This window comes from Opisthocomus hoazin, chromosome 6, assembly GCF_030867145.1.
Source record: "Opisthocomus hoazin isolate bOpiHoa1 chromosome 6, bOpiHoa1.hap1, whole genome shotgun sequence".
Lineage (NCBI taxonomy): Eukaryota > Metazoa > Chordata > Aves > Opisthocomiformes > Opisthocomidae > Opisthocomus > Opisthocomus hoazin.
Window position 1 is genome coordinate 66,484,565 of NC_134419.1, and position 247,972 is coordinate 66,732,536.

General features: G+C 41.4%; 6 protein-coding genes across 17 annotated transcripts; 3 read left to right on the top strand and 3 right to left on the bottom strand.

Annotated features, from left to right (window-relative positions):
* Positions 1–2,004: 2,004 nt before the first annotated feature.
* Positions 2,005–49,129, bottom strand: STN1 (STN1 subunit of CST complex). 5 transcript variants are annotated; one of them, XM_075423682.1, is made up of 10 exons: positions 49,007–49,129; positions 32,579–32,718; positions 27,827–27,922; positions 23,271–23,342; positions 21,321–21,482; positions 19,929–20,040; positions 19,000–19,162; positions 11,080–11,202; positions 10,421–10,493; positions 2,005–6,375 (listed from the first exon to the last, which is right to left on the bottom strand). In XM_075423682.1, exons 2-10 carry the CDS (start codon positions 32,709–32,711, stop codon positions 6,218–6,220), a joined length of 1,092 nt encoding a protein of 363 aa, XP_075279797.1. In that variant the 5' UTR covers positions 32,712–32,718; positions 49,007–49,129; the 3' UTR covers positions 2,005–6,217. The 5 variants fall into 5 exon arrangements, with proteins under 5 accessions (XP_075279797.1, XP_075279800.1, XP_075279798.1 ...); XM_075423685.1 differs by lacking the exon at positions 49,007–49,129 and adding an exon at positions 48,877–48,938; XM_075423683.1 differs by lacking the exon at positions 49,007–49,129 and adding an exon at positions 48,604–48,673.
* Positions 49,130–49,295: 166 nt separating this feature from the next.
* Positions 49,296–99,930, top strand: SLK (STE20 like kinase). Of its 3 annotated transcripts, XM_075423681.1 has the most exons (19): positions 49,296–50,059; positions 70,460–70,624; positions 72,796–72,844; positions 73,612–73,761; positions 76,318–76,390; positions 76,607–76,801; positions 77,475–77,556; positions 78,558–78,686; positions 80,437–81,858; positions 83,191–83,321; positions 83,596–83,719; positions 83,994–84,173; positions 86,210–86,302; positions 89,557–89,686; positions 89,932–90,056; positions 91,037–91,225; positions 92,389–92,514; positions 94,092–94,205; positions 94,790–99,930. In XM_075423681.1, exons 1-19 carry the CDS (start codon positions 49,910–49,912, stop codon positions 94,934–94,936), a joined length of 3,774 nt encoding a protein of 1,257 aa, XP_075279796.1. In that variant the 5' UTR covers positions 49,296–49,909; the 3' UTR covers positions 94,937–99,930. The 3 variants fall into 3 exon arrangements, with proteins under 3 accessions (XP_075279796.1, XP_075279793.1, XP_075279795.1); XM_075423678.1 differs by lacking the exon at positions 86,210–86,302; XM_075423680.1 differs by lacking the exon at positions 86,210–86,302 and having other exon boundaries at positions 80,440–81,858.
* Positions 99,931–100,964: 1,034 nt separating this feature from the next.
* On the bottom strand, positions 100,965–158,243 carry COL17A1 (collagen type XVII alpha 1 chain). The gene is made up of 57 exons (XM_075424239.1): positions 158,167–158,243; positions 138,796–138,861; positions 136,985–137,029; positions 136,094–136,192; positions 134,002–134,139; positions 133,597–133,644; positions 132,658–132,693; positions 131,021–131,068; positions 130,447–130,590; positions 129,319–129,462; positions 128,494–128,565; positions 127,393–127,464; positions 126,970–127,035; positions 125,493–125,657; positions 125,032–125,121; positions 124,848–124,892; positions 124,086–124,235; positions 123,423–123,638; positions 122,755–122,793; positions 122,304–122,330; positions 121,807–121,833; positions 121,264–121,326; positions 121,001–121,105; positions 120,438–120,500; positions 119,775–119,810; positions 119,574–119,627; positions 119,147–119,182; positions 118,912–118,947; positions 118,089–118,151; positions 117,699–117,734; positions 117,253–117,324; positions 116,862–116,888; positions 116,130–116,165; positions 115,555–115,590; positions 115,243–115,323; positions 114,201–114,236; positions 113,428–113,508; positions 112,145–112,198; positions 111,985–112,026; positions 111,124–111,180; positions 110,906–110,965; positions 110,362–110,388; positions 110,233–110,274; positions 110,002–110,067; positions 109,579–109,626; positions 108,415–108,528; positions 108,002–108,139; positions 107,320–107,403; positions 106,197–106,325; positions 104,949–105,038; positions 104,285–104,398; positions 103,881–104,033; positions 102,661–103,074; positions 102,339–102,479; positions 101,672–101,734; positions 101,373–101,444; positions 100,965–101,166 (listed from the first exon to the last, which is right to left on the bottom strand). Exons 2-57 carry the CDS (start codon positions 138,848–138,850, stop codon positions 101,117–101,119), a joined length of 4,545 nt encoding a protein of 1,514 aa, XP_075280354.1. The 5' UTR covers positions 138,851–138,861; positions 158,167–158,243; the 3' UTR covers positions 100,965–101,116.
* Positions 158,244–169,485: 11,242 nt separating this feature from the next.
* Positions 169,486–172,054, top strand: SFR1 (SWI5 dependent homologous recombination repair protein 1). 2 transcript variants are annotated; one of them, XM_075423693.1, is made up of 4 exons: positions 169,486–169,581; positions 170,640–171,026; positions 171,246–171,347; positions 171,992–172,054. In XM_075423693.1, the coding sequence occupies exons 1-4, from the start codon at positions 169,486–169,488 to the stop codon at positions 172,031–172,033; spliced, it is 627 nt and encodes a 208-aa protein (XP_075279808.1). In that variant the 3' UTR covers positions 172,034–172,054. The 2 variants fall into 2 exon arrangements, with proteins under 2 accessions (XP_075279808.1, XP_009940406.1); XM_009942104.1 differs by lacking the exon at positions 171,992–172,054 and having other exon boundaries at positions 171,246–171,437.
* CFAP43 (cilia and flagella associated protein 43) lies at positions 169,567–221,922 on the bottom strand. 5 transcript variants are annotated; one of them, XM_075423690.1, is made up of 40 exons: positions 221,759–221,922; positions 218,386–218,639; positions 217,485–217,581; positions 214,529–214,696; positions 212,970–213,120; positions 207,454–207,604; positions 205,397–205,459; positions 204,184–204,263; positions 203,332–203,463; positions 202,102–202,218; positions 200,892–200,972; positions 199,949–200,097; positions 198,858–198,961; positions 197,653–197,793; positions 195,411–195,580; positions 194,482–194,634; positions 193,915–194,045; positions 193,026–193,191; positions 192,311–192,424; positions 190,695–190,772; positions 189,223–189,348; positions 188,673–188,777; positions 187,778–187,894; positions 186,769–186,978; positions 184,847–185,053; positions 183,981–184,070; positions 183,158–183,235; positions 182,907–183,032; positions 182,261–182,380; positions 182,072–182,179; positions 181,673–181,759; positions 181,291–181,379; positions 180,700–180,907; positions 179,810–179,922; positions 178,829–178,985; positions 177,834–177,998; positions 176,009–176,089; positions 174,790–174,943; positions 173,972–174,140; positions 169,567–170,419 (listed from the first exon to the last, which is right to left on the bottom strand). In XM_075423690.1, exons 1-39 carry the CDS (start codon positions 221,839–221,841, stop codon positions 173,986–173,988), a joined length of 5,079 nt encoding a protein of 1,692 aa, XP_075279805.1. In that variant the 5' UTR covers positions 221,842–221,922; the 3' UTR covers positions 169,567–170,419; positions 173,972–173,985. The 5 variants fall into 5 exon arrangements, with proteins under 5 accessions (XP_075279805.1, XP_075279803.1, XP_075279802.1 ...); XM_075423688.1 differs by lacking the exon at positions 169,567–170,419 and adding an exon at positions 171,993–172,048; XM_075423687.1 differs by lacking the exon at positions 169,567–170,419 and having other exon boundaries at positions 172,426–174,140.
* Positions 221,923–224,460: 2,538 nt separating this feature from the next.
* On the top strand, positions 224,461–232,591 carry LOC104336494 (glutathione S-transferase omega-1). Its single transcript, XM_075423694.1, has 6 exons — positions 224,461–224,570; positions 224,696–224,804; positions 226,518–226,740; positions 228,031–228,132; positions 230,282–230,388; positions 232,055–232,591. Exons 1-6 carry the CDS (start codon positions 224,537–224,539, stop codon positions 232,206–232,208), a joined length of 729 nt encoding a protein of 242 aa, XP_075279809.1. The 5' UTR covers positions 224,461–224,536; the 3' UTR covers positions 232,209–232,591.
* Positions 232,592–247,972: the final 15,381 nt, after the last annotated feature.

Here is a 247,972-nt window from a genome sequence, read left to right on the forward strand (position 1 = left end):
TGAGGTCTCCACTCCTGCAAGGATCCAGGAACTTCTCAGACCAGTAACAGACTTGTCACGTGCTTCGTTTAATCACATTGGCTGTTGGGCAGTGACATACACTTGCAATTTATCTTACCTTGTTCACAGCAGATGGGATGACTTTCCTCTCTGCTTTGCTTTTAACTTAGGAAAATTTAAAAAGAAAAACAATGCACCAGATGTCTCGGCCTAAATCGCCTATGAAAGCAGTGGCTTAGCTGTAACCACTCGTTCAGTTTTCAAGAACGTTTACAGATGTTTTGGCCTTTACATACCTGGAGATTCATAGCTTGTTCATCCCCGGCTAAGGTGGCAGAGAGCTCCAGTTCTAGCTGGTAGGGAAGGAGCATTCATCCTTCCAGTCAATAACAAAAAGCAAGCTAAAACAAGAGCTGTAGGACATGTTGCGCCAGGTTAACTGGCACCGCGCTGTTCACTGGTTCAGCACTTGCTGAAAATTGTTCCTCTAGGTTATTTCTTTCGCTAGGAAATTCCTGGTTATATTATGTTCAGGCAATCTTGTTAATCTGGGCTGGTTTCAACTTGTAAATTACTGTGACTAGATTAATATAGCCTCCATTGCACATTTAAAAGATATTAGTGGGAATGGGCTAGTGGCATCCCTAACAGTCAGTTACTCAGCTTTGTACCCTGATGTAGATGCTATAACTTCACCAGATTTTAACAGTTTGATTTGCAGTTTCCTCTCACGAATGTCTGCCCTGGGGTGATCTCTACGAGCAAACTTCAGGAAAAACAGTCCAGTCAATTCTTAAAAGAGCACTGCAGAACGAGTAGCAGCTGAAGTTACAAAAATGGGTTCCTTGGACTGTCTCACATGTGGTTTCCCTAGTATTGTATGATGGGGTTTCTTCCTTCCCCTTAATGGAGGCACTGATTTGGGCTTCCCTCATCTATCAGTGCATCCATTTTCTAAAAATGTGCAAGTCCATAACAGCCCATGGTCCTTCACCCATGTTAACTAGCCAACAAGTTAGGGAGGGTAGGCTGGAAAAATTGTTGCTTCTTCTGAAATTGCAGCTCTTTCCTGCTGCAAACTACATAGCAAAGAAAGCTCAAGACTGAAGCGGATGACAGCTGCCTCTTCTGGTGCCTAGAGGAGCGAAGCACAGCCTGCCGGAGTCGGAACGGGCTGTGAACAGTGCCAGGTCAGTTAGGCAAGGGGATTACACTGAAGCTTTCAATAGCCAGATGCTGACAAGGATGTTTGAATTAGGAAAGAAAAAGGGAACAAAGTAAAGAGGAAAGAGGTTTGACCAGGATCTGTGGTGCAGAGATGAACCATGAAACTGTGAATGAAATGAAGGGCCTGAGAAATGACAGTTAGAGGAGAGACTGGAGAGCAGAAATAGATGAAAGACGTTAGGGGGGAAGCCTCTGTGCCTGACATGGCATATTGCTGGGAATGAAGCCCAAGATGCCTGACTCAGCGTTTCCCTGCTGCCAACAAACATCCACAAAAATGTTTCTGTAACTCTGGAGCTCCTGGAGGACGGTAACCAATTATTATACTATTCTTTTATCTCTGCGGCTGAACTTTTGTTTGCTCGCTGGCCTGGAGGGTTGGGGCAGGAGGGCTGGAGACCGTGCTGAAAGATGGCAATCAAGGACATAGCACCACGCTGACAGGAAGTTTCAAAATTCAGGTTCCCCATGGGACCTGAACTTGCTCCTTTCCGCTTTAGAGCTAAGTATAAAGATACAAATCTTTGCTAGGCACATCTTTTCCCCACAGGATCGGCTTACTCCCAAAGCAAACTGAACTGCATTTCTTCGACAAGCAGATTTTCAGTACTTTGTCTCATAAATCTCCATGTGGCTCCATGCCTCACTGGCTGCTCATTGATGAATTCTCATTCTGAATAATGAATTAGCAACTCCTTCTACTTATGATGTTCATCACTGGAATACGCAAGTATGGACAGATCCACAAACATAACAGCTTTCAGTCATGTCGCCAATCTTTAAATTTTTCATTTATTACTTTGAAAGAAAAAGCTTCATTTCCCAGGTAGGTTGTGTAAAATACATACCCGCACGGGCAAAATTTTACAATCCAAAGATCTGAGAAGATGAACACTCAGAGCTCATTTATCTGGATTTTTATTTTTAAAAAGTCATAACAGGAAACAGGATTCCAGGAAAAATATTTGGTACAAACGAAAACAGGGAGACCAGCATTGCCTCATAGGACCTGGAGAGCAAAAAGACAGGACAGGCAAAGCAACATGCATGGAAAGAGAGGCAGAAAAATATAAAGCTATTAGCAGAAGTGGGGCTTGGACTAGAACTACGTCCCACTCCAGCATCTATCCATTCATCCACTTCTACAGAGTTCTTGTCTCCCACCAATGATCTCAAGAGCTTTTAATCACTAACATTAAGAAAAATTGAGGCTTATGCCCTAGTCAGGGAGCTATATTATCCCCAGTTTACAAAAGAGGGAAACTGAGGCATGAAGCAACCTCATCTCTTCTCTCACCTAAGCAGATGGCGGGGACTGAAGGTAGGGTTGTTCTTTCATTTCCTTACCAGAAAAGCAATCACCTTACATTTCGCTAGAACAGAAGATTAAGATTCTTTGGTAACTGTTGTTCTCAGGCGCTGCATTTCTATGGAAACATACCTTTTTAAGGTAACGTAAAAATGCTGACTGCTTTTAAAAACTCCATTTTCTTACCTGCCTTTTACTGCCATAACTGTTTCTATGGAAACTGGAACTGGCCATGAAGCAGTCCTACAACATGAATTCTCACTTGTCAGTTTTACATTAAAGTGCCACCTTCAAAGTCCTTTAATAAACCAGTAATGATTGTGTTGCCTAATGAGTTTTCAAATTAAACAAGAAAGCATGCTTTCACTGAATGTTCCGCACAATATTTTGTAGGTGTGGTCCAAGTCTAAGAATTTTAACAGTGTGCATGATATGACTCTCTTGGTTAAGGATATGATCTTTAAACAGAGAGACAGTTTATTAGCAGTAAAAGCCCCAGTGTGTGTAGTTAGACTTACATAAAGGTGACTTATACCAGTACGGGTATGTCTAGACTGCTGTCACAGAAGCATACTGTAGAGATACTGAGTCAAGGGGTAAATCGACCTACAGTGAGCTCTGTGCTCCCACAGCTAGCTGGAGTACTTCTGTGCAAGCATATGCACACGGTATTCCCTGTAGGTAGAAGAGAGGGAATGCACTCAACCAGAGTAAGCATTAGTCTGTCCTGAGTGGCGACAGTGGAAAAAATTAAGCATGCAAGCTTAAGGCACAATTATTCTATATGATTACTCAGAATTAGAATCTGTGTAACACAAATCTAGGCTCCTCCACTAATTTTACTTTAACCTTTCACTCTTGTAGAAACTGTAGGGTCCCTTATATTCATTCATATTTCCCTGAGTTAACTCAAGTGACAAAAATCCCTTTTTCCCGTTCTTGGGAAGCAATCTCCAACAGAATGCACCCTCAATCACAAGCGTCCAGCATCGCCAGCAAGGACCAACTTAAAAACTTCTAAGGACAGGTTCTTTCCAGAATCACTTATCTGTCTTTCCCCAGATGAATTCTTCTCAAGTCATCTCTGACGCTTCACAGTTGATCAGTGCTTTTAAATTGCAACAGGTCAGAACAGACAGGAAAGACACTTTGTGTCTGCATCAACCTCCAATGCATAGAAAACAGGGGGCCAGGGGTTTTAGACAGACTTTACACACAGAAACGCATCTAAAACACAGGAACTGCAGCATCAAAGTTGGAGACAACGGAACACATTAGATGCTGCGTGTATGACTATCCAAGCTGCAAAGGATAAAGATGTAATCCTATTTTGGTATTAATTTATTTTTTAAAGAGACCCTAAAGAGCAATACGATCTCCAGACTATGTTTTCCTCCAAGATTCAGCTGCACAGAGCTCCTCCCAAAACTTGTCCAGCCCACACACTTGGCTGACACCCTCAGGAGAACCAGAGTCTTTCTCTCTTCTAACCTGAGAGGAGATCACCTTTCCCACTGAGCTAGCAGTGTTCTTGTAACTCTTTCCCAGCAAAATCAGACTCTGCTAATATAGGACTTCTGAAGAAAATGGCCAAGTCAGCCTCTTAAATTAGATGCCATGCTCTTCCATATGGTCCAAGACACCACATACTTTCCTTTAAAATATCCTCAAATTCATGCCAAGTAGGCAACTTGTCCATAATCAAGCAGTAACATACGGTTAACTCCTGAATTGAGTGTGAATTTAGGAATCGATACTCCAAACCACTTCTCCCGTAAACAGGGAAGCCATAGACTTCAAACTTAGCAGTAATCAGAGCAGGAATCTGAGAAGCAAATCTCCTCTGTGGCCAACCAGATCTTTTTGTAGGTATAAATTAAAGTTGCAGTTCCCCTCAGTACCACTCCACTCAGAATCTGGACTTCTTTCCTTGCTTTCCAGAGACGTTCATGAGGAGGGAGGGGAAGGCAAGGGAAGACTTCTACAATTATTTCTTAACCCTCTTCTATTTCCTTCTGCACAGGTACATCCTTTCAGCGCATGTTCAGGCCCGTATTAAGATCTGACTAGAAGGTACCCAATTCAAAACAGACCAAGAACGCTAGGAGTAGGGCAGCCTGCAGGGAGACCAACTAGTGAGCCCTGCAGCAAGGAGAGAATTTACAGCAAAAGAATGACTCATATGCAGTTTTCCACTATGGACAAACGCACCATCTCTTTAAGGCCAGAGTTTTCCACAGGCCTCTGAATGCAAATGCCAAATATTTTATCATGTTTTTCTCTTAGCCTATATCTCACTCCAGCCAGTGTTTGGAATGAGGCATGTAATATAACAACAAACCAGAGACCTGGCACACATGGGGCTACTCACTGGCTTTCCTCATGCATATGGTTTATTTTTCCCTGCTATGTCAATCCTTATAGGGCTTTACTGCTACATCTGCCTCCTAGGAGTCTGCTATTTCAGCTGTTACAGAGAAGGTGCAGAGGAAAGAGGAAGGATACATTCAATTCTTTCTACTCTTTTCAAGTTAGAGGTCTCATCTCCACACCATTAATTAAACAGATTAATTAAACAGATAAGCTGTCTCTAAGGATAAATACTGAACAGCTCCAGGCTTTGAACTGTGGCACATAACAGTTATGATTATTCCAGATCAAACGTCTTGCGCAGTAACCTTTAGGCCAATGCTGTTTCGTCAATGTCTTGTGTTCCTCTGCAAGCACAGATATGGATAGTATTTTTCCCCAAACGTGACAAGGAATAGAAGACACAAAAGGCAACAGGGAGCATGGAGATTACAGTGGGTCTTGCTGGCTTTCGTATTTTCTTTTCCAAAGCATCTAATTTATGGTTTACCATTTGTGATGTAGGAAGCAATCTAAAAATAAACAGCAAAATGGTGACTGATTTTGAAAATTCTGGTCTGAACAGAATCGACAGCAACACACATCAGTAGTGCACACGGTAGCCAGGGCAATCCAGACACGCTTGACAAGCAGTGGGCAAGCCTGCAGGATGGGGAAGGGATGCAGGATCCCATTCCTGAATATTACTTTTCAGAGAAAGGTGAGGACCGCTTTAGTAGTGGGAAAGCTGTGCACATTCAGGAATACATATTTACAGACATGGGTACACCAACACTGCCAGGAAGGACAGACAAATCTTTTGATTGTTTGCTTGCATGTACTTTCTCTGGCTATTACAAAGTATATACATAAAAAGAAAGATCTACAGCCATTACTATATGGAAAGATCACAGGCTCAGTCTTTAAGCCAGAAAAACGAGTCCTGACATGACCACTGCTGTAAACAGCACTTTTCAGCAGTGACTTTTCTTTAGGGCTCACTGGATGTAAATGTGAGGATGGCCATGTCACATCTTACTGCAGGGAAAGAGCTCAGCTTCTTTAACAGCTCCCCTGCCGTATTGGGATGTTCCGAATCAGTATGGTAAAACTTTCACTAGGAATAGCAAGCAAGTCAGCAAGAATATTAAAAGAAGTATTTAGACAACTTCTCCAGAGTTGGACAAAAACAGCATTTGGAGAATCAGAATGGTCTTTTATTCCCCATCTAGATCATACCAGGTAATAGCAGCTTTTCAGGATCACTCAATCTCTGCTTCTTCCCTCCTTTATCCTGAATGGACCAGAACAAATGCATCTTATCTTCTCTCTTTAGAATGCCATATAATATCCTTCCATAGTGCTGACAACGTCACTGTTAATCTCCAGCAGTTCCAAGACACGGTGCATCACCACTTCAGCCAGAGAGGGGTTGTAGCTCTGCCGAACACAGCTCAGGACATGAAGAAAATGGCAGCCTTTTTCAGCATCTGCAGATAAAGAGGAGAATGCAGCCAGGCATGGAGGAAAGACTGTAGTCTAACTGACTCTTTTTAACTACTATAATCCAGATTAGTCACAAAAAACCCCACAGCTGTCAGAGAAGAATGCCCTAGGTACTAAAGCAGAGACGCATGTATTCAGAGGGAAGAGATCCACTCCGTCTACAGTTCTCCAGTTATCAGCTGCTCCCACTAATTTTTCTGGGAAGTGTCAGGGCTGTAACACTAGTAATAAAGGTGAAAGATAATCAGTCTTACAAACTCTAATACAAAGGGCTCATTCAGTACAACCTGATGATGAGGTTAATAACTTCAGGATACCTCCACTGTCCACCTATGCAAGCCATCCAGTTTCTGCAAGTGCAGAAGCAGCGAAATGAAAATCCTTTTGCTCATAGTCAACTTCAAAAACGTCTGGAACAGAAGGTCGGTCCACGGCCATGACCTGTAACTGCTTGCCCAATGCTGGCATCTTGTGGAAAAACTGCTACAGTGCAATTTTCATTCGCCTAGCAATGCAATCCCAATTCTGCACTTCAGACTCCTCAGGCAATTATGGGAATAGAAAGTCACAGAACTTCAGTATCAAATTTTATCTCCTTTTAAGAGAAATGAATCCTGAAAATGTACAAGAGAAATGTAAAAAGTCCCCTTTCCCAGAGGGCAAGCCAGAGACAAAGGTCCTTAAGGACTGCAGTATTGCATGCAGCTACTGTGTGCCTGGTGGAGCCATCAACTGAAGCTCAGCTATGCCACTCAACATTTCCCCCAACAGACCCTGCAAACCTACTGATCATCAGTGCTGCAGGCTCCCTGTCTCCGAGTTCTGAGGGCCACAACAGATTTCTTTCTCCTCCATGGCTACCAATGGCAAACTAGCACAAATGAGACACATCAGCACAAACGACTTTCCTCCTCCTCTTCAGCCCTCAGCTCACATAATGTAAGGTAAGTTTGATAAGGGTACTGAGAAATTTCCATGGGCCAGGAAGATCCATGTATTTTGTTGCTGCTGCCTTTGGTTTTATTTTTTGCCAATCTACTCTAGAATCAGCTGAGAGCCAGAACTGCCTTAGAAGCTGCTGGGAAAAGTCACTGGTAAATAGGAGGCATTGGTGAGTACTGGTAAATAAACAGTTCAGCCTATTAGGCTGTGTGTGATTCAGGCAAAGGTATTTCTTTAGAAGTCAGTGATCCAGTGTGATGAAAGACCTTTGTGGCTGGTAGCCAAAAATGTGTCCACCACCCTAGGACGGATAACTGCAGAGAGCAGAACAATGCCTCTACCTGGTCATAGTGACTGTTGTTGCAAACAAAGTGGGTAGCTGCATTTTGCATTAGTCATAGGTTTGTCATAAGACGGTCAAAGTGCCCATCCCTGATCTACAGTAACCTAGCTTAAGTCTCGATGAATTAGATTAGTGACTCAAGTGTTACCCAACAGTACAACACATACTTTCCTCCTAGATGCTGGTAGAAAATGGCATTTTGGGGTAGCTGCAGGTCTGTACAACCATTAAGTAACCCAGAAACACTCCTAGTCTATGACCCAACTCTGAGGGAATACACTCCTTCCAGTGGAGTGACGCTGTCCCTCTTTCACTGACATACCGGTGACAGTTATAGAACAACTACCATTTGTCCACTAGACATCTCACACAGGGTCCATTTTGACATACTAACTTTAACTTCAAGAGGATCTGTTTTTTTCCTCTCTGCTATTAGTCTCATCTAAGCCTAAAACGAGAGCAAATGTGTCCGAAAAAAAGAAGAAACAAATCTGGACTAAGTCTACCATCATGCAGTTCAGTCAGGAGTGAAAACGTACTGTCATCCTTTTCTGGCTGTCTTAAGCCTCTAGATAGACGCACAGCAGCCTCACATGAGGGCATTTAAGATCAGGCTGTTTCGAATTACAGTTGGAGCCAAGGACTAGGATTGTCATGTAGGCATATTACAGATCAGAGTTTGTGGGGCTCTGACTAGGCACGCTGAGGATTTTTTTATTTGTACAACAGTTCCAGGCAGCTGGGTTGGGTCTGAGAATGTTTCACAACTAAAGCAGTGGGGTGAGGCATTGCCTTGAAACCTGGCAGAGAAGTAACTCATTGGAGAGAATAGCTTGGTTTATCATAAATCAGTCTTTGAAAGATTAATACTACTCTTGAAGGAAGATGGGTAGGAATTTCTTGCAACCAACAAGCAAAAGCCCTCGAGGTACTACCACGTTCTTACTTTTCCCCTACCAGCCTGCTCCCCATCCCAGGCCAAGCGGGCGTCCCACAGTGCCATCCACCAGCAGAGGGGGGCCGACAGGCACACTGCGCACTGCGCTCCTGCCTCATGCAGGGACAACACCGCATCCGCACCACCCTCGTGGTTTCGACTGAAGCTGCTTGGCTTCACTTCTCAAAATCTATTAGCAGTGACCAGGACATTGAAACGGTCCTTCTGAAAACTGACAGAAGAAGAGATACTGAGCTGGAAATTGTCCTCTTTACAACAGGCAACTAGGTGGAAAGCTTGAAGGAGAACAAGAGGGTCTGTAAAGAAGTTGCTATTTTTAACCTGCTCAGTATGGAAACTGAGGACTCGGGACTCTTCAAAGTCTTTTCTGTGAGCGATCTACAAGTTTCTCTCTGCTGTTGACCCCTCCTGACTGGGACAAAGAACCTCCCAACCTCTCATGGAGCACAGAGAGTATTTCACTGGTGTGACAGCACACAAGAGGGGAGTTAAACGCTAGCAGTCACTCAGTGCCCTGTGTCAACTGTATACAGGTTCTGGCCTTTATAGTGGCACAATTCTTAAAAAATAATAATTTTTTCCACCACCACCACCAACAACTAAAAAAACCCAAAATGTACATGGGTTCCAAAAAGAACAAGCTGATGTATAAAATAGGCAGAGGAATTATTTGTCTTTTACATGGAAGATGTTTGTATTTGTTAATTGGATAAAAGACAATAAAACAATGTGATATGGTAACTTGCCGCAGTGAAACAACCTCAAGCAAATGATCCCATCTTCACCTGCATGCCCAGTAACATCTACTCTCTCCATCCCCCAAAGATGCAGAACTTTTACCTCCACCTATAAACCTGGTCTGTAATTGTACCACTGCTTAAGACAGCCAGTTGAAAACTCAAACTTCATTTTTCACTGCAGGATAACCATCACATACCAGGCCCTACAAGCACTATTGTAATTATGATAGTACAAAGATATGAGCAGTTTAAGATTGCCTTATGTCCTAGTCAGTCATTTATTCTATACTACAGTGCATTCTACCCGCAAACAGCTGCACTCCAGCAGCAAGTGATCCCTGCTGACACATTCTGCCCAATGAATTGAAAGAAATTCAATGTACCTGTGTAATCAGCAGACATTCAAGTCAAGCACAAGCTATCGCTATGGCAATAAGACACAATAGGCTTGAGAGACAGGGATAACTCAGAAGTCACACGAGGTACATTATCTGAAAAGTGGATTTTGTTAAACTGAAATCCCCACCTGCAAAGAACAACCACCTGAGCTCTACCTGAGCTTAAAATCTACAGAGAATATCTTATTGACTTAAGTAAGTTTTAATGTTGACTTAACGTAGGCAGGGATTTCACCTTTCTGTACAGTCACTTTTGTGTCAACTCCCCTGTAAAAACTGAACCAGCAAGATTTGCTACTTTATCCAGAGTGCAAAGCAACAGCTGCTAGGTGCTGACCTAACTTCATTACATTTGGTTCCTCCCAAAATGTAAGTACTTTCAAAAGACACAGATCTAAGATAATGGCTCCTTGTTTCAGATCTCAGAGGTTTGCTTCCTGCTGGGCACACCTGCTCTTTCTCTCTCCATGCTCACAGGAAGGCGCTCTTGCACTCCCACTTTTAGCTATACTGATTAGCAACACCAGAAACTTAACTCCAGGTTCAAGGGTAAGGACAAGAAGCGTATCTAATCCAGCAGCAGGAGGAGATACTGTCACAAATATATCAGCACCTGCTCATCAGAGCCCTGATCACACCGCTACTTACGCCTGGGTTTTCGACAGTCTTCTTTAATCACATCGAGGGTCACTTTAAGCAGCTCCTTATCATGGTCAGTCACCTGGAGATAACAGAAGAAACTGGCAATTTATAGCAGTCTATTTCACAGGAGATGGCATGACTGTTGAAAAGCAATCCAAGGCCATGATGCTTCTAAACTAACACTGTCGTAACTACAGTCTGCATTATATACTGCCTCCGAGATTAATAACGAACGTTAAACCTTCAGTTATTTTTAGTACCATTAGCAGCATCCATGAGTTAGGTGAAGAACATGATATAACAGCATTCAACCCAAAGGAGGGTGACCAGCTCAGCAGAACATCAAGTTTCAACCCACTTCGATAAAGAGAACTGTCCCAGCCTGCAGCATGCTCAGCTGTGTCAGCGCGCAGTTTGGCAACCCAGGGAACACAGACTGCACTTGGAACCACAGCAGTGCTTAAGTCTGGTGCTGAGTTACAAAAAGAACTGCTCAGTGCGTGATACAGAGGTAAAAGCAACAGTCAAGTAAGCTGCAGATAAGACTCGAGTAAACAGACAGCACTTGGATGTGCAGATTCTCTTTTTGAAACATTTCTACTGTTTCTACTGACTATGAAAGTCACACCCCTGAACTTGTTTGCAACCCCAGCTCAGTTCCTTACATGGTATAAGTCCTTGGAGCTACTAGGTTTCTGGAAAACCACCCCTTTTTCTTGTAGCATTCTTATTGCTTCCTTAAAAACACTGTGAATCCTTTTGGAACTGGAGTCACTTTTTGCCTTCACCTGGATGAGAAGAAAGGACAGAAGCAGATGGTGAGAAATCTCAGCTCAACTAAAGTTACCAGCAAAAGCTCCAGATGCTTTCAAGAGCACGGAGACTTTAAGTGATTTTGTTACATATTTTTCTTCATTTAGTAATTCACAAATCATACCCATTGTGTATGAACTAACCAACATCTCTAAGCTTTAAAAAAAATCCAAACACCACAAACACCAGAAGCTTGTGCTGTGCCTAACGAACCACAATCTCCTAACTGCCGCCTTTGTATTTAGCAGCTATTGATTACATACTGAGAACTCTCTTTTGGACTAGGCTTGTGATGCTCACAGAGCATTTGACTGTTTAGCTAATCAAACTTTGCTCATATTCAGAGTTTTCCTGGTAATAAGGGTAGAAAGAGAGAGAGATCAATGCTTTGTAAGGTCATATTCAGGAAGAATCCAAGTGCTGGGGATTGGATTCCCATCTCCCGATTTGAAACTGAGGCAGCGTCCAAGGAAAAGGGAGAAACTGGCAACAACAGTATTTGTTTCTTGTCCCCTTAGTTTCCAAATTTTACACACATTCTGGTCATGCTCTCAAGAGTTTCTCCACAGCTTGATGAAATGAAAGGATAAAGAGCATGCAAGAAATTAAGACAGATACGAGATAAAGGAACAAAGGAGATACAGGAACAAAGGAACAGTTTTGAGGGCACGTGGGAAACAAGGCTCTTGTGAAAGGAGAACAACATACCTGGAAGTCCATAACTGAGGAGGTTATTTAGAACAAAGGGTTCTGTATTTGGGACACATCTAACACAGCAGGAAAGAAGGTGAGGAAAAAAAAAATCGTGGAAAAGCAGGGTTTGTTTGCAAGTAGAGCAGAGCTAAGACAGTGGAATGACAGTTAGGGAAGTGTACAGAAATAAAGAGTCAGATGTGGAGAGGAGAAAGTATGCGTAGATAAGAGCCAGACCATGACTTACTCTTCTCCATCTCTATCTGTCCTACTATGGCCTTCAACCTCCCATTTATCTACACAGACTGTTGTTGTTTCCTCATCTGTTGGAAGCACACTGTTCTCCCTGTGGTTTTCTCTGAGAATAGAGCTAAACTGTTTCCCACAAACCAACATGTGATAATTAGAACCACACCAGAGCAACCAAAGCAAGATTTGCCAAGCCATTTCTTCAACTATCACTGTAAATGCTCCCATCCTGCCCTGAATAAAAGTATCAGACTTCACATATCCTGCTTCACTCACCAGAAGCCTTGGGAGTGACCGGTGAGGCCGCACCTCGAATACTGTGTTCGGTTTTGGGCCCCTCACTACAAGGACGTTGAGGTGCTGGAGCATGTCCAAAGAAGAGCAACGAGGCTGGTGAAGGGTCTAGAGAACAAGTCTTACGAGGAATGGCTGAGGGAACTGGGGTTGTTTAATCTGGAGAAGAGAAGGCTGAGGGGGGAGACCATATCACTTTCTACAACTACCTGAAAGGAGGTTGCAGTGAAATGGGTGTTGGTTTCTTCTCCCAGGTAACTAGCGATAAGACGAGAGGAAATGGCCTCAAGTTGCGTCAGAGGAGGTTTAGATTAGATATTAGGAAAAACTTCTTCACTGAAAGAGTGGTCAAACATTGGAACAGGCTGCCCAGGGAAGTAGTGGAGTCACCATCCCTGGAGATGTTCAAAAAACATGTAGATAGAATCATAGAATCATAGTAAGGGTTGGAAGGGACCTTAAAGATCATCTGGTTCCAACCCCCCTGCCATGAGCAGGGACATCCTCCACTAGACCAGGTTGCTCAGAGCTCCATCCAATCTGGCCTTGAACACTTGCAGGAAGGGGGCATCCGCAGCTTCTCTGGGCATCTTGTTCCAGCGTTTCACCACCCTCATGGTGAAGAATTTCTTCCTAATATCTAGTCTAAATCTGCCCTTTTTTAGTTTAGAGCCATTCCCCCTTGTCCTATCACTACACACCCTTGTGAAAAGTCCCTCTCCATCCTTCCTGTAGGCCCCCTTCAGGTACTGGAAGGCTGCTATAAGGTCACCCTGGAGCCTTAGATGTGTCACTTCAGGACATGGTTTAGCAGGCATGGTGGGGATGGCTGACGGTTGGACTAGCTGATCTTAGAGTCTTTTCCAACCTCAGTGATTCTGTGATTCAGTGAAACAGGCAACCACCACATACCAGAATGAATTCACACAGATATGTGAAACAGACACCACATCAGCAATGGAAGAACGTCTTTTCACAAAACATTCATTCAACCCATTTGCAAGTCTCAAGTGAAACTCCAACTGCTTCTAAGTCTGGAAGCTGATGTGTCTAACTGGGAATAGTTCAGAGATCCAATAAGGATATTAGTGTTAGCATGCCTTAGAAGTTTCTCCATCCCCTTCTTCTAGCTAATCCTCAATATTCCAACAGGCCACAATCACATCTTTCTCTCTCTCTGTCCCACAACAGTTAACTATCCTTTTCCTCTCAAATTGACAGTCAAAAATAACTGCCTAATAGTTCAAGATAATTAACATGGAACAACGGCTATTATTCTCAGTTAAGTTTTCTCCTTCTGTTCCAGACTGAAGGACTTCAGTGCCTGAATATTTGTCTGTCCCCCTGTCCACCACAGCTGTATCAGTTTGGATACTACTATCAGTTTGGATACAGTTTGAATTACAAACTTGACCATACATCTGGACACCATTCCAGTCACAGTGTTAATACCACTATCATATTTCTCTTCATGGTGCCTTTTCTGACAAACTGAAGAAACAAACATAAAATGCAGCCGGAAGGGTTAAGTGAAGAGTGAATATTTTCTCATGGAAAAGCACATTCTCATAGCCATATGTAAAATGAAGATCCTTTGACTCTCACTCATAGTAATAAATCCTCAAGAATCTAAGAAACTGCTAGCAAAGCAACCACCTCAAGACTCTGATCAATTTTTAATATGAAAGCAAACATTTGGGGAGGAAAAAAGATAAAAATATCTCCAAAGAAGCATGGTAATTATTCTGTTTGGCTTAACACTGAGATCCCGTCAGAAAAGGGAGATAATTAAAAACAGACTCTGTGTGAACTGACACACAGCTCAGCCTGGATGGATACTGAAACAGAATCACTAAGAACGCAAGTCAAGGGACTGACAGAGGGAAGGCAGAGAGGCAGGCTTGGGAGTGAGAAAACAAGTAAGCAGCTGCTACTTATCAGCACCCTCTCATACATGCTGCAGAGTCCAAGGGAAAGGGCTCCATGGCAGAAGGACTGTTCCCAAATAACAAGTGAGGGCTCCTGCCCTCTTCAGGGGCTGTAATATTACCCTGAAATTACAGGGAAATGTGGGGTTTTTTTCCTAGTGCGCTCTAGCACCTGCTTCCTCCTCTCCATCCCTCCAAGTAAAGCAACAATTGAGGGGTTTATTTGTGAACACAATCTAAAATTACTTAATCTGCTCTTTTGGTCCACTCCAAATATCTCCAGCATCGTATCCTGCAAATTCATAAGTCAAAAGTACTTCTTCCTAATATCTTATCACTTTCTTTTATGCCATACCAGGCCCTCATTTCCTCTGGACTTGGATCCCCCCTCAAAGCCAATGCACACTTAAGGTTGTTGATTTAGTCTACTCAGCAGAAATCTACAGGAGACTGAACACAGGGCTATATACAGAGAAAAGAAATCTAGGACTATGAAATCCTATGTGATTTCAGATCCCTGCTTTTATTTCAGGAGAAAATTGAAAAATGCTTGCATTTAAACAGTTATAAAGATGTACTATAGTTATTAACGTAGCTCTTTCTGAGTCACAGTTTATTAGCCATCACTTTACTTGTACAAAGTTTTTCATCTAAGAAATGCAGATATTAAGTAGTCTAACTGCTCATCCAAAGTACCAGCAAGATCTGAATCTGGATTTTTAATTTACCTCTCACAATGTTCACACCTCATTTTCCAAAGTGTCCTCCTTAGCTTCAGGGTGCACAATTTCAGGTTCCCTGAAGTGCTGACACGAGGGGTTCCCCCCTCTCCCAGATCAGGTCCTTTTCAAATAAATGAAGCTGTGTATCCAAACACAGAAGCACACAAAAATCATTCACTACTTATGCAAAAGACATTTCTCTCCCTCACAGAGAGAGAAGCAGCTATGAAATAACAATTTTACCATCACCACCATCCCTCCCTAGGCCAGCCAAGGACTTCATAGAAAAGCCAACAGAAGAATCCACGTCTCCAGAATTAAGTTGGTATTTTAGTCAATATATTCCATCTGATGGGTCTCACACAGCTTACTGGGCTGGTGCTGTGCAACCAGTTGCTCTCAGATCTTTAAAACAAGACAAACTCTCTGTACAATCAATAACAGGTCAAAGAATGAAGTAGTACAGGAATTAGTCTGTCTGTTCAAAACACTGAAAGTATGTAACCCTTGGCTCATTATGAATCACAACGCACCCTGATGGCGTTAAAGTTTCCTGGTATAACCACACGTGTGATTCTACTCACGGAATTGCCCTTTGCAATTTCTCATGCCATGTTTAATCCTTGGCTTAGACAGGTGACAATTTTAGTAATAGTGATTCTGGACATGTCAGTCCTCAAGTCCTGTAATAAGCTTTGCAATATACATATTTAAAGTAGCAGTGAAGCTTCCTCAAGAGGCAGGAAGACAAGCATATAGCATCAAGAATTTATAATACACTACATTATACCTACAGTACAATGTACAGGGTATATACAGTAAGTACGAACAACACTGTAAAACTCCCTGCCTTAACTACTTGTCATTGCTGACCTTGAGATAATATTCAAATCAAGAGAAGTTCAAACAGCAGAGTCTGGAAAGCACAACCCAAGTTATGTGTCCAAGCTAGTGACATACACAAACTGGAATAAAAAACTGCTAAAATAGCACACACTAGAGCTTATGCATGGAAGAAGTGCATAAAAATGGTTAATCCTGACTGGCTGGTTGCAAGTTGTATTTACTCCAGTTGAGAAACTGGGCGGATCAAGTTCACATGTAGTTTTCTTCAAAAAAAGGAACCAAAGGCTTGTCCATATGCCAAACATAATTATCTAAGCCCAGCAAATACACTCTTAAAGTTCTCTAAGCACAAGAATACTTTTCTGTTTTTTAATTGTACTTTTCCTTGTGGTACCCACCCCTCCAGTCTCAAAAGTAATTTCTTTTATAGGATAAGAGAAAGACTACAGCGTGGGGATAGAGAGGGCATAGGTTATGTGAAATAAAGCTCCACTCGTTTTAAAAATCATAACAGATTTGTTAATTTTTAACTATTTTTAAAAACATCAAGCCTTCCAATTCTCTCTACCTCTGTAGACTACAAAAATAAAGTTCCCTACTATGTCTCTGAGCAGAGGACATGATTTGAGTTCTGCCATGTGTATCTGCTGGAGAGAAATTTATTCTGGAGGGCCAAAACACTGCACTGCTAGGGAGCCATTAAGACTGGAACTAGGCATTGCAGGACATGTATGGGATGTGGACAGGGCTCAGGTACAGTAATGCCGAAAAGCAACAGAGATGCTGCCTGCGTCCAGCTATTCCAGCTACCTCCTTCCATCTTCACATCCTGCTCTGCTCCACTGCCAGTGTCTCCACAGCAGCTCACCACCTCCCTGGAGGAAATATTCCATGGGCAGATACCCTCCTACTGTGATGAACATAGTACTTTAAAAGTTGGGAAAGGGATAAAGGGGGTGCACCACATCTCTTCAGATCACAGGGAAAGGAAGAGGGGGGCAAGAAGAGAGTTGAACAGCAACTGCGCTCCAGAACAATGAACTCAGTAGAAGAACAACCAAATACTCATCGTTTCACATCCAGGAAAAGTGCAAGAAGTGAACAAGTGTGCACATTGTGATGTGGCCTAATTAGTTTGGTCCACTCATCTATCTCCTTCCTTGCCAAATAGGCATGAAATACCATTCCACACTAGCAGTACTCCTTGTCCATTTGGTTTGAGGGAGATGCAAAACAGAAGACTGCAGAGAGGAAAAAAAAGGAAGATGGACAGATATCAGATCAATCACACTTATTTTTGTGGGTCAAACTGAGTACTTGACTCTTTGCCAATTATGAGAAGCGACACTTTCAAGAGACAGAGCAGAGGAACAACAAAATGCATTTCCAGAGCATTACTAGGCACTCCTCTAAAAGCATTCAGGTCACTTGACAAATGCAGGTTCTTTCTTATGCAAAGAGATATAAGCCTCTTTACAAGGAATTAATACCAAAGGGCAATAGGGAGAATTGCAATTTCTAAATAAGCATCTGTGTGCCCAGATTCCTGGGACACACACTCACAGCGTTCCATCATGGTCAGAAGCAACTACTAATTTTTATGATAGCTTCTCATGACTGCTAACAATGCTGATGCCACACTGTTTTTGCTGGTTTGTTTTTTGTTTTGTGCCTTTCTATGTTTGTTCTGCACTAGATCCTGCTTTAAATGGCTTCGAAAGTTATTAATCTTGATCCTTCTATAAATGCTGAAATTTCAGATACAGAAGTTTCCAGTATTAGTCACAATGACCACTATTTCCTTTAATGTAAAGTGTTTGGGAACTTTTAATACTGTTCCAGCTAGTTTAGAAAAATATCCTGTCCCATGTTGGATATTCTAGTATCAAACATTTCTGTCAAAAATGAGAGTAGCTCCTGTTACTGTTTCTATCCATGCTTGCTTTAAAGCAAACAACAAAAATGCCTTTAATAAAAATAAAAGAAACAGCTATCATGAAACAGCTATCAGAAGCAGTTCAACAAGGCCATCAAGAATAGAGCTTTTCATTATTATTTGACCTCATCTAAAACGGACTGGGTTTTGTTGGGTTTTTTTAAGAATTCAACAAACATCACACGTTAATATAACATAGCATTTAACTTTACAGTGCATATTGGAATCAGGAAGTAAAAATGACTGCCATGGATTTATTTCTCTACAGAAAACCAAAAAGTAAACAAGTGAGTCACAAAGCTCTAGTTTAATAGTTTCAGTTGCCATTGGCAACATAGTAAAAAACATAACTCTTAATTCTGTAGAAATTTACCACTTCACATCAGTTGAGAATCTGGTTTGTAATTTATCCAAATAACACAGAGTAATATAAAGCCATTTTACACAATGTTTTTTGTTCCATTTCCCATTTTGTAGTTGTCAAGAGCATACTATCTCACTGGAAAGTTTTAACAATTTGGTTACACGCAACTGCATGTAAACTGCTTTCAATTAAATCCCACCTTCTGATCCTTTCAATCACAGCTAGGGATTTCCAACACAAGAAACATGTAACAGGAAGCCCTGTTCATCCACTCATAACCTCCTTTTGAAAGCCACATCTATATTAATATATTGAGCATCTATATTAATATATTGAGCTTCAAATGATAAACAAGACAAAGACTTTGTGCTCCCTTCTCCTGACCAAATTCAGCATCTCAAACATCTGTCCCAAACAACTCAAGCACCTTAAGGGGATCTCTTTTTCCAATACTGCCACTATTTACAGAGCTAGGTAAGTTAGTGCCTGTTGTAGGCAGCCCTTATACAAGATTACCCTCAACAGCAGAATTTTCTCATAGGGCTTTCTTCAGTCTACTTTTACATGTCTCAGTGACAAGGTTTCCTCAAGCCCTGTAAATAATTCATGCATAAAGCTAAAACACTTGTGGTTTTTGAATCCTCTGAAGGCACCAGACTGTTATCTGGTTGTTTATGGTTAAAAAAAGTACATGGTATTATTTCTCCCACTAAAAACTTGAAACTGTTAAATTCACTCACCTCCTGACAGCTGGGACTGGGTAGATGCCCACCAGCCAGGGACACTAGAGTATCAATTGTTTCCAGCTCCTGCTGGTAAAAGGTCTGAATTTTGTTTTCTAATAGAAATCCTTTCACTTTCTCCTGTAGTATATCGACTGAGAAATTCTGACCTTCCAGGCCACTACAAGGATACAGAGAACATGTCAAAAGGCAAGAAATATACTACTAACATTTTTTTACTACAATTACCTAAAGTTAGCCTGCTAGACTGGTTTTCAAAGGTCAAAAGGCATTTTGCTGTCCTTTAAAAATCTGAATTTAAACCCTTAATTAAAACAGACCATTTTTATATGCAATAAACATTCAACTGTTCTCTTCAATCATTTGCTGTAACAGTGTTGTGATATTAAGATCTGCAATCTCTGAAACCACACTATGTGCATCAGACCTGCTAATAAGCATCCAGCTACCCTCAAACTGAATACAGGAATGGGCGTTTGACTCATTTTATTGAGGTTACGTATTTATAATTTGATGATGACAAGGGCAGCAGAAGTTGAGGGCGTTTCAATGGAGTAGCTCCTTATCCTTACACATAAAACAAAATCAGGCAAGAACACTGCTCCATCTAATCCATTGACCTCATCCCCAAATCTTGCTCAAAACCCAGCTTTTTTTACTAGATGCAAGATGTCTGTACACAGTGTTTTACTACTTTCCAAATATTCACTTTGGTTCAGCATTGTATTTCTTTTCTCAGATTATGGACAGGTATCTCAGCTGTATGGACTGTCAATTATTTGTGAGAAAAGCAGACTGCTACTGTACACATGTGCAGTCTAAATCACAGCCGGGCCTTGTGCTACCTTTCTCCACAGTTATTACAATAACAAACAGAAATAAAATCCCCCACTTTGCCTCAAGACCAGTCTGGCTACTGCATTTACCTCTGCCCCTCCTTGAAGCCTTGGAAAGGTTTATCGTAAACTTCTCTATAGAGACAGGGGAGCTCCAGCATTCTTGAAATCTGAACATCACACACAGGATCATCCACTTTATCTAGAGTGGCAAAAAGAACATGCATATTTGGTCAGGACTGCCATACCAATCTTTTAAGCAAGTATACCTGAGGCAGCACAACAGAGCTGCCAGTATTAAATTGGCAAATTTTGTTCACAGTTGTTTTTATAAAAACAAAACCACAAAGGCTACTCCTGCTTTTACAGTTCACAAGGAGGTAAATGACCTGTTGTGGCACACTGAAATTATGCTTTTGTCTGACACCTTACTTAAACAGAATTTACGATGTCTATTTCACCTTTCAGCAGTCTTTATCCATTAGATGAATTTAACACATAGTAAGGAGCTTTATTTGGGCCAAAATGAAAGCAATTTAGAGGCTATTAGAATTGCATGGCTCTCCTTTAATGAAACAATGGTATTACCAGCCCTTGAACAGGTTATATATTCATAAATCTTCTGTCTGGAAAGGAAGGTTGGATTCCCTCCCGGATTATAGGTAGAGCTGAAAAAAAACTAGACTTTTTATGTGAGCTACACAAGGTTCTCGTAAGACGGGCTTTCTCCCACCAAACGAGTCACTTCAGAATTGTCTCTCAAAGATTTCACTGGGGAAAACCAACTCTTACCCAACAACACAGATGCGGAGGAGAGAAGAAGATACGTAACTGGAAGCTCCTACGGCATAAACAGTGGACTGCAGAAGCCTGCTGCCCAAAGAGCTGTCAGACACAGGGGCAGCACCTGCACGCAGATCTGTGCCCGAGTGACTGAAGAGGAGGAACACTCCTCAGTCATTCTGCAGAGCCAGAGAGTTTAGGAGAACCTGGGCTTCAGTGGGACAGTGTGCCCATATGCTGATGTCTGCCCACGGAATGGATTATACAGGCTGCGACAAAGAGCAACCATTCCTCCAAAGCAGCTAACACTTTTGGTGAAGTGTGACACAAAAGGTCACCAAGACCCTTCCCATGGGCTTTGGATGTTCTACGTCAACATAAAGACACTGAAGAGCAAGTCACTCTCACAGACACCCAACCACAGCACCTGCATCGCATTCTTGTATGCATGCTAGTAATCTTTTATAGATTTTTCCAGGAATACCTCATTTACAGGCAATCTAATCCCACACATTAAGTAGTGTGTTTTCTAACCTTACACAGTTAAAACTGAAATAAAGACACACAGATTAAAACCTCTTTAGAAAAATGAGATGCCAGAAAATAAAGTGGAAATGATTCAATGAATTACATGCAGCTTAGGTCTTCTCACGAATTCAGACAACTAAGTTACAGAAGTCACAGATCCACAACACTCACAGAAACATGAAGCCTGAATCTCTCTCTGTTGCCTGTAGGTTCGGATGTGACCTCTGACCCTGACAACATCCCCGATCTCCAGCTTGGTTTTCTGGCCCACCATTTCTTGGAGTTTCTTCATCTGTTTAAGCACAGTGAGACTGCTGGGTGTGCTTAGATGACCTGTAAGAAGTGGGGGAAAGGAGGTCAAGTGTCAAGGCCAAGAGTACTGTCCTTTTGTGTTCATCCAAACACCTAAGCATCACAGGAGTCTTTTTTAGTAATAAGGGGTAAGGTCCCAGGTGTCCTGGGTAGCAAAACTTTTGGGTGACAAAGTTAGTTTACAGCATTATATTTATTTAAATAGTTCACCTGGGGAACGTGTAAAAGGGAGGAGATACTGATTTACCACTGAAAATGTCATAGATGGGCTGCAAAATTGAAATCTTATTTTGAAATGGGTTTTGTAAGTTTTTGATTTTGTCATGCTCAGACGGATGAGAGGGGGAAAGAAAGGTCAGCTAGACTTTTTACATAAAAGAAGAACGAGTCATCTGAGGTGGGGCCAAAGTATTCATGTGATGTAATTTGGTGTCTACACTGAAGTGAATACAACTTGACAGAACTTCACGTTTACGTAACACATTTTTGCAAGAGAGTAAATTCTTCATAACTTAAAAACTGATTAATGAACCAAGTATCCCTGATCACAATTACAAAAGGCTGGCAGAAAGCTTCCTGTGCCCCCTAGCAGCTGTTTTCTTTAACAGGTACAAATGAATTGATTTCTGTTAATAATACAGTGCCCATTCAAGCACTACTGATGTACATCAAAAATAAGAACAGAAGGCTGAAACGAGTATTCTGGGACCTCATTCTATTTCAAGCAGTATTTCATGCAATTCCTTTAACGAATTTAAGTTTCTCATAAAAAACTGCTTTGATTGTGGGTGCCCATTATTTTTTTGGAAAGCTGTGCCACAATATCACCTCTCGAAAAGTAAGAGCTGTCTTCTAGACTCCAGTTCCAGTTGTGATTGTTTATACCACTTGTCTTATGATTGTTAAATAAAAGTAAGTACAAATTGTCTGTCTGTATAAATGGGCTTGTTCCACGGACAACAGAGTTTTTAGCTTTTACTCCAAGCTTCCTTTCCCCATTCTGTGTGTGTGTAACCCCAACACTGGCAGATGGCACTAGTAACATTTATGTCAGTAGTATTTGATCAGTTCCATATCAGGGCTGTCAATCTACTACATGAGCTGTCAAGAAGGTCCGAAGTAGAAAGTACTCCATACTTTGATCTATGAGACAGTGGGAGAAAAAGCAAAGAGAAAGCCAGACACTGGCTGAGTTCTTCTGTTATCGAGTGCAATAATAGATTAATTTCAAATGCACAATTTCTGCACATTTAGAACTTTCCCAAATCGTAAAAGACTGCTGGCATCATCCCACTGTGTGTTCAGCTACTTTTGAGTTCATCACTGACAGCATAAGCATGAGCAGGAGAATACGAATGGAAACAAAGAAGAGAAGACGAGTCCTGAAACCATTGTATCACAAGGGTGGGGAACACAGACCAGGCTGCTGGGTCAATGGATTGACTTTGGAAACAGAAGCTGTGGTATGTGGCAGTTTTCCAGCCTAGTTCCTCACTAGATGAAGTCACAAAAAGAACCATGAGCAGTGGATTCTCTGAACAATGTCACAGCATAGAAGTGAAATACTATATTACTCAGATAAGGAAAAGGCAAGACAGGTCATAATGCAGTGGTTTTCTTTGCATGACCATTGGACACAAGACCAAGTAATATGAAACTCTGAAAATGGCCCAGGCTGTAGGATGTCATGGTTTAAAATTAAATAGCTGAATTGGCTCTTCTGTAAGTTTGATCATTTACCAAATTACATAAGACAGACACAAGCAAAAATGTACACTTAAAAGAAGAATTATTTATTTGATAAATTACCTGATAAAGATGTCTCTGCTACCATGGGATTTTTCCAGCAGACACAATTTATAACTCCTGTACTATCATCCACTGTAAAAAAATTTGCAAGAATTAGAGAGTAAGAAAGCAGGTAGTGATGTTGCAAGAAGTGAAGATACACAGATATATAGGATGCGACTGCCAAAGGTATCTTGCTCCAACCAGTCTGAAAGGGAAAGCAGGTGCTCAGTCCCTACTTACACCTCTGAAATAATCTCCACAGTCGTTTCAGTCATGAGAAGTAGCTCAGCATCAGATACCATGCTTATGTGCGTAGCGAGCAAAGTAACATGTATATTCTCAAAAAAAGATCAACCACTAATTTAGATTATGAGGCTTCAGTATTGGCTACTAGTCTCAGAAAAAACATCAGTGTTGAAAGCTAAAGCCAGAAAAATTAAAATACGAAACCAGGCACAAAACACAGAAGCATTACTGTAACAGTAGGAAAACAACACTTCAACATTGGAGGAGTAGAGTCATGTGAATAAATTAGGAGTGCTGCCACCTCCAGCTGCATCGATTTCCATGCTAATATTGTGCACAAAGTCTGCTGGTCTCTCCTGTACAAGAGGATGTTCCATTAGAGCAGAAAGGCAGCTGCTCTAGCCAGGAAGGACAGAGGACAGCAAGTGCTTGTGGTTATGCTCTAGGCCAGGAATTCCCAACTTAAAGCATACGTACTGGTGACATGCAAGCCACTTCCGTTGCTAAAAAAGCTTAACACCTTCTCCTGAGCAAGGGAGTTGTCTAGCTTTTCCTGTTTTGCTAGTATCTAATCAAAAAAAGTTTTGTGATTTCTGCCCCAGGCACTGCGTTGTCAAGAACAGCAGAAAAAGACAAAATCCAAAAAACCCTAAAAAACTATCAGAAGAATCAATTGTTCTGCATATCAAGAGACTGTATAAGGATGGCATGTCCAACAAACTCTCTCTAAATAAAAAGGCACTAAATGTCTGTCAAACCACAGCAAGGATCACACTTCCAGTCCAGCTAACGCTCCAAGCACCTTGCTCCTTGAATGTAGCCATCTCCAAGACCGAGCCTCCATTCTTCACAAATTGGAATCTCCAGTTTTCTTCTGCTCCTTAAACCACATCCATGACTACAAAAGTAACAGCAATGTTTACCAGGAAGGTACAGATTGGTACCTGCAGTTGTTTCCTCTGGGAATCACAGCATCAAAGTAACATGCCTTTGCATTGTCTCACATGTTTTAAAACAGTCTCCCTATTTGGGGGGTCCAATTTCAAATCATTGTCTTGCCTTCCTGTTTCCCAGTGGCTTAGCTGTACATTCATAATAACAATACAGCATTTATAAGATGCAGGCAATTCCAAATTCCATCACAGAAGTGTGATCACCTCATTGCTATCCTCCTTTTGAGCTGCTGTCTCTGCAGCTATTTCAGCAGTTTTAATTTTGTAGCAGAGCACAGACAATGATCCAGTTGGTCAGATTTCCTCTCATTAGTATAGACAAAAAGTAACTATTTTATTAGGAGTCAGAGTCCTCCCATACCATGCAAAGGCATTCATACAAGACAGCAATGGCAATAAGAAACAAGGCAGATGACACTTTACTATTACATTACTGCAGCTTCTAGATGTTCCAGCTTGCGACTGGCTCTGTTGCACCAACTGCAACAGATACACTTCCTAAATAGGGCTTAGAAACAAAACAAACAAGACTTAAGGATCAGGAAGCCAGACAAACCCTCACTAATGTAACAGCTGCAAATGGAGTCCTGGAGAGATTGAACTGTTCTTGACCACACAGGGAATCTGGTAGCAGAGCAAGACTCCAGAACAAAGCTTTCCCAGTTCACAAACAAAAGCTTTGAGCAAGAAGACAAATACCTCCTGAACCACTGATGAATGAGAAGTCTTGCAATTGTACTCTAATTAGACAGGAGAATGTTAATCTATTTTAAATGCACTTAAGGGGTCTACAAGCTTTTGAAAACTTTCTGTGCTCCCTGTGCCACCCTTCCTCAACTCCTTGTGTTTAAACTTCTGTTTGTTTGGGTTTTGTGGGTTTGTTTTGGGGGTTTTTCTGTTTTGGTTTGGGTTTTTTTTTCTTGACTCTTACATTAACTTTTTGAGGGGTAGCACTCTCAAAGCTACCTGGTAAGTGAGATAATTGTGTTCATTTTTATTTCTTTGTAACAAAAAGGATATGGTTCTTACAGGGCCTGCATGAGCCTACTGAGATTTTGTTTGTTTGTTTTTAAGGCAAGTGCCTTTCAGCCTTTCAAAACAGTTCTGGAGTATAAGGAAAAGCACACATGATGTTTGGTTTTGTTAAGAAGGAAAGGAAGAAAAAAAAAAAAGAGGTCAGGAAGGTGCATTAGCTAAAATATGAGCTTGTTCAAAGCTACACTTATATTAGATATCCTTCTCCTAATTGCTCCTAATAATAGCAAAAAACAGTCAAATCAAAATGTCATAATCAGGTTTTACAAAACATGTAATTTTAATTTTTTTTTTTTAGTTAGGAAAGAGTCAATTCATTCTCTTTTACAAATACTATTTTATCACCAGTTCAGGCTGTATGGTTTTCAGCAGAGAGAGGACCTAAGATTCTCTTCAAAAAAGCGGTGTGTGTTCTGAAGTAGACAGATAGAAAATGAGGGGGAGAGAGAGTGGCAGTGACACAAAGACATTTCAGTCCTCTATCAGAGAAAAAGTAAAAAGGGGGAATTGCTTTGTAAGTCACTTTTAAGTAGAAGGAAAGCGAGCAAGTACTGAGCAGCGTGCAGCGCTCCAACTGACGCAACGCCTGCCCTGTGACTCACCAACCCGAGTCTGTCGAACTGAGAGATGCAAGCAGTTACAAGCAGGAAACTGTCTAAGAAGTTACAATTTTAGGCTGGCAGAGTCAGCCTGCCTGAAGGGGAGGGCAGGCTGGGGAGGGGCACCCTGGCAGGTGGCCTGAAAGCTCAAACCAGGAACTGCTGGAACAAAGCGTGGAGCTGGATTGGAAAGGACAGCAGGAAGCCAGGCTCACTGAGAGCTGTACTTAAAGGTCGGCTGATCTAAAACGAAGGCCTTAATTCCACTACTCTGCAGCTTCTTTTTATTTCTATTGCTCCATTTTCTGCCCCAGCCAAACATTTCCAACAACTTTACACCCGAACTAATACTGAGAGCAGCATGGGAAACCCTGGCCCGTAGAATTGTTTTTGCCTTGGTTATTTTGATTCTGTCTTCCTCTCTTCTCATGAAATAACTGCATTTACATACCAATGCAATAAAAGAGTAAGAGCTGACCTTCAATTTATGTTTCAACACTTCATTACATCATCAATTACATCTCCGCCTCTAAACTTAGGTGCTTGTTTAGCCTGTGCTACTTCAAGTGCCAGAGAAACTTGTGCTTCAAAATATTTACTGCCAATTCGTTATACAGCGTAATGGCAGGGCCATAACAAACATCCAGAAACTAGACTTAAAAAAATCTAGAAAACACCCACTCCAAGAAACTTGCGTGGACGTTTCTGCAAAGCAGAGTCAACTCTGAGCAGCCGCACCCAGTGCAGGGTATGCTATACCCACAGCAGTTAATGCTACTCTGTAGCAGCATGATGCAACTGCAGGTGTGGAAGCTGGGACCTGGTTAAGTTGTGAACTGTATCTTCACAACACTCCCGTGAGTCAGGGAATTGCTGCTGACTCCATTTCATAAGCAAGGGAATTGGGTAAGAAGGGGCGGTGCATGACTTACCTCCATCAGGTGGAAACCCATGGCAGAGGAAGACACTGGACATGAGTCCTTCAAGTGCTTCAAAAGGATCTATGCACTTGGCTCCCCCTTCCTACTGTGAGATGACCTCCCCCACCTTTTGAAACTTGCCACATCACCACTACTCCACTTTGCTTTTTCTCCAGATGAAAAAGACAGCTGAACAAAATGACAATCAGATGTTTTCATGTTAATAAAATAGTCTCAGTATTGGCAAAAGCAATAGCGAGGAGACAACTCCCAGCTGGTGTTGGCAAGGACTGGTACTATGATGCTTGAGTTAGATTTGCTAAGACTCTTACACATCTAAATATAAACAAACTCCTGACTGCTATTAAAAGCTGGCACCACATTACGACAAAACATACAAAAAGTCAGCAGGGATTTCTAAGGTCCAGGAAAGGAAGAAGAGACTTCCCATTTGCAGGACTCTTAAATCCGTTTATAACTGACCAAAAGAACTGTGCATATATATATATATACACACACATATATGAGAGGAAGATGGCAGAGTCCAGCGGCAAAGCAACAACCAAAACGAAGATTTGCTAGTTGACCCCAAATGAATCAGTTATTCTGTTTTAACTACTTGTTTCTCTGCTTTTGAAGTGGAGGTAAACAGTAGCATCCCTAAATTTGCTAAGTAATCTGAGCTGCATATATACGCTGTATTAGGATAACAGAACAGTTATATCAAGAAAAGACAATGATCAAGTAAGGCAACCTTTAAGTTCTAAAAGTAACTAAGATTAGAAGGCTGCTAAATGAAAGAAGAAAGAAAATTTTCTTACCTCCATAATTATAAAAGGCTTCTCGCTCCTTCGTTTGAACCACCATCCCGACAACATCCACCTGTCTTACTGGATGTCCATTATAAAAGAATATACCTAGAACACAGAACTTTCTTGGTAAGTGTAACTATTTCTTTCAACACCTCATCCTACATAGTCACATTTGTCAGTAAAAAACATACCTTTTTACATATTTAATATATCTTAAGTCATACAAGGTCTAGTCACGTGAAAAAAAATCCCCTGGATCAGAGAGGACTGGGAACACTAGCAGGAAGAACTATCAGCTCTACCTAGGATACCAAAAGCGTGTTTTTGTAGGGTGTCAGAACTTTATTAACCTCTTGTTTTCTTGCACATTTGGATCTGAAGAACAGTTTGTTCGCTGCAGGCATTAGGAGCTTTTTCAGGTTTTTTTTGTTTGTTTGTTGCTGTTTTGTTGGGTTTTTTTGTTTTTTGGTGGGTTTTTTTTTTTAACATCTTCATCAGGCTTCAGAATAAATAACAGAACACAATGGAAGCAGTTTGAGCTGCTCACAACGCAGCTGTTCCCGATTAAGGCAGAGTCTCCAAAAGGAAAACTAACATAATTCTGTCTTTCATTTCTAAAAGAACAGGAGCCATGGGGGTTGGTGGGAGAGAAAGAACCCTCTCAGATTGCGGAGTACACTGTGCAGTCATCGTGGACAGCATCCTGAACTTCAGTTTCTGAAATAACACTTTCTAAAAACATCACTTCAAAGCTATTTTTGTGCTTCTATAAAGATGACTTGAATAATGCGTAAAAACACGTCCAGGAAACAGTGAGGAATCAGAGCCCAGTGGGCTTTGACGGTACTGAGGTTGCCACATGCTGTAATCCCTTTCAAGAGTGACAGATGTTGTTAACAAACACCGATGTAAATGTTATATGCTGAAGCTTCACAGTCCACTAGCAGGAGGATAACAGGGCAATAAGCTCCAGATATATCCTGGGCTGGCTAATTTTCAGTCCATACATTTTCTTCAGTTTTTGAATACTGCTGCTTTACTGAAATATGCTATCTGCGATGTTCAAAAACTGTCTTTTAAAAACTAGATAACTCAAGGGACTCAGAAGGGAAGAGTTGGCTCCAGATACTGTGGCAATTCTTATTCTTACAAAGGGAAAAAGAAACGTTGCAGCAAAGGAGTCAGAAAAATTTTCCATATTAAAAAAAAAAATCAAAACCAAAATCCAAAAATAATTGTCCTGCATAGCTGGCAGCCTTAAACGCGCCTGGAATTAACTTTTTTCACATAAGACAGACAAAAACCCCAAACTTTCAGAAGAAATCACAGGTGATCAGCCAAGCAGCTCATAAACAGAGGTTTTGCTCATAAAAATCCACTGCAATGTTCTGAGAACGCATCTGTCACTGTCATCTTAGAGCTGGCTATACTAATCATGTAGTCACTGGTCAGGTCTCATGTAGGGAATGTTTAGCAGGTCTGTCCACTTTTCTCTCATTCCATTTACCAGGACACCAACAAACACAGCTATAGAAACTCTCAATGGAGATGGTCTCAGTGTATATAATTATTCATGAAACCTTACAAAATCTCTAAAAAACAAGGTCTGAGTGAGTTTCAGGTTAAGTCTGTGGAGCAGAGACTCCAAGCTCTTGCCTGTGCAAACAAAGAACATGTTACCATGTTTATTTCCCAGTTAGTAAGCTCAGTTTTGGCAAATGACAGAGACCAGATAGAACAGGTTCTCCCCATAAACTCACATAGAACTCCACCCTTACTGTCCGAGAAATTAACTGAATTAATTTGAAAGATGAAGTTATATTTACTTTATTAAAAGTTGTTGAACTTGACGACTTCAAGGTGTAAATTGTTTCTCCTGACAGCTTATTTGTTCAAATTATGTTCCTATTGGTAGCAATAAAAATATACTAAACATTTGAAGCTATGCTCAGGCACATTCAGTCAAGCTCCCAGTAACCCAGTAAATAACACATACATTAATCGGCTGTTACCACAACAGGAAGCCACAGCAGCGGTGTAGGGAGCTATAGACACAGAGCTCTCTAGGGCAAGTTCTGGTCATGTCTTTACCAGCACTACTGAACACTAAGCTGTTTGCCATTGCTTTAATTATTATTACCTCCTTTTACGCTATTTGTAGCTTCCCTTGCTTGTTGATAAGCTGTCACAATGCAGTGGGGCATGATAACTCTGCGAAAAGCTCATTTCCATGATGTGATTATGTGTTACAACAGAGTTTGACACCCACTCTCATTTCAAGGCCTCTAAGACAACACAATTGCTGTTTTTATCTGGGAGGTTTTCCAGCCTGCTTGTCACCATTTATAGCAGCAGAGTAATTGGCCAGGTTTACCGCTTTCCTCTGTGTTGTTTTAATGGATTAGTCATTGTGGCATCAAATCTTAATACTTAAAAATGGAAAGAAAAAACTTATTAGGTCATTCAGTCCATTTCCTCAGGGCCAATGCAACACCATTCCGTACAGTAAATTCCTGGCAATCTGTACAGTCAGGATATAAACAATCCCAGTGAAGGGCATCCCACCTTTTTCCTGTGAAGGCTGCTCTACGGTTTAGCGGATGTCATTCTAAGGATGTTTTTCCTGACATTCAGTCTGTGTTTCTTTCCATTCCTCCTAGTTACCACTCTTTGTTTTGCACTCATTCATTCTTAATTACCATTACTTAATGACTGATTTATAGCCAATCCTATGCTTAGATTCAACTGGTCTTTAACAAACCCATTAAAGGCAGGAAACATTGACAGCGAACACCTAACTTCTTCCTTCCCTGAAAGACATTTATTTAGTGTTTCTGTTGTGCTATCATTTGTTGCCAATAAATAAGATACACTGAAAGATGTCTGGTTTGGTATATACGTAAGACCAGGAGAATGAAGAAAATAAAATCTAGGATGTTGTTCTATGACATTTCATTTTATTCTTTAAAGTTTTATTTAGAACATTATACAGGATTGCAAGCAAGCTCAGTTGTGCAAAACACCAGATGCACAGGAAGCAGCGAAAGCTCACATGCACCAGTTTTAAAGGCTGATATCTTGACATGACATATACCACTTCCTTAGGATCATCTTAAGAAAAAAAAAAAGTAATAAAATACCTGAACGAGTTCCTGAAGCAGAAGACAATGCACTTCAGTAAAAGAACAGGAAGGGAAGTGAGAAGGGAAATTCAGGTAATTTAGAGGTGAAAAGAGAACAGGATTGTACTTTCTAGGACTGTTCCTGCTCTTGTGAAATGTTTGTTGATATTAACAAGTTTAATTCTTCTGAATATATTTTTGCATGTGTATGTACTAACGTCCAACTCCAAACTCCAATCCTATTCTGCTGACATTGAATTGTTCCTGTATTTTTTTTGCAATTGAAGTGTCTCTAATTGAAGTAGGAACAGTTTTTACCAGATGCATTAGCTACACCAGTACTACTATAAGACTGCGCACTTTAAAAAGGCCTCTAAATACTACTGACTCTAGTACAAACATCAACAGCAGACTACAGCCTAATTCTTGCAATGGATTTAAGACAAAAATCTCGCATCATGTTAAATAACAAAGAGGTATATACACTGGGCTTTGCAGTTCATGAAGTCCCCACATACATAAAAATGGTTGTGAGAAGAGCAAAAAAAGGTCAGTCCTTCATTTCTGCAATAGCACTGCTGTTATCCTTGCTGTTAAAAGAAAAATAAACAATAACAACAAAACCTACAAGGCAGAGCATATTCCAAGAGCCAAACAGATGTACCTTGTCTCTGTGGAGCAAAAAAAAAAAAAGAAAAACAAAAACAAACAAAGCAAAAAAAGCACCAAAAGCAAACCTAAAACACACACTCTGCTTAGGGTTTACTGCTTTTCCTCATTAATTCGAAGTTCCTTCGGTTCCTCCCTGATAATCTTGCATCTTGTCAAGCTTCAGTGTGGTGTAATGAACACTTCTACAGTAGAAAACATACTGCAGTCTATTTGAAGTCTTTGTAGTGAAAACAGAAATTCAAGGTCAGACCCGTGTTGCTTTAGACAATGTACACATGTGGGTGATATTGGCTGAAGACCAGCAGGAAACAGACTGCAAAGCATACAATTTTCAACAATTGTTAGGAAATTAAAGGTGCGGTATAAGACTCAGCACAGATTCCAGAATTTACAGTAAAGTTGTTCAAATGTATGAAGAATGTCATATATCTATCATATCTAGAAATTAAGGAGACAAAACCGCAGAACCTGTATCTGGTTTATAATATATTAATATCCAGAGGAAAAAGCAAAACACATACAATGCATTTGTGACACACAGCAATGTCATCAACTGTCAAAATTTTGCAACAATGAGGTAACACATAAAATCCTTCTCAAATGTCGAAAGATATAACACATATGGCCAGAAAAGACTGCATTTTTAGAATTAATTTTATCAGATTATAACAAGCACCACCACACAGAAGAAACACGTTACCTTAACGTAAAAGGTAGCTCCCTCTCTCTCTCTCTATATATATATGTATGTGAGAGGAAGAAAAGCCATTAGAACAAACACATTTTTCACACATATTTCACTACAACCTGTTGTTCTTAGAACTGTTAAATATACTAATGTCATTTATCTTAGAGGCATGGAAAATTACTGGTGTTCGTGAAGCTCTCTGCAACCCCTTGATAGAGAGCACAACATAAATCAGTTATAATTCTGTGTGCATCATAATCAGCACACATAAGTACATACCTGGCACTTGTTTAGATTCTCTCATTTCTTTTATATCTTTAATATAGAGTCTTGCAAATGCAGAAAATACAGGATCCATCCCCCAATGCAGAGAAGGTGTCTCTTCTTCATACTTCTTGGACTCAGACTGCATTCAAAACCTGTGAACGCAGGAGAATTTATAATTATTTTGTACACAAGTAAAGGCCTGTTCACATAGGTTTCAGCTGAATGAAAAAATAGCTTGTGATTTTACAACAATAACACAGCAGACCTGATGAAGTGACACAGGAACCTATCTAACACAATGTTCTCTTTGTGTAACCACATGAAATATTCAAAGTATCAATAATGATGATTTACTTGAAGTACTCAAACTCCACAGCAACAGCATTTTGCCCAGCTCCTTCAAATGGAACAGAATTTCAGGGATTTCTCCTCTATGGAGCCATAAACAGAGAACCAAATACAACACTTCTCTAAACAAGCTAGATTGTGGGATACTAATTGTTCCTTTCTGTGTACTTGATTATTTTTTCCCTCTGTCATTCTCTTCCCCTTCCATAAGATATTCTCCTCATTGTTCACCCTGTGCTTCATTATGGTGGTGGGCGAGGCTTCTTTTATATAAAACAAAAGCAGCCAGCCCTTCTTTATTTTGGGCATACAGGCTCCAATAACTTCGTAATTGTTACTTTCCCCTTTTACCTCTTCAGATTTCCCTGTTTAATGCCTGCTATCTTCTGCCATTACCAAAGCCAATTCTTTGCTTATCACTGAGTTGATGTCAAAAAAACCCAGCACTCAATTCAGGAAGGATCCTTGTAGAGATTTGGAAGCTGAATATACTCTTTATTAGCTTCTCCTGTATGGACAGCTAAATTGTTCCCATAAAGCTGACCAGGTCACCCTCAAATGGGTGTCAGCCACTTACAGCTGTAGGACAAAGGTGGTAACTGGGCTGATTTTGAATAGTGTGTAATAAGGCTGAGATTTGGCAGCTCCGGTCTCCTGAGAGGGAGCAGCTCCCTGCTAAGGTTTGCCAGTGACCTCTGTAGTCTGAGGAGATACTTCTAGCTACTGATGTAGCGGCAACATGCCATGAATATCATGGTAGCATCTCGCTTCTTTGAGAAACAGCTGAGCTTGGATTATGCATGATGTCTTTTTTCACACTTAAACTCTAATTTGGGACAGAAAAAATGGTGTGTAACAATGTACTCGAGCATTGCTGACATCTGCTCTACGCAGTGAAAAGAACTGCAGATAACAGTTGTATTCATTTTCAATTTTTTTTAATTTTTTTTTTTTAAACAACAAAAGGTTAGTGACACTTTGACCTTCCTTTGGTCATTTGTTCTGTGAGATGTTGAGAGTATCTGGTGTAGTCAGTTCCACCAGTTACTTCATCTTCGAGTAACAAACTAGTTTTGTTTACACCTGGATTTATGCCTCCCTTCCCACTCCAGGCAGTTTTTCCCCAACCTATCCCTTTTGCACATGCAATGTCTATTCAAAACTGTCTCACCATCCTCTTCTCACTCAAGCCTCCCGATGAAGGACACTTTTTCTGCTGCTGAATTGCAGACACTGCTCAGTAGAAATTTATAAACTGTTAACTGTATGATCTTAATAATGCACAGCTGCTATTCCTCCATATGGCAGTTCTCTGGTTGCTCGCTACAGTTTATGTCAAGTTTAGATCATAATCTTTCCCAAGCAAACACACAGTTTGAACCTGTATTTTACTCGCATGCTCATTTTCATAACAAAATTTGTGTCCCCCATCCCTCTCTTTTTGTGCTGGCAGTCTCTAGTACAAAGTTGCCTGCATTGTCCCTATGCTACTGTGCTTTTATAGCTTCTATTAAAAAAAGTGGGGAGAGGGGGAAAAAAAGGGAAAAAAATTTAGCCCAACAAAAAAGGATAGTGAATGAGAAGAGTTCACACATCAATCAGCAAACATACACGCTATAGTTAATCAAAGCTAACCCATAACAAGTTGGAATAAAGAGAAGCACTACTGGTCAGCATCATCCGCATCCTCCCATCCACAAACACGAACTTCTAAGACATGATTTTGCGCTCAGTGGTGCTACAGTCCCCCACCCATTTCACTTTTAGTGGCACTTCTCCCCTGACAAGAAACATGGATACCATGACAGTCTTGTTTTCCACCATCATCTTTTATACAAAGCAATATTCCTTTGGGCACCAGGGCCTCCAACTTACTCTGTGTGGTTACAAAGTCTCTCATAGCTCAGCACCCATTTTTGCTCCTAGACAGACGGCAGACTGAGCTAACCAGCCAAAACGAGAAAGCCTGTCTAACTTACCGTATTTTGCGTGAACCGCCACTCACTGGAGTAAAATGCAGAAGCCACCCCTGCACATGTGTACAGCTGATGGGAAACCCATGAAGACACACCGCTGGAGACTAATATCTGCATTTTGGTATATTAGTAAACCGTTGTCAAGCTTGAAATGTCCAAATGTTAACAGATCACTAGTCAAAAGTCCAAACACTTCTAGCTTAAAGGAAGCATCTCCCGAAACCTGCTACTGCTTCCCTGTCCTGAAGGGAGAAGAATTTCTGCAGCAAAAGCTTTTTATCTCAGAAACTACTGGGAGTTAAATCTCAAATTCTCGAGCTTCCTTCCAGCTCCCAGGCCTTGTTACTGCTCTTCACCGAAGAAATCTACACCCATCACATCTATCTTCACGTACTCTGCTTGGTGCAAGTCTGCTACAGACACACCAAGTTTAATCTTACAGACCTGGAAAAAATTCCTTGATAAAAAGTAAATCACACCTCCAGCACTATGAAGATATCACAAGATTTCTTGAAGTTGACAGGACAAATCTGCTGAAGCCATGCATTACAGACACCCCATCCACACCAGCCTGGGACAGTGAAACCGTACTCCAGCCACTCGCTCGCTTTCAGCAATGTCTGACAGGCACATTGCAGAGCACTCTGCACGGCAGTCTCCCCCTTGCCTCTTCATGGCCTTTCCAACCCCTTCCACCAGCCAAAACCAAGCCTATTTTCTTTCTTCCCTCCCATGTAACTACTTGGCAGCTACATTTGAACAGTGACCTATTTAAAGCCAAAAGCTTGTGGCCTACTGGAAAGAAAAGATATTTACTGCCTCCTGCACACCTTGCCTCCACGCACTCCTACTACAGGTCCATTCTTCTTGTGATGGTAACAGCAGTTGTCTTACAGCTCGTATACCAAAGGAAGATGTTAAGTCAAAGAAGCAACCCTTTCCAAAGTATCTATTTTTCAGTTAGTTTCCAAGCTTGTTTCAGGCAGACTAATAGTATTAGAAAACATAATTCTTATAAGGCAGATAAAATACTTCCAATCAATTTCCCTTCCACTAGATAACCGTATCTTTCTGTCACTTTTTCTTAAGTTGGCACAGGAAGCCTCTCCATCCCAGGGGTTAATTAATTAGTAAGCCATCCTGGCGAAAGTAGAACTTGCCATTATGCTGGAAGAGTTTTCAGCTCTTAACTGGTTAGTGATATGCAATCAGCAAGGAAGATAACAGTTACCCTGCACAGTGAAGATCCAAGGGGCAAATAGCAGGCATTGTGGAGACACAACATTACAATCAATGAGCACACAGACAGCTAACAATGGACAATTCTGAACAGACATTATATGTACAAATGTTTAAGGATTAAACTGGCTTTTGCTGAAAGACACAGATAAGGCTTAGCAATACAAACAACACAGAGTCCTAGCAAAGGGTCATCCCTTTCTGCAATTTGTATTAAATGCAGTGTAATGAGTCTACAGTTGCTGTAGTGCAAGGAATTCAATCCTGCTACTGGAGAAAAAAGGCAAGAACAGCATCTGGCCCACAAGTTTATTAGATATAAGATATCTGTATTGCATTTTTACCTCTCTATAAAATAACTCCAAAGAAAAGCTATAAAGGCATAATCAACAGCAAAAAAAGCATTAAGTTCTGCTATTTAGACTGCTTCTTGGGAAAACAATTCTGTTTCAAAGGCAAAAATCTAAAGTTTACATAGTACTTATCTAAATACAAATAAACAAAAAGACCTCAATTTGAGATAATTCTAGGCACTAGCTTATTAAAACAAGGCTGTCTCTTTCACCTACTGCTATCAATGTTAGCTTTCCTGACTGTAGTGAGAATTACGCTAAATCCACAATCCTCAGAGTTGTCTTGTGAGCTCAGCAAAGTATTATCCTAAAAGGGAAAGAAGGGAAACCAAGGAAAATTGGCAGCCTTTATGACACCACCACCACTCAAAACCAAGCCCATTTTCTCTCTTCCCTCTCAAGCAGCCTATCTGGTAGCCTTGTTAGAACGGCTCCCCCTTTAACACTTCAGTAATTTGTTCAACAAAATCAGCCCTGGCCAATAAATTTCTTGGCTCCTGTTCCTGTGTTCACCATGTACCTTTTCAAAAGTGGTAAATGATTAAAAATTGGTCTTCTTCCAACCCCAGTGAAATGGACACCCCAAAGAAGAGTGAGTATCTGTTCTAACGTTTCTTGTTGTCTTTTCTGCAGATGTGATTAACAACCAAAGCTCTTGGAGAAAATTTCCTTTAGTTTGAAATTAATCGCTTGGAGCCATAGAATATGCTGGCAGACCACTGCAAAGATTCTTTCTCAAGTTAGCTGTGAATCAGAAGCAGAGAATATTTACCCACCAACACAGCTTAAACATCCTACCAGGCATTCACTCCTCTCCAGAGACTGCCACTACTCTACTAGCACTGATGATTTACACGGGAAGCAGCTCCTAAGCTGTTAGAGTTGCCAGTCCAGTGCATTAAAACAACTTAAAGTCACCATTGGTTTACCTGAATAAATCAAGCTACAAACTGTGGCTGTTAAAGAACTGCTTCATGGGTCAGCCATCCCTGCCACAGAGAAAGCAACCTAAGGAAAGAGGAGCAGAGTCAACAGCTGGGTTTTGTGACAGCCTGTGTCATCTGAATTGATCTCATCCGTGTTTGAGTCAACACTCTACATGACAAATGAGTATTATTCAATTCTTCATGATCAGTGGAGTCAATTCCAGCATAACACAGTTAAAACCACCATATTTCAATAAAAGTTTTCAATTACCCAAGGCCACATACAACATTTTAAATTAAAACCAAACCAACCTCACATCTTATTATACAAGCAGATCTCAGTGAGCTGGAAACTAAAGCTTTTGGTTACAGATAACATGGAGTAAAGATTCTAAAAACAAACTTCTAAAAGACTTTTTAAAACACTGCAACAAATGTCAGTAAGGCCGCCACATGTCCTGTAGGCCTTCTATACCAGGCAAGTGAAATTCCAATTTAAAAAAATGTTTTTGAAACATAATTAAGAGAACTAGAACTTCTCTGAACTTCCAGAAGTTTAGCAGTTCCTGAAATGTTACTTGTACAAGTGTTAACATCTGCCTAACCTCCTGAGATAACACGTTTACAAAAAAGAATTACAGAAATTTTCTTAAAGACACTGTTTGAAATTTTAAACATCATATGTCTTCTAATTACATTAGATTATATTACAATACACTTCCCCGGCAAGGGAAGATGGTGCAAGACGAAAGACCCATCACCACAAACTCTCGCCAGTAAGGGGTCTAACAACAACATAGAAAGGTATTGCCCATAATGCCTATAGTAATCAGGATACAGAGGGGGCAAAAAAGGCTTGTTTTATCAATAACCTGACATCACTACTGTGTAATAGTCTTCTACTGGAGTTAATGTCTCTTTATCGTAACCTGTAACGTATTTCCCTCTCTCTGTTTTTTCCTTTCCACAGCACTATCTAGAAATCCTTCTGGACAGGCGCGTGTGGCTGCAGAAGACCAGACAGACTGGCTCCTCCAACATCCACAGTCTTGGAAGGAAGGGGGACAAGGCCTGCAGTTCTAGATTGCCACCTTTGGCACTGCAACTTGTTTAATACGCAAGTTAAACCTTATAACGAGATTTTGGCACCCAATTTTCCAAAACCATCATTCTGGAAAACTAACAAGGAAGTGTGCAATAAAATAAACAGTAGGAGTAGCTCCTTCTGATCTTTGGCCCATGGCGTTAGTCACAAGATACTTTCCTACATATCAAGAAATCAGCAAACCACTCAACAGACCAGCAAACTAGCTGTGTACGTTTGTTTATCATGGACAGCTGTAAGCTTACCATAAATAAGGTAGTAGTAGTCACTACTGATAGTCAGAAAGTTTCACTTGCTATTTGTATTTTAAAGCTATTAGATAATCACTTTGAAGCACCTTCTTCAACTAATTCTCTAACCTGTCTCAAGTGAGGGCAGGATGAAGTCTATGAAGATGATTAATTCTCTCTGAAAGCTCTTAATCACCCACAGTGCTGCCAGAATGAGCTGAGCTGCTAAAAAGACATTTTTTCACTGGGAGAAAAGGTTCTAAGTATGAAAAAAACCCAAATGAAACTAAAAATAAATTACTTCTTATAAATAATAAGTTTGCTGCTTGGAAAAACAGCAGTATGGAAGCTTTGATAGGAAGAGAATTCCAAAAAGGCTCTTGGCAAAGGAAATTTTTTTGACAGATACGTGTGATTTACTGATCCAACGTAAAGGAATATTAACTCATTCAACTTAACTAACAGAGCATAAAGAATAAAACCTAATTCCCCTTGGCTTAGGGCAACACATTTGCTTTCCTACTTTGGTATAGCCGTGTAAAACAGATTTAGAGTCATTTCTCATATGAACATCTTCAAATTTCAGAAAATTGGGTAGAAGTGGAAAGCATGGGTTAATTGATTTCCGAAGCTATTGGACCTGTGAACTCCATAACAAGGTTGACTCAATTTCTAGAGGCAAGTTTTCCTGTCCATTTCCCTCCGTTCCTCCCCTTTAAATTAGTTTATGCATCTGGTATAAATTAAAACAGCCTCTGGAGTAGGATCAGAATGGATATGAACATTCACAGCACAACAGAGCACTCCATTACAACCAGAGACTCCAAAATAATTAATCCTACCATTTGGTCTAGGTGCACAGCTGTGATAAAGTTTTCAAAATACCCCCAGCACACACCAAAGTACTACATTATGACAGACCTGCTTAATGTTCTGAAATCAATTTAAGTTTTTCTTTGCTATACAGGTGAACCTTTCAACTATATAAGAACACTGCGAGGCTGTGCGTGAAACATGGTGTCCAAATAGCACTGTTGTTGGTATATACAAAATAATTCAAATAAGAATAATTTTCAAGTCTCGGATGCAACTAGGACCATCATGTATATTGTGAGTGTAACTAGAGACTGATATCACTCATTTGGAGCTCTTTTGGAAGATTGAGACTTAACTGTCATCTTCTTAGAAAGATTAATGCAGCTAGCTTGACACTGATCTCTGTTTCTAGACCGGCTGCATTTGTTCTTTGTTTGGTTATTTTTTTATACTATTCCACAAAATTATTCTTTTTCTTCCCCAAATAAAGCCTTGTAATGGTTCTTGTCTGAAGGCGTTAGTAGAAAAATGTTTAGACATTCCAAAAGACAAACCCGTGCAAAATGAAAGGCAGCAGGGAAAAAAAAAACCAACATTGAGACTACATATATTATTACAGTGTTCTCTTGCTTATCGGGGTAAGTTTGAACTATTATCCCATGTAAGAACAAAGCTTTTTTTATGTTTTTCTAATGCTCCTCACACAGGTCCTCTCAGCCAACACCTAGGAAAAGTATCAAAAGGGTGGGGTTTTGTATCAAAAATGGAACAATTCCCAGCCTGCTGCTCTCTGAATTTCTTTTGAATCATAGAATCATAGGCTGGAAAAGACCTCAAAGATCATCAAGTCCAACCATCCACCCAACACCACCATGCCTGCTAAACCATGACCTGAAGTGCCACATCTACACTTTTTTGAACACCTCCAGGGATGGGGACTGAACAGCCTCCCTGGGCAGCCTGTTCCAATGTCTGACCACTCTTTCAGTAAAGAAATCCTAGTATCTAATCTAAACCTCCCCTGATGCAACTTCAGGCCATTGCCTCTCATTCTATCACTAGTCACCTGGGAGAAGAGACCAACACAGGATACATTGGTTGGTTACATTTTGTAACCATGTCTCCTTTCTGAGGACTAGAACTTTTATACCCCCATCAAGCACAGTATTTCTTAGTCACACCCAGGCTGCTCTGACCTACAAAACCAAAAAGTTTCTGAAATGCCAAAGATGTGTAGATATTTCTTGATTTCTTATGACAAGTTGTTCTGCACAAGCTCTTCTACTGTATTCTATGAACTTTGAATGATCTAAAGAGTAGTTTCTTCTCAGCTAAGGAAAGCTGGCTCATCATCCCTTATCTTCAGCTGCTAAACTCTATTAGGACCTATCAAAAAAACAGAGACTTAATCCTCAGTAAAATTTTGGGTTAGCAATTTTTATAATTCTCTGGGGATGTTCTAAAATAATTAATATCTTACAGATGCTCCCTCTGAGGTCTGTCCAAATCTCACCACTGAGAGTGGATATAGGACTGATACAGAACAAATCAAAACTGTTCAGGAATACCTGTCCTGCAACCCGAGCATCTTCTTAATAGCCTTCCTCCTTACAGAGCAAAGCTGGCTAGACTTCTTTGATAGTTATGATTTTTGCTCACCTTTAAAAACTTTTTCCGAATACAATAGGAAGGCACCCAATGGACATAACACTATTAAGATTCTTGAAAGAAAACACCTCACCAATGACTGTGGCTGCAACTTCTTACATTCCCTACATGAATTACAGTCACACCTAACATCATCAAATCACTACTATTTCCAGCTTCTTGGTATGTAAAAAAACCAGCCTTTTATAAACAGATTTAAATGTCTCCCTTAATCGCATTTGAATTTGAATAGATGCCACTACCTCCCTCATGCTTCTGAAAGTGACTCCTGTGTACTGCATCCAGAACAATATCTTATAACTCAGCCAGAAGCCACAGGAATTATTTTTCCCATAGGTAATTTTATTTTCTACTACAGAAAACTCAGTCCAGTTAATGTAATGGGCACTTTCGGCCTAATCTGTAAATATCGTGTGATGTACTATAAAACAGAATTTTGCGGATTAGATATTAAAGGTCCCTTCTGTCAGAAAAATAAAGATTCCAGGGCTCTCAAGACAAAAAGTGCATCACATCACAATACTCTGTTTTCTTATAAGCAGGTCCTAGTGCCCAAAGTTTGCATATACTATTGTCGAACACACAACAGCTGTTGTTTGCCTTAACAATTGACAGATTATTACAGCTCCACACATTGCTGCTGTGCCAAGAGACCCTAAATAAACCAAATTCTGCTTTACAACACATAGTAAACTATTTTTTTGCCTCAAAAGTGAGAATTATAGAATAGCTTATAAAAATCTTAGTAAAAAGAGAAGAACATTACACATACATAAACTATTTTAAATATGGCTATAATAACTTTTTTCAATTAAAAACTATGCTTCTTTTCTCTGTAAAATCAATTTACATTTTAAAGTCCAACTTTAGACGAATAAAAAGTTGGTATCTCTCATTCTAAATGTTATTTCCCCTTTTTGCTAGAGAGAGAGAGGGAGAGAGAGAGAGGGAGAGAGAGAGAGAGACAGTGTGTGTGTTTGTTTTCCCTACTTTTCAGTATGGTATATTTTTAATAATAGTTGTAGAAGGCATAATAAACTTCCTGCTTACGGTTACCACATAACCAGGATTGGTTTACTGGCTGGCTAGCCATAATAGAAAACAGATTTAAGAACAACTTATTTTCATATTACAGAACAAGTTATTCAGTCCCAAGATTCCAGAGCTGATCAGGATCACAAGAGAACACAATGTCCATTCTGCTAAAAAAGATTCCTGGGAAACAGAGGAAGAAATTCAGGATTTGCAGAAAGAAAAGCAGCAATACGTGTGGGTTTTTTTGTTCAGACATTTTTTGTGCCCGTATTGACTGAAAGCAATACTGAGATGCAAAGCTATGTTTATCCCTTAATAAATTTCTAATCCTAGCTGCTATGAGAACTAATGCAAATTTGAAAGCCACAAACAAAAAGAGCAAATCAGCTTGTGACTCCTATGCAAGAGGAAAGGTCTAATTACCATCTGGAGGAAAGACAAACATGGCGAAGCATTTGTAATACATGCTTTCATGTGACTTCACTAAAGCTTCTAACATCCATCAGATGGGGGGGGGGGCTCTGCAAGTTTTAAATACTTTCTTTGCCTTGTGTTCATGTACAGTTTTGACCAAATAGATTTTGCTTTAAAAGAAATATAATCTCAAATGATTAAAATGGTTAGAAAGTACACAGCATTATAGCTACAGTAGCAGTATTTTAATTTTATATTATTTTAAAAGAAATCAATACTCTAGATAGACTTCTTCATGTGCAGTTCTGTGAAAGATTGCTATAGTCATCAAGACATAGAGGGAAAGAAATTTTATCATACTATCTACTGTATTAAAAATGCAGCTATCCACCAATGCAGCTCAGTATTTTAATATTACCTGAACATTCCTATAAAAGGAGTTTTTTGGTTAAATACAAACCCAAAAGCGTCCAGCCTTCTTGAAAAATTTTATCATGAAAAAGGACCTGAAGTTTTTAACTGCATTAGTCAGTTAATCAATAAAGAGAATCAGCTATGTAAGTTTCAAGTTGTGGACAGTTTCCATTAAGTGAGGTTTGCCTCTCACCCAAATGAGTATAGAAGCACAACTAACCCCTCCAATTATATATAACTATGTTTCCAAATATCAGTCTTGAACGTGTTCTTCTGGCAGACCAACTAGAAGCAACATGAAAAACATATTTCTTTTTTACAACAACTTCAATGGAGATAACATGTTAAAGCTTGAATGCCTTTGACCAGATAAGTTTCCAATAAATATTCTTGTATTATTTGTTGAAATATCTGATCCTTATTCAAGATTTCTATGTTTATATTATTGCTTTTTGTTCTGACATTTGATTTCGGATAGAGCCCGTTCAACAAAACATCATCGGTTTACTTAGAAACATTCAGGAAATTTGGCAACGTTTCTATTTGTTCTGTCATCATTCCCAAAGGTGTTGCCTGATACCAAAAGAACCGCAGTCCAAGAGTTCTGCTGGCAGCGGTATCTCCGTAGGTAGGAAGCCCCATCACACACTTCCAGGACAATTCACCTCACACAGTCAAACACCTTGTAACAAAGATAAGTATCTAAAATGGGAAATAGTGAACTGACCTCTGAAGATACCTTTCCCCACTGACTACTGAAAAAGCTATGCCAATTTAGACTAAACACACAGATTTTTCTGAAGCCAAAATTAGATCAATCCTATTCCTAAACATTTTAACACTCTTTTTTTACTGCAAACATGAAGTAATACCCTTATGTGTTGAAGCTTCCAAGTACCACATGTTTCTATGGCAATTCTTAGATTAACTGGTCCTACAGTAATGCATAAAAAAAATTAAAAAAAAAGTCATCATGCAGTGTATAGTCTCCAGGTTATTGATAGGAGCCTGAGCATTGATTCTGGCTAATGAGATATGGGCAAGCTCTTGAGTGTCTACCCTCCGGTATTATAATCTTTTCCTGTTTGTATTATATGGGACTGAACTATTCCTGTTACTCATATCAGAAAGACTCATAAAATACTGAGTACAAAACTGAGTCTCTTTTTTGTCCTTTATGAATACAGCTTTAAATTTCAAATGCAGAACAGAAACACAAGTCTCTAAGCTACAGATCTATCAACGACACATTAGAATGGCTTTTAGGGTGCTATGTAGAATAGGGTCTTCCTTCTCCAGGCTTCCAACAAAAGGGTAACATGACTTGATGCTCCTTGGAGGAAAATGTACAGCATTTTAGGTCATCCTTTTATATCACAAAGAAATAAAAAGATTTTTTTAGCCCTCTTTTGTATTTCCTTCTTCACCTTGCCATAAACATGGGTTATTAACTAATGATACTACTAGCTCCTCTGTACCTACCACCGCTAATCAGAGCATTAGGGCACAGGAGTCAGGTACAGCATAGCAGGCATAGAGTGGTCATGGAAAAAGGCCAAAAGGTAAAAACTTGATCTTTAAGGCCAATATACAAGAAGGAAAAAGACCGAAAACCACCATGGTATTTAAAATACACTGAACTCCTATGAGAAGACGCTCCAATAACAAGGCAACACATTTAGAACAGTAGGAAAGGAAAAATTACTGATGATTAACAGGAGAAGGGAGAAGACCACCAGGTACGGGAGAGTCACCAAAAATTTCTCATAAAGCCTAAAGGACTGAGGAAAGTTAGTAAAGCTATGGTGGTACAAGGTGATGTATCAGAACTTAATTCCATAAAATCCTAAACTCCAAGGAAAAACAGGTCAGATTCAGAGGGAAGCAAGGCAGCTTTTGGAAATAACTTCAGATACAGAGGCTGGACATACAAGGTCTTGGCAAAAACCAAGAATGCAAAAAGGAGGAGGTTAAAAAGGAAGGTAGTGGGTTAACTAGAAGAATCTAGAAGTTACAGTGGGTTAACTAGAAGGATCTAGAAGTTACAGTGGCACTTAGAAATTAAATTTGTCCAATGCAGCAGAAAACATTAACTTCGGGAACAGAACAGAATAGAAATTATAGGGTCTATAGAAAAACACTGCCATATAATTGGAAAACATCCATGAAAACACCACATACATCAAGTAAAGAAAACAGAAGGGACAGTGTTGAGCGCCAAAGGTGACAGACAGATTAAGACGGATGAAACAAGAATTATGCCTCAGATTTAACCACCAACGAGCCACCTGTGACCTTAAAGCAGTTCAATGAACTCAAACATCAGAAAGAAGATTGGAGGAGATCAGTGAAAGTGTGGGTGGACAGAAAGTCAAGACAATACAAAAATATACCATTAAATATTTTGAAATAACTGAAGACAGGATGTAGGACTGCAGTGAAAGGGCAATATATGCTGTGAAGAACACATTTCAAATTCAATTTCTGAAGCAAGCGTTTATTTTCAGTGAAGAGAAGCTGAAGCAGAGCAGTTTAAATGAAACAGAACTCAAAGAGGGAGTTAGGAACAGTAGCAAGTGTAAGCATTGAAGTCAATGGGAAAGGATGATGAAATCAAGCAGCAGAAAGTATTAAGGAGACTTCTAAACCTCAAAGAGACGAAAAAGATTGCAGTAAAGAGTTACAGCTATTTTTAAGCCAGTATATTTGATGCACACCCAAGACAGTTCTTTAATATCTTTACTCTGACATTTTCAGAAAGCACTGAATTTTCAAAATGCATTGCATTCAGTTCCTGAAGGAGAAATTTTTATATACTTATAACTCACTTTTACCTTTTTATCCTTACCATCTTGAAACATTTACAGTTGCTAAAAACTCCTGCTACCAGGAAAAAAAAAAAAAAAAAAAAAAGAACACACGAAAAAACAGGCTTCATACAGCCTCCTCCATACCAGGAAGTCAATGCAAATTGGGAAGGATTTGCTACTAGCACTTAACCTTCACCTTATAGAGTTTATTTTTAAGATTGAGTGGCAAGTTGAAACTCTAGAGTGAAAGAATAAAGGAAAAACTGAGACTGAGCCACAGTTTTCCTTCTCAGATATAATGATTTTATCTTGAATTATGTATTACAGAGCAAGCAAAACAAAAAGAGAAGTTAAAAGCAAAACTTTATTACTAAATTAATTTCTCCTTTCTTGTGCCAGCCTTTCATCTTATACTCAATGTTATATGAATTAAAAGCTCTCTGGAACAGGGAGACAAACCTTATGAAGTCTAATGTTAGTAGTACCTAACACACTATTGATGACACTACTGTCCCGGTTCTGCTCTGAGTGAATCTGTTTTATCACACATGTTCAAAGCAAACTGACACATTATATGAATGCTGTATGTGAAGAACTTACAGCCAAAAGTTCATTTATCAATAGAGCTGAGAAAGAACAGGGACCTGATATCCCAGTCCCATAACAACTGACCTTAAGGCAAGCTCATCTACATTTGTTCACACACAGCTCAAGAAATTTTCTTCTAGTTCTGCATTTATTTCCAGTTATTACTACAGACTCTGACATCACACACACACCCCACTGCCCTATGGCATTAACCCTGAGGCTAAAGAAAAGCTAATCCTGCCTAGATACAAGGATTTCATGCTATAGCTTTGGATTCTTTTTTTTCCCCATCCTCTACCAACTGGTCCATTCAAATAAACAAATGGAAATTAGTCCCAAAGCACATTTTATCCAAGAGAAACCAAGTTAAAATTAGAAGATTCAACTTAAAAAATAAATGAAAATTATTATTAAAGTCATCATTGTATTATAACAACCAAATCAAAGCTACCATCTCACCTGAAGGGGCACCAAAAAAAAGTTATTATAGAGAGGAAAAAGAAATTGAGTTTTAAAAATTGAGATTCCCGAAGCTAAATTGCTGCTGGTAACACTGGAAAAACCTTATCAATCACTTTCTTTGTTACTGTATTTAATCCAAGCTATCTGTATGAAACTTGCAAATTAAGTTAATAGGTGCAGCCAGCCAGCCAGATCACAGACAAGAAAGGAAAACTGCTCATCTGGATTGCAGTTGTTTCTTGGTATTACCCTTGCACACATAAACAGTCTCAGCTTTAACACTCTCCTCAACAGTTTTACATTTTGTGGCCAAGCTGTCGCTGCAAAGGAACCACAAAGCCCAAGAGCATTTTTGAACAAATACTGATTATTAAAACAAATCAGGACTGCTATCAGGTTAGCATGAGTACTTGAAAGGCTCTCTATTCATAGAGTAGTACTACCCTTGAAACTGATTTTATACAGATTAAAGAAATTAACTCGTGACACAACACTGCCATTTGATTCATAAACTCTTTGTGGCAAGAGCCATCTTGTTCTATGGCAGGACAGTGCCTAGCACAGTGTGTTCTTGTACACTATGAATACTACTAGCACCACTAATTACTCAACATGCAATGCACACGTACTCTTAAAGGGCTGCTACCCCAGCAAGCTTTAGCTAAAAAAAACATCATTAACCCATGATGCAAAGTTGAGTTCCAGGCTACTTCTATGCCCTTACTTCCTTCTGAACCAACTCTCTGACCTTCATTACTGCAAACACCTGTACTGTTAGACAACTCCTTTGCTGAAATCCCTTTCTTGACTCAGCCCAGCACTTTCTATTCCTTAAAGTCATGATTCCTTCAAGGAGATGTCGAGGTTGCCATATGATCCCCATAACAGGTGCACCTCAACGCCTCATTATTATTACTACCCTCCTTGGATAGCAAACTACTGTCACGCTTATATAATGGTCTGAGGAATGATACACACCGGAGGCTTGATCTTTAGAAGCTTATAATGCAGTTTAAATTAATGGTGACTGCAGGCACTCAGGTTCATACGAGGTTAAGGTGTTACATGATTTTCACTGGGTGTTTGTCTCATCATCAGATCTCTCTTAGGTCCCACATCATTACCTAACTGCAAAATCGACTTCCTGCCTGCTGTCACAGCCTACACTTTGCCTCCAAGATGTCTGCTAATTGCCCCTTATCCAAGCAGTCGGAACGCCTCTTGCTTTCACGTGAAGAAATACCGCACATTTGGTGGCATATAAACAACACAACTATTAAAATACAATCATACTTCAGGCTGATGAAGCAACCACTTGTGGGAAGAGGAGGATGTGAGATAAGGAAATTCAAGTCTGTCCCACTGATTAAATCTCACTAGATACCAAACGTGTGCAGCGCATTAACATCACACCCTGCTACGACAAACCAGTAGCAGGTCTAGGAACAGCACTGGCCCACAAACGAAAGAAAGCCTTCCAACGTTGCCTTTTTCCACCAACACCTTCCTCAAACAACCACTTCCAAGCTCAGATCTTCCAGGAGGCACCACGTGCCACCACAACACTCATGGCAGACGAAGGCAGCCTCATACCCCCCCTCCAGCTCCCACCATCAGACCTGGGAGCCATGTGGGGGGCAGGAGGGAGCCTACCTGTGATGGAAGCTCGGGGTACCCGGCCAGCCCTGAAAGGAAGGTGCCCCCCTGCCCAGGGAACACCACTCTCTGCCGCGGGGCAGGGGAGGCCTTCCTTGCGGGGGACAGCTGAGAAGAAATGAGGAGAGCAGCACGGCGTCCTTCAGGACAAGCAGCTCAGCAGAGGGTAAAGGATCCCCTTCCCACACAGCCACCCCCCCCGAACGGCTACCAGAGGACGAAGGGGAAAAGCCACTTCCCTCTCCCCCCAACTGCGCGTACGCAGCCTACCCCCAGGGAAGGGCGGGAGGGAAGGACGAGCACTCGCCCGCCCCAGACGCTGCCTCCCAGACCCCAAGGAGAGGCAGAGCGGCGGGGAAGGGGGTGTCCCCCTCCATCTTGGGGCCAGACAACAACTTACCCGCCGGAGGCCTCGGCGCGCTCCTATTGGCTCGCGGCGCCGCCGCTGCGTCACGTGGGGAGGCGAAAGCCCCGCCTCTTCCCCCCACCTCTGCCGGAGACGAACCGATGCGGGGGGGGGGGGGAAGCTGCCGGTACGGCTCGTGCACATGCGCCGGAGGAGGCAGCGGCGCGCGTGCGCTGGCATGGTGGCGGCGGCCGGCGCGCGAGGCGGTTCCGGGAGCGCGGGAAGAGAGGCGGGGGCACGGGGCGAGCGCGCGCACGCGCCGGGTGGAGGAGGAGGAGGGGGAGGAGGCGCCGCCGCCGCCCCGCCCCGCAGGAAACGGTGCCGCCCGGGCCCCGCTCTGCGCCAGGGCGGGGGAGCGAGCGGCAGGGAGACCGGGAGCGAAGCGTCGTCTTCGTCCTCGCTGCCGCTCCGGGACTCCGCGGGGCCGGCCGGGAGCGAGGAACGGGGCAGCCCCCTCCCCTCCGTACATCCGCTCCGTCCCGCCGGGCGGGGTGACCGCTCCCCCGTCCGCGCGGGAGCCGGGATCCCTTCGCCGCCCCCCTGCTCCTCAGGCTCTGTCCTCCGCCCCGCCCGCCGCCGCCCGTCCCGAGGAGGGAGCCTGGCACTTGTTGCTGACGCGATGGTCGCCGGCCCGGCCGAGTAGGCAGGGACCGCCGCGCCCGTCGCGGGAGAGGACCGCTGCGGCGGGGCGTCGAGGGCCCGGCCCCTCCGGGGAAACCTCGGGCTGTCGTTTCCCCTCAGCAGCGCCCGGCGGTGACGGCTTCGCGGGCAGCGTGAGGACTTTCCTCGGCCCTCGTGGGGATCCCGCCCGCCCCGGATGGCCAGGGCGGGCTGAGGGGCCACCGCCAGACGCCCGCCCGGTCGCCTGGAGCCCGGCCTCCCTCGGCGGGAGGAAAAATGTCCTTCTTCAACTTTCGCAAGATCTTCAAGCTGGGCGGTGAGAAGAAGAAGAAGCAATACGAGCACGTCAAGAGGGATTTGAACCCGGAGGAGTTCTGGGAGATCATAGGAGAGCTGGGCGACGGCGCTTTCGGCAAAGTGTTCAAGGTAAGGGCGAGCGGGCGGCGCCGCCCGTAGCTGGCAAGGGGCTGGCAGCGCTGCTCCCGCCTTCGGCGCCGGCGCCGCGGGGTGCCCTGCCCTGAGCACCGGGCTCCCGCCGAAGGCCGTGCCCGCCTGCTGCCCGGCCGGGGGCGTCCCGGGCTCGGCGGGGCGCCGGCCGGGGCTCGGAGCCTGCCAGCCGGCCGCCGCTTCCCCACGCGGGCCGGTGGAACTAAAGATAGAAGAGACCTCTGAGGTCATTGTCCCGCCTGCTGCTCCACCCTGGCCGCTGCTGGGTCGCTCGCCGCTCCTGCGCTTTGGGCTTGTGGGGCTTGGGTACAGTGTGGCTCCTGGTCTTACAAAACCTGCGTTTTATTAGGTGTGAAGTTCATAACTTTTTTTTTTTAATTTTGTTTTTTAAAGTTTCTGTACGGAAGGAAGCCCATGAACAGTAAAACTGACTCGTGTGCCTCGCGCAGTTTATAGGGCCAAGCTCCCATTGCTTTTAATGGGCATTTTCCTATCTTGTTCCATGTGGAACTGAATTTAATAGTTGTGTTTATCTTCGCTTTCTTTAGGTTTCTGAATAGCTGTGCTGGATCTCCTAACTTCTCTCGATTGTTCGGTCTTTAAATCATTAAGTATACTGGTACAAGTAGTGTTTTGAAGGATGCTTATCTAGAATTTATTAAGAAGAGTACAATGACGTAGATATAACGCTGCTAGTGTTTGACAAGACTAGCTTTCAGGCAACTCTGTAGCTGCTTTTCCCCTTTCTGAGTGGGCATTAATGCTCCACTTTTGGCTTAGGGATAGTGTGGAAGAAACATCATGGAGGATAAGCATGAGAGAGTTGGGGAACTGACATGAGTTGAGGCTCTGGAGCGGGTTCATGAGACTAGAAAAAATAGTATGAGAATAGCACTTACAGTGTTTCTGAGAGCTAATTCAGGTCAAGAAACATTTATATTTAGAGCACTGCGTTTGACTTTATGAAGTCTGGGTACTCATGAAACCTGTACTATTTTTGGTAGAAACTATTTTAGATTTTACTGTGCTGTGATGTTACCTGTTTGTAAATTTGAGCAAAAGTGCCACAGTTAGTTCAGAAAGCTAGGTGTTCCCCCCCGGAATTTGTCAATGTTTTATTTTAAGAGCATCTAGTTTATTTTAATGTTGATGTAATATGTAGTCTAGATAGTGGTTCTCAGGTATGTCAGTGTGGAAGATGAGAGGGTTTTTTGACTAAAATGACTGGGAAATATGTCTGCAGTTGCTATATCATAAAGCCTGGTGACTATAAAAACATAATGTCTCTAACAGCATTTGCAATTTAAGTTCTTCTTTAAACTTGATAATGGAGTTTTGATTCCCTTTTCATGACTATGATGCTCTGTCCCGTAGAGATTACTAGGAAGCCTCAAAGGTACAATACTAAATGTGTTTTCCTCCTCCCCCACGTGCATTTCCCCTCTTGTTCTCAAATCTCTAATCGCTTCTTATTTATCTGTAGGCGTGTCTGTATTGGCAGTAGTCTATAGGAAGGGGTCTGAGAACTGCCAAATTCTGCATTTCAGTGTACTTTGTGTAGAAGAGAGTTTTTTCCAGTTGGATACGATTTTTCACTTTTTTATTTCTGATTGTGAAATGACAGTATTAACTGTTGAAATTGATTTTTTCAAAGTTAAATCCTATTTTAAAGATTGTAGTAGTCAGAATTACACATGCAGTTACACTGGTAAACTTGTTGAATGTAGCATATGTGAAAATTAACAGGTACCAGTATTCTTGGAAAAAAATTCCTGTTTTAAAAAACAAAAAGTCTCCTAGTGCATGTGTTCAGCAACATTCATTTTGTTTCCATCTCGTTTGACAACAGGGATTGCACACAGATACTAACTATGCTTGTGTTCCTGTGTCTGAGCATGCTTGGCAAGAAACTGTTTCAAAAGCAAGGGTGTGTTAGGTTGTTCTTTCTTGGATACACACCTCTAATAAGAAACTGCAAGAGTAGCCATAGCCATTCAATACCTTCTCAAATTTTGGAATCAAAGCTATGAACTAGAACAGAACTGTCAACGTTGGAAGACTTAGTCTTTAAGTCATGTAAGTGTGGGGGGTTTTCGAGTTTTAATTTTTTGTGTGGTGGGTTCTTTTGTTTTGTTATTCACAAAAAAATACCCAACACCCTAGTGTCAGTTACATTTGCCTTTGTTTAAGATCCTAGGAGTCAGTGTGCGACAGGGTTTTGGCAGATATATGATAAAATGGAATTGTCACTTAAATAAGGCTTTATGTACTTTGGACTTCTAATAAAACATAGGTTATATTGGTTACATGCTATGATTACCCACAGAGAAGTATTTGGTTCAGTTGTGTAACTCATCTTCTGGATAAAGTATCAAATATTTAAATAACAGCCAAAAGCAACTCTTAAATGATTCTGACAGTATTATGAAGTCTAGCTGATTAAATTATTTACATAAAAAATGCTATGTCTAGTGATAACTAGACATGTATGTGATTCAAACTTGTGATTCATTCACCTTCTTCCCAATCAAGTACAAGGGTCTTGCTTATTTTTTTAATGACTTAGCCAAATTACTAGAAGAGCTTATTTCCTTTGAAGCTGTTTGTTCTAGTTTTCTAAAGCTTTCTTAGCTCTGACAATTCATACATTTGTATTCACTAACTTCTAAGTAATGTTTAGAAATACTCTTAAGCACTTCGGCTGCTGTTGCAAGTCTCTGGTGTGCTCAGAGGAGCTATGTAACTGCAGACAGCTGATGGCAAAGGTTTGTGGTTGTGTAGGACTTTTCATTCTAGCCCTTTTCAGTCTCTTCAAAGAGACCACTTTTAGGCTGTTTTCTTTTCTTTTTGTTCTTAGCTAATGAATAATGGTGTCGTTTTCCATCCTTTTTCAACTTACAGACCCTTACAGTACTTCAGTATCAGGTGATGGGGTGATGGCCCTTATAAAGAGAACTTTGAGCGTGCTGATGATAGACTTTTTTCCAGCCTTTGTAAATTGCCTTTCATGGATTATTTAGAATTACTGAATGGGCTGCTAGGGTTCTGAAAGCCACTGAAGAAGCATAATATAAGCACTGGGGGCTGATTTCAACTTAGAAATTTGGCGGTTAGATCTCAAACTACTCTTTTTTAAAATTTTTTTCTTTTTTTTTTAATTAATTTTAAAGAGAAAGAGATTGAGAGATTGAAACTGCTGGCTTTGAGAAGGTGAAAAGAGATTGAGAGATTGAAACTGCTGGCTTTGAGAAGGTGAAGTCCCCTGAAAAAATTGTAGGATTGTAGTGTTAATTGTAATCAGTTTGCTTTAGAAATGAGTTACTATTATATCATGTTACTCTATTGTGTGTTACATTGCCCGATTGTATCAAATGTCAGTTCAGTGAAGGTAGTAAACATTGCTTTAAGGTAAATCAGTATAAGTAAGTGTTATGCTGCAATTGTTTAAGTGACAGTGTGAAGACTTTCATCAGCTTTAAGCTGCTTTCTGAATTCCCAGAAGTTAAAGTTCAGGTGGTGTGAAAACAGACCTTTAAAATTCCTAATGTGTTCTGTGGCTCTTTCTTGCTGAAGTCTCTGTCTGAGAATCTTTATCATACAGATGCACACAACTAATTAAAATGCAGATATCTTACTAAGTTAACTTTTTGAATGAAATAAAATGCTGAGACTATATTTCAGTAAAATTTGCCAGCCTTTTCTGGTAGTAAGAACATTGTGCGCTAATATAAGAACACTTATATAGCAGAAGGGCATTTTCTTAGTGTTTAGTTTGTGTCATCTCTGAGCCCTTCACTAGAGGATGCTTCTCCAAGAAATTTGTAATCTTTTGGCCGTCATTATCGTAATTATGGGTACAAATACACAAATTTTAAGTCTTCTGTAGAAATAGATTCTGTAGTGGTAGAATATATGTGGCAGCATACTATGTAAGATATAGGGTATCTATATATGGTACATTTACATAAAGAGAATATATAGTGCATATATATTTTAATAAAAATTGACAAATTATTATTAGAGAATCCTTTGCATTTGTCTGGTTTTGAATTGCATTCATGCTTCTTAGTTTGAATTGGAATATTCTGCCCATTTATGGTATCTCATTTATTACCATGAATCTAAGATGTTGGAAGCATTGTGTATACAAGATTCTCGTAGGAATCTGGAAGATTAAATATTTGTTTTCCAACTCTCGGCAATTAACTAGTGCTTGGTTAAAAGCCTATTCTGCTTTCTCTTTAGGTTCAAAGAAGAAATGTTGTGGAAGCTGATAGCCATAATCATGGTGAACAGCATTACCCAAATGCATTATCTTCTGAAAACTACAACTACATTAAGGATTCATATATACTTATATTTGCAAGAGTGGCTGATACGAAGTCATCTCTGGCTAACGATAGCAGACTTTTGATAATAGTGTTTACTGAAGTCCAATAAACTAATGATGTTGCTTCATTTAAGTTAAGCTTTTGTTTCTGTATTTAAAGACTCTTACCTGTACCTGTATGACTTACAGGAGAGCTTGGTTTTGCTTTAGTGTCTTCCACAGCAGGTAGAAACAAATAGAATTTTAAAACAGTGATTTAATAAGACTGTACCAATTATATAATTTAATGATAGTGCGGCCTTAAGTCCTTTTAATGCTAAAATATGAACTGACAATTGGTGGCTGCTTAGAAGTACTTTTTGCGTACCACTAACATCATAACTTATCTTCTAATCCTAGAAAATACTTTAATTAGTCTGACCTGAAAACAAAATCAGGGCAGAGCAAGGAGAATTTGTATTTCCCAGTGTCTGTGGCCTTACAGCATGTTGTTCTGAATAATTCCTACAGTTGGATATTGCAACTTGAAGTTATCTTAGTGATACAAATGTATCATGCTGCTTGCTAGGTCGGGTATCTTTTACATCTGTAACTTAACACTCATAGGAATAGATTTTCACCACTCAATATCTAACCTAAAGCATGGATATGCTGTTGTTTTGACTGCTCTTTATCTTTTGACTTACCTTGTGTCATTAGCTCCCTGAATTTTTCAGAAAAATGTTAGAGCTGTTGAAACTCACAGACCTTCCTATATAAGAGAGAGAGTTCCATGTGGAAGGATATTGCTTGAGATTGTATGAAATCCTGTATGTTTAGTACTAGTTGGAAGATAAATTAACTTTTGAAAATTTCCAGTCAAATACTGTGTTTCATGAACCTGAAGTTCAATGTGTGACTCCGCCATAAGCTTAGACCTGGAACGAAAAAGCAGGTGAAAATGTCCTAAATTGAATTTTAATAAGTAAGAATGAATCAATGCAGAATTCTTGGCAATTTTTATTAGAATTGTTTGCTATGCTTGATACATTGTGTTCTAATCTATTTTCATTCATAATTGACTATAAATTGACCTCTGATTAAACTGGAGCAGTAAAATAGTACAGTTGTCCTCAGGAGATCTGAATTAATAACATTCACTTAAATGCCATGTTGCTTTGTTTAGCTATAGAGGCATTAGTACATAGAGGGGAGAGTTGATTTACTCTCAGGAGACGAATGTATAAGATGGCAATGTTAAATTTTAAATATTTAGTCTAAGTAAAATAGAACTAAAACTTTACCTAAAGCTTGCTAAGAAGAGTCATCTCTGTAAGAGTAGCCTGAGCTGCTATATATGGTCTAGATGAAAAATGATGCGTGACCATTCATAGCAGGCAAACAATTTTAGTCTTGCTGATCAGCTTAGTGAATTGCTCTATAATGTTATCTTTATTTTCACACTATTGCAGTTTTAGCATGTTGAAGATAACAGATAAGGAAAAGGCGCTATCACTGTTTTAAACCCTGGGAAATATGTCAAGGGGAAAGGTTTACAGAGCTCTTTACACCTATTGTCACTCTATGGGTAGTGCAAGAAAGTCATCTGTAGATTGTAAACTAAGATAATTTTCTTGTTTTAAATGGCTCTTTGCAGGAGGTAATATCTCCTTTCTACTTCATCTCTAGCAAAGAAATATTCTAAAGAAGTAAGAAGTATAGCACGTGTTTCGTGTCTCACTTTTTGGATGTCTTTAAGTCACTTGGCTTAAAATCAGCATCACAATACTTATGAGTAATGTATTGTCTGTGTTGCATTCAGAATTAAAACTGCAGACAAGTTGGTGGAGGATAAATATAGAATGTTCATAATCACTCCTTGGTATGGCAATGATCTCCAAGGTGCGAGCACATTTATATAAACTGTTTAAAACTTTAAATAGGAAATCGTTATTTGATTTTATCTAAGTTTATATAAATTCCTATTTTTCGTGTCATCTGATATTTCATGTTTCTTAGCTATTTATGTAAGTTCTTGGACTGTGGGTTTCTTGTCTGGAGAGTGCAGCTTTGGATTTCAGGCATAAGCTAAGTGTAACTGCTTAATGTTGTCAAATAGACTGCAGAATGAAGCTTCTTTAAGCTGTTCTAACTTGGTGAAATAATTCTTCATATCTAAGTCAGATGCAGTCTATTTAATTAAATAATTCTGATATAGGAGCTAAAAAAAATGTTGCAGTACTGGTTTGTTTTCAACAGGTTTTGTAGACAAATTGGTTACACCTTTTGAGCTTAATCTTTGGCAGGGAAATAGTTCTCCAGTAATACAATCCTCCAAGCAGTAATAGATGCTGTTGTTGCAGAACAGTAGTACCCAAGTTTCTTTTGGTGGTGACCCAAATTCTAGTTTTGACCACCCCATAACCAATATTGAAGAAATAATATACATTGATTTCATATTTGCAAATTACACAATCTCCAGTCTGGGTTTGTGTTTTTTTTCGTTTTTTTTTTTTTTTTTTAAATGAATACAGTTATGAATGGGCCTTGCATATTTCATGGGCCATCACCCACACTTTCAGAATCTTGTAACATTATAAACATTATTCTCCTTCAATGACAGTTGTGTCTGTGTAAAGGAGGCAGCATGTAATTAAACTCTCTGGTTTGAGATCTTAAACGCATTCCTTGAGACCCTGGTGCCTGAAGTGTCATTTATGAATACTTTTTTGGTATTTGCTTCTTTGTAGCTCCCCCAATAAGCTTTAATTATATTCCAATTATACACGGAATTGATGGATTCATATTGTCTCACGTCCTTTGCCTATTGTCTTACTTTACAGTAGCTGCTAAATTACTCAAATACAATGCTTCTGCTCTCTTTTCATTTGATACTGTTTGGATTGTTCCAGTTTTCAAAGTTTGGTGATGAAGAGCCATGAAATTTGCAGTTAGAAAACAAAGCAGACTCAATTAATAGCACAGAGTAAAAAAATGAATTATGTCTTATAATTTTTCTCCAAACCCATGTAAAATACCTATTGTAACTCCCGCTATCTAATTAATTATTAATGGCTTTATGATACGGTTACAGTATGGAATGCTTGAAAGAAATTTTAACTGTCAAATATGCTTCAAATATGTCATGTGGAGGCACTTTTTTTCCACTCAGAAATGGGAAAGAATCTTTTTAGAGAGAAAGGAGATGTAGTACTTGCAGAATATGTTTGAAGGATGTCAGGTAATAAAAATTGTCTAAGTAATATTCAATAAAAGCTGGTAGGCTACCTCAAACCACTCTGCAATGGCATTTATACTTCAACAAAAAATTTAAGGCTTTACTGTAAATGTTAATTTTCCATTGGCATTTCAAATTTTCTGTTGAATATGCTCTACATTCATAATAGAAACCAACTAAAGCACATGCAGCAGAAGATTTACCTAAAGCAAAAAATTCACAGTAAAATAGTAATTTAAGATTATTTGTATATTCAATGCACTTACTTTAAACTATCATATTTGGTTTTGGGAGGGCAATGTTTCTTAAAGCAGTTCTAAATGTATGTAAAAGCAAGTTACAATATTAAAATTACAGATTTTTCTTTTTTATTTTTACCCTTCAGGATTAAGACCAGTTTGCAGTATTCTGCGGGATTGCATGAGTTGATATAGAGAGGTTAACGTAAAACAGCTAAGCATGTAAGATGATTTGGAAGCTAAGCAAATGACAAACTTTTTCCCCTTTACATAGCCATGTTAGTATTTTTGAGCCATTTTCTATTTATTTAATTACCTATAGTCTAGAGCAAGTAATGGCTGAAGCATAGATCCATGCTTGAATCAAGTTCCACCCAAAATCTGACTTTAAGAAGGTTCTGATTACCTGAAGCATGTTATTCTATGATATGATTTTTAATATTTACTGGTTTTTCTATGGATAAGAACATGAAGAAATGAAAAAGTACGATCATACCACAATAACCAAATCAATTTATTGACTAGCATTTACAATTTGTTAAATGTCTCCTTACTACAGAGGATTAAGTGACCGTTACCTTAAAGTATCAGTCTTAAAAATTAATCTGTTGGTTGTAGTTTCAGAAAATCTGAAACTGAAGGAGACCATTACAAATAGAGGGACTTTATTACTTTCAGAAAGAATTTTTCTAAAGTTGCATTAGTACAGTTATTCAAAATCAGTGGATGAGAAGAGAGTGGAAGGGCAACTGTACAGTCTGTTGGGAACCATTACCCTAGAACTAAAGTTGTGCCTACATCAAAATTGTTTTACTTAGTATGAAAGCAATGGTGAATCCCCATGCTAAGGCAGAGCAGTTTTTTAATCCATCTAGCTTGATAATGAATTGGAGAAGACTGTGCCTTTACTTTCTTCATATTTCATTGAACAGCATTTTAGAGCTGCCTGAAATTTTCTTGTTTAAGGAGGACTTTAAGGAACTGGGTTTTGTCTCTAGAAATGTTTAGTCATAACCATGATTCAGAAAACAGTGTTCTGAGGGAAGTTATCGTAACTTTGTTAATGATACAGTAATCACTTGGCAAGACTTTTGCACTGAAATTTATTCTTTCTTTATCTTGTAGATAATGGTTCCTCTGACACTTTCTGCTGTAAAACCACAGCTTTTCTCTAGCACTTGTCTACATTTCACATTATAGAAGATGACTTTTCACTTTTATTTTTAAGCAGTAGTTTACCAGGAAAAGAGTTAATACTTTGTAGTCAGGAGGCAGTAAAACCTTAATGGAGATATGTCAGTTGAGTGCTTCAGCAAGAATTGGTGTTGCAGTAAACCCTCATCTCCTTCACAGCCTTTGTCTCAATCAGGCTTTACTCAATTCATATGCTGCCTTTTTTTAATTTTTAATCTCAGTCATGCTCCTGCCCCACCTTCAGCTTTTCCTGTTTGAAGAGGCCCAACCTTTTTAGTCTTTTTTTTTTTTTTTATAAGACAACTGCTTGACCCTTTAATGATTTTAATTGTCTTTCACTCATTCTCTTACTTGCTCAACTTCTGCAGATGCCACAAGTCTTTCACTTCACCACTCGGGCAAACTGTTCTGTTTTTCAGTGCTGGATAGTCATAGGTCAGAACCATAGGTCTGTGCACCTGCATTACACTGAAAACTGTGAGCTGTGATCATTGCTGGGAAGTACGGTCAGAAGAGTTTGAACAGGAATTATCCCCCAAATGAACTCGAATCATTCCAGTAATGCAGAGAAACAGGTGCTATTAGAGTTAAGCCAAGCTTGTTTTTGCTCTTTCACCCTTTCTGACTAGTTTTTACTACTAGTGAAGATGCACTAACCAAGTTTATAAGTAACATGAAAGAAAGAAGCACTGTCTGCTTTTTCATCTCTCTGGGGTGGGAAATCTGAAAGCTTAAGGATCACCATATAAACAAGAATACTGTCAAGTGTTTCCTATTGATTGACAGGGATAGCTGGGGTACCTGAAAATGACTCCGGCTGTAGCAAGAACTTTAAGCTGTCTCTTAGCAGCAAACTTAGATGTTCTCATCAGCTTAATAACCCTAGAAGTTTTTTGTTAATTAGTGTTACACTTAAATAAAAATGAACAAACAAACCACACACCTCCCCTAGCATTTAAAAGTGAAATATAGAAATGACCTAATGTACAGACTTGTTAACTCTCCTATTTGTGATGTCTATTTCAATGTTTATTGATGCTGCTGTAATTTCTTAGTCTTTAGTGGCCCATTGTGGGACCTCACCTTTGAGCCAGTGCAATATGAAGCAGATTCTTTTGAAGCTCTGAAAAGCACTAGAACAGTATGGAACTGTGGTACTGAGTGGAACAGTCAATAACACATCTTCTCAAAGTGGTGCATTTCAGTAGCTTTAGTAAGTACAGGAGCGACTTTTGAATAATGAATGGCTGGGTCTTTACCCTAACTTTTCCACAACAGTTGCCAACGATGCATGTCAACGCAGCCAGAGTTCTGGCAGTGTATTCCCATTCCCACCTCCTTCATTGTGACAGGTCTGGTGCTTGCCAGCCCTGTGATGATCAATTCAAGAAACTAAACCACCCAAAAGCTGATTGTACATGTAATCTTCTTGGCTCCCCAGACCAGCTCACGGGAGGGCCAGACAAGTGACAGTGTTGATGTAAGGGAAAAATGACAGGACAGTGTCAGTTGGCTTAAATAGCTATAAAAGGGAAGCATGAAGGTGGCGTATCAATACTCTGAAGTTAAGATGTGTCAGTTGAATGCTTTTTGTCAGGACAAAAGAAAAAAATAGGTGTACTTCTGTTATATGAATCATCTGCTCTTAGCAATGGTACTGATAAAATGGCAGTTTTGCTAAACGCTGCTGTTGGTACTGTTATCAGCTGGTAGTTCTGCCCCTTTGCATTACTGACATCCAAGCTAGGATAATTTTGTTGTGTAGACATATCTTTAACTGGAAATTTACTAAAAGCCTGTGTTCCCAGTTTTGTTTCAGGCGGTGATTATTTTCTCTACATTAGGTATGCTACATAACTGCTAGGAAAGAATGAAAATCTTGTAAGACTTCTTATTTGGCATTAAATTTACCTGTATGAGGAAAGTACAGGAAATGAATTGAATTTCAGAGTAAACAGAGTGTTTTGAAGCAAGAAATGGTTTAAATAATTTTCCAAAAGGAATAAAATCTGCATTCCCTGTCACTGTACAAATACACAAGAAAAGATAGCCCTCTGCTTCAAAAAGCTTTCAGCCTAATAAAAGAATAAAAAAATAAACATGAAAGAAAAGGAGGAGTAGGAGAAAGGGGGAAGTTTGGCAAAGAGAAAACTACTTAATCTCTAACAACTATGCTGATGCATCCTCATTGCTGTCAGTTTTTGGGGACGTGGGCAAAATAAAGCTTTCATAATTCCATTAAAAGTAACATTGCCACAGTATTAAGAGGCAAGAACAGTACTTCCTCTTGAACATCTTGTGTGTTTAACTGTTTGTGGTGTTTAATTTTATGATGCTACTCAGCAGTTCTGTTGGAGGAAGAACATTGTTCTTACATTGCATGAAAATCTTTCATGATAGAAGTTCGTAAGTTCATTATCTGCAAAAGTCTGAGTAAAGCAGTTGTTTTCCCGCTGCATATTTTGTGCATCAAGCTCTGTAAACAGAGTTGTAGTATTTTATCTTGATTTGTTTATACGTACTTGTTTGTAATAATTTTATTAAGTAACGCAATTATTGTTATGGCCATTTTTACTTACCACTAGCATATTGGGTAAATCCTGAATGAATTACACTAATTAGTAAAATGGCAAGCAGCAAGTGCAAAAATCATCAGAATTTGAAAAATATTATCAGCATGCTTCTAAATTAAAATTTCTTTTGAAATCAGCTGATAAATAATAGGATTAGCATTCATGTAGTTTCTCAGAGTAGTTAGTTTTCTTAATTTAGTTGTTTAAATCCACCAATTATTAAAAAAACCAACAAACCAAACAGTTAATCTGAAACGCAACATCAGAAGCAACATGTTCCACTGCCGTGCTGGATATGAAGTTTACTTACAGAACCCAAGACACTATTTTTGTGGCACTTGAATAGCCAATTTTCAAGGAATACCAAATGTTTATTCAGATGACACTTTCTCATGTCTTGAGATTTCATACCTGAAGCACAAAGATAGCTAGGTCATTATAAACTGTCTGTGAAGCAACCTTTCCAGCTTGTATGTCAGAAGAATTCACATTGTTTTTGTGAGATGGCATGTAGCTTTAGGATCATTACTTAAGACTCAGAAGAAAACTACTGGAAAGTCACAGACTGTATAACCATTAAATAGCATGCATCATCATAGTGAATTTTGTAATTAATAAAGTTCATTGTAGAATTGACTTGAAAATAACTTATTTACATTAAAGAGAGCCAAAAGACACTGGCTTAACTTACTGATTTCTTTTTTTGTTGTTGCTGTCTTTGCAGTTGGTTTCTGTTAAATTGTTTTAAAGGTATGTACATAAGGAAGCAATAACTTCCCTCTAGGATTCTAAATTTCCCATTCTTTTTAAAATGCATTGATATCATAAAGAGAATATGAATTTGCTTCTGTAACAATTTTGCTTAAAAAAACAGGTGATGATGTACAGCTTTTTATGAAAGCTGTCAAAAGCTACTCTACTTCCTCTTTTCTTACTTCAGAAATAGGGGAAGTTTCATCTCAACAGAATATATGCTTTGATAGTTTTGCAAGAGCTGTTGCCAGTTTTAATGTGGTATTGATGTAGTCACGTTTCATTTCCCGCTGTTACAACTGTGTCTTTTTGTAAAATACTGAATCTTAAACTGCCTATGTAGTTTATATTTTTCCCTTAAAATATATGAAGTATACTTTATTTATTGTTCATTTTAACAAGACAAAGAATAAAATGGGGTGACAATGCTTCATCTTGTTTTATTTAATCTTTCCTCTCTGTCTATTTAGCTGTGCTCATTGCAAGTCTTCGATATGGTTCACATTGCAGTATCAAACTATACAGAACCTTTTCCCAAACTGCCCATATTTTTGAGCTAGTAAGATGTATACACCTTAAATGACAGTTAAGTTACATCTGTTATGTCCCATCATCTGCAATAAATATATAAAATAAATTGTCTTACCTACAGGTCCTCATATGCCTTCCTTCTGCTATATGAAATGTAGAGCTTTTAATATTTTTTACTTTTTTGACAGCAAGTTTTTTTTAACTTAATGACTGTGCCACATTTCATTTCTATGACTATATGGTTTCCCTAGTAACATGTCAGAAAGCCTTTGTTGAAGGGTTCTTAAAGTCTAAAGAAATTGTGATTTTTCTTTTTTTATTTTGTTGAGTTATTCATTTCCAGTTTGGAAAGACAGAATTTTCTACACTCAGGTCAGATACACTTTTTTTTGTTGTTTTGTTACACATGCATAGCTGTGCTGGGTCAGTAAACAGCTGTAGCCATCTTACATCTGATCTAGCTGAAGGCTCTGGACAGAGGAGATCCCAATTTTGTTTTGTAACCTAACTCCAAGAAACAGAGTAGAAGGGAACTGTGCTTTGGCCTAGCCACTTTATTTAAAAAATAAAAAAGTATTCTAGGTTGATATGTGTACATCTGTGAATGTACACTATGTAGTCTGTAAAGTGTTAGTAAATAAAATGACTTAGTGCTACATGAAGCCAAAACACTCTGTGGTACATCTGTTTGCAGAAAGCTACAGTTAGCTTTTACAACTCTGAATGTCTCCCTGGGTGGGAAAAGATGTTAGCAGGAGTAACACTGGCTCTCTGAGCTCCAGTGTTATTGAGAGAAATCTCAAGTGAACTAAAGCATTTTTACAGATGTTAAATGACCAGAAGCAAGATTATAACATAGCATCCTCCCAGGTAAAGGAACTGGAGGTTTCTTAAGTCCTGTGTTCAAACAAATCATAAAATTATCAAGAGCAAATAATGAAATTCTCAGCTGTCAACCTGGCAGCGTGATACTTATCTGAAAAAACAATGGTCTGGAGAGAGCTTCAACCCTGGCTTGTTGGTTGTCTTAAAAGTAATTCTAGTGAACAGCTAGAATTAGCAGTTGTTGTTTGATTAAAAATTATTTCTTGATATAATTGTTTCTTGGAAGCATTATTAATTTCTGTCATCTGGAATAAAGGTGTGGAATTTCTGGAATAAAGACTTAATTTTAAGATGTAGGGACTAAAATAAACTTGTAAATTAATAAGTAGTAAACATCATGGGGTTTTTTTCTGATGATGCAAGACTGAATAAGTAACTTTAGGATATCTGTAATCCAAGATGAACATACACTGGGCTACGATCTTTCCTGGGAAGTTGTCAGTCAGTTTGGGGCTGACATTGTCTGCTGCTGGACAGAGTGGAGAAAACCTCTGCTGGCAACTGTTATGTCCTCTGCAGATGAAAGATACTGGCAAAGCAGCTTAGCACTGCAGGGATAAATCTTAATTTGTCACACCTCCGCCTTCGCAAGTATACGCGTTTATTGTAATGCAGAATTGTGTCTTTTAATGCTGCTTTTGCAAGTAGTATGTACACTTATTATAACTGAATTTAGGAAAAATATAGTCCTGTGCACTTATACCTCTGACAGCACTTAATGCTTTATTTACGAATGTTTTCCCAGTGTTGTCAGCTGGTTTTCCCTGTTGCTTTTATGTGAGCTATCATGCAGCAAGACAAGGGAAAATAATAATGTGCTGTTATAAAACAGCATAGCGTATTTTGGAGATTTTCTTGCCAATGTTTAGCAATTTTAATTTTGTTCTTATTCTGATTTTTAAACGGATTTGCTTAAATAAGAAGAATGATGTTAAAATCCAATATAATCTCCTCTGTTTCCATTATTTTGCACATTATTAGCCAGTTCAGCCCTGGTACTTTTCAAATACGCGTATAAACATTCCTTCTGATTTCAGTGACACAATGAATGAATCAGGATGGTAACTCTGCTTAGCTAGTGTGCAAGAGACCACAGAATTAATGAAAATGCCTAAAGTTAAACATAAAAATTATATTCCATACCACTGCCCAAAATAACTTGTGGAATCCTCAGAAACCAACTATGGAGGAAACAGAAGAACCACAATAAGTACGAAGTACAAGGATAATGTTAAAAGAGTGAAGTTGTCATGGAAACCGCTCCAAAACTAGTACAGCCACAAAGGCAGCACCAGACCACAGTATCATAAAGATGGGCTTCAGTAGTCTGGGTTGAGCCCTGGGCTCTACTTTGTTAGTAATACTATTTGCTTGTAGGAAATAGAGGCACCGTTATCTACACTTCGATTTCAGTATTTTTTCCCTGGCATCAAGCACTTCTTAAGTAGAAGCAGCTGTATAGGTAGTTATGATACATTGTGCAGGCCGGGAAGAGTTTTGGCTGATCAGCTGTAGTTTAAGGGTGTATCATCTTGTTTGGTAGATACTATCTTTTCATTATCTGCTGCATAGTTGTTTTGTAACAGCCATTTCAACGAGTTTTAGCAGGTATAACTGAAGTTAGCTGGTTTTTAATTACTTGAACTAACAATATGTATAATTAAAGAAAAAAAAATTTCTCTTTTTTTTTTTTTACTAACACTACATTTTCAAATATTGTGCAGTGAAGACTGGTACAAAATAACATAGCTTCTTTGAAATGACTGGCTTATCGTAATTTCCAGAAATATATGGAGGTTATTATCTCCTTCATTGGCCTAACTCATGATTTATTGTAAAAACTGTGGTTTAATATTGCAGAGGTAGCTATTTGCTCCTGAATTCGAACAGGTACTTTTAGTTACTTTCTCAACATTCGGTGTTAGAGTTAATGTTTCCTTTTATCTGATTAAAGTAGATTTTTTTTTTTCCTTCTAAAATTCTCTATTAAAGAACACCTTTCCATATTTTGCAAAGAAGTTTGAACACTTGATGATACTGGTCAATCATGCAGGGGTTTTTTTAGTTTCCAAATGCTACTTAAGAATATTAAATATGGTATAGTAACTTTATACAAAACAAAGTCCAGTGTGGTTTTTTTCAGTAGGCCATACTACTGCTAACAGATTTATTTCATCAGGCTGTTAAAATCTGTAATTGTATGAATTTTTGAGTCTTGGTTCATATGTTTAAGAAAGCCTGAGATCATCTGCTTTCTAAGTAGCTCTGAGAGACACCTCTTGCCTTTGTGTTGTACAAGGACAGTTTTTCAATACTGATTACTCAGGCATCATCACCAAGCATATATGAAGCTAGATCTGACAATCCCAAGTTTACATGAAAGTGTAGCTTTTTATGTGCAAAAACATCTTTTGCTGATAGGGGTGTGTGTATTTTTCACTTTTTGGCGACCTTCATGATCTATGATTGTGGCTAAAGTTTTGCTGAGTAGAATGAGTCAGAAAGGAAAAGCTTCTTCATAGATTTGTTTTGCTGCCTGCAAAACATGCCACGTGGTTATACAACATCTCAAAAGAGATCAGGCGTCAGGAAGAAAGGTGATGAACAATTTTCTGCCTCGTATATCAGCTTTATTTCTGGTTGGCTGAACAACAGATGAAGGACGTACTTTTTTCAGTTGTAAATAGTGTTTAATCTTTAGGTGTCTACATGCTACATCACAGGAGGGGAGCTGCACAGTTGGGAAGGCAATGTTTGCTGGTGATAGGAAACTGAAACAGCTCCCCACAACCGAGCCTGAAACTTCATATTGGCCATCTGAAGATGAAAGGCTAGGAGTTATCTCTGAGCTGTAATCCTATTACGCTGGAACGGTGGCTCTGCTCTCCCTGCTGTCCATGGCTGGGAATATGCAACTTCTTGGCTGAGTGCCCGGACAGTAAACCTGCTTTTTAATATTCTGCTATCAGTCTCCTCACAAAGCTTTGGGCTCTGGAACTTATATTTGGATGCATGATACTGTATAAAAGTCCAGGATTGATAGGGAGGAGTCACTGATTTCACATACTGGCAGATCCTAGTTTTGTGTAGAATGCTTGTTCTTCTTTCTTGTACTTTCAGATGTGTACAGCATTTTTGTGCATTAGATGTCTTTGCCATTTGCAAGGGCTTTAGGTTCAGAAAATAATTTGCAAGTTCTAATTTACAGGATCATATTTATTCTATGAAAACCTGCAATCTGTATTTCTAAAAGTACTTCACCTTAGAATTAGGAGAATAAGTGCATTTTTCTCTGTGTTTTCTGGATGAGACAGTGCCATCCAAATCTCCCCCCTCCCCTCCCTTCCTCCTTGTCTCAAAAGGCAAGATTGAACCGTAACCACTGAAGATGCCAGTTTGGATTTCTTAGTGTAGAACTGAAGCTTAAATCATCTGTCACGGAAGCAGAATCGAATGTGTTTAGGCAGAGCGTTTGGAATAATTTGACTTGGTAGTTGAGAGCTAAAATGTAGGAAGAAACTGCTGGGCTACTAATACAGGACATATTTTGAAAGGGCAGAACCTCTGAGTAACGTGAATGGTTATTTAACTTCAAATGTTCATGTAGCCAAATGCAAAATGAGCGTATGCAAATTAAGACTGCATCTACGCAAACATTTTTACTCCTGCTCTGACCTTTGGAGAATGTTATATGGCAGAAGAAAGACTTCAGCCAAAGTCTGGAAAAAATAAACATGCCCACACAAAGCTGTAAATGCTTTTTATTCTTCTTAATCCAGAAGGCGGGGCGGGGTCCCCATACAATACAGTGGTACATAAATCTTATGCATGAACAGTAAAATCCTTTCCTACACAGTTCAAAAGAGCATATTTCTTACGTGCTTCTTACAGCAAGTCACATAGATGGGTATTTATTGTAGAGCGCATTGTGGGGTGGAGGCGAATAATGCCTTATTCAAAAAGAATTTGTAAAATAGTGTTTAAAATATATAAAGATTTTTTTTATTTTCAAGTGTAACTTGATGTATACTTAAAATGTTTTATCAGTCCTTAGAAATACCCAGTGGAAATACACTAATTCTAAAGTTTTTTTCTTTTGAGAACTAGAAAAAAGGTCTGGATCTAGACCTACAAAGTTTCAATATCTCAAGTCAGAACAAAGGCAAACATTTGTTTTGTTTGTAATTGTTAAGATCCTCGTAAAGGTAATCATACTGTCTCTATGATCACTTCTGGGTTTTAGTGAGGTGTTTTAATAGAGCTACCACAAGGCAGAAATAAAAGAAACTTACTCGAAGCAGATTTCTAGTTACTTCAAGGAAAAGGATCTGGGAAAAATCAAAATACGAAGTACTCTGTCAATAGGAAGAAAGCAATATATGCTATAAATGCAGTAAACTCCCTAGCATTATTTTTTTAAGTGTGCTTGTAAGGTACAGTGGAGAGTGTGTGGCCATGCATGTTTCAAAAAAGTAAACTTACAGTTAATATTTGAATTCTTTAGAAAGGGGGGTTTACAACCTCTTTTTTTTTTTTTTTGCACATATAAAGCTACCAAGTCTAATTCTGTGTTGAGTCAGACATCTGTTTCATCTTTCGTATTTAATTTACAGTGTAGCTCTAGAATAGGAAGATTGGTCTTTCATTCTTGCTATAAAACGTGAAACCAAAACAAATGATGCTTTTGTTAGGCAGACCTTTTTCTTATTAGAATGTGTGTTGGAAAACTTCTCAGTGCTTTGTTTTCAAATGATGTTACACAGAACCCTTATCTTTGTTGTTAAAAATGGGAGGGCAAATATTGAGGTTGGGAAGATTGGTTGTCTTTGTTTTGGAAAGAATATTGAGATAAAAATAAATGCTACAGAAAACCTTTACCCTCAACATAAGATGGATCAGCTAGGACTATGCTTCTAAGTGTGTTTTGCTGTTACTGCTGTTTTACTGAATGTTATCATAAATGTTTATTTCTGAATCTTTTATTCTCTTTTGCCACACTGAGAAAATTATTTATAGCTGTGAAAGTAATAATGTTTAGACCTTGGAAATAGTTCTTAAGAGTTCTTTCCTGCTGTCTCATATCAGTTTTTGTCTGATATTAGTATAATGAGATTAGGTGGCAGAAGTCATGTTTTGGGATTCTTGCTGTGCCCAGTCCTGGGTCCATCTCTGCTTAGGCTTGGGGCCAAGATGCCCCATGCAGCAGCCGCACCAGCAGAGAGAAAGGACCAACCACCTTGTGATGCTCCATCTCAGGAGTCAGAATTGCCCCTGTGGGTTCTTGTCTTTGGCTGCTTTGGAGAGAGCGTATGTCCCTGCTCATTTAATGTAATTTGAATGACAAAAGTTAGGTGGAGTAAATCTGGGCCTTTTCTTCATAGTCTTTACATATAATTGGTGAAGAATTGGTGAGCTTCATTTATTCAGAGGAAAAAAGTGATAACTGCTGGAAATGCCTTGACAAACTAGTGCTTCTGTGATGGCTTGAGAAAAAAATTACCTTCTTGTTGAAAGTTTACTAAATTCCAATTTACAGTATTCCTTCAAACATAAGTTGCAAGAGAATAATTAGAAAGTGTGTATAATTTTATGTGTGTATATATGTACACACACATATATAGGCTGTGTGTTCAATATTTGCTTTATGCCCCACATATAAAAAAAAAAAATCTCGCCTTGCCTAGTTTTGCTGGATTAGTTTCTCACCAATATTCTGTGAATAAGTATTTACGACAACTGGTTTCTGAAATTTTTTGCTATTTAAATAAATCACTGTAATTGTTTGTAATTCTTATGTTTAAAAAAAGGTCAAAGAATATGCACAGGAGAAATGCCTCCCCTCCGCCCTTTTTTTCCCCCTGGGTACCTAAGGTCATATTTTGCTTTTGCTTTTCAACTCAAAATCTTACTTGCTCTTCAGCTGACTGTATCACTACAGCAGTTCTAGCTCCCTGGTCTTAAGATGTGGAGCAATAAAGTGGAGGCTGGCAGCATTTTCAGCGTGGCCAACTTCAGCGAGTAGCCATGTGTGGAATTGCTCCTAGACTTCTGAAGCAAAGAGAGTAAAATGCTCAGACAAATTGATGATGGATTGGCAGCTGTTTAACATTGCAGCTCGAATACAGCCCCTGGCTGAAGAAGAGTGTAACCTACTGGTTACTGGTAGAGGACCTGGTTTTCTGCGTGGCTTTGCTTCGAACAGCTGTGCTGCCACAACGTGGGGAGTGTCAGAAGGGCAAGAAATGTGCAGTCAGGAATGAGAAGGTGGAAGCTACTTAGTACTCCTTGGCAAGTGTTAATAGATATGTTTCTGAGGAGCAGCACGGAGTACAAAATCTCAGGAGTACAAAACAATAAAGACCCTAAGCTATTGACTACGTGATGGTGTAAAGAATGTGACAAGAATCAAGTATTTTTATATTCCTGTCTTTCATTGTTTCCTGACCTTGAGATAAGTTGGTAAACCCTTTTTATGCTAGAATTTATCTAGTCTTTACTATGCAAGTATTCCGTTTTTGTAGAGAAGCAAACTAAAGGCAGGAAAGTAGTACAGAAATGTGAAGAGAGGGGTTTTTGTTTCCTCCTTTTTTTTTTTGCTGGTGACAGTTGCCTGGTGAAATTCACATGTATATGTTTGCTGTGACTTTTCTTTTATAGGCTCAGAACAAAGAAACAAAAGTACTGGCTGCTGCAAAGGTGATTGATACTAAATCAGAGGAAGAACTTGAAGATTACATGGTTGAGATCGATATTTTAGCATCCTGTGATCATCCTAATATTGTTAAGCTCCTAGATGCTTTCTACTATGAAAACAATCTGTGGGTAGGTATTTTATCTTCTCGAAATGCTTTTACTTATTTCAAAAGGTTATTGAAATCACATTTCTTTTCTTGGCTTTATTAAAAGATCATTTGTCAATCATATTTCTTCTGGGTTGTCACTATTGTGATAACTATTCAGTTTCAAAAAATTTATAAATTATGAATATGACTTGGGAAATTATCACTGTAAAATTGAGCTACACTAAGTCTTTTGGTCAGGAGTTTGAATCTAAAATTTGGAAATTAGTTCATTTTGGTATATGGAGAGAGTTCTTGGTGCTTATTTGTAACAGCAGGACTCAGATTTTAATTGCATTAGCACAATTTAGAGTGAGATTCAGAATCTGCAGCTGAAAAATAAATAATGTGCTGAAAAGGTCAGCCTGCAAAGTACGTATTTTAGGTATAAGTGAATTCATTGGTACATCCAGGAAGGATGGTTTACCAGGACTTGAACCATCGTTAATTTACTTAAAATCTAGATATTTGTACATAGAAATGTAGTGGGCATATGTAAGACTGTACGTCACTCTTCTGCTGTATCCTGTGCACTGAATAGCTTTAGCTATGAAAATACAATTTTTCCTTTTAGATGATCCAATGCAATACTTATAAGTGCTTGTGGAATTGTACAAAGAATATGTATGAAAAATTTGTGTGATCTGAATGCAGAGTAAAATGTTATTGTATAAAACAGCAGAATAGTGAAAAAATTTCCACGCGTAAAGGTCAACATAAAGGCAGAATATGAAACTGAGTGGATAGGCTTCACTGGCAGAATAAAGATAGGAGTGAGTAGTTTAAAAATGAAATTGTGGATATATAATTACAGTGAAATACAGAGGCCTGAAAATGGCAGCGGGAAGGCTATAATGATGTAGTAGGTAAACAGAATTTAGTGGAGAAAAAAAAGAAAAGAATGATAGTTGGACATAAAATATGTTTTTGCTTTCCAGTTTTAGAAACACAGTTTCTCTACCAAAGAGGCCATTGTCAGATCAAACAGCAAATTTTAAAGAAAGAAATGTTTTATTAACAATTTCCCACACATAACTTGCTTGGCAGTAGGTATGCAGAAGCATGTAAATGGAATAATGGTTTAAAGGATTTACAAGGAGTTGCCTTATATAATACATTTGTTAGTACCATTGTTGTGAGGATTAATTATAATGGTAATTTGAAGTAATATGTAACATAAGTGGTGTATGTATAAGTGTTATGGTATAAGGTATAATTTGAGCTTTCCTCTTTGGTAAGCAATTATACCCTGATTTTAATGGTACTGTAAAGGAAAAAAATTAAGATATTATTTCCCAGAATATTGACTGTTAGGATTCTGACAGGAAATACCTGTTAGCTGTCAGACTGAAAATTATAATTTAATGCTTAAAGCAAAGAAGAAAAACACATAAGGAGTGATGGGGTATCAGTCTTGGATGACCTTTCCTCTTTCTTGCCCTTCTCATTCCCATCGTCTAACTTTTCTCCTTTGTGTATGTTCTTTCTGTCCTACATGTCAGCATAGTTTGTGCCTGAAAATAGTTGCAGTTTATTTTTGTTTCACATGGAAACTGAGAACTGGAGATGGAGTTCTTTGAGTATTATTAGATTCTGGGATAAAAGCCTTGATGTATTGTAGGCATCAATGAAAATGGAGGAAAAGGAATGTAAACATCTGAATTTACTAATTTTCTGTAACTTTTAAGAGTGTTTATCCATATTTTCATCTCATCTGAAACAATAGAGGAGATAACATTTGCTACTGGAAAACCATCTGGCTCTTACACTTGGGCTTTTCAGAGAGATTATACTGTAGAATTACATTGTAATAATTGAGAAATGAGTTTTCAAAGATTATGTACATCACATTACAATGAGTCAGATTCAAGCTGACTTTTATTATGTTTTATAAGTTTTATTATGCAATTTTATCTTTGGGTTAAAATTTTTGTCTGAGGATCTCCAAATTTTTTAATTTTTCAAATAACTTGCTTGAGCAGCACAGCCCTACTTTTAGCTGGGTAACAGTACCAATATTTTGCAGAGGTTAGTGAAATGATTTGTCAAGGCCAAATAGTCTGAAACTCAGATTTCCCAATAATACTTAATCAATAGTTCAGTTCAGCAGAACTATTTAATTAGTAATTTGTGTATTCTTTTTTTTATATGCAGATCCTGATCGAATTTTGTGCAGGTGGAGCAGTAGATGCAGTAATGTTGGGTAAATGAGTTGCTTCAAATAATAAACTTAATAACATCTTAAAATTATAATATATATTTTAAGACTTGTTTCACATGTATATTGTTTTGAAATACAAATATTTATGTAATCAGTGTGCTATATGTGTTGAACATTGGGGTTTTAAAATTAGCATTTACACCTGTGTCTATGGACATTATAACTTCTTAGGTTAATTTTTTCTTATTTTTAAAATGTTTTTTTACTTTTCAAAACACATTTTTTGTCTTGATCCTTCAAGTGGATGTGGTGAGTTGTTCTCATATGCTTACAGAGCGCTCTGTTGTTATAACGTAATCTGTATGAGTCCTTTTCAGGATCTCATTCTTCCCCTTCCCCTGCCATCTTCCACATTATGTTATGATAATTTTCTATATTGCATTAGCCTGAAAGTTAGATTTTTCTGTGCTTATTCCACGAATATGGTGAATGCTAATACCAGTAATAAAGGATCTAGTCATTAACATCTCAGTGTACCATGCAAAAGAACCAATCTCTAAACTGTATAGCTTTTTCACGGTTCAGAGAGGTAGGTGTGCGTGTGCATGATGAGGAGGGGTCTGGGTACAGGGGATGAAATTTTGACTGAAAGGAGCAAATATTTTAAGATGGAAGTTCTTCTGACATACGATGTTCAGAATCTGTCAGATTAATTAATTTTCACATATACCTCTATACTGATTGCTATGAACACATAACAACATAAAATGCAAAAATGTTGGGTTTATTTATGTCTTTCTCTCTTGTAGAGCTTGAAAGGCCATTAACAGAGCCGCAGATCAAAGTGGTGTGCAGGCAGACACTGGAAGCATTGAACTACTTGCATGAAAATAAGATCATCCACAGAGATCTAAAAGCTGGCAATATTCTTTTCACGTTAGATGGAGACATTAAACTAGGTAAGCACATTGCATGTAAGTCTTTGCCACAACTTTGCATGGTCTTATGATTGTGTTTTCCTTAGGCTGTATTTTGGCAGAGTTCAGTATTTATTCAAATATCAGTCTAACAATGAGAGCTTTTTCAGATGCAAGTGGTTTGCTACTATGAAGAAAGAAAAGAAAAAAAAAAACCACCCACCAAACTGCTGAATAAATGTCCTAACCGTACTTGGCACATCTTTCAGACTTCAAAATCAGCAGGGGTAGGAGTTGCATCAGTATCTGTACCAAGCTGCCTGAAGTCAGACACAGGTCCTACTGTTTCTTAGTATAATGTTCTTTATACTGAACTTTACTATGGTAACATCAGAACTTCCTTTGAAGTTGTTAGTTCAGGAAATGAACATCCTTCACTATCACCAAAAACCAGTACCTAGTACTGTCATCTCTTCCGTTATTGAGGGAGAAGTAATAATCTTAATTACTCAACTTGGGTTTTCCATGCCTTTTTTAATTGTTCGTTGCACTGAAATTAAGATCAAACAGCCTGGAAGAAAATTAATACACGCTTTCTATTGTTGATTCCTATTATTTTATTTGAGTTTAAACAGCCACCCATATTTTCCCTCTGTGGTAGGGAATCCATGAGGATTCCTCCATGAATAACTGACAAAGGACTACTGGTGGTGAATAGCATCCCTTCATTCAGCCAGGAAAAGATAGAAATTGTCTGGATCCACTTTGTTCAGGGCAGATGTGTATAAGCTGTCAACCTTTACACTGGCTCTACTGATGTCGTAGTTCCATGACATAGCATCTTGCATTCAGGTTTCAAAAGTTTCTCTCTGCATGATGTGTGTGATTAGTTGTACTTCCTCAGATGCAAGGTACACATAGGGTAAAGGTAAGGAGAAACAGAACACCATCACAGTGAAACAGAGCTCTAAATTCCCAGCCTTGCTACAGATGTTCCTTTTAAACGTAAGCAAGAGTGTCCAAATTCACAAATGTATCTACTACGTAACTCGTATACCTCTGCAAGGTATAGTGCATCATCTCTGTCAAGAAGTTGAGAATATTTAAGAACCTGTTTTGCTGGATTGATCGGTTAAGTGTATCTGTGCTTTTTGCATGAGTTTCCTTGCACAAGATTATTACTTGTACATATATGTGCATGTGCCTTTTTCTTCATCCGCAAAGTACAGATGACTTTATTTTGGAAGATTTAGTGATGGACTCAGTTTCATAGGCCTTCTTTATAAATGTAATAGCACCACTACCTTAGTTGCTTAGTACTACTGGAAAAGAATTCACAGATCATAGCGAGATTCTCATGGTCAGAGAGAGAATCATTTGTTTCTGTTCATTTTATTTGCCTCACATGACCTTTCTCCTCATACAGCCTGAAACTATTTTAAGCTTTTGTCAAGCTTAGCTGACATACAGGACTGTGCAGGCTGTCAAGATGCTAATATACCATTCAGACCACAGGGAGATTTCTTCCATGCGTACGTTTAGTGATGTATTCAGGTTTGCTAATTAAGATTTCTAAAAAAAGATTTACTTTAGTTTTGAAAAGTGTACAGTATCCTTTGAAAGATCATTTTGCTCCTTTTAAACTATTTGCATTTTGCTTCTGGTACACAAAGAAATGGGTAATTCGTTGTCTTACAAATATGTGAACGGCAAATAAATGTCCTTCATTGCATGTTATTTTTATAGGAATTTGAGTCTTATTATTTCAGTATCCGTAGTCCCTCAAGATTTCAGATTTTGCGTTTGAACAAATAGCTGTCTTAATCCTTACAGATTTTTTTTTTCCACAGAGCAAAATTAGTCTTCTCAAGTGTTGAGCCCATCAAGTAATTTTGTACAGATTAAAGACGGCAACATATGTCTATTTTGTTCCTTTGCTTTAGATCTTTAGATCTAGATCTTTATTAAACAAGTTACATCTATAATAAGCATAGAACACATATTTAAATGTGGTCTTTTTTTCCTGAGAAATGTAGTGCTTTATAGACAAGCAACATTAATTGCAAAGATAAAGTTGATTTTTGGATGGACATTACATCAAAGATACATATGTGAGCTTTCAGATATTTAATATAAAGTGGAAAGTCATGTGGAAAGAAACCTGTAAGATAAAGGGAAAATCTAGCTTTATGATAATTTGAATCCTGAAATTAAAAATTGAATGAGTTGTTGAATTAATGAGCGCGCAAATATGCCATGTCTGAGGAATACAGCCTTTATAGAAGTTATTTTGTAATGAACGTAATTTAAACCAGTTATTTCTATAGTAAATATATGCATTGGATTTGTCCCACACAACAATAGCATTACTTTTTTTAGCAATGGAGAATAACGTTTATTCAATATCCCTCATTAGAAATGCTACAGAACCTTGGCACTCAGTTATCAAAATGCAAATATTTTTATCTCACTTTGAAGTTTTAATACTGCAGCATGTTTGTTCTGGAACATACAACATTTTAAAAGAGAGTTGTAAAATATAAAAATGCAATGTATTTTCCACCACCCATTTAATAGCCTTTTACTGTTTGCTTTAAGCGGATTTTGGAGTATCAGCTAAAAATACAAGAACAATACAAAGAAGAGATTCTTTTATTGGTACACCATATTGGTAAGTGCACTGTTTTGCTGACTTTTAGCATGAGTGAATATCTTAATATTACCTTTGTTGTTAATATTACAAGCTTGATACAATACCGTGTAAATATATTAAGTAAGGGTACAATGTGCTTCTTAAAATGCTTCAGTGAATTTAGCTATTTAGAACCTTTTTCAGAACAGGTAGGAGTGCATTTTCTAATCTGGTACTCCATTATTCTCTTTGCAGGATGGCTCCAGAAGTAGTGATGTGTGAGACCTCTAAAGACAGGCCTTATGATTACAAGGCTGATATTTGGTCTCTTGGCATTACTTTAATAGAAATGGCTCAAATAGAGCCACCTCATCATGAATTAAATCCAATGCGAGTGCTTCTGAAAATAGCAAAATCTGATCCGCCTACATTAGCACAGCCTTCAAAATGGTTAGTATTTCATTTGGAACTTTCTCAACCCCATTTTTAGATTTTGTGTGAGGCATGCCAAGTCATATATGTACTAAACTTACATTCATGTTGAGCTTTATGGGACTAGCTTTATGTGTAAAGTCAGGTACATATTCTATGTATGTTCTACATGTATACATGGGTGCATACATCTCTCACTGTACAACTGGGACTAGGGCTTTTTTGTCATACTTCTGTATAGAAGCTTTTATACTGAAATATTTTGCAGATTTTGCATTAAAATGTATGCAAAATAGCTTTTTACAAGTGCAGTAAAAGATCTGAAGACCATCTGAAAAACAAAATCGGATGAAAGGAGACTAATGTATTTTTATACTAAGAAAACATTTTCAAAGGCCATGATCTATTTGGTCATTTTAATATCTTTATGTGTTTCAGTTAGTGATATCGCAGATGTGGTGTATTATACATCCAGAGCCAAAAGTAAACTCTTCTATAAATGGAAGAACGTTTTAAAGATTGTATTGGTGCCACAATGGCCTTTGCATTCCCATACTATCTTTGTGGTTTTCTAAATCAATAGCAGGGCCTGGAGTTGCAGTGTAGATGCATGTGAAAGCAAAAGAATATTTCACTGTGCGCTAGTCTGATGTCAAGACAAAAACCACTACTTGTTTGCTTTTTTGTGTAGGTCATCAGATTTTAAAGATTTTCTGAAGAAATGTTTGGAAAAGAATGTAGATGCAAGGTGGAGTGCGACTCAACTTCTACAGGTAGGAAGAGTTAATTATTCAGAACTATTGTTTAAAGGCAGGCGTATTTTGTATTTTTTAAAAGCAGATCAGCATCATAGTAACTACTTAAATAATTTCAAAATAAGTGTTCATACACAATCTGTTTTTAACATTCTTGCGTTAATGTCTCTGGTAAAATCTGATTAAATGATATCAAGTGCAGATCAAATTCTTTATTTACATATTTTGATGTAATATAACTAATTACTTTGCATAAGTATTTAAATTACACTTTGATATTTATAATGGATGAAGGAGATATTTACATAAGCAGTCAGTTGGTGACAGGTGGTTTAAAAGCTTTAGTGCTCAGCCTTCCTCTATAATGCTGTCACTGCAGAACAGCTAAACAAGAGTGGATGTGACTAGGTACATTTGACTCTGTTTAACGTCAGCACGCATTTACTTTATCCAGAATACATCCGGTGTATGTTGACTAGATTTAAGCAGCAGGGCCAAGCAGAGAAAGAAGATTCAGACAGTAGGAGAAGAAACAGGTAGCGGTTTCTCCTTGAAGAAAAATGTAGAATTCTACGCTTTTGTTAGGAAAAATTGTTCTAAAAACAAAGCAGCCTTTTTCTAGAAAGACTATTTCTAGATAATGCTTATCAGAAAATAATTTAACTGTGGAGCTGAAAAGAAATGAAATTCTTGAATGAGGTTTCCAGGACAAATAACCTTTTAAAAAATCTTTCTACTTTTATTCTTTGGACTGTGAAACAGGTCAGTATAAATGAATTATTTGTATTTTTAGCAAGTTTGTTAGACTACTTAGTATATTTGAATACAAATGTTTGATTTTAAATCTACTGCAGAAAAAAATACATTAAGACAGTTACAATTCATGCTAACTGAATTTTCAAGTTTGAGATAACTTTAGAGAACTGTTACTTCGGTTATATTTCTTTCAAGTTATGATTTTCCCACTGTGTACAATGAAGTCAGCACTTAATACTGTGCATATTTTTTATTTTCACAAGCATCCATTTGTTACTGTTACTTCCAATAAACCAATAAGAGAATTGATTGCAGAAGCTAAGGCTGAAGTTACAGAAGAAGTTGAAGATGGTAAAGATGAGGATGAAGAAGAAGAAACAGAAAATTCTCTGGTCAGTTTAAAACTCACTTTTTCAAATATGCAGCTACTTTCAATCACCAGTTTACTATGGAGAACTCAGTTTCTGATGTACTACTCAACTTTGGCATCAAGTCTTCTAAGAATAACAACATAAACTTACTGTAACTTTATTGCAAAATAAGTTGTCAACATTTTCAAAATTATCATGTTCTTAAACTCCTTAAGAACTTACAGTGAAGACTGTTATCTAATAAAGAATATTATCTTCATTTATTGTTACATGTATACGTAGTGTAGAATTTTAAAAATCAGACATCGATTTTTATATATATGGTTTTAAGTCAAAATGACTAGATGAATGAGTAAATGCATATTTGTATTCCATAAGATACTTAAAACATTAAGGAAGGTATGTGACCATTATACTATAAACTAAGTTTGTGATTTTACAGTGTGGCTGTCAAAGAAAAAAACAAAAGCAAAAAAACCAAGAAGCACACCTCCATTCCCTCCACTCCCCTCACCAAGCTAGTCACATCCCCTGCCGTTCGTACCACTTTCCCTGTCCACCCCAGCAGGTTTCCAAACATGTATTCCCACCAACTTCCTCCAGGACTTAATGTCTACCTCCTAAGGCATCACCCACCACCTCCCTCTGCTGATTAGCTGCTAAGCCATCAATCCGCAGGAGTCCACCCTGTCACTCAATTAAGTGTCTGGACACAAGCAGCAGGTTAGGAAACTGTGAGGTAGATGCATTGACATTATTTACTTGTGGTAGTTTTAAAAACTCCTTGGAGATCCACACTAAGCTTCTAGAGCAGTCACATGAAGAAATCTTTTAAATGCACTTTTGACTTAAAAGGAATTGTTTTCTGAATGCTTAGGAAAACCTTAAGGAAGGGCACGTGTGATCAAACCCATGCTTGTTACAATAGCTAGTATGTTCCCAATGGCCAATCAGAAGCCTGATCTGCAGATTACAGGGTTCTAACAGTAAGCGTAGACAGATATCGCAGTCACTTTGAAGAATGAAAGGGCAATTATGGTTGAAATGATACTTTATTAGTACATTCTTTTGTATGTCTGTATGTAATCCTATAATATTCATTCATATTCTGCCAGCAGCTATTTCTACAGTTATGTGACTGTTAATATTCTAGTTCCATATTGCTGCTTATTCAGATCTGCTGGAGGTTTTCACCATTTCAATGGAGTTTCACAGTGATTAAAAAACAGAAACAGAAAAATTTTTTTCAGGCATTTTTAACAAAGAACACAAGGAAAGATATTCTTTTTGATGAAGCAGAAGGTCTTAATATTGCATTTTTATCAGTGCTGCACCAATTAAAGATACACAGCTTCTTCCTAGCCAAACTGTCAAAAAGACGTGTCTTTCAAATCCAGCTGTAGATGGGACTACTGGGGAACTGAACTAATGAAAAAAAAAGAACAGGCAATGTGATTGGAAAAAGGCTCTTGAAGATTCTGTTAAGCGTGAGGCAGAGGGCTGATCTTGATCCCTTTCCTTCAATCACAGTGTAGTTTATTAAATTATGAGAAATGGAAGAGGGTTCTTGTGAAACTGCTCAGTTCAGAGCTTGTCTGCAGGTCGTGCAGTTGTTCTGGGGTAATACCTAATGAACTACTCTGAGATCATAAACTTCATATAACTCTGCCTGTAAATACAATATTCAACTCTATTCAGATATTCTTCAGTAGAACTGTGCTTTAATTAAGCTAGAAAATGATTAAATGTTTTTCCTCCTTTAATTTTTTAGCAGTTACCTGCAGACAAGCGTGCATCCTCCGACCTTAGTATTGCCAGCTCTGAAGAGGATAAACTTTCACAGAATGCCTCTGTTCTGGAATCTCTTTCTGAGAAAACAGAAAGTAACGCAGTGGAAGACAAAGCCAGCGCTATATTTCCGGATGAAAAAACAACTGGAGATGAATCTGAGGACATTCAATTTAGGAAAACAGCTGATAACATATGCGATACTACTGTTGGTGATATGAAAGTGCAGAATGGTTCTGTGCCAACCGGTGAAAATGAGCAAGGCCAAGTATTGTCAGCTGAAAAGACTGGAGAAAGCCTGGAAGAAGCACGTGAAGATATGGAGCCCCAGAAAGGAGAGAAAGAACTTGATGCTGTAACAAAATCAGAAATAAAGGATGAACCCAGCCTAAAAATAGAGAAAGAAAATGATATAGGAAATGAACAGACAGAATATAATAAACTGAAAATAATACCTACAGCTGAAAATAGTGTAGAAACTGAAGAAGCCATTTCTAAGGAAACTGGTGAAAAAGAGGAGAAGGAAAAGAGAACAGATGTCTCAGAAAGTAAGGAGGAAAAGATCCCTGCAGAAAATACTACAGAGGAAAAGGAAGGTGAAGAAGGTCAGAAAGAGTCTGTAACAGACAGCACCACAGAAACTCTACCTGATGCTGCAGTTAAAGTGGCTGATGAAGAAAAGGAACTAGCAAAGCATGGAATTGACAACATTAAGGAGATAGGTGGTATTGATGAAAAACAGATCAGCGATGGGGATAAGATACCTGAGAAGGAGGATAAGCCAGTGGAAAGTAAGGATAAGCAAGTCCATGAGACAACCAGCTCTGAAGAAACTCTGTTGGAAAGCCAAGATAAAGTGATCAAAGTAGACAAGAAACTGGCAGAAAGTGAAATTAAGGATATTTGTGATATAAGCAGCATGGAGGAAACGGAGATCAAAGACTCTGGAAAAGATGACGTAGACCAGAAGGCAATACAGAGCAAGCCTGAGGATATTTCTAATAAAGTGGTGGATAAACTGACTGATATGGACCAAAATGCAGAAGAGCACAGACCTGAGAATATCCAGGAAAACAATATTCAGATAGACAAAGAACATTCGGAAGTTACTTCTGATGGAATAATGAAGAATAAGCTTCACGATAGTGCCGATGAACAAGCCAATGACTCTGAAGTCACTCCAGTCCCCAGTATTAATGTTAGTGCTGAAGAAAATGAGGAGAAAGTTAAAACAGAGAGTCAAGACAGTACTGAAACTCTACAGCAGCTAGAATCGGAGAATTTGAAAGAAAATGATGCGGACTCAGGCACTGGTTCTACGGCTGATAGCAGCAGCATTGATTTGAACTTGTCAATTTCTAGTTTCCTTAGTAAAAACAAAGAGACAGGATCAATATCTTTACAGGTAAGTATAAGCAATCATATATTTTTATCTAAAATCCTATGTGAGTGTGACCCTAAAATTATTTCCAAGTTTGACGTTTGTAACAATGAAAATTGAGTGAGAAACTAGTATGAAACTGTGGAATATAAAGCTTTGTAGAAACAGAAGTATTCTAAATTGCATGCTCTAACAGTGTCTGGATTTTGTGCAGTTATGCAGCAAAGCTAGAATCCACAGAGCTGCTAATTATTTTCTTATTTTGTTGCATAATGGTATTTTAAAAATGTAGACTAGCATATGGCAGGAAGTCTAACAATATTAAAGGTGAAGATTTGTGAGTGTTTCAGTAGTTCAGAGCTGATATTCACAAAGACTAGTTCAATGCAATAGTATGCACAGAATCCCTGTCTTAACAGGACATATCTCTTCTGACACTTAATCTTACATTGAATTACTGTCACTTCCATCTTCTGTGTCCCTGTTTAGATTTAGGAGATCTAAGGCAGACAGTCTCTCAGGTTTGTTTATTTTCAACGCTGTGCTCCTGTGGTTGTACTGTATCGATGCAGTTACGTCAGAATGAATGAGTTTTTTCAGAGGAAGCATATTCCAAATTATGAACTTTGTCTGTATCTTTATACTAATGTGGTTATAGCCATACTAGGATAGTCACTGTGTAACCATGGGTCTGAAGAAAAAACACTCCACCCCCCCAAAAAATCACAATTGTGCAAAGCGTGTTTGCAGTAGCCCTAACACAATGGAGGTGCAGTTTCAGCTGGGGTCCCGATTCTCTTGTAATCAAACAACAGCAGCTCTGAGAAGTGAGATTTCTCCAATTCTGTAGGCAAAATCATCATGTGATTTTTCACTAATATATATGAATAAAAAAAATAAACTTGCTAGTTTAATTTATTTCGAAAGTAGAAGTAAATAGGTGAGTAAACTGCTGTTTTGTTTCAGTACTTTTTTTCAGAATTAAATATCTTTTTTTAGTGGCTGGAAAACTATGGTCAAAAGCAAACAGTAATTGCAGCCATCTTCAGCTCTTGAAAATAAAACTACATCAGTGCTGTTCAGGGCTTATCTAGATTTTTTAAATTTTTTTTTCTTCAGGCAATTTAGATGATCGATAATTACAGTTTTCCTTTGCTGACTAGAGAAGGTTTCAGTACATTAGAATTTTTCAAGTTCTCACTTGATTAGCGAGGTACCTGATATGCGAGAACAACTCCTGATTACTATACAGTAGGCCTTCACAGAAATACTTGAAGAAATTTAATATTAAGAAAAAAAGAGAAAAAAGGATATAGCTTGTATAAGTACAGAATAACTTAGCAATGCTTTATTCAGGAAACGAGAAGACAAAAGAAAACTTTAAAGAAAACTCGGAAGTTTGTTGTGGATGGAGTAGAAGTGAGTGTAACCACATCAAAAATAGTTACTGAAAATGACTCGAAAAGTGAAGAAATGCGATTTCTACGGTAAGTGGTTTTAAAAGTAAAATTAACAAGAGGTTAGCAGCTATTTTTTTTCTCTTTGAATAAAAGAAGGGGGCTAATGATCTTATTTCTGTAATATTTGAGGATTAGTTTCAATTATTTTGTTAGTAGAAAGAAATGCAAACTGTTTCTTAGTAAGCCAATCAGTTCAAAACTAGTTTTACTGGACCTAAGTTGTAGATGCTTTTTTCATCTTTTGTAACTGTCCCCTTCTTTTGTTTTCCCATCAATATTAAGTGTTCTTTTACGTTACTAGGCGTCAAGAGCTCAGAGAGCTAAGGCTTCTTCAGAAAGAGGAACAGAGAGCCCAACAGCAACTCAGCAATAAGCTTTTGCAACAGCGAGAACAGATGTACAGACGTTTTGAGCAGGAAATGACAGTGAGTTTCTGGATTTTGGTGCTCTTAAAATATGACAACTTGATGGAGTAGGCAGAACACTACTAGCAACAATCGGATGTTTCCTTTTATGGTGGCTATAGCTTAGTTTTAGTTCTTATTAACAAAAGGCAATATTTTGCATTGTGGAGTGCCCAGCTTGTACGCTAGAACTCGCCTGCCAGAACAGTTCATCTTGCCATCCACTGCTGTGGTACAGCACTTCACTGAACAGAACTTCGTTTTCTAAAAAAAAGATGTGAAATTATTTTTACAGAGCAAAAAGCGACAGTATGATCAAGAAATAGAAAATCTAGAAAAGCAGCAGAAACAGACAATAGAGCGCTTGGAACAGGAACACACAAATCGTTTACGAGATGAAGCAAAACGCATCAAAGCAGAACAGGAGAAGGAATTGTCCAAATTCCAGAACATGCTGAAGAACAAAAAAAAGGAGGTAAGAGGCAATGATAATAATATAGAAAATAAGCAGTATGGGCATAGCAAACGGTCAAGATTAGGTCTCCCAGAAGCCTTGTCAACCTCGTGTGCTATACTGAGTTACTGAAGAGTTAGTAGCAGTCGGTGTTATTTGTTTTACTGCCTAAAGCGAAATACAAACAGCTGAGAGGAAGATTTAGGTGTTGACTTAATCTAGAAAACATCACCAAATCAGAAGACTTTATTTTTCACAGAACCTTTAATAAAATACTTTTTCTCAAATATTAAATCAATAAAAAGGATTTTCTTAAAGGTTGTGAAAAATATTTGAGTTTTCTTTAAACAAATCCAGCTATGGCTACTTAGTAAATACTTATCAAATTAGAATTTCAAAGAAAGGAATATGGTCTTGGTTACTACTGAGAACCACTTAAATTCCAGAGATGGGGTTTATTTTTCGTTAATTTGTTAGATTTTTATTGACTGTGTGCTGCTGTTGTTTAGAATTCCTGTATATAAAGTGACAGCAATTACATGGATTTAGTTTTTTAGCTCGAAAAGCCAGAAGACAAAAGTCTTGATAACCTAAAATCTTTTACAGCTAATATCATGTGTCATACAGTTAAGGCAAAATGAATGATGTTTGATACTGACACCTTACGCTATTAATTTGTTTGCATTGAAGTAAGAGCAGGTGCTGTGTTTCCATATGGATTTTGCATCTTAAAAGCTGTTTTATTTCATTTTCAGATCAGTTGTGTAGTACTCATTTCTATATAAATTGCTGTAGTGTTTGCTCTAATAGTTACTAGACTCACAGAAATGTCTTTAGAAATCTGTACAGCCCATGCTTTTGCATAGTATGATCCTGTAGTACAAAAGTGCATAAAAAATATAAGTTGTATTTGGTTTGAACCATATGCTCATATGTTAATAACACTTCTTCTTCTTTTGCGGTACCTCTTGCATTTTTGAGTCTCTCTCTTATTTACTGGTGATTGGGTCCTACATGGGAAATCGGGAAGAATTTTACATATTGCTCTGAGCTAGAAGCAGTTCTTTCACGGAAAGAGGAATAGCATGTGGTGATTTGGATTCTGTTCTTTGGTGATGCTTCCACTATTAAACAAACAGGCATTTGTTTCCGGGTGTGTAGTTTTGTATTTAGAGCTTAAGAAGACGATTTAGAGTTTGAGGGAAAATGCAGCTGGTGCTCTAAAACTACCCATGCTATATTGGAGTGTGCAATGTTACTTTTTTATAATTCTTAGAAATAAATAAAACACATCAGCAAATTAACAGAATAATAGTCAGTTCATTTAGCCTGGTTATATTTAGAGTCTTTCTACTAATCTAGTCTAATTCATCGTGGACTGAAACACGTTCCATTCCAGCGTACGTGTCATGAAAAGTTTCTTGAAAATGTACTTAGTTATTGGTGGTTTTTGCTTTTAAATTCTTCAGAACCAAACACTTACAAACAATTAATATTTTGTTTGCTTGTATGATTATTTTCAAGGTACATCCTGTGTAGATGTCATTTACGGTTGGAGACACTAATAATGGCATCTTATAAATTCATGTTTGAGACAGTGTCAGAATAGCTGGTTTTCAGTGGAGGTTGCTTTAAACTTCCAGCTATTTTTCACAGCTTTACCACGAAGTAAACACGCTCTGCAGTCCTTTTGCCATAGCGCTTCAGGAAAATGCCACTTTTGCAGGTGGTGGTTTTCTCAACTGTTGTCTATTCTAGCTGCTGCATGAAAATGCAAGCCAGAGACTGCCATTTCTGAGAGCCCCGGGCAGCATCTGCATGCAAAAAGAGGCTGGCATATACCTCCCTTCTGCGCTGTGCTGGCGTACATAAAGCACCTATTGTTCCTTCTCTTTTCATTAAGCTCTTTTCACTAAACTAACATCCCTGCCACTGCAGTAATGCACGCTTCCCAGTACCTCTAGTGCTTGACCTGCATGTCCTATGTTCACAGTAATGCTTGCTGTGGAGAAAAAGTGTTCTTTTCGCCACCTTCTGCATGCTTATATACACTGTAGGTTTTATGTGAAGTGGAGAAAGCACCAAAAGAGCTGAGAAAAGAGCTCATGAAACGCAAGAAAGAGGAGCTTGCACAAAGCCAGCATGCTCAGGTAACAACGGCAGCTTCAAGCTACTAAAATACAAAAGGCGGCAGTATTCACACAGCTTAATGATTTCACTTCTTGTTGTTGATGAGTGAATATGGAACTTAACTCAGACTAACCCTACGTACTGCTTTCTTTCTTCGACTACTCCCGTTATCACATCCCATAGAGTATACTGTGCAGAAATGTAGGAGCAGCAATTTCCAGGTTTGAGTGTGATATTTTATATGCAGTACCAAAACCGCTATTTTTCTATGGGAAGTTTATCTGAAGTGCTTTTATGAGTGGTAAGTACCCCATAGATCCATCAAGTTATAAAGGTTATAGTCAGTCATTTCGAGCTATATAAGCGCAGTGGAAGAAAATCAATTTAATGAGTAAGCATGAGGCGTCTTGCTCGTAGAAGCAGGTAAAATGAAGTCACTTAAATGTCGAAGTGTAGGTGTATGGAAACTTTACAAGACATCATGTGTAATTTCACGCCTTCAGATGTGCTGCTTTTATATGACCCAACTAGAAAGGGAGGGGGCTAGTATTTCAGAAAAATACTGACTTTGTGATGGCCACAGAGTGAGTCTGCAACACAATAGAGTGGGTTTGGATTGAGTAACTTAAAGAGTAAAAGTTTGTGAGTGACGTAGCCGAAAATAATAGCAACTTTATGCGTTTATGTGTTTCATTCAAGAGGGGATTTCCCAGGACAGAATGGGATTGAGTATCCCCCTAACAAGGATATGTGTCCTTGAACATTTTAAGGAAACAATTAGAAACCTAAATTTTCATAGTGTTTGTAGTGACTTAGTTTGTTTCCTTTGCTGGTTTCAATTTGCTGAAGTGAGAGGTGAAAGAGACAATTTTAAAGGTGAAATATCCTTACTTGGAATGATAAAGAAGTACTAGACAAGGTGCAGATGTTTAGTTTTAGAATATCTAGAACTTTCATCAGTGACTACTTCTGTGTGATTAGCCTTGACATTTTAAAAGTATATTACTAACATACAGCAGATATTATTTCTTCTTTTTTTGAGAACAGAAATATATTTCATTATATTCTGACATAGGAAGTACATTGTGTCCCACAGGGCGTTGCTCAGGTTATGATTCAGTCTTTTCAGTTGTCTTCATGCACACTTTTCAACGCACAAATGCAGGATGTAAGTCTTAAAAAGCTGAATGAAAAAAGTTTTATTTCCCTAAGCTTTCAGATGTGTGTTTTCTCTTCTCCTGCTCATATGTGCTGATCAATGTCACTGCTGTCTCCAAACTAGTTAGCACAAATTTATGTAATTATGCACTATTCATAGTCAAAAGATCAAAATTGCAGTAGTTATTAACTCTGGGCAAGACACTGAAGTTTCACACAAACGCAATATAATAGTGTTCTCTGGGGTGTCTTGTTTGTTCAGCACATGTGAGAAACAACGTGTGACTTCTGTGTGTGCAGTGAAACAATGTATGATAAAGATATCTGAGTTTATTTTAAGATACTTATGGGACAAAACCAAGTGGTAATTTTAAAAAGGTGGGCTGCCTTGCACTGTCCACCTTTTTCAACATCCAACATGTTCTATAGTAAAGTCTGTGATATTTATTATGTGTGATACTTCAGTAGATGTGGGAAATGGAAAAGCCAGAATGTTTTCTGAGATTGCCTGGTTTATCTCACAGTGCTAGCAATTACAAAACTTCTTAAGATCTACCATGTAGAGAGAGCAGCATTGGTATTTAAATCACTGAGTAAAGCTCAAGCATAATTACTTTTTGACCATGACTACACTAGGACAGCCTTCCCCCCCACTCCCTCCAAATCAAAAAATCCCTGACAAATTAAACACAGTGTTAATTATGTGCCTGCACCCTCAGAATAATAAACTTCTTGTTTATTCTTTTCATCTGGAAAGGGAAAAGGAACAGTATTTTTCACCAGTCCATATATTTGATTAGGCATATCTGATTTAATTTACAGATGTGGCCTTCCAGTTCTTTTTGTACCCTCAGGTCTGCCACTGTCAGAACTTTTCACCAACTGATTCCATCTCTGGGTTTCTGTTGCCTAAGCATAACTCTGCTGTCCATGGGAAGAGATGAAAGCCTCATCTATTAATAACTATCTGTGAAGAGGAAAACCAAGATTCTCCTGGTCATAATAAAAAGTGCTTCTCATGAACATTTAATTCCTTATGTTGCTGACAACTCTTAGCAAGTAGCATAGGTTCAATAAAGAAAAACAAAAATACATAGCTCAGGAGACCCTTCCACTGATTGTCTGTAGCCCAGTATGGTTCTCCTGCCTGATCCCATCTCCCTTCCAACAGGCCATCTTTTAACGTTGCTTTCTTAGATATGATTGCAAATGCTTCAGCTGCCCACCTTGGCTCTGATAGGACACTGCCATCATCCTTTCTTTTGACCTTTATATCACAGTAGAAACATCTCCATTGATTTCTTGTACTTAAAGTGTATGTGTGCATGCTTGCATGCTTGTAGATGCTTTTTTTTTGATAGTTGCAAAGAAGAAAGGCAACATGCTCTTGGGCATGAGGGGGGATCCTTAATACTGACCGCTTTTCATGATGTGGTGCAACAGACAGGTACACCTTGGAGAAGGGGCAGACGCAAGTGATATGGAGATTGCATCTGGCAAGTGGCAAATCGCTTTGTGAGGAGCCAGCTCAGCTCTGGTGCGACAAGCTTACGAGTCCTGCAGAATGCAGCTCCTGCAAAAGCCACTGGGTGTCTTTGTAGCGGTCTTGCAGAACTCCCAACCTCAGTATCTTTGCGTTCATGACAGGATGAACCACTCAGGACTGAGACACAAATCTGAAACCCAGCTGTGTAGATAAACAGGCTTTAACTAATCATCCAAAGCAGAATAATCATACTTTTATTTTCTTACATCCATGAACAAAAAAAAGATGTAATGAGATCAACTTTATATTGAGCACGCTTGTCTGCTAGCTTTGAACCTGCAGCTTGTTTTGAGGAGAGAGAAGAGATGGAATTAATTGCGGATTGTTCACTAGTTTGTTACCTTTAGTCTTATTTCTGAAGGTATTATTTAAATATTACATATACTCTTAATTACTCTCTATGTAGAAAATACAAGAGATGCATAATTTTATAGCCAAGGCATATTAGCTCAAATTTTCGTAGATGGATTTGTTTCATATATAGCTAATACTGAGAGAACTGGGAGTTTCATTAAAATGTAATGTGGTTAGAAGAACACAATTTGATTTACTCCTATTGGTTTTTACCAGGAGCAGGAATTTGTGCAGAAGCAGCAACAAGAACTGGATGCATCTCTGAAGAAAATTATTCAGCAGCAGAAGACAGAACTAGCTACTATTGAACGGGATTGCCTCAACAACAAACAGCAGCTCATGAGAGGTATCCAGCGTCAGACTCTCTTTTTAAAAACAGAGATTTGTGTTGTACTTTAACAAAACAATAGTCTGCCTTAAATTTATGAAATCAAGACCTTCATGACTATTCTAGCACTGTAATAAAAATATTTGCTACGGAATAGCATTGTTCTTAAAGTGCACTTGTAGGCCACTTCTAAACACACCCTAGCAGGCAGATTCGAGAGTACTGTACTGCACTTTCTGAACCAACCTTCCTCTGTTTTCCAGCTCGCGAAGCTGCAATCTGGGAGCTGGAAGAGCGACATCTACAAGAGAAGCACCAGCTCCTCAAACAGCAGCTCAAAGATCAGTACTTCATGCAGAGACACCAGCTGCTGAAGAGGCATGAAAAAGTTAGTGTTGACTTTGACGGTTTCTTTCGTGTATTGTAATATCCGTTTTTTAATCACATAGTCTTATGATCTCTACTGGTAGCTGTTTGCTTGCACAGGCAAGACCCACACAGGTATTTTGAAGCTGTATACGGTCTGTTGAAATAAAAAAAGCTTAATCGTTGTACTTTAATAACTCAGTAGCATGTTGAGGTATAAGCAGTCATATTTTTACCTTTTGATTCTTAAAAAAAACTCCACAACATCAACCGTTTTCTATTAAAAATACCTAATTCTGCTTATACACCAAAACTGGTTTTGGCTTGTGCTTAAATAAAACTAATTGGTAGGAAATCATCCTGGAATTAAATGAACATAATAAACTGGATTAGCTTTTGGGCAAGTAGCTGACAACTGTCTCTTTATAGATAAATCCTGTCAAAGCCCAGAAGACAACACGTACTTTCCCCAAGGCATTTTGTTTTTATAGAAAACGCTAAACAGAATAGTTCAATATTTGAAAATGTAAGCCAAATAGAGAGATATTATAGTCCAGTCCTTTGTGACTGGATCAGGAGCAGCCTCCACTGAAGGCTCGTTTCTGCCTGGGCTGGCTATCGCCATAATGGCTGTTGCTTCCACCAGCTTGTGCGGCAGACTGACCCTTCACAACTGCAGTAGTGGAAGTTCAGTTCCACAAAAGTTCCTGCCTTTGAATAACATAGACTTCTTAACATGCAGTTCAGGAGCTGAACAACCACTGGTAAATATATGCATATTTGTGTTCATTAGAGCATTAGAGAATTTCACCTGGGTTGGGCATGATCCAGAGCGCTCTGGGGTAGGTGGAAGGTGCCCTCTCCCCATTGATGTCACTAGGGTTGGGTCTGTCTTTCTGCTGGAAGAAGCTGACTCAAACAGCATGCTTATGGATCAAATGAGATGCAAATATTCTAACTTAATACTTACACTGTAACGTTTCCATATGGTTAAAATTTTAGGAAACAGAACAAATGCAGAGATACAATCAACGCCTTATCGAGGAGCTAAAGAACAAGCAAACTCAGGAAAGAGCAAGACTGCCTAAAATTCAGCGAAGTGAAGCAAAGACTCGAATGGCTATGTTTAAGAAAAGTTTAAGGATCAATTCATTAGCCTCTCCAGACCAAGATCGTGAAAAAATTAAGCAGGTAATTAATAAAAGCCATTTTAATAGTGTAAGTGCTTAATGTGAGGGTGGGATAGAGCGCACTCTCAGCAAGTTCATGGATGGTACAAAACTGGGTTGATGTACTGGGTGAGGTTGGAGGAAGTCACCCTTGCCCTCTGCACTGGTGAGACACAATCTGGAGTGCTGGGTCCAGTCCTGGGCTCCCCAGTACAAGACAGACATGGATTTACTGGAGCAAGTCCTGCAAAGGGCCTTGAAGATGACTGAGGGACTGGTGGGTCCTGTTATAGGATGAGAGGCTGAATACCCGGGACACCTCAGCCTGGAGAAGAGAAGGCTTGGGATGATCTAATCCGTGTGTGAGTTCCCGACGGGAGGGATCAAAGAAGGTGGAGCCAGACTCTTCTCAGTGGTGCACAGCGACAGGATGAGAGGTGGCGGGCACAATTCAAACACAGAAAATCCAACATGCACATAAGAAGATACTTTTGTAGTGTGAGGACGGTCAGACGCTGGAACAGGTTACCCAGAGAGGTTGTGGGGATAGAACCCAACTGGATGCAGTCCTGCGCAGCCTGCTCTAGTTGACCCTGCTTTGAGTAAGGGGGGTGATCTTCACAGGTCCCTTCCAACCTCAATCGTTCTGTGGATCTGTGAAATATTATTAAGAATACTTGATTTTTGTGAGTTTTTGAACTAAAACTGTAGGTATCCACTCATTCTTCAAAAGGGAATGTCGTGAAGAGGTTTAGAGATCTCCTTTGTACTGATGCACAAAAGTCCCAAAGCATGATTTCATACCGTGAGCACTGCAAGGCTGAAAACTCTGGAAAATTCAATCTCCTGTAGCTGTGTAACACCAACCTTAACCGACACGCGTGGCAACACTGCGGTGTCACTTGGCTTCAGAGGCAGACAGTTTCAGGGGTCTGGAAGTGAAATGTGTTGTGTTTTAAGGAAAAATTGGAGTGCAGACAGAGAAATGGAATGACAGACAAAACTGAGGGCACTCCCTTTGTAAGCATTTTAAAAAAGAACAAAGAAAATGCAGTTATTGTTTAAACCTTTTAAAACAATTCTTTTCAGCTATTCTGTATGTATGCATTTTGTTATGCTTTTGACTCATGTAAATCATTGTATCTGGAGGCACAATATAAACTATCTCTTTATTGTTAATTTTAGTTTGCTATTCAAGAAGAAAAGAGACAGAAGAATGAGAGACTGGCTCAGCATCAGAAACATGAAAACCAAATGCGGGACCTTCAGTTGCAGTGTGAAGCAAACATCAGAGAACTGCATCAGTTACAGGTTAAAAATAGATCGTATTAAATGAACATTCAGTGGGAAGACCCGGGTTAATAACAGCCACAGGCGAAGCAGAAACATCTTTTCCTTAATTTTTAGTGATTGGTCTAGATTTTTTTTCAACTTTGCTTTCAAAGGCCAGCATCATACTGCTTAACCAGACTCATGTGCTTATGTCTATAAATGAGAACTCATTTTACACACAAGAAGAGCATGAACCAGAAGCAGATGATCACTTCTAGAATAACTGTCGAGTTCCCAGTGCTATTTTCTGTAGGCAGCATTTCCTTTTAACCTGATTTTGCTGAAATACCATTAATCAGAACAGACGTAGGCAGCGCCAGGCACTACCCACAAGTCGTTTGTGGCAGCACATGGAATGAGGTGGCTTGTACAAAGCGCAGGCTGCCGTGCGTACGTGAGCCTCTGGAAGGCATTTGGAAGGAATTCTCTTTTTGCGATAAGGAACTGTAAGTTGTCCCTTTTGGGATGCACTTTGTGCAAGTTGCTGCTGTATGCCAGAGGCCTTTCCCACTAAATGTGCTTCTCCCTGTTTCAGGGGCACAAGGGAGTTTTAAAGCATTAATGCTCAACTGCTGATAACCTTTGCGTAGAGAAGTCTTGCAGTGACCGGTGAAGCTAGTTCTGCTCTGCTCGCTTTCTTACGTCCTGTGAAAACCGTCCCTGAGTGTGCCACTCAAATGCCTCAGTAAATCCCCAAGTACCGTGGGAGGGAGTCTTGTGAGAGTTTCAGCTTAAGTAAAATTGAGCAGATTAGGGCTGCTCTGAGCTTCACCAAGAAAAATTGGCCCCTCGCTGCCCTCAGCTCCAGCCAAGTGCTTGGCATTTTTGTGCCTGTGGTTTTGTACTCTGCGTCACACCCAGCTGGGACTGGAACCCTGGAAACAAGAACATGGGGGTTTAGAGACCGCCATTGCCAACTGCTCTGAACAATCAAAGATCTGATGTAGCCAAATGCTTTATTTTTTTTTTCTTACCATGCTTCAGAAGTCCTCTGAAGGTTAGGCAGATGCACCTACAGCTTACGGAGCGGAATGTGAAGCTGGTGTGTGGTTTGATTATCCTTATCCATTTCACAGGGCGATTCTGAGGCTGCTTCTGCAAGCACGTTTCTCTCCTCTCTAAGCCCCGTGTGTTAGTCTCAGCTCCTTGGCAGCAAGAGTTGAAATATTTCCAAAAAGTGACCTCCTTTTTAATGTAATTGATTTTAAGAAGTTACACAAACTGTCTGCAGAAAGCAGAGCAGAAGCGCTGTATGACCTTGAAAAGCAGTATTACGCAGTGAGACACAGTTTTGAGTAACGCTGTCAGCTGCTGCCGTGATTCCCAACACTGTGTTTGGATTTACAAGCATTTCTTATCTCAGTTGGTTCTGGTGGAAAGGTCAGCTTTTGATAATGCAGCCTCGTAACATACTTTTGTCTTCTAATTGGCCACATCACTATTTACATGGAATAAGCTAATTAAAAAGAATTAGGACAACATATGTCACTGTACAAATGTGGAGTTGCCTAATCTGAATTAGTTTTACATAAGGATTATCTTTATCTTGTTTTAAGAATGAAAAATGCCATCTACTGGTTGAGCATGAGACTCAGAAGCTAAAAGAGCTCGATGAAGAGCACAGCCAAGAACTGAAGGAGTGGAGAGAGAAGTTGAGACCGAGAAAAAAGGTAAATCAGAGCAGTTTGTGAATCGGAAGAGTTGGATCTAGAAAATAGAGTACAAAAAGTACCGCAGAGGAGGAGAATCAAGCTGCTGTGCAAAACTGCTGTAGTTCACTGAGTAATGAAAGATGTTAAAACAAAGTGCAAGAGCTGAGCAAAGGGCAGGTGCAAGAAAAAAGGGCTTGCATGTTGTCAGCCTCTTGCAGCGCATGTGTGCAAATCTGCACATAAAACTTCTTAGCTGGAGGTAAGTCTGGCTTTAGGAATATACTTCAGAAGCCAGTAGGTTACTGCAAAAATGGAGTGCTACGTAACGGAGAGAGGGTGCTGCAGGTTGGTTTGGGGTTTTATATTTTATTTGAAAATGGGCAGTACTAGATTTTCACACAGTTCAGAGAGCTTCCTGTGGGCAGATGGTGCCCTTAGCTGCTCTCTCTTGGTCGTCTGCAGTTTCATAATTGCTAGGTGATTTTTTTTTTTTTTGTAATGGCGCGGGGAGTCACCATGTTACATCAGTCGATGTGTCAGCAGAGTAATAGGTTTCTTGTTCTTTGCCTTGTAATCCTATGGCAATCTGATTTCGGTTTTAGACGCTGGAAGAAGAATTTGCCAGGAAACTGCAGGAACAGGAAGTTTTCTTTAAAATGACTGGAGAATCCGAATGCCTTAACCCTTCAACACAAAGCCGGATTTCAAAATTCTATCCAATCCCCAGCCTTCACTCCACTGGGTCGTAACTCTGGGAACTGCTGTAGGGTTTTCATATCTGGAATTCTCCATCCTCCTCGTCTAACCTGACTTCATCTGCAGCGTACAGCAAAGGACGGAGCGCTTTCGTTTTTGGTGGAGACAATCGGTGTCGCGATCGGTTTCGTTACTTCTCGGAATGGAAGAAAAGAAAAAAGGTGTCTAATGGTAACGTTACGTCCTTCAGATGTTTCAAGAATAAGTGGGGTTTTTATCTCCGTCTCAAAAAGTATGCTATCTGTGCGTTTGACTTTAAGCCTAAAATATTAATTATGCTCTTTCTGATCACAAAAAAATAGTTTCTCATGTGAACATTTAAATGGTGTAATATTAGTTCTGCTATTGTGTTTTTAAGCGTCTGATTTCTCCATGAGAGAATTCCACAACTGAAACTGTCGTGAGAGGTTTAAAACTTCAGAATGTTGAGCAGTGTCTGCACAGCAAGGACTGAGACCAATTACTCGGAGCACGCCAGTAATCAGAGAAAGAAACCCTTATGTTTAAACAGGATGGGTAAAAGCAAAAGCCTTCGCAGCTTCTTTAAAAATAAACCTCTGGCATAAATTAAACTGAGCTGATCTCCATGACATATTTTGTCCATTAGTTCCAGAATGAAATGGGGTGCTAGTTTAATTACTGCAGTGCCTGAAATGCATAGATATGCTAATCCTGGCAACAGGAGAGTGTTTTGTCATTTAAAAATACAAAACTCCTTAGCATTGTTGTTGTAACTGTACAAACCGGAAGATTTCTTGCTGCTACTGCCATTTTTGTTGTAAATCCTCACCCTAAAATATTTTGCACTAAAATATGTAAAGGTGAAAGAAATGCTAACTTTAAAATGCACAGTTTATTATTTTCCTTAGCTATTATAGGTAGTTAGTTCTACAAATCGAAAAATCTGTAGAATGTGTTTTTCAGAAAGCGGTGTGCAAACGCGCGCGGTTCCTCTGACCCTCCCGGGAACGGGTGTAGCCATCGTTCTCTTCTTACCAAAGCCTGCTCCTTCAGCCTCCATCCCCAGCGCGGAGATGGATGCTCCTATTTATAAATAACCATGGCTGAAGTCTGATTTGATTAGAAGTGTTAGATGTGATTTTTTTTTTTATTTTAGTCATTTTATTTTATAGAAAGATTTTAAGTTAAATATATAGGCAAACTGCTTTATGACGCTGGGTTTTTTGCATTTGTGTTGCCACGTACTAACACAGGCAGGTTTTCTTTTTCAAGTTGGTAGATGTACAATAAGTTATTTTACCTCACTGATGTGCAGTGGAAAAAATCTGAACTGTTTCTGGTAGAGCTGGTAGGGCAATCCGGCGCTGTTAGGTCACTTCTGCTGCACTCTTTGTGGTGGTCAGAGCTGGGGTCCTGCCAAGACCAGTATTACAAGCTGTGCTTTGCTACGCTGGAGTTCCGTTTGTAAAATAGTGTTTGCTTTCCGTCATTTGAGGCCTGGCTTGCTGGTCTCCTCTGGCCTCAGCGGTAAGCGGTTTGTTCTGCTCGCTTGCGTCAAATGTGCGACTGGTGGCCGTTACGTGACGCTCAGTTCGTGGGGACAGGATTCACGCATGTGAGTGAACTCCAGAAGTATCACAGGACGTCAGTCGGACATGTCGAAATCTGGGATGCTGAAATTCTCGGACGTTGAACCGATACCTTCTCAATGAAGACACTTCATTTCCAGCACAAGTAAAAAAAAATTGGAAAATGCATGTTTTAATTTCAATTTTGTAACTTTTTGATAGCATAATTACTTTAATAGCTAGCCTTCATTTCTGGCATTTTATTATGTAAATGTCTATTGTGTACTGTTGTAAATTCACGTACCATATCTCTAGAGTGTTATCTGTTACTAAATGCAAAGTTCTTTAAATGTTTTTTTTTTCAGTAGGGTGAAAAATGTCTTTGAAGGCCTTTTACTTTTAAAGCTCCACCATCATAAATTGACTGTTACTAACAGAACATTAAATAATCTTCATCTCTGTCTTGAACAGAATTTATTTGCAGTGCCGTATGAAGTAGGCTCAGTGCGTTACTCGGGGAGCAGGCAGGGCAGGCAGACTTCCCCTCCCGGATCGTCTCTGCCTTCGTCCACGTTAAATCCTCAGAGGGAAACGTCAGTCTTCTCCTGACATTTTTGGCAGTGTCGGTGATAACTTGCCAGTAGATCTCGGCATAGTGTTTACCTCTGTCTAAATCTTCTAAATCTTTTACTTGACGCTCCTGCTCACAGAAGCCCCTGCACATGGGGTCTCGCTGCACATGGCACAAGTAACCCAGCCCTGCAGCGGAGGAGGGATCGGGCGCGGCGGTGGGGGCTGCAGCCGGGTGCATGCTCAGGCCTCCCGGGGTGCAGTGCTGTTCAGCAGCTGCAGCCTTGTGAACTGTGCTGAGAATTGGTAACAGGTGTGAAAATAGGTTTTTCTGGGGGCAGCAGGAACTAGCGTGAGTACTTACACGGTGTTAAGTACTGCAGAAGCTGAAAGAGGCGTGCAATGTTCTGTCAACGTCAGAGAACTCCATTCAAATGAATTTGGTCTCGCATAGGCCTGGAAGAGATCTCCTGAGATGCCAAATCCCATCTCTCTACTGGCACGTGTCACTTCCCTTTAGTAGAGGTCAGAAGCTCCCTCTCCAAGGGAGCTGGGCGCATTTTCCTTACCCTAAACAACGTGCTTTCTCACTGAGTGTGTGGCAGATCTCATTTTCCCCACGTGCCCTTCAAAAGATGACTGCAAATCAGTATTTTGGCACCTTTGTGTTTTACTACATCATAAATACTGTCCACAGGGAAACGAGCAAAGGTGCTGAAGTGTGTGAACTGCAGTGCAAGCTGTCGGTTGTCCACTGGTATTTACAGCGGATTCTCACAAAACCCTGCCTGCAGGCCCGCGGCCTCCGACGGCTTCAGTCGCGGCAGCTCTGCGCCCGTCCCGGTGGTTACTGGGTCTGAGCTGTCTGCGGGATCCCGCCGGCCCCTGCTTGTGCAGCGCTGCCGGGGAGACCTTCGGCTCTCCCAGCCGCGGGAGTCTCGCTGCCCCTGTTCCTGCGGTGAGGAGCTGCACCGGCGACAAACGCGGCCTCTCACCGGAGCAGGGCTGTCTGAGAGGGTCTGCCAGCCGCGGAGAGCGGGGCCCCGCCGCAGCCCTCGGCCTCCCCCCCGGCCCAGGGGAGCTTGGCTGTTGGCCTGGCTCTAGTGGGTCTTTTCCTCTCTGATTCCCATAAACCAGATTTGTTTCTTTTTCCAAGCACTCTGCTGAACACAAGAAGCACGTAGGTATGACAAGATGCGATACTGAGGTGTGGTTACGATGGGTTAGATAGAGCCTGATTTATTACAAATTTTTCTTTAGAAGCTGTTAACTGAGCTGAGATGGAGAGGAGGCAGTGCCGTGCTGTCCTGGCCGGTGGCGCTCGCTCAGACTGATTTTTCACATCACTTTTAAGATGCTGATCTTCATTCCGAGCCGCATCCTTTTTTTCAGACAGTGCTGTAAGCTAATACCCTTTTAAAATTCCATTCACAGGTATTCAATATCTAATCAACCACATGGTTTAAAAAATATTCTTGCGTCCCGGAGGACTTTCTCTGTTACAACTCCATGCTACTGATCTTTTTTCTTAACAAATAGGAAACTTAGCAGCTTAACTAAGACAGAGCCAAGCAAAGCAGTAATGTAATGCAATTACTTTCGTCACACCACATCTTTTACGATGGCAACAGCACGCAGCTTAAGCTGATTCTCCACCTGAAACAGAGTCTGCCTTGCAAGTGTTTCAAGGACGCTTTGGTACATGGAAGATTTAAAGAAGGTTTTTTAACTTCAGGCACTTACATCTACTTTTAGGCAGCCTGATTTTCAGAGCAGCTGTGCAGCTGCAGCTCCTCGGACCTCAGAAATGCCCATCTTTGCTGAAAACCAGGGATGAGGCTGCACTGTGCAGGTCAGCTCCGTGCGGGCCACCTCGGCTGAACTGCTGCCTCGGTTCATCGGCGGCGGGGCGGGTTCAGAGGCCAGTGACTGTGCGGTCGCTGGAGGAAGGGGCGCGGAGGACCACTGGGGGTGGTCGCTGCGGAGGTAACTTTCTGCTATGTTAGTGTTTACAGCCCTGTCATTCTCCTTCAAAACCTGCTTCTGGATCCCAGAAACTTCCTTGCATTGGTGGGTCCACGCACGTTTCCTGTCCCCTGACTCGCACTGTCAGCTTCGCGTCAGCTGCGAGACGAGGTTGGGGAGAATTAACCCTCCTCGCCCACAGGCAAGCCGAGGCCAGGATGCCCTGGCGTGTTCCTCACTCTTACACAAGGTGAGAACAGATAAAGAGAAGGCCAAAGAAACTTCACAGCTTTTCTCTGTATTGCTTGCGGAGCTCTCAGTTGTTCCCCACCCTCTTTCTCTCGCCTCAGTCCTCACTCTTCATCTCTGAGGCTGCTTCTGGCCTTGAGGGCATTCAGTGGGGCCAGAGGACAAAGGAGGAACGCGTCCCAAACCGGCTCCTGAGTAAGGAGGGGCTCGTGGGCTTCCACTGCACAGAAAGCAGCAGGGAGGCGCTGGGCCCAAAGATGCTCTTGTTTTCTAAAATTACCGAGCCAGGCGTGCCGAGCTTTCTCTGTCTCCTGATTATCAGTCCTAGAATGGTGGGAAGGACAGAAACGAGAAGGACCCTGAGCACAATCTGTAACGCTGAACACAAGCCTGAGGCATCTCCAGCCTCGTGCTGTCCCAGCACCTTGTGGAATGTTTTGTGTTAGCTGCAAACCGAGGCATTTTTGCCTTACAGAGAGCAACCAAAAATCGTGAGGTGGACGAATAATTGGCCAAGGGTCTGTGTGTACAGCTCGTGGAAGTGAACTCGCAGTAGCAGCCATACAAATGGCACGTTTTTTTGTCTTTGTTTCTAAAAGTAATTTGATTTCATGGCTTTCTGTAGAATATTGTAATAATTCTGCTGTAAATACAATAAAACCACAGTTTGCTGAGATGGCCTCCGTGTTGTTGATGGAAAACAGATGAAATACAAGTGACACTGTCAGCCACCGGAACCACCGGGCGCGTCTGCCCATGGCCGTGGTGCAACTGGTGCTCGCTGCCCCATGTAACACCGACCAGGGAAGCTCGGGGTGACAAACACACTTTAATTGGGCTGTTTACATTAAAAATTTATTTTTCCGCAATGTTTAAAAAAACAGAAAGACATATAAAAATATTTTTAAAAAGATCGACAAATTCTGTTTAAAAGTGCTTCAGTTCGGCCGCTGGACGCGTCATGTCCCTCTATGCTGCCATAAGCAGGCATCGCAATGCGCGTGCCGACCAGGCTCCCCGCACAGCGCCTGCGTGTGCCGCTCCCCAGCGCCAGTACCGGTTTGTCCGAGGAGCTGGGCGCAGGAAGGGGTTATGGGCACTGAGCGCTTCAGCATGGCCAAACTGCTGTGCGGGGCGGGCAGCGCTTTCCAAAGCCGTGAGCAGGTGCTGCGGGCTCTGCGTGGGGGCTGTGGGGCAGACACCCGCACCACCGCGCAGCCAGGGGGGAAGGCAGAGCCCGGCCACCCCTCCCCGTGCCCCGCTATGCTGCAGCAGCCGGCCCTTGGCAGGGCTCCACGCGGTGTGTGGGTCGCTGCTTGGGTCACCTCAGTGCTGCGGGCCCCTTCCCAGCGCCCCAGAGCCACAGCCCCACTGGCGGCTGCCAGCACCTGCCCCAGCGCGTCCTCCCGCTCCCGGTCAGCACAGCAGAGCCTGCGGAGGGGAAATCCCAGCGCGGCAAGCAAGCTCAGTCCTAGGGTTTCTTCCAGAGCCTTTTGTCCTGTGGGCTGAAGCTGAGCTCTGAAAAAAGGAGGAGGAGGGATGGGTTTCTTTCTCTTTTTGCTGACTAGTTGTTAAAAAAACAGGTGGTTACACAGCTGGGAGTAACAGAAGCAGCTTGGACTGGCTGAGACGGGGAGCCCTGGGAACTTTGGGGAGCAAAGCCAAACATCAGCAACAGGAGCAAATACCCACGTTGGGCAGTAAAAGCCGTTCGACTCTCGGCAGCAGCACTGAACTAGGCAGGCTAAGTGGTTAGCTGAGCAGCAAGGACGTTTCAGCACTAAGGCAGTGAAGATTCAGGCTAATTCTCTACAGGCTGCTGGGAACGCTGCCCAGTGCAGAGCTGAGCTGGCTCTTTCCTTAAACCCCAACACTCCGTCTTTTTCTTCTGCCAACATACACTTGTTCACCTGGGGACAAGAAAGTCAAAAGGAGGGTTATTTGCAAAGTTCACGTAGAGGAAAAAAAAGACAAAAGAACCAAAACAAACAAAAACAAAGCGGGGGGGGCCACGTGGGTTTTCCAGTGGTGACCACAGATGGGCTGGTGCCTGGGGAATCCTCCACTCCCTGACCGGCAAACCCCACTCTCCTGGCGACGGCAGACACCGTCATACCTTTCTCTCCTTTCTCTCCTTTTGGTCCCCTCTGCCCGTGGCGTCCTGGTGGGCCCATCGGTCCGGGGTCACCTGCAGGAACGAGAAGACCAAGTTTGTCCTTGAGTCTGACTGGCCCACAAACAGGGACAGTCCAGCAAGGAAGACCAAGCTAGGACAATGCTTGGGCTGAGATTCTGAAGGTGCCACCTCCGCTGTGGGGAGGCTGTGACCTGGAGCAGCCCCGTGCCGACACTCTGTGGACGCAGTGCTGCTTCCTGCGCTACAGGGATTGCGAGGGAAGGGCCGGCAAGGCTTACCTTTGGGTCCAGGATAACCCCTCTCCCCCTTTTCACCGGGCGGCCCCTGGATGGTTCCATGTGCTGGGGAGGGAAGCGAAGGAGAGGATGAATGAGCGGGACAAACCACTCGCAAAGGGCTCAGTCCTGACGCAGAGAAGCAGCGAGTCGCACCGCAGGACATTTCTCTAGGTTAGATGGGATCACACTGACTGAGAGCAGGATTTTAAAACACACTTTCAGTCCAGGCGGAGTCCCAGGGGCGGGCTGTGAGCTCATTTCACCAGCACTGCTCCGCCACCCTTGCTGGGCGTCCTGGCTGCCACCAGGGCTGGAGCTGGCCCACGCTCAGCGAGGGGACCTGAGAGCAGAGCGAGCAGCTGGCTCACGTCGCCCTACGCGTGCCAGCCCAGCCATGTTAAAATCGGCCACAGGGGCTGAAAGCACAGTGAGCTTCGTGGTTTGGGGTGAGTTTCCTACAAGTAGTGGGAAAACCTGATGTCCTTCCTAATGATGAGACTGCACCTCTCAGCAAGGGAGGAAGGAGATGGAAAGACAATCAGCCCCCAGCTTTGTATCTTGACTGTATTTTTGCAGCATGCAAAGGTGAAAAGCTCACTAGATCTACAAGCAGTTGGAGAGGTCTCATATGTATGAGCCAGAAACACCAAAGTAATACATCACTTACTTCTAAAGAAGTCCATGAGGTCCTCAGTGACATTCCCATAGGCTGCAAAGACCCTGCTGATGCCAGGAGGACCGGGAGGGCCTGGGGGACCTGCAGGTCCCTGTGCAGTGTAAGACATCAGGTCCTGGAGAATACCTCGGCCTGAGGAATTAAAGATGTCATTTGAAAGGCGCTCTGGGAAAACTGCGGCTGGATGCTGAGGCAGGAGGGTGTAAGGGAGAGCTGTAGGCAGCCGGAGCGGAGAGGAAGCGGACAGCGTGACACCAGGCACAGGGGGTTAGGAGTTGTGGGCTGGGACAGGACAGTCAGGACAAGCACTCACTCTGTAGGCTCTCTGACACGCGGAGTGCCAGCTCGTTGTAATCCAGGGGACCAGTGAAGGAGCTGCTGTAGGATCTGCCTGAACCTGCTGATCTCCTGTGTGATTCCTCCTCTGTCAGCAGCCCGTCGAAAGCCCCATCACTGCCCATGGCGGCACCATAAGAGCCATCGCTGCCCACAGAGGCACTGTAAGACGACACGCTGCTCATGGCGCTGCCATAGGAGCTGCCTGTGCCCAGTGACCCCCCGTGGGCTCCCTCAGCACCAAGGGATCCTCCATGCTCAGAAGCCCGTAACCCTTGGTATGATGAAGACATAGACCCAGCCACCAAGCCACTATCTCCTTTGGGTCCTGGTGGTCCCCGTGGCCCAGGGGGCCCAGGCGGCCCTGAGATGTAGCTTCGAACTTCATCACCTGCAAAACACAAGAGAGGGGATCTCAGGGACACTGGGGTACCTGGGACCCCCAAGCTTAGGAAGAAGTCCTGTGCTACTACCTGAATGAAGACTGGAGTGTGAAATTCTGTCCCACCAATCATCGCAGTAACCCTCATCCAGTGCCATTTCTCAGGCAGCAGACACATATGTTGACCTTGATCTCTAGAGATGGCACAACACCCTCCTCCTTCTCATCTCTCCCACAATTTTGAGTGCCAAATCTTGGAACCATGCCCAATGATTTTGCAGAAGGGTGCACTCCTCTCAGGCCAACAGCACCTCTGCCAAAGTGGCTGTTCTGAGAGCAGTCTCCCACAAGCGAGGGCATCCCCATGTTTTTGAAAGGCTGCCCTGGATGACTCCCCAGCAGGAGAGCCCAGCCAACGCTGCTTCACAGCTGGCTCAGTGCTGCCCTCCAACCTCTCCATCATCCATTACTCTGTAGGCAGGTGTTTGACAAAGAAAAAGCTTTTCCCACTGCAAAACCCTGCAGGTGACCTTACTAGGGACCTGCTGTGCAGTACAGGCCAGCTGTAACTGCCCAGCACCTGCCCCTTTTAGCTCACAGCATGGACTTTTGCCTTGCTGTCAGACTGAGAGGGGACAAGCCTATGGGGCGCAGTGCAGTCCTGCGTAGGGCTGGTGCAGAGAGAAGGTGTTGCTGCAGCCCCCGTTCAGGGAAGGCTCCTACAGGGCTGCCTCAGCTGTGGCAGGGCCAGCAGCCCACAGAAGGCAAAGCACGGCTTGCGGCGTGTGCAGGGAGGAGGGATGGTGTCCCCTTACTTTTCAGGTACTGGATCAGCTCGCTCCTGAACTCGTCACTGTGGGTGATGTCAGCATAGGACAGGAGGCCGGTTCCTGAGAAGCCAGGTGGTCCTGGAGGGCCAGGAGGGCCAGGTGGGCCCTGGATTCCGGAGAGGGAGGAGTATCCCACACCTTGAGAGAGAGGAGGAATTATTTTCTGACAGTGAGAGGGCAAGGAAATCACACATGTCTGGGGAACTTGAAAGTTTAAAGGCTCCAAACCCAACTTCCATCGCTTTCCAGTTGATCAGATTTTTTTTTTTTACAGTGACCTTGTTCTCAATGGGAAGTCACAGCCCTGGTAAGCTAAATCTCAGTCTCAGTCCCCCCAGCACCTACAAACAGCATCTCCCTACCAGCTGTGAGAAACAGAAGTGCTTTACTTTGTAGATAAGCAGAGACGTCCTCCAGAGAGGTGCCAGATGATCCAGGGATCCCTGGAGGTCCTGGGGGCCCTGCAGGACCAGGGGGCCCGACAAGACCACTGAATTCAGAGTCTGTAAGACACAAGGGAAGAAAAGCAGTCACCTACACCACCATCACCCTGATGAACCTTCCCTGACAATACAGGTAATGCCTGCTACAGCCAAATATAAGGCACTTTGTTTTTTCTCTCCCCAGCACCTTCTGGTTCAGCCTTCCTGGTGCACCTCGCTTCCCTGTGCGTAGATGTCAAACTGGGAAGTCAGGAGATTGCAAAGAGGGTAGACTGCCCTATTTTTTAAAAATACTTTTAAAAAGTTGCATAAGAAATTCCTTTATGCTGCAGAGTTCGGAGAAGACAAAGGGCTTCTCCATCCCCAAGACAGCACCTCGCTGCTGCTGCTCCCCATAGGAGCACGGTGACCTGTCCGCAGCCCCTCGCGGTCTGTGCAGATCCTGGCAGAGCCCAGCAGGCCTGCAGTGCTGCTAACTACAGCAGAAGGACCATCAGAGTCTCACAGAGAGTTACTTGTCGTGATGGGCAAAAGGGCAAATTCTGTGAGCCTGTGAAAAAAGATCCTGGGGTGTGCAGGGACCTATGGCAGGGGAGTAAAGACGACTTACTTCGCAGGTATGCTGTCAGGTCACTGTAAGATATACCAGGTGTCCCTGGAGGCCCAGGTGGTCCAGGGAGGCCAATGCTCATCCCAGAATCTGCAAAAACAAAGAGATCCAAGAGCAGCACATTATTAAAACAGGCTGTTAAGGTGTTCGCAGACAGGCTGCAGGGCTTATTCACAAGCAGTGCAGGAGGGACTGCTGCCGGGTGGAGTGTTCCCATCAGCAGATCATGCTGGGAAGCAGGGCTCAACTCTTCTTCAGGACTGGAGTTAAAACGTGCCCCATTAAGCCCAACACAAGGGCACCTGCAGACAGGCAGGCATCAGGCCTCTATTCTTGGCAAAAGCTCTGCACATGTCACGAACCCCTGACATGGGGGCAAGGGGGCACCCCCGGACGTGTTGCTTAGCTGTGCCCCACCGGCTGATGCATGTGCTGCTCTCCCTGTGTCTGCCTGTCTGTTAGCAGCTCTGGCGCAGAACTTTGCACGTTTGTGATTTGCTTTAATGAAATGTCCTTGCTGATAAAACGCAGCTGTACGGCTTGAGCTGCTGGGGTGCTGCTGTCAAATAGCAGTTTCCTGCTTCCAGAGTCAAAGAGGAAATTCCTGCCATCTTTGGAGCAACCCATTAGTGAGATCTGGTCTCCAAGGGCAGCTCAGAGAGCGCAGGCACAGACCAGGCCTCGCTTTTGAGCAGATAGTTGCAGCTGCCAGGCTTAGGCATTTCAGAACTGCTGTTGGAGATGCTCCAGAGTCCTTTCTGTCCAGCAGTTCTTACATGCCATATCACCCCTTTACAGATGGGAAAATGAAGCAGAGAGGTTGTCTCTGCTGTCTCAAAACCAGGACAGAGGTGGAACTCATTTCAGCTAACTCTAAACTTCTAAGAGATGGGCTGCCTTGACAGAACATGGGCATAGACCATCTCCTCCACAGAGAGATATATCCTGGCCCCAGAGCCAGTAAGAAAAGGGTTATAAAGACACTTCAAGGTGTTGATGGGAATTCTAAGATGGGTAAGGTGAAATGATGTTCCTAAGCTAGTTTTTAGCAAAGCAAGAATTAATTACTAGAGTCTGTGGATAGTATCTTAGCTACAGGGTATCTTTGTTGTCTTCTAATCCTGTGAGGTGGTCTCTGTATATAGAGATTCACACAGTGGACACTGGAAGAGTTTTCACTGACAGCATGAGCTTTCTGCTCAGCTCCCAAAGAAACAGAGGGAAACGCACACTAATAAAGACCATTACTTGTCAAGTAGCTGATAAACCGTCTGGTCAGATCATCATAATCCAGCGACAGAGACATGCCATCTCCCCCTGGTCCAGGAGGTCCTGGTGGGCCCTGAGGTCCAATCAGATACTGACGAATTTCTTCTCCTGGAAATGAAAAATGCATCTATTAAGACTGTCCAGCTGCTGCAAAGATGCCAGGTGCGAGGGGTTCCCAGCCTGCGAGCTGAGCCCCCACCACTACAGAGACCATCAAAACCTATGGCTGCAAGGCTACTTTCCTCCCTCGGCTCCTTTTCTGAGTGTATGGTGTCACAAATATTTGTGACAGGGCTGGGAACCTCTATGACCCAGCGTTTGAGGAGGATCAGAATGAAATGCCAAAGGGATGTCCTTGTGGTCTGTTTCTTCAGGACACCCTGGACAGCATCTTGAATAAAGGGAAAAGGCCATGCTGAGCTCTGTGGCATTTCAGCAGCCATTTGTCTGTTAGGAACGTGGAATCTGATGGACTCCCCACTGCATCACATAGGAGGAGCTCAGTGTTGGCCAGCATCATCAATACCTTCAGGCACAGCAAAATGACATCCTAGTGATTCATCTGCCAGCCCACAACAACAGTGTGTGTCAAAAAGAATACAGAGCTGGGTATCCTCCTCATCTCAAGAACAAACACATAGCAAGGCTCTGGAGGGACCAAGCAGGAATGAAGAATCCTAAGAGAGTGGAGGAGCTGGAAAGTAGAAGCCCAAGGTTTAGTGGGAGACTGGGGGCAATTGTTGGAAATTCCTGAAAAGGAGGGACATAGGCAGATGCCACCTAGAGAGCCAAGGAGGGGAAGGGAGGCAAGAGAGTGGGAAACTGCGGAGTTCCAACAGTGGGTATGAAAAGCAAACAGGTAAGAAAGTATAGCTCTTGGAACGCATGCAAACTCTCCAGTACAAGACACATAAATATGTCTCCAAAGGACTTGGAAGGAGACATTGCAGGTCACTCAGCAGCACCTACAGCAGGCCTTCGCCCTCCGAAGCAGCTGCTGGTAACTTCTGTTGGAGGCAGGAGACCAGAAGGGAAGGGCAGATCACCAGCCTGCTGTGATGCTTTCCCCCTGTCCCCCATGTTTCCCTTCAGGGTCACTTACTCTGCAGCATGTCCAGAAGTTCTTGGTACAAAACAGATGTAGTTGATACCGAACTGGCAAATGACTGATAGCGATCTGAAGAGCCTGTGAAAATAAAAAGGTTTTACCTCAGGCAGGGTTAACAGGAGACAGAAGGTGAAGAGGGGCCAGGCAGGGACAAAGCAAAGCTGCGTTAATCTGGTTTAACTGGTGGAACGGGCTTCCCACGCCCCCAGCCATGAACCAGTTGCTGTCTCACACAGACTGGCTGTCTCCACAGCAGTGTGGTCTGTGCTCCTCTTACTGAGCTTCCAGGCTGCTTCCAAAAGCTCTCGGAATTTCATCTACTTCCGGAGGGCCCCAGGCATTCAAGACAGACCCAGAATACCCGAGACCACATATACCAAATACAGCCACCTCTGTCTGGGTCTCGGGGACATTACAGGGTCTAACAGCTATGCTTAATGTGAGACTTTTTAAACAGCACCAACTGTTAGTTAACCCAACCATCAAAATGGGACAAAGCTCAGAGGCCACCTCAGCTGTGTGGAGTCCTGGGCCAAGACTGCAGAAGATGAATAACTGGGTTGGGGTGCTGCTATTTAAAGACTGTTGTTTCTCCTCCAGTTCTCACCTCCTAGGTGCTGCACAAGCTCAGCTGAGAGCATGATTCAGTACAGAGCTTACCAAACATGGTGCTTACTTGTCATATAGCTCATAACACGGGTAGCCAGCTCCGCATAATCCAAGTTTGACCCATCTGCAGTGGTGATGACTCCAGGTGGGCCTGGAGGGCCTGGTGGGCCTTGGGCACCCATCAAATAATGCCTTACGTTGTCACCTAGGTAGGAAGTTCAAGATATGCCCACATTACTAGAGGGAAGACAATGGCCATATGCACAGTTTCTGGACCCTCTTCCCCTGGCAAAAAGCAAGCTGACAGAAGGACAGTTCTGCAGAGGCCACAGTGGGCAACAGCACTTCATAGTATTCAACAAAAACAAGGCCAGAGCAGTAGGGCTGCTGCTTCTAAAGGGAGAGTGACAAGGGGCTCAGGGAGCAAAAGAGACATAGGCATGCATCTGCTGACCCACGGCAAAATCGCATTATACTCACTTTTCAGGTAGTCAGCGACATACTGCTGAATCTCTTGAGATGAACTTCCACCTGGGCCAGGAGGACCAGGCGGCCCAGGAGGTCCCGGGGGTCCCTGAATTTGTCTGGATCCACCTACGGAAAGCATTGTAAGGAGAAGGAATGTTTTGGGCCTGGTTGCATTAGATGAAGTGATGCTGAAGCGTGCTTGCATTGAGCTCTTCCCACAGATCTGGAAGGAGCTTTGGGAATGGACTATGGAGGGTGTCCCACTTCTTCTCTAAACACAGTCTGAGCATCAGCAATTAGGTAGTATAACATCTTCAATTAATTCAGCATCTTGTAATTCAGCCTACGCAGCTCTGCAGGGCTGAGTCCAGAGACCTCCCTGGCTTCGTACTGACAGATGCGGTCAGTTTGTGCACCAGAGTGCAATGCTGTGCAGAAATACAGATAGAGATCCATAAAGCACTCAAGCTCATTAGGCGAACCTCAATGCCCTGCTGCACCAAATCCCAACCAGCCTGGGCAGCACCAGCTCAAGAACCTTCTCACTGATCTCCGTTGCAAGATATGGGTGGCCCTTGTGTGACTCCTGTCACCATGGCATTGAGCAACACCTCATGCTCTTTAAGGTGTCTGTCTTCCCAACACCCTGCGGTAGTATTCCTAGGACACGATGTGGAGAAGCAGAGGGCTTGTTCACGTGGAGGGATATTTACGTTAATCCATATGTACTTTTTGTGAAACTGCATTAATATCCTGCATACAGAGATGCTCTTATTTACCATGAAAGCAGCTTAATTCACATGAATCCACCTGAGGGTAAGTAAAACTGAACAAAGGGCACTTCTGTTCTGATCAGAAGTGTTTCCACAGGAGAGCTGAAGGCAGCTTCCCTAATCCCTTGTGGAACATTGTTAGCCAACCTGGAATCCCTTTCTTTCATGTCCCGTGAGGACAAACTCTGGCTCAAAGGATTCCCAGTAAGTTGGAAATAGCAAATTGCAATTCTTATATTGTCTGATTTAAGGCAGGCTGTGAAAAAAGAAGTTTTGAACACAAATCCCATCAGCATTATGTTGGCACCCACGCTTGTAAAACTCAAAGGAGCTTTTTCAAAGTCTCCACCTGGATGTCAGCATTTCTTGATAATAACAGAGCAATGATGGTGTGGTCTCTTACCTCGAGATGCTCCTGGGATGCCAGGAGCGCCTGGGACACCTGCATCACCTGGAAACCAGAGTGAGGGAGACAGACAATTGTAGTGGGTGTCACTGCATGTTGCATACTTGGTTGTGTAAAACAGTTGAGCTACATGTCATCAGAGGAGCAACTACCCAGCCCTAGTAATGAATATCTTGAATTAGCAGCTTCTTGGGGAAGAGCTGAAGGAAGAGGCCACAGCAGCTTTCCTGAGCCTTCTCTGATCTGCCCAGGTGCTCCGTGCTCAGAGCAGTTCTATTGCCATGGTCCTGCTCTGCCTGAAAAGCCAGGGGTGGCACAGCTGTTGTTCTCAAAGGACCAAGTTGCTCCACCCTTTACCGTCAACCACTCTTGGCTGTGTGAGGCCACCAGCAAATAAAGAAAGAAGATTCTTAACTTCACCTTTGGGTCCAGGTGGGCCTGGCGGGCCTGGAACTCCTGGAGGTCCCTGTATGGTGACTCTTTCACCTGCCAATTGCAGAAGGAGAGTCAGAGATTCACAGGAATAAAGTATGCGGACAAAATCCTGGCTCCACTAAAAAAACTAAGCTAGAACCAATAGAGCAGGATTTTGCCCCCTGGTTTCAGCCTAGGGACAACAAATTCAAAGGAGGAAAGGGGGCACAGACTGACCATGGGAGGAGAATGCTGAAAGGCCAGGTTCACCCGGTTCTCCTGCATGGGACACAGAAATGGAGGAGCAGTCATATACACAGGCAAGCTACGTTGCACCCCACGGATATCTCCTGGAAGCCTCCTTACCTGTGAATCCTCGTGGACCTCGTTCGCCTGTGAACAGGGAGCAGAGGAACAGTGTTAGCATTTGCTTTGGTCTGATCTGCAACATCCCAGCCCACACTGCAGAATATTATCACAGCCTTCAATTTGCACGGCAGAAATGGGTAAAGGGAGTAGGTCCCATGTTTTCCAGCCAGCTGAGAGCTGAGCTACGCTTCACAGGATGACCCCCTTGCACTGACTTCACCAAGTCCACACTGCGTTTTGCAAAAAGATTGTTACCCTTTATTGGCAACTCTGAAGCTTTGAACACTCCTGAATCTAATGGGCTTGCAAAGCTGGGATCTGCTTTGCAAGATAGCCTTGACACCAGTACTGGAGGCTAATAAATTTCTCTGACAAAGACTGACTTGTTTTATGGCAGTAGACATGAGTGACCACTGCGCTAGCTTTCTTATAGCCACAGAAAAGCAGGACACTTTCTGCTTCTAAGCCCTTCCTTCCTTCTTTACAGTCTGAGGTGCTGAGATCCATCTAGTACCTTGGTAAGACAGCAGGTTATACCCACCTTGGTCTCCCTTTGGGCCTGGTGGGCCTGGTGGACCTGGTGGGCCTGTGAAGAACGATTCTGTAATTAAAACAAAAAGGTTTCTTCATGACATCCAATACAATATGACACAAGTTTTCTGTGGTCCACCTGGTCCTAGCCAAGGATGTGCTCTCTGGAACCCCAACAGTCAGGACATTCCCAGGGCACAGGTGAGGGAATGAGTGGGAAGAACCTACCTGAGGTGGACATGGAAGATCCTGGTCTCCCTGGTGGGCCTGGAGGTCCTGGCAATCCTTCTCCTAGGCAAAAGGGACACAAACAGGTTTCAGGAATGATAAGCCTCAGCAGTGTAAATAAATGCGTGTCAGAGCTGCTACATCTCCAGCCATGGGCACACCTAAATGTTTCCAAATGTAGGCTAGTATCATTGTTTTCTCCACACACATCTACCCCTGTTAGTATTTTTCATTATCATTTGCCACCACAGCAGACGCAGGACAGAGAAACTCCCTTCTTTGTGGCACAGAGTGCCTCTCCCAGCTGGCCTTTACTACATTGAGAAGGTAGATTTCATCACACACCTGACCTGCTCGCCTTTGCTACGAAGCAGAGAGCAAGGAATGGGGTTATGCTCCTGTCTCGTGTCCTCCTGCACCTCCCCTCTCCTGGCTGCGAAAGGGAAATCTGTGCTACGGGAAGTGGAGTGGGGATATGTTCCTCATGATAAGAACCGCTCCATCTGCCCCACCTGGAAGTTAAGTAAGAAGTAAAGGCAGAATTGATTGCAGTTACTTCCTCTGGGGACTTGAGAACGGTGTCTTCCCAAAACGTATGGCTGTGATGAGTTACTGTTCTGGCTAGCAAACCTCTGCCAAAGCAAGCCTCCTCTCTTGGGCAGCGTCTTGCTGCTGTGAAATTATATTGCAGTGAAACTGTGTTAATAGGAACCTACTATGTGAAATTCTGCTTCCAATAAAGTCATGCCTACTAACTTCCACCAGGTCGAAGATTGCATCTGGGATATCACAAGGCACAGGACAGAGGCACTGGAAAAACCTCCCACTTTCCAGGTTTGTTTCAGAGAAACAGGCTCTTACCTGGGGGGCCACGAGGTCCAGGGGGTCCCTGTATAGATTCACCTGATGAAGACAGAAACAGGGGTATGACAGATTACTTATTCAGCAAACTGCACAGCCCAGAAACGTGTCATGTGTGTTAGCATTCCACTGCTTATGCACTGAACTCTGCTAGACGTACCTGGTGGTCCAGGGGGACCTGGTGGTCCTGCTCGCCCTTGTAAATCTGCCAGCACTGCGCAAATGAAATACACACACAAAAAAGGAAAATTGTTGCTATGGAGCTACTGGTGCTACAGAAACACTGTCATTACGTTGCTGTTAAAAGCTCTTACAGTCAAAGGTGGACTAAGGCAGGACCTGGGTGACCTCAGCCAAAGTTGACACAGAGAGGGGAGAAAAGGGATGTGTTTGGCTGCCAGCACACAGGTTAGGACACGCAGCAAAATAACAGTGCTGAGCAGGCTGGCAGCATATAGGAAACAGGGAAGAGATCTCTGTGGAGAGTAATGGTTGCTGAGGAAAAGACCAAAGGACTCAAAGGCTACAGCAGGAGGGAAAGAACTTTCAAGAGGAAAAATTCTTTCAACAAGGGGCAGTTTTTGGGAGGACAACATTACACAGCCATTATTTGAAAAGGAGCTGCACTGTGTTATCTTGATTGGAGATGTATCCTCACCTCCAAGCTGAGGTAGAAACTCAAAGTTCAGGGATGCTGAGATCCAAGACTCCTGAATGAGGGATGGGACAGTACTGAAGCATGGTCTGGATCTAAATGACCGCATTCAAAGGGTGATCATGCAAGGACTAGTTATGATTTTATGCCCTTCTCTGCCTTGCCTCTTCTGCACACCCCAGATCCTAGCAATACTGACTGTAACTGCACCACACATCTTGTATCACACAGAGTAAGCTGACACTTTTCTCGGGATACTGCTAAACCATTCTGTTCTGCTCCACTTATTTTCATTTTAAAATAGCATTTGCTCCCCTGTGAATTTATCCTCTAATTCACAGAGAGATTTTGATTTCTGTTGCTTAGATTAATGTGCCTTTTCAGACTGGTTCTCCTCTTATGGATGGCTCTGTGTTTGTACTACATAGGGAACTGCCCTGTGTAAACACAGTGGCTAAAAGGCCAGGCTGAAACCTCACAGCTCTGTCACCACTTCTGCTGTTGAGGGCTGTTCACTAGTCACCGTTCCTTAGGTTTCCTCTCTGTGACATGGGCCTGGTGCCACCTATCTCCTACCTTTTGAAAGCACTTTGGGATGCACAGATGAGAAGGAGGGCAGAAGAAACAGCTGGTATTGCTGTCCCACCACCAAACATACACACACACACACATTTGCCCTATGTCACGTTGAGGGGAAAGAGGCAGAGGCATCTTCTGTCAGCTATGAGCTGGCCGTGAGGCCTCTGGCACCTCTCCAGGCAATGGAGTGGAAAGGCAGGCCCACTTACTTTGAGATGTTAATGATGAGACTTCTGTTTTGATAGTTTCTATCACAGCTTCTCCTGGGGATCCCTTCTCACCCCGTGGACCTTTGTCAGGAAAAAAAAGAGAAAGTAAATTATTTAACTGAGAGAGGGTGACATTTTGTACCCAGTCTTCACCTTCCTGACAACAGGTTCAGACTTTGCTTATGTGAACTGGGAGCATGAACCCAGTTCCTGGCTCTGAGGGACGCTGTATTCAGATGTGGAAACCACTGCACAATTTGCCCCAACAGGATCACAGAAAACTGGCTAAGAAAGGTTCTTAGGAGTCAGCTCTGTTTAGGCACTTCTAGACAGATGTCTGTCCAATTAGCAGTGGTTTCACAGTGACATTATTCCCAGCTTGGCTCTAGTGTGTTCTCCCACCTCTCAAAATGGCAGGAGGTATCCTGCTGAGCTATATCCTATCCCCTACCACAGAAAGACAACTGCACTTGAGAAGTGCCTTAGAAATACCAGCCTCTGGAAAAAATAACATAAGAAATAAAGACATTTGCAGCATCCACATCACACTGGCTCTTGCCACCCCCGCTTCTTGCCCTGGGAAAGAAAAAAAGAATAGAAACTCTTTACAAGATTAATTAAGCCAAATAATGCAGCAAAATGAACTACAAGGAAGAAATCTGCCAACAAAAGGGTGAGAGATTGTGCCAAGGGTGGAGAGAATTAGAAACAAAGGAAAACTAATGAATTCAGTTCTCTTAAGAAGCAGAATCAAAGCTGATGGAGAATGGTACCTTGCTGTCCAGGGAGACCAGCTGGTCCAACAGGACCTGGTTTCAAAGGAAAAAAACCCAAATTGCATTAGATTTTCCTGATTGTATTTTACAGTAGCAGGAAAGAATCAATAGGTTTTTTATAAGAACTGAGACTATCAAATAATGTGTTTGTCTGCACAAGGAAATGGAATTGCTATGGGGTATGAATCCATCAATGTCATCAATGTCCTGTGTATTACTTGAGGCTCCAGAGAAGAGGCTTATTTTCCATCATGTGGCAATTAAAGTGCTTGGTGCCTCTTAGACTGTGGAAACAGCCAGAATGTCACTGGTCACAATAGAAATGCAATAGGCCTAACCCTCCTCTTGCATTCCCTGCTGCAATTTGAGGTTAGCTCTACCAAACCAGCTCCAGGATTAGCTCCAGCTATACAGCTGGGAGAGGCACAGAAGTGCCCGGAGAACCAGGGCTCAGGAACTCTGCTGCCTGACACCAGTGTGCTGGAGGGCGGTGTCTGACCTGGGACAGAGGAGTCTGAGGACCAAGCTCATGCATAGCTAGAGTCTGTGTGTGTTTGTGTGAGAAATTTGTAGATGGTCATGTGGGATTTCTGCTGCCTTGAGTTCAAAGCTAAGACTGGAAAACGAGCACTTCGTAATTTCAGTAACAGTGCCAGGAAGGGCTTAGAAAAAAGTCTGCTTCCCTGAGAGGCAGAAGAGCTTGATTCTGCTCCCTGGATTTGACCTATCAGTACTTCATACTCATCACAACAACAGTGTTGCCAGTTTCTTCATCTTCTCAGCCCTCCCTTCTGTCCTGCCCCTCTGTGATCATATCCCATTTCTCCCTTGAGGCTGCTGCCTCCATAAGCCAGCCTGAAATCTTGGCCTTTCTGCAGGGAAGGGTGAGGACCATGAGTATCTAGACTGCCTGAGCAGTCTTGCCTCCCAGACAGAGCAGCCTGGCAGAGACAATAAACATCACACATTAAATTAAGAATTGGATGCACAGCAATGCAAGCTGCCTGCACAAACCACAGCAGAGAAGCAGGTTCCTCACCTGGAACACCTGGGGGTCCAGTGGGGCCAGCTGGGCCTGGGGGACCTGGTGGGCCTGGCAGAGCAATTGTTGACGAACCCTCTGAAACACAAACGCACACACTTGCACACATACACATATATGCACACATTCAGTGAACATGTAACAAATCTATCCTTAAGGAATCACACTTCTATAGCATATATATTCTTCCAACACAGGGAGTCCCAGTACAGGTTTGACACACAGTCTAGATGAATTTAGGAGGCATAACAAAAAACAGAGACAATTCTCCAAAAGCACAAGTGTTTGAACTCTCAAAGCACTACCTACCAGCACTTATAACTTTTCCTGGAGCTCCAGGTTCTCCTATGAAAAGAAAGAGAAAAAAGATTAATTTCTCTTTTGGGCAAGATTTGTCACTAGCTCATGACATTGTCTTTTTTAAACATGTGATGTCTGTTCTCTTTGTCATTGATCTTTTGTCTGATAAGTCACAGCACTAGAAGGTCATGGGGAAACCAGCAGAGCTTAGCTAATCCAGAGATATCCTCTGATCAGCTTTCCAAGCACTACAGCCACCAGAATAGGCAATAGGCCTTGATTTATCCGAGGCAGGCACGCAGCTTCCATTGCAGTCACCAAGCATCATACTCATACACCCAGGGCAGAACGCGGTTTGCTAAGGTTTTCTCAGTGGAGAACTGTCACACTGAGTGCCTCGGCAGATGCCCTGCCTTTTGTGTACGGTCAAGGAGGCTCTGGCTACGGTCTGTTTCTCAGACTTTCCCTTCCTAAAGCCACTAGATGCCACTGTTGATTCAGGGACCGGTCAGCAGAGCAGATAATCCTCCCTAAAATGAAGTGCTTAGAGAGAAAGTGAGTATTAGGGAAGAAACAAAACTCACCTTTAGCCCCTGGTCGGCCTGGGTTGCCTGGAAGTCCTGATATGAGGTAGATGAACAATTTAAAATGGTTAGTGCAAATATTGTTTGTTCTATTTTTTCCAGGAACCCCTCTGACTTTTACTTGTGGGTTAATAGAAGGAACTCCCTACTCAAGACCATGGCTTTCAGCATTTATAAGTAGTATATAAGCCGGTCCCTGATAGCAAGTGAAGGAATTCACAGTGGACTGTAGACTGAGCTGGTAGTGTCCCTGGGCATAGTTAAGGGCTTCCCTTCTCCCACCACTCCTTTGATGATGGCACTGCTCCCTAGATTTACCTGTAGCTTCTTCCAGGTACTGCTCCCTGTCCTGAGGCTCCTGGATAAATTCACTGGTGACCTGCCCCCCCAAACCACCTATGCTTGGAGACGACACATCCTCTGCTCCCACCTCTATTGCTACATCCTCTCCTCTCTGTTTCTGCTGCTGACTAGGTGTTCTCAGTGATGCACAGAGAACTGAAACATGTTCTTTGTTGCAAACTATGTTCAGGCGAGAGGCAAATTTTCAAACACTCCAAGGCCCTGCATTCCTCAGAAATCACACACCAACCACAAAAGCCCAGGGAGATGCAGAAACCTTGGGATATCACTTTGGAAGCCACGAGCAGCACAGAGGTAAAATTACGAGGTGTTTTTGAGCCCATATCAAAGTGTGTCATTGACAAATTGGAATGCGGTGCAAAAACCTACCTGGTGGTCCTTGGGGTCCTGTGAGACCTGGAAGAAAAAGGTAAAAATTCTAAGATGTCTAAACAAATTTCAGGTGGGGAAAGGATAGACAGGGAGAAAAAGATTACATTTACTGAAAATTACAGCCCACAGCCCACAGGTGGTGTAAATTAGCCTAGCACCTGGTATGTAAACTGAATGTTGGCTCATAGCAGCTGATATTCTTGTTTGCAGTGTGTCTAATCCTGAGATCACAAAGGCTCTAGATTCCCTCTGTTTTCCTTTCATCACCACCTTACAGTACAGAGATCCTCTGCCAGCCTTAACTGCAAATTAAGACTGGGAATTGTTGACGAAGACATCTGTGTTCCTGACTAAGCAAGAAGTGTTTTTGGTGTCTGTACACTTTTACCTGGCTGTCCTGCATCTCCAGAGGGTCCTGGAGGGCCTCGGGCCCCTGGCATTCCCATAAGACCTGGTTCACCTAGGGATATAATCACCATTAACAAGCCAGAAGTCACTGACTTACAATCTACCAATCCATTCAAGCTTGGCCACCAGCTGTCCTGCAGCACTTTCTACCTGTTGTATCCTCACAGCCAACTGGCTATTTCCAGCATCAGTGCCTGGTAGGTGAACATCAATGACAGAAGAGTTCCGTAGTGAGAACTCTGTCACGAGTTTACAGCCAGCTCTGTTATACATCTCAGTTCCATGCTTACATGGTTGACTCTACAGTTCTGAGACAGCAAGATCCCAGAATATGAATCTGCTGCCATCTTCTCCCACCCCTTTTACATATTAACCTCCTTTCAAATCAGAAAGTACCTCCACTTTTAACTCAAAGGAATCCCTTACCTTTTTCACCCGGCTGTCCATCACGGCCAGCTTGTCCTGTCCAAAACAAAAAAGAGATTGTTAGGGACCGCTGAAATAGTACCACAGTTGCCCTGTCGTACTAAGCAGAGCACAGCCCTAAACACAAGAGAATGGCTTTTCATCATATCGCATCTGAAAGAAACCTTGGCTGCAGTTACTGAAGATCCACAAAAAGTTCACTTGAAACTTAGCTGTAAGACATCTTTTCTGAGTATACAGACTAATCTTAGCTATCTAGAGAAAATACCTAGGATCACAAGCAGTACAATTCCACTCCCATGTTGTTTCCTTCTCTGTGCTCATAGAAACACACTCTGGGTGGAAATGACATTGCCCCACATATAGACACAGCTGCTTTCTGTTACCCACCTACAGGTCCTTTAGCCCCTGGCTCTCCTGGAGGACCAGGCATTCCTCTTGAGCCTTGTTCACCTGTAGCGAAATGGTATGAAAATGAATCAAACAAATCTTTGTGAAGATACAATTTCTGTCTGTCAGCAATATTTGGTGCTTTGCAATTGAAAAACAGCATTGACAGGATGTTCAAGCCTCATGATTTGTGACCTTCTCTGGGCATTAGAAAAGCTCAAGTGACATGAATACAGGGCACATGAGGGAGAATTTCCTTAAAGCTAAACACAAAGATTGCTACCAAGATCATAGAATCACAGAATCACAGAATGCTTTGGGTTGGAAGGGACCTTTAGAGGTCATCTAGCCCAACCCCCCTGCAGTGAGCAGGGACATCTTCAACTAGACCAGGTTGCTCAGAGAGCCGTCCAACCTGGCCTTGAACGTTTCCAGGGATGGGGCCTCCACTACGTCTCTGGGCAATCTGTTCCAGTGTTTCACCACCCTTATTGTAAAAAATTTCTTCCTTATATCTAGTCTAAATCTACCCTCGCTTAGTTTAAAGCCATTGCTCCTTGTCCTATCGCAACAAGCCCTGCTGAAAATATTTTCCCCATCTTTCCTACAGGCCCCGTTCAGGTACTGAAAGATTACTGCACTCAAGAATGGGATCTATTTGTTTAAAACTTGGGTGTGGAAATAAAACTCCTACAACAAATAACATTACTACACTTTTTCAGAAAGCTAACTAGGATTGGCTGGGCTATACTGTTATTCGAAAACTCAGATAATACACATGTATATTAGATAGGCTGTAACTCCAGGAAAACAATCCACTGACCTGTCATTCCACGAGAACCCTTCTCACCCTGATCACCTGCGGCAGAAAAAAGGGAAGGATTCCGTGAGATTGTTTCATTGCAAAATGTTTCCATCAGAGAAAATAAAGTTTGCTTACTGACAAAAGCTCAAAAGAAAAAGCCAAAGAAGGATAGGGTTAATACCCATGGACAGGATACACATCTAAAGGAATCCAAAGAAAATATCCACAAAAGATATCTAATTGATCAACATACCTTTGGGTCCAGGGGCTCCAGCAGCTCCTTTCTCACCTGAAAGATATATAAATGATTAAAGAATAGTAATAACAAGTCCGAAGGCAAAGGAATTACACGCATCAAGAAAAATCACAGGGGAACTACAGATACTCTGATATCACAAAATCTCCAACTGGAAATTCCTTTCCTTCAATATAGCTCCATCCATCCAACCATGTTTCCTCATCTAGACTGCTCTATTACCTCTGTGTCTCTTGTATTTCTCAATATTTGCTTGCAATCACTGATTAAGTTTAGTTCCTCCTCCCCTTTCCTCAGTGTTATGCTTTTCTTCGCCCCTAGCATCAAAATGCTACAAGCTCAGACCAAGTCTACTACTCAGAGCAGTGCTAGAAAAACACATCAGCTAGTGCTGCTGTAATTGCCAAGGGGAAGAGACGCTTACCTTTAGCACCTGGGAGACCTGCTTCTCCTCTAAATCCTTGTAGGCCAGGAGGACCTGCAGAAAAATGAGATGGAGGGTTTAATTCATCCCACTCGCCATTATGCATCAATGAAGAAGAAAAACTATGAGCAGCTGTCACTGCGCTTTTGTTTTCTCTGGTCTTCTAGATGCCATAGCAAAGGAACGCAACGCAGCACTCACCTGGAGGACCTTGTGGGCCTGGAGAACCCATCAGACCTGTGAATAAGGAACATGGATTTTATTTCAGTAACACCACAGTTAGAAAATGAACTAACCTCTTTTGGTTTGCCCACCAGCATCCACAACCCAACAGGTGTTTAGCAGATTGGAATTGCCCCAGCCACTGGAAGACTTTGCATCACTGATATCCTCAAAACCAGAATAACAAATCTGCACAACTTATTTCTTGCAAAATAGAGGAAGTGGTTTTCCCTAAAGTAAGGTAGAGATGCTGGGACCTGTGCTTCAGGTGGGACCCATTTTTTTATACTGCAATTTTTATCACAGTTAAATGGATTGCAGAGCTGTAACTCTGTTAGAAGCCTGTTAGGTATATGCAATTTACCTTATTATTTCTGAAAGCAGAGAAAAAACAGCTGGAAACATCACACATCTCAAAGATTGGTGTTTTGAGAAACCTCCCTGCCAATCCCCATTCTCACTAAAATTCTCCAAGAATTTATTGCTCTAGGTGTCCCTACCAAAGTAAATTTTATCTAAAATGAGGACCATTAGTTTGCTTTTCTGATTACTGCAGTGCAACACAAGTCAAACAGGAAGGCTGGAGTGCTCATTTACTCCTAACTAGTCTGCTAGGCTCTCTGTGTCCATCTTCATATCTACCTTTCAGGCCAGCAGAACCTGGGGGACCAGGTGGCCCTGGAGGACCTGGCTCACCAACAGCACCTGCAAAATAAGAGCATGAATAGATACTGTAGAATACAATTGTGATCCAATTTTTCCATTATCCCATCTCCTATTACTCTTTCTTTGGCACATGTCATGAATAATCTGCTGGTCAGTTCAAAACACACAAATAAGCATGCACTGTCCTAGAAAAAAATCCCATCTCACTGGGCTTTAGGATGAACAAGACAAGTCCCCCAGCTTTGGTGACTTGGATAACAGGGAAGAAGATGACCTTGATACTAAATGCTTTTGGTTCTGCCAAACTCAAATCTGACTGTGAGACCTGGCAAATCAAAACAACCCTTGTTTACCCATTGTAAGTTTGGCAAAAAAAATCCCTTAGGCCAGATTTGTCTGTGCTGGGAAATACCTGAAACTAAATCTGGATTTGAATAATCAAACCAAATTCCATCACTGAGCTGTTTTATAAATCAGGATCAAACTCTAGCTTTTTGTCCACCTCTGCTTTATCCAAGAATGGGACATCTGGTTCCTACCTCTATCTCCTTTTTCTCCAAATCCAGGTGGTCCAGGCTCCCCTCGAAGCCCTGGTAGCCCTTCTCGACCTCTTTGTCCCATGGGACCTTCCGTGCCAGGATCACCTAAAGGAAACAAATCCATTGTAAAAAAATGTGTCTTTGTGGGAGGCCTTGGGCCCCTCGATGGGGTAAGGCAATGATCACACCAATCTGGCATCTGTATTCCCACACCATGCGTCAATCAGTTGTGAGAGACTCACAGCACTGACAGAGATGCTTACCCATGCTGCCTTTCTGTCCTTTGGGTCCTTCTGGTCCTTGGTGCCCAATTGGACCAGGAATGCCTGGAAAGAAAAAGACAACCGAAGTTCAGAGTCCTTGTCTGTGTACCATGAAGGAATAACATACAAATCAGGGGAACCTGAAGCCCGGAGGGATTCATCAGCTGGGGCAAAGAATGAGTTACTTGGAAGGTGCACACAGGGATTTCTTTAGAAGAACATAATACATATAAGGGCACAGGGGAAACTGGGCCAAGTTCTCATGCAGCTGTGGGACTCTTTCAAAACTAGGCTAAGATCTTCACAACCCCAAATTAGGCATGTTCAACTAACTGGAAGCCAGGCTGAGGCCTTGCTTGTAACCAAGTCTCCGAGCTGTGTCTGTAGCTCAGCACCAAGGTATTACTGAAGTGACTTAGTCTATGCTAAATATCAGCTCTTTAGAAAACAACCTTGAGCTAGCTTTGCAGTGCAAAATTTGTTCTTGTCTACAGCAATGTCACTAAATGTCCTCCCTCAAAGGGGAACTGTACTACTGCCCACCTGGGATACCAGGAAGTCCTCGCTCTCCTGTAGGGAGAAAGAAATAGACAGTCAGTGGTGAACAGGTCTCCCCTTTTGTCACTTTGGCTGACCTCACTCCCCCCTGTAAAAAGGAGTTTATGTTCCTGGCATGTTTAGAAGTTCTACCATCAGCAATGCCACATTGAGCCCTTGTATTTATGCAATGGATTGAATCATTCACACCGTACAAAATCCTCTGAAGCACTCTGAGTAAACCAGGTAGAGCTTGGCTTCAGGAATGACTTTCATCCAGGTGAAAGAAGTTTCTAGATTCAAAGTGAGATCTCTCTTCTACTGTGAACTTTAAAATTGTCTTTGCCCAGAAGAAGAGCAAAAAAACCCTATCATCACAACAATATCTGACCTACAGAATGCATCAGCTTCCCTAAGTCCTGGAGTAACAAAAATCCATTCGCTACCCAGGCCCTATGGCAGGCTGCCAATCTACATGAGAAAGCAGGTAACTCCAGACTCACCTCTGGGACCTTGCATTCCCATGTCACCTGAGAAAAGAGGGAGGAAAAAAGTAAAATCAGAAGAGATCCTAGAGATATTTCCAATGATTACTCATTCACTTTGTTTTTCTAGTTGTGCTCCCACCTTCAGTGAAACATGAAAGAGTTTTGGGTGCATAGGGACACTTCACACTGGAATAGCACAGGATCAGACTCATCCCACTAGTGGTAAACAGGATCTGGCCTTTCACGCTGGCATAGTGCAACACTGGGCCTCCTGTATTAGTTCTGCATGGGATCAGACCCTCTACAATATACGTGTCAAACTAGCTTTGCACTCTTTTTCCTCAAGTATAAACCAGCTTCATCTTTCTCACTGCCAGTTGCCCCTTGTGGTAATATCCACCCCAAACTTGTGCATTCTCAGAGCCAAGGAATAGGACGGGCGAAGAGAAGGACTATATGGCTGTACCTTTCTCACCAGGTTCTCCTCTCTCCCCTCGGAAGTAGCCTGTAATGGGAAGTGAAGGGGTTGTTAGAGTGTATTACACAACAGAATAGCTACTTGCTTCACACACAAGGATCCTTCTATTTGGATTTTGAGGCTGCAGGCAGCACAGGCTATCAAGCACAGCATGGCTTTGTAAGTAGAGTTTCCTCAGAAAATTTGCTTTTGCAAATCCACAAAACTTCTGAAGCTGGGAGAATGTAGGCTTCTCTGTTCTTAACCTTTTTCCATCATCTGCTAAACAGAAGTAAACCACCTTTCTCCTGCTAACAAAAGTAGCATGAGAAATGAGGTGTGGGTTCATCTTCCTGTGTAGTTCTTTCAAAATGGAAAACTCACTTGCCACAGCAAACATGACACATCCTGGCACAGGACGGCATGTCCATAACCTCCTTTCTTCTCCCTTTTTTGCTAGCTTTAAGGGATGCACCACCAGCACAGAGGTGCAGCAAAGTGGGAGCACTTTGAGCTCCAACACAGACTGTCTGTAAGCACAGATGAGGGCAAGATTTTTGACAGACTTCACTGCACTCTAAAAGTCCTGGTCTTTATGTCTTTGGGCAATCAAATCCTCCCACTCTCCTTTAAATAATCTGGTCTCATGCAGCATCACAGACACTGACGCTACTCACCTCGTTCTATTTCCTTGTTCAGTCTGTTCTTCACCATCAACCAAACTGACTCTTCATTTTCGTAAGCGAAGGTTGAGGAAGGTGAAATACCATGAAGAAAGTCTACTCTTGAAACATCTTTTTCTATTTTTGAATTCCCTTGGTTAATTGTCAGGAGGCCACCATTGATTTTTTCCAGGTTTTCCACACGAGATTTCAGCTTTCTCACTTCGTCCGCTGGAAGGTTAAAGTAAAATGCTAGGGAACATTCTATCACAGAGGCATGCCTGAAATACCTATTTCTCATAGCGGGGACAAGGCAACACTGCGTCAGGTAGCTATGGCTACTGAATTTTGTAGGATTATTTTGTATCTTTTTTTCTAGCAGGGATATCTGGAGCTTAAATGACAATTTTGGAATCTGTTAGTCTCTGAGAAGACCTCAGATCTTAAGAGTTTTTCTATCCTACTAACCCCAAGACTACATAACCCCTCATGACAGGTTTATATTCCTTATCCATTCTCTATGTCCTTTTGTAATACCTTAGTGGCAGTCACCAACAAGCTGAATGTGCTCCTCAGTTCTCTAGCTTGACATCTCTGGTACTTGGCCTCTTTGCCAGCTTACACCCTCTGTTTGTCCTCCTATCCCATTCAACATTTTGTGCTTCAGTTATTTCTTACCCAGAGCAATGAGTCCAAAAAGCAATCCAAGCAGAAGCAACCAGGCCAGAAGCAAACCCAGGAGCCATTTCCACCAGCTACAGCAGGACCCACAGGGACACCAGGATGGTGCTGATCCGATTGCACCCCCCACATCTCCATTTCGTATTTCTGGAAGAGGGAAGGGGCAGTCTCCTGGTTAATGAAGAGTTCCTTGACTTCAGAGTCAAGAAGCTCTTGAGAATAAGGACACCAAGGTCTAACTCATTACACAAAGGGCTATGAACAAAAATCTTTACACCACACTGCACACGTTGGGTATAATTCTACTCCCTGTGAAAGCTGGGAACAGCATTCCCAATGGGAATTCCAACAGGGGACAACACTCTGTGCTTTATAAAATAACAGCTGAAAAATGTGATCTCCTTGGGGTCAATTTTTTGTACAATTTTGAGCCACAAATGACAGTAATAGCCAGCATAGTCTGTCTGAGCCTTCTCCTCCCCATAAACCTGTCTGGGTAGCAGGATGCAGCTGTATTGTAAGCTATCCAATTTCCTACAGCAATAAAAAATACCCCAACTGTCCACTCATCCATAATCAAATCATTGGTACCAATTTTGCTGGTGTGTGCTCTGCTCATGACAGACAGAGCAGACTCCTGAACATGCCTTCCCTTGATGTCATTGCACAGAGCTCACCCATGTCACTCAAGAATGATTGTTTTTTTGTATGTTGTGCTTTGGTGCTCCCTCCAATGAAAGTCGGAATCCCACCACTCACCTGCGTAAGTTGCTTTGTCCCTTGTTGGCACGGATTTCAGTCCTCCTGTTTTAACAGCAGTAAAACAGATGTTAACAGGCTTTCTATGAATGATCAAACTTAGAGCACAGGCCTGCAATGGGGAGGTTGTAATGGAGGCAGATGGAGAAAGTTCTATTGCATTGCCACAGGGACAAACTCTTACCATTTGCATCTGATTTTAGGCCAGTATCTGCAGCGTAAGAGGAGGAAAATCCCTGCTTCTCTTTCTTCAAGGTGTCTTCTACAAAGGATCCTCAACAGGAATCAAATATAATGAAAAAGATTACACCAGAAGTTCAACCAGGCCTATCTCCTTTCATTGGCAAAAGGTATGTCTTCTACTGGGAAGCCACAATAGCTCTGCTGTTTAAACTAGATCTAGTTCTTGCTTTCAAAGCTCCTGAACTTTGTGAAATGTTCCAAGGCACACTCTGGACCTTCAAATGCAAAAGCTAGACCTAGACTGCAGCTGGCATGGTTAAAGGCTAACTGCTTGCCACAGCTTCTTTTTTGCCTTGCAGGGTTTGAGTCAGGTGCAGTGTCCTGAACTCTGAGCTCCCCCTGTGATCAGTCTCCATTTCTTGGCCATCAGCATATCCACATGTCTTGAAGAAGAGAAGTTACCTCCATTTAGCCCAGTGGTAGAAGCACTAAAGACTTTGCCACTGTCCTTTGTCATGATCAAGAGCTCCATCTCCTTCTTTGCTGGGGCATTCTCCTTCTCCAGCAGCAGGAATTTGCAGTCTTTGTGCAGAATGTCATCTCCCTGGGAGCTCAAAATGGTTCCCCCTGGTATATTGGCAAAGGATGGGAAAGGGGAGGAGATGAGCGTGGGCCACTGTGTATTAACTACAAGCCACAACACTTTTGTTCATTAAAATAGGTAGTCCCATTGTGTTTAGCATTGCCACTACTATAAACACTCAGTAAGAGACCCACTGGTCACTGAAGCTAAGATGAGACCTGGAAGTGTCATTAGGTTTCTTTAGAGATGTATTTCACTAGCAGGGGAGGGACTGCTACCAGAAATGCAAAGCATCTGGAATTCAATCACATATAGAAATGTTTTGCTCAATAACCTCTTCACTTCTCAAACACACTTACTACAGAATCATAGAAACTCAGTCTGAGAGAGATGTTCAAGGGTCATCAGACCCAGTACAGTTCAAGCTGAGGAGCACCTTTAGCAGACCTACTCTGTTAAGCATAAAACACTCCATATCTTTCTGAGCCAGGCATGGTTATGGGGCACTGAACTGTAGCTTACTGAGGTTTGGTACAGGCCAAATCAGGCTCAAAAACATTTAGTATGGTCACCCTTCTGCCATTAGACAATATCAAGTATGCCTGGAATGGTGTACAAACCTGAATTTGCACACAAATTGATAGAATATTGAAAATCAAGATAACCAGAATGGTATTATTCCATTAATCTAGCACAAACCTGGAGTAAACCTGTATCAGAAATGTTATCATAACTTCTGTGGTATTTACATCTATTTTTAAGGCTCATTTTTGGGAGTCCTTGGATTATAAAAGAAACTTGGCTTCTCTTATAGAAAAAATAAAAGACTAATTTCTAGCTCTCAGAGTTGCAGAAAAAAGACTGGAAAGACGAATCCCAACCATTCAAGGACAAAAGGCCAGTAGAAAGACCTCAACTTCTCTCATTAAAAAAAAAAAAATTTGATCATGTATAAGTCAAATCCTTGACTTTTGAGTGGCTGAAGCTGGTACTACTGCAAAAAGATTTTTAAGAGTAACCTTGCAAATGTTACTGCTTCAAATGAAGCATAATTTCACACGTGTGATCTTCTATCCAGTTACCTGCCTGTTAAGCAGAAATAGTTGTAATTAAATCATCCAAGTGACCGCAGAGTGGGGGAGATCTGAATTAGACCAGCTCATTTACTCATTCTTCGCTTCTGGCTTATTTGCTTTCTTTCCAGAAAGGTACTGGTAGGAGACTTGGCTAGTGACAAGTCATGCTCCTGAGGAGCCTGGTGTTAGTGTCAGTCAGCTGGCTGAAATCTCTAACTCGTTTTTATCATGACATGCTTGTACAAGGTCTTGCTTAAACAACTGTGAATGACACACTCACCCGCTGAGGCAGACACACCAGTACTTGCCATGGTGTTGCTCTGAGAAGTGTTCTTCATCCCATATGCTGCAATGAAGAAATTTGAGAATGAAAGAGATGAAGGATAACAAGGTATACATACACACCACAACCTTGGGCTGCACACCATTTAAAAAGTCTTTTCTCATTCAGGGTACCTAGGACAACTCAAGCAAGGGCTTCCCCAGCAAGCAAATCTCTAGTGCTTACATAGGCACTGAGAGCTGTTCCGGCACATGCAAAGCAGAGGGCATGTTCCTCAGTACCCCCTCATACCACACTGCTCCACACAAGAAAATGGTAATGAAGGAGCCTCTGAACTTTCCAGTCACTACAGAAAAGGTGAGAGAAGGTAGCACACATTGGTGACTCTCACACTTTTTCTAAGCTTAAATTGTTGCTGACCTGCGGAGGCTGCAGTAGCATTCTGGGTCAGGGTTGGAGAGCTTGGAGACAGGTTGTTTTGAACTCCAAATACTGCAAAGAAAAACATTGCAATGGGTTTTATAGGCGTCCTGCAGTGCAGGTGGTATTCTGGCTAAAACCAAAATGAAACCAATGATAATAACAACAACCTCTCTGAAGAAATTTCACCAGCTAGCTGGAGGCATCATAGGCCTAAGCATTTCTGTTCAAAGATCTTCCTTTCAAAATGTTTTTTTTCCTTAGGTCATTTTGCTGTATAAGTTATTCTTGGTCCGGGACAATAATGGTGACCATTTTAAAACATCTCAAGTTAGACTGCAAGGCCATTCTCATGGCTGTGTGGACATTTCTGCAGGTGGGTTACCTGGGAAAAAGGTAAATTCAGAAAACTGGGTTGGTATGACTAAGGGAAATTTAAGGAGATAACTGCACATAGTATGTGTCAAAGTACTGGCCAGAGAGAAGCAAACGGCTTGGAAAGTGGCACCTTTGGTGCCAGAATCAGCGTGGCAATATCGGTGCAGTATACAGACTGCTCTCATCCACCTTGCTCTCTCTGCAGGACCAGTCAGAGACCCTGCATGATGGCACTGTGCTGTGTAGACACAGTGTGTGTGACTGTGAAAGGAAGAGAAGTGGTTTAGTGACACTGAAGAGAGTCTACCAAAAGCCATGAGCCAGGTGAAGCAAAGGGAAATTACAGGGAAAACTGACAAAGGAGCAGTGGGCCTTTATGCATTAGGACACGAGTTTATTTTTTAAGGTGCTACCCTGAGTTGTTCTAGGGAAGAAACAGGCTGGCCTAACAAGAGTCTTTCAACAGACAAATTATTCTCCTCAGAAAATCTCTAGTTTTCCCTGCCTCCCAGGCAAAAATAGTCAGGAGCTAACATCAGCTATACAGGGCCAGCTCAGAATAAATCCACTGTAACCAAAGAATAACTGGGTGTGCAGACAAGCTCCTGACACTGAGATGAGTAACAAAAGAGAAACAAAGTGATGTAGCTATTCTTTCATTGTACATGTCTTCCAGGACTGTGGTGTTGTGAAAGCATGAAGGGAAGAAGAGAAAAATCTGACCTGTAGAGGAAGTACTCAGTCCTGCATTCAGAGTATGATTGCTGGGAGCCAGGTTATTTGGAACACCAAAAACTGCAAAAACAGGAAGTGAAATGTTATTACTTCTCTGGAATTAGAAATCCAGCACCTGAAGGTCAGTGGCACAGTCACAGAAATTAAGTCAGAGTTACTTGGAAATGCAGTTAGTGAAAATGCACAATAATTGCACAGAGGAAGAATCTTGAAAACTGTGACACTAAACTACCCTTTTACTGAATTGACAAAGGGAAGAAAATCCTACATCAGTCAAGGTGCACTCATAAGACACTGTGAGAAAGCAAAGCTTTTAATAGTATGCTATTATAAAGCTTCCTGTGTTTTTTGCCTGCAGCTGAGAACTGCAGCATCCCTGGCATTTAGCAGTGAGTCTTACAAGGTATAAACACACTCAACACTTACTGATCATATCTTTAGTGTACAAGGACTGAAGGGTTAGGCTCAGTAGTTCTTACAATGGGCCAGGATAATCCAATGTTCACTAGAGTCTGAAACTAGTTTTGATAGGGAATGTGAGCCTGACCTCATTGATAAAGCTATCATCAAAGTTTAGCAACAGATGAGGCAGTCAGGACAATAGATCCTCATGAAGAAGGATTTTCAAATATAGCCAGTGTAGAAGCAGAGAGCACCAAGCTACAGAAAACCAGAGAAAATTCAAGCATATCCCCTGCATCTCAATTCTTCCGTCATTTTAGCTCTTCTTGCTGTGCAAGAAAAAGTACTGCTGTTGATTCACTTTCAGTATGGACTTACATCCTTCAAGCCTGGGTGGTCCAGGGAGCATACCTGATCCTGTAGAGTGAGACATAGCATTGATCAAGGAAGAGCTGTTATGGTATCCACCAAGGGAAGACCCAGCAGGCAGAGTGGAGGACCACATGTATGAAGGGAGGGCGGTATTCAGTATGGTTGTATCATATGTACCTGACACTGTGAAAAAAACCCAAACAAGTGGTTTTCAATGAGACTAGGCTTGTGGCTTAGTATGCATTGCAGGTTTACATGGCAAAGAACTTCATCTGCCTTAAATTTCAATTACCCTTGTGGAGTCAACACAATGACTCCAGGTTAACATGGTATAACTAATCTCAAATGCCAGCTGATTAAAGCCCACCTGAATGTTAACCATTAGAATAACAATTGACCTGATAGCATGATCAGTCACAAAACACCTTGAAGAGATTTCATTGCTTATAGATGCTATGATATCAGAATCAAACACTCCAGTCTGCCATTCTGTTAATAAATCACCCCAGGCCATGGGATGTCTGACTTCTGCTTCCCACGTGTGGGTCTCATTGGTTCACTAGTGTATTGGACTAAAATTCCCAGTTTTAGACAGGATTTGAGCCATGCACAAGAAAAAAGGTATTGCTTGTTCCTAGATCCTGATGGAGGGCAGTGGATTAAATGTGAGTATCACTGCCTCAAGCACTGTGGTGAAGCTTATAAATAATAAATTCTGGTTATAGTATTTTAAGTACCACTTCTATTATTATCATGCTCTAGTGATCTCTGAACCATATGGTGTGGCCAATAAATCAAACACTGACCCAAACATTCTCTTCAGTGCTATCTCCATCGTGCTTGGAGATAAGAGATCAAGTCACTCTAAGACGTGTTTGCTTAGAGCTCTTGTCTCTGCCAGAAGCACCTCGGAATTAAAGCTGGTGGCAGCAGGAACTGGCTTATTTTTATGGAAATTAGACAAGTCACTAGAAAGCTACCCAAGATAGCTCTTGTTAGGGCAACATCTGGATAGCCCTCCAGCACTCTGTCCTTTTTCTGTATTGCCACCACTGTCTGGGACAGAGACTATGTCTTCTTACTCGGATGTTCTTAGCAACAGGGTAATTTTACGGCAAAAAATGTTTGGAATGGCTCCAGAGTTGCTAACCGTCCTCTGCCAAATACCTGACTGAGAGCTTTCAGTAACCATCTTTGTCTCCACCACAGCCTTTTTCGGTATCGGGAGCGTACTTGACGGTGATCGAGTAGGGCTGCAGCTGGCTGATCGACTTCCTTTCAGCAAACGTTTCACCTCGTCCAACTCTGTCCCTGGCAGGAAAAGCAAGTGTCCAGACTCACCCAAAAGCCATTGTTTCATTGATCTGTAATCATGCCCTGGCTAAACCATTCAGTGGAATTTACCTGTGTCTGTGCAGTTGTACTTTCTGGGGGTGTAATTTACTTAATGACAAAGCTTCAGGGCCTCATTTCTGGGACTACGTACAACTACATCCTCGCAAGACCACCATCTAACCTACAGCATGCTTCCTTGTTCAGAAAGGGGAGACAGATGAATGTTCCTAACAAGAAAAAAAGAATGACGTGCTGCTATCTGTCATCCTGAAGATCGGGTCCCAGAGACACTACAGACATACCCAGAGCAGCAACACTCTATCTTATACCTGATCCCCCTAGAATACCCTCTTATACACCTCTAACTTATACGTCATCCCCCTAGAATAAAATCCATGGCACTTACATCTGCCAGAGGGAGACGCGCTCTGCAGTCGGACTCGTATTTCACTCTCTAGGAAGAAAAAAAAGCAGATCATGAATATGGAGTGAGATGCATTTGTGCCCTGGGCTGAGAATGACTTTTTAGGCAGAAGTGAATTCTTTCCTTCTTGCTGCCTGTGTTCCATCTTGCTGTCTTGCTGTTTGATCTGAGCAGCACCCATGGCCCATGTGAATTGGCTTTAAATTGGTTTGGGTGACTTTTTGTTTTGGGGTCACATTTTGCTACTTTTAATTCCAGAGAGCTGTATTTTACTCATTGAGGGCCTCTGTTGAAGTCAATAGCATTGTTACTGCCAGACATACAGAAGGCCTAATTATGCAGTCCTCAATCACATTGATAGTCCCACTTATCACAATTATTATTATTATTATTGTCCTTCTTGACAAAAACCTAGAGAGCCAAAAGAAGCTTACTAAATATACAAATTCCCTACTAGTTCTTGAGTAAAATTCACACAGTCATCTCTACAATGGGCTGCACGATTTAGTCTCTTACAGCCTGCTGACATCTCTTTTGGCTCACTGAATGTAACCAGGCCAGTTTTAAGCCAACATTCTCACCAGGTACTCAATTTTATTACTGACTTTGACTGTCCAGCACAAAAGACTATAGATGAATGTGATTTGGTTGGGGCAAGCCTTTAAGCTTGCTACTCACAAGCAACATGTGATGCACACTCCTCAAAATGAAATCTGACAGTACATGCACTATAAAAGAAACACTAGCTCTGGCATTCATGTGGAGAAGCTGATAGATTGGAATTATTCTCTGAAGTAATATGAGAAGCTGGAGCTTATTCTCTGGTGTCTGCTTCATAACGTATGGCATAGTTCTGCTGGGAGCTCAGGTATGTAGTGTGGTAGAGGAGACTGAGAAGATCTGAGGTAGAATAATTGGTAACTGTGACACTCTTGAGAAGGAGTGTGCAAGAGCACGCTTTGATTTATATCCACCGCTAAAATTAACTTGGATAAAGTGACATTATAGTTTCCTCTTCAAGGAACTGGGAACAGATATTACGCTCTTACAGAGCAATATAATCCTGCTTTCCCCAACACTGTTCATAAATTATTAGAATAGCTGAATGATTTAAACAATGCAGAGCTTTACAGTGACCACAGCAAGTCCATAATTTCCTCACCATCTCCTTACTACCAGCATGAGATCATTTCAGGGTATAGCCTTCTGGTTTGTAAAATAGATGGCAGCAGGAGGAACATGAATACAATTACTGTAAATATTTCAGAGGCAGGTCACAGAGCATGAATGGACTGAGTTTATGGTGAACAGAAAAGATGGAAGACTATGTCCTATCCCCTGATAGGATATCCAGATGTCCTGGTCCCCAAGGAGATCCTCCTTTCTGACACAGTCCAAACCACCATGACCTTCATTAGGGTCAATTTTTACACCAAGCTTGTTCAAGCAATTGCTTACTGATAAATGGTTCACATCTGCAGTGGTGTAAATCCATGCACCTCACCTGACTGCTCTACACTTAAACTGGTTGATTTCAGCAAAGGAATAGGTCCATGTAACACATCCTGAATCATACTGAAGAAACCAAAGGAGGCTTCTGAAAGCACAATACTACTCACCTCGACTTTGGCTTCGCCCTCTTGTGGAGGCAGATGCTGTGAACAGCAATGAGAGAAAATATTAGGTTTTACTGCCTGTGACACCTCTGAAAATGAACACACAGCTCAGAGTGCTTAGATTCAGACAGTAACATTCTTTACTTGGGGCACAGCTGGGGGAATTGAACCCTCAGAGTTTTTACCAAGCCCCTTTTAGACCATAAGGTGTCTTAAAGAACAAGTAGCACCTTTTGCATTTCTGGACCAGCTGCTGTTTCTTCTTGTACACATAATTGTTGTTCATGGATGGTGATCTCCCATTTCAACAGGTCAAGAGGAAGCTAATAGGCCTGTTTACCTCACCAATCAAGGTTGCACACTGTGAAACCCTGCTTCCTCTCTAAGCCAGAAAGACAGCCTGATCATATTGTTTCACTGTCTGCGCTGAGTAGAATCGGCAGCTCAGAGTTTGAACAGGGCAAGCTCATATCTGCTGACAATGTTCTCCACAAATATATCACTTGATAGCCAGTTCGTCTTTCCATAAAGACATGTTGAAGCCTAGAAAAGACCTACTGGAAAAATATATCCAGCAATGGCTCAAAATCCTAAGAGTCTGGGCTTTCTTGCTTGGAGCTATTCTCCCAGCTATGGGAGGTGGGGGAGGAAGGAAATGTTATGAAGCATCCCACGTCTCTGTTCTCCTGTCTGTGTCCCATGCCATATGGGGAGCGTCACAAAAGCAGTTGAGGATAGCAGATATGCAGTATGCACCCTCTGTTTGAATATGTATCAGCTAGAGAACCTGCTGTCATCTGGTAATGTAAATCCCAAAAAACTCCTTCGAAGTCATGGGGCTGCAGTGGAGCAAGACACAGTAATGTGCAAAACGCCACCGTCGTCACCAACTCACATGACCTTGCCATAACGTTCAGAGGAACAGCTCTGAAAAGAACATACCAAACTCTCTTCTGGGAAACTCAGGAGAAGAGTTGGCACTGGAGCTCCCTGCAAAGAACAGAAAGGTGTTCATTAATACTTTGCACAAGATCATTAAAAGCTTTCAAAACTTGTCTTCCTGGTAACTGTCTAATCCCAGTGGGTAACAAACATTACATTAAAAAAAAAGAGCTATTCAGGATTACATGACAGAGCTGCTAATGGCTTTGAACAAAAATATGCCACAACTCCTTTCAGGAATGAGCATTACTATAAATAGGACTTAATCATTAAAATCTGTCCGTGATGGCTTATTTCCTACCAAAACCACAACGGGATTCTTGTGCTATTTGGGACAATGCTGCATTAATGCGACCCCACAGTGCACTACACGTTGCCTCTTTTCTATGGCATGCTCTGTGATACCTTCATATGTTGCATGGCGGTTGACATAGGTTTTTCTTTCGAAGGTTGAGCCAGGTGATTTGGTAAGAGTAGAGCTGGGAGACTGGGTTTGCCTGTAGCTGGAGCACGATGATGATGAATTCAGTCTACCGCTTCCACCTATAGGTAAAACAAAACGCCCTCAGCAGATTGCAAATATGCCCTGAATGTACACTCTGATGCCCTGGGTGCTTCATGTTAACATCTTCAGAGCTGGACAAATTTGCATTGGTACCTCACAACTAGAGATGGGCAAGAATCCCATTTGGGTTTAACTCTGACTGTCTTCAGCATTCAGTGCAGAGAGGAGTATTGGTTATCTTTGTGATTTTAAAACAAATCTTGTCGTCGATATATATATGACAGCACGTTTTGGCCTAGGGGATGAATAAGCCATCTCACCTGAGCAGGAATAAATCTGGCTCTGGATGGCGCTGTGTTTTGGTGTGGATACAGATCCACCTGTACACTCAAGTGTTATATGACACATGCCACAAAAACTGGGAGAGTGTTAAGCCAAACTCAAAGTGCTGAAGGATGCAGTTCATAAGAGAAGGGCAAGCAGAAATGAGTCCACTTCCCTTCCAGAGAAGCTATCCACACTCTCAGTCATGCCTCAGTTAGTCCATTTTCTTGAGAAGTGACTGAGGTGTCGATCAGGCCCAAGGCAGCCTGGAGGTTATTAGCAGCTGTTTTATTTAGACAGAGGGAAGAATTTCCCTCCTAATTCACATCAGTGCTGTGGAGAAAGAACTGAGCAGCCCTAACTAATGCATTCATACTCTTGTATGAAATCTAATGCTGGGTTATGATCAGAGAGCAGCAAAAAGGGAGCCCTCTGATAAAGTGCAACGTATCCCCATTGATCAGCAGGATCAGACTGAATATTGTTTACTCATCACTGCAAAAAGAGCATGCCCCTTTGATCCCAACAGTTTTTTCTTGCCTCCTGTCCTCTCTACAAGGACCTGTTTTGTTCGGTAACTTTTCCACTTAATTCAGCAGAAAGAACTACTGTGACAAGTAGGCCTCTGTTGGAAGCATTCTGCAAGCAAAGCGGGAAAGCAGAGACTAGAAAATGCTCTGTGAAACTTCAAGAACTCATTATCCCTGAAGTTCAGATTCTTTTCTCTTCCTCCACATGCTGAAAAGAATTAAGAAGGAAGATGGCAATCCTGCAGAGTCGTCTGAGTTTGCAGGGCTAGGTTCAGTTCTTAGACTGGTGCCAGTCCAGACAATTAGACTGACATCTTCACTGGAGTTACTTCACATCTGCCCTGAGGCAAAGTGATTCCACACTCTGGCCTTTAATTGGTATGGAGGTGTCTGTCAGATCTGTTGGGTATAACCAGTTCTCCTGCTGAGCTTCCAAACTGCACTTCACTCCCTTTGGTTTGTCAGCTCTTTTGGAGCATGGAGCATGTTTTCTACCAGGATAGTTACACAATCTATCCCACTGGGGACAGAGAGAGTGGTGTGCCAGAAACCTGGCTAGGAAGCTTATTCTTCAGAATCCTTTGCTAGGACAATCTAACAGCTGTGCAAAGCATGCTGGTAGAGAACCCATTTCTTATAGAATAGACAGCACAGATCAATTTGGCACGTCCAGAAGATCTGGCAGACTGTCAGCCACGGACACACACACACAAGAAAATATCTTCTAGTAAATTCTTTAATAGTGTTCTATTCTCAGCAAGATCAACAAAAAGACAGACTGAAACTGTCTTTTGAACAAAAATGGTCAGAAGGACTGTGATTTGGAAATCCTGAAAGAAGGGAAATTTGGTTTGCAAATGACTTCTTAACAACAGTGGGAATGGCATTTTTGTTGCTGTTTTCCTGAAATCAAGTTTTCCCTGTGGAAAATGGGAATTCTGTCATTTACTGACCTATCCTCATACCCTACTTATGTGAAGGAATACCTTTGCTTTGAGTATTTGCCACTTCTACTTCCATAAACCCTGTTTTCCTTACCTCTGGTTCATCCTAACTCCCTGCCCTGAATCTCTCCTCAGACCATTTATGCTGCCTTTGCTCTCTGTTTCCCCCCCTGCACAATGTCTTCATTCCTTACTTGAAGTCACATAGCTGCTGCCATGGGTGTAAGACCTCTTTTCCACTCCACTCCCTCCAGTGTGGGATGATGTTTTGAGCCCACTGCTGCTCCCTCCTTCTGGAAGAGATAAGCAGAAAATGAGACATTCTCTCAGGGTGAAAGATGAGAAGACCAAGGACACTGTAAGACTGTCCTCACACTCAATTGCAAGCATAGCTGTATGTTTGGCAAGGTATCAGAACTGCAGAGAAGTGCCTCAGCAGAGCAGATAAGCATTCACACTGCAGACCCAGCAGATTTGTATTCAAGTTTTGCTCCATACATGGACTGAAGGATACTCCTGTAAACCCTCATCATAAATGAGACAATAGTGCAATTCCTTTCCAATCGAGCTGCAGCAAGCTAATCAAGAATATGGTGGCATAAAGAGCATGGAGGATTCTTCCTTACTTGGTACTTGTACTTCCCTACAGAGGTAGAAATCACCCATGACATCTGGTATTACACAAAAAGATTCACTCACTGTTGTCAACTGGGTAAGATGACAAGAGAATACACTGCAGCCCCAGCAGTGGAGGCTGCAGACCCATCACTTTTGACCCTTGTCCCCAAGAGACACTCTTACCACTGGAGACCCTATATTTGGGCTCAAGCCCTTGAAGAGTCTGGTCTACCAGTCTTAGTGGACTGTGTGGCTTTGTTTCTGACAATATCCAGACAACTCCCCACATACTGCTCCTTCTCGCCACCAGCAAGTATTCTGGGAGAGGCATTTCTGAAAACAGCTTCTCTTTGGGTGCAAATATTTCTGCACTGAGACCTGCTGGACCCAGCGATTTATGAAAATAATACAGTCAGATAGCATGGAGGGGCACAGAACACTAAGTAGAAGTAATCACAATGACTTACTGGGTGGTAAGGATGTCAGTCTTGTGGTTACAGTCTCTGTAATAACTGAGGAAAGAAAAAGGCGCAGATGTAATGGCATGTTAACAGAGCCAAACAAGATCAATGTTCTACTTAATTTCCATGGAATAGCATGACTCTTTCAAAGAAGATTGACTCATTTAAAGAAATGTCCCCCAAAATCATACTGCCTGGGGGCTGGAGCCTCATTAGGAAATGATGCTGTGTGTTTGTTTGCAGGCCATTCTAATTCTGCAATAATTAAGAACATCACTGGCACAAAAAGCTTTTTTTCTTTAGAAGATCCCTGTAAAACATGGAAGTATTATTACTTCTGGGCACTTCTGAACCACAGCCATTGCTGTAACAGCAAAGCCCACGGTCAGACCTCTTACTAGCTTACCATATTATATAATATCATAAAATGCTTTGAGTTGGAAGGGACCTTAAACATCACCTAGTTCCAACACCCCTGCCATGGTCAGGGACACCTTCCACTAGACCAGGTTGCTCAAAGCCCCATCCAATCTGTCCTTGAACACTTCCAGGGAGTGGGCATCCACAGCTTCTCTGGGCAACCTGTTCCAGTGCCTCACCACCCTCATAATAAAGAATTTCTTCCTAATATCTAATCTAAATCTACCCTCTTTCAGTTTATAGCCATTACCCCTTGTCCTGTCACTACAGGCCCTTGTAAAAAGTCCCTCTCCAGCTTTCTTGTAGGCCCCTTCAGGTACTGGAAGGCTGCTAGAAGGTCTCCCTGGAGCTTTCTCTTCCCCAGGCTGAACAGCCCCAACTCTCTCAGCCTTTCCTCATAGGAGAGATGTTCCAGCCCTCTGCTCATTTTTGTGGCCTTCCTCCAGATCTGCTCCAACAAGTCCATACCTTTCCTGCCGAGGATGCAGGACTCCAGGTGGGGTCTCACCAGAGCAGAGTAGAGGGGCAGAATCCCCTCCCTCAACCTGCTGGCCACGCTGCTTTTGATGCAGCTCAGGATATGGTTGGCTTTCTGGGCTTGTAGGACATGTAGAGCTTCTCATCGACCAACACCAAGTCCTTCTCCTCAGGACTACTCTCAATCCATTCTCTGCCCAGCCTGTATTTATGCTTGGGATTGCCCTGACCCATGTGCAGGACCTTGCACTTGGCTTTCTTGAACTTCATGAGGTTCACACTGTCCCACCTCTCAAGCCTGTCAAGGTCCCTCTGGATGGCATCCTCCTGTCCCTCAGGTGTGTCGACCGCAATGCACAGCTTGGTGTCATTGGCAAATCTGCTGACGGTGCACTGGATCCCACTGTCCATGCCACCAACAAAGATGTTAAACAGCACCAGTCCCAGTACTGACCCCTGACGGACCCCGCTCTTTGAGTGCAACCATCCAGTCAATTCTTTACCCACCAGGTGGTCCATCCGTCAGATCCATATCTCTCCAATTTAGAGACAAGGATGTTGTGCGGGAAAATGTCAAATGCTTTGCACAAGTTGCTACTAGCTCATTCCCATAATGCCAGCAGGGAATTTATTTATAATTGATATCAGAGGTAGGAGGAGAATCCAGATGTCTGCACTACTGGCTAGAAATGTTACCAGAGGGCAGTTATCTGTGGTTAAACAATCAGGTCATGCTACATGTCTCTAAATGTCTGATCTTGGCCCATTCTATTCCTTATTCTGACTTCAACAGAGAGACAGAGGGACAGGTGCAGAATTTAGCTCTGAACCTCTGGTCAGCACTCAATCCCTTACAAAACTTGGCATCTGCTTCTGGGATTTTTGCTATGTGACATAAATATAAAAAATGTTCTCCTTACGTCTTTCAGTAACTTCTGATCCATCTTGCCTCGTTTTCTTTGTTACAGAATCCATACCATTGCCACCTGCAGGGAAAGCAGAGAGACTGCACTCAGAGTTCTGTGAATAGTAGGAGATTACATCAGCTCCCCACAAGTCCCACCACTTTTCTCCCTTCAGCTGGGGACTAGACTGCCTGGACGACATCTGTGCCAGGGAGATTACAGTGCCTTTCCAGAGCCATGTGAGTATTACTAAAGGACCAGCACCACTTTCCTACAAAACTGGATGCTACACAATGCAGCAGAGCTGAAACAGCAGGAAGCGTTGTAAAGCCAGCAGGTGAGATAGGGGCAGTTGAAGCAAATCCACTCTGCTGGAGAAGTTTAGACCTGCATTTATATCCAGACTTTGTGGCATTATGCTGTGGTCTCAAGTTGTGCCCCTATAAAGGCTTGATCAAAACCACAGGATCCAAATGCCACTCCCACACATCTGCTGTGGGCAGGACTCACAGTAGAGGATTAGAAATGTAGGCAGTTGCAGGAGTAAACTGCCTACACCACGCCAGTACTGCCAGAAAAACCTAAGCAGAGATACTGTTGCACTGTTGACAGTAACACCGTGAATTCTCCAAGCACATTGATGCCAACGCCACAGCATTAACTTTAGTGAAGCAGAAAAACACTGGAGCTACCCTTAAACTAGCCATTTTTGGCAGCAAGAAACTTAAGGGAGGAAGTGCTTTATCTTTGCTTTACAGGCAGAGCAGAGACGGTTTGGAGGCCCTGCCCATGACTTTCGAATCTGATCCAGTTTAATGCCAGCTCAGGTCAGTCTACACAGTATGGGAATCCCTGCTGGGAATGCTGTGTATACTCTTCTTCATGACCTGGATCCCCCTCTAGTCAAAATTACGATTGCAGAGGTATGACTGTCTGCCAAGGCAGCAATACCACAAAGAAATCATGTGATTGTGGAAAAGAAACATCAGCTAGAAAACACTTCTGTCAGAAGAAAATCTACAGTTGCTCACTCCTAGTCTCTGTAAGATAACATTTCATCTTGTGCAGCTGTAAACAATGAGCAGGAAGAGATTTTAATTTGCGAGCAAGGTGATAAAAGGCCAAACTCTCCACTGCATTTGAAGACTTCTCCTTAAAACTGAAAGCCCAGCTATACCAAAAACTACACTTTTAACAGGCTGAGTCTAAAAAAAAGCTTTGGGCAAAATTGCGTCCAAGTTTTAGAGCAGAACCCAAGACCATGCCCTCCAATTCAGCTACCATTTCAGTTTGATCTTCATGATTCCTGTCACCCTTCTGCAAAGTGTCTACAGGTAGCCCCCTTGATGTTATGCTTGTACTGCCCATGCATAAATATACTGACACAAGGCAGAATGCAGCAGAGAATCTGCAGGAATATCTGAAGTTCAGATTCATTTCTATCTGTGAGCAGCTCCCACTATTCCCAGAGCTGGACAGGAACAATTTGAGTGTAGAAGACACACTATCAGTCAAGCCACTTTAGCCTCCTATCACAGACTCAGACGAACTTTGCTGAGAATGCCCACAGCCCTCACTCTCTGCACCCTAGACCCTGAGCCTGGCTAAGCAGCCCTGTAAATGTGGCTCCTGAGACTACATCCAAGTGTTTACACAACCTTGACAACAGGATACTAGCTAACCCTTACAGTGCTTGCTAATACTGCGGATTTCCAAGGGATTATCCAGGGCACTGATTCCAAGACCAGAGCTATAGGCATTAGGAGAGCTCCTCCTCCAGCAGGATGACAGTCCCCTGCAATGGAAGGGTTCTTGGTCATTCACTCCAAGGAAAGGTAGTATCTCTGCAAATCCTCCTTGCTGCATCAACAGTGGAAGCGTCTTTCAAGCTCCTTCCCTAAAAACAGATGCTGGAAGCTGTTGTCTAGATGTCAGCACTGTTGGCTTTGCAGGTGTTTTTGGCAGGGAACACAGTTTTACATTTGGAAATTGCTTTCCTACTGCTTTGTAGCCCCAGAACTCCACTTCCTCTCTGCTAGTGGGAAATAGTGACAGCTACATATGCTGGAAGATGCTAGTACCAGCATGGAGTGAATACATCTTCTGCATCTTTGCCTTCCCTTGAGAAAGGGGAATATCTTGCTCTGATGCCAATCCAAAAAAAAACCACAAGAGATTAAACCACATCTCTGGAGTCACACATGCCACAGCCCAGCCCCAGCACATGGTGCATTTTGATCTATGTTGCATGTGTGTTTGCCACGTGAATGCAAAAGCCAGCCCAGGCTCCAGCAGGCTGACTGCCCTGGATTTCCTTTATGTGCCAGGACTGACTCACTTCACCAGCTCCTATCTGGATTCACAAAGACATGGCTGTGGGCTATGTCTGTGGCAAAGCAATAGCGCTGCTGAATCAGAGAAGCCACCTGCAATTATCTCTGAGCAACAAGCAGGAACTTGTGAAGTGGGATCACTCTCAAACAGTGCAGGCAGCATAAGACAGTGCAACCCTACGGCTGCTTTAACATAAGCTCAGGGGTTGTAGTGCGCTTGTGGCACCCACAAAAACAGGCAACTTGCAGACCTTAATGGCACTAGGAACCAGAAGAGGTCTAGCACTGTCACACTTGTGCATACTGCTTCCTCCCTTACAGCACTGAAAAGCAGGACAGTAATAGATTTGCAAGGCGTGCTTAGATCTGTGGTTTCCACATAAGCCCGACACTGCAGGGGGACTCCTGCATCCCCTGTTCCACCTGACTGCAGTGCAGCACGCTGGCAAGCATGCTAAGCCTGTCTGAGATGGGACATTCAAGATCGTCTTACTATTTTAGAAGCTAGTTATTGTGTGCAATGGTAATAAAGTTTATTACAGACATTTTTCAAAGGGGAGGGGAATAGCCACAAAGTCATATTTTAAGAGAAAAATGAAAGCAGGCGTGTTTGAGATTCTTTTATTCCTCCACCATGTCCTTCCAGTTGTCACATCAGAATGCTGTTACACTCTCACATCACATCCTTTCAGCTCTCTCCTTCCTCCACTAATCAGGGTCCTGCTGTGAGACACTCCATGAGGAGAAAGAGGCACCAGCAGGTGCTGAGATTAATACTATCTAATGTCAATGGAACCCTTTGATCACACTCTGAGACTCAGTAGATGGCTCCAAACCATGTCACTGACTACATTAAAAGGAAATGCCATGGCTCCCATCATATCAAATGTCTCATAGGGTGCCCCTTCCTCTTAATCTAGCCTTTCAGGCGCCATTGTCCTGGGACTAATAGAACTGGTTAAAAAAATGGCCCCTTACCTCTCTTTACCCTACAGTCTAGCAATCTGACCTTCCCATTCTGCTTTAAATGCTGTTGCTTTCCAGTTATTCTACCAAAACCAATACAGTCAGAATCAAATCAATCACATCATGCTTCCAAATCTGCTCATTTTGTAGAAACACAGAAATGATGGTAATGCTAGGGAAGCAGGTTAGATGCCCAACCAAAGCTTGGACGTGCTGTAGGAACCAAATTCTGCGCTGCCCACAATCTGTCCTGGCTTCTTTGACACCAGTATGTGCTCATTTCCCAGAGCACAAGCAGAAGCACTGCTGAGACTTCACCCCACACTGCCAGGTGCCTTCCTTTCAAAAATGCGTCCTCACCATGCCTATTTAATTGTGCAACCCAAAGAGAAACAGATCAAAGCAAGGCCATTCTGACCTGCACAAGCTTCTCATTTCTGGTGCAGAAAGGGAGCCAAACAGTTTGGTATTATACAAAAAATGTTTGCAGAACAGGAAAGTGCTGCTGCCACCATTTCACAGATGAAGAAACGAGTCACAGAAGGACAAGTAACTACCCTGAAGTTACTCTACAGGTCAGTCCAAAGACAGGAAAAGAAGATAGGTCTTCTATCATATGCCATTATGTTCAAATTGCTAGAACTGCTGCAGAAAGGATTCAAACTGATTCTCAAATCAGACTGTTCTGACTTTCTGTGACAAAGCTTAAAAACATCTTACAGTGACTCCTAATCTTCTATGGCAAAACCATGGTCCCTAAGCAATGAGCCACGGCTGATAAATAAACCCACCTGTCTGAGACAAAGCAACACAAACTTTCATTCAGAAGCAGTTCCAGGCATTCTTGGGACTAGAGATCAATTCCTCAATAATACACCCTGCACCCACCATCTGAAGCTTCGATTTACAATCATTATTCCTCCAGCACATTTCAGATCTGCTCGGTTTTAAAAACAGCCAACAGATGATCTGCATTTCACCATGCTGGCACCCTTATGGAACAGAGAAGATTCAGCTAAACGTTATCTATTTGCACAGTTGTTTCACAAAATGCATTAAAAATGTATCCAGAGCTTGGCTTCACATTTCTTATCTCCCAGCACGTATACTCCTTTCACTTGATACTCATAAAAGATATACATTCACTGACAAACACAAAACCAATATTACCTAGCTCTTACACAATCTTACTTTTACATTGCATTTCCCACAGAAAAATGTAACATCTCCTCTACTTTGCCTGAGAATAAGCCTTGTTCTGCAAGGAATCTGGAAGAGAGAAAATAAAGGATACTTTTTTCTTCTCTTTTTTTTTAGTAATATGACTTACCTGGAGTGCTTTGGTTACTGAACTGAAAATCTGTTTTTCTTCTCAACCGTTTCCTTTCTACCAAAATTTTCCACCTACACTTTATATCATGTACTTCCAAAGGTGTGTGGAATCTGAGTGATCATCCAAAAATGTTCACCTCCTTATTTAACCTGTTTTATTCTCACCCTTCTTCTGCTTTTCTATTGCCGTGCTCTTAAACAAGTCCCAACAAAGGCGTGTCCTGGTTTCCTGCCTCACCCTACCCTTCCAATTATCTGACACTCACTGGAAAAAAAGATCTGCCTCCAGGAATCAAACTTTATTGAAAGTAAAAATGCTCATACCTGTTTGCTCAGGTAGATTAACTGTTTAGATGCCAGACAGACAAAGGTATGAAGGCTTATGTCAGGGAAAATGAACTATTACGGCAGTGCTTTCTGACACATGATCTGAGATCTGTTTTGGCATTTTCTTACAGAAAGTTGCACAGCACCTGCTGATGTCTCTGCAAAGCTGGCTGCAAGCTAAGCATATTTTGCTGCTTGCAATACAAGGGGCTAAACTCCCACCTAGTATAAACTGGCTGAAAACCGCTCAAGTCAGTGGTCTGAACCGCCTTGTCAATCCCACAGATATTTATGCCGTATTCAGAAGGCAGCACTATTAATAAGTAAAATACACCAAACTGAGTAAGGAACAAAGTTTCTTCCATGTATATAGCACCTACAGACTTCTCACTGAATAGGAACTGGAGCAGAAGAGCAACCATGGTGGGTCAAACCAAAACTCCATCTAGCTCACGACCCCGTCTCCCACCACGGCCCAGATTAACAGCCCTAGTAAGACTACGTCAACAGGACAAGCACCTGCAGATATTTCCCTGGTGTACACTGGAGATCTCCTAAGTCAAAGGCAGCAGCATTGCAATCATTCTTTTATGGATTTTTTCCATTAATTTGTCCAATTAGTTTCTGAATCTGTACAACATTATAGTACTTACAGTGTCCTACAGCAAAGATTTTCACAGCTTAACTATAACCTGTGTGAAGATTCTTCCACCTACTGAACATGACAGTGTCATTCAGTGCCCTGTGCTTCTTTGTAAGAATCAGAATTCACCTTGGCTTCTCTCATCCTACACAGACTTTGACAGATTCATACCATGAATAGGAAAGAACTTGATGCTTCATGTGTATTTTTCCACAGACCTTTTGAGGGATTGTAGGTGCGTACTGTCAAGATTGCACTCTGTTCTTTTAAGGTCCATACTGGAAATTTCCAAAGGCGTGTAGGGACATGGCTGCTGTTCAGCACTACACTACCACTCCAAAGCTACGCCCCATGTTTGCTGATGGGGATCAAGAATTCTTCAGCATTCATCGATGCATCTCCTAAATCCCAGAACTAGTATTTATGTTTATCTTTACTCAGACATATATATGAAGCATAATTTCCTCCCTGCATGGAGGAAGCATCCATGACTGTCTTATGAACGCTAATCAAAGGACATTTATTTGTCTAAACAAGCTGGATGTGGTAATTAAGTCATTAAGAGGTGTAGAGCTCAGCCTGGGACCTGGCCAGACTGCACTTGGCTTAAGTCTTGATCAAAAGGATAAAAGCGGCTTTAGCTTTTTGAATTTGATGCTCTTTGAACATGACACATTACTGTCCCTCTTATTATCAACTGCACTTTAAACCTGTACTTTAGTCATCTCATTTTCTCATTTTACATCTGCTTCCAGCACAATCTACAACTGTGTGCTTCAGACATACCCTGGCTGCTCACAGACAGAAACTGTTCAAGAAAAGACAGCACTGAATGCACTGGGCTATTCTAGCTCTGTAAGATGCACCAGTATGAGAGAGACTCACTGGAATGGCACACAGACTTCACTGGAGCAAGAGGTGGGATCTCACATTTTAAGATAATGTCCTCAGGACTGGAGGAATTTTCCCCCTCCTTTACTTTTGTCTACCAGTTTTCTTTATATATGTATAAAGAAAAGGTAGCCATCACAATTTTAATAAAATAAGAAAATTACAATATTTTAATCCCTGGAATATTGTCAGTGACAGAGACACTGGTCTAATGTTTCTTGAGACCAAAGTGTTCATGGACCACCTCTTCATGAGTCATTTTGCCAGCTTCTTACTGGAAAGAAAAAGAAGGTGGTGGTGGGGTATTAGATAGAAGTGCCTTAAAAGGAAAGTGAAAATAAATCACATCTTGAGAACTACTGGTTCTGCATTTAAAAGAGGAAATTTAGGTGAAGATGAAGTTGAAGCTGCTGCCTTATGAAACACTGATTAGTTCACTCAGGTTCCTAACAGACAAGTGTCAACATCAAGAACATAATTTAGAGAGGTCTTGAGCTGCTTCACCTTTTATGGAAGTCAGTGATGCCTCAGAGCCACTGAAAGTCAGGTGGCCAGCTGGCAAAGTGCAATGAACTGCAGGAGACCTAGCTTCAGGTCACCAGCTGCCACTCAGTGGTGGTTTGTGGACTGGTGGTTAAAGTAGGAGAGGCAGCCTGAGCTCCTCTTGGAGGTAACAGTCACCATCCTCCCATTCCCCCACATGTCCTGCTCAATTTCACTTGTAGAAGAAGTTTGTAGATATGGGATCACACTGCTGCTGGGTGTACTTGGGAATGTGCTACCAGATGCAGAGTTTGCTGCTTTCCCTGTTTCCAGCACAAGAAGAAACTGCACAGACTTTGGGCTTTCAATCGATGCTTCAGTCTGGCAGCTACAGAGGTCAAATCATAGTTGAAGACAGCACCATTTTCTATGGTGAAAGATGCTCCAAAAATTTACAGCAGCTGATGCTGGCACTGGAAAAGTTGAGAAGATGAGACAGAACTCTACACTGCACATTCACGGCACCTGGAAAGGGGCTGTGCTACAGCACATCTGAATCACTTCTCACTCTGCAAGGGGGGCCCAAAGACGAAGAGTCTCAAAGCTGAACCAGCTGTTTTTGAGATGGCCATCCTCTAGCAGCTTAAGGTGTGTTCACGGTTTAGAAACAGCCAAGTGGTGATAACTTGTTATCTTCAAAGGGAGCTGTGGAGTGCAAGATAAGGTGTACATTGGTCTGATAATTCTGTCTCAAGTGACACATAAATTACATCGCTAGTGAATCAGCCAGGAACCTGATTGGAATAGTGCAGGCCCACACAAGGATGGTTCGCACAGGGAAGAGAAACCACACCTATTTCTGGCTAGTAGCTGCAGCTCCCTCTGTGCCTTGGTTTTACACAATGGAGCTGGGCAGCTATGCAACCAAACAGAGCCTCCTGAGTCACTCCCTTGACTCAATGTCCTGAGTCCAGAGTCTGCACATCACTTGAGAAACTCACTGTGAATAACCTTGGGCATGAATAAGAGCCTTGTGGGGAACAGATCATTGCTTTGGGGTGCTTAGAAGTGAGTAACAGCAGGATGCAAAAAAACATTGCTAACCCAGTCTCCCAGGTCCCAAGAGAATTCAGTGATCAAGAGAAGATATCATGGCTGTTTGTATTCATTAATATAAAAGCTCTACAGCTAAGGACTACCTTTCTTCTCTCCTTCTGGCTTTAAAGAGCATTCCACACAACAAGAGGCTTGCTACAGCTTCTAAGGTTCATCACAGTGCAAACAATAAATAGCAATAACTATAATTAAGCTATTTATGCTTACAGAGCATTCTGAAACACTGATCCTTAACAGTGCAAGACAAAGTGAGAGGAGAGGTTGGACTGTTCTGGCAGGGGACAGAGACTGGGTGGATGTGGCTGAAGACCTGGGCTTGCTGCTCTAATTATTAACATGTAGACAGGAGGAGTGGGACTTCTCAGCAGCTGTAGACAGCTGTCTACCTCTGCTCAGAGACAAGCCTGTACAGACACTAGGGCCCTGATGCTGTCTTCGTGCTCTACAATATAACTGCCTAATAGTTTCCAGCAAGCAGCCCAGTCCAAGGGCATGTGCACTGCCTTGTGTGTCTGGGACTGCTCCTGAGAATGTAAACTTTGGTGATAGATAGATCCAAACAAAACACACTTGTGACCTCTTAGAGTCCCCCTGTCCTCCATGCAGCTTTTCAGGTGCACTGATGCTTGGGCACATTTTACATCTTGGTACAGGTCAGGCTGTGCAGCAGGAGTTGGCTGGCAGAGCCAGGAGTTATCACCCACGTCAGACTCACCTCTAACGGCATCAAGGCTGGGATGTCAACAGACCTGTTTGCAAAGGTGACCTGCTGTCAGCTCTCCCTCTCTCTGTCTCCCCACCTCCTTCCTCGCGCATGGCAATTAGGGAGCTACCCCAGCTCCCCAGCCATTCACAGGATCTGCCAGGGAACACAGCTGTGAGGCCGATGGTCCTGATCACTGCCACTCTGAGGGGTATCGCTGTCAGTTTAAACTAAGTAACTTCCATCCATGAGATTCCTCTCCTTCCCAGTGCTGGCATGATGAATACTCCCTTTCAGCTTGCTCTCTGGAGAAGCGTAGCCTCCAACACACGCTGCACACAGCAGCAGAGCTATGAGCTTGACTGAGTCTCTTGTTTGACATTGCTAGTTACTCGCAGTCAGCCCCCTCCCTAATCTGCTTGGTCAAAGGAAACCAATCCTTCGGTATTTCATTTAACAAAATGCAAAGTTTGATTCACAGGATCAAATAATTTCCTATCCCCTACCTTTTAGAAAGCTAGTGACTGTTTGCAAGCCCACCTGTGAACCCTTAAAACAGTTTTAGCACCAGTGTCTTTTAGACAAAAAATATGCACCAGAAAACACATTATTTGCTAACCTCACACATCAAATGTTTCAGTCAGCCAGGCAGCAAAGGGACACAACCAACGCCAGATGACCCGGCTGTGGTGCTGCTAATAGAAATAATGGAGAAAGGTCAAAGCAAACTGTTTACAAAAAACCAGCAGCATGCAAAAAAACCCCTTTCTGGCAGCCTCAGAGAAAACAAGATTTGATTTGTGAATTGCTCACCAGCCACACCCATGGTCAAAAGTCCAAGCAATTAGTATTTCAAACAATTCAACCAGTTCTACCTGCTGCCAGTCCAAAGCCTGCAAGTTTAAGCACCGCTATAAAAATAAACACAGGGAGAAGTGCAGTGCAACAGTGCACACAGGACAAAAGCTGGAGACAACACTTATCTTAGAGATCTGCCTCAGAAAATGTTGAGTGTTGGCAAACAAGCCAGATTTCTGTCTGCCATCTTGAGGGAAAATTCAAAACACACATTGGCAAAAAAAAACCCTAATGGAAAATCTCTGTTGGGCTCAGCTACAGCTTGCAGCAACTCACTGTCTACACAGAGAGAGGAATTCTTACTAGCAGGATGGGAAATGCATGGAAAGGTGACTGACGGGTCTCCAGGAGCAGTTTTCTTTTGCTTTTTTCTTTTTCTTCTCCAGCTCTATACATTCCCTGCTAAGTTTCAAAGAGTCATTTTTGGATCAAGGATTATTTCACAGCCCAGAGATGATTTTCAGGAGACACTAGGAACAGAAGTGCAACTCAGTGTCACTCAGGTTGAGTTTGTACATAGTGCAAGAACATCTCTTGAAAGTACCTGGGCACAGAAAAAGAAATTAAACACTGTGCGAAGGACAGTCTCAAGACTGTGCATAAAGCCCATAGCTCATACCCAGCCCAAGGCACCTGGCTGAGCACCAGGGATGGCTGAGGGGCAGTAAGTGAAGAAAGCACCAGAAGTGCTGCTGCGGGGTCAGCAGAACTGCAACTTGGCCTACACTGTTTGTGGTACATCTTGCGTATCCCATCCCCAAGCTCTCTAGCCACATCTATATTATCAAGATCTAACTTTGCTTTCAAGAATAGATTTCTTCATTATCTATATTGTTCTCGCATAAGCTTGTGCTAAGAAAGAACATTAGCCTGAGCTCCAGAGTAGCTTAGGGGCAGGCCCAGATCATCAGCAGTGGCCAACACTCCTTCCCTTGTGAAGTCCAGACTGATTTTGCAGTGTATATTCTCCAGAACCTGGCTTGTCCTAAATGCTGTGTTGACACAATGAACTCCAACTACCGGATTCCTAGACCAAGACAAAATCAAGAACGCGGAGCAAAAGTCAATGACTTAATGGATGTGGCAGATCTTTACTCACTCTTGAGGTGGTGCTTGCAGTGTGTGTACACCCTCTATGGCCCTGCTAGGTGCAAGAGAAAAAGGGAGCTTGCTGAGAGACTCTCATCCATAAAGTGCAGAGTGCCACGTGCAGCTTCTCCCATCACGATCCCAGACATCGCCTGATTCTGGGCAGGGGATCCCCAGCACCAGAAGCAAGCACAATGAGCACATCTAACAAACTGAGCAATGATAAAGTTTTGCAGGACACCAAGAGAACATGCTTAAATGGAAGAAAATGATCACCCAAGATAAAAAAGAATTGAGGTATGAGAAGATTTTAAATGTATGTTCAGTATGTTCATTCTTCTGTTTTGTAACCTGACAACTTGGAGCCCCTAGTAGACAAAGTACGTACCACCCACTATTTTCAACCATGGATTTTCTGAGGAACCTGTAGTAAGTAAAAGAAGGATACAGTCAAATGATTTTAGTCTAAAATGGAGGGATTTTCCTCTCCCTTTGAAAATCTTCAGAAGTCTGCAAGTTGAAAAATGCTGGAAACTATTATACCAGATCAGAGAAAACATGTTAAAAGCACAGAACATACAGCACAAGTATACTATGTATGCAGGGATCATTCCTAGCACATGAAAGTACATAGCAATTTTGGATTCAGGGTAGGAAGTAAATGATTCAAACTCATTTTATTTTATTAACACAGACCTTTACTGTGCCCCATCTATACGGCATGACAGTCTGCCACTTCACGAAACGTAAAAGCATTAAAACCCCAAACAACAAAAAACAAATCAAGCTTTAGAGCTTTTCTGTTTTTATGTTTGCACACAATAGGCTTTTTGCAGTCCCTGGACAGAGGGTCTGCATTTGTTGGCATGTCTGTGCACATATGTATGTTGATCACGAAACTGCCTTTGCTGTGAGTTTCAATTCGAAAACAAAAGGGCATTGAATACAAAGGCCAAACCTGGTTTTGTACTCCAGAAATGTTCTTGCAGATTCTGTGTGGCTTAATTAGGGATGATTTTTTCCTCAAGAGTATAGGGCAGTCAGGAGAAGGGGAAAAGACAGATCCAGAACCAAGATAATCTCTGCATTGTTTACAACAGAAGAAATAAATGATGGGAGAAAACATCATTACCCAGCCGAAAATTCTCCATCAATTTTGCTTTTCACACCACTTTTATGGAAAAAATTTACAAGAAAAAATTATTTTTGTTTCCTACAGAGTCTGAAAATGACAAAAAGTGGAAAACTTATTTTTGTTCCTTTCCTCTTTTTTTCCAGGGCAGTAATAGGAATCATTGGCAACACATGTTTCCCCAAAGTAAACGGTTTTGAAAAAAAATTTCAAAGCTTTTTAGAACATTTTTCAACATTTCTCTTTGATTTTTATAATTTAAAATGAAAATCCCTCCCACTAAAAACTAAACAAAGAAAACCATGCGCTTCTTCCAAAAATGTTTGCTTAAGTAGATCCCATTTGTGAACCCTCTTTGCTAACTTTTTCAAGCTGTAGTCTGGTTCTAGGCAGAACTTGAAAAAAGTCACTGTTAAATGAGGCTGGTACAACCTAAACCCAGAAATTATAAGATAAGCATAAACAGCTGATTTTTCAGATCTAAACTGTGGTAGCACTTGGACATTGTCCCCACATAACATTTTTCTGGGTTCACTCTTTATAACGTAGGGGAGTTGAAAGCACAAAGCTTTTATATCAATAGTTCCACTTCTTCAACAGGCAAATAAAAACATTTTAAAAACACACATTTCATGTACAATCATAAGGCTTGATTCTTCACTCAGTTCTGCCAGGGTCACATAGCTAAGATTCAAGAGTAGTAACTCGTCTCTCCGAGTTTCTGTCTTCATGTTTGAACTTTCATGAGATCAAATGATGTAGCAGATACCATCTGGTGCTATATTAATTACTGATGGGTAAGAGTCTCCCCTTAATTTAAAATCTATGTCAAACTGAAATCAAGGCATTTTGATTTTTTGTGGAGAAGCAAGAGAAGACCAGCCCAGTGGTGAAAATATTCACTTGGAGTAAGCAAAGACCTGTATAGTGATTTAAGCCTGTGATTTTCACATTGTTCTCTCTAACCCTATGATGAGACAGCTTGTCCTGGGCTGAAGGGGCTTTCAGAAGACCTTTCCTTTAAAAGAATAAGATTTCTGGGGGAATTGTCAAGTTTAGGTAGCAATATTTCTGAGGGGAAAAAAAGCGGGTTTGTACAAACATGTTAAAACAGCTGTGCTCTGTATATCCTGGGAAGTTCTGACTATGCCCCCTGCCCACTCATGATGAAGACCAAGGCCATTCAGCAAATTTCCTGAGTCAGACTTTGAATGGAAGACTACACAATTCTACAAGATTTCTGTTCCAGACATGGTCCCTGTCAACTTATAAAGCAACATGATCCTCCTTCTTCACTAGGAAGGTACTTCCTGTGATTAGACTCTCAAGCATTTCAGGGTGGTGGCTCACTTTTCACTGCCAAAGTAAACAGCAGAATGAAAAGTCCCTGCTGGGCTACTAAGGCGTTCCCTCTGAGGGGATGTGCTCTGTTGTGAGCGCTGTTTATTGCCACTGATCACTGAGGATTTATCGTGGATTGGCATTTCTCACTGTACAGATTGGTGTTTTTATCAGGGATAGGCATTTTAGCTTACATCAGCTTTTTGTCCTCCTGGGCGCTTCACAACCATAAATCAATTTCCAAACGTGCTTATTGCAAAATAGTTTTAATTCAAGAGACTGCTTTCCACTAGTGTAAAGCTGGATTGTGCTTGGTTTGTTTCATTTGTTTAGGTCTGGATTAACACCACGCACTATAATGGAGCAATCTGGATCTCATTTTGGTTCTGAAGGCGACATCATACCACTTGCTCTAACTGCTTGTGGCAAGAAGGCATGTGAAACTATTTCATTCCTGTTTCTACTTCTATTTATTTGCTGAATTGGTCCTCCTAAAGGCTTGAATCCTTCCTCCTGGCTGCTGTCTTGCTGCACCTGCTTTTCCTGGGGCACACAACCTCACCTGCCATGTGCAGGCTTGCAAATCCCCAATTTAAATGGCACTCCTTTATTAGAAGATACATTCCAGAGGCATAAAATATTATTATCCAATACACATTGCTAGAAGACTGCTGATCTCCTGCAGGACTGCAAGCACAAGACGAGACATGAGACTCTTGGTTAAATCACTCTCCAGAACACACCCCACGTGGCAGCTGGAAGCTTCGTACATGTTCTCAGTATGGAGGCTGGAGATTGCCTTGGAGACCCTTCTCTCTCACACTGTAAAAATTACTGATGTAAAGAATGCGTTAATCTCATGCAGAGCTAATAACACCTCTCTGGAGTTGCTTCTTCTTTGGAAACATTCTCCTATGTTATTGAAATTATGCCTCCATCACTTTTTCTCTCTTCCCTTCTTCAAGAACTGCTAAGTACCCTCTTCAAGACATAGATATTAACTGTTCTCTCTCTACACCTTTCACAAATTTTCCTTGTCTTCTCTTTTTAGAAAGGAGCTACAAAAATTTATTAATTCCTATGTTTTGTGGTCATAGGAGGGAAGGTGTTATTTCAATTCATGTTACTAGCAGCAGAGTTGTGCGAGCTGTTGTACCAAAGTTTCAAATCGAGTACCTTTCCCTGGTCCATTCACTTCAACTGTGTCTTGAGCCACTCTATTTACAAAATGGAACTGCTCATTTAACTTACAGTGCACTGTTTCTACTCCTTGATTTAATACTTGAAGTTTTAATTTACACATGCTAAGACTTTTACGTTTCCTGAACTATTTTTTCCAAAAAAACAACCACCATCTTTACTGAGTTCTGCTGGAAGGACATTCACCCCCCTGAGGCAAGTAAATGCACCATCAGATCTATACTGAGGGGGTAAGTTGTGCATAACACCCATTGCGATATGTGAATATTCATGACAGAAGTAATATTCATTTATCCAGAAATGTCAGCTATTACACAGAGAGACTCTGGTTACAGCATCAATTTAAATACGTGTTTTGTAGGCTACCATGTACATGGGTTCTAAATCAGCACCACACCCCCTCAAAATCTCTTCAGCTCAGTAAATACTGATAAAATGAAGAACTGGATTATTGCAAATAAGAAGTATGCAGTTTACAGCACCAATAAAAAGCTGGGTCCAGAATACAAGACAGATACAACAGTTCTGAAGTCTTTTTTTTTTTTAATGCTATTTTCGGTAAGCAAAGAGGCTATAAAGTCCAAAGCCGCTATATTCTATACTGCATACAAGGCCTATGGCAAGAATGCAGGGACAATATGTGAGATAGTAAGAAAAATACTTCATTTTTTTGCACCTTCAATAAAAAGAGAACTCTGACTGAAGTTCTTTAAAGCAATACAACCCAGAAGCTCATATCCCAATTTCAATACCGCATCCACAGAAGATTTGATCTACGGACCTGAAAGCAGGGAAAATGCTTTTGTCCTCAACAGAGGGATGGGATGCTCATGGTAGAAGACATCAAATTAGGCTGTGATGGATTTGGTCACAGGTTCTAAATCACTTGCGTACCAGTACAGTATCTTTCTCCTCCTATGTGTCTTTAATCCATATGATCAAAATATTAAGTCCTTTCAAATTCATCAACCAATTTCTTAGGAAATGGAATAAGGTGGATGGACTGAATTATTATACGTCAGACTTTCAGTCCTTCAACAAAGATAATGATAGATGAACTGTACAGAACAACCAAAGTCATCAAGTTTTAAACTATCTTTCAGGAGTAATAAGAGCTACAAATGCCATAGCAGGGCATCATAAGCAACCCTTGACTCCACAAAAACACATCAAAAACAAGCATTAAAGGAGTCATAATGTTAAGCAGATCTGCAGCTGAGTCTGAGTCTGTTAAGATCTCTTTCAATAGGGAAGTTATATTTTCTCTAGAACATACTTTTATCCTGACTTTCAAGGTGAACTGGTTGTTTACAAAAAGACACCTCTATATCAGCTTTGCAGAAGGCATAGTGGTCTTTCTATGTTCAACCTGGTTACTGAAAAGTTTTGGAGAGAGTAAAGTATCCATGGTGCACTGCCTGCTGTGTGGTGGTTATCCTGGAGGTAATCCACATCTTTGCTCTGTTCATGAGGAAGCTGGCACAGACTGAAACTGGGATTCAACTTTGTTCCACATTGGGATTTTTTTTTAAGATCTTGGCCAAAAGGCACAAGGTCTATCTTTCTCAAATTCTGTTGTTATATGTTACTCGTTATTTATCTCTTTCACAGTGCCTTTCATCTTTATCTTGTTGTGTTTAAATTAATTATAGCATTTGTGGACTTCCTTCTGTTTTGGTATGCCAGCACTTCCGTAATCTCAACCAACTTTCACATCTACATCTGACACCCTGGCACTGACTTCCCGACCATAAACGTTCCACAGAGACAGAATGAAAGACCAGACCCACAGGGAACAGTCACAACATAGACTCAACAGTTCTCTTCAGAAACCATTCGGAAAATACAGATACAAGGGTTAAACTAAGCCAGTCTCTGCACATTCTTTTTTGCCTTGGCTCTGAGTTAATGATGAACAGGCATACATAGAAGCTGGAACTGTGGCTGGAGTTACAGAGCAGTTAGAGACACACCATTCATCAACAGTTAGAATGAGAGTAAATATTTGAGCAATATTATAGAAGTCAAATGTCATAGCTGGCAGCTCACTAACAAGTGTTTCTCAATCTGTTTCATGATCCCTCACTGTTCTTTAATCTAGAAGATTTTTTAGTTTGCAGCTTTCTTCTTTTGTGGGTTAAAAGCAGTATTCGGCACCATTCATGGTTATTTTCTTTATGCTCCTATTCCCTCACATCTTTCCAAGTTTCTCACTTTTCATTAGAGATTATGCTTCTGCAAGCAAATCTCTAGCCAGACACACCTTTGCCACACAAAACCACAAGCAATATGCTAATTCCAACCAAAATCTGTTCATTGAACGATAAACAAAGAGAAGATTTGTGACCCAGATGAGAAGAGAACAAACCAGTGCGTGTCTGTGGCCCTTTGATATTATTTATTTCTGCTTCATAAGAACAGAGAACTACATTGCAGTCTGTGGAATATCTACTCCTGTTTATAGGTGGAGTAGTAGTAAAAATAATAGTAATAATAAATTCTACAGAAATGATGCAGCTTTTTCATGCACAACAGTCTTACAGTTCATCATTGGGCTAGATGACCTCTAAAGGTCCCTTCCAACCCAAAGCATTCATTCTATGATTCACAGTTAGCATCCAGATGCCCCAAGCTGCTGCATCTACCACAATTCATCTAAATGATCCGGAACTCATTGTTACAATCAAAATGACAACGTTAAGGTGACAACTGTAGGGCCAGCTCTCCATTATGCCAGAGCTGATTGGGAAGGTTTTGTTTTCAGCAGGACTCATATTTCCATGCACATAGGCAACAATGCCTGTTCTTTTTAAGTGCTGACTTCTTTCACACGTTTCTCGTCATGGTTACAAGGACAAGATGATCCTAAACTGGCTGGGGTCATACTGCCTTGCACAATGGGGTTTCTCCTGGAATAGCTCATCATTTTTGCAAAAGGTGAGTATTACAATTTCAGTTGCAATGAGTAAAGCAACAAAGATATAAACAAGGAATATCCAGAGGAAGATAACGTGCAGCAGCTGGCTTTACTGGAAAAGCCCCTACATAATCTGGCTACTAGGCTTTGAGCTCATTGCTTTCCCCGGTAATGGTCATCAGTGATTCTATCCCTCCTTCACATAATGTTGCCTGCAAGAGGATCTCATTTTACAAACCAGCTTTTCTCCAGTGACAAGAAGGTATTTAAACTCAAATGTAAAAGGAGAAATGGTGGCATGCTAGCCACTCAGCTGGTAGGGCAGAACCCTGGGGATAAAGGAAGCTTTTCTTTTCAGTTGCTTGTACTGGGGCTTGAACACCGACTTCAGACTAGCAGATTATATTTTAAATAGTTCTGAGTAAGACATTTGCAAGTGAATCCTCAAAACTTGGATCCAAGCTATTTACGTAGCCTCTGCTTCCAGTTTCTGGCAGTTTTTCTGACTTGGCTCTGAGCCTTCTGACTGTGCCCATCTCTATTTTCATGTCTCTGCTTGAAAAATCCCGTTTCTTATCCAAAGCACAAAAGTATTGCCTTTCCCAAAAGCCAGGTCTGTTGTGTGTCACTTCTTCTCAGCAAGATGACTGGCTGGAAACTTAGTTATTACTCAAACTTTTAATTTCAGAGCGATTCAGATTCTCATTAATGTACTTCCATCAGAAGTTCAGCTTGTGAGACCTGTGATAACACACAGCCTTATCTTATCAAAATCAAGGCACTCTGGGCTCATCCTCACTCCATATGTTATGTATTTTAGATGTTCCTGCTGGGATGGATCTTTCTGGGTATATTTATTGCTATCACAGGGCTGCCCAGCTGCGTGTTATGGTGGCTGCCTTCCTTACCCAGTGCCTGCAAAGGAATTGCTATTTGTATTCTACTTTAATAACAAACATTATTAAAGTTGTCAGCTGACTACTTTGTAACCACAATACCTAAAGATGTTTCCACTTTCGAGTATAAATTAAAGAGGTCAGAACAAAATATTTAACACCCCCCCCCAAATATTAAAAATCTGTATTAAGAAAATCATTGTTAGGTATGATGGCAAGATAAAAATAATAGATAAAACACAGTATAGGTGGTGATCTGAAGTGAAGAACCCTCACAAGCAAGTGTCTGTATTTTTGCAGTTCAGTACACTGAGTTCACTGAATCCAGTTTCTTTTGTAACCATGAGGTACCAACAGGAAGACGAGTAAGAACACTGACCCGCTGCTCCCCCTTCTGACAGAATAATATTTGCCTAAACCTATAAGGACGAACTCTGTGAGAGTCTTTATACATTTACTTTGATGTACGCATGTAATTTTAAGCACATATAATTATGCAGCTGTAGGAAATAAGGCTGAAAAGGCCTTCATTTAGATATGTTGCCCATCCCTCTGCCCCAAGACCCAGCTCCACCTTAACTATTCTTGACAGACTTTTCTTTAAAAGACTTATAAAAATACCCATGAGGTTTCAGAGCCTCCTGAGGTAACCTGTTCCATATCTCACCATACTTGCTGTTAGAAAATGTCTTGAAGTTCCAAAACAAGTATCTCCTGCTTCAGCTGAGGATGACTTCCTCTCTTCCATTCTCAGTGTAACTTCTCTCCTTTCTTGCCACCACATTCTATGCACTACAGGTTTCAATAGGAGACTAAGCTTTCCCTGTTCCTGCAGCTTTTCTCAGACACTGAGTTTCCTAGGCCTCTGATAACTGAGAACTACTGCTAGCCTGCATGGGAACTACCCACATGCTTAAAGCTACATGCACGTTTAAGTACTGAGCTGAACTGGGGACTTTATTCCTAGTGTTGCCCAAGGCTGTCAAACACATGCTGGTCTAGTTCAATTGCACGACACTTCACTTTCAGTAAATTACTGTTTTGATAATAACAATCTGGCAGTATTGCAAATCTTTTTAAACTTGCAACTGCAGGTAAAAGCTACCATATTTTGATGGTGAAGGACAACCAGTGCCAAACTGTTGTGAACCTCTCCTACCTGACCAGCAGGCAGTGTTTAACTTCCAGTTTCATAAGGTATTTCCTTAACAGTGCAGGCATGAACCGTGTGTGTTGGAAACTGGCATTCTTCATATTTCTAGAAACAAATTATTTTGTTAATAAACAGCCATGTCCAATACCTATTGCATACTGAGACTTTGAGACACACATATTTTCCCATGCTTATCAATAAAGAGGTTCAATCCCCGCCATTTGAGTACACAAAATGCGGAAGACAGAATAGCATCTCTGGTAGCTAATGCACACCAAGCATATGCAGTCAAGCAAAACATAAAGAAATCAACTAGCCAATACATGCAGATAAAATATTACCATGAAAACTCAGGAAGACAGACACCAAGTGGGAAGAAGACAGAACAGAGACTAAGCAATTGCCAGACTCAAGAGCAATCAGCGCAGAGGAGGGAGGGCAGTGAACTATGGCTGGGTTGATGTTAAACAGGCTATTAGAATTACGTGCTCCTACTTACATTCTGTTTACTTTGCTGTAGCTATTGGCAGTGTCAGTGGAATCCTTCAGCTTCTCCTAAAACAAATGCACAGTGTCTGCCCAACTGAACAATAAACCAGTGAAAAAAGATCAGCATCTAGAACCAATACAAGTAAGCGTACAATAAAAAATCGTGACCTACAGCTCCCAACACATAAATAACCTGGCAATAAACAAGCATATGATCAAATACAAGAGAATTGTTTGTTATGTACTTGTGTGCGTGTGAAAGATTCATAGAATATTTCTGTGTCAAGTATTCAGGAGCTATTAGGGAAAACTGTGAACAGTATTTCAAAGAATTAGAAAGAATATGCTAAGAGTGTCCCTTCAATGCATTTTTTAGTACTTTACCTAGGATTTGCATTTTTGAAGTGTCAGCGGGAAAATACAGTCAACATTCATTTCTGGTATGTATTCTAAAGATGCTCTGATTTGACCCATCTCATCATGAAAGAGCTTCCTGATTTGGCGACCACCTCTTGGGATTCCTCTGCCTGAGATGATGAACATTAAGCGACAGTTTAACCACTTACAGCATCACTTCAAACACGACTGCATCTGTGGGGCATAAATGTAAAGGGAATCTTACATTGCGGTTGCATTCATTCTAGTAATGGCTTTAATAGGCCAAAACACTGAAGAGGGCTGCACCTCCCACTTAGCTGCTTCCCACAAAGAAAGCACTTGCGGAGCATGTAATCTTCTCCCACTTTTCCTACCTTTCATCTACCCAAATAATGTACATGAAAACATTCTTACAAATTAAATGAAATTAGTTGTTGACACAAAATCATCAATTCCCATGAAATCAGCTAAAATAAAGATTAAATTTGCCAACGTGGTTTTGATGTTTCAAAAATAAGTGCAGCAATAATTAATAGCAGCAATAGAGTTTATCACAGTGACTTCAGGGTGTCGGGTTTGATCCTCCACGTTTCAGATGACAAGTCACGGCAACTTCTCCATTTTATCTGTGAGGATGGTTTTTGCAGATAGGTTTACTTAGAAAAGTAAATATTTCTGTGTAAGATATATACAAGAGGCATGTCTTTACTATTATATTCTTCCTCAATGGTATCGCTCCTGTGCTTCTGGTGGCACACCCAAGGCTTAAGAGCGCATCACAGAATGACTTCACCACTGTGGCCTGCTTCTGAAATTTGGCAATATCCATGGCAATGTATGTTTAGTGGACTCAGGCTCATGACAAAAGAAAAATGTATGAATTCTTTAGCTTCCTGAGGTCCTCTCAACTTCTCCACTGCCTGGTGGACTCTCCAGAGAGCTGTACCTCAGGTTGGGTGTCTGGTGTCAAAATTAGACTGAAGTCTTGACCGTTAAAAATCCATGCTACATCTGGAATAATGAGAGTGGCAGAACTAAGGGACATTGCCTGTAGCACTGAGCAGAAAGGGCAGCATCTCCATTTGCAGTTTTCCCAGCAGTGCTATCCAGTCACTCTGATGTTGCAGGCCAGCATCAACTTTCAACGTCTCACCAGTGTCGGCTTTGGAGACGTATTTGTACTTCTCACCTGCAAGATGTACCCATGGTGTAACTAAGAAGCTGGAGATTGCTGAGGAGAGGTATTTATTTGTTCTAAGTGGAAGCTGAAACTCCTTGAGAAGGCAACAGCAAAACACCAAGATCTTCCAGTAACAGGTACATTGCACAAACACTCCGTCTGGAGAAGCGATCCTCCTCTTTGCCTATTCCAACCTCTGCATATTTTCCTTTTTTTTTTTCTTTTTTTTAAACACATCTTTAAAAAATCAGCAGTTACAGCTAGGTACACTAAATGGTAATACAAAGTAGTAGTAGTTCCTGCATTATAGTGATATTTGTAAGAAAGTATGTCTCTTTAGGTTTCAGAGAAAAGCTTATGGCAAGGAAGTGTTAGACCAGAGGTAGTTTAACAGCTTCTAGGCTTGATTTTAGAAAGCGAGAATCCTGCTTTAAGAAAAAAAATTTCTGACACAGAATTTCTCACCGAAATGGAAAAGAAAGATGTGTCCAAACAAAATAAACTGCATGGAGTAGGTGATGATATTATTGATTACTCTCTGTACCCACGTATCACACATGATTAAGTAGGGTGCACCCATATGTGCACTGTTGATCTTAGGAAAATGAATCCCACATAGGACTTCCTATGCAGACATCTATGTGGACAGTTTTAAGGTTAGTCATGCCCAGTTTCACAGACTCCAGAAGAGGCAGACTACATGCTAGCTAAAATTCCAGGGTGATCTATCTGTTGATCTAACTCCCGAGGAGTCTTTCAAGAGAAAACTTGTCAATGCATACCCATGTGTTGAGTTACCAGCAAGCATTTAACAATGATGAAATAGCTTATTCTGGCATATGTTACCCACAAAATGCTTGTAATTAACTCCAGGAAAAAATGCACTAAACTTTAGAACATCAAAACCAGAATAACTCTTCTTTCAGCTGTGAATGTACTGGGAGATTTCCAGTTGTAGGAGTGTCACTTGAAATGGTATGGCATGGCTGTCATCAAAGAGGCTGATGACAAGGAGAGCTTGTTCTGTGACTATTGATATGCTTGATGGAGGTCACTGATGCCAGGACACAACCTGAAAGCTACGTGGGCTACCGATGGGAAAACGTCCTCAGTTAAAGTGGGTAGTACTTGCTAACCTTGCTCACCAAAGAACTTTCTTTCTTCACTTAGCATCAGTTCAGCATTCCTAGACTCCATTTAAGACAAATGGTCTTCACCCAAAACACAGTTTCCTTAATGTGTTGAGAGGGAGACTGGTTGCCTTCTCATACATTATACACAGTGTGAAACACTTTTGCTAATGCAGTCAGCTGCAATTCCAGTATCTGAGCACCACATGAAATCAGACCATTAGCTCACTCCATATGCCACACTTCTAACTTCCATCAGGACAGCATAGTTCTGCTTCCCTTCAGTTCAGCAGAAACTTTCTCAATGACTTCAAATGTCACAAGGGCTAAGATGCCCTTCTGCAAGAAGGCAAAATGACAACAGTAAAAATAACGTAAGAATAATCACTTCAACCCATTGAAGTTGTAAAAAAAATATTACACACTCACCAGTAAAACTCTTTCTGTATGCCTATGTAAAGAAAGGGACTCAAAATACAGTTACTTCAGATATGAACATGAATAGAAAATTTGCACTGATATTACTTTGGAAATAATTGGAACAAAAGCAATACAGCTCACAAACACTGAAATATCTGTATAACTGGAATAAACAGCATATTTCACTCAAGAAATCAGGAAAAATCAAAAAGCTTCACTGCACATTTTACTTGCTAAAGGAAATGGCACAGAAGACATTCTTGTTGCCTTCTGTATAGCTGAGTATTTTGAGAGGAGGGGTGAGAAATAAGTATTTATTGAGTTCCCATTGTCTGAGTACATTATATCTTTTGACTTTTAAAGATTTTGCTTCAACCTTTATATTAAAAAGTGAGAGTTTCATACCTTCTCACAATTCTTGGTGAATTGCCTGACTCACAATCCTGAGGCAGCTGTTCTTAGACATATGATTTTGTTTGCACAAGTAACACATAGACATATCCCCCATATCACAACAATTATGCACACTTAAAACATTATGTAAGTTACTAGCTGTATGACCAGCAAAACAGGAGAGAGCTTTAACCCAGCTCTCACGTGAGTGTAACGACCTGTGAGCCTGGATTGCAACACAAGTGTGGTAAGGGCCTGACAACACTGCCACACTGGAATGTCAGCCCTCGAGACATGACTTCACTGTCAGCAGTATCCCCAGATGGAAAACTCCCATGAACAACACATTCGTATCTCATCCTTAGGAAAAGACCTCTAAATTTTTATTTTATAAGGCTTTCTCTAGCCTCAGGTAAATGACCTAATTTGTTACTTAATAACAGCGAGGAAGTGTATTTTTAAGTCCTGCTTGCTGATGCTGAAGTTTGGTAGGGAAGAAGGTGTGCTCAGTAGAATGGTTATTTGTTCTAAAACAAAACGATAACCAGTTATGCTGCTGAAGTGACAGTGGGCACTACTTATTTCTCACTCATTTCTACACTCAGAGCAAAAGTGAAACACCCAGGAGTCCAGGAAGAAGGTGAAGTGTGCATCTCCATCTGTGCTTACCTGCTTGCTGGATGACTTGTTTGATACCCCAGTTTAATCCACTGGGTCCACCCAAGGCCTCCACTCTATGGGTAACTGCCCTCAAACTAGCTCACCTGCACTTGCAAATAAACCACATCCACTTTTTCAGCTTCACCAATTTCAGTAGCATGGATAAATGCGAGCAACCTAAGAGTTACATGTGCACAGCATGAAATGAACTTTTGCATTAAGCGCGTGAGAAAATGAAACGAATCTTCAAGCTCCACCACAATCCAAATACCTTTAACACAAAAATATGCTCAGACCATCACAGATGACAAAAACTGTACCAGGGACTAGTTTGGGCAAGGGCTTACATTTAAAAGGCTTGAATTTTCTTGAAATAATGATCAATCAGTTCTCCAGCAAAGACAAGAGCACTGAAGGTCTGTTTATTGTTTCCATTGTCTGCTACAGTCTCATAAAGACTTCAAACTGTAATTTTTGGCATGATTATGTCAGAGAAAATCCCACAAACACACACAAAAATATGAGGCAGTCTTATGCTGTTCCCTTTTATTAGCACTGTGCCTCACCCACTTGGTTATTCGCACACGCAGCAGCAAGAACTAGGAAGCTCACCTCAGCTGGCTCTTACATTATCTTTTGTAATGGTAAATTGCAGTGCCTCTCAGCTACAATAAATTATGTCAGTTTTTCTTTTCAAGACAAGTATCTTGAAAATTGAAATAAAAAATAAGTGATAGTCTAAGCAAGTTCCAGATGTAAAGCAGAAAAGGACACAAAATTTTACTTTTGCTTTAGCTTCACGCTGATGTCATTCTGCTGAATTCACGGTAATTCACGGACATTTGCACCATTATGAGAGCAGAATCTATCTCCCAAGGACAGGTTTTGTTGTAGCAAACTGGTTTTACTCCAAGAATCTCGTCTATAAAGCCCTTCTCTTGACATATTTACATGGCTATAAGCAAGTCAGAACATTTTTCTGAGGAGCGAATTGCAGCCAGCAAAAACACAGCCCTAGGCCCATACTGAAGTGGGCAGGATTTTAAAAATTTCTGCAGCAGTTAGTGGTTAGGCACATAAAAACACTCCACCCTCCTGCCTCAGGCGAGAGAGAATATGCAGACAGTGCAGTGTGTACTTCATGCGTCAGGATACATCATTTGGCTGTAAACAAGATCAACAGATTTCAGAAAATTGAGAGAAGGGGGTAATGCATATGTGCCTCACGACTTAGTATGTTGGCTAACATCTCAGTTACTCATTGGCAATGTTTAGGGAGAAAAAGCCTGGCTGTTGTGCTCAGCAAGCTGCTAAATCGAAGTTTTGTGATGTTTCTTGCACTCTGGAAGAGAAGAACCCATAAAGTCAAACTGGAGTCTCCACACTCAAAGTCAGTGGGTTTGGAGACCGTAGGACAATATCCTTTACTATTACTCTCCACTTTGGCCTTGCTACTACAGATGATGCCCATATATATGGGGAATATAACATATTCTTGTCCTGTCAGTGCTGATGTGTGAGCCTGAGTGCTCTTCTGGTAATATGAGATTAATGAAAGATGATACATAGAGAAAATCTTTCAATTGTGCAGACAAACTCGTGTAAACAGAAAAAAAAATCCAATCACTAAAACGTCATCACAGAAACACCAACGAAAATAAAACCAGGAAGCACATTTTCCTTCTGGTTCTTTGGGGAAACAAGTTTCTCTGAAAGGAAGCAGTGTATTCGGCAAATAGAGCTCCATAATTTTATTACCCAGTGCACAATTTCCTATGCATTTTTTTCTTTCATTTTACTTACTCCAAACTATTCTGATCACAAAAGCAATTTTTTAAAAAAATCAAACAATAGCATTATAGTGCTTAATAAAGACTATTGCAATGAACTTGCTAGCTGTGTGCACATACTGGTGAGCTTAACTGAACAGTATGAGAGACGCTCTACAGTGTGCCATAAACATGCCAGTATCAATAAAACATGGATAATCTCTTTTCCTCAAGGGAAACAGATGTGCACCTTTTCAGAGGAAGGTTTTAGTGTGACTCCTGTTTGCCATCATTAAGTTACAGGTAAAATAATATCCATCACCATTGGGTTTCTGCAATAAAAGTACTGGATAGTCACCACAGAGTGAGTGATGACACTCTAGTTCCTAGCTCCATCAGGAGCCTCCTGACAGATATTGGACAAGTCATGTTTTTGCAGTACTACGTGTAAACACCAAGTAAACCCATACATAAATGTGGTAAACACAGCTAAACGCTTAATACCAACCTGAAACAGGATCTATTCCCACAGTGATTACCCACCAGTAAATACTGATGATAGTATTTCCTTTACTCTATGTGTAACACATCAAACTCATAAACCCAACATCTGGAACCATCTTTCTATATTCACAGTCTCAAGCAGACTGTAATCTTCACTTGGGGTGGGGCACGTGGGTGTTGCTCTAATAAAGCTGCAATGATAATTCACAGGATGACTTTTTCATGTGTTATGATCCTGTAAAATCTTACTGGAATCTCAGCTGGCAAATGATCTAAAATCTCAAACTTTCTGTTGTTCTTGTGCAACTCAACTGTTAACATGTCCGTACAACAGAGCATGAGTAATTTAGAGCAGGGACAATCCTTGAGACAGAAGGAAGTACGCTGTGAACTTGGAGACATGCCATCTCAAAGCTTCAGTGTATTTGAGATCCAACGCACTTGATAAATTTGCAGCAGAAGTTCTATTAGCACTTTTGCACTCAGAACTCCATTTTTAATATACTAAAAAATAAAAATATTTATGATATTAAATTAGCTGCAGGCATTAAAAAAACCCCACAACATAAAAGGGGTAGGTTTAAAAAAAGCATCCAAACTGCCTCAATAGTTGAGGCATTGTGTGAGTTTTTTCGCTAAACGGTTATAACCGATCATACAACTTAGTCACATAATCTAACTTCTGACATTTCCTACTGAGATTAGTATTTCTAAGTGCATTGCACCCACAGATACCCGACTCCTATACAAGGAGTAATCTAAAGGCTCCAAGTTCCTAGATTTCGCAAAGTGACTTGGTCTAGATGGGCTTTGAATGCTTAGATACTTTTTACTGTAGGACAAGAAAAAATTGCCATCATCCCTGTGAAATTCTATGTGAAGTGAACTAATCTGTGTATACTTACGGTCAAAAGCACAGCAACTGCTAACATATTATCACACCTACACCCAGTGCTTACTCACCTCTCAGTGCAAGAGTGTATCTTGTCTCAATACAGATGGGAGTTACACATGGTGAATATTGCACATCCTCATCTGCAGTTGTGAGGAGGAACCAGGCAGGACATTAATGCTTCTGCTACACAAATTTAGGGCATGATCTAGTGAGCGCGTGTGGGTGCACGTATCCCGTGCGCAACACTCAGCGCAGCTGCGTGAGGCCTCCCTCGATGCACAGCATGGAGCAGTCCAGCTGCAGGCAGCGTGGGAGGAACCACCGAGACACCTTCCCTGTCACCTCTACGGCTTCCACAGCTCATTTTCTCAGTCCTGACAGTGTTATTGGGAAAACATTCTGTACAAATCCGTTTTGAGAAACGTCAATCCACGTGGGGAACCCAGGCCCGCAGCATGGAAGGGAACTTTGCTGAGAAAGACAGGAAAACCACGCTTGCTTCCGCAGCGCCTCTGAGCATCTGGGCACTCTAATCCTGCTCTGCACTGTGCGACTGCAACTACAGCTGGGGCTGCTCCCCGTCACAATCACAACGTACTTGCCTGTTTTTCCAGTCTAGTTTCTTCATTTTCACGTCTTTCTCCTTCCCTCACAACCAGGACAGTGCTGTGCAGATCACACTTCTCCTGGTTGTGTTGCTCGGGTACAGTTTTTCCCCTTCTGTGAGGAGACAGTGCCTGAGGCAGAGGTGATGGGCGGCTTGAGGTGGAGAGCTGTGGTTCCCTTCGCTGAGAGGAGCGGCTGGGCCTGGACCTGCCCCACCACTCATGGTGGGAGCGCTCACGTTCAGGCTGGAGCTCCCCTCCCTGGCACAGGGACACCTGCAGCGAGATGGCACCTGGCCTTGACCAAGACCCAGGGACGCCCCGCACTGGGAGCTCCAGAAGCCCTGCTCTGCTCGGCACTTTGCCGCAGCCGCTCCCAGACGCGCACTCACCGCCCGCCCAACTGCAGTCACAAGCTTCGCGCGCCCGCCCGCACCACAGCCCCACACGGCCTCTCACCGCGCGCAGGCGCACTGCCGGCGCCACAGCCGCCCCGCCCCTTTCCCCCGGAAGCGGGAGATTGAAGCGCTGGGGCCGGTGAGGCGCCGGCGCTGTCGGGAGGGCTCTCTCCGTTCCCGGGTGCCTGGGGTGGGGAGCGGGTGCGGTGCCCCGCGGTCGAGGTGTGGGTAAGGGAGAGCGTCCCTCAGGGCTGTCTCCTGCCTTGACCCCCGCCCCGGGCCCAGCCGGCTCCTCGGGGCGGGCGAGGCCGCCTTAGGGCCGGTGGCCTCGCGCTCCGTGAGGGGCCTCCGCTGGCTCCGCGGCGTGTGAGCAGCCCCGGGCTTGGGCCGCGGGTCGCTGCTGTGCTCCCTCCTTGGGGCGCCGCTCGGCCCTCCCCGGCGCGTCGCCTCAGGCAGAGCCCTTCGGATCCTGGGGGCCGCCCGGCCTTCTTTCTGCTCCTCTGTAGGGTGGAAAAGTAGCTAGGGAAAAACTGTCTCCGAGGGTTGATAGGGCCTTCGGCTGGTGAGAGGAGAACGTAAAGGGAGCGAGTGCTGTGACACGAGGTACTGAAAAGCAGAACTGCGGCACGTAGCAGCAGGGACTCACCCAGACTGCGAAATCAAGTAAGTACTGAAGTGCAAAATTGTCTTCTCCCCTCCTGGCCCAAGCTTTCTTCACTTGCTGGACAGAATTATTTTTCTGTGTGATAAATAGCATCACTGCTTGAAAACGTAAAGGATTCTTATACTGCGATCTTGGGGAAGGATTTAAGGGTGCAGGAGATCTATGTGAATGTGCTGCCAGACAGAGTTAAAGCATTAGTAAACCCCTAGTATTCATTGTAGTCGTCATTTAAAGACAAATAATTAGTATTCATTAGTATTCATTCATCAATAATATTCACTGTAGTCATCATTTAAAGACAAATAATCTGCATTAGGATGTAAAGGCAGAGAGTCACAGAATTTATTTTGGAACAGTTGGACAAGTCTGTTGAAGCTAGCTCTTAGGCTTGAATTTATTTTACTGCTTAGTAAGATTTATTACAATTGTGACATACTGTATATGTAGCTATGATGTAGCTTTTTCTAGGCTCTTGCTTACATTAAGAAATAATAGTGTTAACTTGCATTATATTTAATGGGTGCTGTGGGCTTCCTGTTTAATTGATTGTTATGGTTAGATTGATAAAATACCCAATTAACTAGACTTTCTTTAGTGAAGTCTGGGATTTTTGTAATAGAATACCATATATTGAATTTTGAACAACCTGGGGGGAATGTTGTGTAAGATAAATGGGGACCTGTGTCCTTTGGTATAGAGCCAGGAAGACCAGGGTTGCTGGGTTAGCAAGGCTCTGATGTGTTTCACCTCTGAAGAGGAAGCCCCTTGTGCCAGTCATATGCTGCCTAGTGACTTGTTTGCAGGATTCTATTTTTACGAGGCTTCTGTTTTGAAATTCCTAATTGCAATTTGCCGGTAAACAGAAGTGTAGCTGATGATTTTCCAACTGCATTTTGGTCATTAGCAGGTGGTTCAAAAGTGCTAAACTAAGTTAAACATTGTCAAATTGATTTGAAGTTGGTACCTGCTGAGAGGTATGACTTACCATTTTAATTAAGGCGCTTTTCTGAGCGAACTGGGGATGCTTACTTTTAATCTAAAATTCTACTTGTGTGAGCAGTTACTTTTTTAAGCAGCATCCCTAGAAGGATCAAATGAGACAGTGGATTATTTTAATAGATCTGGGTACCCAATTATTTTGTTTTACAGAAAAGATTGTTTATACACGTGGACAATAAAAATCTTGTGGCTCCCAACAACCTTTCCATCACTACTTGGGATGCGGTTAAATGAAAGGAGTGGTTCTTCACAACCTGTCTTAGTAAGGATTATTCCTTTGAATAAGACAAGCAGTAAAGGGTCATTCACATTAAGAAAACACAGTTTGTTTGGAGTGAGCTTTTTTGATGACTTTGATGTTGCAGGATCTGACCCTGGATTTGTAGGCATACCATACTGGGTTCAATTGCTTCTTAAGTTGTCTTGCTCCTTTTTAACACTTGAAAGAGGATATCGGATGGAAAAAAAGATAATGGAGAATACCTGTAAGACTATTTATAGTATTTTTAATCTTTTAAAGAAAAAATTCCGTAGAGCTTTGTGAGTGAGGGGAAAAATAATATCAAAAATTCATAGTAAGATACTTTATATGAGTTAGTAGTGTCATTCATCTTCTTGAAGAAGAGCCATTCACAAAGCAAGATGCTACTTAGCACATGAAACAGTTGTGTAACTTATGCACATATCTTTTTCGAACTTAGAAATTAGAAAATAAGCCTTAGTATTTTTTATTAGAGCTTTTTACTCATTTCTGCAGTGACATGGCTCATTATAATCAGCTGAAAATGGCATCATTCATAATTCATTCTGTCTTTTAACAGAAACTGCTATCCATCTCGAGATGGAAGAACCAGTGCTCGATAAATTAACATCTTTGTGCCATACTCCAGAGGCTTCTGGGACAGCAGTTCCGCAGGGGACTAGTTCATGGAAACAGGTATGAAACCTTTTTTTTTTTCCCCAATAATGTGACTCTTCATAGCAACCAAAATACTTGTGAAATCATCAAGGAGTTGGAAGTCACTGAGCTACTGTTTGCTGGAAAGCTAAAGATAGGTAGCTTACACCTACAGCTACAAGGTTGTCCAGGTGAGGAGTGTGCTTGGTATACTTTGCTTGAATATGCAGATGTTTGCTGTGAATACAAAGGGATGGAGCAGTATAACTCAAATGCCACACTAATAAATTTAAATACTGTTTAGGGTTTGTGGTGGGTTTTTTGTTGTTTTTTTAATTTCCTCTTCAGTTTTCTCAAATCCTAGTTTTCTGGGTTGCTGTGCATGCAGAATGACTTTCTGCAACTTCTGCTTGCACTTGAAGAAAGTACACTGCTTTCAGTTTATAAATTCTCTGTAATGCTGAGCTCTACTTTGGTGTCCATCCTAGCAGGCGTTATGGTGATGCTGTCATGCTCAGCATCCAGACCTATGCAGGATAGGGCTAGTTTGCAAGTGTTCGTTGGCTGATCCCTCTCTCCCGTATTTTAGTTCATTTTCACAGGTAAAAATGTTAGACGCAGATTGTTTAAAAAAACAAAACATGTTTTATACTAGTGCTAACACAAAGTGTAAATGTGGTGGGATGGAACAGCAAAAAACCCCTATCCCTTATCTCCAGTAAACTAGAGGGGGAAATTGAACATGATGGAATAAAATCAGCCAAGTTGAAAAATGCCATGTATCTTCTGCGGAAAGACTAGATGAGTAGGTTTGCCTCAACGGAATACAGGATTTGCTCCCAGAAAATGTGGAGGTACATCTTTCCATATCTTGCAGCTGTGTGTGCAAATATATGTGAAAGGAAAGCGTTAACTTTGTTCAAATTTGTGAAAGCTATAGAGGGAATTAGGAAGTCTGGTTTTACAATGATCTTTACATATATGACATAATCTATGTAAATAATAACCAGGGTAAACAGTTCTTTGACATTTGATCAAAAATTAGATTATTCTGATTCCTCTGTTTTTTGGTTTTGTTTATTTTTTTCTTTTTTTAGCCAATGAGTGCAGCTCTGAGGGAGCGATTAAGGAAAACAAGACGTTCATTTAATGCTAATTTTACAGTGGCAAAGCGGCTCAAAATAGACACTGAAGAAAAAGACTGTGCTGATGCTGACAAAGGGTGCCAGCCAAAGACAAGTACAGATTGTTCCAGATTACAAGATGGTTCTGAAAACCTGGAAAGAAATGGCACTGGACATACATGTTTCAAAAGTCCCGTACAGGAGAGTGGTCTCTGTGGATTAGCAGAGAATTCTGATGTGCTACAGGTTGATCTTGGCCAGCAACAGTCCATGGAAGAAAAAGTAAGGCTGGTAAAACAAGTGCAAGAGAAGGAAGAACTGCTTCGAAGGCTCAAACTGGTTAAGATGTATCGATCTAAGGTGAGGTGAACCTCTGAAAAAGCAGTTTTAAGTAATTCTTTGAAGTAGAATTCATAGTGTAATCCTCATTTATTAACTTCAGCAACAATACTGACTCACTTTTTTGTGTGCTGTTTGTGTACTGTCTCAGTTTAAGGTGTTTTATAAAAATAGGGTATCAAAACCCACCACATTTCAGCAAATGACAAGTTGCAGATTTTTTTTTTGTCCCAATTGCAGAACAACCTGTCTGAACTGCAGGCTTTGATAGCGAAGTGGAGAAGTCGTACCCAGCTGATGCTATGTGAACTACAGTCAGCCTTTTCTGCAGATGGCAAGAAAGTGAGTCTTACTCAGCTGATAGATACGTTTGGATTAGAAGACCAGTTATTGCACTACAGCAGAACAGAAGAAGATTTTGTAGATGCATAATCTACATGTGCAAAGCTTTCAGTTACATGTATAAGAAAAGACTGAATGAATTCTGATCACATAAGGAGTGTTGATCAGACAGTGAACTTCCTGCTTTGAGGTTAGGAGGTTTTCTCAGGAGGTATTTGTAAAGCTGTGTACCTAGATACAGTAGGTGCTGTAAAAGGCAGTAATGGGAAAGATTGATCTTGTGCTGTTTTGGAAAACCTGGTGTGATAACATGATCAGTGAATTGTTATTTAATAAAAATAAAATTAAATTGAGTCATACTTTAACAAGTAGAAGGCAATCCATTCTTTGATTAGTCTGCATGGTTACTTGAAATAATGATTTCAAATTAATTGCTACTTTGTTGATGTTCAGATGGGGAAGAGTTCAGTTCTTTGTTCATTTTACAAATGTCTTGCTGCTGCCATTCGGTTAATGACAGCATTTTGTGAGTTAAGTAAAGGTAACTAATTTTCATGTTGTTAATATTCCGAAGCTGCAATGAGATGTTCTCAGTAGCTTTAATTATCACCGAAGAAAATGTGCCATAATGCACTCCTTTTCAGATACTGGCCCAGACAGTTGTCTTCAGGGAAGCTGTCTCTTGAGCATTCTGCCACAGCCTGAGATAATAGAAGGGAAAGCAAGAAAATTGCAACCAACATCTGTCAACTCTACCATTTCATGTGAGAGCCAAGGTGTTTTCTCTCTTCAAATAAATGAGAAAAACAAGACCTTGTCTAATGGGAGTGCTTCAACTACAGCATCATAAAGCTGAATAAAACTTAAGTGTTTCATTTGTCCTCCAATAAATGTTGTCTCTTTAAAATTGTTTTTATCAATTTGAAATTGTTTACTTTCTCATCATGGCCTATGCATATAATTTGGTGACTTCTGTCTGCTTTTATTCTGATCAAGTGTAACAGTACATAAATCTTAACTACTCTACAACTCTCCCTGCTATGAATATTGTTTTGTATGTGATCACATTCCTTACAGGTTGTACCTTAACTGTTTTGTTTACAGGTGCCATTTCCTATTTGCTTAATATGGAAGTAATTTCTTACAGAATCACAGAAGGGTAGGGGTTGGAAGGGACCTCTGTGAGTCCTCCAATCCAACCCCCCTGCCGAAGCAGGGTCACCTACAGCAGGCTGCACAGGACCTTGTCCAGGCGGGTCTTGAATATCTCCAGAGAAGGAGACTCCACAACCTCCCTGGGCAGCCTGTTCCAGGGCTCTTACGTATCTTAACGGAAAGAAAATCGAAGATCCCACAGATTCTTTTATCATTGATAGGGCTCATTAGACCTAAATCTGTACCTACAACTTCCTCTTAAGAATACTAAATGTTGCTGTCCATGGAGAATTAATGCAGAATAGCCTCTATTGCTAATTGCATCATGAGTATTGAGCCACTCTTTCTTCTGCCTCTTTAGGTTAATAAAAACAGATGATGGCACCTGGTGGAGGGGGTGGTTCTCTTCCCTGAGATCCTTGGCAAATTTGGATTTCTGCTGCTTCTAGGGAAGTTTCAGCAGGGAGGAAAAAGCCTTGCCAGAAGAATGGGGATGTAATTCGAATCCTTACAGGCCCCAGTTAGAGATGATAAAGCAAAAACAGGTGGTGTACAAGATGATAACAGAAGTAGTTGTCCTTACCAGTGTATAATTTTGTTAAACTAATGTATCAAATGCTCTCACAAGGGAATGAGTTAAGATTTTATGTGAATTTATAAAAGGAGGAGAAGAATCGACATACACCATGGAAGAGGGAAATAAAAATTGGTCAGAACACTTGAGTAGGTAGATCCTCCTTCAGGAGTGGTTAATTTTATCAAGGATTCTTCATTTTTCTCAACTGCCTGGCAGAGATCTAGCAGGAGAATAGGATATCAGTGCGAAGGGGTGGGAGATAGCAGCACCTGTTTCAGGAGGCCAGGTGCATCCAAATGTGGTTTTCCTGTGCTTGTACCAGTGGCAGCAGCCACAGCTGCTAGTGGCTGGGGGTAATTATGCTATCATAAGCAGCTGCAGCTTTTGGGACTGGGCCAGGTAGCACACCTGGTAATACCAGAGCATAGGTTCATCTCTCAGCAACCTACACCTGTGCCATCACAGGTGTAAATATAATTTAAAAAAGCAAAATTAAGTCAAAGCCACAAACACTAATTTTAACAGATGCAAGTTCATGGATTCCTTGCAGCACTTCACCTTCAGAATGTTCTACAGTTTGCCTACTGCAGGCTAAGGATACGCATATACACCTGTTCTATCAGTCTACAATTTCTTGCACCCTTTGTTTTCTGCAATGAGCCTACATAGTTTATATAATCAAAACAGCAGAAATAAATACATCTCATAAGCTGAAATATAAGGGTGATAAGGGTAGGTATAGAATGTACAAAACAGACAAACATGCATCTTTCAAACTGAAGTTACTTTTAAAGAAATCAGAAGAAATCATTTGTGGAAAGAAAAGTCCAGGGAGAAAAGGCAGATGTCCAAGCGCTTCCTCTTAGACAAGACCATGGTATTATAAATCTACCTGGACTCTGATTTTTAAAGAAGAGGGAATGTTCTTAATCTCAGTCTTTCAACTTGTGCCTGAAGAATTTCAAACTCTTCCTGTTCCTTGACAAGACCCCGTAGGTGTTTCTGCTTCAAAATCTCTCGGTAACGCTGCTTTGCAATCTTTTCAGAAACACGCTGTGTGTCTGGATAACACAAAATACAAGGGTTAGCCTGTACTTGTAGGGGATGCATAGTCTATATTTGGACCTGTCCTGGGGTTATTCCAAGTTCAAAACAGGCAAACATTTTTAAAAAGGCTCACCGTTGGCTTTAAGAGTCTTTATAGTACTGAATAAAGCAAAAAATTTCAATAAGGCATTGGGCATGCTTCCTTGAGTGTCTAGCAAGTACCCACTGTTTTGAAAATCTGTAACTGTTTTACTAGTGGAGAGGTCTCTACAGTTTTCCCAACAGTGACTACCATTCTCAGCTTCACGTTACTTTCTCAGTTCCCTTGAATGTGTGTGAAGAAGTGGGTTGAACAGTTCTGACAAAGAATGAAAGCATGTTGCCTAATGAAGGTATTAATGACTATAATACTTTGTCTTAAATAGTTTCAGCAATTCAGTCAATTAACTTTGGTTACAAGAGCAACAATCCCTAGGTATGCTCTTAAGTAAACAATGTTAAATTGCTGTGGTAGGAAGGGCACTGCTAATTGCCCACATACAGCGCTAAGCAGGCACTCCTTGCCCCTTAGCTGATGCTGGTGGAGAACAGGACCATCTAGCCTTTAAAGATATTTTCTGAATGTTTTTTGCTTGTGACTTAAAGTGCATTACTATGACTCACCAGCTCCCTCAAAGATATGCCTCCTCTCTGAAATGCAGACAAGCATTTCTTTCAGCTCCAGGCAGAGCTCGTAGTTTGCTTGCTCTTTTAAGCTGATGCACTTCTCCAGCTCTTTAATTCTTTTCCGACAGTTCTTCACGTTCTTCTTGTGCAGCTGTCCATTTCCAAATGAATGAATCAAATATAAGAGATAATACAAAAGCTGTTCAGACAAACTTTTGGTGGAAACCTATAATCTTAAGCACTGCATTGTAGCTCAATAAACTGTACTGTATTTTGACTTGACTAGTAGCACATTGCAGCTTTACTTCGTGCAGTGTCTTTCACACACACTGTATTCCAGTATGCTTTATTATGAGGTTCTAATGTAAGTAGCAGACAAGGAGGTATGGGTCAGGGAGATAGATACATTAAAGATAACACTTGAAAGGCAAAGGGAGGAAAGGAAGTCAAAGGAATCGGTGAGTTGAGAACACTCTCTTGGCTGCTAGGAGCTGCTGAAGTAAGGGTTGTTGTGCTGAAGCTGTCAGATGGGCGGTAAAGGGACAAGGTAAATATTAAAGCTTGAAGAGGAAGAGGAGGCTGATGCTAGCTAGAGCAGCCTGGATAAAATCCAGTGAAATCACTTAAAAACAAGGGTAATTGTAATTTGAATGTTGAAGTAGATGATGGAGCCAGCAAATCAGATTGTTGTGTCTGTGTTATTTTGAATATAGGGGGGGAGTGATATTATGAACAGGCTGGTGCTCCTGGAGAGAAACTTTTAGCAGTGAAGACTGGAAGAATGCTTAATTAGAAATGGAAGAGTGACTTTTATAGGCAATGCTGTGTAAGAAGTGATAAGCAGATCTGCATTCAGATGTTCAGGAAGGAAAGCATTTAATTCCAGTAACCGAACAAGTAGCTTTCTCTCCATAGGGTTGATCTATGCAGCAGTCAATGTATGATGACTGCTTCCAAAGACTTTAGAGAACTGCTTCTGTAGAGAGCTCAGCACAAGTTGAAGAAACCATTGAAAGCCAGATGAATAAATACATGGATATATATATTCATCCACGTGTTACGGCTATGCTCCAACAGTCCTTGAGTTAGCTGAAGAGTTAGTATGCCTACATCAGTTGCAGTTATTCCTTACAAACACCTCTTGCTAATGAAGGCGAGGAGTTGCACTTAAACTAAGAATGTATCTCTCAAATGTAGTGGTTCACTTAGGATTTACCTTATCCATGATGCTAAGAGTCTGCTCCATCACTGAAATGCGGTGGGTGACGCGGCTATCGTAGTTCAGCACAGTTAGGAACTGAAGAATTAAAAACAGAAAGAAACCATCTTATTAAGACTGTTTCTTCTCAACAATTCCACACTGCTGTAAAGACAATCATACTATGTGAAACTCAAAAAACTAGAATCCTGCACACTGGAAAGGCTTACTAATGATCATAAATGGCCATTGTAAGATATTCTTGGATGCTCTGTGAATACTAGACTGCACAGCTGTTAAAAAGTTATCTATTCTGTGTTAATGGAAACAAAGACCACGCAAATTTGTTGCGAGGTTGTCAAAAAACCCAAGGTACACTTTTGCTTATAAGGTAGTCTAAGGTAACACAATTGGAGGCCAAAGTGCTATAGTCTGTCTTTAGGCCAGAAAATCACAGAATCACAGAATGGTAGGGGTTGGAAGGGACCTCTGTGGGTCATCTAGTCCAACCCCCCTGCCGAAGCAAAAGAAAGTGATTATTTTCTGTCAAGTGGCTTCCTAGTAATTCTTAATTCTTTTATAGTTCTTATATCTGTATAGTAATTCAGGTTTCAGGGAACTTAAGGATTTTTTCTTGGGCACACTGCTACTAAAATATCTCTTTATCAAATGACAACTGGTAAAACAGGCTGTATGACCCATAATGGGCAGTAGACGAGTTTCTGTAGATGTAGATTCACCCTTCCAGAGTACTGTCTCACCAAAGCGACAGGTAAAACTTTGTGGACTGCTCTAGTTAGAAGAGGAGAAACAGGAAAGACCCAGCAGGCTCCTTGCCTACAGCACCAAACTGCTTTCACTCATTCCATGTGCTTTCAGGTCCTTGCCCACATGCATTTATCTAAGCCATCTTTCTTTCTGTTCCTATTGTTGGGGTCTCTGTTGCTTTGTCTTTCCAACTAACCCCACATTTCTACTCAAAAAGTGAAGTCAAGCCCCTCAGAGCATTCAAATTCTGATTAAGCTGGTATACACCTTTGCTATGTGCAAGTCTAACTCTCTGAAGGGCAATAGTTCTGCTCACCAGTTTAAATGAAGTTTGAGCTAACGGCAACAATCTGGTGATAAATTTTGCTACAAGAACTTCTCAGTATGTTGTCACATCACCTCTTTGAAAAGCTGTTTTGGGGGTGTTAGTTACAGAAGACCCTTGGCCGTGATTCAGAAGTGAACAAGCAGTTTGGAGAGCAGCAAAACAATGAAGCCTGAGCAAAACACATTTTGGATTTTCTTTTAATCTTTTGATTGAATTGCAATATCCTTACCTGTTCTCCAACATTTTTAATTTTCTCTGTGCTTTGTAACTCTCCCCACGGCAACATCTCTAGCCTACCCATCCTCCAACATCCCTTACGCCCCTCACCTCATCATCACAAAACCATCAAGGAATGCGCAATCTTTGTATACTAAGCAGAAGTTACGGTATTTCTGTGAGATATCAGAGGGGGGCACCTCAGCTCTTTCACTTAAAAGGAAGTTACAGTGCTTTATTTAAAAGATCTGTTCCTTGTGGCTGCAAAATCCTGATTCCTTACTCTGAGTGCCAATTTTGAAACGCTAAGAGTTAACGCCAATTTTGCCTTTGTTTACACCTTAACATCCCAAACAACTTCATCACTGATCAATCTCAAGAGTAGAACTTCTGTTTGAAAGCTGAACTGTTGACTTATTAGGTATCAGGTTTCTCCATAGTAGTAAGAGACTTAAGAGGTATAAACAATCTTGCAGGTATAGGCAGCAAAATTTTCTGCCGTCAAAATATAAATTAGAGAAAGTAACTCACTAGCTGACGATCTTTTGAAATAGGTAATGTTACAATATCCCGAGCCTTCTGTTTCAGATCTTCTATCTGCATTCTCATCTTCTTGTGTTCCCATTCCAGCTGAAGTATCCCTTTAGAGAATTCTTTACATTCCACCATGCTAGCAATTTTTTTTTCTCCCTGAGCCTGAAAAAAGAGATTAATCTTCATTAACACACAGATTATGGAATAATTATTTGCAACAAGATGGGCAAGCTTCCAAAGTTATAATGTTAGTAAGGAAAACATGCTATACTGCATTCTGTTTCCAGACTTTGCTCCATATGGTTGCCTTTTGTGGAATTTTGTTCCCTTTTACGCTCTGTGTCACAGCCTTAGTTCATAGAAGGAGATGAAAATTACAGCTAACCTCGCTCTCCATCTTTCTATCTTTTATAAGAATGCAAAGGCTTTTTAAGTCTACAGAATACAAACTTCCTCTGTATCGGGTATTCTCCAGTTGTTACTGAAGGCTTTGTGCAGTAGCAGTAACAAGCAATTTTTGTACAGCTAGAATGCCCAAGAACATTTAATGAGAGTATGAAGAACTGTTTTAAGTAGGATCACCAATTTTACCTTATATTAAAAAAGTGTAATAATTTTTAAAATCTTAGTGTAAGCTACTGTTCAAATGCTTCTTAACTACAAGTTTGCCTTCAGGGAATTTTCAGACTGGTGCCCAGGACATTAGCATTTTCTATTTACAGCGTGTGTGTAAGTGATGGTGTCTAAAAACTGTTGCCATTTCATTGATCTGAATTGTATTGATCAAACATCAAGAAATCAGTCTGTATTGCAATCTTTACATCATGATAAGACACATTACAGAATTCTTAATAGCTTCTAGACTACAATTGAGCCTACTGGTGTGTAGTAATGAATTGAAACTAGTTGTCAAACTGGAGAAAAAGCAGAGCCCCTGAAGGACAATACAATTATTTAAAAAGCTTAAATTTCCTTCAGATAATGTAAATTACCATGATAGAGCAATTCAGTTCTTCAATAACATTCTTCTTAATTAGAATGGCATCAGTGTAGTCTGGGATCTCAGTACTTTCTAATTCCACTTGTCCTTGTTTTAGCAAAAACTGGACAGTCAAATTCAACTGAAGTTTCGTCTTTCCCTCCTGTAGCCTAAAACGGCAGAAAACAAAAACAATGTTTAGTGATTTCAACAGGATTATATAAATCCTCCCACGATTCTCAAAATGTTTGTATTTATTGCTGGTAAGTGGTACGTTCATGTAGAGGTCACTCTTTGACAGCCTGTCTTCTATTTGCACCCAAAGTGACTAAAGAATTTGCAACTTATTTCCATATATGAAGTTTTCAACCATGGGATTCAGTTAACATACTCTAGCAGATGGTCTGACAGAAAGTGTCCTTACTGAACAGAAATCGTAACAACAATTGAAAAGCAAATGGAAAAGACTCCCAGCCAGCACCCATTTTCTCGTATAATTTATCCTGGGGTTTGTTCCTGAATGACGATGAATGTGAAAATTATGTCACATATATGAAAAAATGAAATATTGCAGGTTCAAGCAGCTCAGTGATATCAGATGTCACGTGACTGAGCACCATCTTGTAATTCGGAGTGATCACTGTATTTTAGGTCTACATGAGCAAAATTTAACTGAGCTAGCTAGATCATACATGGCCTTGAAGGCTTTGGGGGACTGACTGCATGATGCAGCTTTTGGGTCAGTCAGTTTGCATTGAAAACCATGCTGTCACCCTTACTGATGTTGTTACTTTAGATGGTAGATTAAGACTGGTTTGGCCTGCTCACGGGTGCTGCAATAACACCTAATTTCAGAAATGTCGTAGGTTTCTTAGATGAATCCTAGATAAAAAAGTGTTGAAGAACACAGCTGTGTAATTCTGTATGCAACTTTCAGTTCTGTGTTGGGGGACTATTAAAATGTAGCTGAACATAGGAAAAGAAACAAAATTACCAAGTGAGTTCTTGGAAAATGTCTTCTATTTCTGACTTAATCCTCTCATTGTCATCTATTCTTCTCTGGAGAAAGGCCTGCATCTCTGCCAGTGTTAGGGCTTTCCATTTCACCTAAGCAAGCAATATAATGACATTCGGAATTTATTCAACTTTGTCAGTATGTCAGGGCAAGCCTCTTCAAGAACAGAGAAAACAAGTTCTTAAGAAGACATATGTATGTATAAATATGCAGCCTGGTATCTTGAGAATCCCAATAGAGCACATGAGACATACAGGTTATAGTCCCTATACTCTGCTCAGAAAATAATTTATTCATTAATGCATAGTTTATTCACTTGAAGGGAAATCACATTTCCTTCTCGCTTGGTCAAAGGTCATTTATCTCTGGATAATTCAGATTTATACCTTTGTGCTTTTAAACTGAACGAATAGCTTGCTAGAACTTTCCAGCAACACCCTTTGTTAAGAATTGCTCTTGATGTTCTAGAAAAATAAGGGAATGCATTGGTGCAAATGTAGAATGCTAATAGGAGAGAACAACTCCAACAGATGATGAAAATCAAATACTATAACAGTATTTTCATATGGATAGAGAAAAGGATTTTTTTTTTAAATGAAATTATATCAAGGTCACAAGCATTCAGATCAAATCCGTCCACAATTATATGCTATTTTTTCCTCTGAAGGAGAACTAGGGCTGGTTTCCCTTGATGACATTTCTATTGTTCTGAATTTAATGTGGCCAGAAGCAACTTTGAAACTCAAATGCAGCTTATGTATGCTGCGTTGTCATTTCACCACTAGCTTAACCCTATACTTGAACTCCATAGAAGTTTAAGACCTGAAAATATCAAGTAGTATAATGGCAAAATAAAGAATTTTACATACCAGCTCCTCACTCTCCATTTTATTTCGTCTAGCTAGACAAAAGTGTTCCCATATAGATGGGTCTAAACCATTAGGCATGTGCTCAGGACTATCCAGTTCATCCATGGCTTTCATTAAAAGGGTAAGTGTATTTTTGTAATCTTCATCTGAGCTTGAACAATCCCCATAGGGGTTAGTGGTGTCACGGAGAAATTCTGTCGTTGGGGTCCTAGTGCACATACACAGTACACATAGTATTTACTTTTTATTTTCTCTTGCATAAAAGCAGCTCACAAAAAACTTTGAACATTTTATAATCTCAGTCTCTGGCAAAAAGCAAATAGGTAAGACTGCATCTTACAAAATATAAGAATATATGTATTTGAGAACTGATTATTTGAATTGCATTTAAAATACATTTCCTTATTCACCTTACACAATGCAAGTACTTAAATCAGCAATCCTTTGTATGATAGGAAATCAACCATTGTTAATTATCCAATAAAAGGCAGGCAGTCTACTGATTATCAAAATAATTTAGACATATCATTCTCATTCTTGACACACAAGAAATATTAGTACTTGAACAGATGGAATCAAAGGGTATCTTACTTTGGTCGATGTTTGTAAAGTTGGAAAAGTTCATCAAGGAGATTGGCAGGTACGTCAGCAAACTCCTTTGTAAAACCACATTCCAGATTCTAGGAGGAAAACAGAAAGTTTCCTTGTCACCACAATGCTATTTAAAAAAAAAAAATGCATCAACCTGCCCATATCTTAGGAATACAGAATATGGTGCTCTCCCAAGCATCACGGCAATCTAGACTATTTAACAAATTCTTCTAGGCTCATACTCTTCTTTACTGCTTAATTTCAGTGATCAGCAAGTTGACAGAACTCATCCCATGCTTACAATGAAGTATGTTCTTCTCATTATCAAGAAACAGCATTAACTTTAATTTCTGAATCTCCTTGTGTTTTTCAAGAGTCTCACCTTCTCTTCAGCTATTGCATTTTCACAGGTGTCTATGTAAGCTTCAATTTTATTTTTTGTTATCTGGATTGTTCTTGCAGTCTTGACCTACAGCAAACCCAAAAGATTCCAGGAATGAAACTCAGCCAGCAGTAGCACCGAATGGCCATTCATATACACTGATGAAACCGCCACTTTCTTATTTGTAGAGAAAACCTTGTGAGCTATTTTTACTAATGTATTGTACATAGTTATTTATAATGTATGTCACCTGTACAACTTGAAAAAAATCAGTGACCCTGTAAATTGTCAGAAAATAATTTATGACAAAATTTTGATTTGGAAAGAGTAGTTTTCACAAGAAACTATGTTGTAAATATTACACCTTTCCTAATAACAGCATTCCAAATGATAACTTACTTTTTCTTTCTCTTTTTTCATAAGGAAATTATGAAGTCCAGCTCCTCTAGTGTCCAACTCTTCATCCAACAGTAAAGCATAAAGAAGATTGACTATTTTGAGTTCTTCCTGTGAAAAGTTTGCAATAAAAAATGTTAACATTCCTGCTACACAGAGGCAGAGATGAAAAATTAATGTTCTCTGTGATACCTGATAGATGACCATCTCTAATTTCACTTTCCTTTCAGAGAGTTTGCACACAGTCTCATCAAATTTTTGTGTTGTTTCCTGAATGGAAGTTTCAAGTTTCTTTAATTCATTTTCCAGTGCCTGGGGAGGGGAAGGACAGGAGCAGCAATATTATATCTGGAGGAACAAAGAAGCTCTGATACAGTACATCACATGCTGGAGAATGCACAATATGGAACTGTATGCTTCAGCCCAAAGGTCCCAGAAATTACTTGTTTGGAAGGAGAGTGCTGCCAGGCTACCAAGTTATGTTGTCCAAATACCACTTTGAAGAATAAATATCATGGTATTATTTGTGTATGGCACCAGCAACTCTGGGAATGGAACCTGGAAAAAACATTTTAGGAATACTGGTGCATTTGTGAAGGAAAGTTACTTTTTCCTAGATACCACAAGTTTTGGCACATATTAACTGGTATAAGTAGAGACTGCCTTATTTTACTGTCTAAGCTAGGACTTATTTAATATGCCACATAATCTTTGTTAATGTGCTCTTCATTTATTCTATTTATTAGTATTCATTTTTAGAAGTAGCTCCTGAGGAAGATCAGAATCTTTGGTCATGAGCAATGTGAACAAAACCATTCATTTTCTCATTTTAATTTACCCTTCTATACTTTTCTTTTTCTTCATTCAGCTCCTTGACTTTTTTCTCATGTTCTCTAAATATTTTCTTTTCTTCATCATTCCAGACATGCTCAGGCTTGGATATAAAAGGAGGTGGAGGAATATCCTGGAAGTATTAAAGGAAAATATGCTTCAAAAGCAATATTAAGTCTCCACCAGCACACTAACACACTATAGCACGCACCGAATTTAATGAAAGGTATTTCTTGGTGGTAAGGAAACACAGCTCACCATTTTCAAGATGTCTTCCTTTCTGACTTCTAGCACCCCACCCATCATGTCATTAAGAGCACGCAGTCTTTCATTGTCCTGTGAATGGCCACAAAAAAAGTTACAGTACAAGAGGAAGTGTGTTAATTTGAAGTTTGGGAATGGTAATAGGGTAGTTCATATCTAGATCACCCATATGAATATACTGTGTGTCACTAGTAGATTAATGCTCTTCAGTGATGTATCCGAAATTCTAAAAGCTCAGAGTTTTTTCTGGTGGACAGGTGTCCATATATGAAATTACTTAGTAAAACTGCCATTCTGGCAATTTTGGAAAGAATACATAGGCATTGACTACTCCTGGCCAGTTGGCAGACTGGGATGAAGGAAGTTGTAGCATCTCTTTCGGGGCTAGAACCATCTTAGGTGTTTCACAGATGCATTTTAAAGCCAGAGGAAAACATTATGATCTTCTAGTCTGATCCTTGAAGAACAGAGGTCACTTAGTCAACAAACACATATCAAGCACAAAGCTCTGGATTGAGCAGTAGCATGCATTTAGAAATGTATCTAGTCCTCCGTCACCTCATATGGTATTTTTAATTGCTACTAAGCAGATTTTTAAAAATTGTGAGCCTAATACTAAATCTTTTCTTCCCCAGCTAGTCTATGTAGTTCTGACTGTAAATGACAAGAAGAGGGAAAAGGCACACATCATCATTACCTACCATTTTAAATTGATTCTCCCATACTACATTACTGGAACATTCCAGTGCAGCAGTAACTAAATCAGCCTAACCAGAGACAAAGGCCTGTTCAGTAAAGAGGATACTACTTTAAGTACCGTAGCAGCAAGGCGTCTTTCCATTTCAAGCTTCACCATCATTTCTGCTTTCTCTCTCTCTTGTTGAGTCAAGTATTTTTCAGCTTTAATCTGAATGAAGAAAATGAGGTTCGTATCAGGGTTCTTTTCTCCGAACATAATCACATGTGGACTATTTGGAAAGATATTGTAATACCAATTCTTACTGCTTTTTGTATCTCTGCTCTATGATAATATTCCTCAAGAAGAAAATTGTTCTTTTGGACAGCTCCAAAAGCTACATTTAAAAATGCTGAAATACAAATTACCATCATGTTTGTTGATGTTAGTTGTGTTTTGCGCATACCTTTTCTGACAGTGGAATAACACAGACTGGTGGGAGAGAAGTGGAGAAAGACTGACCAAAAGAGCAAATGAGATCAGTGGAATATGTTGCATAAGAAATATGGTATTTCTTTATAAATCATCAATTGAATTTATAAGTACAGTGCTAAGTATTTAGCACCTAGATACTTAGTTTGATACTACTTAGTTTCAAAATGATGCTTAGAGAAAACAGAGAGACCCTCATCTACGGAAGTAATCCCTGCAAGCCTGGTTTGAATCTCATTGTCAGGAACAGAGGGAAAATCTACTGAATGTATGGGCAATTAAAAACTTTTAACAGCAATAAATTAATACTGTATACATTTTATTCATTTTGGATTGACTTATTAAGAGCTTTCTCCCTAAAAAGGAAAGGGAAGCAAAAGAGTCAAAAAGATGATTTTAAGTACACAGACACATCTTTTTTAAGGCTCTTCAGTACTGACACAGTGTCTGGAAATATGAAGAATTAGAGAACTGTATTTGATTGGGTGAAAGAGAAAGATTTATTTTGCAGACACCTCTGAATCCTGAACAGTGAGCGTTTGCTCCGGTATCTCATCATCTGTAAGAGCTGGCTCCCATACATCTAGTTGGAGGTCAAGTTGTGCCAAGATTTCTCGGATCCTCAGGTTTCTTTCTTTCACTTGTGCTATCTCCTGCTCCTTTTGTTGTGCAACTATGTCAAATTCCTTATTAAAAGCAGTTTTCACTTTGTAAATGATGTCCTGGAATACCAAAAAAGGAAAGAGCGATACTGCATAGATCAAATCCATCCGTGACTATATACCACTTCTCAAGCCATCAGAATCATAAATGTGTGTATTTGTATGTATGACAGGGATATAAACTGGTAAAGTCCTTTTGTGAAAATCGTAAGGGCACAGTTCAAGCTTTGTTAAATGGAGGCGGACAAATTATCAGGTTTTTTTTTTGTTTTGCCCCTAGAAATTGTTATTGCTTTTCCTCTACATATTTGCCATTTCACAAAGATTCTGAAAGAAACATACTGCTGCCAAAACTAGACAAAATATTAGGCTGCCTTGTATTTGCTGTTTTTTCCACTTTTCAGCTGAAAGAAGAAGGGCCTTCAAAGAAAAAAACATGTGACCTGTAAATCTAGATATTGTAAATCACAGGTGCAGGGAGGCAGAGTTAAGGACATACTTTCCTTATTCTTAAGTGATGCAACCTGCAGTTTTGATATGCTTTCATGGGATTTTCTGTCTGATATATACAAGTAAATGTGCCCATTAAATAAACAAACATTGGAAACTAATTTTTTTAAACACCTGAGACCTTTATCACGATTTTAAAAAGCATATATTCTTAGTGGATAAATTCTTCCTTTAGCCTAAATAATTTATTTCAACAAAGAAAAGTAGAATATTAAGAGAGAAAACCACGTGCGTCTCCTACGGTGCCAATTTACTAAAATGAAACATGAAAAGGATTTCAGTTCTATCACTACACATTTTGAGATGCTTAGCTGTTTGCAATTTGTGTTACAATAAATATTTGTGTCCATGATTATTTCATTGATTTCTACTATAATAATAAGCTAGGATGTAATAAGGCAGGATGGCAGATAAGGTACAATGTTGCTGGGAGAAAAGAGGCTGTGCTCAATGTCTAGTCAGCCATCGAGCTCTCAGCAAGCCAGCTGCATAGGCCAAGAACACTGAAGTTCTACCTACACTTAGATACAGAACATATGTCTTTAAAGCCAGACAGTAGAAAGATCTTGTTACATCCAAGCTTACATCTAAAAGTGCTCCTCTTGTGTTTCTTCCCCATCTGGTGTATCTACCAGATTTTATATATTACAATGCACAATCATTGAGTTCTGCTACCACTTACAGCTTGAGGAGGCAATGCTTTATAGTGGTTTAACCACTTCTACCCTTGTAGATAAACTTCTTAAGAAGCCTAATCTGTAGCATGTTTACTACTTAATAAACTGGCCAGGATAAGAGAAGTAAGAGAGTCTGATAGTAATGAATAATAAATAACGGAAAGATTGTAAAGTGCAAATGAAGGGATGGCAAGATTGGAGAGAAAGGAAATAGGGTGAGGATGCAGCTGATCTTTCATTCAGCAGCAAATAATATGGGAAGAGGTCATGTTTTCACAGGGCATGCTGAAATGTGCAAGTTAGCTTTGGCTATACAAACTCTTAAACTGAAGCACTAGTGGGCAAATACAGATACCTCAAATTGGGTAACCAATTTCATAAAAATGCTTTTCTTCCAGACCTGAGCTGACAAATCCACATGGTGCTCTACTGCACTATGTGCATTTATCAGCTTTCATCTCAGTAGCTCAGACACCTGTGCAACTCTCCATTGTATAGTGTCAGTATGCCCAGAATCTAACAGTGGCTGCGACTGCTGTGAGAACCAACAGGTATGACGGCATCAATGCAATTTTAAGAAGACATCACCTTCAATAATACTATCTGATTGACTTTCTGCTCCCTGGTGTGCAAGTCCCATTGGTGGTATAGGATAGACGTGTTTCCACCATACTGAGAGCTCAGACTTCCAGTCAGGCAGAAAGATGCACTATCATCAGCCATTATTTCTTCTGCCTTCTCTCCTTCTTCCTTAGATAATACAGTCTCAGACTCAATCTCAAAATTTCTCTTCTGAACCTGTATATCACAAACATGATAACTGTGTTAATTTGGTACACGATCCACTGGCCCATGTATGAAAAAATTCTAGAGGTTATATTCTGCAATTAAGCTCAGTGATCAAAATAATACAAGTTGAAATTATCATATCTGGAATACTGGATCCATTCGTAGGTTCCCCAGTACAAGAAAGACAAGGGCATACTGGAGCAAGGCCACTAATACAAGTAAGGGACTGAAGCATTAACATGAGAGGACAGGCTGACAGAGCTACAATAGTTTAGTCTCAAGAAGGAGTAGGCTTGGGGGGATCTTAGTAACGCATATAAAAGCGTGATTGTGGGGAGTAAGGACAGCAGAGCCAGACTCTTCTCAGTGGTGCTCAGCAACAGACTGAGAGGAAATGAGTATACATTGAAATACAGGACATCCAACTCAACACAATAAAACACCTTTCCTGTGAGGGTTGTCAAACATGGGAAGAGGTAGCTCACAGAGGTTATGGAATATTCCAATCTTGGATGTATTCCAAACCTGACTGGACACAGCCCTGAGTAAATTGCTCTAGGAGGTCTGGACTAGATGACTTCCAAAGGGCTTTTCTAACCTCAGCTATTCTGGGATTCTTTAGTACTAATACATTTGTTCTGAGTAAAAAAAACATTTAATCTTTATTTATCTTTTTACATTTTTTTTGACAATTTCTACAGGAAGAAAATGGACTTTAGAAATATATCTATGTAAAGAAGGCTTAAGATGCCAACTCAGAACATCCTGATCTGAAATGTCTTCATCCAGTACTTCAAAGAGATTGTACCTTAAGATCAGCTGTCTCAATCTTCTTTAACTGCAGAACTTTCTCCAAAGTTGCCAGCTCTTCTTCACTACGTTCCTTCAGCGGATAATTCGTCACTTCACAAGCCATATGGAAGCACTGTTCAAATTAAAAAGAAAAAACAAAACACAACACAACAAAAAACAAAAATCAACACAAAAATCCAAAGTAAAAGTTTTTCAGAAAGCATCTATCAATTAATTTGTTCAATACCTGAATGCTAAACAGTTATAAAGACTCCTTAAAATCAGGAATAAAATTGACGATCAATTAATATAGACAATACAGTAAAAACACAGAGGTAAGACAAAAACCATTTGCCTTTTTGGTAATGAAAACGGTTGGTTTAAAATTTGCTTTTTTTCTTTCTTTTTTTTTTTTTGTAAATGATCTAGGGACACGACCTCCTTATTCACGGAATTCAGCAGAACTACATTTTTTGTAAAATGACTTGGTCTTTCATCACCCTTGAGATAATCACGTACCATCAGCTTGACTAATCTCCCTCTGTTTAAAATAGGCAAAATCAGTGTTAACTTTTGCCTTTTTGTTCCGTGTAGCAGAAGTCATACTGACTGCACACAGAAAAATAATATTACATCTCCTTTTAGCCACTGCATAAAGATATTCTCTGCGATCACGGAATTAAAGAGTTTCTTCTTTCCATATTAGAACTCTTATCTACCTTAGAAGGTGAAGTCAGCCAGGCTCAGACAAAATGAACAAAATGAAAGATTTGCATGAGCCCTGGGAAGAAGTATATTTTTTCCCATACCATAAGCAAATCAGAAATGTGTTATACTTCTATTTATTTTGTTTCTGTACCTTAAGCAATCAATAAACTACTGCAGAAAATGAGTCAGAAATCAGAGGTTACCTTAATTGCACGTCCTTTTACACACATAGCATCCCAGCACTCATGTTTGATGACATCCCGCAAATAGCGGTTGGCTAAATTCTCCATCTCAATCTCCTTCCTCACCTTTCAAAATACAGAAGAGAACATAACAAGATGTGGTGTGAAATAACAAGATATGGGCAATTTGTATTGAGTAATTGAAACAGACCTAACCAATGAAATGAATTAACAATATTTCATCATCTTAGACTATCACAGCTATTTTCTCCAAAAACTATATTGCATACTACTGAAAGGCATCATTTTATATGTGAAGTAAGGCATTACAGAACTTCAGCAATGTGCCCAAGGCCACAGTGTTAGATTTATAGTTTCTGGCATAGATCATATTCCAATTGCGATGTCTGCATCAGCAGCTTCACCTGCTTCAAAAAGTGACTTAAAATACTTTTAAGTTTTCCTGCTTCTCAGCAGTGAACAGCAACTTTGAGATCATCCTCTGTTCTTTAAGCATTCTTTCTCCTTTTCACTGCTAGTTTTAAAATGTTCTGCCCCCATTCTATCATACCCTGGCCACTTCTTGTTCAGCCGCTGCTTGCGCTCTTTCCTGTTCTTCTATATCCAGGTTGAACTCCTGCTGCTCCAGTTTCTCAATGTCTGGCACCTGTTCATTTTCATGCATCATTTTCTGAATCTGTTTTTTTAAAGTATAAGGAATAAAAAGTAATTTGAATGTGAATAGAGGAAATGCTATTTTTAACACTATAGAGCTTGATATCAGAGAAAATTATTTTAATTACTTCCACTTTTAACTGCTTCACGGTAATTGGTAGAATGTGCTGCCTGTAGCTAGTGCCAGAAAGTACCCCATGAATATATTTCATCTTTGTCTTAAAGTTGATTTGCATGTTACCTGTGAAGTTGTGTATACTTTCTAATCACCTGCAATACACAATTCTTTATTCTCTGGTTCTGAGAACTTTATGAAGTTGTTATCACTTTATTAAGTTGTTATCTGTCTCATGCAGTTCAAAAAAGGGAACTGCAAATTCTTGCAATTCCTGCACCTGGTGCTGAGCACTTTATAAAGTTGTTATCACTGTATTAAGTAGTTATAGATCTCATACAGTTAAATGAAGGGAAGCGCAAAATCCTGTACCTGGTGAGGAACAGCACCATACATGTGGACACCAAGTTGAACACACGCCAGCAACGTGCCCTCATGGCAAAAAAAGGCCAGTGGTATCCTGGGCTGTACTGAGAGTGTTGCTAGCAGGTTGAGGCAGGTAAGACATGGACATATTGGAGAGAGTCCAATGAAGGTGATTATAGAACTGGAGCATCTCTCCTATGAGGAAAGGCTGAAAGAACTGGGACAGTTCAGCCTGAAAAAGGAATGGCTTGGGAGGAATCTCATCAGTGTATATAAATACCTGCAGGGAGGGTGCTAAGAGGGTGGAGCCAGACTCTTTTCAGTGGTGCCCAGTGACAGGACCAGAATCAATGGGCACAAACTGAAACACAAGAGGTTCTGCCCAAATATCAGGAAACGCTTTTTTACTGTGAAAGTGACTGATTACTGGAACGGGTTGCCCAGAGAAGCCATGAAGTCTGCATCCTTGGAGATAATCAAAATCTGTCTGGACATGCTCTTGGGCAGACTGCTCTAGGTGACCCTCTGCCTTATTCGCTTGCATATAGCAGTTTGTATGTAAGGAAATGGAAGAGGAGAGGACAGTAGTTTCTGTAATGGAAGGTTGTTAGATAGGCAGAAGCTAGCCTGCTGAGGAGACAGATTGCTCAAGGTAAAAGGGTGGTACAAAATATTTATTTGGAGCAAAGGAAACTGAGAACCTGAGACACTAGTTCCTGACAGGTTCAGTGTATAGTCCCTGAAGAAGCACATCTCTATTACCTGCCTGCTCCCTGCTCAGATTTTAAGACAAAAACGTAACTGAGTGCTAGAGCTGATAGCCATAAAGGAAGTTTAGTTGTAAACAAAACTGGTAAGCTGAGCCATTACCCTTGTAAGAAACTCACAGTTTTGCGCAGCTTTTTAATTCCCATCTGCAGCTCGCTCTTCTGGTTAGCAAACCTCTGAGTCTCTTCTCTAATGACCTGACATACAACAAATATATTATTGAAAGACAAAAACAGGTGAGAAAAAGAGATTGAAATATTCTAAAGGAACATTATCTTGTGCAGAAAACAAAACTCCAAAGAGATTAATAACTAAAACAGATGCAATGCTAATTCAATAGGATGATTCTTAGAATTGTTCAAGAGAAAAAAGACTGTACAACCAGGTCACACTGTAAACTGGCTGTACGGCAACAGAGCTTAAAAGTAAGAAAACATTGAAGAAAGAAGTACTTACAAGTGAAATGATTACAGACACAATGAACTGGGTAAAGCCTACTGCCAGATTGTCACTAAGCATTTCTAGCGGGATATTTAAAGAATCAAGTAAATTAACATCTGTTACTCATTCTGGAAGCAGTGAAATTTTCTCTGCCCTTACAGCCTTGCCAATTCATCTCTTAAGGAAAACTTGGCAATTAGTCTACACCTCTGAAATTTGCTTTCTAAAATAAGTTTATAACTTTAAGTGGGATGATGTCTGTTGATTGAAAGGAAGGGGTGTATCATTCTGACATCGGATGGACTCCATCCTTCAAAAGTCAGATGCAAGTCTCTTAGGACATTGATGAGCAGCTTGAAATAACCTAGGACCACATTGTTGCCCTTCAACCTTTGCTTCTCATCACCTGTTCCCATCTGATACTAGTAGTCATGTGGTACATGTGTGCATGCACAGTCACATGGATTTGCCAAAAAATCCCAACAGAGACACCAAAGCATGAGTGCTATCATCAAAGCACAAACAGGAGTATACATCTGGGAGAGGAATGGAGAGAATGCCACTTTCAGTGGCAGTATGTCTTAGATTAACCTGAGTCACTCATAAAACTGCATCATAATTTGGAAAGTCACTCCTGAGATCACCCAGAAAGCAATGATATTTTGCTTTGTCCTATCACTGAACCCCAAAAGCTGGAAAAAATACACAGCTCTGGCTCACATCAGAAAAAAACTGCTAGCATCCCTAAATTCATATTTCTGGGGAAAAAAATAATCTAACACAGCAGTTTCCAGGCTCCAAAAGCACTAAATCCCCTCTCTGTAGACTTATAAAACTTTGGTTACATAACATACTCACCTCAACCTGAAATAAGCCATGGGGGTTTTGTAATTAATGTCACATTTTTGACTACTGATTTATCAGTGCTGTTGGTTACTCCGGCCCTTGGGAAGAAGAGAGCACCTGCTTGATTTCTGGTAATAATCTGTGCAACTTCATGACATGTATAAGAAAAAAGTCGAAGCCAATCTCTCTGGCAATTTTTCTGCAGTTTACTCCTTGTGTAGAAGTGGTCTTTTGGCCTTTAGAGCTCCTATTGTGCTATGTACCTGCTCTCATGTGTTTGTAACTTTGACCTAGGATTTCTAAAAGTCTGGATCGCAATGCCTTAAAGACAGGTCCAAGTGTCAGAAACGCTTTAGAAACTAGATTCCTTTACAGCATATAACTTGGCACCCCAAATCACTATTGACTTTTGAGAACTCCAGCTTTAATACTTGTTCTATGAAAGTACCTTCTTCATCTTCTGACCTATCCACGTCATTTCATTGGTACTGGCTGAACACGAACTGGTGATGTTTCCATCTTCTTCTGTCACCTCTACATTGGAAGATTTAAGTGGTGCCTCCTGAAATTAAGGACATTATCATCCATCTCAGGTACTTAGAGAGAATGAAAGAGACACAGAAATAAAATTAAAAATTTGTTCGTGTGTTGCAACATTTTTGATCCATAACCAGTCCCCAGATTTGATCCTGCAAACCCTTGCTATCATGCAAAGCCTTTTGACTTAAACAGGCTGACTGCACTAATCTCTATAACGACTGCTAGTCATTATATACAATGCTAGTCATACATATACAACTAGTAACACACAATGTGTAAGAGTAACCTCACACTGGGAATGACGCGTAACTTCACATGAGGAGAAACTGACTTTCACAGAGTTTTCTGTGGCTGAAGAAACCAAGTGAAACTAAATGGAATTAAATGTGAATGTCATCCTCCCATAACCTGATAATCCTTGATATCAAGTTATGGATAATAATCCTTGATTATTTCCTTGATAATCCTATTCCACAAATTAATAATTAAGCATATTCAGCCTATCCTCAGGGGTATCCTTCTACTTCTACAAAAGGATCAGAGTTTGTTTTGAGGACAGTTATCACATGTAATTTTAGGATAATGATCAAACTTTTTTCCCCCCATAAAAATAAAGAAAACACCTCAAATTTCTCTTCTGGAAGTGATTCCAATGTGGATGCTGGGTCAAACTGCCATTCTGCCATAGATTTTAAAACAGCATTTTCACTCGAAGTAGACTTGTTCAGTATAGCAAAAAGAGATTGCCAGTGAAAAGCAGCTTCCTTAACCTCAATTTCATTTATCTTCCTAGTAAACAGAAAGGAATCAATGTATTTTTTGTGTATTATGGAAAAGAACAAAGTATTAAATATTCTTTATAGCACAATTGTTTAAAAATGCCTATTCAATATTTATAAATAGGATTCAATATTGTTTGAGTTCTAGAATTGCATAATTAAGTGAAGTTTCCACAGAATTAGAAATTCTGAAAGACGCATTACCCAGATTAGAAATATTGCTCTGGCAGACTCATCTTTAATCTATGCAGCTACCTGAACATTGTTACACCACAAAAAGCTGTAGTTTCAAGTGTTACTACTAGTGTCTCCTAAGAGCTCTCTATAGCCACAGCTCAATTCCCATTAAAGCTGTGATGCATCCTAATCACTGAGTTAAAATAGTATCTCATGAGATTATATCCCTTACACCCCCAGGGAGCCCCTTCCAGATGGTTTATTTGAGAGTGATAAGAAGCTCAGTATGGGTAATACTTAGCAGAAGATACTCCTATATCTTGTACTGCAACCACATCCAAAGTACAAGACATTCCTCATAAGACTGGTGGGAAGCTTTTCATGAGCTAGGGAGACGGCCTCTAAAGATGAGAGCAGTGATATTATCTTTATCCAATTCTTCTTCTTACTTTGAGACTAACAGAAAGGAAGTCTAGAATCACAGTAGATTTAAAAATTAGTCTGTCAGGACACAAGAATTTACACCACCAATGTTGGTCTGTCACTTTATACATACTTCCATTTCAGACACACTAGGGCACCATCATTTTCGCCATTAACGAGGATGAATTTTCCATCTAGAGAAAATACCATGGATCTGATTCCCCCTCCTTGATATGAGTGACAATGCTTTTGAGCAAGTAAATCCTAGAAAAGTCACAAAAGCAGTATCAGCAAATACATTTTTCTAATTGAATATGCCCGTAAATTATGCTTCTTTATTTTTAGATAAAATTCAATCCAAAATGTCAATGCAAAGTATATAGAAGACTAGGATTTATGATTCATAATTTTTGACTACAGATGAGGCAAGTTTCTAATATATTGATTTTGCAGGAGATAAGGAACAGTAGAAAAAATATCTACCGTAAGTGTACCAGAGAAGAAAGTACCCTGTATGATCATGTACATATTCATTATATAAACAATTGTACTGTATAATGCCATGTCAGTTCATGTTCAACCTAAATTTTTCTAGAACACCTTATATTCAAGTGAAGAAAAGCTTACAGCGAAAGAAAGTAGCTTTCATACATCTTTCTCATGTAAACCAAGCAAAGCCTGTGTCTGGATGCCTACCTACCATAGCAAATGTATGATAGATGAACAAAACACCATCCTTTGCTGCTGATGCCAGCCACCGGCTGTTGGGTGATAAACAGAGGAACCCTGATCCAAACTGACTGCTAGGAGTCTTCTTCCCTGATAAAAATACTGATGGATCTTCCAACATATTCTGCCAAACAAACAAAATGTTAGCAGCAGTCCAGATGACAGAAATATCTATGCCATTTGGAGAGGACTAATGGTAGCTTTGTGGGTTATCACATGCATTGCAATTTAAAATGCTGTTGGATTACTGAGCTCAGGAAGCAGTACCATTACTATGCTGCTGATTTGCTTCTCATCTTCTCTAAAGGGTCTGTATGTTTGCTGTTTGTATGTATGTTTGGGCCTGGAGTTTCTTGGCTCAGAAAATACGGGGCTTGTCAAGGAGGAATGCTCACCTTTGGATTCACCTTTTTCCTTGACCTGACTGTTAAACTGAGGGAGACCTATGAGCTGCAGAGAGCTCCAGTTCACCAGCAAGCAATGACAGTGGCTTCCTGAATCCCCCGCTACTTCATTGCGTGGCAGGGCTGGGCTGGGCTTGCGGTTGTGTCTTGGAGTCATGGGCTCACATTGGCTCAGTTCCTTCAATAGCTGGATATTCAGGCTACTCAGCAGACTGCACAAAAGCACAGCTCCAATACAGAAGATACACGTGAAGTGCCCGCAAGCTATATGAGTTTTAAGAACCAATATTTGGCAAAAAACGCCAAGGAGATTGCTTTTGCCAAGTTTCTGAGCAGGTGGTAGGATACTGAAAGTTGATGCTTATGGATGGAGTAGACATTTTTAGTGTTGAGACTTTTTTTGGTAAGATAATATTCTGCTACATTCACTTCATCTACAGCCTTTGTTTGACTGTATTTAACCATCATCCAAAATAATGCAGCTTCAGAAAATTACCTTTTCAGAGAGATGGTATTTACAGATGAAAGGTGCACAGGTACAGTAGCCATACACAATGTTATCCTTCAGTCTGACTGCTGAGCTCAAAGGGTAATCCAGATCATATTGCTCCTTTTTAATGGCACTAGTATTAAGCATTCCTTGTTCATTAACATACTTATCATTATCTAGAAGATTCAAAAAAGAAACAGGGAGGAAGAGGCATCACTACTACTAATGCAGGTGCTTCACCTATCAAGTAATTACGAAAACCAGTCTCAGCATGATGTGTTTTCAAGGAGGAGACTGGGAATCAAGATACCTAGCTTTAACTTTGTGGGCTGTGCTGATCTAGCACACTGCAGTGAGGCAGCGAGATAGCTCTACTAGCTTTAAAAAAGTACTAGAAACAGCTTAACCATAGTGATGCGACAACTTCTACACACCAATTTACCCTGCTTCTTGAGTATTACATAAGCAATGCTAATTAGTTGACATGGAGGTTCATGTCATCATTGCTATCACCTAGAACCTGTTTAGGCATCTCTGCCATGAAGTACACATAGCCTGGGTGGTATTGGTTAAAACACTTCATTTCACATCTTCAGAAGGACATTTTATTATTTTTGGTTGCTTAATTTGAGCTTTAAAGAGACACTTGAAATTAAGATCAATGCAATAACTGTAGATCTTCAGCAACGTTGAAAATCAAGCCCCATTTTATATGTCTAAAACTGGGCACAAAAAGAACCCCAGCATTAGTGGATATTTAAAGAAAATACCAACTTCAATGAAAATTGATTTCTTGCTTGTAAATTGTAAGGCCTTTTAAAAAATATACGTAAATAACTAGAAAATCTGATACTAGGCTTACTAACAGTTTTGCAGAAGTTTTCTCCACAAAAGGCTTGTTGGTAATTCATTTGCATATAATGTGAGTAAAATGATATAAAAATATAATTATGTTAATAATGAACACAGGTTGCCTTTTGCTGTAATGTGATAGAGAGAAGACATCACTGAAACCTCAAACTATATTGATTTGGCAGTTCTTAGGTGGAAGACACATAAAATTGGAAGTGCATAGTGCCACCGCCAAGCAAGCCTGTCCTGTGCTGGCTGCATGGTGAGGACACCAAATGCAACATTCGCCTGCAGTGTGCCTCAGTTAATGCATTTTAGCCCTTTCACGACAACTGGGTTCCCAGTTGATTCCAGAAAGTGTCCCAGTCAATGCATTCCTAGAATATGTTTAAGATATTCCTAAAATATCAGTCACAATTAAAAGTTCTGTGATCACTCATGACATTCAGGTCCATTTTTTCTTGCTTATAGTACTTCTAAAATGCTATAATATCATAGCTGTATCCTGAATGACACAAACAAATTACTAAGATATTTCACAGTTCAGGATGGCATATATAAAACAAATCATGAACCGTATTTGAGAATTTGGCATGGGTTACCCAATTTAATGAAAGACTTCACAGGTTCCCTTCATTTTACTTCCAGCTTGTGAACAGAGATTCTAACAGTGATGTCCCAACACGTACATCGCACGTGGCAGATACACAGGGCCAGATTTCCAGGAGGTGAATGGAGGTACGCCATTCTTAAGTCTCCTTGATTCTCCCTGTTTCCTCATAGTGGCAATTTTTCCACTGAATGTTTCTATGAAACTTTCCTTATTGGAATGCAAGTTAATATTTTTTAAATACAGTGGATTTTTCACTTGGTGCTTTTACACAGAAAAGCTGTAACAAACAATCATTATTTTTTGAGATACATCAACCTTTAACCTTTTCCTAATCAGCTATGATATACCTATAATAATTCTTTGAAGAGGCTGGTGAGATTGATTCCACTTTGAACACCTGATATGCTAGCCTGCATATGGGTGATGCTAAGCACAAGACCTCTTTGTGGCTGGATTTGTGCATTGCCTACATGGTAGCGGTAATAATAATAACAACAACAACAACAACCAGTAATAGTAGTTAAGTGGTGGCTTTGTAATTCTGCAAGTGAATTACTTCTCTCCTTCCATCCTTGGCTTTCCCTCAACATTTCACAGTCTTCCTGCTGAAATGATTCAGCTGACTATAAGTCTACAGACTGCTGTATGAGAAATGGTGTCCCAGAAGAATGTACAGATAAGATGAAGAAAGAGGTTAAGATTGTTAGTATTTTCTGTTAAGGGAAGGCAATAATATGCTCTCGCCTTAGAAATGTATCACATAGTATATATTTCAATTCTTACCTGTTGTGAGTGCTGAAGATAGACAAAAAATTTCCAGTCTTGCTCGCTGGACCTCTGCTATATTAAGAAGTACTACCACTTCAACTAAGTCGTTCTTGAAGTCAGAAACTAGAGAAAGACCCAGCACTTCATCTGCCAAAACTGAAGCAGGTAGGGAACACCAATGCAAGTAGTTACTGAATCACGATAACATTGTTTTTACCAAGATATCATGTGAAACAAAACAAGATCCATGTGAAACAAAACAAGATCCCTGTTAAGAACACATCAGTTTTGAACTCGTATTAAAATATCAGACAAGCCACAACCTGGTTTCAGAAAGTGCTGCATGCACACAACTTCAGCTTCAGGCATTGGGTGCTGAAAATGCTAAGCATCAGAGTGTTATTTTACATTAAACATTCAAATGTGAGTTTAAATCCAGCATGAATTTTAGCAATTTTGAGGCTGTCTGCTGATAACCACCAGATAAAGCACAAAAAAGCCATCCCCTAAGCAGCCAGCCAGACAATGGGAACATCATCAGGCAAATTCAGAAAATTATCTAAGGAGATGTAATTCTATATTTGTCAAAATCAATTAAAATGGTAATGTCCTTTATACTTAAAATTATGATGAAGATCTATCTGCACACATGTGATTTGTGAGTATAATGTTATTGGAATTGAGAGACTGCATAAACAAATTTACAAATTTCATACGAATTTTTTTGTGAGTTAAAATTCCATCAGTTTTTATTCTTCAGTATCAACCATCAAAGCTGATAATTCCATCAGTCCCCATATTAAAGATGTCTGGGGTGGACATTTGTAACAGGAGATTGCACCCAGCTATCATGACCTACAGTTTTTCAGTCTAAGTTCTCATATGGAAAGCCACAAAGGTCTTAAATTCTTTGCCAGCACTATTACTTTTGTGCTGGAGTTGTGAGCAGTTGGCCAGTTAATCTGTTCTCTTCCCTGTGACTTATGTGTGTCCTGGAAGAAGAAAAGTAGTATTGGTTCATTTGCTAGCTAAAACTGCAGAGGAAAAAACAACCGATTGGCTAGGACAAAATATGGTTGGGAAATAGGTGGGAAAAACACGTTTAGTCCTCCTAAAAAATAAGTACGATGAAGAAGAGTGGCTTAGTCTAACCAGCAAGTATACTTAAAATACAGCAAATAATGAAGACACAATGTAATTAATGTTGTTACATATATTACCTACATATCCTAGAACTTCGAATAATTTTGAAGGTCGGGCATCTAGAATAAAGATATGTCCTTCTGTAGCTCTAGCGATGAGGAACTGGCCACTCTGATCATAACTGGGAAAAATATAAATCCAAGTAGGAACCAGCTCAATACAGTCAATAAAAAGTACCAAATAATTCCATTTCCATAACTTTGCTGACTTTGTTGAGGGCATAAATGCAACTGAAATTTCAGCTTCCTGGTTTACACAGTTAGGGCCTGATATAGATCCAAGTGCTGTAAGTTCAATTTCTGAGTGGGTTGTCAAGCTAAAGCTAACAATACTCCATAGCAGTCTGCATTAACAACTTTATTAAATCTTTCACCGGAGTTCACTTTTTAAAAAATTAAACTACTATAGAAATTTTGATGTTATTTTGAAGAGATATGTCTTTGTTTACATTGACTTGACTTTGAATAAGTTGCTTTCTGTATCTATTTTGAATGTTTTATTTTGGGTAACTGTGAAAAGAGATCACAGCTGAGTCTCCAAATAATGGGAAGATTTAAATTAAAGTTTAACAATTGAAATTCCATTCTACTTTTTAAAAAGCAGAAGTAAAATACTCTCAGATTTTGAACAATTGAAAAAAACCAGAGCTAATTACAGAAGGACTGTTAAATTCCAGAACTGTAAGCAAACGAATAATTAACAATAGTAAAAACCCATCATATAAGAAGGGATGACCAAAAGGCTTAAAAATAACTTCACAAAACCTCCCATTTATATTCAGTGAGAAATAACCCCCTAAGTTCAGATACATGGAATTGTGCATAATTACTGCATATGGTGATCTGTCAGAAAGGTTCTTGTACATCAGTTTCTTCAGTGCTCGGTTAAACCTTCTTAAAAGACAGGTTTATAATATTTGTCTCATATAAATCCTGCAACTACTCCTCTTGCGAGCAATTCAGAATACGTTGGAAAAAAAAATTGAGATGTTAAAACACTTTACTTCGCTATTTTTAGAATTAAAATGTCCATTTTTTTTTTGTTCAAGTAACAGCATTACCCCAGCAACAAACTGACAATATTCCTGCCCTTGTTACTACATACTTACTGCAAAGACACCACTGGAAATTTGGAAAGAAAAATTCTGTGAACAATTCGTGGAGCTTCAACTTTGGTAACATCAAGGAAATAGATTTGACCTTTTTTAGTCCCTACAGCAACACTGTTGGAGGAGGGACAGCAAGCCATAGCAGTTGCCTAGTAGAGAAGTAAAAGATACTTAACAGCTCCATCTTTTTATATATTATGCTATATGTTAATATGCAATTTCTTTTACTATTTAAAAGTCACTAAAATTTGGAAAAGAAACCCCAAATAGTATACCTAAAAAACTTTATTTTTTTAACAAACAAAGGATTTTAGAGACAAAGGCATTTTTACTTATGCTCTGTATCTACATATCAAAAGCTCATTCTGTGCTCCTCAGAAAAAAAAAAATTATATCCAGATTTTAAGTGAAAGAAGTTCCATCTAAATAAAATAGTGGATGCACTGTTATGTGTACAGCTGTTATAGAAAGGGATTTTTTTTCTTACTATGTCAGATTTCAAGGTTTGAATGCATCTTAAATCAGGACAAAGCTTTAACAGTCTGAAAGACTTTTATCAACTCATTTTTCCTAAAACCTGTTTTTCAGATCATTCAAAGCATTTAGTTTTTATACACTTCAAACTTCGAAAGCAAAAATTAAATAAAATAATACGAAAAAAATTTAGATTTTTATTTACAAATATATGCTTAAAGACACATCACTAGGACATCACCTTGAAATATTTCCTCTGCTTTATGGCAGAGTTAAATACATAATTAGTTCAAGGAAACATTCTGAAAGATAATATGTTTTAAATCTCTTTCATGGGTTGTTCAAAGACACTGCTGAGCTTTCCTCAGCACTGGTTGATCCAAATCTATGGAATTTTACGCTATAAATTGAAAAATAGCAAAGAAAATTTTAATTATCAGTCACTATATAAGCTCCTGATTATGTGTACCTCAATATCAAGGTTTAGCTTGCTGATGCAAGTTCCATCTTCCAGGAACCAAACTTGTACTTCACCTGCAATTGTTACAGACTGTTGAACAGAGAAAAACAGAGTCAAAAGAGAGTGGAATAACCAAATAGTGTGGAAGTGACTAGTGATCTTCTATAGAATACGAATTCAACTAATGTCTGAGCACAGCAGATCAAAGGTTACTAGTTTTGCTTGGAATTATCTTTCTTTTCCTTTAAGTCCAGTTGCTGCAAGGTACACCTACCTAAGGAAAACATTTAATAATCTTTGTGAATTTCTGCAACTACAGGAAATGTCTTTAAGCAGAATGAGACAATCTAGGGCAAAACACATAAGGCTGATCAACATTAGCACTCCCACCATTCAGCCAGCAATAGAAAAAAATGCTTATAATTTTCTTTGCATATGCAAGGGTCTAAAGAGAAGCCCTGTTTTCTCACATGAAAAATTATGTATGTCATAATGGTGCTTAAGTTGTTCTTACATTCAGGCAATTTTATAATTCCACAGTAAAGTATGGCTAGAAATTAATCAACCCTCACGTTACTAATTCAGAGTCAGGTAAAATTTATCATTCCCCTGCTAACGCCAAACACACACATTCAGCAAACCTAATTGATTAAGACCCTAGTGTTCCTAGGCTGGCTACTTGAAAAATTCATGGTCTGGAGATTAATCAGACTTGCTGGCTAAAAAGCATGTCTTACAGGAGCCAAAGACATACGAGGAAAGCATGGAATTTCTCAGAATGGACAGATCCATGAGTAAGGCCACCTTTGTTCCTGGACCCAGGACACAGGCATCTCTCAGGCTGTTCCGATTTGTGCTGAAGGCTGAAAAAATCAGTAGGAATTTCTTGTTCCAAAACCTGTTCTCTGAATCAAATCCGCCTTTTGCTCAGCTATGTTCCTGAACAATAAATAGTGAGTCACACAAATCAACAGCAGAACCAACATGACGTTTCAGCAGCCTGTAAATTGCCCACCCTGCATTCTAGGGCAAGTTCTGACCTTTTTAAAGACTATACCTGAACTAATGCTATTTAATTCCTTAATGAGAAGTTACACAACTGTAACAAATATCAGAACAGTCCCAGTCTCTGCAGGTTTTTGATTTTGTGCCTTAGCAATATATTGGTTACCTGAAAAGAGCCACTATTATATATATAAGCAAGAATACCATTTCTTACCACACAGTATTTGTTCCCTGGACTAAGAAAATCAGCTGCCAGAAAAAAACTGCTGCGTGCGTCCAGGAGTTTGACAGCTTCTCCACAGTGAGCAGGTTTGTAAGTATAGACTGTCCCCTGACAAATAAAGAGAAATAATCCATCAGTGGGCTATGAAACTTTTCATTAAAAGCTTTCACAGACTTCAACAAAAAATACGCATCTTTCCAAGCTTCACTCTTTAAAGTTTTATATTTGACTCTAAATTGAGGTAAAAAGTGCCCAGTAGAATTCAGCTGAATTTAGTGGATTATATTAATTTACACTAGCTGAAGATCAGGTTAGTTCATTTTAGAGTGATCCAGCTAGTCATATTTTCAAGACTTTTTTTTTCTCAAAATTGCTTTAATAAAATAATTTTAAACCACCCTATTGCATGTTACTCCAGGAATCAATAAATATTCTAAACCAACATAACACACAAATCGTAAATCTTAAGCTTTAAGAGATGTTTTTATCTAAAGATCTCAAAGCCTCTTAGAAACAATTCATAACTAATATTAACAAAGATTTTAGAACTTCTCTACTCATTTGAAGAAAGGAGAATGAAATCAGAGAGAGTGTGACCAAAGTTACCATTGCACTGCTGTCCTGAACTCAGAACCTCCTGACACACACACTACAGAAACAGCTTAAGAGCTTTAAAAATGCCAATTATTAAAGGTCTGGAAAGACAGGTGGAATTTGAGGACTTGGGACCCTTGTGTAAGATGTCTGAACATCAGGCTGGATTAAAAAGGATCGTGGACTGGGTTGCCAGACAAATTCAGGTACACGTACAGAACAACTCTAGTGCATAGCCACAGTAGGTCTGATGTAACCGAGCTCCCCTTTTATTACTGTGCGGGCACACATCAAGCCTAGAGTTCAGGCACAGTAGGTCCCCTATGACCTGGACACACTGGAAACCCTGAACATGTACTCCACTGTACACACACAAGTTTTTCTGCTGGCAAATCTCAGCATTAGGTACTTTATAATCTACCATTTGTAGGAGACAAATGTTCTGTACTTCATTAAAATTCTTTCCAATCTTTCATTAAAAACAGGAGATGGACTAAGTTCACCGCTGGTGTAATTTGTTGACTTGTGTGATTACATTACAGACATTTCATACTAGCAGTATCAGCATACACACATAGAATCACAGGAACATCCCATTAGGTAATGCTATTGTCTCAAATGCTATACCTGGCCAGTGACAAGCAGAAGTATGGTGTAATCAGGAGAGAACATGAGGCTGGATATTGGTTGTAAGATATCAGCACAGATTTTCATCTCATACTGCAGATCTTTGATGTGATAAAAGAATAAAATGCCCTCCTGTGCAGAAAAGTACAAATCCACATCAGGTCTAGGTCATTTATCCCAGCCCACTCAGGCAAACTGAACTGCAAGAACTTCCGAAAGTCCCTGAAGTAACAGTGTTTACCTGTATCCCATCACTAATGGTCTCATTGGCTTTTAGTATGTTTAAATCCAGAGGACTCACCCTGTATAATAAATCTATTGAAAAATGAAGGTGTTCTTTAATACAAGTCTTAGTAACGGTCCATGTCTGAAAACAACAGACTCTCTCATCAGTTAATATATCAGATTTCACATTGTTTTTTTGAGACAGTATAAGAATTTGTCCCATTCTTAAGCAGTAATATACAACAGCATCATCAGTCTGGGTTAAATATTGAGTTAGATTTAGCACAAAACAATTTGGCAGCTCTCTTGGCCATTTTCTCTCCTTTTCCTATTTTTTTTGTCCACCCTTCTTTTCCTAGAATACTCTCTTTTGTTAAAAATAGGATTGTGCTCTTGCTTCTTTGACTACAAAAATGGAATCTCTTCCCACCCTACTCCCTTCCGATTCTTGTCCCAAGTCTTAACAAATAAAATACATACAACACTAGAGAGGACTTTTATAGTTCTGCAGCCCTCCACTTTTTTCTAACTCCTGTCTTCGGAGTGAACTCTGCAACTATACTGCACTTGAATGTTCTTTGATTTTCGCACAATAAGAGTAAGTTAAAATCATAAAGGATGCCTTACACTTCCAGCTGCATAGAGTCCCTCGTTACAAAATGCCATGGCAAATAAAACTGGTTTTTGCAGATCCTTTGGTTTGCCACCTGAGAGCACAAAACCAACATAAAATATCAAATTTAATTTGTTGTAACAATGTGTCTCAACTTCAAATCAGAGATGACTTACTATTTGTGAGTAAAAAGGCTCCACAGGCTCTATATTCTTTGGACTTTTTGCTGTGATAATGAAGGAGAAGGCTGGTATATGGTATACACAATTTGAAGTGACAGTAGTACTGTGGTCTGATGAACTAGAATTTAATTTGAGAAATCATTTGATTCTGTAAGGGCTGCTAAATAGCCACATTAAAGTTTGTCACTAACAGAATCATAGATTCATTTAGGTTGGAAGGGACCCTACAAGTCCTCTGATCCAACCTCCTGCTCTGCACAGCCAACTTCAAACTCAGAACTAACTTCAAAGCTACATCATGTTGTCCAGAGTCATATCCAGCTTAGGTATGAATATCCCCAAGAACAGAAATTCCATAACTTCTCTGGGCAACTTGTCCCAACGTCTGACTACCTTCATTGTGAAAGTATTTTTTTCCTAATATCGACCGAGAATTTCCGTTGATGCAAACTGTGTCCTTTGCCTGTCTGGTTCCATCTTCCCTGTAATCTTTCATTAGGTAGCTGAAGCAACAGTAAAATCCCCGATTTCCTTTTCTCCATGCTAAACAAACATAGTTCTCCTAGCCCATCTTTGTATGTCATGTACTCAGATGCTGCAATAATCTTTGTGGCCCTGTGCTAAACTTTGTCTATTATGTGAACATCTTTTTGTGCTGCAGAGCCCAAAACAAAGCATTTGAAACAAACCCCTAAATCCTAACTCAACTAAATTACAAGCAATTGCAGTTCTAAACAAAAGCTACTAAAACTAAGCACTAGAGAACATATTCTAGTATCACTTATTCCAATTTAAATTAGAATGAACAGGAATTATTTCACTGCCACTGTTTCTCTTGAGACTATTCATTTGACTATTAGCACAAAAGCTATTAATCACTTGTCATATAAACATATAAAAGATTGCTATCAATGCATCTGACAGAGGCCAGTGTGGGCTGAGTTCTTCTAACTCAGTGGCTTCCAAATGTACTCACATATTATCACCCCCAGACATTACTGATGCTGCCTATAAATCTATTAGCTTGATCTGAACATGGAAATACCTTTGTTTTTCTGTACTTCTCTACGAACATACGACACCACGTCTGATATTTTACGCATGTATTCTGCACAAAAGAAAACAATTTATAATGTCAACCTTGTTTATATGTCAATATTGCAATAAAAGTCAGTTGTATTCCAGACCACTGAATGAAAGACCAGGTTCAGGTACTGAATCAAACATGCACATTATTCCCCAATATCCACCATTTCTGTCATTTATGCAACTGAGCAGACACAATCTTTATATGATTCAGCTTACGGCTGTAAAAGGGAGATAGCAATACGTGGCACGGAGAGTGGTACAGATGCAGATTTATCTATCTCCTAGTGATAAGTTCTGGTATTGTTATTTCGAGCCATGATTTTTTTTTATTAGATTTACTTACGAAGGAAACTTCATCCTGTCTGAAAATAATGCCCAAGTGAAATGCTGTGGCTGCTCCTAATTCTGTTTGCAACACCATAACAGGAATTTAGCATGTGCCTGAAGCTGGACATGCACATAAGCATTCTGCTAAATAGATACAGATTGCAGTATGTTTTAAATTAAGCAGAAGCTTTGGTACAAAATGTATACAGACAATGTTGTTCCACAGTTTTAGGGCAGGACTCAAGGAAGAACCTACAGGCCAAGGAAAAGTCCGACTGGCAAATATTCTTGTTGCCTTCTACTGAACTGGCAAAAACATTTCTGGTCACCGCTCAGCTTTTTATTTGTTGATGATTTCCAACTCTTGATTTGGTGAACTTAAAACTCTGATAATTTCAAAAGCAGAGAAATAATGCTGGTTTGTTGGGGTTTTTTTAACAGCAGCCTTCCAGTTCTGTGTTAACTATCAAGACTGAAAAGAGATACAGGACTTTGGGAAAGTCAGGGATATTTGCTGCAGCTTAAAAATATTCTATTACATAGCAAAAGAAGAAAACCAGATTATCACCAGCCTATTAACACTGATACAGTGTTTATTAGAGAAACAGTTCTATGCTGGTCTACAACAGGATATTACCCAGCTCTAGTGCTAGCAAGAAGCATATTCCATTACTCCTCTTAGATCTGACTTGACCAGTAAACTTCATGTGCACAGAAGGACGGACACCTTCCATCCCTGCAAAGGACAGGGTACAGGTTGTCATTGCCAGAGCACATTATGCTGCCTGTGTCTCACTGTTTTCCATCTTGGGAGCCCTCTGAACTGGCACAGCAGGGTAGCATGTAGCAAGCAGCAGGGAAGAGACCTCAGGATTCCCAGAAAAAAGAATGGCATAGAATGGGCTGCTGTTGCCGGAAAACTTTAGTCAGTCACTAGCCTGCCAAAGACCCACATGAAAAAAGACAGGTAGGAATATATATAGGGCAGACGGATCACCTCGGCAAGTTACAATCGATCTGAGGGACATGTACTGAGTCCTCCCATTCTAGAATAAATTAAAAGCAGATTTTTTGTTTGAAGCCAAGGACATCTTCTGTTCACTCTCTGTCCTTCATACTTTCTGCAGTAAAGCCTGATAGTCTTGACAGCCTTGTTTTCATTAGAAAATAGTTTATGTAAGAGCTGACCTTAAGGAATTCTATCAAGCAACATTACATTAAATTCAATTTTTTTGCCTGAAGACTCATTATGAGTCTTCAAAGACCTGTTCTAACATTATCTAACATACCAAATGAGGACAATCCATTATTTCATGCAAAATAAAATAAATTATAAAAGACTGTGTATAGCTGGTATATTAATAGTTTAATACTAATCTAGTAGGGCTGGTCAACAAGACCTAGGCTCCTGGAACTATTGTTCATTTTATCAGTTTTGATGTATTAAGAGCTTTTTCTCTTTTTGCCAAAGAAAAATTAAAGCCATTTATTGGGTGAAAAGAAACCCACACAGAAGTTCAAAAGACATTCTCCAATGTTTATCATGCTAATAAAAGAAATACAGCTCTACAATGTAGCTTTACAGTTTCTGTAAGGTACACAATAGGAGAACAGTAGAAAGCAAAAAAAGCTCTCATCTATCCACTTTCCTCTCTACTTAAAACATACAACACAGCTATTTCTTACCAGGTAGAGGTTTTTGCTGAAGAACAGAAACACTGCGTGTCTCAACATCGATTGCCAAAACATATCCTTCTTTACAGCCCAGGTAAATTTCTGAGGTTGCAGTCCAGCAGTGGGCAGTAGGATGCACTGAAGGCTTACTATAATTTCTAGGCTTCACAAATATAAACAAGATTAATCAACAATTGACAAATATCTGTACAAGCACTTATATACATTTAAAGGCAAAAAAAAGATCATTACCTCAGGGTCTGACCACTTGTACAACTTCAGCCTCATTTTATTCAGTCATCCCTTCACTGAGACTAGTAACTCAAGAAACATTTTCCAGAAAAGTCTATGTCTGGAGATAGTGGTGGAGAACTCACCTCTCTCCCTAGAAGCTTGTTTAAATGATGAATTATATTTTCATTTAAAAATCATATGTTTTTAAACTTATCTGGATTTATTCTACAGCACTTGCCTCTGTTACGGTTTTGTCCCCTAGCTTGGAAATCTCTCTGGTATCTTCTCTACCCTTGCAAAGATATTAACCCACCATAGCCAGGTCATCTCCCAATTTTTTAATGAGAAAATTATGATAAAATTCAACACATTGAGCCCCTAAAATTTTTTTTTTTTTTTTTAACCTCAGAATAGCACTGGAAGCCCAAATTGAAATGGTTATCCACTATGACCTTACCCTGACAAATGTTTTTCAAACTGCTTTTCAGAATAGTCTTCCACTTCTTGTAGACATAACCTGCACATGTGGTCTGGCAGTACTAAAACACATTTTGTTTGAATAGCTTATCTTATCATATTATCCAAATTGCTCTGTAAAACAGCTCTGTCAACCTTTATGTCATCTGCAAATTAGTTCTAGAAATACCGCTGCCACAGACTTTACTTGTGCCTTTGAATTTCATTTCACTAAAATAAATCTCATAAATCCATCATCCATAAAACAGGAACAACAGAACTTCTCCACCAAACATTATTAAAGACAGTGACCCGTTCAGATACAACAGTAATAGCGGTCATATAAATACAATGATAGAAAGAATGAGATTGAAAAGAATTTGGGGAGGGGAGAGGGGAACAAAACACCAGAAACCTTGCGAGAACGTTTAAAAGAGAAGATTCAAAGAACCATGTATTTGAGCAGAAGTGGTGAGGAACACTAGACAATACAATGGATGAAAATAAAGAAGAGTCTATAATTCTATAAACCACCTGCTGTCTCACTAAAGGTTCTACAACAAGAGCAAATATGGATGGACTTGTGATAAAAACATAGGACAGAGATTCATAAGTACCTGGATTTCATAAGTACCTAGATTTCATTAGTAAAATATGCCAAGGACCTGCTATATGATTCTGAGTAACTAACTTACTCTCTATTTATGTTTACAAAGCATTTTGAATTGTTACAGAAATAAAGTATATTAATATTTACTTCATAAACCAAATAGGACTAACAGTAATAAATCTATAACAAATAGGTGTTACATCACCCAGAGAAACATTTAATGTAGACTTTTTCACTGATTTTATGAGGCTTGAACATTACAAATCTTTGGGAAGTTTGTAACTGAACTACCATGAATCAGAAGCTTCCTGTGTATAGACAACTTCTGTAACAATCCTTTGTACCTGCTGTCATGACTGTCTTTACAAATAAACTAGATAAAATATGCTAATCTTAGTATGAGATTATGTAAATCCCAAACCAGGTTGCTTCCTGAACTGTGCACTGGTATGGTGGTGCATATAATAACAACACCATCTTTTTTTGAACTTGTCTCCCTTTTGAGTAGCACCTCTTCAAAGAAAAACAATCCATGATGGATCCTTGTCATGAGAAGTTTTATAAAAAGACAGTGGAATAAAATTGGTACTGGGGATGGAGTCAAGTGGTCTTGTCATGGTGAAGCATATTCAGAAAACTCAGGTCCCAAATGTAAGAAATATTGAAACAGAACTAAATCACTCTAATGCAAGAAAGAAATGGATTGAAAGATGTAGGATATTTCAGTTCCCTTCACTCCGCTGCCCCTTTGTGGTTACACTTTGGTACATACCCAGCCTCACTATCTTGTTCTAGAGTATGGAACCCTAACACATTCCAAAGAAGCAAACAAATGCACTGGCAAAGGGCTCACTTTTCTCACTTGCCTCCCACACTTTCCTTAGGAGTGGGCTACAGCCTCCAAGGACCGTGGACTACAGGTTGAGGACAACTCCTTTAAATAATAGTCTAGATAAACGGTTCTCCACTTTGGATGCTTACATCAATGTGAAAATCATTGATCTCAACTGACTTGGATTTAGGGATAAAGAACAAAAATCCTTCTGTGAAATTCTGTGGAGATAGGGAGAGCTTCATCAGGCCGTGATACTATTCCAACTGCATTCAACTGAACACACCTCATTAACCACCACAAGAGAAGGAGGTTCTCTCTGACTAATTAAAAAAGCATTCCTGATAGTAGAGAGGAAAGTAACTTCGAGGTATTTACAAACGTCAAGGCACAGATTTTAGTTCAGACTCAGGTAACCGTTATGGTATAAAAATCATCAGTGATAGTAACCATTGACACATCTGCCACAGCAGCCAATCAATTTATAAAGGCAGTGAAGAATCATAGTTATAGCACCTCTATTTTGGACAGCCTGGTCCTTTACAGCAACCGTAGTCCGAAGATATCCTAATATCTGAGGAACTCAGCAAGCTCAGTCGTTTCAATCTCTCTCAAAGTTGCTCCATTAGTTACTTTTGAACATAAGGATTTTGATAAAACAATACTTCAAAAGAAGTATCTTCTCCATCAAGTATATTCTGATCAACTTGTGCTTTGCCAAAACCATGTGTTCCATGTTGCTGTGCTGGAAGGGGGTGCTTAACATGACAAGACACATACATGCGACTGCCTTCCAGTGTGGGGGTTTACAAGACAGGCTCAGTTTTTCTGCTAGGCTAGAGATAGAGCATATGTGCACAGGCATGCATGGAGGGGAGAACTGGCGATGTAAGGCACAATAAATGCAAGTCCTGCAAAAAATTACTCAGCGATCATAGTCTGGAGCAAGGCGGAGACATGCCAGAAATTGATTTAGCGCCTCCCTGCAGCCCTGAGGAGAAGGACTTGGGGGTACTGGTGGATGAGAAGCTCAACATGAGCCGGCAATGTGCGCTTGCAGCCCAGAAAGCCAACCGTGTCCTGGGCTGCATCAAGAGAAACGTGGCCAGCAGGTCAAGGGAGGTGATTCTGCCCCTTTACTCTGCTCTGGCAAGACCCCACCTGGAGTCCTGCATCCAGCTCTGGAGCCCCCAGCATAAGCAGGACATGGATGTGTTGGAGCGGGTCCAGAGGAGGGCCACGAAGATGATCAGAGGGCTGGAGTACCTCTCCTATGAGGACAGGCTGAGGGAGTTGGGGCTGTTCAGCCTGGAAAAGAGAAAGCTCCAGGGTGACCTTATAGCAGCCTTCCAGTACCTGAAGGGGCCTACAGGAAGGATGGAGAGGGACTTTTCACAAGGGTGTGTAGTGATAGGACAAGGGGGAACAGCTCTAAACCAAAAGAGGGCAGATTTAGATTAGATATTAGGACGAAATTCTTCACCATGAGGGTGGTGAAACACTGGAACAGGTTGCCCAGAGAAGCTGTGGCTGCTCCCTCCCTGGAAGTGTTCAAGGACAGGTTCGACAGAGCTCTGAGCAACCTGGTCTAGTGGAAGATGACCCTGCTCATGGCAGGGGGGTTGAGGACAGATGATCTTTAAGGTTCCCTCCAACCCTTATCATTCTATGACTCTAAACTGTGAGTGTAGCACCTCATGATTTAGTACACAGGAAACAACATGCCACCACAACAACAAAAAGAACAGCAGCAGCTTGTATTTCTGCAAAAAACTTTAATTTCTAAATAACCTGATATTCATTAACTTGTCAGTATTCACAAGCAAAATACACCCTTCTAGGGAATTTGGACAGTAAATAACTATAAAAATATTTACCATGTAATTTGAAAGAAAAGGAAATCTTTGTCAAAGTAGAACAATTTACTCTTACTCCGGGAATATTTCAATGTAGAAGGAAAACATAACCACCTTAAAGGTGGTAAAAAGAAATCTAGGTTTTTCTGAAGGCTGCTGGGAATGCAAAGACCCTACAGCGGTATCTAGTATGGTTGAAAGAGCAAACTTTTCCTTGTGGAAAAGTTCATGCCATAGTTCTGCAAGTTCCAGCACAAGAACCTACCATTCCTGAATGGAACAGCACTCATTCAAGGACAGACAAATTCTATTAAGCCTCACAGACCTCATACGGTAGTTGTTATTTTTCCCCAGTACCTCTCGTAATTCACTTCACAGGCTAAAGAACAAAGTGGGTTTTGCAGTTCATCTGCACATAATATAAGAGGCAGCAAGGAAGAATAAAAAGGTAATGCCCTCGATGAGCACACATTATCTTCAATTCCGTGTTCTAAGTGATCTGAAATATAAGCAGTTAATGTGTAATCAGCATCAGTACAGGATGTTTGTAGTTATTGATTGTCCTGGAAACCAAGGGCATCAGCAGTTACAGAGTTAAAAACCTCTGCGAATCTGAATGCATGAAGCCATGAAAAGAGGATGAGGTCAGGAAAGCATCATTCCCTATTTTTGTTTTTTATTCTGCTTTATAAGAAAAATTGATGGCAGAAACCTGTGGTATGCTAATCTGATAATAGAAAAGTCACCTTTGTCCATTGAAAAGACGTAGTATAATGCCAGTATCATCTTATGCACGGTAGTTTTGGTGTCTCCTATATATCACAAGCTACCAAATAGAAATTGATGGTCTTAATCTTAGAAGAGTATCCCAGATATGCAAGTTAAATGTTTTCTCACTGGCAGATGCTTCTAGTTGGTAGTCAGGTGAAAGTAAATTCCAACCAAAATGAGAACACTTCTGAAGCCTCTCAAAAGAGGCATCTCAGGGCAGGCTAACAAGTAAATGATCAAGTGCAAGTAAGACAAATGGGCAAGTCCAACACTGACAGTGGTATGGGAATGCATTTCAGAAGCAGGAGTTGCTGTCTGGACTAAAGCCTTCAATGTTTCCACAGCCTGAGACATTTTCAGAGTCAAAAAGAAAACAAATCTCAAAGGGAAGTAAGGATACCTGAAGGTTACTATCAGTTTGGCATGGTAATAGGTTTTCAAGGTTTGAGCAGGACATATTAGCTTGGGCATGGTTAAATGCTGACATGCTTATACTGCTTCTGGGATACAGATTAATACCTCCACTGCACACATATGTACTGTGCTAGGACCTGTGTCAGAAATCTCTATGCTGTACTACACTGTGGAGTAGCAGCATGTCTTGTAATTCTCCTGTCAAAATGGATTTCAAAAATATTGTTGAGGCAACAGATCTATTTACTGGGTTGTATCTGTTTAACAGACATTAAAATTATTAATTTATTAACCCCTATTTGCATAAAAAGCATAACAACTTGGAATAGTAAATAGGCAAGAAAGCAGTAACTACCTTGAATGTTTCTGCTTCATCTCCTACCAGTCCAGCAATGGCTGAAACTGGCAAATCAGGGCCATGGTACGGATCTTCATTACGAGAAACTGGGAAAAACAAATCCTCATGAGGACTCACGGACCCTTGTCCATCAGGGAGTTTCACAGGGCTGTGAAAAAGCAAGAGACATTGTCTGAGGAGAAGAAATATTACAAATAGTAAATGCTGACAGAAAACTGAGAAGCATGTTTTCAAAACTTTGAGACATCAACTCAGTCAATGGGCTTTACTTCTGCAAGAGTAATGGAGGATTGTCGTAGACAATCGTTTTACATGGCACATACCATTTCACTAAAAATTAGCAGTAATTCTACTACAAAAGAGGAATATTCCTAACTGTCAGAGATGGACTGCCATGTCCTAGCTCAGTGTCCTCCCTTGTTGCCTTGTATAACCAACTATCCTATGTTACCGTTTCCTTATTAACCAGGATTAATAGAGTCACACACCTAACTTGTATATGCTGTGAGGACTCATGCTTAATGTTTATTTGGAGAAAGTTTAATGATGATGAAAAATTAGTAGTAGTATTTGCCTGTTGCACTCTGGTAATTGGTGTATAAGTGGCTGTTACAATGCAGGAGCTGAGGATTCTGTAGTTTACAAACTATGTTGATTTATGGTTTGGAAAGAATTTATGTAAAATAAACAATTCGCAGTGGAGGTTTAACCTCTACTGAATGGAATGAAAAGTGAGGAAAAAGGAGTATATATGTATTTTCACATGTATTCTATGACAAAAGACAAAAAAACCCCTTCAGTATTCTTTTCAGACCACAAATCAAGGCCTTGTCTATACTTTCACTAGTATAACCATATCAGTGGCAGTATGCTGGTTATATTCATAGTTAACAAGATTAAACACACTTGAGAATTGTAGAGTAGCTGTCACTGAAACAGCATAGGTGTTATATTTCAAGGATTCCAACTTGAATAGTACATACTACTTTTATACCAGCCTCAAAAAACATTTTAGCATAAATAAATTCTAGGTTTGCTGTGCTCAGTGAATTGCATTGACAGAGCCATCCCCTCTGGACTTGTAAACTGGCCACACAAGCTGGAAATCACACAGAAAACTGATATTGCCTTTGGTACAATTTGTGATTATAACAACATATTGTTTAACTATGCTTATGAGGAAGCAACTTGATCCAAATTTGGTGGTTTCATAGCTACAAAAGCAATGCTCAACACAGCCACTTGCAGGAAAGCAGTCCAGGCACTACCTTAATTCAGTCGTGCAATTTTGACAGAGGCTGCCAAAGCAGCTGATTAGTATTAGCTTCATGATGTGCATAATCTGGACATGTGAGTGTTAAGAAATTAAATCATAAATTCAATTCACTTAATTGACTAGATAGATTCACACTGGTTGTGATTTAGCAATTACTGATTGCAATTGCTAGGTGAACTAAATTGGATTAAATTCTTTACAAACAGATCTAGGTTGTTAGTCTCAGTTATTAAAATACTCTGCTAGATTTTTCTCTTAACCTGAACGGTGTTCCACTTACTTTTGCTTAAGGTGATACTCGTCATTATTCCTTTCAATACGCCAGATAGTAACAGAGCTCTCATTAACACAACACAGTTGTTGCCAATTCATAGGGTTAAAACTTAAAGAGGTCACTGCTACCCCTGGCTGAGACTCACTGCACAGGAGGATATTTTCTTGCCAGTTCCTTCATTAAGGAGAGTAAAAGAAAATAAAATCTATTAAATAAGTCAAAAACATTCAAGCCAAAGATCTAGATGTGATTATGACTGACATTCAAGATCAAGATTGGAAAACAAATACTTCGTCACTGGCAAAAAATTTCTGCTGTCAAACAAGTTAAGTCCTCTTGAGAATGAAAAGGAGGTGGTTAATTAGCCACACATAAAATTAGTACTGCTACAAAAAGATTCAATAGTAAAATAAATTTGAAAACTGACATTTTAGAGACATTATCATGCACTTCCTTTTGTGAAAAGACCAACAGAGTCAACAGACACGGACTTTTTTCATGAATTCCATCAGTGACTACTGGAATAGACCCAAACAACTAACTTCTCAGCACCCCAGACCTCAGCCTTGCTTTTCCAACCCATAAAATAATTATAATGCTTGCAGTTGTGAGGTGGTATAATTAGGAAATAAAACACAGTCAGTCTTTGATTATCTATGGATGAATTAGGTAATACAGTAATTGTGCTGCGAATGCAGACATACAAGCTAAGGCTGCATTAACTAACTTGAGCACAAAACAGGGCAGAATTTGTGTGGGGCTATTATGTATAGCTGACACAAGCCTGGGAATCTGCTTTCCACTGACTTCATTTGTCCAGTGTAACCTATTTTATGTTCTCACTACCTAATCTGCAAATTGCTCCATTCTTCAGATTAATTCTTAACTGCATTTGCATTTGTAGGTGCTGTCCAAGAATTGATTAACATAATTTGAAGAAAATGGCTAAAACTACTTCTTAATTTCTTGGACAATATATTTGACCGTTAATCTAAATAACATTTATAGCTTTAGTATTTGTCATCGCTGCTGAGAGGAAGAAATCCTAAAATGCATACACTGCAGTAAATGGATTTAGTATAATCCTGTTGTTCTGGCTGTAATAAATTCACTCACTGAAACAGATCAGGATGCAAGACAATGGCTAATATTGATAGCATATGCAAAAAATGAGAATTATTCACACATACACAGTAACTCTCATCAAAATTACTGAAAGCTAGAAGCTGCAATTCTGACTTTCAAAGATATCAGTGTAGTGCTGTCTAAAGATCTGTCAGCATGTTCTCATCTCATACCTAACAGACAGTGCCAACACTCTTTTATAGTAGATAATTTATTAAGATCTGAAACTATATGGTACATGTATCTGAAAAAGAATCTGGCATTAAGCCTCTCCTTTGAACATAAAAGAATAAAGATCTAGGGATAAAGTATCTCAGACAAAAGACAGCTTTTAGTTATCCATAAGCTTTCTATATTTTGAGCCTGACGTAAATATTAAAACATCTCTTATACCTCTGATTCCAAACTAGCTGATTAAAATATAGGAACTATGCAATCATCATATTGCAATCACACATTAAGAATGCCAAACATCGAGATTTCTTTCATCTGTACTCCCACATTTCTACAATGAATGCACAATATAATTCAACTGCAAAAATGAAGGTCCTGATCTCAGAGTAAATTCACACACCTCTGTTCAAGTTATTATAAATTCTAAGTTTAACATTGTAAGGTAATTCTATTTTGCGACTAAATTTGTTCTGACTGGAATCCAGGACGGTTCTTTTAAGACAATTTGCTGCTGTTAGTAATATCCACCATGATTCAAATAGGTTTAAATGGTCTGGCCTTGGAAATTACCACTACTTTAAAGTATTTTAATATTTCTAGGTATTCATATTTCAAGAATAATCTAGAGAAGCCTTTGAAGATGGTGCATTTTTGTTTAAGTGCACATAATGAATACATTAGACTGTGTGTATTATTTCTGCTCTAAGTGACAAGCATGCAGGCTCTTCAGGCCAGTGAGGCTGTCTTGTTGGTTTCTACTGTAATATACACACAGACATCCTTCCTGAACTACTGTGTATGATCAGAGTTCACAGCAAACATTATTCTTCTTCATAAGGAATCAAGAGGAGGCATCTGTAACAGTTTCTACTGTTGTTACTGAAATTCTGAAGTTAAAGGAGTTTCTGCCTCTTCGCTAATCATTATACAAGAAAAGGTCATCGTTAAACTGGGAGTATACAGAATATTCCTTACATGTCCCTGCTCCACCCTCCCCATTTGATTTGAAGAAGTGCTCAGACTTCATAGTCAGGGGAGACTTGCTGGCAATGGAGGCAAGAGCAGGATTAAATGTTTACAGAACAATTAAAAAAAATAAATATTGTAACTTTCTGTATCCCCACCATAATATATTTCTTTTCATGACAATGAGTAGAAAATTATGATCTAACCCAGTGACCCACAGTAATCAGTGAGCACAACCATAAGAGAGAACTAAGATGAAGCACAAGTAATTAAGAGGACTACTGAATGGTCCAGGGGGACACAAAAAAGTATAAGTCTGCTTTAGAATGCTTTTCCTCTTCTCAGCAGGCAACTTTTCTTTCACAAACAGCATGGTACTCAACTTCTAAGGGTGAACAGATAATTAACTGGTGCTGAAGACTGTAGAAGTACTCCAAAACAAAAAATTTTGAAGAAGGTAGAACATAGCTGCAGCAAAGTAACAGTCATTTTGACTAGTGGTTACTAATGCTAGAGAATAAACAGTGAATTTGGTACAGCAAGTTTGCAGACAATGTTCAATCAGGAAAAAAAAAAAGATATGAAGGCAACCAGTGTGTCTCCCAAATTTGTTAACAATTTATGCTAAGCCAGCACACACACACAAAAATTAATTAAATGTAAATAGTATTAGAGAATTTTTTTTTTTTACTCTTACCATACTGAAAGAACAAATTCTGGGATTGAAGAGTAACTGGCTAGATATGGGCCTGTGAAACTAAACTCAAGTAAGGTGTAGTCCAGCTGAGCATTACCTGAAAAGTAAAAATAAAGAACATGGTCTTTAACTGCCCTGGACTTTACTGGATACTATCACAGATAGAATATTCTTCTCAGTTCCTTTATACCCACTTTAACTCTTCAAAGACGTTCTTCAGGCCCCTGACTCCTTTGTTTCACTCTAGGTTATTGCTTTGATTTGATCATAAAAATGTTCCCTATGTATCACTGCTTGGATTTTTTTCCAATTTTTTTCAATAATACCTTAAATTTGTAAAGTATTTTTTTCCCCCAAGGACCCTGAAATCCTTTGCAGTCATAATTTCACTCAGATACATGAAATAATCAAGTACTATGGTCCGCATTTAACTAGCAAGGAAACTGAAACATGGGTAGGGTAGGCAACTTCACTAAGGAAAGAAACATTATGGAGCAGGCAAAAATATACATTAGATCCCAGTCTCGAAAGTTTAACTGCAAGAACCCTCAATTCCTCTCACATCTCAGGTTTCTCAATGTGGGTTTCAGCAATATGCTTGGGCGCCTACTGCAGTATGATTTTCTTGGTTATTCTGACTATATTTTCCAAAATCAATTCCACTTCATTCCATTTGCTTTCCCTTTGTAACAGTTCCATTTTGTATTGTCATATTCCTCCCTAGCTTGAGCCTAACTAAAAGTAGTGCAGTGGAAAATTCTTTCAACACATCTTGTCATGAGACAGTTTCCTGTCACACTGTTTTTCAAGTCTGAAAAAAAAAAAAACAACCCTTCAGAAAGTGGATGATTTAAATATCGTTTTAATGAAAAGGTGATGGGGAGCGTTACCGCATCACTACCTTTTAATTCTGCCAGTTTACTCAGTCCCGGAAAAGTGTAGACATATATGATGGGATTCAGCTTCCGGTCTGAAAAGGCCAGCACTTGACCGCTCCCACTCGCTGCAAAGGCTCCCACCTGGCCAGCCGGACACTGCAGTGCTGTCGTCTTCTTGGTTTCAATGTCCAGGAAGAGAATGTAATTGCCACAAGGGTAGCAGACAGTTTGATTGTCAATAAAGCCAAAGTTCTTCCTTGAGAACCCCTGAACCCAGCTTGAGAAAGAGCAACTGAACGTTAAAACATAATCAAAGAACATGTTTCTCAAAACACTGTGATAAGGAAATATTGCAGCCTAAGTTACACTGAACTGATGCTTGGGATATGTTAGACCCATCCTCGCACCAATGTTGCAAAACCGTAATAACTTCACGATCTAGTACTATGAATCACTAGTTCACTGTTTCCGAAAACACAGGGTCAGTCTTACACTGAGGGAGCACAAAGGACTGTCATAAGAACATGGAGAGATATTTATATTTTTTTCAGTTTTCACTAAAGTTCACCAGTTCACAGGCTCTGTTTTTGTACTCATACATCGTAGTAACAGAGTATACCTTTATTCTGAAAGAATTACACAGGTACCATCTGCACTTGGGACCCAACTGTGCTTGCTTAACCTTTTTACACTTTCATAGTTCATCTCATCCCCGTAAACTAAAAAATACAAAGACATAGCTTGTGTTTATATAAACCTAACCAGGAGGACTGTTCTGCTTTAAAAATACCAGTACTCTAACATGGTAAAGCTTTGGAATGTAAACAGGATGTGTTATGCAAGCACTGAAATAAATTACTGAAGAGGAGTCAGCTTATGATCTTACAACATACCAGCAAATTCCTAACTTCCTGCAGATGTTTCTACTTTTCAGAAAGTGTGTGTATAAATATCAGGGTCCTCTTATCAAAGGGATTTGCATTTACCACTGAGTGAAGATGTCTGACTGAGCCACAGCTTAGCCTGCTCGTACCATGGCAGAAAACTCAGCAGTGTGACAGCCATCCTCTGTGTACGACACTGCCGTTAGCACCTAATTTCTATACAGAAACTTTCCATCTCTTCTTCCAAATAAGAGCATTTGACTGGAAGAGATCCTTGTCCGCTGCAATTTCCAGCAGCATTTTTACTCCCTTTCATGAACATAAGTCAGTCACAAGATCAGCTCAGCTGCTGATCCTCTGTACCCCTACTAGAAGATTGTACTACAGCCTCAGTGCTCTCAGGAACATTTTTTAAATGATTAGTGTTAAGATATTTATGTCCAGCAATAACTTCTTGTTATGTTTTCTGCATAGTTTCTGCTCTTGTCCTCTTTCGCTACACACCAGAGGAGTTAAGTGCGGCCAGGGGAGAGCAGGCGCATACTGACCACGTGCTTGTGCAGATGAACTGAATACCATGGCAACAAAGAGGAGACATGTCAGCTGGTGAATGTTTTTCTGGATATTTTACACAAGAACTAGATGCATGATGTGCCACAGCACATAAGCAGACCTTTATGAACATGCTCACACAACCAGCTCTGTGCTTTTCTACACCACTAGATCTGAATCAGTGGAAATTCGTATTTTTAACTTCCGCTCTCAGAAGTAAAATAAAGTCTAGAAAATATGTATGCAGGGATAAATTGTGCTGTCATCCCGTTAATTTATCATCCTTATACAACCAGTAAAGGCTTAAAGGGACAAGGATTCAGGCTGTTATCTGATGTCAGCTATGACTGGTGCAGTAAACACTGGGTCAGGTAATCAGCCATGGCTCACCCACGTTTGCCATGCTGTATCTGTATCCAATTGTGTATAAACATGGTGTCAGAAGTATTTCAGTCAAACTTTGCCAGCTGGTCAAATGTAGATGGGGCAAAGTAGAGTTGCTTGGAATTTTCACTACAGAGCTTTTTGCCACTGAAAAACGCTAGTTCATACAAAATATTCTATGAAATCATGAATTTTGTCAAAGTTCTGTGTTTTCTGAAGACACAAACCACAGCATTCCAATTGCCTACTGCAAAATAAATTTTTGTCACTTTCTTCTAAAACTAATACACATACTACAACCGCTAACATTAATTCATGAGAAAGGTGAACTTTAAACTTTTCTGTCTTTGGAAATGCGCTTTGCTTCACATTCAAAAGGGATTATTTTTTTATTTTGCAAAATATTTTAATTTCATAACGGTATTTTCACAAAGCAGAAAACCTAGGTCCCAGCTCTTCCAAGTAACACCAGTTTGCATAAGTGACCTCCTCTGAATAGCAATGACATGCTTCAGATAGTATCTTTTTTACTCTAAGTATCACAATGGTTAAGGCTGAAGCCTGTTTCTCCTATTATTAGAAAAAAAATACTAGAACAACTAATTCTCTTTCCACTAAAAAGTGCTGTACCTACACTTACGGATCCATGTCCCACACTAGCCATAAGCATCAGTGAAACAGCTGAAACACAACGGGCAAGGAAGTTTAAACATCTCTCCCATTGCACAGAAAAAATGTCTAAACATCCTAGACTGCTGCGGAAGTCTCACCCAAGGTGGGGCAGGAAGGGCTTAATTCATCTAAAGCTCCTATTTGTTCAGAACCAAAAAGCAAGTTGCTGGACTTCCAAGAGCTCTGGAAGAGAAGTGTTTTTCTACACATAGTGGGTTATGTTTGGGGGAAACGGAAATCTGAAAGTCTCTGACACACAGGTTAAGGTGCTGAGAAAGACAGGCAGGAGGGAGGACTTAGAATACCAGGAAAATTAAGAGCCATGGCAGCAGATGATGACAGCAGGGTTTAGAAGGCACAGAACAGCCAGGGAAATTCTAGAGGTTGAAGTAGTCTGGGTAAAATAGAAGGGAGATAGGGCCAGAACTGAACTGTATGGGCTCACAAGGCCAGGTACTGAGAAAAGCACACCCTGAGAGTTCATCAGGATTGCGTGCTGCCAGAACAACTACACAGGAAAAGACATCAACTCATGCCACGCTTCTTATTAACTCAACAAGCTCCAGCTTAGAACTAGTCAGGGTCGCTTACTCCCCACTTCAGAGCCTCCCTGTGCTAAGGGCAGAGAACCTAAATATCATCCGAATCCACCAAAGGCTCAGTCCCTGCTATACGCTGCAGCACCAGTGCTGCTTTCCCTCTCCCGCCACAGCCACCTGCCGCCTTCACGCGCACCACAGCACGGCGGCCTCCCTTCCTTCCCCCGTTAGACCTGCCCTGTTCTCTGAGGCTGCACAGAGCTGACCCGGGGCGAGGGGAGCCGGGCCCCGTGGGCACAGGACGGGACACCGGGTACCCCGCCGAGGCTCCGGAGCGTGTGGCGTGTGTCCCGGCCGGCCCCCACCTCACTTCCAGGGCGGCCTCCTCGGCCGAGAAGGGGGGGCTCCCCGGGGGCTTGGCGCCAGCCTCTTCACTGGCCGGCTCCATCCGCGCCGCGCCGCGCCACACCCCACCACTCTGTTTACACCCGTCTCTTAAGAACAAGAACGGCTCCTGCTATTAGCTGACACAATGCCTCCCGCCAGGCTTAAAGCAGGCAGCTGATTGGCCTGAGAACTCGCGCCAACCAACCAATGAGCGCGGGTAGGTATTTAAAGGGCCAGCTAGCTGCTGAAGAAGGGACATTAAGGAGAGTCTGCTGCATTGGGGTGGGGGCTGAGGTGTGCATGGCTGTTCTCAAGCAGGCACCGGCTGGGGGCTGAAGGGGCCGTTCTTCCCACGAGTCCCTGGTGTCTGTGGCCTTTAATGGGAGCAAACGTCACTGCTGTGTCTGCAAAGCTTTGCCAGGGGTTGAAGGGGGTTGGCCTTGGGGAGCAATGGTGGGCTTCTTCCCTGGGCTGCCTGTGGGTCCTTGCTGTGGCCTCTGCTCCCATCCCGTGGTGTGGGGTCTTTTGCTTGGTGAGGCAGCTGTACCTGTTCTCAGAATCACAGAATGGTAGAGGTGGGAAGGGACCTCTGGGGATCATCTAGTCCAAACCCCCTGCCAAAGCAGGGTCACCTACAGCAGGCTGCACAGGACCTCATCCAGGCGGGTCTGGAATATCTCCAGAGAAGGAGACTCCACAACCTCCCTGGGCAGCCTGTTCCAGGGCTCCGTCACCCTCAGAGGGAAGAAATTCTTCCTCATGTTCAGATAGAACTTCCTGTGCTTCAATTTGTGCCTGTTGCCCCTTGTCCTGTCGCTGGGCACCATTGAAAAGAGTCTGGCCTCATCCTCCTGACACCCACCCTTCAGATATTTATAGGCATTTATAAGGTCCCCTCTCAGCCTTCTCTTCTTCAGGCTGAACAAGCCCAGTTCCCTCAGCCTTTTCTCATAGGAGAGATGCTGCAGTCCCCTCATCATCCTCGTAGCCCTCCGCTGGACTCTCTCCAGTAGCTCCTCATCTTTCTTGAACTGGGGAGCCCAGACCTGGACACAGTACTCCAGATGGGGCCTCACTAGGGCAGAGTAGAGGGGGAGGAGAACCTCCTTCAACCTGCTGGCCACACTCCTCTTAATGCACCCCAATCTCCTGTCGCTTCTTCTGTTCTACCTCTCACGCAGTACTGCACCTGGGGCATTTTTTTTCAGGGTGTGCAAGATGGCGGTCCTGAAGCTTCAAAGAGAGCCGAGAAGTTACTGACCAGTGGAAAGAAAAGAAAGAACTACAGCCTTTCTCTGTATATTTAAAGCTTTTAGCATAGTAACGCAGTAAGAACATCCAAGTAATTTCAAAGCAGAATTAGCAATAACATCTCCTTTTCCCTTTCCGCAAGGGAGAAATGTTTATGGTGTCGCTTGTGTGCGTTAGTTTGCTATTGCTTATCTGTGCGGTGGCAGCGTGCAGCTCTGTGATAACGCTGTGCACCCCCAGCACCGTGAAGCGAGGCTGGCGAGCGGCACTCCCTCCTGTACCTTACCTCTTGTCTCCGTGGGTGCTCTGTACCCCACGCGAAACCAAGACAGGGTGAGGACATGGGTCTGTTTTTGCATGGTGCCTTCGAGGGGCTGTTGTAGCAGACATGTTCTGCGGTGCTGCTTTGGGCTCCTACACGCCTGTCTCTGGGCTGTGTTAGCAGGCTGCCTGTGTCTTTAGTAACCGCTAAAAGAAACTTAAAATGAGTTTTCTTATTTTTCATGACCCAAAATATTGCTGAATCTTTCCTAAGGCACTCAGAGCAATTAGAAATGAGTCCTCTAACACAGTTTTTGTAACTGTAGAAGTTATTTTGCTGGCAAAGGGCATCTTCTGTCCAGCTCCTGTTTGCCTAGGGCATGCCAGGCTTGTCCAACGAGTTACCACTCCCTGCTGCTGCTGAGCTGTGTGTTAATTACATAACCAAACAGCAACGACTTCACAAAAAATCATGTTGTGCTATTCATACACAGATACTGGTGTCAGGTTCATGGTCAGTTCACCAGTGGCCATCTCCATGTTTGCCTGCAGGAGAGATCACCACAGAGAATACCGGTCTTTGCGACACAATGGGCCCAAGGCCCAGCGCCAGCGAGGAAACCAGCCCAAGAGTCACCCACAGGCGAACCCTCCCCGCTGCACAAGCAGGGATCTGCCGAGGGGGTGGAGGAGCTCCAGGGCCTCTGAGCCTGTGGGATTGATGGAGACGTGTCCATCGCCAGGAGGGCCAGGGCTGCCCCTCTGCTACGGCTGCCCCAGCCCTCCGGTGCGGTGCCTCCAGGCACCGGTGATGGGAAAGCTGGGTGGAAGTGTGTGGGGCCCTGAGAGGGAAAGCGTTCTACTGCTGGGACCGCAGATCAACTCGGACACCGGCTGAAACGCGTTAAGAGGGAAGCTCCTCCATTTCCCCTGTGATAGCCCAGGAAAAGCCGGCACGAGGAGCGTGCTCAGCCCAAGGAGGGACCGCCGGGGCCCGCGACGCTCCTCCCGCCCGAGCCCGAGCTTTCGCCGCTCCGTGGGGGCCAGCACCCGAGGCAGGGCGCCGGCAGCCCCCGGGGGAAGTAGGGAGGGAGGCCGGCACCCAGGTCCCGGCACCCGGGCCCCAGCACCCAGGCCCCGCTGAGGGACGGGCGGTTCCCGCCCTCCCCACGGCCGCCCCGCGCGGGCGGGGCCCGGCACGGCGCGGCGAAGGGCCGTACAGCACGGCGCAGCGCAGAACGGCGATGGCGGGCGATCACTCTCGCAGCCTGGGCAAGGGTAAGCGGCGGCCCGGGCGGGCGGGCTGCCGGATCGCCTCAGCCGGGGCGGAGGGGGCGCGGGGCTGCGCCTGAGGCCGGTAACGGCTGTAACGGTCGGGACGGTGCTCTGCTTTCTCTCCTCAGGCAGCGCGGCCCCGGGGCCTGTGCCCGAGGGGCTGATCCGGCTCTACAGCATGCGGTTCTGCCCCTTCGCCCAGAGGACGCGGCTCGTTCTCCGCGCCAAGGGCATCAGGTGAGCCCGGCCCGGCGGGCAGGTGCGGCCCGGCCCGGCCCGGCCGGCGGCTGCTCCCGGGCGGTCTCTCGGCGGGCGGGGGGAGTGTGGTTCAAGCTTCCCTTCTTGCCTGGGCATCCCGAGTGGCTCCGAGCTAAACATCCCCGAGAGAACCGAGTGGAAAGGGGTTTCTGTGCGTGGTTTTGCTATAAAGCTTGAACTTCTCAAGACTTTTTTTGCGGGGAGCGGTGTCGTGCTGACGTGGGAAAGGAGTAGGCTGTGTATGAAATCAATTATGTAAAGGCCCAAAGTAAATCTTTAGGGAAAAACTCCAAGCTAATTTTTTTTTTCTCCTCTCACCTGTCATGCTGAATGTTTGCAACAATAGCATTTGAGCTTGTTCTGGGTAAATGTGAGTAGAGCCTTACTGTATGTTGTTTGGCTTTGGTGTAAGCTGCAGTGAAAGTTCTGGGAGACACAAATATTCAGTGTTTCTGTTATATTACTGCTTAGCAAAACACAATAGTGGGTGAGCGGCGCTTTTAAAAGAGGAGGACACAATGTACTCTGTTCCTATAACGTCTTCTCATTCCTGTGCTGTAGTAAATTAATGGCATTCAGTACTTGTGTTTGTTTCCCCTTCAAGATAGCCATGTCATTTCAGTGTTTTTACATGGGGACTGATGCTTCCCTCAGTTTACAGCTTCAAAGTAACAGGGTTTTCCACCTGCTGATTCCCACCAAGTCCCAGGCCTGCCAATGGTTTGTTAACCAGCACTGGGCTGGGAGTCCATCTTAGCATAGCGAATGCTTACCACCCATTTCTTCTGATAGCAAGATGAGATACTGGTTTGGTTCGTTGGTTGGTTTGTTTTGTTCTTGGATCTTTTTTCCAAAGAGTAGGTGCGTTAGAACTTCCAGGTCAGTTTAATTTTGTTTTTATTTAGTGTCTTTGGACTGTTTTTTGAGCTGGGAGGTTTGTTTTAATATGGCGATTTTGGAGGGGTTTTATTGGTACCTAAATGTGGTAGGTGCCCTTTGCTAACCTTTCAGTTGTTTTGAAGGTTCAGCTGTGTTTACCAGACCTTTGGGCTTACTAGAAATTTTCTGGGGTCACACATATAGCGCAGCATATAACATGCTTTGTTAATATGACAGAGATGTGTTTCCCATGTGTCTTTTTTGTCAATATCTATTTTGCCTTTACCCTGCACACCTGTTCTATGTGAGGCCATAGGCGGTAAAGACAAGTAAATGGGAGGCTCACCTGATGTACGCTTTGATGTAAGGTCTGATTAAAGTCTAACTGCATTTCTTAATTAGAATGTAGCTTATTTACAATTAAGTGCTTCTTTCTTAGAGTGTCCCTGAACCTGCATGTGATAAATGTGCTGCATCCTGAGCTTGACCTTTGTTTTTGAGTGTGACTGTGAGGGCTGCCTCTGTGTGCTTGCAGACTGTTCATGTGTCTTTTTATTAGTTTAACAAACAACTCATTGTAAGTGAGTGCTGATTTTCTCCAGCAAAGGGAAGTGCTCCCTGTCAGTATTTCTGTGTGTCAAAGGGTTAGTTCTGCAAAGGACTTCAGGGAAGACTAGGAAGAGCAGGGGAACGAGGACTCAGCCTCTGAAGTACCATAGCTGTTGAGGTGTAACGACTGCATTTCACCATGGTATGGAGTGAACTGTAGTAGAACTGAGCCTGTTTGGAGCTTGTTTCTTTCACTCTTTTCAGCCATGAAGTGATCAACATCAATCTGAAGAACAAACCTGACTGGTTCTTCGAAAAGAGCCCCTTTGGGCTGGTTCCTGTTCTGGAGACCAGCAAGGGCCAGCTGATTTGTGAGTCCCCAATCACTTGTGAGTATTTGGATGAAGCATTTCCGGGAAAGAAGTTGATGCCTTCGGACCCGTACGAGCGAGCCGTTCAGAAGATGCTCCTGGAACAATTCTCAAAGGTGCTGTGTGGTCAGGGTGGAATTGTGTTTCTTACTTTACTATGGTGCCAAAAACTGCAGCTCTGTTGCCAAATCTGCTTTTGTCCTTTAAGAGAGAAGTCTGGTGTCTGGGAGAAGCATTTAAATAACCAAAGGGGTTATTTGGGGTCTCTTGTACAAACCACCATGCATCTGAATTGGTCACAGCATTTATGCATAGGGATGGATGCAGGAAGACAGCTAAGCTAGTGACAGCGTGTATGACTGAGGCAGGATTTTTAGCATCCTACAACAGAGGAAGTGTTAGTAGATGAAACTAGCTGAATGCTCGAGACCTAGGCAGTGACAATTGCGGTATTGTGATCTGAGTCTTTCTGTAGGAAGTACTGTATGAATGCAGAATGCGAAGAGTTCCACCATCTGAGAGAGCCTACAACCATGGACAAGAGATGGCAGGTGGCTGTAGACATGGAACATGTGTAAGGAGACTGGTTTTGGCTCTCAGCAGGAGTTGGAGGTGGGCACTGTGGCTGACTGGGAGTAACCTCTCTGTACAAGCATGTGCCTTAAAGGGTCTAGGAAGTGAATGAAGTCAGTTTGGATGTGAGGCAGCAATGGAAGATGCAAAGAGATGTGGACAAAGAAGCGTGGTAGAGCGGAGGAGCGATTTACAACAGGCCTTTCTGAGTGGGCATGATAGGAAGAGGGTTACAGGGAAGTGTATTGCAAGAAAGGGAACGTGGTGAATGTTGGTTGTATGAATGACAAGGTCTTAGAAAAATGTTTGTCTATGAGCTTTTAAGAATATAAGCTTGGCCACTGGGCGACTTTCTGGTACAGTATGCTACTTTCTCTGGCAATTAGCAAATTGGAAGATGCACAGGTTTGTAGAAGCCTGCATATCCTGGGCTGCATATCTTTCTTAAAGCACCTTAAATGCTGATAATAAAGTGCATTTGGATTTCAGAAATGTGTGACTGGGAAACGAGTACCACTCTGCACCTTGCCACTTTTATTGCTACTTTTTTGGTAGTGTGTGCAAATGGGAAACATACCCTTCTTTTCATTGGTCTCTTCTTACTACGAGACTAAAATAAATTAGTATTTGCATTCATTCCTCCTTTCAGCCTTTGCTTACCTTTTCTGAAGTAGAAAGATTTTTATTAATGGACTTGATTTAACTCTTTAAAGTTAAATCTTGAAGACTTAATTTGCATCTAATATCTTAACATCTAACTTAATGTTTTAAGCTCTGACTTGCTGGCATTATTGTAATGGGAGCATTAAAAACTTTGTACTTCCTTTGTATAGATAACACCCATAGTTTTCAAGTATTTTGTGGCAGTCAAAGATGGACAGGACGCCACGGCACTGAAAGCAGAGATTGCTGAAAAGTTTGGCAAGCTTGAAGAGGTAAGAGTATTTCATGATAATGAGCAGATTACCAGTCACTGTATGATCCCTTTTGTCTTTCATGCTTTGGCCTTTGGAGCTAGATCTCTTCTCATTTAGTTGGCAGTCACAGCAATGAACAATCTTTCGATTTACTTCCCCCAGCCTAGGATGCACAACAGCACCATTAGAGTAGATTCCAAGTTGCTAAACTAAACTTCATCTGTATGATGAAGGCTTTGTGGACTTGTGGAGTTTTTTTTAATTCTATCTGACTACTGTTGCTTTAGGTGTCTTTGCTGAGCTTTAAATATAAGGAGGCCTTACTGCATGTCCTGAGAGCAAGGGCTGAGGAGTCTGAGCTACTGAAGAGCATCTGTGCTGTAGCTCTGCTGAAATCAGGGCAGATACCCTGGTAATGATACAAAATCTTCTTTGTTGAAGAGCTTATCTTTGTTGGGGGTAGGGGGAGGCAGAATGTAATCCGTCCCTTATAGAAATCTGTACCTGGGCCATGTTCTGCTACGGTGGTGTAATGCAAGTTCAGCAGAGCTCCAGGAAGTGTCAGGTGGCTCTGATGCTTTCTTAGCAACTTCACAATCCGTGTCAGTAGTGGTTCTTGGCTAGTCTGAACAGGTATTGGACTTGCCTTTATCATGAACCCATTCCTTCTGCATCTTTGGCAGCCACGACTGATGCTTGCCTGGCTGGATCAAGAAGTGTTTCTCCAGTGTTTCTCTTCTGGTGCAAAGCTACCCATAGCTTTCTAGTACTTTCCTACTTCTCCTAACAGTCCTGTGCATTCTGCTTCCCAGCCCACCTGAGTTGCCAAAGTAAAATTTTCAGGGTAGTCTTGTCTGTCTGGTAAGGCTGATGCTGGAGTAGAGCAGTTCTTGGGGGAAGCCATGTGTGTTTCACTTCCCTGAAATACAGATCTATTAAACATGAAGGAATAACTCACCTACTTCCTGCTTTATTAATGCTGTGAAATATTTGCTGCTCCTTCAGTGTCTCTATTTTACTATACGCTGAAGGATTTTTCAGCAGCACCTGAAGGTCAGCTGAGGATGGGGGGAAGGAGCAGAGCCGTGGAAATTTAACTCAGCCTATTGCAAGGGGTAGTCAAGAAGGGCAGTGTTTTTCAATACTTCTGTGTTTGGTTTGCTGCTGCCCGACAGAGGGGGCTGCCTTCCTGGCTCTGCGACTGTGCAACTTCTGGGTTATATTCTGCCAAGCACCTGGTGATTCAAACAGCTTGACGCTTCCTGAAGGACTGCTTTAAAACTTGTACTAGATCATGGGTGTTAGGCGACAGGGAGCAAATGTCATGGGAATATGATGTTGTGTGTCCAAAAAGACGAAGATTTGTAAGGTCTCCTGAGTTCCACCTTTAAAATGCCAAAATGCCTGAAAACAGAGGCACTAGTTTTATGAAAGAAGAGGCCAAGCTTTGGAGGTTCCTTAAAGCATGTTAAACTTGGATGACTGTGGCACTTGAAACGTATCAGAAACATGAATGTAATAGGAGAACTTGCTGCATTTTTTGTGGCCCTGCTTTCTGTGCTGAGCTGTGGGGGTCTCTTCCTGGTGTATGGGGATGTTAGATTTGTTTCCTGTTCCCTTTGCATCTGGAATCAAATCCAGTTCTAGATGTAATGTTAGAAATGCTTTCCTGACACCACCTGGCCAAAGTGCCGTGGGAAAAGAGTCACTGCTAAAACAGTGTTCCAGCTTACCTGGATGTTAAGTTTAGCTGGATTTATTGCTTAAGAAATGCATGTGCATAGTTATGTTTGATTAGTCTGTGCCATTAATGCTTTTTGACAAGTAAGAAATCATGAACTAACAGATTCTGAGAGCTAAATTCCGGTTTGTTTGTTCATCAGCTGCAGCTCGCTGGTGATTAATATTTTGTGGCAGTTTTTGAACCTCTGGAGAAGAGTTGGACTGACAGTGTATGACATAGTTAAGCTTGATACTACAGCTGCTTTACTGACTAGCTCTGACTCCCCAGATACTGCATGCGCAGGATAAATGTGCTGTATCTGCATTATATGCCGTCCGATCCCTGCAGTATGCCTGCATTCCACTACGAAGTGGGCTTTTTGTTACTGTAGTGTTCTGTTGTGGTAACTTTCTGAGAGCAATTGTCATCTCTCGCCCCTCACAGATTCTGTCCAAACGCAATACTGTGTTTTATGGTGGGGATTCAATCTCCATGCTCGACTACCTGATGTGGCCGTGGTTTGAGCGTCTGGAATCGTTCCAGCTGAAGGAGTGAGTACCACCCCGCCTAGCTTCTAGTACATACTGAAGTGCCTCAGTGTAAATATTCTTTGCATCCACTCTCCACCAATGGGCCACTTTTGAGGGCTGCTGAAGTAAGTTTGTATTGTGTTACAGTTTGAGGGAAGCAATGTGCTCAAAAGAGAGATGAGTTGTTCAGGGATCTTCTGTAAACAAGCTTTCTTTCACCAGGTCGATTTTCCTACTCAATAATTTCAACAGATCTGGAAGAAGTGGGCAAAATACAGGACTTTCTCTCCATCCCTAACATCATAGATGAAAATGGTCTTAATTTGTGGGGGATGGAGGTATGGAGACCTTGGTTCAAATTTCTTGGTCCAAAACCTCAGACTTGAAATGCAGTCTTCTGCTGCTCTTTGGAAATCCTAGGTTTACAAAGAGTGATTTTTGTTTTGAGATGGGTAAACTGTATCCTATCTTGCTGTAGCTGATAGAACTGTCCATGTTGTAACAGCATTTTTTTGATACATAAATAAGTGTCTTGGTCTGTTGTATCCTTAAAAAAGCTCCAGTTACCATGGTATTGCATTAAAATGTAGGGAAATGGTATCAAAGAAAAGCTGTTCTATAGCTGGCTTAAAACGGAACTAAAGAGTGATCTTGTATGAGGACGTGGGTGATAAAAGCAGAAGATGGATATAGAACAGCTGGTCTCACCTGAACCATGCTTGAAGAACAAGAAATCCGCAGGGAATCCTTAGCATTGAAACTTTTGTGCGCTGTAAAATAAGGGCTTCACGAATGGGTTGCTGACCTACTTTTACCTGTGTGTTTCTTGGTTGGAAGGGGAAATATTACAAGCAATATAAGGGTGTAGGTTGTGAGTCATTAAGGTGTTTGAATGTCTGAGGATCTGAGCCATTGTATGTTAAGAAAAGATGCTTTCTAGGTAAGGATTAGGCATTACCTGGAGAAGTTATGCATTAACTAAAGTTGGGAGTTGGAAACTGTAATGCAGAGTACTTGGGTCAATCTGCCAGATGAAAATTAAAATAACAGTTTACACTGTTAAGTGTAATTTCAATTTGCCACACGGTGGGTTTTTTTCAAGCGTGTCTGAGTGGGTTTGTGGATTTGGTCGGTTAGTTGAATCCTCAGCTTCCTCAATAGACTGCATCTGCATTCTGAGCTGCTGGGTTGCAGGGTAGTACAAACCGCACAGCTTGTCCTGGTATTCAAGAGAGAGGAGAGAAGAGGTTCGTGGGTTGTGGAGGAGGACTCAACCACTGCACACAGCATTTGCTTCAAGAATCACCATTAACAAAGCATTCCAGAGGGAGGCAGTGGTGCACAAGCCTCTGCCCTCAACTCCAAGCAGATGATAAAGAAGAGCTGTGTCTTTGCAGCAGGGATGATGTAAGCAGAAACATGCTGATATCTTGCACAATAAGTGCTCGTTTGTGTTTTTGCTCAGCTTTGGAGAGTGCACAAGCTCTGCAAGAACTCTTTCACTTCCCAAACGCTAGTCTGTCTTCTGTGAGGATACGTATTTCTGTCACCTGCTCTGAGCTGAACATTATACTGGGAGGGAGAAAGCAAAACAAGCAGTAAAATAGAACCGCTCAAGCTGTTTTGCTTCCTTGATGCCCTCCAAGTTTCCCATTTGAGTTACTCAGTCTCTTTCCTTTTCCTGTAGCGCTTTGAATCACACCCCAAAGCTCCAACGCTGGATGGAAGCCATGAAAGAGGACCCTGCTGTCAAGGCTACAATGACTGACCCACAGATATACAAAGATTACCTCCAGCTCTATTTGAAGAACAGCCCTGAGGCGTGTGATTATGGGCTCTGAGGTGCCAGTAGGCACACGCTTGCTGAAGTGTCAGTGCTTCTTTTCAGTGTGAGCTGTGGGGAGCTAATGTAATTTGGTGTGGGCTCTTTTGTGGTTGCATTTCATGGTGGGGAATAAATCTGTGCTGAAAAGGCTGAGAAATATGCTGTGAGCTCCACTCCTTCCTATCAGGAGGAGGATGAGCTGGATTTAGACAGGAGATGGAAAGTCATTGCTGGTTGTGTATATTGTGTGATGGAAAATGTTGGCTTTGCTCATAGATGATGTTGTGTTATCTCTGACCTCTTTGCAGGCATTGCTGGTGAGCAGTCCCTGAACTGACCCTGTTACTTGGTTTAAAAATTGTGATACAGATGTCTTGAAAATAAACAAAAAGCAAACAATGTTGTGTTTAAGCAGTTTTTCCTTCCTGTTTCCAGGCAGCTATTGGTCACTGGACTGGCTGTGCAGAGAGGAGCGAGACACTGTAAAGGCTAAAACTGATAGTGTGGGCTCTGAAGTTAAGGTGCGATTACCTAGTACAAACTGTCCTCCTCTTTAGGCACCACTACTGCCAAACCACTGAGCTTGTAGCCTTACCCACTGATCCCTGCTGAAGTCATGTTTGCAGGGACCATCTAGTAATGGCTTCCAGTTTGGGCTAGATGTGCAAGGGGAGTGTGTGGTTATAGGTCTTCTCTGCCTTTCTGAAGTAGGGTTCTGTTTATTCTAGGTCCTAACCTCAATTATCCTAAAGGCTGGAGTAGACAGTAAAGGTAACAGAAACCATATCCTGCACAGAAGGACATTTATTTTCTGTTCTACTCCAGAACTTAAAAGGGTTCCTATACATGTCAAGATATAGGTGAAATCGGAGAACTGAAGTAGAAGGAGTTCAGTCAGAGCATTGCGTGCGGGTAGTTTCTTGCTGCTTGTGAAGGAATGAATATGCCGATGACACAAAACTGGGAGGAGTGGTGGATACACCAGAAGGCTGTGCTGCTATTCAGCGAGACCTGGACAAGCTGGAGAGTTGGGTGCAGAGGAACCTGATGAAATTCAAAAAGGGCAAGTGCAGGGTCCTGCACCTGGGAAGGAACAACCCCATGCATCAGTACAGGCTTGGGGTGGACCTGCTGGAGACCAGCTCTGTGGAGAAGGACCTGGCAGTGCTGCTGGATGACAAGTTAATCATGAGCCAGCAGTGAGCCCTGGTCGCCAAAAAGGCCAATGGTGTCCTGGGGTGCATTAAGAGAAGTGTGGCCAGCAGGTCGAGGGAGGTTCTCCTCCCCCTCTACTCTGCCCTAGTGAGGCCCTATCTGGAGTAAAGTGTCCAGGTCTGGTCTCCCCAGTTCAAGAAAGATGAGGAGCTACTGGAGAGAGTCCAGCAGAGGGCGACGAGGATGATGAGGGGCTTGGAGCATCTGTCCTATGAGGAAAGGCTGAGGGAGCTGGGCTTGTTCAGCCTGAAGAAGAGAAAGCTGAGAGGGGACCTTATAAATGCCTATAAATATCTGAAGGGTGGGTGTCAGGAGGATGGGGCCAGACTCTTTTCAATGGTGCCCAGTGACAGGACAAGGGGCAATGGGCACAAACAGAAGGATAGGAAGTTCCGTCTGAACATGAGGAAGAACTTCTTCCCTCTGAGGGTGACGGAGCCCTGGAACAGGCTGCCCAGGGAGTTTGTGGAGGCTCCTTCTCTGGAGATATTCCAGACCTGCCTGGATGAGGTCCTGTGCAGCCTGCTGTAGTTGACCCTGCTTTGGCAGGGGGGTTGGACTAGATGACCCACAGAGGTCCCTTCCCACCTCTACCATTCTGTGATTCTATGTTCTGTTCCAGCAGATAAGTGGCAGGATCAGAGCTTTGCAGTTGGGCATCTATTGAAGCTATCTATATGCTAATATAGCAGAGTGGGGACAAGATTATTTGAATCAAAACTAGTCACAGGAAAGACTTCTTCCTCTCTCTCTCGTTTTTTTTTTTTTTTTTTCTTTTTTTCTTTCCATGTAGGGGATTAAAAGAACTATGACCCATTCTGTGTTGCTCGGCTGTGTGTGTCTTTCTCTGTCAGACCACTAACAACTCAAACTAGCCATTAATTTTGGGGAAGAAGTATGCAGAAAGAAAAAAGGCAAAGCAGTATGTTCAAGGGAAGGGCTGTGTTTCCTGTGGTGCTGAAGCAGTTGTCATGAGGTATACAAGACTGTTCCTATGTCTCTCCCATTGCAGTCAGGTAAGGTAGCATACCAGAAGGTAGTGGTTCAGGGTTTCTTGGTAGTTGAGGCACTGGGTGTCTCGGAGCATTTCTGGAAGAAAACTGGACTAATCATTTTTTATCTTTAACATGTTCTACCGCAGCACACTGACTCTGAAGAGGTGCATGCTTGTGTCATTTCAAGTAGGAAAGCAGGTATGAAAGACAGGTTTGAAGAGGAAGAAGAATTAGTAGGAACTTGGTCTGTCAGCTTGCAGCTGTTGGAGGGGATGATTTATGCTCTTACTAGCTTCAGTTCAAACTATGCAGGTTTTTCCCCTCCTGTTTATCTTTGTGGCTTTTAAACACATCTGACACTAGTTAGAGGAATACTAATTACTCTGCTGTTCCTTGCAGAATGCTGATGTTCTTTAAAAAATTTCCCAGTTCAGGTCTGATGCTGTACATGTTTCATGGATTGTCATTGGAGAACCCAGAGGAAGCATAAAGCTGGGAGGTGTGTTGTCAGAACCTAGATCTACGCTGTTTCATTAGATGGAAGCAGGGTTTGGGCTTGATGAATCCACTACCCCTGAAATGGTGTTGGTGGCATCTCAGTGGCAAACTTCCAGGTTTAATTAGTTTTTAATTAATGGCAGAACACTTTGGTTTTATTAGCTGCTCTGCTGTGTGTAGGGCTTGTTAAAGCTCTTACTACAGTAGGCTCTAAATTGGCTTCTATAAACATGCTAGGAATATGTTGTGGTTTACACCAGTGTATTATTAGATGCTAGTGGGAGATGTGACATTAGGGAGACCCAATTATGGGTTAAGAGCAGAGGCTGGCATCCAAAAACTGAACTGGCTGGGGCCAGACCATGGAAAGCCGGAGACTGTGTTGTCTGAACAGAAAGATGTGCTCTCCCAATCTTTATTTAATGGCTGTAGAGTGTACCATTACAAATATGCTACTTCAGCAAAAAAAGTAAAATGAAATATTCTGCCTTATAATTTACTATTAAATATCAGTGTTCTAAATCCCCAGGCAGACAGCTGGGGTCCTGAACTCATTACAGCACACCAAGAAATGCAGGCCTCAGGCAAAGTGTTTTTAATGTGGTAATGAATATGCAACACTTTGGCCCAGTCTTCAAAGGAAAGGGAAAGTTATGTGAAATGGACTGGCTGCCTCCGTTCACAGTGGATGGGTGTAAAGGATGCATCATATTAGTTTAAAGAGGCCAAGAAAAGAAAACGTTTATCTTCAGTTTTGGTCAACAGAGGAAAAAAGAGAGAAGTCAATAATGAAAGGATCAAGCAGATGGCCAGCTCTGCCCTTTGGTCAGAGCTCTCCTTAATATCTTCTGTGGATCAGACTGTACAGCAAATACTGTATTTACTCACCTTCTACTCCATGTTTTGCCCTTGGAAGTTGTTGTTGGTGCTATTGCTTTTGAAAACAATGTTGATTTTTTTTTTTTATTCCTTGTTATTGTGCCACCAAATATAACTGCTCTCTGCACAGGTTTAAAAAAAAAATTGGTGTCAAGCGAAAAAGGATGGAGTCCGTCTTGTAAAAATAGTGGCTTTAGGAGCATGATGGGTAGATACTTCAGATTAGCAAGGCACTGGGCCTTGTTCTGTCCTGCATCTGTAGCATGTCCCTATGTCTTTTCTGATGTCCTTGAGATGGTTGTTCGTAGTGCAAGACTTGGTCCAGCCTCTCATTCTTCATTATTGTTTCAGGATCCCTTATATTGAAGATAAGAGCAAGGTGGGAGGCAGCCAAGATGGAGGGAGGGATAGGAATCCCAGGCTATCAGATCTGGGAAGGTTTGCTGAGTTTTGGGTAAGATGGGTGGGGACTTGGGTGAATGGGACTGTGGCTATGATAGAAGATCCTTGCCTGGGGAAATTATTGAGAAGAATCGTAGAATGGTTTGGGTTGGAAGGGACCTTGTAGATCACCTGATTCCAACCCCTCTGCCATGGGGAGGGACACCTTCCACTAGACCAGGTTGCTCAAAACCCCATCCAATCTGGCCTTGAACACTTCCAGGGAGGGGGCAGCCATAGCTTCTCTGGGTAGCCTGTTCCAGTGCCTCACCACCCTCACAGTAAAGAATTTCGTCTTTATGTCTAATCTAAATCTACCCTCTTTCAAAGCCATTCCCCCTTGTCCTTTCACTACAGGCCCTTGTAAGAAGTCCCTCTCCAGCTTTCTTGTAGGCCCCTTCAGGTACTGGAAGGCTGCTAGAAGGTCTCCACAGAGCCTTCTCTTCTCCAGGCTGAACAGCCCCAACTCTCTCAGCCTTTCCTCATAGGAGAGGTGTTCCAGCCCTCTGCTCATTTTTGTGGACATCCTCCTCTGGACCCGCTCCAACAGGTCCATGTCTTTCCTGTGCTGGGGGCTCCAGAGCTGGATGCAGGACTCCAGGTGGGGTCTCACCAGAGCAGAGTAGAGGGGCAGAATCCCCTCCCTCGACCTGCTGGCCACGTTGCTCTTGATGCCACCCAGGATGTTGTTGGCTTTCTGGGCTGCAAGCACACATTGCTGGGTCGTGTTGAGCTTCTCATCAACCAGCACGCACACGTCCTTCTCCTCAAGGCTGCCCTCGATCCATTTTCTGCCCAGCCTGTGTTTGTGCTTGGGATTGCCCCAGCCATGTGCAGGACCTTGCTCTTGGCCTTGTTGAACCTCATGAGATTCACACAGGCCCAGCTCTGAAGCCTGTCCAGATCCCTCTGGATGGCACCCCTTCCCCTCCAGCGTGTTGACCGCACTGCACAGCTTGGTGTCATTGGCAAACTTGCTGAAGGTGCACTGGATCCCACTGTCCATGTCACCAACAAAGATGTTAAACAGCGCCAGTCCCAATACTGACCCTGGAGTCTGTCCATGGAGGTGTTAGAAGAGTCTGTGGTTCTTGTGCTGGAAGTGGTAGTAACTGGAGATACTCGTTTGAAAAGGCTCAAATATCACATGCTAGGGACACCTGAAACCCTTGTGTAAACTCCATACCGATGCCTGTGGCTTTGTTGTTTTTCGAATCAGTTGAAAAGGAAGTGAAGGGAAGCCTCAGCTTCGTGCTGAACTTGGTTTAACAGCTGTCTGTCCTGCTCATCAGAGGAGCCTGGCTGTGTGTGAGTGCGTGTGCTAGGCGTGTGGTGTTGGCGCAGGGTCACCTCTCCTGAGCCTGCGCTCCTCAGTTTTCCGTTGCTGAGGCATCTGTGATGTTTCCCTGCAGTAACCAGGTTTGAGCACTGGCTGTTTCTTACCCTCTCTCCTTTCTCTGCTAGTAGCCCAATTATTTCACCATTCTGTTCCTTGGACATTGATTTCACTTGGGAATGGCTGATGAACATGCAATCACTTTACAGTCATGAGATCAGATGCAATTTTACTAAATCATCACCAATTTCTGTATAATGGAAGCAGTCTTTTCTGCTGCTGGTCCAAAGCCAACAGGGATGGCAGCTGCTGATGTATCTGAGTAAATTAGCAATGCCGTGTGGTGGTGTTAGGATTTTTCCTTCCTAGAACACTTTGATTTACCAAAACAGGAATTTTTAGAACTTGTCAGTCAGGTGTGGCTGTGTCTGGGGTGGAGTGTGACAGCTGTTTAGCAGAGTGCAGTAGCGCTGTATCTGAGGCCATGGGGAAGCTGGAATGCAGCTTCTATAAAGGGACCAATGTACGAAGCCTGTTCTGTCCTGTCACAGCCATCTTCTGATGCGCAGGAGGCAGTCTCTGAGAGTCACAGCACGTGCTGCAGGTTTGCGCCTTAGAACCTCCACTCTTGGCAAAGCTGATGGAAAACCCCGTCTCTCAAGGGGAAGTGGAGCCACAAAGAGGGGCAGTGAGCGGCCACCAGCTGGGCAGGGAGCAGACAGTGTTTCCTGTAAGCTGCAAACTGTTTGCATGAGTCACCACCACTGTGTGGCTGCACAGCGAAGGCACAGGAGGGCTGGGAGAAAAGGAGGAAAAAGCCATCAGCTTCAGACCACCTGAAGAATCAGAGATGACCGACAGTGAGACATTATGCCTTAATCCTGTCTTTCCCGTGGCTCTCTGCATGCTTTCCCATTTCCCCAAAGGATGCTTTTGTGCCTTTCCTCCTGTCAGTCGAACCATCCTCAGAAGGGAGCTCTCAGCAAGAACGCACTCTGTCTGGGCCAATCCACAAATCGGAGGGTGGCTGTTTTTTTCCCTCTACTTCCGTCACACAGCTCTTTTCCATGCCTGTTTAGGCTTGGAAGAATAGTCTGTCTTCTCTTACTCATAACAGCTAAGACGCGGTGATTAATCAGCTGTTTCTCCTTGTGGGAAGACAGCTCTGATATAACCCGTGCCTTCAAACCCATAGGTGTGGTACCTCTCAATTCCTCTTCATGCGCTTTGTGTAGCGTGTCTGTGTTGTGCTGGTGTACCTCTGCTCTGGATCAAACTTCTCGCCTCCAAACCTATGCCAGGTGTGGCTCTCGCAGGAGAGTCAGCGTGGGGCAGTTGCTAGAAACCCACGTGTGGACAAGCCTTGCCTTTCTCTGGCTTTGCGAACAGGAGCTTTCTAACACTGGCATGATGTGATAACCCTGAAAGTGAACTGAACTGGCAGGAACACTGTGCTGACAGCGCAGAACACCTCTGTCCCGTGGGAACGCCTGTGTGACGGAGGCCAGGCAGAGCTGCTGTGCATCGCTTGCGCTTACAGGTACAAGAACCATCCAGGGCTGCCCTGCCCTGCCCTGCCCTGCCCTGCCTGGTGCGAGCTGGCGGGGATGAGACCTGGAACACGGTAGCGAGCTAAGTACTATCTCTCGGTGGATTTGGGAAATCCCGCTGTGCTGTTTGATTCCCAGCAGAGGGCTAGAGAGCAGGACTGAGGGTTAGGAGCAATGTAACGAATTTCTGCCTTGACGCACCTGGGAAGGTGAAGTGACTGACAATGTGGCTTACTGATCCCAGTCCTGCCCAGCTCTGCCCACTGGGCCTGCATTGGACTGTGCTGAATCCTGAATATTAGACTGTCTGCAGAAAGGTGCCTAGTTGGGTTTCCAGTGGCATTATAAGTGTCATGGCACTTCTGGAATGCAGCACAATACAGACAGAAATTTAATCTTAGCTCCTTACACATGATTAAGTCTTTGCTGAGTTGAGACTGTTAATGGCTGTGGGTCTGTTGGCAGATTTGAAGATTGTTTCGCATCTAAAATCAACTCCTTTTCCTGCAGAGCACCGAAGACCCTTTTAAGAACTTCATTGGGGTTTTAATCTTCATTCTTGTGCACAGCTTTTAAAACAGTGCCACAGTCAGACATTTTACAAGCACTCAAACGCCTAAACAGTGAGGGCTGTATTTAAATGTTTCACCTCAGCACCTCCTGCACTTCCACATCAGAGTAGATCAATAAAGCTAAGATACCCACCTTCAAGACAGAAATTGCTGATCTTTTTTTTTTTTCTCCTCTAAAAGTTTGGATAAGGTCTAGTTTTAGGTAGACAGATTCATAATTAGATAAAACCTCAGTGCTTTGGAATAAAGGCAACACCTCTGCAAACAATGACTGAAAAGCTTTGCTCAATAGAGTTCCTCAAGCCTTTGCAGCCAGAGGCTTTTCTTCTAGCAGCTGAGGAGTCCAAGGTGATGCTGCTAAATGTAACATAACTAGAAAGTGATGTTTCTTTTGAAGAACATGGTAATGTTGATTCACAGCATGGGCTGTTTCAGATTTGTTTCAGGACCAGACTTGTCCAATAGATACCATAGGAATATCTGCTTGTTTGCCTCCTTCATCTTCTCTCAAGGCTTTGCTACAAAGTTGTGTGGATCATTTTGAGAGTAGCAGAAGCAACACAACCCTCTTTTCTCACAGCTTGTTTCTTCGTGTGTAGGAAGGCGTGAGTACCAACTGCCTTTTACTGCACCGGGGACATTTAAAAATGTTCTTGTGTGCTTTCTCAGCATTATGAGAGTCTCCGTCTTCCTGCTTGCCTAAAATTTATTTGAGCTTAGTATTTCTCAGCTCTCTACAGATCTGTCAAATTTGGTTCAAGTTGTTTAATGTATTCAAAGGTTACTTGGCAGGAGATGAAGGGATAGATCCTCCTCTTTCCCCCCACCCCCATATGCACGCACACGCTGACTGCATAGGAAATTGGCTAAAAATAACCTCGTTTACGTTGCCATAATGAATTCATCATTTTAGAAAAAAGCAGGGCTGACTGGAATTTTACTTGGAAGAGGTACAACAGCTCGAATGTTTGGTTGGAGCCACTGAACCAATAACTTGAAAAATCCTCTTTCCAAACAAACACAATCCAGATAAATACAAGACATGTATCTGATACTGTACTAGTGGCATGTGGGGACAGGCCGGAGTTAGCTTTTAGACCTGCAAGCAAAGAACTGTAACACAGAGTTGAGCGGAGAGGGTGAAATCTGCTCAAGAAGTGGGCAAATCCTGAGTGGTTTTCCATTCTGAGACCAGTGCTCCCAGCTTGACTGCTGGTGTACCTGACCAAATTAATGTTAGCTTGCCTGTAGGTTACCATATCCTCTGAGGTTGCTCTTGCTTTTTTTTCAGCACAGATATTTCTGCCTACTTGAAATAAAGTAGATTCTGTCCTTGTTTGTGGATATTCCATGAGTGGCAAAAAGTCATTAAACAAATTGATAGCTGCAAATTACTCTCCTGGCTTTACTGTCCTGCCTGCCTTTCTGGATGACTTAGCGCTTGAAAAGTGCTAATTTGTATCAACACAGACATCACCCTGATTTGCATAATAGCAAAACAACATTGCGCAGGGTTAGGAAACAGAAATGCATTCTTGTGTGGAATAAACAATTTTTCTAAGGTCCACAGACCTTCGGTATTAGCCACACATCAGAATTGTGTATCTATCTGATTACCATGAAGGCTGTGAGGTACAGGGGTATTTCATGTCAAGTCCATCAGAACTGCCGAATATAACAGTTACATATCCAGGCAGTGCTTAAAAGGAGATCTTTTTCTTGTCGTTGTGGAAAAGGCTGCTTATTGCATTTTCAGGTGGTACCTGTCCAGTGAAGTCTGTCACTCTGCTGGGGGACCAGGGGTGCAGACTGGACCTGCATTCATGAGATTTCATGAGCTTTGTGAGTTTTCCCAAAAGTCAGGTGCCACACAGGGGTAGTTTGATTTCAGTCTTAAATGTCGTGGGGAGACTTGTGTAGACTGAGGAGGCTCAGGCTGTCGCAAGTGCAGCAGCTCATCACACTGGAGAGAGGTGCTGCAGACATCTCTGCTAGTACATTCGCCTAAATGCTGATGTGCCTCAGCTTGGGCTTATTGGCAGGACAGTCCCCCCGAGAGAGCTCCTAGGAGATAGCAAACAGCTGAAACAACCCCAGTCTGAAGGAACTGAGCTGAGGGAGGTGTGTACCTCTCAGTGGGTTTGGAGGGGGTTGTTTGTGATGGACTTCAGCGAACTCAGATATTTTGGGAATTTTGAGAAGCTGAAAGAACTCTGAACTGTCTTTGAAAATCTTCACTTAAAGTTGAAAGTTTCACAGTTAACATTATTCCTGCCATTCTCATGTTCTTTTATTTCATCTATTTCCATATTTCCGTCATTTAAAATGCTGTTTTGAAGTTTTCAAATGAATTGGCAGTCAATGCCCAACGTCACAGCAATGTTACAGGACCAGACTGGAGGTCCTGACTTGGAACAATAGACAGTTACTGTGACTTCTGAGTTTATGGCTTAGAGACATAAATGTAAACCAGCAAAGTCTTTATTTTAGGTGTTACAAGGAGACTTTATGGGAAGCTCTTAATGGCCAAAAGAGGAGTTTTATTGGACAATAAGGGAGAAGGAGGTAAATGTTACTTGTATTCTTGCCCCAAAAGAGAAATTGTGAATGCCTAACACCTCTCCCCATAATTACTGAGTCAGCTTCTGCCATCTAAAACATTAAAACAACATATGGGCATTGAAAGCAAAAATGCTTGGGTGTTTAAGGTCCGATCATCTATTGAACTAGGACAGCAGAGATACTCGTTCTGCTATGTGTTAGTTTTAGTCTTGTCCTCACCCTCCCACATAGGCCTGATGGCATCAGAAGCCAAGAGCTACTGGAGGTTTTCTGGCATGTGACAGACTTGATTTGCTTTGTGTAATTTCCTCATATTCAGGTATTTATTCTCAATGTGCTGAAAAAATGTCAAAAAGTACACCACCACCAACTCTTCTGTCTTCTCAGGGATTATTTTAAAGTGGTAGTAAAAACTGAGATTAGAGATGCTTCTAGCGTGAATAGAAAGTGCTGCTTTCTAAATCTAAGTAAAAATCACCCTTTTTTTGTGAAGTTTCTCCTGAGAGTTTTGAATTTAGAAGACGTTGGATGTTGAAGGGGAGAGAGACCTGGAACATGCTGTAGAGCGATGAACCATGCAGCAGCGGGAGGGAAGGGCTGGTATGCACACTATTTCCAGGGCCACCGCGCAGGGCTTTCAGTGCACAAACCCAATACTGTGCTGGTGGGGTACCATTGTTAACAAAAGGCAGCTCCTTTTTTTTTTTAATAGATACAGTTGCAAGTTGAAGGCAATTGCATATTGATGAGACCGAGAGGACAAGACTGAGAGGTTTAATCTCAGTTCAAGTTCATGTGCTCATTAGCCAAGTTTAGGATGATCTGTCCCTTTGATCGAGGAGCAAGGGACTTCCCAGGACAGTGACTTTACACACCAAGCAAGCATGAACAGATAGCTGTGTCTAAGTGCCTTAGCTAAATCTCCAGCCATAAAGCACGCATTTAAGGTTTGAGCTGCAGGGTGGTTGTTACCTGAGGAGCTCTTGTCCATCTCTAGGAATACTGTCTACAGGTGTGGGAAGCACATTTCTGGCCTGCAGTGCAGCTATAATCGTATGCTGAGACTCTAGGCTGCTAGACATCTGCTGAAAGCCAGCACGTTGGAATCAGGGCTTTAAGAAAGCCTGGAAATAAGGAAAAAATAAGAATCTGAATCTCTGAAGAAAGACTCCAGATCAAAACCCTGAGGAAAACTGTTGTACTACTAGAAGAGGAGGCCAAAAGCAATCTCTAGTGGCTGGGGTTGGCCTCTCGCTGTCTATACATCTGCCTACTCTGTGGCAGATAGTACTGTAATAATGGCCATGGCACGGACCAAAAATCTGCTAATTGCCCTGCTGAAAAAGGATTTTATATTGATATTTCCCCTTCTGTTACACAGCAACACAGAAGCAGTAAATGAGGAAAAGAAAAAAAAATGCTCCAGGAAATCAACAGCTCAATGGAGACAATGTTGGTGAGCTTCTCAGACAGCTTTAGATCACGGTGGGTTTAGTGTAATTTAGTTTATGGTTTTTTTAGATAACAAAGTTGCACTAAAACAACCAGGACTGCTGATGATCCTGGGCTACAGAACTCACTTTACCACCGTGTGTGGGTGACTCTGGGAAATTTTAACTCCTGGCTCGGTAGACTTGTGCTGCAACTCTTAAGCCAGCTGCTTCTCAGACCTGTTCAACACTGATTCAGGCCCAGTGATCACTGGAAGGCAGAGTTATTAGTTAAATATGTGCAGAGCATTCTGTGGGGCTGGAAGACATGTTGCCAAGGAAGCAGTGGCATTTTTATTATATGAATTCATAACCAGCTTTGTATTTCCTTCTAGACTATTAGCAAGGAGGTGCCATTCCTTTAAACCAGAATAAGGGGTTAAGCAGGAGGCTAAGTGGTGGCGAGTGGTTGCTGGAACTTGGCTATGGATATCTGTAAAACATGCAGGTAAAGAGGATTCCTCTAGCTGCACTGGAAATTCAGGAGATTTCTGGTTCAGCCTATAAGGCCAACATCTACCAGCAATATTTAGGGCTTGCCACAAAAGGGCATTTTTTAAGCAGACACATCCAGAATAATTATTTTGAATTCCTGTGGATTCATATTCTTAGGAAGTGTGACATCCCTGGTATTATTGTGGAATAGCTATTCCACTGTATTTTCATGTTGCCTTTACTCTGGAACAATTTCTACAGGCAGTCAGAAGTGACGGGAATTGTTGCTATTGGGCTCACCGTGCTAGGATTGCACTGGGCGTATCCCCACTCCATCCTTCTGGTCTCTCAGAAATATTTTTGGGGGAACTAGAAACAAAACAGACATCCCACTTTAGATTTTGTACAAGACTTCCTTTATTATAAATAAAGCTGCATGAGAAGATCTATACAAATTCAACAGTGTCCTGCTATAAAAGCAGTGGTTTGAGTAAAGCATTGTCAATCAAGGACGACCTTAGTTTGGAGAGTTTTGGTGTTACTGCCCATCTCAGCTGCATTGCCAAGATTGATCTTCATACTACAGTTTCGATTCTGAGCTAACTTATTACACATACACCCCCAATCCTAAAAAAAAGACAATTAATAAATAAAGCTATTTACTATGTAGGATCCTATGAGAGCTAACCCCACAGTGACCAGCAGCTGAGCTGTTGCAGGTGGGTAAAGTCTCATTTCTTCACCACAGAGAAAAGGTTGCAAAGGCTTTGCATTAAAAACATTTGGTGAGCAAGCACCAAATCCTGCTGCTTGAATACTGGATAAAGTTTTGGATCCTTTTGCTAAAATGCATTTTTATACCCTCGTAAGAGCTGTATATAGAGCAATTCAGAGAGAGAGAAGCCACATTCTGTGGCTGCCACATACTAGAGTAAACTCCCAACAGCTCCCCTTAGAAGATATTCAGTTCCTGAACAGCGATAATAACCTTAGACCAAGCCATTTCCTAGAGGCAAATGGCTCCTGAGGCTATGTTGTAGATCTGTGGCTGCTATCAAGCCACCACTAATTCCATTGCTTTGATAAAGCCTATAATAAAATATTTAAAACCACAAGTTGAGGTGGAGGAGTGGGTGGAAACCAGCAGAAGGCACTAGGAGTTCATCTGTTAAATTCACCTGGTTAGCAAATAGCAAGAACATCACCGAGGCACAAAAAAGGGGTCCAGGACAGGGCGTTTACCCTTCCTGAGGATCTCTCACGGAGATACAGGCATTATCAAAGAGATGCTGTGTGTTTATTACTCATGTGTCATATGGTGTTTGGTTTTAAAAGAACGTTGTTCACCTTAAACCACAAAACCCCACTTCCACCCGCACCTTTTAAAGCTGCTTCCTATGAATGCCCAGCCAGACTTCAGTCGAGACAGAACTAAACATGGGTGGCACTAAGAAGTCTTAGGACATTTTTACTGGCTGACAGCTGATGGAGCTGAGCCACCTTACAGACAGTTTTTATGAAATGTGAGTGTGGCCTTGTACTGATAGGGCTAGTACCTGGTGGACAAAGATTTAATACAGGAGAGACAAGGCAGTCCAAGGAATGCGGTGCTTCACATCGTGGCCTCCATGTACCGCTGCAGAGGTCTGATCCGCAGCAATGCTGTGTACCCACATCCCCTCCTATGGCACATGTATATGCCTCTGGTATATATACTGCTATATGGCTTACAAAGATCTCTGCCCTGAGGCTTACTGGAGCACAGCTCACAGAGCCCTCCTCCCCCCAGGACAGGTAGGAGGGCATTCCCTCGCAGCCCAAATGCACACAACAGACCTCTTAAAAGGTGCTCAGGGCAAAAGGAGCATACTGCATGCAGGAAAATTAAGCCAAGCAATTTGCTTTCAGGGGAATCAAATCCATAAATTCCCTGGTTCAGCTCCAGCTTGGGTTTAACTAAATCCCATGGGAATACTTCAGGGTCAGTTCGGGCTTAAGGGAGAAGATGCACACAAACACAGAAAACCAAGAACAAAAGATTCAATCCACTTATCAGTTTAGGTTCCCTTTGAGTCTGAGCAGCAGTGCTCGGAGCTGTGTAAAGACAAGTTTAGGCATGTTTACAAGCCTGTAGGACTGGCGTTACAAAGCTTTGTTCTGACATTTTAACAGGGGAGTTACCTTATTCTGTTCAACGGCCTCTGCTTCTCATCCTCCCCCTGTTCAACCTCATATAAAAGTTATTTTTCAACCGTGAATGTCATTTCCTGAGAGACGTGGGTCACAGATTTGTTTCTGTTCTTCGGACAGTCTAAATTTAGACTCCTGACAGGAAATGGCAGAGAAATTTTTATTTTTCTCTAGCTGGGCTGGGAACGCATTTAGAAGCAGCTCCGACCACAACCGCTTCAGCGTGACCTGCCTGCCCGCAGCCCATGCAAAGCTGGATCTGCTACAGGCACTGTGCAGTAAACCTCAGCAGGTAAAACCAGCAAATTGCTTGGGTTTGCAAACAACTTGCACAGTTTCCAATGTAGCCTCCAGGCTCCAGTATCCACCCACCCTCCCTGTACCTCTGCTTGTCACTACCTGCTTGTCGTGTCCCCTGAGATTGCTCCTGCCCGCTTTCCTACTGGAGAAGGCTTGCTTGGTTGTACTAATGAAAGCCAGGGGCTTACAGCACTCGTTAGCGTTAGCAATTAGTCCTGCGCTGTTGCTCTGCCAGCCCTGGCAGTCTCCCAGGCATTCATCGCCAAGCATGCTGAGCCAAGCACTGATGATCCAAGACTCTTTCCTGCCAGCGTTATCCACCCGCCTCTTCTCTCCCGTTTCACTTCCTACCCCTCACTTTCTGCTCAGGAATATTACTTAACCACCCTGTAGCTGTGATGGTAAAAGCCAAGGGGAGCAGCAATTTGGGCAGAGTTCCCTGTCCCCACCTGTTCTTATAAACCAGCTGTAGAAGTGGGAGTTGCAGCTTTCTCTGCCTTGGTGCAAGAGATGTCCCTCACTGGTGGAGGGACAGACAAAAGCAGGGATCAAGGAGGTGGTGAAATGGTTTTTACCAAGAAAAGGGACACATCTGTGGAGAGCTGGCTTACCAACAGGCTGGATAATAAGCCTCATGCTGTATGCTGTCCCTAGTAGTGATACAGGATTAAATCTTCTCTCTGATGCGTGTGACAGAGAGGATTGATAAAAAGGGACCTCTGGAGTCGTGGTATTACAACTCCTGACAGGTCTCACCACCCCGAACAATTGCCCTCTTGTAAAAAGCATTCAGAAAAGCCCTAGTGTAAAACATCGCAGGAAATCCTAGTGTAAGAAGATGGCATGAAAGGCCCCTTGGCACTAGAGGCCAGGCCTCCGGGACCAGCACAAAGCAGATCTGCACTGAGGCCCTGGTTTGGATCCTGCACGAAACACGTGAAGGAGGGTGAGGAGCTACTGACCTCTCTCCTCCAGCAAAGCCACCCCACCGGGGCTGGGCAGCCTGCTGGCACGGCACCAACTTGCTGCTTCCTGAGGGACTTCAGGCATCACAGAATCACAGAATCACAGAATAGTAGGGGTTGGAAGGGACCTCTGTGGGTCATCTAGTCCAACCCCCCTGCCGAAGCAGGGTCACCTACAGTAGGCTGCACAGGATCTTGTCCAGGCGGGTCTTGAATATCTCCAGAGAAGGAGACTCCACAACCTCCCTGGGCAGCCTGTTCCAGTGCTCCGTCACCCTCAGAGGGAAGAAGTTCTTCCTCATGTTCAGACGGAACTTCCTGTGCCTCAGTTTGTGCCCATTGCCCCTTGTCC

Bases quoted from the DNA above. Each gene is read 5' to 3' on its own strand.
- STN1 (XM_075423682.1), bottom strand. From the start codon at position 32,711: ATGCAGTCTGAGTCCAAGAAGTATGAAGAAGAGACACCTTCTCTGCAT. The intron at 21,483-23,270 runs GTAATTTATCAA...CACTTCTTACAG, and splicing joins AGCAGAGACATCTTTATCAG to GTCATCTAAGCACACCCAGC. The intron at 11,203-18,999 runs GTGAGTGAATTT...CTTCTCATCCAG, and splicing joins CCAGTCCCAGCTGTCAGGAG to GTGAAGGCAAAAAGTGACTC.
- SLK (XM_075423681.1), top strand. From the start codon at position 49,910: ATGTCCTTCTTCAACTTTCGCAAGATCTTCAAGCTGGGCGGTGAGAAG. The intron at 83,322-83,595 runs GTAAGTGGTTTT...TTACGTTACTAG, and splicing joins GAAGAAATGCGATTTCTACG to GCGTCAAGAGCTCAGAGAGC. The intron at 91,226-92,388 runs GTAATTAATAAA...TGTTAATTTTAG, and splicing joins ATCGTGAAAAAATTAAGCAG to TTTGCTATTCAAGAAGAAAA.
- COL17A1 (XM_075424239.1), bottom strand. From the start codon at position 138,850: ATGGATTCTGTAACAAAGAAAACGAGGCAAGATGGATCAGAAGTTACT. The intron at 110,275-110,361 runs GTAAGGAGGCTT...TGTCCCATGCAG, and splicing joins AGGTCCACGAGGATTCACAG to GAGAACCGGGTGAACCTGGC. The intron at 106,326-107,319 runs GTAAGTGACCCT...TTTCATTTCCAG, and splicing joins ACTTCTGGACATGCTGCAGA to GAGAAGAAATTCGTCAGTAT.
- SFR1 (XM_009942104.1), top strand. From the start codon at position 169,486: ATGGAAGAACCAGTGCTCGATAAATTAACATCTTTGTGCCATACTCCA. The intron at 169,582-170,639 runs GTATGAAACCTT...TTCTTTTTTTAG, and splicing joins GGACTAGTTCATGGAAACAG to CCAATGAGTGCAGCTCTGAG. The intron at 171,027-171,245 runs GTGAGGTGAACC...TCCCAATTGCAG, and splicing joins TTAAGATGTATCGATCTAAG to AACAACCTGTCTGAACTGCA.
- CFAP43 (XM_075423690.1), bottom strand. From the start codon at position 221,841: ATGGAGCCGGCCAGTGAAGAGGCTGGCGCCAAGCCCCCGGGGAGCCCC. The intron at 198,962-199,948 runs GTAAGTATGTAG...TATTTTTCCCAG, and splicing joins TTTCCAGTGGTGTCTTTGCA to TTATGATCAGAGTGGCCAGT. The intron at 197,794-198,857 runs GTAATATATGTA...TACCTGCTTCAG, and splicing joins CGAAGTTCTAGGATATGTAG to TTTTGGCAGATGAAGTGCTG.
- LOC104336494 (XM_075423694.1), top strand. From the start codon at position 224,537: ATGGCGGGCGATCACTCTCGCAGCCTGGGCAAGG. The intron at 224,805-226,517 runs GTGAGCCCGGCC...CACTCTTTTCAG, and splicing joins CTCCGCGCCAAGGGCATCAG to CCATGAAGTGATCAACATCA. The intron at 228,133-230,281 runs GTAAGAGTATTT...CGCCCCTCACAG, and splicing joins AGTTTGGCAAGCTTGAAGAG to ATTCTGTCCAAACGCAATAC.